This window comes from Neopelma chrysocephalum, unplaced genomic scaffold (genome assembly GCF_003984885.1).
Source record: "Neopelma chrysocephalum unplaced genomic scaffold, ASM398488v2 Primary Assembly neopelma1_23, whole genome shotgun sequence".
Lineage (NCBI taxonomy): Eukaryota > Metazoa > Chordata > Aves > Passeriformes > Pipridae > Neopelma > Neopelma chrysocephalum.
Genome location: NW_020897691.1, coordinates 34,848,827 through 35,105,804, shown reverse-complemented (window position 1 = coordinate 35,105,804; position 256,978 = coordinate 34,848,827). Strand labels below are relative to the sequence as shown.

The 256,978-nt window shown below is 39.6% G+C and overlaps 4 protein-coding genes and 1 long non-coding RNA gene across 9 annotated transcripts; 4 read left to right on the top strand and 1 right to left on the bottom strand.

The window, feature by feature from the left end:
- Nucleotides 1-26,183: 26,183 nt before the first annotated feature.
- Nucleotides 26,184-140,203, bottom strand: CDK19 (cyclin dependent kinase 19). 3 transcript variants are annotated; one of them, XM_027693191.1, is made up of 13 exons: nt 139,899-140,171; nt 122,647-122,722; nt 97,633-97,743; nt 86,188-86,328; nt 57,865-57,922; nt 56,785-56,916; nt 41,986-42,129; nt 41,642-41,711; nt 40,374-40,446; nt 36,325-36,422; nt 34,787-34,865; nt 30,629-30,895; nt 26,184-26,971 (listed from the first exon to the last, which is right to left on the bottom strand). In XM_027693191.1, the coding sequence occupies exons 1-13, from the start codon at nt 139,985-139,987 to the stop codon at nt 26,840-26,842; spliced, it is 1,470 nt and encodes a 489-aa protein (XP_027548992.1). In that variant the 5' UTR covers nt 139,988-140,171; the 3' UTR covers nt 26,184-26,839. The 3 variants fall into 3 exon arrangements, with proteins under 3 accessions (XP_027548992.1, XP_027548983.1, XP_027549000.1); XM_027693182.1 differs by having other exon boundaries at nt 139,849-140,169; XM_027693199.1 differs by lacking the exon at nt 122,647-122,722 and having other exon boundaries at nt 139,849-140,203.
- Nucleotides 140,204-142,130: 1,927 nt separating this feature from the next.
- On the top strand, nt 142,131-161,343 carry LOC113972299. Of its 2 annotated transcripts, none has more exons than XR_003535840.1 (6): nt 142,131-142,155; nt 144,172-144,207; nt 145,538-145,779; nt 150,512-150,571; nt 151,615-155,512; nt 161,011-161,343. It is a non-coding gene; the product is annotated as an uncharacterized LOC113972299 (long non-coding RNA). The 2 variants fall into 2 exon arrangements; XR_003535839.1 differs by having other exon boundaries at nt 145,535-145,779.
- Nucleotides 161,344-168,566: 7,223 nt separating this feature from the next.
- AMD1 (adenosylmethionine decarboxylase 1) lies at nt 168,567-186,371 on the top strand. The gene is made up of 9 exons (XM_027693171.1): nt 168,567-168,745; nt 178,845-178,931; nt 180,428-180,554; nt 181,052-181,154; nt 181,977-182,019; nt 182,117-182,261; nt 183,280-183,372; nt 183,451-183,606; nt 184,225-186,371. Exons 1-9 carry the CDS (start codon nt 168,615-168,617, stop codon nt 184,363-184,365), a joined length of 1,026 nt encoding a protein of 341 aa, XP_027548972.1. The 5' UTR covers nt 168,567-168,614; the 3' UTR covers nt 184,366-186,371.
- A 21,986-nt stretch (nt 186,372-208,357) lies between these two features.
- On the top strand, nt 208,358-216,750 carry GTF3C6 (general transcription factor IIIC subunit 6). Of its 2 annotated transcripts, none has more exons than XM_027693157.1 (6): nt 208,358-208,445; nt 209,863-209,943; nt 212,282-212,345; nt 212,887-212,931; nt 213,090-213,200; nt 216,107-216,750. In XM_027693157.1, exons 1-6 carry the CDS (start codon nt 208,383-208,385, stop codon nt 216,400-216,402), a joined length of 660 nt encoding a protein of 219 aa, XP_027548958.1. In that variant the 5' UTR covers nt 208,358-208,382; the 3' UTR covers nt 216,403-216,750. The 2 variants fall into 2 exon arrangements, with proteins under 2 accessions (XP_027548958.1, XP_027548950.1); XM_027693149.1 differs by having other exon boundaries at nt 213,087-213,200.
- Nucleotides 216,751-218,755: 2,005 nt separating this feature from the next.
- Nucleotides 218,756-231,862, top strand: RPF2 (ribosome production factor 2 homolog). Its single transcript, XM_027693122.1, has 10 exons — nt 218,756-218,858; nt 220,013-220,145; nt 220,904-220,941; nt 221,476-221,515; nt 224,142-224,223; nt 224,316-224,392; nt 225,549-225,648; nt 229,944-230,046; nt 230,998-231,142; nt 231,438-231,862. The coding sequence occupies exons 1-10, from the start codon at nt 218,836-218,838 to the stop codon at nt 231,615-231,617; spliced, it is 921 nt and encodes a 306-aa protein (XP_027548923.1). The 5' UTR covers nt 218,756-218,835; the 3' UTR covers nt 231,618-231,862.
- The last annotated feature ends 25,116 nt before the right edge of the window (nt 231,863-256,978 follow it).

Below are 256,978 nucleotides of genomic sequence, written 5' to 3'. Positions count from 1 at the left end.
AGCTGTCCCTCCTTTTCACTTCTGAAATTGGCATGTGTGATTGTTCCAGATTTGCAGAGTCCTGTGCTCTTTAGACAAATATGAAAGTATAATGTGAAGCCAGCATCCTCACTGCATCTCAGCTGCTTTGCTTTCCCTTTAATACACTTGGCTCTTCAATCTAGCAGTAGAAATTATCTGTATTACGCTGGTGGGGTTTTTTTTTGCAGCCTCTTTTCTCCCAGTTGACCCAGTTCGTTTCCTGGATATGCTGATGCCTGCTATATGCTATAAGACCACAGTGAGGCAGGTATGCTCAGCAAGTTCTTTCCAAGCTTTTGGGATTAACAGTTTGTTTAGTATTCCTCCTACATGCTGTCATGCTGGCCTATGTGATTTTAAACAGAAAGCAGTGATTATTCAGAATGCAGCTCCTGTTACTTCTGAATTTGTTTTTCTGACCCAAGAGGGACTGAACTAAGACTGCAGAGGCTCAAAGACTTCCAATCTTCTCAAGGCAATTATTTTAAGGTCTAAATATTGTTTCTATTCAGAGCAAATTACACAGGATGCACTGCCGAGATTTCCAAAGAGCATAATTAAAACACACAAGGCTTAACGTAAGCACTTGATTGTAAAACCAAATCAAACCACTAAGTATTTTGACAGCTGTAGTACCAGCAACTCAGGAAACTAAAGGAATGATTTTGTGCACTTACTATACATCTCATGCTTCTCTGAAATTCCCCAATATACAAACAAAAATCATCTCAACACATTTACTCATAGCATAATCTTGGGCAGAGGGAAAAATGCAGTCTGCCATTCTCCATTGCTGCTTCAATTCAGATGGAGAGAACAGACAAAGAGTTGTGAAATGAAGGAATTAAAATAATGAGGCTCTGGATTTTCTTCTATTTATTGGAGAAACATCAAACTATGATTGATTTGGAACACATATGAAGAAGACAGAGGGGACCAAAAAAAAAGCCAATTTGTGGCTTTGGATATGTTACCAAAGTGCTTATTCCAACAAGTTGTGTCTCTTCCCTGGTGAAGAAAAATGAGCTGGAATAGATTTTTCATTAGAATTTGCCAATTCAGTGATGTTGAAACATTTTGTGGAAAGGCTGTGACTTTGGCAAGGTTATTGCAGAGCCCACACATGTCCCGAACAGTCCCTCTGCACCACTCCTTGGCCTCCTGACAAGGAGTCATGCAAGAGCAACACAAGTTGCTCTATTTACTTCTCAGGAGTCCACAGGCCCAAAATTTCCAGGATGTAAGGCTTGCTGCTTTCCCTAGCACCAAGGTTGCAGTCTCTTTCATAGAAAATCTGATGTTTTGGAGTTTTGTAGCTAGGTGGAACTAGACCAAAATATTAAAATGCCCTGTAATGGTGTCAGATGAGGCTCCCAGCAAAACCTCCTAACTCAGCACAACATTGGCTGCTGGGCACTTGCAACCTGGCATGAGCAACAGGCATTTCTTGTGCAGGGATGTGGGCTGTGATTGTTGTGGCACATTGCAAATGCCAAGTAGATTGAAGAGAGGGAAACAGCAGTAGTGGATGGACTGAGAGGCTCACTCTGAACAGTGTTTTCTTGAAATCCAGAGTTATTTCTCTTTGTTTTATGACGGCCTTTTGCAAATGGGCGGAGATGATGGTGCTTAAAGAGAATTCATAATGTCCTCAGTAAGAAAAAGCCTAAAACACTTAGAGATGTGGTGGCTCTTAGTCCCTCTTCCCTCTGAATGCCTTTTAACTGGCAATTAGAAGCAAAGTCAAGATTTAGTAGAGCATGATGATGTCTATTCTAGAAGTCCACATGACCCATCTGGTGGGTGCTATTGTTTGTAGGAATTCCTCTTAGTAGTATTCAAAACAACAGGTCCAAGTAGCTTGGGAAGAAGAGACACATCTCCTGTGCAGCTTTACTGACAAGTGACACAAACGTATATGCAGACTATTTCTGTCCTGCTATCTCAGCAGGGACTGTGTCCACACTAAAAACTGGATGGTGGCAGCTGCAGCAACACAAAGCTCAGCCCGGGCTTCAAAACCCATCCAGCAAGTATGGAATGAATGATCATGTAGGAAATAAAGCGGTGTACCTACATTGTACTGTAATCTACAGGGTGACTGTCACTTTGACACGCTCCCTATATGAACAAAAGGTAAGGTTTTATTAGTAGGTCGAGTCACATAAGTATTTTGAGGAAACAGAGCAAGAGTTGCTGTTACTGAAGGGGATCCCCCACCACTACTATGAAATCCTTGGGTGTTCTCCTCTCAGTTTCCCAGCTGCCTTCTGATACCCCTTCACTCTGTTTCCTCCCATCATCTCCTTTCTCCTCTGCTCCATCTTCCCTAGACCTGGAAGGTGCTGGCAAGCACTGGCTGAAGACGGGCTAGGACTTGTCAGCCACTCCCCTGTGGAATGCACGTGGTCCATTGCCTGCTGCTGGTGGTCAGACTTATGGGCTCCACTCCATGAGCTCAGGAAAAGTATGCCCATGCCACCAGTCCAGCGCAACACCACTACCTATACACCATTGCCTCTCACTGCCTTCAGCTGATGGGACTTGATAGGTATGGGGGCCCTTGAGCAAAGAAGATCCCATCCCTAGCACTGTTCCCTCCATGACTGTCTCTAGCCATGCTCAGAGTGCAGTGCACAGTGCATGGGCTATGGGACCCATTGCCTCTGCTGGGGCCTTTCTGGAGAGCACAAAGCAAGCCATGGCTGTGCTTTCCTTCACTCTTCAGGCAACAGCAGCAGCAAAGTTGTGGGCTGTGGAGCACCCTTCCCGATGCCAGGAGATGAACTCCACCTCCTGCCTGTCCTCCAGGTCACCACAGCTGGTAACATCCCTGGGTGATCTCAATGATCCATCAACACATATGATCAGAGCAGCAAATAACACCTTCCCATCTTCACACACCCCTGCTCTGGGTTCACTGGTCACTTTGTTGCAAAGGGCACAGCAGAAATAGGATCTTTTCTGCACTTGACACCTGGCTGTGACAGCCTGGAAGGTGCCCAGCTGGCTGGAGTCCTTCATGGCCCAGAGACCTGAGCCCACGTCCTGTAAGGAAGGACTGGCTCCTTGCTGGGGCAGCGTGGTTCACAGGCACAGCCTTCATTTCTCATTTTCAGGCAGTGATGCCACAACTGCTCCAGCCCATCAAAACACCACCCAATATGTCATGCAGACCCTGGGAAAACAGCACCAGAAGCATCAATCTTTCCTCTACACAAGACCAAAAGGTGGGTACAACCAGAGCAAGGGTGAGTGAGAAATACCCTGCCAGGCTTCAGCTGCTCTAATGCAGCCAAGGAGGCTGTGAGACACCTTCCTTTCTTTGGAGCAGGGCTCTCTGCATCATCTCACACTTGGCAAAAAGCATAGACAATTTTTTTATCTCCTTATCCTCTAACATTTTCTGCCGTTATCCTTTTAGTCGCCAGTAGATGGTGATACTTTATCTCCATCCAAGATGCACGTGTGCATTGAGCGAGGGAGGCAGTATGACAGCCTGCTTGAGAAGAGATTAAAAAATAAAAATAAATCTGAAAGTCAGGCTCCAGACAACCTTCTGCTTGTGTAGACACTGATTTTGGATATCCAAGTAATATCCCCAAACTCACTTGGGGATCCTGGCTAGATTTCCAGAGCTACAAAAGCTGCAACTTCAACTATATCACTTGCTTCACAGTGTGATCCTTTGTGTGTATTTGAATGAGCACATGAGAGGGAGCCTGAAGGCACAGCTCTTCATGGAATCTGCACAGTCTGAGCACCAGAGAGATGAATAAAATTTATTTATCTCCGAGAATGCAAATAACATTCTCCTCATCTCTAACAAAGCAAAATCCTGGAGGTGTTTGGCAATCACATTCTCTCGAAAAGCTTCCTTTATTTTACAGACTTCTCTTCCCTCCACAGGTGAAATATAAATCACTGATCTACATAGTCTTCTGTGGAAAATTTAGTCTCACACTTCCAGATCTTAGAAATTGCCTTCAGAGCTGCACTTTTACAAGAGCTAACCTGATCACCAAAAAAAAAAAAAAAAGAGCAGATCTGGCTCGTTGCTGCTTGAAATTGCAATGGCTGTATTTTTATCATTCCTGATTTATTGATCTATCATTTACTTTGGGGCAAGACTGATGTGGTTATGAATTATGTGGTCCTTAGCACTGGGTACAAGTGGCAGGGTAAGAAAGCCCTGACTAACATTAAGCTGCATGGCCAGCCTGCCACCTCATAGGCATGCTAGGAGTGACTGAAAAAACATGGACCACAGCAGGTCTTTCCCCTGTTATTGTTCCAGCTACAGGCCTGATCTTCCTTTCTCAGAAGCTATGCGGGTTACATACGTGAACATTTTTTCTGTCCTGAAACTATTGCTAACACACTCTCACTCATTCAGCTGGGAGCCATTTTTTGGCAGGTGCATTTCTTAGATGTCCCCATTTCCATTGCCTGAAGAAATTAGTTTGCAGCCTCACCAACTTATCCTTGTTTAGACTGGATCCACTCCACAGGTTCTACAAGTTGTGGCTTCAGTGCCACCAGCCTGTACAGGCATTTCACAGCTTGGGAATTGTCTGGCTCATGCCCTATGAAGGGCAACAGCAGATACCAAACCTGTGGACACTTCATGGTAGGGAGGGCAGGGTGCAACTCAAATCTCAAGAGGCTGGGCTCAGTTCAGTGGTTTGCATGGGGCATTAACATTAAGATACCACAGAAATGCAGAATAGGTCAGGTTGGAAGGGACCACAGTGGCATCATCTGGTCCAACCTCCCTGCTCAAGCAGGGTCATCCTAGAGTACAGGGTTGTGTCCAGGCAGTTTTTAAATATCTCCAGAGAGGGAGACTCCACAACCTCTCTGGGAAATCTGTTTCAGTGTGCAGTAAAGAAGTTCTTCCTCATGTTCAGGTGGAACTTTCTGTGCATCAATTTCTTCCCATTGCCTCTTGTTCTATTGCTCGGCACCGCTGAGAAGAGCCTGGCTCCATTCTCTTGGCACTCTCCCTCCAGATACTTGTAGACATTGATAAAGTCCCCCCTCAGTCGTCTCTTCTCAAGGCTGAACAGGCCCAGCTGTCTCTACATTTCCTCATAAGTGAGATGCTCCAGCCCCTTAATCATTTTCAAAGCCCTTTGCTCAATCCAGGAGTTCCATGTGTCTCTTGCGCTATGGAGCCCAGAACTGGACACAACACTACAGATGTGACCTCACTAGGGCTGAGTAGAGGAGCAGGATCACATCCCTTGACTGGCTGGCACGTGCTGTCCTGCTTCCCCTTCACACGATTCTGAACTTCACAATATGAGCCAGTAACATTCTTGGCTACTACTAATATGAGCCTATAACATAATTATAAAATCAGGGATCTAAAATCCGTTCTCCCTCTTACACTAAGAGTACACACAGCCCAGGAAAAAGGGCATCTGAGAAGAAAGTGGCCTGAGTTAAATCCCCCCGGCTAGAGGACATAGCTATCATTTGGGTTCCAGCCTTGCCTACTGCAGAGTTAGCAGCAGTTAGCAGTATGGTTTTTCCCTCAAAGTACGATTTCCAGACAACTAATTTGGACTCAAAGTATCTCTCTCTCTTTAGGGTTTGAGAAGACAGAAACACAAATTAGAGAGGAACTGTTCAGATTTAGCAAGAGTCTGTAAACATTTCACCCAACGAAGAGAATAAACATCAGCCAATAATTTTAGAATCCCATAAAACAGGCAAAAGCCACCCAGGCAGACCTCAGAGAAAGACCTCCAAAATACACGTACAGAAATAGGAGATAAAACAATGAAGAACAGTCAGTTCCCAGAAGCTTCTGCCCAGAGCAGTAAGGATGAGTTTATGCTGGCCAGGTCCAGGAGGGAGGGAAAAGAGCAGTCGAGGCTCTGAACACACCCTGGGGAGGGAGCAATGCCTGTCAGCAGCCCCAGCCTGTGTGTTTCTCACCTTCTGTGAAACGAAGCCCCGACTTGAGCCTCTCCTGCCTGTATGGGGAATAGCTGACTGCAGCAGCTGGCAAATGGCTCTGGTGGGAGTAGTAAAAGGCATCATAAAATTAAAAAAAAAAAAAAAAGATTGAGAGCAACAGATACATTTGACAGAAAAATCATATCAGAAGTGGGTTAGGGAGAAATGTCTGTGGTGAAATTGCAGCTTCAGGCTAAAGAGGCACCTGCTGTGCCCACTGTTAATTAATTGTCACGACATCAGATGCTGCCAGAAATGCCTCACTGTGGCTACGCAGCATACTGAAGTGTTATGAGATGTGCCCTGCCTGTGAAAAACTACCACTGGGGCATCCCTCCAAGCAGCTTGCTGAGGAACAAAACCCCTTGAAGCCATCTGGTGGCATAAATACTCCCAGTTAGCCTGGATCCTGAAGTCCTGGGAGAGGTGGAGGTTTAACAGCCTGTGCCAGGGAGGCTTCAAACCTTCATCACTTTAAATCAGTGGTCTTGACCCAGTCACAGGAGGAGCTCCTTGTGGGAAATGTTCCCAATGTAAGAGCTCCACACTGGATTAATATTTTCTGCACCACTTCTTTAGATGATGGACCACACAATGCTGTGATGGATGGTAGAGCCAGGCCAGACAAAAGTGAAGGAAGCATCTCCTCCCAGCTCTGCACAAGGCTGTGGATGAGAAATGTGAGTCCCCAGATGAGTCACTCAGACCCAGACCAGCAGCATCCACTTCCCTGGAGGCATGTGACATTGCACCTGCCAGCTAGTAACTCCTGCCTTCCTTTCAGCTGCCTCCCAGCCTGCTGTCAGCAGAGGCTCAGTCCACCCTTTTTGATGGACAAAGCCTCAGAGCAGTCCCCTGAGCCAGGCTCTATCCCTTCCACCCTTCCCCTGTCCCACTGAGTGAGCTGCAGGGACTCCATTGCCCCCACCTTCATCCTTGCTTATCCCACTCCACATCTCACAAGCCCTATGTCCTCACTGTCTTTGTCTGGATGGGACCGGCAGTTTGCAAGGAGTGGAAAACCTGGGACAGCCCTGTTCAAGGGTACTCAGTCCCAGTGCAACATCAGGAGCAGCATCAGGCCTGTAATACCTTTGTTTTTCCTTCTCTCAGCACCAAAGATTTTTCATTACTTCCATGCCACTCAGCTCTCTTACTAGTCATCCCTCTCATCTCTTAATTTTAGCTACGAGTCTCTTATTCCCATTTGTAAAATACTACCATGAGAGCAGCTCTCATCCTGAACCCCTGCCACATTCCAGGCATGCAGACAGCCCCAACCCAGTGGTATTTCAGCATCAGATTTATTATTAATTATCAGTGTCATTATTACACAGCACCTACGAGCCCTGGCCGCCTAGCAAAGCCCTGCACAGAATATTAAAATGCTAATTTCCCTCAGAGATGAGAACTTGCTGGTGTCTCTCTGCTCATTTGTTCGCAAATGTCGTTTTCCTGTCGAGGCTGTATTCCCAGCAGGCATGGCAAGGAAATGCTTGCATAAACAGACCCTGTTTAAGGAACCATGTATCTCACACATTCGTGCATTATAGCCCAAATCGGGATTACAGTGACACTATAAGAAAAGCATTTCATTTTGTCTGATGCATTTTTAAGATTTTATGGTGCCTTCAGAACGCCTCAGTGCAGCAACAGCTTTAGAATATATTGTGGAAGATGCAATTTTCTTCTGGAAAGCATGGGTTAGCTGGCTGTAATAAGTTATATTAAAGCACAGCTCGTTTTTGTGCCTCTCTGTAAGTCTCCAAATGGCGCACTGGTGTGTGACTGCTGCAGCTGTCCTGGGTTTTGCCCTGGTATCAGGTTCTTACTTGAAGAGCGGGTGGCAATGCGGCTCTTGGCAGTGATGGCTGTCCTGGGCCGGGTGCCAGCATCCACCAGAGTCAATGGGAGCCCTTGCACTGTGGCCAAAGGGCTCAGGGGCTGACACCCTCTCTATTGACACAGGATAGAAAACCCTCTATTTTTAATGACAGCAATTAGTAGGGTATGATTTTTAACACTAAGGATAGCTAGGTGGAGAGGGGGCTCAGGAAAAGCAGAGTACAAGGCTGCAGCTCTGCAAGCAAAGCAAAGAAGTGCTGCTGCTCCTTTCACCCCTGCACTGAGTTTCATTGGAGAGCTGCATGTGAGGTGCCAATCTCCTGAGTATCACCTTCCCTTCTTACTGCCGAAGTATCTCCTGAAAACATCTAAATTCCCTTCTCCTCAGCCACATGTTTTCCAGCAGCTGATGCAGCACAGGAATTGTTTCAGGCTACATTTTAAGGTAACCAAGCCAGCATTCTGCTATATGGCAAAGAGAGCAAAAGAATTTGGCACCAACAAATGCAAGTATGGCAGTTCAGCTTAAAACAAACAAGCTAATGAAACCAGGATCTCTCCCTGCAGGTATTTTTTGAGAGCCTGCCATTATTATCCCTCTGCCATTGAGCAAGACTAGCAGTGTTATCTCAAGTTGTGCAATACCCTGATATTTAGAACTATTTCAACAGCTCCGTATTGTGGGGAATACAGAAACAGAGCCATAAAGTAGCTTGGAGAGAAAGATGGACAGTTTTTACAGCTTTACAGCAAGTGTCACATGCATAGATAGCACAGGCCATTTCATTAAACTTCCTTTTATAGTCATGGTACCCATCCCACCTACAAATACCTGCCTTACATTAGGGCTACATGCTGCCTCCAGGTGCTGTTACGAAGTGATTGCAGCGGGGTTTGCTGCTGCCAGATGGGATTTCATGTAACAAGTAATAATCTCCTCCCCAGGTTAGGGATGCAATTGTTTTTGCAAGTGATTAAAAGTTTATTCCAAAAAGGCATAACTAGCACACCTGAGTGAGACAAGAGAGTCAAACAGCCTGGGATAATTTGTGGATAAAAAAATCAAAGTTAAGATGCGGCAAAAAGCATTGCAGGTACTGGCTCCTGTAACTCTCAGGGCTAAAAGAAGTAACTGCCACAAGAACCAGAGTTGATACCCGAGGATGCCTGTCTCCTGGTACCAGAACTGCTCCCAGCTTCATTTATGAACTGCCCACACATAGCTTTAATTCAGAGGTGGTTCAAAATGTACAAAACCGTCTGAGCAGACATATTGCCTCGCTTTGCGTGGATGGATGCGCTGCAATGCCACAAACTTCCAGAAAAACTCCCTAAAATATCTGCCTCACACAGCTACCACTGCTCACAATCAGGGTCTAGCACTATTCCAACCTGCTCAGGCCATGATGGGCAATGAAGAGCAGTTTATTCCAGCCTGTCTTTTCATAGAAGAACAGAAAGAAGAAGGGGAGAAGGGTGGAGAGAAGACAGACTGAGTCATCAGTACAAACAGCTGTTGAACCCCATGGGAGGGTTCTTGCTCTCCTACTGAACCGAGCATATGCTGCCTGGGGCTGCCTGGTGTCCTCACTGCTGGTGGGATTCACTGATGAGCCTCCGCAGCAGAGGAGTGGGTGAGCAGGGTAGCTGAGGAGGGAAGATGGTGGAGAGCATGGAGCAGCCCAGCTCAGCTACAGCAGCCCTGTGGCATGTGAACCAGTCTGCTGTGTCTGCTGGTGGTGCTAATGGTGCTTGACCCAGCAGGCTGGGCTCTCGGAGTGCCTCTGCTCTGCACTTTAACAGTCTCCAGCATTATCTGACAACTCAGACATGAAGAAGCCAAAATACGTGTCAAGTAATCTGGAAAACAGGTTCCCTGTGCAAACAGCAAGACTCAGGCAAAACACTGATTATCTCCACGGCAGAGAGAGGGGGAGGGAGGCATTTGCTGTAAATCACAACGTTGTTCTTTCTGCCCCAGGAACATGTACAGATCCTCTTTACCTGGTTCCCTGGGCCCCAGACCACAAGAGTATTCTGGTATGTAAATAGATTCAGGCATTGCTATTCAGAGGCACAAAACTCCCAGCCAGCTCACTGACATCTGCCCCATCATGCCACCAAAGTGCCCAGCTGCCTGCCATCCCCTTGCCCAGACAGACCTTGCCGCTCCGCTCGACCCAGCTGGGAAGTTCAGCTGCTCCTTTCCAGTCTGTGAGAGGTCAGCCTCAGCTCCGGCGTTGTGACAGGCAGGTGAGCGGCTCATCGCAGGGGCTGCTTCCCTTAGTGGCCTTGCCCTGTTGACCCCACAGGCCATGCTCCATGGTGGTATCATCCTCATGTCATCCTCCTGCAGCCCCAGAGGAAAAGCACTGATGATGCCTGCTTTGGCAAGAAAGTGCCATAACCCTGAACCTGGCACAGCTCAGGGCTACAAAACTACAGAGAACAGGCTGATCCTGGGATGGTGGTCACTGTGGGCCCTGTTGGAGATGGGCAAAAGCTGGATGCAGAGGCAAGATGTCAGCATCAGAATGTACCTGAATGCCAGGCAATGGCAAATCAGGAATTTCAGGGCTTGACTTTGAGGGCCACATACCTCTGCAACTTGGCCAGAGCAATGGTGTTATGGAAACACGTTGGACAGTAATGCAGCCTCATCAGCTGGAAGCATCAGTGATGGGCCCTCGGCCTTCAGTCCTATCAGAAAAAGAGTGTTGTCTCTGGCCAGAGTAATACAACCTAACCACAACAGCTTTCCTTTTCCGGCTCCCTCCTGGGCTCCATCCATCCCGTGGGATTTGCCAGCAGATGGCAGGCAACCCCTGGCAGAGGTCCTCACCATCCAGCCACAGAGGTCCTGGCCAGCCACACTTGGCTACTGAGCTCCTCGGTCCCATCCGAACAGCAGAAAGGTCTCCTCTCAGCTCTCCTGCCCCTTCCCCATTCCTATATTTAAGGAAAAAGAGGCCCATTATCAAACACACCATGCCAACACCAAGGAGCAAACACATATTGCACCACAGACTTCATATTTGGGGCCCTGTAAACAGGCCAACACAAACCACATTTACGAACCCCATCATAATAACACCGTGGAGGCTGCTGGCAGAGAGACTTGCCGAGCAGAAAACGGCAACAGCTAGGGACAGGCATTTCATTTTCAAGCCTCAAGAAGCCTTTTGAAAAACAAAGTCAGGATGCAACAGTCTTGCTCTGAAGCCTCCCAGTGAAACCAGTAACAAGTCTGCTCTGAAAGGCTCTAGGAAAGGAGTTGGCTCAGATCTGTGCTGAAATTTTTTGTGGATTATGTGAGAGTATTTAGCCAAGCTCCTGTAGAGAAATGTGAATTTCACATTTGTATGTAACTGTCTTAAGAGGGGAAAACCCACAAAACAAACCTTAACTGATGAACAGCACCATCTTCCTACAGAGCCACCCCTCTCCTGGCAGGGCTGCAAACCCTGGCTTTCCCAGGTTTGTCAGGAGCTATGGCTGGTACTGGTGGTATGGTGCTGGGTCTGCGGCCTTTCAGCTCAGCAGAGCAGCCCCAGCTCTGCAGGCTGCTGGGCTGGGCAGCAGGGATTCATGGCTCTTCCCCCTCCTCCAGCCTGCACCACATACTCTTATCAGCTGCCAAAGGGCTTCGTACATATCCTGTACATTATTCATGCTCTGGCACCTGGTATGTGCAGTGCCTGGGCTCTCACAGCCTGAGGTGTTTCTCACTGCAGCTCTCCCTTTGCAGGTGCAAATGGAAAAGCTCAGAGGAGTTCAGCATCTCTCAGTGGACCCAGCAGACCACTGGATTTTTGCCCTCCCATTGGCATTGCCAGGAGCCAGCTGGCATGTGAGGAGAGTGCTGAGCACAGCAGCCACCAGCCTGGCTGCCTCTGTCCTGTCCACACAAACACAGTGTTCAGGCTGGCACACTCTCAGTGCAGCTGAAGGTCTGCTCTCCTTTACAAGCATGGTGGGAGCTATGGCACAGCCCTCATGGGGCCAGCTCTGCCCACGCAGGGTGTGTGCTACCCCAGACCCCTCATCTTCCATACATGTTCCCCTGGGGGCTGCACCACCTCCTCCAAGCCAAGAAAGCCATTACCCCTGCAGTGGTGCCTGCTGGGCTCTCCTACAAAGCTGGGGGTTTGGGGGTTGAGACAGTGACAACTGTACTGTCCTGATGCCTGAACTTGCTGCAGCCCAGCCATGGGCAGCTGTACACCTTGTCTCCATATGAGGGTCCTACACCTTTGGGCTAGTGTCATGGTTTGAGCCCAAAATCCAATTCTTGATTCCTAGCCCCCCTCCCACATCTCAACCCCATGTGAGATGGGTTTTCCAGACAAAAACACAAGACTCAATATGGAGAGAAAGGAATATATTACAGGACTATACAACAAATAAATAGTATAATACATTACATACAATCTTAACTCTATCTCTACCATGACAATAATATTTACAATGGGCCAAATCTCTTCTCCCTCCAAATAAAAGTCCAGGAGAGAAGAAGAAGAAAAGACCCCTTCCAGTCTCTCAGCAGCAGGTCTCTCTCTAGGCAGCAGGCTCTTCTTCTCTTCCAGGCAGCAGTTGCTGGCTCTCTGCCAGCACACACGAGGGAGGCCTCCAAGCCTCTCTCGGCCCCTCGTCTCCAAACAAAGGGGTCTTTCCGTGGGCTGCATTACCCCAGACAAGGTTGCTCCACCACGGTCATATCACGAAGCACAGGGGTCTTCGTGACGGTCTGGTATCCTCAGGGGAAATCAAGCCCCTTCACAGAGCTTCTGTGCTCTGACTCAAGATGGCTGCCAGCTTCTCTGAAGCTGCAGCAAGGGGGGCCCAAGGTCACCCCACACACACACATTCCTTTGGCCGTCCTGGCGTAGCTCTCAGGACAGTCTGAGCTTAATAGCTCCTCTCTGCAGTGCTTACTGCACTCCAGGACTCCTCTCAGGTGGGAGTCCACCACCCCCTCCTCTCTCTCTCTCAGAGGGGTCTCCAGGGAGTTTGGGGGTTTTGGTTATTTAGTTCTTACCCCCCGAAACTCGCTCTCTGCAGTGGCTCGGTTCTCTTTTCTGCTGCTTTCCTTTCCTTTCCTGCAGACAGCTCTCTGTCTGCCTCGGCTGCATGCCGGCTTCTGCTGCTCCTTTGGTCCTTATCTGTTGGCTCTTTGCCACTGCTCTTCCGACGCTGCTGTTCTACTGCTGCTCCGTCTGCCCACTCACAGTGGAGAAAACTCCTTCAGCTTCCCAGCTACAGGCACTTAGCCCAGTTCAACACCGTTCCAAGTCCCCATAGCCCCCCAGCCGGGGGCTGGGGGGGGGCAGAGCCCCCAGGGCTCTTGCCCCGGCTCCTCATGGCCTCACCACAACATGGCCACACTTCTTCTACAACAAGTACTACTCTTCTTTTCTGGTCTGGAGATATGTTTATATTTTGCAGGAGCACTGATTGGGTCAAACCCCACGGGTCACCACCCCCTGGGGGTTACCACTTTTAGCTTCAAGGGGAAAACCTGGTTCAAACCATTACAGCTAGCCATGACTCAGAGAGATTTCAGGCCCTTTGCTCCCAGGCTCAGGTTGCTTCTGGAGCTTTCAACAACCCTCCTGAGGCAGGGGACAGGGGTTGCACTTTGTGATGTACAGCTTCACAAAGCAGCTTCTGGTGAACACTGTCATAGTGCTGCTGTAAGCCCCACCACAAACATCTCCCTTGGCCTGGTGTGCCCCCAACTGAGGTTGTTGCCTTGGAGTTGTGCTTCCCTAAACATGGCAGCGTGAGATGATAATCCCATCTTCTGACTCCAAACCCTCTTCCCAAGCATCCTTTTGCACTTTATTATACAACAGGCAAGAAAATGTTAGTCTGTGTGTGTCTCTGGGCAGTGGATGGGAACCATGGCGAAGAGTATTGTGCTTCAGGGCTCTGTCTTGGGACCAGTGCTCTTCAATATCTTCATCATAGACAATGAGGTCAACTGAACCTTCAGCAGATTTGCAGATGACACGAAGCTGAACAGTGTAATTGACACAACAGAAGGATGGGATGCCATCCAGGGGGACCTGGGTAAGCTTAAGAAGTGGACTCATGAGAACCTCGTGAAGTTCAACAAGTCCACATGCAAGGTGCTACACCTGGGTTGGGTCTACCCTACCCCAGATATGAGTACAGACTGGGAGAGCAACTCACTGAAAACAGCCCTGCAGAGAAGGATGAAAAGCGGGACATGAGCCAACAGTCATAGCATCACAGAATATGCTGAGTTGGAAGGGACCTATCCTGTCCCTGCACAAGACACCCCAAGACTTAGACCATGTGTTGTCTAAACATTTCATGAACTCAAGCAAGCTTGCCCAGAAAAGTTGTGGCTGCCCTATCCCTAGAAGTGCTCAAAGCTAGGTTGGATTCAGCCCTAAGCAACCTAGTCTAGTGCAAGGTGTCCCTGCCCACGACAGGGGGATAGTAACTAGATGATCTTTAAAGTCCCTTCCAACCCCAGCCATTCTGTGATTCTATAGGTCTGTGATGACCACATTATCACTGAGGTCCAACAGCAGTGACTGTTGCAGGCTCATGGTACCCACCTACAAAGCAAGTAGGATAAGCATGCTGGTGTTCCAAAAGTCCAGTGGAGGAGTCAAAAAGGGGGTCCTGACCCCTCACTAGACAGCCTTGTGTATAAAACAGAAGCTGTGAGAAACTCTTGCAGAATGGCACTTGCTCACAGTTCATAATATCCTAGTTCACATATCATAAAATCTTAGAATCATTTAGATTGAAAGAGAGCTTGAAGATCAGTAAGCCCAACTGTGAACCTACCACTGCCAAGTCCACCAAGCTGAGACAAAGTCAGCCAAGCTTGTTCCCTCCAGGCTGGCTGGGTCTTGCACGCACACACAGACACACACACGCATACATGCATGTGGCTGTTAAAGCACGTTCTGGTGACAGAGAACTGTGATTCAAAAGAAAATAATGAAACCACTCCCACCTGCCCATGTGAACATGACTCACGGGCTCAAACCCCAGCCAGATCCAAATCAACAGATCATAAATGAAATATAAAAGAATACCCCGGAGGCCTGGCAGCCTCCCCCACCTTTCTCCCCCTTCTAGGATGTCAGTCCCTCTAATGGATTCTGTCAGAGTTTGTTCAGATCCTCCCCAAATGACTCCCTGCTCATTTCCTGCCACCATCTGCAAAGGGAAGAAAAATATACGTTTTCAAGAGGTTTTCCCAGAACAGGGTCCAGCTCTCACCCTGTTTTTACCAAGTGGGAAAGTCATTTGAGTCACCGTATTTTTTAGTTGGAAGCCTTCCTCCAAAGTAGCTGCTACCTGGGACTTTAGGGGGCAGCAGGTCAGGCTGCAGAGGGAGGAGGCCAAAATGATGATGCCAGTGGGGTGCTAAGGGTCCCTCTCTGTAGAGTACAAGGGGCAGCCAGACCCCTCCTTACCATCTAAGGCAGCAACTCATCTTGCAGCACTGCAACACAATGCCAGAAGCCCCCTTCCTGCTTCAGCCCCTCTGCTGCCTCCCCTCCCTCAACAGGACAAGGCTACCTGACCAGCAGATGACTTAAGGAGGCAGCAGATTCCTGCTGGCAGAGGGCTTGCATGAACCACTTCTTGCCTAGTCCAGAGATAGGCTGCCAGGAGCCCTATATGAGCATGGCATTTTCAGACTTTCTTTTGCCTGCCATGGCCAAGGAATTCGAGATTCCATCAGACCTTTCTTTTTGACTTGCAGGTCAATGAGAAGCATTTACTCAGCAAGACTCATGTTCTCCAAGTAGACAGTCTAGATGATGCCTGCCATACTGCTGAACTCTCCCATGTAGGACTATTCTTTGCAGTCTCCTCAGTAGTCTCTCACAAGGCACACAATGGTTTAACATGTAAGAAAATTTGAAGACTATAATCCTAACAGGGATTGTGCTCTCAAATATGCTGTCATATTACATATCTTGACAAACATCAGAGCTGTCAGACAACTCTCCAGAACAGCCAGGACCTAGACAGCATTGGCAGCAGAATATCCTCCACAGCAGTAAAAGCAAAGTGAAACAAACCACTCAGGGGCTCTCTAAATACGCCTTTTTTTTAATACATCTAACATTAGCCATAAAATGGTCTCCTCGGGTGCAGGCTGCCAGGTGGCTGGAGAAGAGAGGGTTTGTGTAGGACTGGGCAAAGCTGAGCCATGATATGAAAAGGGGCATTTTAGCTAAAGCTTACAGCAGCCCTAGCAGGTGAGAACAGGGCAGGGAAAAAAATATTGGAGGGGATCAGACCTCCTGCAAATCCATCCAAATCCAGTGAACTGCCAATTACTGTGAGACCCTCCTGTGGGACAGCATGTAAGCACAGCAGAACAAGGTCTGTATCTGGGGCACTGCAGAGAAGCAGGAGAACACATCTCTAAAAACTTAATGAAGTCCCACCCTCACCCACGTGCAGGACTCGTCAGACTCTCCAAGAAACTTCAGAGCCTGAAACATGTTGGAAGATGGGTACTGCAGGCCCACTCCATGGAGGCACATAACCACGAAGCTGGGCAATTCAGTGCGTCACCCTTCCACAGTCAGGAGCGAGCTGGTCCTCACGTGGCACCTTCCCCCTCTGCCTCTCCCACCTGGAGGCCTTGGGGAGCGGCGTGCGTGGGGGTAGAGGCAGTGCACAACATGCCCATCACTGTGCTGGCTGGCACCTTGCTTCTGGCTCCAGTCTCTTTCACACTTAAGCAGCTCGTGTTCCAGTTTGCAAGGGTGGGATTTGCCATGGGGCTCCAGGAGGTCTAGAGAGTTTTTCTGAAGCACCACAGTGTTCACAAAGTGTCCGGGAAAGCGGATCTCACAGCCAGACCCTCTCTGTGGCAGATGGGAGGGTGGCACACCAGCAGCGCTACCCTCTCCTAGCTTGCCCCAGGCGCTGCCGGCACCTTCCCAAGACGCCCACTGCTGCAATGTGTGCGGACAGCTTGCGTAAGGTGGAGGCTCCTGAGGGCTGGGTAATCTTTCTTCCCATCTCCACATGTGGGCCCCATGTTGGATCTGCTCCACGATGGCATGTTGCATCCACCACCCCTTGTATCCACTGCTGCAGTTGCAACCCAAGAGGGGACCTCTGTGGCCACCCCACCTCTTCCAGAGCCTCTCAGAGGATCAACTCAATAGCTCACACCCAGTCACAGTAGCAAACCTCCATATCAGACAGGTGCCACGGTCTGTGTAGCGGCTGAGAAATCTGTCCACGACACAAACCACCTTCTCTTGCAGGAGGGACAGTTATGGCCAGGAAGAGGTGGGTCTGGGTCAGGTAACTGTGTTCCCTGCCAGCAGCTGTAGGGCTGGGAGCCGGTCTGGCACCCAGCTGAAGGAAGCAATCATGTTACATGGTGGGGATGTCTGGCCCTGAACATCCTAAGCTGTGGTACACGGTGTAAACCTGAACCGTGCTCTATGAATGCTCAGCACTGTTATATTTAGGATGCATAGCTATTCTGGCTACATGGGGTATCCTGTTTTCTCAGGGCATTTTTGGGAAACAAATTATTGCTTAGATCCACATTTGGATATGTGCGTGAGAGGAGCAAGCATAGGAAACTTGCTTAGGTTTTTTCGTTTTTTGTTGTTTGTTTGTTTTTTTTAATTTAAGAAGTGACAGTTACTATCAATGTCAACACAGTTTTATTGTCCATGCTGGCCTAAACAAACTTAGGACATACCCTAATAATTTAAATGAGCATACTCTTGGAATTCATCTCTCTGGCAAAACTGTGAATTCATCAAAGCAAAAGTGTGTTTTGTTTTGACATTCACATGTAGCATATCCAGAAACCATCCCTGATCCCACAGAAGCAGGGATAATTGCAACTCTCTTCTTGTATCCCCTCCATAAGTATGCCACGTCACATGCACTGGAATCTCAGCCCACATAAGGACAAGACTGCATACTGCTATGATGCTCCTTTGATTTCATTTTCAAGGTAATGTGCAGACTATGCATAGTCACAGACCAGTGAAATGCTGGTCTCCCCACAGCCATGCACAAAACAGCCCAAAGGAGGTAGGTGGAATACAAATGGATTACCACATCTCTGATGCACGAGAAGCTGCAGTGATAAGGCAGTCTTGGAATAGCACAACCACTGTGTATTAATAAAAGCATGACACACTACAACTGATATATGAGTTTGGCACGTTAGGTGGGAAGGAACATGCCTGGTTCTGATCTAGCTGGCAGGTCATTTCTTATGTCCTCCAGCACACACGATCCACTGACAAGTATTTTATAAGATTTACATTAACAAGTCACAGTTGAGCATTTTTCCACAGACAATATATGTAAATGTTATTATCGTGGGAGATTGAGTTCTTGGGATTTGAAAGTGTACAGCCACTGCTCAAATATGATACATGTCACATTCTCAGATGACTCAAATACATTTAAACAGCTCTAATATCAGTCTGGATGATAAGAGAAGCTGCTCCATTCCTGCTTCCTAGAACTGACTGCCTCAAAGTCACAGGGGACTTCCAGCTTTCATCCAGCAGCAGCAAGATGCAGAAGCAACTCTTGATAATTCCCACTGGGGCATGTTATTAGATGTTCCCATTGTTTCTTAAATGAGTAGGGATTTATTTTTATGCTTGTGGGATACTGCAAGCTACAAGAAAACTTTTAGATGTTTAAAGAAAAGTTCCATTATTACCAAGAGGAGTATTTTGAAACCACAAACTATGAAGATTTTCATGCATTTATGGGTGGGTAAAACCAAAGTCTATAAACTTCTCAACATGAGAAAGTCAGTCTGCCCACTGTGTGTAGGGAATTTTGTAAAGGTGACTTGCTCCCATCAACTTTGTTAGGTATACTTTCTGCAGTTGTGATGCTATATTTACAAATATTTCTTTTCAAAAGCAAATGTTTCCCAAGAACTGCAGTTACTATACAATGCCACAGTTTGATCTGCCTCCTTGAATCTCCTCTGCTGCAGAGAAAGGAGGATATCAGCAAGGGAGAAGCCTGATCTCCTTTGGTTCTTCTCTGTTAGCAAGTTAATGTTCTGAGCTTTACCACCAAAACCAAACTATTGGAAACTGTCCTTCTTTCTTCTGTACTACTGCAAGAACAAGTCATACAATAAGTTGAAAACAGAAAATCATCATTATACTTTTGCAAACTACTCATTCTACATCATATTAGAAAATGGCACGACCAACAACAGATGTTTTAGAACTGCAATAATAATATGATCTGACAATTTACAATCATCTCATAGCACTGTCTGTTAAACTGGGGGACCACAGGAGCCTTCTGCAGTAAGACTTTAAGCCTTTAATTTGCACTTCTCTGGCTCACCTTTCAGCTAAGGAAGTATGTTTTCTTTAAAAGCTGATTGCTTTTCCATAAACCTGTGCGACCTGAACTTATAGATTAAAGTTCAGTGCCCACTTGTGTAAATTGCAAGACTCTGAATTGACAACTGTGTCCCTGACCAGGTCAAGCAAGCAGTTAGAGGTTATCTATCTTTCCAGAGCAGAACTGTGCTATGTTGCCCAGACAAGGGTAGAAAACATTTTAAACAATGCAAATGTTAAAAATACATATTTAAAAATATTTAAAAGTTCATTATGATTTGGAGAACTTCAGACACCTAAACTCGATAGCATTAAAACTTTGTTACAAAATCAAATGCTGCACACTTTCTTTCCTATTTTTTTTCCCCCTAACATTGCGAGCAATTCCTATTTGTGGATATAGGGAAGAATCTTAACACTGTAGGCTCAAATGCAGGCCATGGAAAAGACATCTGAACCATACATCATTGGGCAGGACCTGATCCATAATTAAAACTTTGCTGCTGATAGCTATGAAGAAGTCCTTTCTTCAGTGCTTCACATATTGTTTTTTTATTACTTAATGACACGATTAGTCTTCTGGGATGGAAATCACATAAAATACATTATTGCTGGCTACCATATCATATCCAAATGATATGGTAGCCAGCAATAATGTATTTTATGTAGCAGTAGCAAATACCTGATTTTTTAAAATTCCTTATTTTAAAAAGTCATATTTTAAAAACAGTACAGATCCTCCTTTACTACTTTATTTATAACCTTTACTGCTAGTGTAAGCAAAGCAAAACTCCATTCTGGCAATGGACTGGGGCACAGGTAACCTTTCTATAATGACTTGAAATACCAGCTGGACGTTTCACACAGCTTCTTACTGAATATCATCAAAGACATTTTAGCCAAAGGAATGTATGGTTGAATATTTCGTTCAATGCATGCAATGTCCACGCAAAAGTTACATACCCTCAGGTTGTGTGTACTCTTCAAGATGCTTCGAAGAACACAAAACAAAATAATCACAGAAATGGCCTGTTACAGTCCTTAAAATACACTTACCAGTTTGTCAATACACAAAGCTGGAAAAACTGATCCTACACCAGTATTCCAAAGCAAGCACATTGTATAAAAATTATAGGTAGGTTGGTATTACTTTCAGACTTATAAAAATAACAATAACAATTTTTTAAACACCTACTCTAGATTAACTTGGATATTTGTTACATAACTGTAGTACTCCCCCAGCAATTTCAGCAGCTCAGCTATGACTGTACACACCTTTCATAAACTTGGTTGGTGGTTTTAATCTATCTCAAACAACTTTTGCTCTAATAAATATTTCTTGCAAATGAAAAAATCATTGTAGTAATTATGCAATATTATTTTTCTACATTACTGTAAAACCACCAAAATAAACTAAAGCTTCTGGGTTTTTTTCTGTGATCATAAACATGGACATGAAGCTCTCTGGGTAAAAAAAGCAAGACCTACCTGTTAAAAAAAACATTACAGGTAAACCATCATTAACCTTTGCTGGCTATTGGAACAATGCTTGCTCAAGTTCTGTGATTAGCCAGAAGAAATTGATACTTGGCACCAATATGATGTTTTCTGTGTTGAAACAGCACATGGGAAGTGAGAACACTACTACTGCGTATTGTCCAGCAGTAAGACTCCACGATATTACAGTGATTATTATTCATATTACAGAGTGCTGCAAGCCCCAGTCATGAAGCTACTGTATCAGAACAAAATGACTGTTCTTGTCACAGGGAGCTTGCGAGGGGCATACAGGGAGGTGAGAGATGGGTGCAGACAGACTGGAGGGCATAATGAAACACTGGGACAGTTTTCTTTAACACAACAGGGATGACTCATTGCACACCAGTAGTTTAAAATACTAAACTTCTGCAGACATAGAAGCCAAAGGGTTTTAAGGAGGGATGCAGAAGACACCTAAGAGGGAATTTTCCAGAAATTTATGCTTATTTAGAAATCTAGAACAGGGAATGTGACTTGGTGGCACAGGAGATCAGGAGATAACTTACATAACTTCTTGATTTGAGTAAGAGGGATGGTGTAACAGCAGGCTTTGGCAGTGATGTGCAAGTGAAGAGAGAAGCTTCACAACTAATGCAACAGAGATGGCAGAGCCAGGGCAGTAACACAAAGCAGAAATCAACAAGTCAAAGCAAGAGACTAATATAAACAACCTACTCTGCAACTTTCTCAACGGCTGTGAAATCTCAGCTGTTTAGCTGTCAAGGACAGAAAAAGGGACTACACTGTAATTCAGATCAGTATGATCAACCTGGATTAGACTGTAAATTGCATGACCAGGTAGAAAAAACAGAGAGAGAGATATGCTATAGAAGAACGAAGATTGAGACAGAGCCAACATAAGAGGTTTTAAGAACATCCAAGTCAAAGCTGTTGACTAAACACAATCTCTTGACAAAAAACCCCAGGACAACAGAAGCAGAAACCATGAGGCTTATAGAGCTGGGGGTGCTCAATTGCATTGAGGCTAGAGCAACAGCTCGATCTTGAGGTGTAAGAAATGCAGACTAAGTTTTTTGGCAAAAGGCCACTCCTATTCTCACCCTTATGCAAAAAGCACATCAGAAACGAAAACCTTTTAACACAATTGGTAGTGCAAGTACCCAGGCAACTATTATAGAGAAGACAAGTGGGATTTTTGGAAGGAATTAGCTGTCCATCCATGAAACAATGGTTAGATGGAACAGAAACACAGATTAGCAAAGCACACAAAACCCCACTTTGAAAACCCACCAACATGCTCTAGCTCATGCTTTCCATGTTGTCACCTGACATCTTGAAATGCTCCAAGGTTCAGCAGGAGGAAAAGGTAGGAGAGCATTTATCTTCAGAATGCAGCAGATCAACTTTTTTTCAGAAGATACATCTAAAGCACTGTCATGCAAGTAATAATGAATCTCAACAATGGGCATCAGCACAGCACGCCAGAATTTTGTAAGCACAGAACAAAACATAAGAGAACCACTCCATTGATTCTGCTTTCCATAAGCTTTCATTCTATTTTGATAGACACATACCCTTGAATATCCTCACGGACATTTTAAAAGCTGTAATTTCAACTCTGAGGTTTTGCAAACTTTGTTCGGCGTGGTATATGATATCACCAACATCCTGAATGTAATTAAAACTGCAATTTTGTGGGCTGTATTTTCTCTCTTGGTAGCCCAAAGCTGATATTTACAAAAACTTTTCTGCACACTTATTTGATTTGAACTTTTTATTATTATTACAAATGTATATTATTTTATTAAAAAAATTCACACTGAAGCAAAGTCAATTCCATTTCATTACAACCAAGAATATAAAATAAATGCAATGAACTCATAGCTTAGTTTTAACAGTCATTTCAAGAGTGACATCAGGACAACTTAAAAGCAGTAAACTCTCAACTCTAGAATGAGAAACAAGTATTTTGCTTTGTGGTTTTGCTAGCCCGCTGGCATGGGCACTGCTGAATGTGGTCACCACAGATCCAGAGTGGCAAAGTTTTGTGGCAGCATGAGGCGCATACACAATAATTTCCAATGGAAACTACAAAAATGAAAGATGTGTGCATGAAATTATTAGAAAAAAAAACTGAATAGAGACAGGCACACTTCCACAAATAGTAAACATGGGAATATACAACTAGAACAATTTGAAAAGTTACTACCTTACATATATAAAAAGTTCTTTAAATTGCTGTTAAAAAGGACATGTTCTGTCCAGATTTTGTGTAATACTTTTTAGTGTCTACACAAGACAAATTTTTAAAAAAATTAAATAGCATTAATTTACTACTAAATATTTAGGAGATAACAGTGCATTAAGGACTTTTTTCATATAGTAATACACATCGCTTCTGTCTGGCGACATTTTTAGAAGATTACGTATGGCCTTATGTACAATACATTTATTTAATCCTAAAACAATTCTTTGCTTAATGGTGTTAAAGTACCATTCCTGAAGATTATGAAGGGGAACTAAGCTTATTATGTTTATATAAAATATTATACATATTTGAACACTTCTAGCTTCCCACCACCCCTCCCGCTACGAATGCTCTTCCCTCCCCCTCCCCAGATACAGTGTCACAGATACAGTGCAGGACTCGCAGCTTTCCCTATATTTCTCCTTCATTGTGCAGTTTGTGCTACATAAACTTCACCAACACGGACCAGGCTGCTCATCCTATTCATTCCCCACATGTTTGTTTCCTCTGAGCCACGATGGGAAAAGCTGTACCCAGCAGCCTGCTCTCCCACCAGGATGGAGAAGACAGCTCTGCCCGTGTCACCTGCATCTCTCGGCACAGGTGTGAAACACTTTGGTGAGGGTCTAAGGGTTATGGGCAGAGATAGAGCTATGAGTAATAATGAAACTGCACAGGCAAAAAATAACAAAAATGACATGGTCCTGGTTTCCCATGACAAACTGCACGATTCACTTTTGAAAGCGGAACATTTTTACCTCACAGGATGACCCCTAAACAGCAACGCTTCTTCCACCATGACAGCCACTGACCTCGGCAGCATGCATCAAGCTCCCAAGAAAAAGAGAATTATTTCACCACTAGGAAGGAACTACAAGAGTGTGCAGAGCCTATGTTTTGCAGCCAGCTCTTTCGCTTTTATTCACTCTCCTCCCAGTCGTGAGTTTGAAGGAACGGAGGAAGTCAGCTCGGCTTCATGTGTGCACACAAAAGCTAGAGACAGGAGCGGCATGTGGTCATCTACCAGACCCAACCAAGGCAGAAACACCAGTGCAGCTTAGAGAGAGGTCGTGGCAGTCACTTTAGAAGCTGGAAGCTCACTCAATTAAAGCACCTTACATTTCACACTCTACATACAGATTAATCTACACCATGATTTTGCCTTATTGGCACAAGAGCCCCCCTTAATTAACCATATGGTTCCCTGCCACTTCCTGATCTTGTATGAATTTTGACGACCAGCTGCAGGTCACAGTAGGGAACAGAAATGTTACATTACTGTAGTAGAAAAGACAAAATAATTTTGAGGTAAGAGAAAGATGAAAAAAACAGAAGGGGACAAAAAGATTAATTTCCAGAAACGTGACATTCAAGTCAAATGTTAATTTATGGCATTGGCCAAATATCTATTAGCTCAAAAGTACCTCATATTAACATCAGTAAGAGGTGAGACAGAAAGCAAGCAACCCCTCAGGCTCAGTGAAATGAAGGAACAATTAAAATCTGTTCTTACAAACAGGCTACTAGGGCATGTATAAAATGGAGCATTTCAAGGGTTACACATGGAAAATATCCTTTGGGAGATTAATTTTCCCCAGAAACAAGGTTTTCCTTTCAATTGCTTCATTTCATTTTTCACCACCTTCTTACCCATTTGATGACAAAAGCAGGTTTTAGTTGCTTTTCCAGAGCAGCTGGGTGTTGTCAAAACCACATGATGGTAGGTATAGCCAAAACAAGCCAACTGCTCACAAAAGGCATGAAAAGAGCACGAGTTTGAGGAGGAAGGGGGCAGTAAAGGTGATTGGGAGATGAAACCCAGTAGAAACTTGTATGTGACTAGCTGTGATGAAAAGCATTCTCCTCAGAGCAAACAGATTTACTCACAGAATCACAGAATATGCCAAATTGGAAGGGACCCACATGGGTCATCAAGTCCAACTCTTAGCCTTGCACAGGACTATCCCCAAGAGTCACACCATGTGCCTGACAGTATTGTTCAAACACTTCTTGAACTGTCAGACTTGGTGCTGTGACCTCTTCCTTGCAGAGCCTGTTCCAGTGCCCAACCACCCTCTGGGTGAAGAACCTTCTTCTAATAGCCAACCTAAACCTCCCTGACACAACAATAGGCCATTCCCTCGGGTCCTGTCACTGGTCACCACAGGGAAGAGATCAGTGCCTGACCCTCTTCTTGCTACATCTGATCACAACTTCAGTGTGAATGTGTATGGGTGTACAGTTTTTTTGTGTGGACACAGGACAGAAGAGAACACAGTGCAGCATAAAACCCTGGAATGTTAACCATTTACACATAAACTTCTCTCACTTTACCTCTTCTCTGGACACCAGCTGAAGAAGCTCACTGGTGTTACATTGCTAGTAGCTTTTTAAATGCATTTTTCCAGGTTTTCTGCAACTAGAATCAGCCTTATTTCTGAAGGCTGAAGGAAAAATGAAGTTGTCTCAAATTACACGTTGTGTCTCTCTGAATAACTGTGGTTCCAGAAGTTGGACAATAATCCCCTGATTATGCTTCTAAACTCTTGCTTAATTACTGGGGATTTTCTGCCAGCTACCCATCCACTTGCAGTCCCTTAGGCACAATCAAAACATGTTTGCTCTAGGGAAAAGGAAACATTTCAGTGCAATCAAGTGCATCTGGTGTAACTAATCTGGTTAATCACGGCAATGTGAGGGACATAGAATATGCACTATAAACATGAAAAAGGAACAGTCTTCAACATGCTTTTCAAACTGCACAATAATTTCTCTTAATTATTAATTATAACGTAAAATGATTAAATGCGTTTGTTTTAGCAAGGCTTAGTATTTCTGTCACCTTTAAATTTCGAGAACTGACTCAGGAATGCGAAAGAAAGCTAAATTTATAGAACTCTCACATACATTAATCAGCTGCTTAAGAGAAAAACAAGCCCATCATCCACATTCCTACTGAGACTCGAGGGCAGTAAATACATTTTCCTGACTATTTTGGTGTCCAGCCTGGGAAGACATTCCATTCTTCTGTTCCAACAGATCCTGAAAGCATCTCCTTTTTATGTGACTGTCCTGGTTTCATTTGAAACAATGCTTAATTTAAAACTAGTCAGAACATGATCACTGTGATTTCAAGAATTCAATGTGAATGAGTTAAGAAATATCAGCAATCTTCTGTTTGGCGTTCAGTCCAGTAGCATGAAGCATATTTGTTGCTGCAGAGACTTGGGTGGTTTTTTCTTTTTTCTTTTTTTCATTTTATTCATTTTTTAAACTTTTTATTTTTAACTTTGCCTGAAAACTAGACTAATAAAAACAGAATAGTAAAATACTCTGGAACAGTAAAATTTTGCTGTTCTTGACATCCATGAGCAAAACAGTAATATCCTGTGAAAATAACATAGTGCTTTAAAAAGGTGCAATATACCTGTATAGCTAAACTGGTTTGCCTAGTATAAAACTAACTATATACAAGCTTGAAAGCCTGGGAGTTCAAGATTTTCAAACTTTAAAATCCCATTAAAGAGATTGAAAAGACAGATTTATGGCAATCACTACAGCATAAGGAAGGTGCACCAGGAATCCTTCAAAATTCCAAAGGTTAAAGAAATTAAGTGCTGGGTTCAGATCAGAAGGGTTCATTAGAGTAACCACAATGGAGCACATGCAAGGGCAGGGAGGAAGGAAAACTTCACAAGAATCTCCTTTATGGCAATAAAGGGATGGGGTGGGGAAAGTCTTCGGCGAGTGAAGTTTTCCTTTTGTCATCATGAATTTTAATTCTGCATTATAGTTTGTATTTTTGGTCTTCTCATCATTATGAACTTCATATTGCTGGAGTCTTCTGGCTTTTAGTCCATTCCTTTCTGAGTGCAGCCTGTCAGGCCTCTCAGTACCTGTGAGACTGATGAGATTGGTGATACTGAGAGCTCTGCTGAGATGATGTGGAATAGCCCATTGTACTCTGGGACTGAGAAGATCCCTGAATGTTGCTTTGGTAACTCAGGCGTGAGCTGGAGTGCTGCAGGAAAAAAGAAGAAAGGGATCAGGGGAATGAAAACCAGGCTGTTAGGACTATGCAGCTCAGGAAGCTTTTAACCCTTCTGAAGGTCATTAAAACATAATTGTTGGAGAAGTTGACTAAAGAGTGCTACTATTTCGAGTCCCATAAAACAAGTAATCATTCTGATCTGCAATCAGCCCTAACACAGCACACAAAATACACAAAGTATTGGCAGACACATAGAAGTACAACAGGTACACACACATTTTCTGAAGGAAAAATACACAAGACATGAGAGCAGATTCCCTTTCAAAATTCAACTGTTTCATATTATTTCTGTCATTATTGTAATTGCTATTAATGCAAAATCAAACTGCTAAGGCCATAAATACCCTTCTCAGGATCCGTAATACTAAACGTTATAGAGAAACATTTTATTCTTTTCTGAGAAAAAGACAACCATGACCTTAGAATTACTCAATTTATCTAAATGAAAAATTGTCCAGTAAGATAAAATAATATCATTTTAGGTGAGTCTTTCAACCAGCTGTCTTATTTACTGGAAACATGGACAACTGCTTAAAGCTGGGCATGGGTATGTACAATAACCTAACATTCATTTTCCTAAATGTTTTTCTCTTCCCCTCCACAGTTTGGGATGTCAGCTCACTGGACCTCAACCTCAGTAAGAAAAATTCATGGATCATTTGCAACCTCCAGCCTGATGAATTTGCTCTTTCATTATCACATCCATTCCCTGTCCAGAATTAATAGCAAGCTGCCCAATAATGCAAGTTGCAAAATCACTTGGCATGAACAGTACTGCTCAGTGAATAGGAGACTCTCCAGCAAGGTAGACCCACCCCAATCCACACGAAAGGAGAGTCTACAACCCCCCCCCAAATTTGCAGTCAGCAAAGTTTTGTTTCCAGCCAAATTAAGCAAGGGTTCAGGCAGTCATTCAATAGAGTTTTGTTCACTGTCTAGTTGGTGGTTCTACTTGGCTATGTCCAAGGATCATCAACAAGCCTGTGGCCAACAGCAATCATCTAGGAAAATGTTAAGAGTATCACATTGTGATTAAATATCAGCATTATGATTCCAGAAAGGCCCTGCAGAAGTCTGAGTTCTCAACAGAAATCCCATGGAGACACTGGGTCTGTAAGAACACCACATCCTCCACAGACCAAGAATCTGCTCATTGAAGGCAGTCAATGGTCTCATCTAACCATTGGACCCCAACCAGGAAAGCTGTGAAAGCCTCCTAACAACTTTTCAGCTGGATGATGAAAGAGCAGGATCCTAAAGTTCAGGCAGTCTAAAACAGTTCTGTCCTTTGTTTCTGTACATGGCTTTATAATTTCAATTTTACATAAACTGTAAAACATACTAAATCCTAAAAACATCACATAACTTTTTCTGTGTTCTAACATAGGAATATGAAGGTTGCTTTCAATGTGAAGCACAGTGAGGCTACAGTGAGAGAGAGAGATAACAGTCCCATACTGGAGACCTCTGCATATCAATATAATACCAATATAACTAATATTTGTACCAAGTAACTTCACTTGTTTGTAAGGGTCAGTTTTGGAGGCAACAGCTCAGCACTCTGGCTTTGGAAGAGACGTGTCCCAGCAGCATATATGTTGTTAATAACCAGATTATTCTTGGCTTGCTTTGTTAGGTTGTTAACAGAGTGCCTAAAACCTGAAATTTTTCTCAAAATTCTGAAAGATTTTTCAACTTCTAATGGAGAAAAGAAGATTTTTTATAAATGGTATGATTTTTTAGGAGCTTATTCTGGATGAAAAGCATCAGGTCACCCTGCTAAGCAAAACACCCAAGGTCACAAAAGGAATGCTCAGTAAAATTCAACAAGGAATTTGCACTGTCATTTGTGGAAGCAACATATATTGAGGTTGGTGAACTACAAGAAAACTTCAATGGAGACTTCAGATCACAAGCTAAATGAAACTCAAAGCAAAGGCAATCTTCTTCCTACTCCTGCATAAGATATGCTGGAGAAAAATTAATGCCATAAGACTACAAGAATGCATTAACTTGCCCATGCTTATTTTTGTTCCACATAAGAGAATTTGTTTCTAACAAAGTCAGACTTGGACAAATTGCAGACATTCCTTTCTGGAACAGAAGACAGTCAGCTAGAATTTAAGGGCAGAAAGCCAAACACGAGTGTAAAAACGGATAATCAGACCATACAATTTAGTGAGTGATGTAAAGGAAACATACAGATCGTGATTTTGATGCTTGTGCTGTTCAAGTTTAGAAGGAAAGCATCATAGAGGGTAAGAAAAAAATCTATCTAGAAAAAAAATATTTAGACTCTTAGCAACTTGTAAGAGGGAAGTTTGCCAACAATTCAGAGAGCTGGATAAGAATTCTATAATGGATATCATCAAATGCAGCACACCAGCCCTCAAAGTACAGACCAAAACAGACCAGCCATAAATACTGTGTATTCAGACAGCTGCAGTGATCTGTCCAGGCCTCAAGCCTGTCTGGAACTTTTCAAAAAAGAAACCTAGTTGTCTTTACCCTTAAATTGCCCTCAGTGCCTTCATGATCATTTGTAATTAAAAGAGTCAAACAGAAATGGGAGAAAAATGTCTGGCACTGAGAAATCAATTGTCTGTGGAGAAGGTCTGGAGGGCTAAGTCAAGGCAACTCCAGAGTTTGGTGCTTTGAAATCTACTTACTTTAAAGCAGCCTGAAAAGACTGTTCTCCAAGGTGGGATTCTCTCAGAGTCTAGAAGCAGAGTCCCTAGTATCATTTAAAATCTATCTTTAATATCTACCTTTTTCTTATTCTGCTTTCAACTCATTACTGTTCCAGCAAGCATAAACTCAAAAGTACTGAAGATCCTGGTAAGTTCAATGCCTTCTATACTTAGTGTAAGTCACTTCTTCAGTGGAAAATATAATTCTAGTAAGCAAAGACAAATATGCAAACCCAAAAATAATTCAGTGATACTGCTTTTACTTATGAATGCTACTGTACTAGAAGACATGAAATCTATTCAATTTTGGTCCCATTAGAAACAATGCATGTCTTTGCATCTTACTTCAGCACGAATCATACAGATGAACCAAAACAACATTCCTATGTTAGCATGCATTTTTCCTTTAACATTAGAAGTAGACTTAGAAAGATATCAGAATAAACTACAGAACCACTTCATACATGTGATAATATGAGGTAAAATGACACAGGAATGAAATGGGAGAGCTTAGTTCTAACTTTACTTCTCCTTCTCAGGATCTTCTCAGATCTGCTCCTCATACAGGATTTAATATTGCCAAGACTCGAGTATCCTGAACTTGATGCAATGCAGCATTTACATCCACTGGCTTCAGTAAGATTACTCTCAAACATGAAGTTAAGCAAATATTTAAGTGCTTTCCTGGAATGGACTAGTCTTCAACACTTTACAGGGTGCAGTAGATACAACTCAAACTGGTATTTTATTGAAAATTACTAATCACAGAACAAAACCTTTTAACTTAAACCTGACATTTTAATATAATATATCACAGCATGCCTGTTCAGGTTACATAAAAAATTCATTGAAACATGATGTGTTCTTGCAGTGGGCAACGGGGGAAAATGATGTTTTGGCCTCGCAGCATCAGAAGTAGCAAAATTTCAAGAGGTACCTGATAATCTGAAGGCATGACAGGCCCGCCTGAGTTAGCGCCTGAAGGCCCTATGCGTGGTTTCTTGTTCGGAGGCACCTGGTTGAGGCTGGAGTCCTGGCTGTGCTGGAGCCCAGTGCCCGTGCCCCCTCCACCTGCGCCAGTGCCCCCGGCTGTCCCGTTGGTCTGGGTGCTGTTCTGCTGCTGTGGCTGCGGCTGCTGCGGTGCTGCCTGCGGCTGCTGCTGAGGTGCGGTTTGCTGCTGATGCTGATTCTGCTGCTGTTGATTCTAAGGGAAGAAGCAACACAACATGGTCACTTGCTCTAAGCTGGGTTTGTGAGCTTTATGGAGTTGCCAACCCTGGTGTCACCGGGAAGGAGGCAGGCCTGCCTGCTCCAGGAGAAAATACAGCAAGGCTGACTGTTGGGAGAAGTTTGTTCTCAGTACACTCTTGCACACCTTGTGGGGGTATCCCATTTGTGATTGGTTTTGTTCTTTAACGAAGAGAGCTGGACTTAAACTGGAAGGACAGTCTAGTGCCTCCTACAGCTAGCCAAGCGCTCAGAGAGGAGGATAGAAGGAACCATTTATAAAGCAGTAATCATCTAACAAACTAAATCAAAACTCCCAAAATTTCTCTAGTGCTCAGTGGCAGACATGGTGAACCACAGCAAATTATTCTAAGAGCTTCAACAGCCTTGTTCACTCAGAATCAAAACCTTTTTTAAACTTTCACATCATAACAACCCGAAGAAGCATTACTGCCAGAAAGGTAAGCAAATTGAGACCAGAGAAACTATATAATTTCTTCTAGGTTGCAAGGAAATTCTGTGCAAAACCAGAAACAGGTTTCATTACTGTTCTGGTCTCCCGTGCTTTTAAGCACCTTGCAAAGAGTGCTATAGTGGAAATAGGGTCCAGCATGGTGCACCAGGCATAGGGTCAGAAAATCTTACTAAAACAGCATAAAAGTGAAAATTAATCAGAGATAAGTAGTTGAAGACAAAAGAGGAGGAAACAGCTGGAGAAGAATTTGGTAAGGGCGGGAGAAAACTAGCAAAGTGGAGGGAAGCCAGATAATTAAGATGACACTGGGACCTAGTAGGAAGAGAGACAGAAAAAACCGCCACAAAAGGGAGAAACAAGGTTAAGAAGGAGAACACAAGAGCAAAAGATATTGTACTCTTCTGGCTTCAGAGGGCTACAGACTTGAAAGAGTATTAGGGAAGTGGAAGGAAGGTCAGAAAGTGCAACCCTGCCCTCCATGGTTAGACAGTTCTGGGAAAGACCACCCATTCATCTGCTTTTGAGCACCAGGGATGGCTTCTCCATCAGAGCACTAAAGCACATAAGAAAATTGCAAAGAAAAGCAATTTCACTCCAAATGTGAGATATGTCAATTGGTTATCATAGAAAAAACCTACAACTGACATAGCTTGAACTGAAAAGCCGTATTACCCTTCCCCCAGTATACTGTAGGGAACATTCCAGGATAGTATTTTTTTCCTAGAATATCTGCTTATATAAAAATTCAAGCATGGTAGTCTTTTATAAACCCTGACTTTATTAGTTTCCCAGAAATCATGACAACCAGTTGTCACTAGGAGAAAATTCTTGATGCCCCAATCATCAAGATGTACTTAATTACCTCAGATAAAGGACACAAAAGATCTGTATCTAAGTCATTCATCACAATGGTCTCCCAAGATACATTCAGATGAAATTTGCAATGATGTATTCATTTAAGATTACAAAGAAGCCTTGCGTCTTCAAGGACTTCAAGATGGCTTGCAATTCCATTTCACATTTAGCAAAACTAATAATGTGTCCTCCTGCCTGTAGTCCTCAAATCCCATCTCAGTCAGATTCTGCATCCTGTGAAATTTAGACTTCAATAATTTAAAAAGTTAATCAAACTAGCTTGTAAAAAAATCTATTAAAAAGCAATTAATCTTTTCATAATGGTTTGAGCTTCACTTACACAGAAACCAATAACTAAGGCAGTATTTGTGCTAGAATTCCGTAATTTGTGGTTTCATAGGGGTGTTTGGATGCAAGTTGAGGTGGTTGCTACTGCGTGAGCTGAAAAACTGCAATTTTGTTATGTGTAAAAAAATACTGCAGGAACACTTATAATTAAAGACAAGAGTTTGTGAGGTCCCAAGTTTTGCGCTTTGGATTTTAGCACAAAATTTACTTGATTAGCCTGAGCTTGCTCTTCTGTGGACCTGCTCTGTCAGACTCCAGCTGGGGTCTAGTTGCACCACGTTACTGCACAAAAATGGCTTACACCAGTAAAGACATTGTCCTCGGGTCAGTCTGGTTCATGGTGGTTCCTAAATGAATAAACTTATAAAAGACCTGCAGTTAACAACATATTGCCACCTGTTACCTCTCAGGCACAAATTACCAAAATCTACCTACAAAAAACCCAGCAGAAACTTGCCTAACAGAATTTGAATGAGAAGAGAATAGTTTCTCTTTGCGCTACAAACCCTCATTTTAGCTTTGCTGACTAATGATTATGCATTTTGAAGAATGGATGCTTATGTTAAATGTTATTCAATTCAGATTCAAGTTCCAAATAAACAAATACAGAGAACTTCTCCAGGTTTCCAAAGGACTATACAGATGTTCATGGTTTTAAAACAAAGCAGAAACAAAGCAGTATAAAAAAAAAAACAACTTTCATTTACAATAACATCATAAAGCAACAAAACATGGTACACATTTAACTTCCAGAATATCCTTAACCTCCACATTGTCTACACTGTGGGAACACATTCAATGAGTAATGAGCGACTTATATTACCCAAATGGTCTGAAAAAAGTTTAATTTGGAGTGTGCATAAATATGTGACTGCCAACAACAATCTGAAAGACCATTTATATATTGGTTGTTTTGAATATAAATATGCCATTGACATCACCCCCCAAAGCACTCCCAGGAAAAAGGTATTTACTTTTAAGTACACTGACTTGAAAGTAAAAAAAACCAGAGTAATCTTAATTCATAAGGTTTCTTCTTGTTTGTGAAGCTGCGAGAGTTGAAGCAGAACTTGTAACTACATTACAATCAAATCACTATCATGACATTCATTTTATTTTTGTTTAGGGGTCTGTTTCCTCTTTTTGAAAAAACTATCTGGACACAGCAATCACAGATGTTACCACTTGCTCTCAGTACAGAAGAACCTGCAACATCAGTTCTGAACACAAAATTTGCTCTCTGAAATGTAGTTTTAAACTCAGCTTGTTTGTCACATTATGCAGAAAAATGAAAACAGAAGATGCATGTAGTCCAATCATTTCTCTAAAAGGTAACAGTCCTTCTCACATAGTCCTCAGATAATTACAGTTCAAGACTGTTCTCTTCACATTTTGTTAGCTATACTGTTGGTGTCTCACTGTACACTGTTAAGTGAAAATAACATGCTGTTTTTTACACCATAGCACTACTGTCCAGCCTTCACAGCATGATGGGACAATCACTGTGGTCACGTAGCACAGCTGAGCTACACACACCAAGCAGATCAGATTATGTTGCAAACACACCAAAGTTTACTATGCACACAAACAAGTTCTCACCCATGCCTATGGGGCTATGAGAAAGAGAATATTCAGAGCAGATTGTCACTACTTGAACAGTTCACAGTCCTTACTACTCCTTTGTCTGAGGGCCTTTAAAACATGATCAGGAAACTGTGTGCAGATGGATGAAATGTTCTGATGTAGTGCCAGAAGCAGGCTGCCACTATTTATTTGAGACCCTGACAGCCATCTACATTCAAATGGCTGGATGTATGCCAGTCATACAATGAAAATGCCATTCTCTTCATGTGCTCACAATGTATTTTCATCATGCTGGAGGAAGTAGCAAGGTCCTCTTGGAATGACAGCAGCTGAAAGCAGGCTATTGCTGACACAACAGCCCATAAAGCTCATTTTCTCACAGGTTAGGGCAAACCACGCTGGTGATACCACCTGAGACACCCTAACGTCATCTGATACTTTTCATATTTCTGAGAAGCAGTTTTAAGAGAGCTGAGTGCTACCTTGGAAAAATATTTTTTGTTAACTCATCATGTTTCATTAGTTTTCATTTGGTAGCACCATGATGCTTTCTTATTGCATATTTAAAAGAGGGGGTTTTTTAAAGAAAAAATGATTTTATTATACCTTATCCCCTTTCTCTTCAGGTTCATCTTCATTGAGGAATTCTCTTTTAGGATATGGAATCTGACAGCCAGCAAACACACTGAAACACAGTAAACAGTAAACACTCCACAAATATGTACATATGGCATACATTTACTTAACACCATGTTAAAAACAAGTGCATATAATGTAACTTAATTTCTTGTATTTCATGTGTTCTGTTTCCAAAAGTGAGTGGCAGTGTGAGCACTCAAGATAGGTGTTGATCATAATGTCAGATCTCTTTGCTGTTGGCACTAGGCTGTCATTTGGAAATCACGGCATGGTTGAACATGCCTGAATGCCAGAACGACCACTTGTTGATCCAGATGATAAAATGAACAAATACAGTGTCAGAGGTTCCACAATACCCAGTTAGAACATGCATGGTTCACTGAATAAAGGGCCTTATCCAAAGAGTATTAGTGTCTTATGAGCCTGCCTTGGCTTACAGCAGGCTTAAATATATTTGCCAATCACAACTGCATAGTTACTTTCAATAAGCTTCCCAGGTCTTGTTGAGGGAAAAAATATAGTTTTCAAGTTCCACTCGCCAATGGAATTTGGAACATTCCTTAATGTTTATGGCAGACGCTTTATCACAATGTTATCCTGTAATCCATGAGGAGCTATAGCTCTACCTAGGATAGCATCAGATAAACACTAAACAGAAAATTACTGGTAGATCTTGCTCAGTATCAATTTCTTAGATTTCTGCACCAATCTTCAGAATACAATCAACATGACACGATTTTTAAAAGGGTGTAAACAAGAAAAAGAAATTTAAAAACCCCCAACTGATCTCAACTAGATTCCTTTTGCAGTCCAGTGACTGCTCCCTCCTTTTAGTGTTGCCTGATAGCTGAGGAAACAATGAAAGCAAAGGTGGAAGTCTCCCTGCATTCAGTTCCCACATAACATAATGCTATGCACCACCATGCTTCTAAAAACTGGGAAGAGAAACTGTAAGTCTGCAGTTGGAAATGAACATATAATTTGAACTTTTCATGACAATAAAAGACAGAGAGACAAATTCTGTACTCTCAAGCCTTTTGAACAAGGGATTTGTGGCATTTTAGGCAGCCATTTATCTCTTCACTCTTCTCTCACTACTGTTACCCTGTGCAAGAGGGCATAGGAAAGGGCTGTAGGTCAGAGAATTGTCCTAATCTTAGGGAGAGGCACAATCAAACCAGGCAATGGAAGATAGGGCTCTGTGAGGCTATGTAAGGCAGAACAGAAGAGGGCATAGATTAATTCTCTAAATACTGCAATAATATTGTCCCTCTAGCTTTGGTAGTATGCTCAGAATTACACCACTAGTGTGGTACTGGGTTATTTTCATGACTATTTAGTTCTGGCACCAGTAGATACAGATTACTAGTGTAGTTTCTGCTGAGCATGTCTGAGCTACTACTTCTCGTGGACACAGGCGGATATCTGAATGTTTCAGATGTCATGTAATTTCAGGGATGAGCATATAGCAGAAAGAAGATGTGCACAGACAAGGGAATACATACTCTGATGTAGGCAGAGGATCCTCTTGAAAGTAGGGGTCCTGCAAAGCCTGCTCTGAGGTAATTCTCTTTGTAGGGTCCATAGTAAGAAGCTTCTGAAGCTGTAAAGCATAACATTAAAAATAGCAAAAAGTTCATCAAACTACTATTTTTCAAACTATAACTTGTATGTCTTGGATTGTGGATTACTAAATTATTTCCGGCTTGTCCAGACAAGCCTAAGTTAGCATTGCTTGTTCAGTGAAGTTCCCGAGAACTACAATGCACATCCATCAAAGTACTGTGAAGTACAAAGGCTGTGAAGTATTTCTCATGTAAGAGAAGGTGTATCAGGCAATATTAATTGCTAAGGCTAAACCACTGTGCTAAAGTATCACTAAATTCAGCTATTACAGGTTCATAAAGCATAATTTATAAATAACGGCTTTTTGTTGTGGCACATGTATAGCTTTTATACTGTTCTGTACAGCTAACACAAAATGAAGTGTCAGAACAGACTGAACATAACCAGGACTCTTCATATCGCTTTAGGGACGGAAACAATAAATCTTCATTTCTTGCACTGGCAACATTCCAGAGACAGAGCATTCCAATACTCATGCAGCTCCTCAAACCTACTCTAATTGGTACTGAAATGAGAAAGAGGGGGAGCAGACCCTTCCTAGTAACCTTTCTTCCTTGCTAGGAGGAAAATAAGCCTAAATCTATTAGCTAGAATGCTTTTGACTGCAGAAGGCTATAAAAGAGGATTACAATACATTAGTAGTATAAACAGCAATTATAGGCATATCACACCATTTTAAAGAGTTACTTATTTATCACATTCTGATAAACTCACAGGAGGAAATTTGGGTGCTCAAATTACATTATACAGTATCCTGCTCTCATGCAATCCTCTCTTAATTCAAGCCAGTAGTAAAAATAAAATTCCTTCTGCAAAGGATATCTTAGCTTAAACTGTCTTTCGGTCCTCCAACAAAAACTGCCTGAATATTCAGCAAAAGAATGCAATTTTGGCATGGGTATTTGGGCCTTTTTCTTCCAATAAATTAAAAATCTGATATACAATTCTATATTCTATATATTTGCTACAATAAGCAGCCTCAGTAACAGTACCATCCTCCTCAAGAAAGATGATTCCTTGTATTTCCTTTCTCAATATTTATAGTTAATTCTACCTGGTAGATAAGGCCTATTAAATTCTTTGTACTTTTGCCACTTTCTTCCCACCTATCCTTATTCACATACTTTATGGGCCATGGACCTCAACAGACTGACAACACAACAAAGAGCTATTTGGGTTGCCTCTCCACCTATCAGTTCATTTGCAACCAGCTCCTGAAATTATTTCTGTTGCTTGCGTAGAGATACACCTCAAGATAGTCCTGCACTGCACACACCTGGAGAGCTTACCCGAGACATTTATTTACTGTATTTTTGTGTGGTCAGATAATTCTTAACCCTATGTTTCCCATGCATCTTAACAAATCGAACTTCTAATGTGCTGTTGGCTCTCTACACAGTGACCTCACACAATATACACTACAATTTGGGGACTCCAGTATCTTTACTTCAAATCACCATCTCTCCCTACATGCAAATTTTTTGTCAGTTATAGCAGCTTCTGACACATTTCTTCTCCCCTGTTCCTCCACAGTGACTGCAGGACAAATACGCATATTCTGTATAAGGCCACTCCTGGTCTTTGGCACCAGATGTCATCCTTGACAGAAGAGTAGAGGGCATCAGCTCTGTCCCCTGGACTCCTTCCTCAGACCTGCTTGCTGCAGTACTACTCAAGAGAAAGCTCATACAGTTTGCTGCCATATAAACACCATCGTCACAAACTGCCTCCAAACATGACCTGTATTCTTTGTCATTCAAAGATAAGACTAATGTACCACAGCAGAAGATCTAAAGATATCTTGGACCTTTTAATGATCTGCTCTTTCTGTCAGCATTCACCCTTCACCCCGAGGATACCATCAGTTTGCTCATTCCAAGTGACACCACACATAACATCACTCCAAGCGAGATAACCTGCCTATCAGTGATGCCACTGGGAACCAACTTTCTTTTAGAAGGTCTGGTTACGCGTAGCTTCTGGGAAAATGAACAAAAAATGTCTAGAGGCAATTTGTTTTCAGGGTAGCAGTTGCTAACACAACATAGCAAACCCATGAGACTAGACTTCATCAGAAGTCTTACTTTCAGCAGGTCTCAAAATTGCTCACTCTTGGGCTCCCCTGGCCTGACACGACAGCTATAAATACTATGCTAGTAACTCTTCCAGGACAGCAAGAATAGATGCCTCTTCCTGAATGGAAAACATTCTGCCCTTCATGTAGATATTATCATTCAATGTCAATCAGCAGAATGGCATAATATTCTCTTTCTCAAGAGTCACTTGCTATCCTGCACTAGTCTACTCGATGCCATCTGTTCTCCAAGCACCACATTTTCTGTACTCATTAGCACAAGGTCTTGATCAATGACTGTTACAAAGCAGATGCCTTCTGAGGTCACCTTGCAAGATGGAGGTTGTCTCAAAAAATAACTACCTTGGATATGAACAAGGAGTTTTAGGGAGTCTGCTTCAAAATACATGTACCTCCAAGCTCATTAGCAGACATATTTCTTATTTTGTGATATGGGAGAGCAATGCACACCTTTCCTTCAAGATCTGCTGTATTTTAGGATCTTTCACGAGATAAGGTAGGTACTGAGCCTCTTTGCTGTAGCATGGCTATGGCAATTTTTAGGTGCATGAACCTCCTCAGTACAGCAATGAGATATGAAGAACGTTGGTCATATTCCTGGGCATTCTTATGCAGATCTCTGGGAGACTGGCCTATTTGAGATCAGCCTCCATCTCTGTGATAACTACTCTTATTCATCCCTGATTATGAACTGTGAGAAAAATCTAACAGAAACTACCTTGATTAGCAATCTAAGCCTTCATGATGTTCAGAAAAAACAGCAAAATATGGTTAGTTTTTTGTTCTTTAGAGATCTGGTTAATATTTCCTCCTGGAAAAGCAGCCTACTCACCTAAGATAACTCTCAACTTTGTGTTCACAACCTTGATGAATTAGCCATGTATGCTGACAGCAACCCATTTGCTTCTCTGCCTTTCCACCAGGTTTTCTGGTGGCTTCCACCTTTTGTAGGAAAACATGGAAGTTCACGTGCGAATAATATCATCTTTTCAGTTAGACTTATCCTCCAGGTGATTCCAATGTGTACCGGGTAACTTGAGTTTTAAGAAGTTTTAATTCATTTTTATTCAAGTCTCACACTTCTTATAGGAATGTTTCCCTTCCACCCACTTGAAATTAACCTACTCTGTTTCCACAGCTATTTGTGTCATCATCTAGCAGCTACTAACAAGTCAAAGAGCAAATCTTTGTCAGGACCTAGAGAGATGACTGCTATGCTGAATCCCTAAGTGAAAACAGACCACTGGAACTCAAGCTGCACTAAGCCTTATTGCAGAGGCTCCCTGTTCACAGTACTAGCAAAGTCACTTTGAACTTAATTTCTAAATTTAGACAGCACTAATTCATCACAGAGGCATCCAGGAATGATCCACTGGCCTACAGTGGATGACTCAACTAGGTAACCAGCACATATATGTTTAGGGATTTTGTTTGGAATTGCACACAGTGGTAGACTATTGTCAGAGGGAAGAAAAAGAAAAACAAATTACTACAGAAAAAAAATTTCTCCTTTCCTCTTCCCTTTCTTCACAAAACTCTTTAGCTTTTGGGAGCTCTCTAGCTCTCTGGGACAACACAGAATCAAGACATATACTATACTCACTCTCCTAATTGCACAACAGACAAACTCTTGGATCTTCACTACCAGCCGTTTAAGCACACCTCAGCATAAATGTATATGAAGAAAACACATCTCAAAAAGGGCCAGTTAGTGGTAAATAGCTTTCTTTAATACTGGTGTTCATTAGAGTGAGATAGAAGAACAGACACAGATATTACCATTAGAAATGTATTTAATTCCTGTCATCACAGCAATTTTCAAGTTGCACCTACCAAAAGAAAAACTTTGCTGTCAGGCTTGACTTTGTGTTTCTCCATGTATTTTATGAGGCTACTATTGGCATATCTGAAAAATACAGTTAAAGAAAGACATGTCTGAAATAATGCTGCATTAAAAACATGTAACTCTATCAAAAACACTAACCAAATCACAAAAACATTTACCAGCCCTTAATAAGTAAGCTATAAAAAGAACTGCTATCAGAAGACGTGAGATATTTATCTAGCAGTTGCACACATAAAGTGTGCTTTTCACTAACAAGAGTGGTATCAACTGTGTAAAGATTATTTCCATGAAACATGCAACTTTTATAGTATATGGATAAACTGTTGATATGGACATATGACAGAGAGACATAACTTGAAGTTTATACCCTAGTTTTCTAAAGCAACTCTGCTGCAGAAAGTGTTCAGCCTTTTGTAAGAGCTCAACATCTAAGCTATTAAGTTGTTTCCAGTTACAATCTGGCAGAGCAGTTAAGGTTACCACTATGTCTTCCCAATCCCAACCTGCAGCAAATCATATAGTCCTTCCAGCTCCCAAGCTCAAAGATGTCTCAAATATTTATTACCTGTGCCTTGCCTTTTATTTACAGCTCCAGAGGTTATCTATAGGCATTTTCAAAAGAAAGAAGCTTCATGCACAGATAAGCTTCATGTCTTGTCTAAAAGAGAGTGTAATGAACCCATGGCAGAGCTGGAAACAGAATCCAAAACTTCTGAATCCATGTCCTCTGCCTTACAAGTCTGGCTCCTTACAAGTTCTGATCTATCACCACCACTTGACTAATTTAGCAAAAGCACCAGAAAACAGTAAAAGTGGAAAATTCTCAGACCTCAGACAGGCTTTGAACATGTTACCTTCCATAGAAATTTCTGTCCACTGTATTGCTGTCTCTGCATATCTGCTTGTCAAAAGTACCACTACTTCCCTATTCCTTCTCACACAAAATGAGTGAAGTCATCTTGAACATGGAACATAAGTGGGTTAAGCAAGCTCATTTGTCTGTGCCTGCCACAGATTAAATGACATTTATGACAACACCCTTCTAGAGAAATGGGGAGGCCACTGAGCTGATGTTTTTAACAAGCAGCTGTGGAAAAGAACACCATTCAAGCAAACCAGCTAGTTCAAACAGGACAGCTGTCACAATGTTAGAACCCAAATGCTCCAACATCCCCTCCCCAAAAAGTCAGAGCATAGGAGCTGATTTCTGCCTCTGCTACATTTAGTGAACTGCTGTTGCATTATCATCACTTACGTTGTTCTCCTAAAATCTTTCTGAAGAGTTGGATATTCTGGCATCTTTCTTATGTCTTCCCAGTCTTTATCTTTGGTAGGGAGGAAAAAAAAAGCATTTACAATTCTGAATGTGTAGGTTAAGTAATACATGAGAAGAAATAACTACAGCAGTTGTTTGACTTCCTGTTTGTTGGCCAGTGCTATTGTTCCATAATTGTCAGCATTTCCAAATCCATCAAATTGTCAGATTCTTTGTACCTATACAAACAACTACTCATTTCCTTTAGAAAAAACAAAACAAAACAAAAACAAAAAAACCAACTCAGTAGCGTTACATCTGATGCTTTAATGAAAATAAATTACCTGCAGGGAATCCCATTACACTGAAAATGCGGTCTAGCTGATCATGATGAAAAGGATTACTTGTTTTGATGTCCTCCTGGCGACAGTGAAATATAGGTTCTGAAGTCAACAGTTCAGCAAATATGCAGCCAATTGCCCAAATATCTATGAAAAAAGGAGGATAATTAATGCAAATTCACTGTACTCAATCTCTCTGGTTTTTGTTTCTGCACAATTTCTCAACCTTCACAGTAAAATTATATACAGTACTTTAAAAATAATGCATTAGTATAATACATTAAAAAAGGGTAAAATCTGGAGGGGTTTTTTTTCAACCAAAATTAGAGTTTCCAAATCCAAGTCATTCAGTGGCAGTCCAGCACCTCATGTATTCAACAGTTATGGCAGAAACCTACACAATATTTGCTGACGACATAGTGCTTAGAGGGCATTCAACTGACCATCGAAATCAAATTATAAATACTCCATAAAGATACATTGAAATAATAATTCTACCACATATTTCAGAACAATTTCAAACAGATAATTGATAACCAAATAAACACTAAGAAGTAAAACACTAATGACTCATATGTTTAACCAAATGGTGCAAGCCAGTCACAATGGAGAAACAAGATCCTAATTTTAATCAAGAGTAGAATAGTGATTACCAAACTTTAAAAAAAAGAACTACTACTTGACAATGGACTTCCACTGCAACAATACTTTAATTCCCTCATCTACATCTCACACACATAAAAGAAAACAAAAGCATAGTATTTAACAGTTGGACTTGATGATCTCAGAGATCTTTTCCAACCTTAATGATTCTGTGATTCTATATGCTGATGTTTTACTGAAACAACAAAAAACACTCCCCATATTTCATTAACATGCTTTTTTAGATTAAATCTATTGTGGACAAGAACATTAATTTACAAGAGAATAATTTTCTAGATTACATGTATTAGTTACTGCTAATCACCACCCATCTTAGCGTTCCGTATGACTCAAATGTTTTATTATGAATCTTAAAATGAAAGTGTGAATTTGTCAGTGAGAAGAACGTGGTTACTGTCCTAAAAAAGAAAAAAGTCTTTGCTACACCAACAAATATGTGTCTGGGATATAACTTTGGAAAAAGATGTTGAGATCAGATGACTAATGAGCATAGATTGCTGAATACAAGACTGTGGAGACTTATGTAGTCGTTGAGGTTAAATTAGATGATCCTGAGAAATTTTTTTTATTTTTTTCAAATTTAATGGCACAAATTAAAAAAAATAATGTATAGGTTTAAGAGATAAAAATTATTTAACTGGAGTTTGGTTTATTGGATTCAGACTAAAGAAAACACCAAGAGAAGTCTCTTGTTTGTTGCAACTAATCTGAGACTCAAAACCCTATTTGTTGTCAATGGTGGTCTTTAGCCTATGCTGCCTGAGACACAGGGTGTCCTGAAGAAAAAGCACTGCTCTCTTTATGCAGGCAAGGAAGAAATAAGCCATCACACTCTTTGCCAAAACAGGTCAGTTCCATTTCCATCATGTTACAGGTGTGGAGCTTGGGGTGTCCTAATATATAACCCTTTCTTCCTACTTCCTTTACAGGAAAGTCTGATGACATTTCACTCAGACTTTACAGTTCTGACAGGGTATAACTTGCTCTGTGCATTACATCACATTCTTGAGGTTTTATCTTCTTTTCATTTTTCTATTAGCCTTATCTGCATGAAAACAATATCTTTAGCTGTTGAGATTTTATCTGCTCAAGCAGCTAATGCAGCATATTAATCACAATTGCTGCCTCGGTAGTAGGCATAAATTATCTACTCCAGAATGAAAATTACTTGTTATTTGAAGAATAGAATCTTCATTTAACAGTATCTATTTGTTCATTTTCAGACTAAAGAGAAAATCCTCCTGGAAATGGCTTATCTGGAGGCGAAAGGAATTGCAGCTCTCTTGGTTTTGTTGGCTTTCTGCAGTGCTCACCGTCCATCACATAGTAAGGGAGAGGCTGGACCACTGCTCATTATTCTGTTCATTACTGCTCCACCCAGACTGACCTTTTCCTTTTAAAGAAAAAAAAGTAAAATCTAGTATTCTCATTGAAAGCAAAGCTGAACTGGGAAATCTCCCTGATGAGACAAAGCAAACTTCAAAACAGTTTCTCCTTTATCATCTGAACTGTGCAAGAGCAGAGCCACCATGGAAACACATTCCCACTTCCTGACCCAGCGATTATTACAGAGAGTACATTTTACACCCTTTGAGAATTCAGAAAGGCAAACATTGTACCAACTGGATGTTATATCTGACTAAACACTGGTAACTCCCAAGCTGGTGTTATAATTTTCTGTGGGATAGCATTATTGGGAAACCATTCTCACAGTTAATAATTTTCTGCCAAGTTTGGCAAATCCCCCTTTTTTTTAAAACATTCATAATTCACAGTAATAATTTACCACACATGCCATTTTTTCTAGCAGGAATGCCTCATTAAATTCTGCCAAGTTTACAAGCTTCATAAATGCAAGCAGTCTTAATAGGTATTTATCTCCTACATTGTTCACATTAGTCAAGCAAATAAAAACTTCAGCTCAAACTACGGAAAAAATTTCCTACCCAGTGCCATTTCACGTTTTCAACTTGTGGGCCCTAAAATAAAGTTTAATTATTATTACATGTATTCCAAATCTATTCCAAGTAAGAAGTACTACCCCTCAGAAGAGAGCATGGACAGGGCAAAACTTAAACCACACAAGTAGTATTTTTCAAGTACAGTGTATTATTAGTTTAATGCACAACATCTGCTTCTAGCACAAGAGGAACTTCTCATATTGTTGTATAACAATTTCATTATAAATAAAATTTCTTTTAAAAATGAAGTACCGAAATAAGTGGAAAAAATGATCCAATAATTGGTTCACTGCTCTGCCCTCTACTAATGACCAAGAGAGTGAGTTGTCTCATTGCTCCCAAGCCAAAGCTAAAACTACAGACAGTATCCATTTGTTATGTCCCAGACCCACTGAAAACTGGGACATATAGGTCCGACGAAGTTGCAGTGGGTACTAAGTGGTTTTCCATCTGATGTCTTGGGAGGATCCTAATAAATTTAGCAGAGTAACACAATCATTCCTGGAAGGATGGTTCTGTTTCCTTCAGTCTCTTCTACTATCATCAGACTTCAGGACTAATCTGTGGTAAAAGGTTTTCACTGCTTGTTGAGATGTGTTGTTTTGTCAGGGTTCACCCTCCCAAGACTTCCCACTTTCCCCAAGTTTACACTGAACCTAAGTGCAAGCCAGTTTTGCTCCCTGGGTCTGGGAAGAGGGGTGGAAGTGACTTCTAACCAAACAGCTTGCTCAGGTTCTATTCAGTCCTACTCTCCAGTGAAATATCTTTCCATTGTAACCATACTTTTCAAGTACTGTATAATTTTATAAAAAGAACAGAAATAGCCTTTTAAAGGTGGCCACTTGTGGTTAGGAAACAGACTTTCCATATATATACCTGCATGCTGAGATTATTAGAATATTTGTATGGCTGTCTATGTCCCAGTTTTAAAACCTGTAACTCTAATAGCTTTATAGGTCACCTGAAAAATCCTCCACGTCCTACTCTACGTTAGCACAGCAGCCAAGGAGCAAGTACAAGAGGACGGTGACATAGCTGTTTCAATGATAGCAATGATTAAGCAGACAAATGCTCATGTATTCTTTCACTTCTATGGCCCAATAATCTCATTTCTGTATTTGTTCCAGTATCTTGGAAACATTCTTTAAGAATACTATGACCCTTTAAGACAATAAGACAATTTACTGAGCAATAGCCCTGACTCTCAAAATGAAACATCTTTTCCCATGCATATTAGCCAAAATGTTTCACTGAACACAGGACAGAATTCAAGATTAAATGTTATGATTCTTAAATATATGCAAGAAAAGAAATATATAAACAAGCTCTTGGTCTCATATAATTCTTTAATAAAATTCTGTTAAAGAAAGTGAGTACACACTTGGAAAGCATCTATTTAGCTGAAATCAATCTCAGGAATTCATCATTAGTGAGGTTTGGTTTAGTAGCATCAGCACTCAAACAAACTGCCTTTTTTTGTTGTTTGTTTTGTTTTGAACACCAAGTCTAGACTCTAGGACACATCCAAACGCTGGTGAAGAAAGTGAAGAGCAGAGAGACAGTAGAATAGAGCTTCTCTATACCCACCAAGGGCTAATGCAATAACCAAGGTACCCAAAAGCTACTTAGCAAGGCTTTAGCCTAAACAAAGCTGTCCAGGTCACCTATAAGAGCGACAGCATTTACGTAAGATTCACCAAAACTTTCAAATCAAGGTAAGGGCAACAAATAAATCAAAAGACTGGAAATCCGAAAGGGGGCTGTGCAGGCAAATGTGTCTAATTTTTTCAAATAACCATCAACAGGTGTAATGAAAAGGTATAACCTCTGCAAAAACACATCTTGCATCTCTTCTGCTGAGCATGGCAGCAGATTCTAGACTTATCAGGAATCTTTAAACACAATGATCTAGGAGTGCAGAGATACTATAGAAAATGAGATTATTAATCTTTACACTGTTTTAAATACCTAGAAATCAGATTTAAGAAAATAATGTATCTTTAGTGAATAGAACAAATCTGTTACATACTTGTTGCTGTTACACACAGACACAAGGGAAAGATCATCTCATTTGTACAAAGGTCCCAAATTTTGTATGCTTCATTGAAACTTTAGTCAGCAAAACAGAAGGTCAAGGAAGAAGTGGTTACTAGCCTTCTAAATTTGACACCTTCCATGGAGAACTGAAAAGGGGGTCAAACATTTACATGTGACAGGCTTTTCAAGGGGAAGTAAAAAATGGTGTCAGTGGGCTAAGGGTCAGAAATTTTCTGTCACTCATTGGTAAGTTAGGTAATGTTTACTGATCTTTAATAAACAGCATCTCAACAGAACTTGACTGAAGAATAACTTACACTGTAAAGCCATAAAGATGACTGTACGGCAGGCAGAAACAACATCTCTCAGTAATCTGAGGGATGCTCACAACCAGCCAAACACATATCTAAGAACAATATTTTATTTCAAAAGCACATTATCTCCTGTGCCTTGATAAAGAACCAAGATAATTCCAAACTTTTAACTGCAAACCCATATTAATTCAAATTAATAATGAAAGCCGCTATCCTCACTTTTTTACCTGTATGCCTTAATCCTAGCCTTTTAAACTAAGCTGCCCTCTTCTCATGTTTGTGCTAACAATTTAATTAATTTCAATTAATACAATCTTCAAAATTTTAAAGCCTCTCTCTTGAATGAAATCAATTGTAATTTTCTACAGTGGTTTAGTGGGCCAGGATTTCTTTGTTCCCTCTTAAGAAAGGTATTTTAGGTTGTCAAAATATTTTATTTTCCCACTTAAATTTCTATTCCTCAGCATATTATCATTAAATTGAGATCCTGGATCAGATGATTTCAGACTTCTGCTGTTCATTAGACACATCATCTAGCTTGCAACATTACACTTAAATTACTGTGCTAAGCTTGACAACACAAGTACAACAGATGTAATACAGGGAGTGGCAATAAAACCAGACACCCTAAGTAGTCCTCTCATGCAGCAGAAATAGGATTTCAAACAGAGAAGTCTTGTAAAAGGACTTAAATATTTTGTATACAGAACTTCACACCCAAGAATTTGGAAATTCCGGGTTTACGGTTCCATATGAAACCTTGTATTTAACATGTGCAGTCTATGTCCTGAAGAAGACAGGAATCATCAAGGCAATCAACAGTTGTACCACAGAGCACAAGAATTCAACTTTTACCAACATCAGCAGCTTGAGAATTAAGTCTTTATCAACATTATACTGCTTCTGTAAGGCTTTTCAGTTACTGTCTTCCCAAATACTCTTCCCATCGCCACCCCCAAATCCTATATACTACATTTTCATCAGCAATTCTTTAACCCTTCAGTTGTGTTCCAAGACTACTACTATATAAAGTACAGATCATCTACTACATTAGCTAGCAGTAGAGCAGCTAACATCCTTGAGAGCATAGAGTGATGGTTGCATGAATGCAGAACAGAGAGATGTTCTTCTTTCTACTCTTCTCTCAGTTCTTCCAGAAACTGGGGTGGTCTCCAACCTCAGGTGATGCCACTTCAGGGCAAGGAATTAGCTCAGTGGGACATGTGCTTAGTTCTGGCATAGAAAGTGTGTTACAGCCTTGTTTTCTCCCTAATCCTAAACCTTCAGGTGTGTCAGAGACAGCCAACTCCAGTATCTCTAAGACATAGTAAAGAACATACTGCTACTTTTGTTTCAGCAACAGCAGCACTGTTATACCACAGAGGGTTCAAGAGGTTTCCTGGCAAGTGCCAAAGCCTTTCAAAGAAACAAAAATAAAAAGACAAATATCCTTTCAGTGACAACCCATCAAAAGCACGAGGAATGTAATGGGTGACAGAAAAGGCAGCTTTGTAGCCTCAGGGCTACATCCCCCTACCAAATATCAAAAAACTACAGCAAGTAAAGGAAGTATGAAAGCTTCTCATTGCAAAGGTCAGGAGTCTCTCTTATACTGTGAAGCATTAGGCAGGTCTAATACAGAAGATGTTACTATTTCCTCCTATAACGATGAAAGAATTAAAATGAGGCAAGATTAGCCCCTGCTTGGTAAAATAGTATTTAAAAAGCTTTTCAGGGAACATCCACAGCTCTGCATTTCATAGAATCATATGAGAAAATATTATTTATGGTAGCAGATGAGAAAAAGCAGTACATATTCTTAGAAAGGGAAATACACTATTTTTTTCTAATTAATTGAAGAATATTTTAATAAACTAGCTTTTCTGTACACAGTGAAGTTCTTTGGAAGTTAACTCCATGTTAAATGAAGAGGGACAGTGAGTTTGTAATTTATTGTGTGCTCCTACTTAGCTTATGTTTTTATCTATTACAACTTTTTACTAGGACCAATATGTCAACACCTTTAGAGCTAACATAAGGTGAGCAAAAGGCCTGCTATCTGCTAAATTGAATTATAACAATTATAACATCTGCAAAGAATACTTCCTTGGCTTGCTCCAAGTAACAAGCTATGACAACCTTTTCTGGGAGTTATTACAGCTTTTGATTGCTACCTTACTTCAGTCAACTGAGAAGAATGCACAAGATGAAACCTTGCCTCTTAGATAGCACAATCAGAGAAGCTTATTTGTCCTTCCAAATAAAGTGCTTTACTTTACAATATCATAACATTTCTGTTACTAAGGTTTTCAGCCTTGCAGCTATTTCTAATAAGGCATTGACAATAACCAACACAATTAGAAGCAACTCCATTGGATAAGCCATGAAATAAACTGGTGTGAAGAGTAATTCTGCTGTCAGTCACAGCTATTGACAAGAAGCCGACTTGTGAAGCAATCACACCTGTCCTGAGAACAAGTCATGCTACTCCATCAGTGCTGTAATGTTGAAAGTTTCAGTTGATATTGCTGAAATAATTATGCTTGAAGATCAAACTGATGGATCATCTAAAACAACTCCTCTGCACCAGAAGTATGCATCTTGTTATGATAGGAGGCACTTGGTTTTCATCCAAAATCAACTTCTGTGAACAAACTTTTCAGATATAGTAGTAAATAGAGCAAATTAAAAGCCTTCATTACTGCACCATTTAGTTAGGGTAAAATGTTTATGGTACCAGGTTTTACAACAGACAACCTTTTGTATCTTTAAATGGTTAATTTAAGAAAATGAAATAAGCCTTCAGCTCATTGCTTTGTAAAGGAAATCTTAAAAAATAAAACAAATCAGAGATCTCTGAACCAAACCATTCACCTGCTCATATATAAAAGGAACAATGTATTTGCAGTATATCCCAAAGAATCACAATATATCCCAACTGACATCTGAGTCATGAAATATGAGGAATTAGGGAATTAAATATGAAGTGAAAAGTGGGCAAAATGCACCTCCTAATCTTCTCCAAATTTGAAATCTTGCTTTCTTATGTCATCATTCATGTTCCATTTCCAAATTAGGATCCATTATTTGCTTTGGGCTATGACAGACATCGAAAGAAAAACTCCTGTCTTACTTTCCTAAAGCTTTTTTTTAACTGAATGTATCAGTTTGGCCTGGCTCTCTTGCCAAGTCCAAGCTGTCCCCTGTCCCCTCCCACTCTTTCAAGCGAGGGAAGAAAAAACAAACCACAGAAAAACCGAAAGAAGCCCAAATAAAATGGGATTATATAAAAAAATATATATTTACATATATTTACAATTATATATACAGTTTGAATATATTGTTCACAATAGGGAGTTCCCGAGGGGAAAGGGGGGGGGAAGGGAGGGGGGAAACAGGGATAAAAAAACCCAAAACAAATATCCTTCAAATACACACTGTTAATAGAGAGCTAGCAAATAAATAAAAAAACCGAATCAAATACTTCCCTGAATGAGACAGCAGAACTGTGCGAAGCACCAACCAACTCCCCACGCCTCCCGGAGGGACCGGAGATAACGGCAGGTCTAAACAGACAGGCCTCAGCCCATACGAGCAAAGAGCGTCTGCAGAGAGACCTGTCATCTTCAGCCACCGAAGAGAGAAGAGAGGGAGCTCTCTTATCTGTGCCTTATTTATATGTTGTGTTATGCTAAAGGATGATATGGAATACTTCCTTAGATTTCTGACCCCCATTGCTAAGGAAGGCCTAAAAAATCCAAAAAACCAACCCAGTACACTGAATTCATGACATAGGTGGCTTCAGGAGATTAGAGAATCAATGCTGCTGCTGCTGCTGCAAAGGTCATCTGCCTGGTAAAGGGCAAAGTTGGTGAGATACTAGGGAAGGAAAAGTTTGCTCATATGAGGCCCTGTGGTTATTAACAGTTGGGAAGAACACAAAGCTGATACTCTGAGGGAAAAACAATTAGAAGGCAAAAAGACACAGAACTAAGACTGTGACCAACAGGGAAGATTTTTGGCCCACAAATCATTGATGACCCTTAATGTATATGGGACTAATAAGCATTAATAAGGCAGATTTTTGAAGGCACCTCTTGCTCAAAAGTGCTGAGCTATTTCTATAGAGAATATTCTGCCTTCTGAGTATTTTTATGTTATTTTATTTTTCCTACTCTAAAATAAGCCATGTACAGTTAAGTCATAGTAATCATCCTGCAACAGTAAATCTTCCAAAATACTGAATAAAATGGTAAAAGCATCCAGTACTTCCCTTCATAACTGTTGCAAGGGGAGAGAGTCAAGAGAAGACAGAAAAGTATTGGGTGACCACAGGCAGAAGTTTACAGGTTAATTTACAGAGCAATCTAAATCAGGACAGTTAGCAGATTCTAGCCGAGATTGAGGATCCAGCAGTTTTGTTTTCCTTTTCTTCCCCCCCCCTTTTTTCCCCCCAATGTCCAGAACATGTATATTCTCAAGTTAAGTGATATCCCAGGTTCTCAGAAAAATTAATCCATTCATTGAGTTAACAAAAATAACTCACAACACACTTGTACTGGAGCTCCCTATTATCCTTAATTGACTATTTTCAGGACAATACCATTAAGTAGTGTCCCCAGTTTATAAAAAATGAAACAACACATTGAATGGAATAAATGAAACGTGGCAAACCACATACAATAGTTGGGACTGAATCAGTATTTAAATCCATGTCTCTTGAGATCCAGCTTACTGTTCCTAAGAGATGAAACTTTACTGTCTGCCCCATGTTGGGGTACCTCCACTGGTTTTACAACAGCAGAGATGGGTCTGACCCACTGCACTGTTCTCGTTCTCCTAACTATTAAACTAGTACACACCTCTTAGACTCTGAAGAGTTGACAAGGGCCTCCAGCTTTACTAATTTCCAGACATAACGTATTTCAGAACCAAAGAGTAACAGAGCAGTTAGAAGGCAGGAACCACATCTCAAAACAGCTAATGTATTAAAATGTGTTACAATCCTGTTGCTGTTAGCATCTCAAGCTTCCCAAAATACATATTAACGGAGCTATAAAAGTTTCTAACTAGGTGATCTAACAATCCTTTATATAACTTTACATTTTTTAGATGACTATAATGTAGTGGAGCACAGGAAACGCTTTTTTTTGGGGGGGAGGACACCTGTATAGTATTTCAGAGATATTTTAGTATTTTAGAGAGTAAGAGGAAAAAACAGCAGTAAATCATCCAGCACCTGCAATAACTAGATAAGAGAGCAACAATTAATCCTTGGTATTAAAATATTTTGCCTTTCAGAAAAAAGCATGAGAACAACTTTGATAACCAAAATTAAGGAAGTTTACCACATGCCAAAACAAGTTTACCACAAAATATCATCTGAATCCAATTACTTCTCATGTCATATAACATTGCCCAGGGCATGAACAAGGCTCCCTTTCTGATGTTGTCTCAGTTTTTCTTTTCAGCATGCATAAATGAATATTTTCAAAACCTCTGTACTTTACTTTTCTTTTCTAGCTTTTCCACAACCCCTTCCCTCAAATCAAAACCTCTCACAAGCAGGAATGTGGATCCCTATGCAGGAAACAGATGCTGATTGACTGTAGATTTGTTCTTCTTAATTATCTCTCATATATGTTTAAAAGCAGTCCTGCTCCTATGGCTCCATGGACCACAGGTAGGAACCTCCCCTATACATTTTTTCTGAAGAGTTTTCTATCTTCTGGTTGGACCTGTTCGTAATTTCTGGTTTACCAGATTTTCCAGATAGGTCTTCATTTTTCCTCCCAACCCTCCCAGAACATGAGACCAGAAGAGCTTTAGGCATCAATCCAAGATTTCCAGAGGCCCCACAGCCTGGCCAGCATGCCAACAATCTGTGCGTGCACAGTAAGGACATCTGATGCACTCAGAATGTGTGGAACTCACTGCATAGGCAATACGGAACACATATGCACATATTTCCACCCTAAATCCTACACAATGCACCCCTGATATTTTCCTCACTTTTTTGCCTGCGTGAAGTCAAATGGAGTTGTTGAAACTCTGACAGATCCCAACATTCATTATAAATTCATTCCCTCTGATACACCAAATATTTTCCTGTGACATTTGCTTTCAAAGGTATTTTGATGTCTGCTTATACCTTTTACATGTTTCCAGCTTCCATAACCACATGTTAGTCTGGAAATAGAATGAGGTGACAGTGCTGTGAATTACGGTTTCTCTACACCTCAATTTTGTTCAGGCTGGTAAATGCAGTTGCCACATGGCCATTTCTGACATTCCTGCTGACTTATAATTTGGACAAGTGTGGAAAGGTAACTAAGCAATAAAGATTTCTCAGGTTTCCAGATTTATTTTTTCACAATAAATAATCCCATCCTTTTTTGGACAGTGTTTTAGCCTTGCTTAATGGGTGGTTGAATGATGACTCTAAAGAACTCTTTTGTTAACAAAATCCAAATCATCTAAAATACTATATAAGTCATCTGATGCCGTTTATCAAATATACTGTTGCTTTAATTAAGGCAAGTGGTAAAGACAGGTAAGATACATGCTCATTTGATAGTACTGATAACTATAAAAGCTGCAACTTGATATAAACAGGTCTTAATTATGTTATTTTCTTGATGGGCTACAAGACGCCCCAGAATGAATCATACTGGAGACTGCCACGTGCTTTCTTAAAAATCTATGATGAAAAAAGAGTTTTTACCACTTGCTTTACCTACTAAAACATTTTTTCTAATCTGATGTTCCCAGAGTAAAAAAAACCATCTAATTAACGTCTCCTTTCAAACTGAAAGCCAGATTACTGTTTCTTTAAAGGGCAAAAAACTTTGTCCATACACGAAAGCAGCACTGTACCTTGCCACTTAATTCAACCTTGTTTATTTAGTACTTTGAGCATAAAGGCATTTTCCGTTGTGCTGGAGACTTTCTAGTTGTTCGGTAATTTTATTAACGTTTCCATGATATCAAGCATTTTACATTTTCACAGTTACTTAGTTTCACCTGAAGCTTCTTCAGGTTACTTTTATTTGCAGGTTTTACTTCTTTGCTAGAGTATTGGGATCTGATGATCACAAAGAAATAGATTCTGTTTTTAAATTATGGTGCTGAAAATGCAGAAAACATCCACAGGCTACAATGAATTTAGCATGGAACAGAGAGTGATCTTTGGCTTCTACAACACCATTTTCCCAATTTACATTCATTTGGTAAGTTAGTTGTAACTATGTAGCAGATATATATGAAACTTTATTAACAAGTAGGGTTTACATTATAAACATTCACAGTTCAGGAAACTAAACATTATTCTCCATAAAACCCTATAATGGGCTTTTTACTATGCTTTTAACATGCAGAAAGCAAAAGTTATTTCTGTTTTTAGCAACAGTATTTTCCTGACTCCTCCTGTACCTCCTTAAAACATGATCTTATATATGTGATGAGCAACTACCTGTTCTGCAGAGAAATAAATGAAAAGTAGAATAATTCATTAGTATGAAGGGACAAACTAAATAAAGGAAAAAATGTCACTGAAAAACTACCCCTAAAATAATGAAATATGCTTATATATTGTTTTGTGTAATACACAGTTCTTTCTAAAAATTCTATATTTAGTTTAATATTCCCCAAAGTTATTTTGAATACACTGCTAATAATTAAATTATATATGAAACTAAGATAAGGTAGAGAGTATCAGATACAAAATACAGAAAAAAAAATTTAAAATCAAGACGAAGTCAGTAAAAACCTATGCAAACATCTGAATTATGCAGCAACTATTAAACAGTGTTCATCATGTTGCAGAAGAGTACGGATAACAATGCATTCCTAATAAAGTCAAAGAAAAATATTTCTCACCATGACAAAATTGGAAGAGAATAGACTAAAGCTGGCATGACATTGCTTTTAGCCTTATTTTATTGATACTTACTAATTAAAAATTATATATTATCTAAAAAGGCATAAGAAAATAGCTATGGAAAAAAGCAGCTGTACTAAATAACCTGTCATTTTTTTTCATAATGTGCTATATCTAATCACCTTTATTCTAAATTATTATTTCCAACTGAAGTGCAGTTAAATGAGAATTTTATATAATTTATATAAAAGCAATACACTAGAACTCCCGAGAATTGTGTAATATTAAGAGATGTTAAAATTATATTTCTTGCACAGAGATTTAAGAGAGAGCTTTAAGAGTTGTGTCCTTTGCCAAAAACATTAGCATTCAAGTTAAACTGTCACTAGCATGCTTAGCTCACAAGATGGTCTTTTTTAAGTGCACATAATGTTAGAAGCAAAACACAAGTCTGGACTCATGAAACTGCATGAATGTCACCACTATCATTTTGTTACTCACTTCTTCCCCTTACCTTAAAGCCACCTGCATGGGCCACCTGCATGTCCCCTTACTCTTTTCTCTTCTATTCAGTCACATGCTCCTCTAATCCTTCAGTCAGCCTACAAATCTCAACTTGACCCTTTCCAGTTTTCATTTCTGTATTTTTTATTTTGCTGCCCAAACTGTTTTGAGTGTCCCTCAGCACTCACATGGCATGCCAGGTACTACGTAACCATTCACAATCTCTCCTGGGGATTCACTGGTGTGATATAAGAAATAAAAGCCTCAGGAATAATAAACTACTAGCAAATCAGATCTCTCTAAAGTAGCATCATCCTCTAAAGTTCCATAGGGACTCCTCGTCTGTGCTTCAGTATAGACTACAGATCCCTCAGGGCAAGAACCAAGTTATTTATGACATAATTAAGCAAACAACAGCATTATACTAACTCATTCTTCAAAGAGATATCCTGAGATAATGGTACGTATCACTCATCTAAATCTCCAAACAATATGCTATCTATCAAAAACAGGCAATTGTCAGTTGAGGTAATTTCCCAGTACCACACACTCAGTGCAGGTCACTCAGTAATCTGGTGCACTCAAATCAGTGTTTTCCTCTATCAACAGGCAATTTAAGCATCTAATTAACAGGTGTTTAAGGTAATCCTGTTGGTATTTTCTTTAAACACTTCTGGCAACTGTTTTAACCCACTACAGGGTGCAGCAAACACAGACTTAGTAGTTAGCAGCCCAGTTTGTATGGTGGCAGAAGCAAAGCAGGCCCTAAGAGTCTGCTTCAGACAGAATGGGATTGTGCCACTACCGTGCAGAAGGCAGAAGCACTACAAGGCTCCATCCCCAGCACTCACTGGAGAAGATACCCTGGGATGGCTCCGTCTCAGCTGAGGCAGAGTTCCAGAGGGAGCGTGCTGCCATGCAAGACTCAGTCTGTAGGATGACACTGGCATCACAGTGGGAGATACGGTCTGGCTGGGGCACTGAGACACCAGCAAAAGAAGCAGTGAGAGGAGGTGAACAGACTGGGAAGGTTTCGTCACTGCAATATAAGAAAGATATTAAGCTATTAGAGAGCCTCCGAAGGAGGACAACAAAGAACCTAGAATTCCCTAGAAGAATGCCACTTTAACAGCCATAGCTCTTTCCCTTTCGAAGGTTTATAAGATTACAAGATTTCTGAGCCATATCAAGAACACATACAAACCAATGCAAAGGATATTTCTGTTTTAAAAATAAAACCAACAATACATTTAAAATGTCCAGCTCGTATTGAAAAATAAAACCACAGTCCTCAGAAAGTTTCAGTCTGAAGTAATCTTTTATGGATTGGATAATACTCCATCTGCTGCTACTTCAGGAAAAAAAACTAGACAGTCAGCTGATCCTCGTATCTATTATAAGGCCACCATCCTTTACAAAACTTGCAGGCAACAGGACAACTTACCAATGGCTTTTGTGTAATGTCTGGCCCCAAGTAACAGCTCTGGAGCTCTGTACCAGAATGTCACCACAACTGGATCCAAGTCTGCCAATGGCTTCAAAGGCGAGTTAAACAATCTTGCAAAACCCATATCAGCTGGGGAATGGGGAGAAAAAATAGAAAAGAATATTTATTTAAATTTTAATACAAAGAAAACAAAATTTAACAGTATTGCCAAAACCAATTATAACAAAAGCTCAAAAACATTAAAAGTTACAAATCAAAGTTTCTAACAAAGCACAATTACTCATAATAATACTGAGCCAAATTTATATAAGACTAAATTCCATTTACTTCGTTCATAAGACTATGAGACTATGAAGGATAATGTTTGACTTCAGTGTTTTCATCATGGGATTGTAAAACTTCACACAACACAGACATCTGTTTATTTTTTAAAAAAACTCCAAAAGAAACTTGGTTAACTGAAGTCAATAGTGGTAGGTCTCTAATGTACATTTTTTTATTTTCATAGTAATTTACAAAACTGTGAGTCTTTGTGGCTGCTATATATTTACCCAAAGTGCAAAACCAAAATGACTACAGTGTAGATTGTTTTGAACTATTTTTCAAGGCATGCCTCCTACTTGATTTGGAGGAATGAACTCCAGAATCAGTCAGCATATACTGTTACAGAGGTGTATTTTAAAAGTAAGCACTGATATATAACTCAAAAATTCTCTCTAGAAAGAGTCTTGTAACAGTAAGAAATGCTCAATGGGAAAGTACAAAATTAGGCGTATCATCAAACCCACACATTTTAAATCCAATTTAAATCTCCAACTTATCTTTTATACCACTTCACTTAAATCTTTCTGCTTCCAAAGTTATGAAATGCCAAGTATAATTTTCTTGCTGTTGCCCATACAAATACAAGCATATAAATCAATAATTATTAGCAGAACATTTTCAAACACAACAAAATTGATGAATGGAGGGTCCAATATGAAAAACTGATGAAGATCTGTTTCTGTCTTACAATGAAGATCCGTTCTTTTAAAGTAACCCCTTAGCTATGCAATGAAATTTTCTAAAAATGTTTACCTATTTTAACTCTTCCTCTTTCAGGGCCTTCACCCATTACTAGAATGTTTGCTGGTTTCTGGAAAACAAAAAAGCAGAATTTTTAGTTGATCAGCCTTTGGTGATTATCTTCAAGAAGAATAAAAATATGTACATTCATTTTATAACTAAAACATTTCTGGAAATATCCTTAGAAGTCTAAAATTACCATACCTTCATGTTTTGCTGACATTTAGTTATTATCCCTAGTTATCAATTTCACAATTAGAAAAACAGAAAACTACTTTGACGTTTCACTGTAAGAAATGCAATCTTTAACTACATTTGCATTCCTATTGTTAGCAGAATGATTAGGTTCAGTGGAAAGATTTTCTTCTACAGGAAGCAGTTTTATGCTACACATCAATAACCTGGCAAAACCCACTTTTGCTAGTATAACTTACTGAAAGTGATGTAAATCTTGGTATGCAAATGAGTATGCATCCATGAGTGTCAGTTTTATTATCATCATATATAACTCAATTTTTAGAGCTGTGTTTGTTTTTAGAGTACGAATGAAAAAAATTCACATTGGCAAAAGAACTTATTCCACAAAGTTGATTTCATGCTTGAAAATTCACTCAAAACAGGAATATACACAGACAGCTACGTCCACAAGCTTTTGACAGTGTAGACAGCAGTTTTGCAAGTAGAACAAAAGCTTTATAGACATTTTTTGCAATCCGTAGTTGTTTGCAACCAGCTGCTTGTGAACACCACATAAAATCTGCACATGACATGACAGCAATTGTTCTGCTATTAGAATCTAGGTTCCCTCAGACACCAATAATCATTCCTTGGAAACTTTCCCCCTATTGTGTTAACAGCTGTAAAAAAGTAAACAAGATTGAAAACATAAAGTGATTTGAATGAAGAGATGCATAACAAAGTTTCAAAGCAGAATTTTTGGGAGGTTAATCCAAACAACAATTGTATTTAAAATCCCTAATGCCCAGAGAAGTCTGCTCAAGCAGGATTTGTCTGAGAATATGAAAGAGATGTCCAGAAAGCCAACACCAAAATTTCACTTAAATTCTCAGTTCCTTGACACTATTTACCTGAAATGAGACACTCAAACTAGGGTTACTAATTCTGCTCAATATTACAAATCTTTAGCTTTTTTGAAAAAGCAAACCAACCAACAACAACAACAAAAAAAGCACCCTACCTCACCTATTCTTTCTCTTTCCCTGGGACGCTGCTCTCCCTTTCCACCTCACATCCAGTGCTAGACATTGCTTCTTCCCTGGCTCCAACCACAACCTCTCTTTCCAGATGGTATTGCCTCTTTTATTACTTCTTTTTTAATCTATAATTGTCAACGCCATCCCTAACTTTTTATTCCCCAACATATATTTGGAACCATTTAAGAGGCAATATGCACTCCCTTCTTGGAGAACACAAGAGCTATTTCAATCCATCTTGAGCAAACACTCACCAGCAAATCTAGGGAAGATAAAAATTATGCTTACGCTTAGCTAATATTTAAGGATAATAAAATCAACACCTCAAGGTAGCTGTCAAACTCTGGTTGTACATTTATGTATTACGCTGAATTGAATATTCCAGGGAACAGAACAATCCGATTCTGCATATTCAGTAATCAGGTAGCAAGGGAAGCATGCAAGTTCAAGCAAGAGAGCAAAATTCTAGTCTCTTTGCCAGAATTCTTCCTAAATTTTTGCCTAGAGAGTTGAGTATGACGAGTTTGCTGGACCGATGGGCTGAGGGCAACGATATGAGGTTCAGTGGCGCAGTGTTGTGTCCTGCCCTTGGCCCACAACAACCCCATCCAGCACTACAGGCTGGGGGAAAGAGCGGCTGGAAAGCTGCAGCTGCAGGCATTAGAACAGGCTGCCCAGGGAACTGATGGAATCACCATCCCTGGAAGCGTTCAAAAAACATGGATTTGGCACTTCAAGACATGGTTTAGTGGTAGACATGGAGGTGAGAGGTTTACGGTTGGACTCGATCTCAGAGGTTTTTTCAACCTAATGATTCTGTGATTCTATGAATCACAAATCACTTCAACAGACCTTTATATTCAGGATTGGATTTTAAGCGCTATAAAAATGCATTTATTTGTCAAGTGAAAAAAGCAGATAAAAATGTAGTTACTGCGCTGATTTATGGGTCAGGTTTTTTCTAATTAGGTTGTAAGAAACAAACATTATAACACCAGGAGATTTACTAAGATAAAAATCAAAATCTAAGCATAAACAACAGGATTCTCAAAACATCTCACCAGAGTTGCATTTTATCTGTGACAATACAAGATTCTCCAAGCAGCAATTTCTTCATAGAAAAAAACTCCAACTATTTTATCTGCTGACATAATCCACAATATTCATAGAACAGCTGAGGTTGGAAAGGACCTCTGGAGATCATCAAGTCCCATCCCCCTACTTTGAGCAGGGTCAACTACAAAGATTGGTCAGGCCCGAGCCCAGCTGAGTTTTAATCTTTTCCAGGGACGGAGATTACACAGCCTGTCTCTAAAACTTCCAGTGTTTTACCACCCTCACAGTAAAAAAGGTTTAGTCACACACTACATTTATGCCCATTGCTGCCTGTCCTGCCACTGGATAGCAACACGAAGAGTCTGGTTTGGTTTTCTTTATTCACACTTACCAGGTATGTATATGCATTGGTAAGATCCCACACAAGCCTTTCCTTCTTGAGGCTGAACAGTCCCAGCTCTCTCAGCCTCAGAAAGACACTCCGAAGCCCTAAATGACTTAGTGGCCCCATGCATACAGGAGATACACTACGTTAGATCTAAACTATGGAAGCAAGAGACTTGTCCATTTATGTAATTTTTAAAGCCAGTATGTTTTGAAGAGATGTTGTTCTGTTTAAAATGTAAATCTGTACTAACGTGTAATCCACCTAAGACCAGAACCCAGCTTGGGCAGCCAGCAGAGAAGCAAGCAGATTTATAAACTTATCATAGTCATGTTGATTAGCTCTTGTGAACCTCTGTATCTGAGAGAGTCAGGGGAAACTGAGAAGGAATAAACTGGGAAACAACTGAAAACTTATTTCCAAAAGAACCAGCACTTATCCTGAGGCACCACCGTCAATGTGGAGATGACAGGCATTTCATGGATGGCAATCTGATGCCTGCAGGATCCCACTGATCTGCAGATCACTGTCTCAGTACCAGCTTGAGTTCCTCTTGATAATCAGAGCTATTCTGGCTAGGAAAGCACTTTCAATGCATGTACACTGAACCAGTCAAAGAGTAACACTAAGTTGATAGGGCCCATCTTTCTGAGATACAACATATGATATCCAGCTCCTGTACCCATGAATTTTTATTTAATAAAAATATACAGTTTCAGAGGAGCTTAAAACATAGGTCACATGTTTTGTGGTTGTTTTATATGATGACTTGAACACTGTAAAGTAAAACTCCTCACCTCCCCAGAGTCTTGACAATACACATGCTGTGCTGAGAGTAACACAACCCACATGGAGCAGCAGTGCTTGGCTAAACAAGTGGCATGAAGGCAGAGTAGTAGAACTTCAGGTGCTCAGGTATGGAGCAAAGACTTTAGTTTACTTCAGAGAGATTAATCTGGCATCAGAGATCCTCAGGAAAATATGTAATAAACGTTCCATCATGACATCAGAGATTGGACTGCTTAAGGGGAATGCAAACAACTTCTTGGAGAAGGTAGAATGTGTTAGTCTAATCTCTGTATACATAGCATCTTAAATATCAAAACATTTTACTCCAAGATAGTAATTTAAGTCTACTATAAAGCTACAGTCTAGTATACTGTAGTTACTGGACAGCTGCAAAAAATCAGACTCAAAACCCAGGAATTAAAAAGCCCCATATCTCAGGTTTATTCAGGCTACATACAAGTCATAAGCAGCAGTCTAGTTCCTAAACAAATCCTACTGCTATCCATGTAAGGAATAAAACAGAGTTTTAGGTGGAAGAAAACATGAAGAACCAAGCAGCAGCTAAGAGACCAAAGCCCAACACAGAGTAAATCATGTCTCTATCTGATAATTTCAATAAAGAAAGTTTGAGAAGCCCTGCTTAAAATTATTAACTAACTCCTTAGAGTAAAGGGTAACTCAACAAGGACTACACTTTCAACTAGTTACATCCCAATTAACACTCTCTCTATTTTCCTCATACTCTCCCCTTGCTGAGAACACAAACACCAGCTGGGAAGCAAAGTGATGTTGCTGCATCTCCACCTATCTAGTTGCTATAGGAACAACAGAAACAGTAAGAGTTATGAGTCTCACACTTAATGTAAGCTATAAAAATGAACAGACAAATCTCGGCTGAGAAATACAGTTGAGGTTTGACTGTCTATAGAACAACTGCAAAAAGAGCAAAGTCAGCAGCAACAAACAACTGCAGCAAAAATCTGAAATATCTGCAAAAAGGGATGATGATGATTTAATACGTTCTTTACAAGTAATGAGCATGGATAATAGTATTTACTTTTCTGCATTAGTTGGAGAGAGGTAATAAAGCAATTGAAATCTTAAAAAAATATCTTGGTGGGAGAGAAATTAAAATATTGGGTTAAGAAGTGTTTTTCACAAATAATAGAAGTGTCATGACCGGAACTCGTACAGACACCCACGTTATCTGAATCAATATGCTTCCTATTTTAATATTTAGACAGTAAATTAGAAGAAAGGTTGAAAGAAAAGAAACCATCTATGGTCTTAAAAGAGCATAACAGGTCAAACGAGGAATAACAGCCTAACAATAGATTGCAATACTCTAGTTGTAATGGTTGTTATCTCCTTAAGTACAGCAGTGACACAATTCTTAAGAGATTTGGTGCAGACTTACAGTCCTGTAAGAAAACGTCCATAGGGATACACCACTTTCCAAACACCATTGTTTATTGTTTATATGCAAACAAATGTGTTTCCCTTTTGGAATGTATCACTGGACAAAGAATAATCTGAAATTAGGAGGATTCCATTGTACAAGAGATTGCAAGTCTTCCAGATAAAAGCTGTCCCCACAATTACAGAAACTGCCTTGTGATGAGGTCTTTTCAAGTCTCCATTATTTAAAAAAACAATCGTAATCAGCACAGTGTTGATACATAGATGTACTTTCATTTCACAAGCCAAAACAAGAGCAATGGTATTTTTGTCTCGGCTTTAAGCACACTGCTCCCCAAACGACAGAGGTCCTATGTGAGATGACAGTGTTCCACTGCAGGCACTACTCAAAGGACTGCTGAGCTTTTCAGTTCAAGATTAAGAGAGAGATGCTGATTGTTCACAGAAATTTGGAAACAAAGTTTTTGTTCTTCTCATCTGTAAGGAAATGTAGGCACTTTCCTGCCTTACACGAACACTGTTCAAACCCAGACATTGTGCTCAGATCAATAAACTGGCACACTGGGTACTAACGCTGTTGCTAACAACTGATCTAATTAATGCAGGATTTAAAAAAGACAAGGTTCTTAAAAGATTTTATTATGCACTACAAACCTCCAAATCATTATCGCTTCCATTTGAAATACATATATTGAAGTGCATATAGGAAAATTGTTATTGCCACTTCCCTCTCTTTTTCTAGAAAAACATTTAGTCAACATTTTTCTGATACTGAAGCACTAGATGAAAGTATATCATACAGAGCAAAGTATCTTCACACCTGCTTCTTTTTACAAGCCTTACACACTGTAAACTCCTATTAGAGACTGCTCTGATTACACAGCATCACTTTCAACTTGGTTTTTCCCAGCTGTTATCCTTAACGTTACAAAACCCCTGCCATATTTCATTATATTTTGGCCTAGATTAGTAATTAGTAATACAATTTTCTTTCACTGTTTGTCTAGTCTGTTGAAATGACTGACCTTGTGAAGCAAAATCATTAACAAATCTCATCAAGCTATTTATCATTTCATTCAAATCAATACTATTTCTACAGATATTATCAAATTGAGTAAGCTCAAATATACTAAAAAGGCAGTAAAATCACAATGAATGAAAAGTGCTTTGAAATAGCATTTCATTCCACCAAATTCAAAACTCATTTAAATCTGAAAAGGAGGAAAAAAATCAGAGGTAAACACATTAAGTAAGTATAAGACAACATGGGAAGCAAAGAGTTCCACAGAAGGACTTTATAGCTAAATTTATATTTAAAAAATCAGTCCAAAAGTTACTATGCAATTAAAAAAATGAAAATACAAAGAAAATTTGTATTGGGTTTCCATGACAAGGTTTTGGTGGCGGAGGAGGCTACAGGGGCGGCTTTTCTGAAAAGCTGCTAAAAGCTTCCACTATGTCTGCCAATGCCAGTCGGCTCCAAGAGTGACCCACCGCCAGCCAAGCTCATCAATGACAGTGGTTGGGCCTGTGGGATAACAGATTTAAGAAGGAAGAAAAAAAAGTTATTGCACAGATGTAATTGCAGTAAGAGAGGAATGAGAATATGTGAGAGAAAACTCAGCAGATGCCAAGGTCAGTGAAGAAGGAGAGGCTGAAGGTGCTCCAGACACTGGAGCCAAAATTCCCCTGCAGTCTGTGGGGAAGCAGGCTGTGCCCCTGCAGCCCATGGAGGTCCACGGTGGGGCAGAGATCCACCTACAGCCTTTACACGAGCCCCATGCTGAAGCAGGTGGGTGCCCGAGAGACAGTTGTGACCCCGTGGGAAGCCTATGGTGGAGCAGGCTGCTGGCAGGACTTGTGACCCCATGGGAGACCCATACTGGAGCAGTCTGTTCCTGAAGCACTACGCTCCATGGAAAAAAAAAAAAGGGACCCATGCTGGAGCAGTTTGTGAAGAACTGTAACCAGTGGGAAAGACTCATCTGAGAAGTTCATGGAGGGCTGCCTCCCGGGGGAGGGACCCCACACAGGGGCAGGGGAAGGACTCCTCTCCCTGAGGAGGAAGCAGCAGCAGAAACAACATGTGATGAACTCACTGTTAACCCCCATTCCCAGTCTCCCTGTGCCACTGGGTGGGAGGAGGTGGTAGAGAATCAGGACTAAAGTTAAGCCCGGGAAGGGGGGGATGGGAAGGTGTTTTTAGGATTTGTTTTACTTCTCATTATCCTGCTCTGATCTTGATTGGTAATAAATTCAGCTAATTTCCCTAAGTCTGGTTTGCCTGTGATGGCATTTAGTGAGTGATCTCCCCCTGTTTTTATCTTGCCCCCTGAGCCTTTCATTGCATTTTCTCTCCCCTGTCCAAGTGAGGAGGCGTTGATGGGCACCTGGCATCCAGCCCAGGTCAAACCACCATAAAATTGTACACAAAATTTTATGGGTAAGTGTCACCAGACTGTTATCTTTAAAACACTCCCCAAATGTACCTGATTATCATTAGAAGAATACTAGTGACAACAAAAACATTTAAAAATGCATGGTAACTTTTTATTTCCACTCTTGCTCCTTATAAACTAATTTTAAAATTAAATGTGTACAGAACTGATAAAGACACGGAAGCACATGCAACCCTTTTGCACAGTTCTGAGATAAGGAAACTGGATATTCAGTCTTAAACCTTGCTATCGGATTATGTTAGAGAATTACGCATTTCATAGCAGCTAAACTGATATGGTCAAAATAGTCATTAACTCCAGATACCAGAAATTCTAATAGCAACGACTGCAGAATTTATCTGAGACTGATGGTAAAACATATTGCTAGCTAGGAGTAGGAACAAACTGTACAGAAGATATCTGAAATATCTCTTTGGAATGCCTTAGGTAAAGATTTTGGTTCAACACATTCCTTGCTTGTACTCATTACGTGTTGAGAGAGGAAACAGGCTGTTTTCATATGGAAGCTAGCTAGCAAAGAAATCTTTTCATGTTTATATATGCCTATAAAACTTTTCTCTGCACAAAAAGCAAAAGTAAAGGAAAGCCAAAACACTACAACTATGGCCATAGTGCAATCACAGACCTGCACATAGTGGGGAAAAAAAAAAGTCCCTGAAATAAACTAAAGGTCATCTAGCCTACAACAAAAGCAATGATGTGACTACACAAGCTTCAATACAGACTGATTTAAAACAGCCCATGAACCTGGACACTTATCTGGAGGACCAGTCAAAATCATGCAATGCTTTGAGCTGGATGGGACCTCTGGAAGTCATCTGGTCATTTTCCTGCTCAAAACAAAAACAACTTTGAAGCTGCATCAGACTGCTCAGTATCATAACCAAGGGAGCCTTTCTGGGGGGTGGTCTAACAAAAAAATTGTTTCCCACCAGCTAATCAAAATTTCTCTTGTTAAAACATGCATCTGGCCCCCTCCTCTTTCCTCTGCATATGTCTTAAGAAGTCTTCATCTTTTCTAGAACCCCCATCAGGCAGTTCAAGTCAACTCAAATCACTGCACGCTGCTGAATGCAGCAGCAGCAAAGCTGACACACACAGAGCTATCTCTGTCCCCTTGTTATAACCCCATTGCTCATTTGGCTGAACAGCTACACAGCTACACGTTTAACATTGGAAACACATATTTGAGATGACAATGTCAGCCTAGAAGGCCAGTATCTAGAACACACTCACTATGAAACCATTTCACCAAAGAGAAAAACAGACCTTTCTACCCCTGCCTTCATCACATACAGACATTCTATTCAAGTCATGAATTCAAGTTATGCCTTCAGTCACTCTCGTATATAATCACCCTTGCAATAACGAAATCGGTGGTCAGGTAGAGTATTCATTTCTCTGTTTTTACCTCATTTTTCATAGGTCGGGTGTTCTCTTGGGAGGTAATTAAATGTATACTTCAACTGACACTAATTCTTTAAATTCACTCCCCTCGGTCCTATCCAGGCACTCCCCAGAAATGGCCAAAACATCCATAAGAATGCTTTGCTTCAAAATCCATTTGAAACAATGATTTCTTAGGCAATTGCTAGAAAAAATATTTAATTTATAAACTCAAGGTATTTGATCATTGTTGTAACAGGAAAAGACTATTCACCAACTCTGTTCCCTGGTTAACCAATGGATAATATAGTTGCAGTTATGTCATTGGAAAATTGACTGTAAACACAAGGGAAACATGAAATAAGAGTAATCACAAGAGGAGAGTATAATTCTGGGCTACATAAAAGTTTAGAAATGAAACAGTCTTCCTTTCACACACCATTTCAGGTTTCTTACGGTTGACAGGGTATTAATTTACTGCAAGACAAAAATGAAGATTCCAGACAACTCTGGATGCTGGGCATTGCTTCTATTAAAACAATCTTCTCAATGTACCAGTGTACCAGTGGTTTCACCCCAATCAATGGCAATGCAATTCAAGTGAAAAAGAAAAGAATGAAAAAACCTCACATTAAGAGAATGCCAAAACATTTGACACAAATTAAATTTTATGTTGCTATGCAACATTATCCAAAGCATTCTGCTGGTGCTAGTGCTGCAATGCATACTTGAACTTAAAATGTTACATACAACCTTGAGAAGGACAAAGGAGGCAGAAGTCAGAAACGAAGCGGAAAATATGAACATAAATTATCAGTGAAAAATACAGTGTCATAAAGCAAACGTTCAAATAATATGCTGAATTCACATTGTCCTTGGGATTTTCAACACATTACAATACACACTCCAGCAAAATTCCCATGAAACTACTCAGCAACCATTTAGTGCCTTGTCTTTGGACCTTGTCTGGGCAATTTGGGAGCACCAAGCACAGCATGGGACAAGACAGATTGTTCAACCTCTGCTACCCCATTTCTGAACAGTGAGATGTGAAGATCTACCATGTATGGGAACAGAAGAACGACTCACCTCAGAAACAATCTGAAAGAAAGTTCTGTTTTTTAATGTATTATGAACAGAAAACAGAGGGATAAATTTTGTTCTATAAAAGCAGTCAAAGTCTTCCTTTGTTGGGACTTCAAGAGGCATCCTGAATACCCCAAGACACTGCAGTCAAGCCAAGTCTTTGCATCACTGCCATCAAGTTCTTATTATATATTCTTCACGCATAATCTTTACTCAGAATATTCAACCCAAAGGCAAATAAACTGAGAAGATATTTGCACATGTAAAACATTATAAACACTACTATTTTCTTCACCTTTCTAAAGGCAAAAGCTGAGAGACAGTAAGTCTGACAACACTAACATAAGAAAGACTATGACTGTATTAAGCTTAAGACTAGAATTTAAGAGGAGTGGGAAATGAGATGATGAGATTCTCACCTGTTCCTTGTATTACTTTGCATTCATTTGTTTCTGTTACAGCAGCATGAAAATTAGATCCCATAAGGGGTAATTCTTTCAGTTGCAGCACTGAATTCCACCACTGCCAAATCCTAGTATTTGTTTTATACACTATTCTGACGACTCCTCTTGGTTTAGTACTGAAATGACTGAAAGTGAGACTGCTGACACCTTCATAAAACATTTTCTTAATTGCCTTTCACAAAGTATCTTTGGCAGTAAAACCTCCAATACCTCCATTCCCCTGAGAGTCTGGTAGAGTCAAATAATTAACAAAGCTTTTCTGACTGCAATAAATAACATAGTACCGAATTAATAGATATAAATGTAACCCATTTTCATTACAAACCAGATTCTGCTTGGATAACTTAGATTGACTGACTTAGGTTGAAATATTAAAAGCCCTTTAATGGAAATTTCAAAGGAGGAAAAGAATAGGGTAGCACAATTACCTGAAGTGGTTGCTTCCACGTTGAGTGGGTCTTAATGAGTGTCTTTTTGTCTGATCTCTTTTTTCCCCATGGACATAGGAATATAACTGAAGGGACTCAGAACAATGGAACACATTTCTTTTGTTATTATTTTTGAGTATAAGCTTTTGACAAGATTTAGAAAATCAAATACATTAAGTTTTAGAGGATTTTAACAATCAAAGGCTTATGTCTAATAATATTTCATATACTTTAATTAGCTCTTGTCAGTTTATTACATACATAATTTTGTAGCATCAAGCTACATTTTTTTATCCACTTTTCATATATGCTCATCATCTCAAGGAAAAAAAGGTGAGATCCCACCTCTTCTCCCCACCTTCCTTCATGTTGAGTGTAAACACTAACTGACCTTACCTACTTGAGCAATTTAAATGCCTGTTATACTACAGCATCAACTTCTCCTTTATGTGAAAATAATCTAGATCAGTGATTTACAATGTAACCCCAATCCTTATATATAGTCCTTCTTGAAGCATCATCTTAAAGCAAGCACTCAAGTTCCACTATTTGCAGGGCTAAGTTATGTGTTCCTTTTTCATCGTGGTTTGTCCAGCAGATCAGTTTTCAGAAAGAAATTCTATCACCCTAATACAACCCTTAATGCCTACGGCAACAAAATTGGGATTTAACAGTCCTCGGGATCATAAGGTCTCACACTCATCATCCAGTTATCATGTTCTAGACAACTTACTAATGTATCATTTGAGGCAGCACAACCCCTGCAGCTTGCAGTGAAAAAAAATAAACAATGGACTGCAAAGCAAGCAGATGGACAAAGTACCACTGCTCAGCTGATGCAGATACAGATACTCCATTTCATTTCCACTGTTATTCAGATGAAAAATTGTTTCACAACGTTAATCAGAGTTTATAGGAGACCAGAATCCCCACGTCATCTCAAGAGCTGTCCTGCATCACGCAGCCCACATCTCCACAACCGCACCCCTTAAAGCACAGCCCCCAGGTAGCTGAAGTGCTCGCCCTCCTGCACCAACAGCCTGCTCTTGTTCTCAGGGTGCTCTGTCATGGCTGGGACTGCAACAATTCCTTTGGATGAAAAGGTACTGGTGAGATTTTATGAGGCGGTGAACCTCACAGGAGACACAGAAAAACAGTTTTGGAAATACTGCTAAGGAAGTATTCAGTGTTATCGACTTCAGTATTACAAGGTTAGCAAAGTACCAGTACAATGATCCTCTTAAGTCTTTTTAGGCTCTTTTCATGTAGAAGAAAAAGAAAGAGGTAGCAAAGGCTATGTTTACATATAGATCCATAAGGTATAATAGTTCTACTTGCTTTCTGAAGCCTGAGTTTTATTCATCACCTGCCATTACTCCCACACACAAACGAGATTAGAAGATATTAAGTAGGACACCTGCATGTATTTACATTCATGGTGACTTGATAATGTTTCTTAATACAAAGTATCTTTAATGTATGCACACTGTAACATTCAGAAGAACACTGCATTCCCTTTTTGCTCATTTTATCATTAAATGCTATGAAAAGGAGCTTAATGTTCAGCTGGCATTCAAATTTTTATGGTATTCCTTCTGTAGTATAAGCTCCAATCTTTACTGCACTATAAGTCCAGTCTAACAATAAAGGTCTATATGGTCTAGATCTGCCTGAAGAATTGAAGACCCAACACATAAATTGACACTCATTCAGAATTATCAGCATCTCAAAACCATTTAAAAACTTCTCATCACAATTATTCATATAAATTAAAGGTCACAAGTGCTTAAGTAGATTTTCCACCAATTTAAAATAATTTTCTAACAGGCCAGGCAGGAACAAGCATAAACCTTTCAATACAGAATGTACTTTCCATAATTACCATAAACAACTGAAAGGCGTATCTGGAATACTGCTATCCAAACATGAGTGAACACTGCCTACACAACAACCCAATTCAAGTATTTTATTGTTTATTTATGCAACTTTTCTTGTACACAAAGGGCCCAATGGGTAAAGTACTGAACAAAAGGTTCCTGCTTTGAAAAGCTTAAGTCTGAGAAAGGCCAGTACAGCAACAAGGCACAGGAGCAGACACAAAGCAGTGCATGTTGTGTAAGGAAGAAATAACAACTGCAGAGACAGGGCTCGGGGTTTGGTGTAAGGGAGGGAGACAACCTGAAGAACAGTAACCAGAGAGGGTCTTTCAAGCAAAGATTGACCCATAAAACATTGGAGCTGGCAGGAGCAAGCATCAGGAAAGCTTCTCCAGCCACAGGCATAGCTGGTAGAGGCTATGAAAGGTATATACGAGCAACAGGGGAAAAAAATGCCTCGGAATAGAGAGATTGAAAACCTGAACTCAGCTGAAGAAAAGAAAAACTATTTAAAGTTAAGATATAATATGCCAGCTGAAAAATTATGGAAAACACAAGACTCTTGAATCTATTAAGACTCTCAAGCATTTATCCCAGTTACTTAGTTGCTGTATGCATAGTCCAAGATAGTGAAGTTTTCTTGCCTTGGAAAAATATTTTCCTTTATCAGATACCACATTATTTACACAGCTTGACAAATATATTTATATTGTTAAAAAAGATTATTGAAAATCAAACAGTTTCACTTTAAAGGATGACATTTGAAATTTGTGTTTTAATATTAACAGTCACAGCCTAAGCCAAGCTGGACACAAAGGCTGCAAGTAGCTATGTACCCTGCCATCTTGGCACAAGTATTGTTTCCTACTCATAACTGCTTCTGCGTTTTTCAGGTTTTCACTCAGAAAAACATCACTTGCTTATCCAGAAAATTTTTTCTTTTTGCAGAATACTTGCAGCTGTTAGTTTCAAATCAGCATCTCCACATTTAAAAATAAAGATTCTGCAGATACCAAGGCAAGGCATGCTGGACACAAGTAAGGAAGGTTCCTAACTTCACACCACTCTCACTTTAGAGCTAGTAACATTGCTCCCTCCTTTCAATCTGTGAATCTCTTACTAGCAATGAGATTGTGTTTGAGGGAAAAAAAAAAACCACAAGAGTTTAGGTATTCTATTCTTGAACCTAAAAACCCCGGCCACAAATAGGTCACATGGCACTTCTGTACTAGGGAAATGCCAGGACCCCTCATACGTTTTCTTGAATAAGCAAAAGCAGTAGGCTTCCTACTTCTCAACAGCATAAATGAATGAGATCCCACTTAAAAATAGTTTATATATACATCCATTAAATAGTTATGTTACATTCTTGGTATTTTCTGTGAGCACTTTCACACGCAGAGTAACACGTTTGGAGCAGCCTTAGATATTCATGCAGCTAGATGAACAAATTAGTTGAGCTAAATAAACCTGTGAGCTAAATGAAAGCACCTCCATCAACATGCCATGGGTACTGCCATGGGCACACTCTTATTGTGTGATGTCTTGCAGTAAGCACTAAGCAACTTGGTCCTTTCCATGACAGCATGAAGGTATCTTTTATTTACCACAGGATACTGCTGGCAAAAGTGTGCACACAGGCAGGCAGAGGAGCTAAAGGGTTTTGAGTTCTCATTCCCCATCTCAGCCACAACAACATCTCCATCAAGAAAATGTGCTCATACTCTGACCTGCAAGTCTCAGATGCAGAGGTTCCTCCGGTTAGAGACTACATTGATAACTGGTAAATGATAACTGAGTTGCAACAGATCAGTGAAGAAATCTCTCTCTATTAATAATGAGTTTATCTATCTGAAGTAATTTCTTACTGTGTTTACAAAGTCAATACAAGATTGAGGTGATGATGCTTTGTCAAATCCATGATTATTCCATTAAGGTTTCCATAATATTTATAGCACCTTTCCAGCCCTCAGTTTTAAAATAACCCAGGTAACATAAAGAAGAGTGTTTAAATTGAACATGTTTGATACAGTGACTTTAAGTGTTCATGGAAATTACTACAGTTTATTAAAAGCTGCACAGTATCTAAAACAAAATGCTAATCTTCTGTCCTAAAACTGTCTTGATTTGTGAATGTAAACAGAAGAAAAAACATGTAAGAAGCAATGAAGGCAATCAAGCCAGAATAAGTTACACAAGAAGCAAGTCATTTCCTTTCTTCAGAAGTGTACAAGAACTTTTTTTTGGAAAATAAGTACATTATTTAGTGTAGCATATTGCTACAACGTGGTGTTTCAGATTCTTGAAGTTTGTTTCTGTCGTATATTGCCAGAATCTTCATATTTATTTTACTACGTAATAAAAATGCATGAAAAGACAATTATGTTAAGAGATGCTTTCATGAACAAATACATTAGGTATTAGTACTACTTGTCCTCATTAATGCAAACCAAAAAGCAGTTCTTGGCAGGATATTAATAGGTGGTGCTTAAATATTTAAGGTAGCCAGCTTAAGACAAGGTGTGGGAGTCTGTTAACCGCTTTTGAAGATTAGGCCCTTCCCAAATTACACACGCAGCACAAAACAAAGAAATCATTAAGTCACCTTAGAACAATTTAACCTAACACATTAACATTTACTTAAAACTTTATTCATGTCTCTGGAATTATGTGCAACACTTTTATAATAGTTCTATAGTAAGCATCAAGACCCTTCTTAGGCATTGAAGTTGCTGTACTGTATCTAATACCATGTGAAAGAGCGAATTGAGTTGACTGGTGTGCCTACAGACAGTTTTCAGCACCAACTATTAATAGTTTTTTCAATCAATTGTCAATCAAGGTCGATTCTAAACGGAAGTCTGTGGTTGAAGATTTTCAACCTTCATGCAAGCTAGTTAATTATGACATGGGATCAGCTTGACATGTCCAAAATTTCTGTAATCAGTAATATATATACTTCCAACAATATAAATAACACAAATATTTCCAGAAAGTTTAATTTTTTGTGGGTGCTTTTTTAAAAGCGTACTGACAAAAAGTTATTTGCTGTTAAAAAAAAAAAAAAAGCCTGCCAGACCCAAAATGGATAAGCCCCCTTTTTTTATTTTGTAAAGGATTTTCCCATTAATCTCCAAATACTTTAGAAGAACTAAATATAAACTAAGACATGGCAGAACTATAGATTGTAACAACTTAAACATACATGACCACAATTACAATATTCATTCTTAAAGCTACTAATGGAAGTCAGAAGCTAAAAAGCATAGGGAGAGAAGATTAGGTACATATAATTGAGTGGGGAAACAGAGAAAAGCTGTTTTGGGAGACAAAAGCCTGAAGAAAGTCTGTCTCAACATCTTTTCTGAAGCAGAACCACCACAGTAGGAAGCATTACTGAATTCAGAACCTAGAGACCTTTAAGTTTTAATGAGTCTGTGGAATTTTTATCTGAGTATGGTACTTCTAATGAGAAACTAAAGAAAGGAGGGTCACTCCACCTGGAATGTGTGAGCTTTTCCCACATAGGGGTCAAAGTATGAAACACAGGCTTCTACGCACACAATCCACAGAGCTCAAAGTTGTGAAGGCCAAAGGGGAGAGCAATAATTAAGACTGTGGATATGGAATACAGGAGTATTTCAGGAAAGTAAAAGCTGAGTCAAGGTTATATGAGTAATGCAAAGAAGTGGCAAAAGGCAGATCAACAGATATGGGAACGTGGGCAGAGGAGCAGGAAGCTGGAAGCAAATGAAAGATTTGTGTCAAGAAAGAAAACAGAAGAAGAGTTGTGAAGAAGGCTCTACGTGCCGAAAACAAAATCTGAAGTAGTTCAGAGCTAATTATAATATTTTTCCATTCAACAATTATGCCCTGTTAAAAAATGAAAAACAACCTGCATAGACATGCAATGCTGTAAGATACTGTCAATTCCTGAGAAACATTCTGTGATTCATGTCAAAAACACAAGCATATTAAAGAATGGCAGGTCAAGCTGCCCTAATTTTTTTATTTTTTTAAATAAGCAACTTCAAACACATAGTACACTTTCAAAGTAAGATACGATTGTCCTTGCTACAGCAAATTTGCCCCACTTACTAGGAAAAATAGCTAAGTTTCCAGTGCTCAAGATTTAGGATTTATCTCACTCTCGATGTTGCCAATAAGTCCTTGGACATTCTTACAAAAATGAAGTACTTAAAATGCAAACAAACTCCCTGCAGAAAAGTTTATTTTCTTTTTTCAGACTGCATAAAGAGGTTAGGCACTCCATCCCTGTTCCTCAAAGATTAAGACTTTTGAAAAATTTACTATGTAACAAAATGCTCTTGAGAAAACCCCTAGCTTTCAGAACTTACCATCAGAGCACTTTATACTTGCTGTTACTCTGTCCCATGTTTTGTATATGCTATGCTCATCAGCTGAAATTCTTCTCTATAGTTGCAACACTGATTTTGAAAATAGTCACATTACAAACTTAGGACCAGGATTAAAATCTAGGGAACCTTTATTAGAGGCAATAATAGCTTTATTACACATTTGATGGCTGCAACATCCCTACAATTAAAAATCCCAAACCTATCAACTCATTTGACATATTGAAATCTGAAGTTAATAGGATGGAAAGAGACACACACCTCACACACCCAGTTCTGAACAAAATTTTGTCTAAGACTGAAGTGCTTCTTGCATACTGAAATCTAAAATAGACATGCACTGTAGAGGGACTGTACCCAAAAGGCTGAATTGTTCTACAAGCTCAACATATGGGTACCAGTCATAAAAAACCAATACCATACTGTCATTATTATATTGCATTTTAGTTACCTGCATTTTAATGAAATAATTTTGAGAAATAATGTAAAGCACTTGGAAATGAACACAGTACCCGTCCAGTTTTAGCGATGTTATGCTAGGCAATTTTATCTCACCTTCATTAAGAAGTGAGTTATCAAAGGACTATGCATTTTCTGCAGGATAAAAACACGCAGGTGAGCAGTTACTACAGAGCAACTAATGCAGAGTGAATCCACACCCTAGACTGCCTTGCTGTAACTTGTTCATGTAGCCACATCCTCTGCATTAGTTTAAGGTTTTCAACTAAATTAAATTAAAACTATCTGAATACTGAAAAAGGATTCCAAATCATATGCACCAAGAAAAACAGCTGTACAGTTTAAAATGTTCCTTCCTCTAGCAGTCCACACTGTCTCTTGGCTGGAGATAATCATGCAGACAGCAGATGGGCAGATGAGCTCCTCTGCCATGGCCCTCCAGTCCACTTTTAGCACCTTGACAGGAATAAATATACCTTTGTCAAAGGCAAAAGTAAGAACTGGGACAGTGAGTAGAGAAGCACACTTACAGCATTGACTGCATGGTACCCAGCATCGCCTCCAGTGCAGCAGAGGGCTGAGACAGCACCACCTTGCATTGGCACAGCTGAATTGAGCACAGACCACTTTCAGAATAGCCACATAGGTGCTTTTCAGACCATTCAGAATAGCCACAAAAAAAAGTTTAGCACAATTTAGTTAATCTATTTCAACACTTAACGCAGACCTTCTCAAGTGTTCCCATGTACACCTCTCGGGAGAGTGAGAAAGATTAGCATCTGGTACTTTTCCAATGAAGTAAAAAGAAAAGTCATTGAGTGAGCAGAACTGTGGGGATCAGCACTTGAGTGAAGTACAGGTTATAAAGGAATAGTACTATATATCCCTATGGACAGGAAAGAATTAAGAATCAAAACTTTCACATAGCAGGAGAGGAAAAAAAAATCTTGAAATGAGATAAACAAATCAAGCTGTTTTCTAGTTAAACATTTTTTCAAACTCAACAAACCACTTGCAATATACACTTAAGTATATTTATGGCACATAAAAAAAATTACTTTTTAGTCCCCATAAGGCTTACTGTTACTGCAAGCTCTTCCCATCCCACTACAGAAGCTGGGACCAAAGAACAGCAGCTCCTCACCACAGCAAAGAGACATGCACAGAGAAATAAGCTTCGAAGTAAACCCCACATCCTAGCAAAAAGCAGCAGACAGCCAGTGACAGCATATGTATTTGCTGAAAGTAAAATTAGTAAGAAGCTACTGAAAAATTATTATATTATCCAGCTATAACCAGAATTTCAAGCAAACACATTATCCAAAACCTAAATGGGTCTGCAATTCTCTTTGGTTTAGCTATCAGAGTTCAGATTAATATTTACTTGATAAACAATCATTCTTAGGGATTAAACTGGAATTCACACCCTGAATGTCAAGAAACAAAACAAACTTTAACATCCCACTGAAAAAACTTCATTTCAGCTGGGCTGGCAAATATCTAAACATACTCACAGTTCTACAGCCACAAAAATAACTTTCATAGCATTAGAAGTCAGTATCAGCTCATTAAAATGTAGCACACTGGAGTTTGCACTTATTTCGTAATTCTAACATTCATCATCCACAAGTGTTACATCAAAAGTAACTACATGAAAGGCAAATCAAAGTAAAAATGTACAAGCGTGTTTCATGTATTAAAGAAGAATGTAGAACAGAAGACACATTTGTGAAAAACTGTCTTTGGTAACAATTGCAGTGTAAGACAAAATGGCTTGAGTAGCTGAAATCTCCTGTTCCAAGGGGAATTTCAGGAATGCAAAATACTGTCTATGGAATTATTTTCTTTGACATAATTTATATTTCAGAACACCAGCTACATAGAACATCATAATGCTAAATTTTGGGATTTGGGCTCAATATTTAAACTAGCAGAACAAGTAGGCATGAACTCCTAGCAGTACATGACTTTATTTTTATTACTTTTTTTTTTTTTGGTTAGGTAAAACTCTTCAATCAAAAAAAGCCCCCCAAAACCCAAAACACCTGAATTGGTTATATAGAAATAAACTAACAGAAAAAAAAACCAAACCAACCACAACCTATGTTCAAAGATTATTATACCAGGAGGAATCAAAGCAACACAGATGGAAGGCTAGCTTGCAGGTGGGAGGGAGGAGTTGAAAATGCAAAACCATAATTCCAATATAAAAAACATTTTTCAGATGCCATCAGCTTGCTTAAATAGAATAAAATGATTTTTACATAGTTTTCTACTACTTTACATAGTAGCACAGAAAAGTTACTGAACTGCTGGGGAAGTGCTTCTAAAAGCCACTCAAAGGAAACCGATGGTGAGTTGTGCTCTAACACCACTGAGGCACTGAACAAAGTGGAATGGGGATCTGTCAGAACACCTGTCATATATTCACATGGACTTTAGCTGCCAGAGGGCAGGAAAACAACAGAGAAGTTAAAATTCTGGTAATACAGAGGTTTGGTATACAGAAAACTGTATGTGTTTAACATTGACTACTTGCACTATGACTTGTCTTGAAATCTTTGCTTCTTCACTGTTAAAACACATGAAAGAATATTATAAATGCTTTTACCAGTGGTCCAGATATCCTGAGGGATTGTTCCTGTATTTATTAAAATATCTTGAAATTTTAATTCCGAGCTGGTTTTATGTGAAATTCAGAAAAAACAACTATCACAATCCTCCCTAAAGATGAATCTGAAGACATAGTACCCAGTTTCTGAGAGGATCACTTTGTATAGTCACTTCATAGACTAGATAAAGTATTTCCTTCATTTCCTTTAATTGATATAACGGTGGTACTTAGTCCTAAGAGCTACAGTAAGGCCAGTGATTTCTGAAACATTAGCCAGAAGCCAGAAGGGATGGAGGTTGGAAAAGACAAGGAGGCCCTGAGATAAGCCATCTGTGACACACCAGCTGATCAGTCATTTTCTGCAGCAGAGCCAGTTTCTTTGACAAAGTTCACACACAACAAAATGAGGAATAAACTAACGTCCTTTGCTAGTCACTGCAGCTTCCTGGATCACTGATCAAAGATGCTTAAAGTGCAAGACAATCTGCAACATTACTGCAACTGCTTAGTAGATCAGCAATAACTACAGCAAGTTTCCAAATGAAGAGAAATGCACAGGAGAAAGCACAAGATGGCAAACAGCATGGAGAACAAATGCGAGTTTTTCATTTTTTTCTTGATTATATGTAGTTACATTAGTTGTCTTCACTGATTTTAACACACTTCTCTTAAGGTTCATTAATTTCTATTACTATAGAAAGAGGTGCCAACCTCTGTAGCTTTATACAGAAGGGGTAATGAGTCCAAACAGAAATAATCCCATAGATGCAGTTACAGTCAATTCAATTATCCCAAAGGTACTTTCTCCAACAGAAAAAAAAAGGCGGTAAGACTTTTACAAAAGAAAACCTTCTAAAAGCAGCTTCTAAACTTTGCATTTTTATTTAGAAGGCAAAATTCGGTTTGCTCACTCCAAATGGTCAGCTGCACCAGTAGGCTAAGCACATTATGTATTTACTAGAAACTTCCTTTGGCAGATGGTATCTAAACTGGGAATACTAAAAAAGATTACATTTTCCTTCTGTTTATTTTATATCAGGGAAAAAAACACATAAATTCCAGAATTATATTAATACTTTTGCTTCCTTGTTGCCTTTTTTCCACCTCAGGAAAAGAGATAAGAGGTCCACAGGCCATATGTCATCTGTTGACTTTAGCAGCAAAACACAGTCAGAAGAACACTAAATCAGTCCCTTTGTTTCTTCTGACTCATCTGAATTTATATCCAGTCAGAGTTTTATGAGCATAAGCTTGTTTCAGAACCTGAGGTAAAGCATTTTTCTTCACCTGTAATTATTTTTATTAGTAAAAATTAATCTACAAACATCTTAATACTCTTGCCACAAACCAAAAGGTATGCATTACTCAGTCATGGAAAAATTGCTGTTTCCATGTACACAACAGAAGTATTAGTCTGTACATCTTCACAGATCTTTTTTAATCATGTGAAGATTAGTTTTTACAAATGAAGGACAAAAGCAAAGTTCTGAGTAATGAGAAATCCACCATTTTTTCATAGGTGCCCTGAAATATATGCTTAACACTTAAAAAAAAAAAAAGAAAGAGAGAGAAAAGCACCTGCTGATAAAACTCCGTTTGTTTTTCAGCATGTAAAATTTCTGGTTCACTTATCTATCTAGAAGCACATGTGCATGCAGATACATGTATAAGCACCCACATACTATTGTTCCTCAGCAGTAAATAAAAAAGTTTATCCTCTCGCTAACCAATACAATAGAGGAAAAATGTGTTAACTTTTCAGTTAGTAAATTCAAATCACTTTCTGAAGTCAAAGGAGTCTAACCTCTTAAAATACGTAGGATTAGCTTGCATTTCCTTTCTTTTGGGAAATCTGCAAGCTGAGTTTGATCATTCATATGGTTCTCTGACATTGTGGAAAGTCCCCTCCACCCCAAAGAGATCATGCAGACAGAATAATAAACAATTAAAAGGCCTGAACCCATACACAGATAGGGAAAAACGAGAGTCAGAAGTGCATGTCCATACATATTCATGCACCCTTCTCGTGCATGCACACACATGATAACATAGAATAGAGGGGATTACAACTACAGTGTTTTTTAAAAAGTTTAAAGAAACTGGTAGACAGGTTGACTCGATATTTATTTATAGGAGGTGTGTGCATGCTCAAACGGATGCAACAGGGTCAAGAAGCTTTTCAAGCCAGTGCAAAATTACTGGCAGAAGGCAGGACCCAACAGTTCTGCATTCCTACACAGCAGCTGCTTGTCAAGAGAGGGGTGCATGAACCTACATCTAAATTTACTTTTGATATCAGCACATAAAAATCCTTCTTTAGAATTGCTAGTAAAAGGGGAGTTTCCCACACTCGTCACTTTACATTTTATTTTTCAAACCCACAGTTCACTTACTTAACAAAATGCGAGTGGGATATTTAAGAACCACTTCAGTTCTGCTACTTTTTAGGTAACTTCTCTTATCATTTATTGGAAAATTTTCTTGGGAGGGTACAGGAAGGAAGAGGGGGGAGTAGTTAAATACTATAAACTAGTAATAATAAGCACCCATTTCTCAAAGGCTTTGAAAAGAAAACATGAACGCAGAAGCAAAAAGTCAGTATCCACTTCAAATTTTAAGTTTTCTGGTGCCTTCATGCGACATGCAATGGATTTTTAGTTTTAGTTTTTGTTAATACTTCCAGCTCATTAGAAGAATATCAAACAACAAAAATAAGTTACCTACATAAACCACATATATTATACTGCTTTCACAGCACATAAAGCAGTAAGCTAAAATTAGACCCATAAATAGCTAGCAGATTGGGAAACAGAGGCAAAGACAAGTTAAGTGAGTTGTGTAATGTGGCAGCAAAATTCCAGAGCAGAGTCCAGGTATAGGTTCGTGGTAAGAGACTGCAGATTTACATACTGTCTAGAGAAGGATTACAACGAGAAAGTGATTGGTTTTTTTAGTTAATCCCTAAACTAAAAGTCAATTAAGTCAACTAAAAACCTAAAAATTATTAGAGCTTTATTTAATTTAATATAATTATATTATATGTATCTATAATATTTAATATAATACTATAATGTTGCTATTCCACACAAACACTGTGATGGATCATTTAAAATATTCTGAGTAAGATAAAAATATTTTTAAAAAACTCCCACAAATTGTCAGAGTTAGAGGATGAAAAAATAATTAGTTCAATCATTTCTGAATAGGCTGTGCTTTTGAGGGAGACAGAAGTTGCAGATGCCCACAGAAAACCATCTGTCTGACCCCTTCAGTTTGGCCTTTCCCTTTCCGCTTGACTTCTGACAGGAGGCTCCAGATAGCTGCAGTTTCCAGAAAACCCTGAAAAACAACAACCACTACATACTGTTCTCCAGGAAAAAACTCAATTACAAGATTCACTGTGTTGTTCCACTTATCAGCTTCAAAATTCTAAAAGGTCTGCTGTCTTTTTAAGTGACAAAAACCACCCCTGAGTTTTCACTACAATGACTTTTCTTCACTGAATATCACCATAAGAGCTGTCCTGCAGTATATAAGGACCCTGCACCCAGAATTTTCTTCAGGATTTATTCACTTGCGTGCAAAAGTCTGCCATATCACCACCGATTCCCTCCCAAAACAGAAACAGGAAAAGTACCCTTTCCTTGCCACTGCTGTTCACGCTTTTTATACTGACATTGTAGACTGCAAACTGAAGGAGCTGTACTTTTGCTGTACACTAATCTCCTTAATTTGCAAAATGACACACAGTCAATTACAACATTCTAAAGCTGTAGTGGGTCATTACAAGAGAAACTGAGAAATTCTTAGTCAACAAGTATTTAACTTTATAATAAAAACACTTTAGGAACTTAGCTTATTTTACAGACTTAGTTTATATGATCATTGCAACAAACAAGTTTTCAATTTCAGAATGCTGAAAGCGACCATTTAACATAATCCCAGGGAAAAGGGGGGAAAAACCAAAACAAATATGCATTTCTCTGGTGAGTTTGATTTCCAACATTCATTTTTCAACCTGTAGTTTTAATAATACAAAGCAGTATTCTAAAGAAACGCTCAAGGACGTAAATGGAATCTTAAATTAATTCCCCAGTATGGATTCTGTGCACTTCAAACATCTCATAGATAATACCTCCCCTTCAGGAAAATACAACCTATTACAAACAGAAATTGCTTTTATAAAGTTCTAAAGGATATGGTCTCTGCCTGGTTTTGTCCTTAAGCAAATAACACCATCTACAGAGAGGTTATTAGCACAATAAAGTGCCCCAATCCTTCCTGTTGCTAACATGAACAGACACTTCAAACAGTATATGGACAATTTCCATTTTTTGACATCCCTGCAAAGTAAGACCTTTGCTGAACGTTCCTGTAGAATCGAAATATTTCATTTCTGGGGGAGAAGGACAAAGATATCAGAACACCCTGAAATACTGTACTCCAAATGCTGCATCTTCTAACTTGCTATTGACTCAAGATATGGAGCACAATACTAGATCCTGTTCAAGTGGGCAGCCCACAGTGTATATAAAGCATTTATAAAAACCCAAAAGCTTAGTACTCAAAGGTTTTTGTTTTTTCTCCAATATCCATCTGTACTAACCTCTTGTTCATGAGAAAATGCCCCAGCAGCCAGCAGAGCCAGCAAATCCTCCCTCCTCTCGTGCACGGCTTTCAGGAATGCTGCTTTGTTGAAAAGGCAAAATTGTCATTGCCCAATGACATGCAATCCAACAACAAAATACCACTCAAGATGGGTTGACAGGAGAACAAGTGTATGGATTTTCATAGACTTAAGTCAACTCCAACGTTTACAGGCTGACACAATGCTATTTAAAGAAATCAGACATCTAGTGCTTCTGTTCCATATTTTATACTTGTTTCAATAGTGCCCTAACAGCTGAATGTTTTTTAACTGACCAAAATCAACAGCTTAGATTAAAAAAAAACCAAACTTGAAAGTCACTTCGCACCTTTCAGCTACTCTCAGGGTAAGGAAGCCAGAAACAAAATAACCTAAATATTACAAAACATTGAAAGATACACTACACTAAATTATTTTCAAACTTCTAGAAGTATGAGTGTGAGTGTATTCAGTGTTTGCCTCAATATGGGCACTTTCCTAAATTTCAACTTGTTTTGGCATAGTTCAAGCTGATGTAAGTCTTATATCACAAGAGAGTCAAGGCAAACATAAAATTATACTGATCTGATCTTTTACGAACACTTGCCCTTTCTCCAAAGACCCAAAAAAGTGTATTTTAACAATAAAATAATATGATCTAATGGCAGATGATGCTAGAGCAGCCTGTAGAGCTTTCTGCCACCACCTCCAGCCTCACGCTGCCTCTGCACCAACTCCTGTTCCCAGTAAGGTCCCTCAGGGAGCTAAACCTGCAGAAAATAAGCTCTGCAGGTGAAAAGTGGATATTTTCTGTGTGTTTAACTCCATGAACGAGCTCACCATGAGTCAGGTGAGCATCACCTGCCAGACCAATAACATGGATGGCAATGCCTAGCATCCCCCCCTAGCAGTGAAGAGGGGAACGAGACTGTCTCCTTGTGGTAACAACTATCCATCAGCTCAGGCCAAGGACAGGACATGTATTGCAAGTCTGCAAATTCACATTGTTCACCACTTCTATTACCCTGTCACACTTTTGCTGGCTAGTGCTGATATTAAAAATAACAACTAAAAATACCATCGTAATTTTAAGGTTTTTAAATAACACATTTGGTGTTCCAGTTTCTTTAAAAAAATCTTTTATTTAAGACACTAGTAAATTAAGATTTAAACAATGTTCTTCATATACCTCTCTAAGCAGGTACTCCTGCAAATACCTAATCTGGCATGTTTCTGTTTTTTCATAACATTTGTTAAAAAAATTATAGAGGTCATTTCCATGGCCGAGGAGAATTTGACTAATATTATGATAAATATTCTTGGAGAATTTAATATTATTTTGAAGCAATGAAAAAAGCATAACATGACTTTTATGGATGTCACCATCTTTGGTCTACATCCAAATACATGTTAAAAATAGTAAGAACAGAGCTATATTAAACCAAGAAAGTACAAGGTGTTTTGATGCAAAATTTGGTTTACATAAAGTGGAAAAATATTTTTTCCAGCAGATGTAAATTAAAACAGCTAAGAGAAAAACACCAAAAAAACTGCTCCCCATCTTAAGAAGACACTGAGGAGCTGGTATTCATGTATTACGCAAGGAACCGATTCCAGTGAAATCATGCCTGAGGTACCGTGCTTAGTAGCAAAAATCACAAGTATGAGCATATGAATAAAAATTACAGATATAAAAGACTTTTCATTCACTGAGGATTTAAACTGGTTACTAAATTATTATATTAACCTTGAAGTTCAAGTGCCAACAGGACACATCCAGAATAACATCAGGCTTTTTCTTACCATGTTCAAGATACAACTATTTGAAGTACCTGAATTCTTCAGGAATCCACAACAAATTTTAAAAAGGCAAAGGATTCTGAATACACCTTTAAATCACCAGCGTATAAAAGCAATTTTCAAAATGGCTTCATTTGTCTTACTGAGGTATCCCGGAATCCATCTGCCTAAATTTACTTGTAGATCAAGACCACAAAGATTTCACAAATTTCTGTTCTTCTCCCTTCTCAATTATGCCAACATCTGTCAAGCACTATCATTCCAGAGCCATGAAAAACAGTGTTTTTTGTAACAGCAACAATCATCTCCCAAAATTCCAAGAGGAAAGCCGGAGACATCAGACACCAGCTTTGCTGCAACGTGTCAACCACAGATAAGAACTGTAAAGTAGCAGCACTAGTCAAGCAAAACACCTGGTGCTGCAGGCTGGAAATAGCAACACCAGCAAGAAAATTCTCGAGGGTATTTGTTATTATTACCTTAATTACTTAGATCTTGTATTTCCTATCAAAATATCAAGTTCATATGCATGGCATTTGAGTGTATATATATTTAAAAGTTCCATGAATGCATATTTCCCTTAAACATAGTTGGATATAGACTTCTCAGGTGTTCCTTCTCAAGCTGTAGCTAATTACTTCTGAGCACTCTGCCAGAACAACAGCTGTCTCCTTAGGAAAGTAGTAATTGTATCATGAAAATCAGGGTTGTACATGCTTCCTGTTTTTGGTCGTAGCTACTATTCCAAAGGTGAGCCCTCTCCATCTCCCCAGTATACCAACATTTAGAATTTAACAGAAAAACTGACAATAAACACCAAAGAACAAAGTAAAAAAATGATCTATACCAAAATCTGAAACCCGTTGTGGCCGCTGTTGTTAAGTATTACAACAAAAAATAGATAAAATTTAGTTCAGAAGATGTCCGTGACTTCTATTCCAAGTCTGCCTTAGTTTATTCATGTCTTTCAAAAAAAATTTGCTCTACATCCAAAAATTAATCCAAGCCCCTGTTTACTATTAAAGACTCAAGACCAATCTATGTCTCACAAAACTTAATTAGTGATTGTAAGTTTCTGGACATGCAGCCCTATTTTGACATACTGGGGCAACTATGGAAAAGAACCAAATAAAAGCTGTGGCTTTATACCCAGATTACACTACATTTCCTACCATACCAACTAGTGATGTTTGGTGTATTAACCATCATGTTTGTTTGTCTCATGCCAAATACTCTAATTACAATGCAAGCGGCAGCATATTCACATCAGTATTCTTTTTGTAACCTGTGGTAGCACTTCAGTTCAGCATGAGGAGCGATGGAAAACTTTAAAGGGAAAAGGGTAACTAAGACAAGGCAACTGGCTGCCCTTGTAATCTGCAGTCAACTTAAAGAGCTACTTCAGGTCATGAGAAATTTCAAGATGATAACTCTTTTATAGTTCTCTTCCCACGGTCAGAAAAAACACCACATGGAAAAGAAATACTCCATGAAAAACTATTCTTTCACTAGCTTTTATGGTAACTTGCACATAAGCCAAACAACGTACAAGGGTATCAATCACTTTCCTACTTAAATGCCTTTTCAAAGTCACACATAAACTTATAAGAATGTTCGACCAACATATATCAGCCGTCTCACATACTGTTTTTGGATATCGATAGCTGCAATCCTATTACCGGATCTAGTATCATTGTCCGAGCTCAGATGACTCAGATAAAAACAATGTGAAAACATAGTTTGTTTTCATGTTTAAAGTCTCAATTGGTCTCCTGCAACAATAACAGGAAGAGCTGTACGGATCGATATGCAAGATTACTAATAGGGACTTTTCTTGTCCTACCCAACAACATACACGTGGAACTTTCCTGACCAGGTAATACATGCCACACTTACCAGATCCCTGTGAAGCACCCAGTTTGCATGGAGGTAATGGATTCCATCGAGGATCTGGTAGAGTAGGGATTTAACCATAGATCTTGGCAACTGCATGGGCTTTTTATTTGCTTTTGAGGCACGGTGAAACTTGATAATATGCTAGAAATAAAACAAGTAAAAACATGAACTAAGTTAGATAGGTAAAAAGGTGGGTGGTTGTGTTTTCCTTTGGTTTATTTGGTTTGTTTTAACTACTAACATTAATGGAATGAAATACAAAGTTTGTTGAATTTTGCAGTTAAAAGTAATAGTGATGTGTTCACAATTTTCTTAAATTGTTTTCATTCTCTGAGTTGCTTTAAAAAACAGCTGTCAAGCTTTTGTTAGTGTCTAAATACTGGTTACTTACCTTCAGTAAAGGGTCTTAGACATTCTCCTCCCTCCCTCCTCCCCATTTGGCATCCTCTTATCCTCAGAAGTAAGAGCAGAAGCTTTCAAACCAGCAGTATCCACCAGAAGGAGGATCACACTCTATGCTTTCACACTTTCCCTCCTTGTCTTCAAAAACACCCAGGATGTGTTGCATATTTGCAACTCCTCTAGTGTTGCCCGCTAAATCAGAATCCCAATAGACAAAGATTAAATAAATATTTTTAAAAATATTTAAGGGGGGGGGAGGGAGTAACTCCAAAAACCCTCACCATAACATTAGGGTAAGATCATGTTCAAACATCTAAAAGTGGTTATCTTCTTGCTTCTAAGTGTTGGCTGCATACTTCATTGATGATGACAACAAGCTGGTGGCTCTTAGATTACAGAAGTCAGTCAGCCCACTAGAGGACAAATACCACTTGAAAACACGGAATGCAAGAAGCGACCCCAGCATTAGTCAGTTGAAAGAATAAAAAAATACAACTGAAAGACTGTTGAGAGATCATGAAATATTAATAAACTAATTAATATTTATTGTAAGATCACTGTGGAGATGACAGGTTAGGTTTGGTTTTGCTACACTGTACAAGAAATAAATTGGAGTGAGGCCATTCTACCTTTTCAATCCTCAGACAAGATGGGGCTATGCAAGGCACAAACCCCATCTGAATATACTGTCATTCAACAAACAACTAAATACATTCAATCAGATGGGGAAAAAAAAATCTTTTTGAAGACAATTCAAAGAAGCATCTCAAATAACACAATAGTTTTCAATTATGTGCCTTTTGAAAGATGGAAATAATAAAGGCAGTTTGCATTTTTACTGAAAAGGATTCAAAATGCTAATCTGTGGAGTGACAAGACTACTAATTACCCAATTCTTTAAACAGGATTTGTCTAGTTCAAGATCATTCCCCTCCCCAGATTAAAGAGGTAGCCAATGGCTGTGCTTTCATTAGACCTCTGCTCCCCCCTCCCACCTCCACTCCCATCAAGTTTGTCACTACGGTTCCCAATGAAAATGGAAACAAGTTGATCTTTCCTTATGGTAAATGCTACCCCCAGCAGTCACCAGTACTTTAGCCATTGTCAAATTGGACTTAGCACAAGTATAGACAATATTGTTTAAAGAGAAATAAGAAAAGCAGAATAACACAAGTAAATAAAAGAAGCCTGTTTACTCCCTATCAACAGCGTTCCCACAGAGCCTTCCACTACTACATGTACAACAGCAATGGCTGTGTATTAAAAACCAGTATAAATCTAAAGGATTATCAGTTTTTAATACCCACATGACAATGAGTAAACAAGACAAGCTCTCTTAGTACCTGATCCTTCAGTTGTGCAATCACTCTGAAAACTGTAAATGGAATGCCTTAAAAAATCACTTCCTTAGAAAAAATTTTTATTGTCATGTTACAAGAAGATTCTCTCTCATAGCTTCAACTGGGAGTCCCTACCTGCCAGTACCATACAACGCTCACTGAATAATGACCTTCTCGTGTAATAACAATATGATTTATAATGCAGTAATGATACCATAAACTCACAAATTAATATATTCATTAATATATGGTATGAAAAATACAGCAGTACTAACAGGCAAAGGTCATACACACAGACCCATAAATCCAGTCCTGCCCTTTTTCAAGGTGCATGTAATCGATAAAAGGGATTTCTATACCCATTTAAAAACTGACTACCATCCATACAAAACATTACTCCTTATTATAAAGGCACCAAGAAAATGAAACTGAAAAAGGGTCTCATGGGACACAATGGGACATAATTAACTACAGATATGTTGAGGAAGAACAACACATCTGGCTCTGCCTCTGGCCCTACCTCAGCCACTCCAGTACCTCCAGAGGTCAGGCATGTGACAACATCAGGCTGGTGCCCTCTGATTTCTAGCCCTGCCCTCCCATGTGGCTCCCAGAAAGAAAGGCTAAGGAAACAAGCTCCTATCTTGAAAGGGTTTTTGAATTGTAGAAGTGAATTAAAACTGATAGTTTTGCTTGAAGCAAGCAATATCACTAGATAAAATCCAATTTCCTGCAAAAGCAAATAAAAACCATTGTTGCCAACTTACTCTACCGAAGTTTATATCCATCAAATCGCAAACATCACAGTTCAGAGAACTGAATAAAAAGTAAACTAAAAACCTAATGCAGGGCCAAATACTCCAGAGAACTGAAAAGCTGAATTTGCCCCACAGCACTGGAATGAATCCACAGTGTTTGTGACCAAATACTACTACAAAGAGTTTTCTAAAAAAAGCAGTTCATCCAATTTCTTGTAAGCAACTAGCCATATGAAGAAAGACCAATACACGTAACCAAAACTAACCAGAAATTTTAATGGCAATGTCCATCTAAGAAATAAAAAGGCAAATAGGTGCCAGCAAGCCTAAACTTTCTCTTATTTCTTTCTATTTTCAGAAATGTATGCATATGGCCCTACCACTGTTGTGGGAAATTATTCCTCAAATTAACTAATTAAAGAAATAAATAAGAGCAGAAATAAATGAATAGTCACAACAACTGGACAAAAGCTTTGTAATCAGGCAGATCAGGTGTACAATAAGCTCCAAAGCAAAGGATGCTGTAGCAGTACAACAATGCTAAAGGAGTTTTTTAACCTGAACAGTTTGCTGACTTCAGGTATGGCAGGGAGCTGTGCTCTTGCCATCTCAAAACATTTAACAGTCTAAATCCAAGACCTCAGGTGCAGAAATAGGTGCAGGTATCAGCACAAACTAGGATGTTCTTTATACGTAAGTGCACCGTGCAAGTGGATGAGGCACTCTTTCCTAGTTTCACTTCCTGAAGAGTCCCAAGTGCAGCCTCAAGTACAGCATGTAGCAGTGAGAATTTCAGACCTAATAAAGACATGGAATAATCTACATGAATTACAGGAATTGTAACCATTTCCCATTCCCCAGATGACTGCCTTAAACACTAAAACTACACTCCTCTCATTCAATAAATCTTTTTGAAGAATAGCACAGCATCAAGACTGTCCTGGAGTATAAATCTGAACCCTGACAGGTATGAAGGACATTCTGGCTCTCTCTCCAGGAATCAGGAGGTGCACTTGGACACTGCAGCTACCAACCTTTAGGTATGCTCAAGTTCTGTGCTGAATCTTACCACTAATGGATAACTGCTAAGAACAAAACACGGGGACTTCCACAATCCAGGCAAGTCAGAGGCATGTTTGTAACAAGATGACAAGCAGACAGAGGGTCAAAAACCTTCAGCATCCTCCATGTCTTTTTTTCACTGGAACTCCCCGAAGATAACTTAACTCATAAATTCTGATAGATCACCTTGCCAAAAAAGCTGGAAAACACCAAGACTCATTCAGCAAAACTAGTTAGGAAAGCCTTAATTGTCAGTGCACACTATATCAGTCACATGCTACAGAACAGAAACCCAGCCATAAATTCATTTTAATTAGTTCATTAGAACACTGTGGATTCAAGCTCTCCTTCTGATATATCTAAAATGCTTCAAAATGAAAGAAAAACGCATGTCATATGAGGTAAATGAAATTGCAAGCAATATTAAAATCTATTCAGCAGGAGTAGCCAAGTCACTTTCCCTTTCTGTGCATCCATATTTTCAGATTCCTAAATCTTAAAAACATGCTGACGCTGACTGGATTCCAAATCCTCTGAGCCAATTCAGTATTCACTTTTGAAAATAAACATAATGTAAAAAATTCCTAATGCTTTTATATACTTTATTTTACATTTAAATAAGGCATCGACTTCGTGGCAGCATTTTTAAGTCTGTACTCTAAATTCAGTAATACTTCACTGACCAACATTAAAGTACACATTCATTAGCAGTGTGGAAAAGCAAGGAAGCTATAATTTGCTGTTTGCAATCTCTGGGACTATTGTTTTTACTTCCTAACTGCTTATTCCCAATTTTCAACTTGAAAAAAATGTAATAAAATTGCAAGGAAAACTGGATGAGCAAAGGCAAGACCATATAAATGATATAAAATGAAGTGAAATGCAACTAAGCATTTGGAAATAAAATATGGTGGTGATTGATGAAACAATATTAAATCTAGTAGTTTGTCTGCCTTCTATGTTACCTAGTGTATTGAAACTGGTTTGAAAATTGGTTAGTGAAGAACTATGTGCATTTTCTAAATCCTTCACCACAAACAAAGTAAACATAGTGCATAACAACACAGAGCAAATTCAAATCCTTAGTATTTAACCAGCAGTTAAATGAGCATTTGAAAAGATCCTAATTTTAGTCTGCTTCCAGGTCAGTCAGTCTCATACAAACATACTCTCTCTATGTTTGTGTCATCCAATTCCCAATTCCAAGAACTACTGTTCAGTACGACAGAGGTTAAAACAAACAAATAAGTCAGATCTGGAAACTTTTCACAGAAGCAAGAAGCCAGCTAACAGAGGGACCTTATGCATGCCCGACTAAACAGAGTTAGTGCGAGCTCCCACCTCAACAGACATGAGATAATCCACAGAACTCAAGACACAAGCCCCTAGAAAACCTGACTACTTAAGTTCTGCTGCTTAAGGCAATACTCGTTGCAAAATTACATGCATCTCCATCAAACCGAAACGCAATCATGCCAAATTCAGTTGCCTCTCCCAGCTGAAGCAAACTGTGTGCTCCCACACTTTAGCAAAAACACTGCTGCATTCTATTCAATCCCTTATCCAGCCTTTGAGAATAAAACGGAATTATGTCAACCTGCCAGTAAAAAGTAAAGTTACATTTTAATATTAAAGCGATGGAAGCTTGGATACATATTAAATAAGTGCCAAGGCTAAGAGGAAGATTCATATTATTTGGCTTCCAGTCTCATTTTAAACAAAAAATTACTTCCATCTTCTCTCTTCAGCAATCAATACCCGAATAAAGGCAACATATTGTTGCATATTAAGTGTAAAGTATTTAAAAAGGCTATGGAAGACCAAATCAAAATCTTAAGGTGGTATCAAAACTAACTGCACATTGCTTCCACAATTTTCAAACAGAGAAAGCAAAGACGGAACCAATGAATGTGAGTAACATTTGCTGTTCCAAAAATAAATCATAGTTTCACATACCTACTCTTAGGACTCATTTCAGACACCAAAGTTTTAGACACAAAGAAAATTTTGTCAGTTTACTTATCACAAGTAAAATAAAATAAAATCAAAACAGAAGTGGGTAAAAGTATCGCTGTAGTGATCACTTTAGTTTCCAATTTTGGAAGCGTGACAGCAACCAACACAAACTGTCCTTCAGAAGAGGAGAGGAGAAAAGGATGCCTCAACAACATTCCCTCTAAACTATGACAGTGTATGGCCATCATCAAATATCTTCTTTACAATGTTATTAACCACACTGCCTAACGAAAAACCCTATTCCAAGTGACAAGTGCCCAACACTTTAAGTAACAGTGAAAGGCACTTTAATACAATAACTTTTGCTAATGTCAACTTGCTTTAAATACCTAAGCTTTGAAACACAGAGAAGATGTAAACAGATTCAGTAAAGTTTTTCCAGGTTTACTTGGGGTCTTTCGGGGTCCTCTAATATCTTTCAGATCTACATATGTCAAAATAACTCTACACAACAATAACAAAAGTCATCAGAATTCAGCTACCCTTTCAGTGTGTATATATATGACACACATGGTATTCATTCCACTCTGTTCACATTTGCCTCTGTCTTTGAAGCCTGTTCCTACCTGCTGTTTCCTCCAATTCTCATGCTTCATAGTACAGAAAATGAGTCCACATAAGCTACCCTCAAATTCATACAACTCTGGCAGAAAAAGCAAGTTTATGTTCTGAGGATGTGATAGGCACATTCTCAGAACAGAAAGCTATCGACAAGGAATGGCATTGCCCTCTGCAAGAAATTCAACCATTTTTTTAGTGGTGAAAAAGGCCACCCATTTTATTTGGAAGGGATCAATCATGCCATAAAGACCTATGTGAGCCCATTTCCTTCTGCCTCAACAAATCTTCTATTTTTCTGCCAGCTAGTAGAATCCTATAGTGGTAAATAAACATAAAACAGAGAAGAATACACAAAGAATCACCTAGCATAGCAGGATGGAATTAAACCAAAAATATAGACATGACTTTAGAAAAATCAAAAGAGAAAAAATAAAACTGCTACACTGAGAAAAGTATTTTCATGTATATAAAGATATTTGTGATCAACTAGCACGCAAATTATCTTCACTATTGAGAGCTAAACTGAAGCCTGTGGAAGAAAGAATTATAACTGATTACACCATCTTTAAGGAATATGTTAAAACTCGGAGCTATTCTACAACATTTGTGAGATTAAGCAAATTGCACAAATCAGTATGAAACACTCATAATTTCATTTATCATAAAAGAACCTTATTCAAAATGTTGTTAACTGAAATTAAGTGTATTTATTTGCATACTGAGAGAGTCAACTAGTGTTATGAAATTCACATGTATGAAGAATAGTTTCTCCTTTTCATTATGTGATGGCTATTTTTAGGTACACATGACTATCCTAATAATCTCTACCCTACATTTTTAAAAGTAGAATATATACATAACAAGAATTTCATATAGAACAAAGCCAGTCTGCCCACACATTTTTATTATCATGAACAATAATTTCCAGATGAATTTAACTCCACACTTCTCAGTGTTATTTGCTGCTAAGCATTTAGTTGTTAGAGATCACCGGACTCTAATAATAAGAGAATCAAATCAACCAAACCTAAAAAATATCCAGATCATGGTTTAACTGGTCTTGAATAGTGAATATATCATGATTCACTATTATCAAATCACAGGTAATTACTTATTTACTCACTCATTAAGAATCAACAATGGTTTTTATTACTATAAAACACATTCAACATATTTTACTGTGATAAAAATGTTGCTTTTTCAGAATGAGATAAAAACCATCCAGAAGCTTCTGATTTAGTTACATTTCTAGAAAAGGGGATCTCAGAGATTTGAAGTTATATACACAAATGAGTCTGAGAATTAACTCTGTGCCATAACCAGGAAAGGCAGGTAAACTATTAATTCAGAATGTAAAAAAAGAAGTGTAACAAAAACGTTGCTTAGAATCAAAAATCCTACTTAAAAATACAGAGGCTATAAAATTGAAGACATCGAATGTGTGCTTATCTGTGGTACTAAAAATGTGTGCTTTAGAAATATTTTCAATCCTAAAAATCTGATGCTTTACAAGTATGAGAGTAGCTGGGAACAAAAGAAAAGTTCTCAATATTATAACCTCTCCAATGGCTAAAAGTAATTAGACTGACAACAAACAGAATTCACCTCTAGAGCAGATCTCATTTGTACCAAATTTTTTAAAAGTCTGTTTAAGTAAACATCATGCATGTAATGTATAAATTTGATATGAATTTGAAAAATGTCTTAAAATGCATGAGCTTCACATAGGAAGTTATGGAGAGTAGTATACAACTTAAGACTAACGTAAAATAAGAACATACATTAAAGTGCAATAGGAAAATTTAGTGATAAAATATCAATAACTCTAGTATTTAAAACAAACTTTTTATTTTTAAAGGTCAAAAATTAACATAGCAGAAAAACACACGTATCATTTGAAGCAGTTACACTCATTCTTGTTACACTATTCCATGCACAGTTCTGTAAATCTATGAAGTTCTAACTATGTACTGGAGTGGTAACTTAAAAACAGTATCAGTTCCACTCAGGGATTTAAGATTAACTCAGCTATGCATTAGCTAAGTGCTTATTTCTTTTTGTGTTTGCTAAATTGTCCAATTTGGATTAAGAGCATTCAGGACCTTATGAGCAGATATTGAAAAAGGAACATCCCTCACATGACAAGGATCAGAAGATGGTTGTTTCTGGGGCTATGAACATCTGAAGCTGAAAGTTTCAGGCCATTGTAATATAAAGGCATGAAACTGAAGTGAGCTATCAGGAATTAAGATATTCAATAGCACCTGAGGGGACACATATTTTTAACCTTGTATCAGGTGCTCCTTTTACACTGAGGTTCAAGCTAAGGCATCTTTACTTCACAGCATGAGCACATATAAGCAGTGATGACACTGCAGACAATACACTGTAAATTAATTTGTGTGGCACATCCTACAGCCTGAGAACTTTACTGGTTCTCTTTGACAGAGACAAATAGTCAAGAAAAATCATAAGGAAATTATTTGTGTATTACACTAAGAATTTTGGTAATTAAAGGAAACTAATTATAAATCAATTTGTCAAAACAATGTCTATATTCTTAGATATTCTGTATGGTAATCTCATGAATGGCTTTGCGTTGTCTTGTATAATGTAAGCTGAGAGATAACGAAAGAAGATATCTTTGATAGACTTAGTTATTAAAACTGGAAAAAAAGTTAGTAGGCAAGAACAACACAATCGGTCTTCATCAACACCTGTCAAAAGTAGCTCAAATTAGCATAGCTTTCTACATCCCTTGGTAATGGTATCAACAGATGTTATAAAAATGTTGAAGTATGCAGCTATCGAATCTCAAATTTCAAATTCGAACAGTTTAATTCACATAAATTAAATGCAAAGTAAAAAAAAAATTCTTGCTCACCATAAAAGAACTTTTTAATAAGCTTAATTGGCACCATCACTTTTCCTCATTAGAACAGGACAATTTTTTTTCAGTATTAGAAAATTAACAGAACAAGATAGCATCTAATATAGTTTATTCATCTCTTGCCAAATGTTCTCAGTACAGAAGCTGAAAAATATAATGATTTTAATTAATCTGATGTTTGTACGTGATGAGCACGTACTCTTTCTTATTGAAGCCAATAGGAGTTACTAAAGCTGGGCAGCTTTGAACAGAAGCACAGTTCCCATACTTACAGATTCTGGTAGGTAACTCTAAGCTACCTGCATTTCAAAACATTGGTCTCTAGGAATCTCCATCTCTAGTGACAACACACCTACAATTCCAAAACTTAAATCCTTACAAACTGACATACCCACGATAAATAGACTTATTTTGGTTTTATGTAGTGCTGGGGAAGCACATGATGCTAAGCAATAAAAAAAAATGTGCTAATCCCCTGCCACAAATTCAGCCCCAAAGAGCTGAAAGGGCACAAGCTGTAAAGCATGGGAAATGCAAAACACAACACAACACAGACAGAATGACAAGTGGTTGGTATTACTGAAATGCGTTACAAAATAGGTGGATTTTCTGGAGTTTTTTGAAGGAGGATAGTGAAGGATCTTTACGTACGTTAATTGGGAGGCTGTTCCATGTGTAGGAGGCAGCGTGGAAAAAGACACAAAGTTGGGAGTGAGCAAAAGAGACAAAAGGGGAATTAAGTGCGATGCTTGGGAAGTGCTGACGGTAAAGGAAATGAGGACCAAGGTTAAGCCAGAATCAAGAGTGCCTTGAACATGGCCAACTTTATGCAAGGGAGGAAAAAATTCCTGGCAAAGGTTTAAGAAGTGAGGAAACATGGGTAACTATACAGGAAAGGAGAAATGATTTGTGTAGCATGTCCCATAAAAATAAACCAAAACAAACATGAGAAAGTAAGGAAGTGGGAGACCAGTTCACACCAAATACCTTGTTGTAACAAACATTTCAGTCTTAAATAATAGAAAATAATTAACATCACTGAGATTTTATCCAATACCCAGCCAGATGTGAGGAGTGGTAAGAACAAGCTGCAGTGATTCTTCATCTAAAGCTCTTAAATCATGTGAAAAATCATTATGTAGTGTAAAAACCACACATCCAAAATAAAATCAAATGGAAAAGGCTAGAAAAAAAGGTGTTTAAAACATGGTAATAAATGTAGCAGTAAAATGTGTTTGTTGCGATTGTTCTATAAAATGGGTAAACTCATTTGATGCACAAATAAATTCTGTCATACAGAGGTTTAGCTGATGCATTCCTCTTTATCATCACTGCCACCAGTTACAAGAAATACAAAACTCTCAGTTTACACTGAACATTGATGAAGAAAACTTGTAAAATACAGAAGTGCTAGCCCGTAAGAGAAATAAAATTAAATATTTTTTAAGCTTATGAAGGTGAATGAAATACCATGACTTTACTTGTTCTGAGCCAGAAGTGTCTTTTTGCATGGTCTAAGTTTACTTTCCTTCCAACTACAATTTTGCGTCATTTACAAGTACATACTCATCAGCTCAAGATCTAAGTACAAAAAAATTGAGCAATTTGTCACTAACATTAGTAATAGCAACTTCTATATTACTGAAGCCTTAAAAAGTAATATTGGAATTAATATTAACACTTCCTGTCCTTGCCAATATTTTCAAAGGAATTATAAACATATTGATTATTCTTGGTGTTTGATATCTTTTGGGTTTAAACACAAATCCAAGTTCACAGAACTCACATCTTCTTAACAGATGTGGGGCTTGAATATTTGCATCTGAGTTCAACTGAGTTCAATACATTTTTGTCATCCTCTCCAACAGATTAAATCAAATCATACTATATTTTGCTGGAAACTTAAAAACAGACATCTAAGTCTCTACGCCTCTTTCATGTAGTGATAGTCCATCAGTAGACCCAATTAGCTTACTGTTTTTTATTTTCTTTCCACTCATACTGTCCCAAATTCTCTGAATATAGCTGATTGAATGTTGGTGACTTGCACTACATCTCAGTTAGAGAACTCTGTAAAACAGTCCCTTATTTTTTTCATTTGTGCATGTGCAAGACGGCAGAAAAAAATATTAAACAGATTTCCAAACTCAGTTTTAGAAGATCTCAATTAGAAATGCTTTCTTTAACTCCAATTAAAGCCTGTAAGAAAATCCTTTTCACTTCAAAATGCAATCTGACTTCGAAAAATTCTACATAGTCTTTTGCACGCTTTAAAGTGTAAAAATAACAGGACGTCAGTTACACCCTTAATTACAGAGCAAGAAATTTATGCATGTCTGCCTATATAATGGTATGTCACACACAGGTCAGTTTGAACAAGCTCTTACTACAAACACACAGGGAAATCTGTACTTACCCACAAATCATGCTCAGCATAATCAAACAGCAGCCAAACCTTTCTGTCACTGTGAGAAAGGAAAACTTTCTGCAATGCAATCACGTTTGGGTGCTTCAACTCTCGTAAAAGCTGCAGAGAAACAGAGAAGTTCTTGTTACTTCTGTGCTTGTACAACGCGAACACAGCAACAAAACCACCAAACAGGTCAAATAGCAAACAAGTGATCCTTAAACAGGCCAGAGAAGAAAAGATGCCACTGATTCAACATTATCTTAAAAATATCTAAATAAGGACATGGGCAGCCTCCACGTCATGAGTTGCTGTTCTGCCAGCACAGCTGCCCGTCACTACCTACTTTCTCTGTCCCACACTCAGCACACAGCTGCCCATCCCACCTATCCATCCCACTTGCCAACAGTGTCTATCTTAAAAGATGTTATCACAGAATCAACTCTGTTAGAAAAGACCTCACAGATAGTCAGTCCAACCTATGACCAAACACCACCATGTCAACTCAACCATGGCACTAAATGCCACGTCCAGTCTTTCTTTAAACACCTCCAGGGACAGTGAGAATGCCCATTCCAATGCCCAATCACTCTTTTTATCAATAATGACACACAAACATAATGGGTTTCTTGTCAAAGATGAACATCAGGATTTGAGGATGCCAGGAGGAAGCTTGTGCAGCTGGTCCAATTCTTTGCGTGGACAACACAGTTCTTGATCACTACATATTTATTTTATTACCAATAATTCTCTTTTCCTTTGGATCCCTGCCTCACTTGGCTCGAAATTCATGGGCTGTTGTTTTCAGAAATGAGGGTGTTTTCAAAGAAATGTTTACCAAAATGTTTTTTCTAATGGTTACTTCAACTACTGTCCTGTAATCCAGAAATAAACCCAAGCTTATTTACTGCTTGCCAAAAAGAAAACTAGGTCTCATGACTAATTAGACAGCACATTAAAGCAGGCACCGCTGCTGAAGTTATCCTTCTGCCAGATTAAATTAGTCTCAGGAGGTGCTGGGAAGCAGTACTCCCAAAAATATAATTTCCATGGAATCACTTTTCCTCCCCTCTCCCTTTCCACACATTAGTCACAAGAATGATTGATAATTTCTGTTTTATCTGGAAATTGCTTGCATCTGCAGCACTAGTATATACATTGCCAAGAATCAATTTATAATGGTGAAATAGTAAATGGAGTAGGTTCCAAGGCCCATTTGAGAGAAATGAATCTTCCCTTTTTTCACCTTACAGATGTTTATTTTAGGGGAAATAAAAAAAAATTAATTTTAAATTATATTATCCTTTGGCTATACAGGTATCTGTCAAGACAAGAAATCTTCTAAAGAATATAGCTGCTTAAATCTATTCCTGTTTTTCAGCAAATGAAAGAAACATTTTTTTCTACCATGCAGGAAGTGTTTTCTTCTTTTTGTTTCTTTCTTTCTCTAAACCTGAGCTTCCCTTTCTCCAGGCTAAACAACCCCAGTTCCTTCAGCCTCTCCTCATAAGATTTGCTCTTCGTTACATTCTGGCTGTCAAGACTGGGTACCACAGCAGCTGGTCCTTCAGCAGCAGGAGCCAGACCAAGGAAATGTTGGCTCCAGAAGTTCAAGATACTTTTTCAAGAACAGGAGCTCTGCTCTACCCACGCTGGACTTGCAATGGTGCTCAACACCAAGACAAGAACAGAAACGATAGTGTAGACTACAAATGATGCGCACGAGCCACAAACAGAAATGCTGGTAAGATTTATGTCTAAAAATAATCTTGTCTAGAAACAGACTGCAGCAGAAGAGGGAGTGACCACAAGGACTGAGCTGCTGTAGCTCATAGGTACATAAAGAGTGGAGATGAGCAGAGTCATTCAAAATGCACTGGGAAGATGCAATCAGAAAGGAATACATGGTAGAACCAAATACACAGCTATGGAAATAAAAACCCAGCAAATTTGAGACAAGTGTTTCAAAGACAAGTATTAATCTAAGGCTTACCTAAAAAGAAACGAGGGATTTCGGAAACCACATTTTCATTAAAGCAGATGGGGACGCCAATAGTGTGAAAACATGGGAACATATTTGGAGCTACTTGCATCACGATCGTAGCAACCATCTACCCTAACGACTTCTATGTTTGACTAGAATTTTGTCAATATTTAACTTCTAAACACGCCACGTACATCTAACAGGTAAGTCATCACAAATCACCTTCTTATGATACAGTTGTATGTTCATTCACCACCATAAAAGCATTTCACAAACGTGCATTTTAGCTATACCTAGAACCACATGAACGACTTCAGAGATGTGGTGAATTATTGTCTCCAGCTTTCCTGCAGCACAGATTGCTTTAAACTTTAAACATACAAAATAGATAAATGAAACATAATACTAGTACTGTTTTTCTTAAATCTTGTTTAGAAGTAAATCAATTTGGAGACTTGTTAATTCAAATCTAAAGTTAGAAGGAAGAAATCAGTACATTGTCCTAGTAATTGAAAGATCCCAGCGTACCTGACAACATTTTATTACAAAATAACAACCTGAATATAAAAAGGATCTGCAACTACTCAAATTTATTACTAAATGAACACAGCATCATATTTTAACAGTCTTTTAGCTTAATGTTGCTCTAAAATTTAAGTTCCATCATACCCAACTTGCAGTAAAATGCTAATAAAAACCTGTGTCTCAGGTGAGTTACGGTACATTTCTTTCTTGGTAACAGCACACAAAGCAGTTTAGGCAGAAAGACATAGAGAAGGACATCATTGTGAATTGTCAACATCTGTGAAATTTAACTGTCCTGCTCAGTGGGTTTCATGTAAACATATTAGAGGATGATTATTATTATCATTATTATCAAGAGAATTGTACAAGCATCTCTGCTTATTACCTTTCTTAGCTAATGGCACAGCCTGAAGTTTTAAAATGCTGCATTTGGATAACCCAAATAGCATGGAACAGCTTGTAGGATTCCCAGGTGGCTACACACTACATGCAGAATTGCTAGTAATTTCTTCAGTTGTCTGATGAATAAGTTCTCTCATAAGGGACACTGAGAATTTCCCCCACAAGTGAATGTCTCTTATAGCAGGGGAAGGATGGAGGTCATAAGGGAAAGTCTCTGATGCCTGAGAAAAAGTTAAGTTGGTAACAGAATTGATATAGGAGCTTGAAGCATTGGAAATGTAAAGTGTCAGCAGTCATCCTGAGTTAGACTTTGCATGGAAAGTCAAAATAGACAGTAAAGATTGTCTAGGCAGAGAAGGAGCACAAGAGAGTGCACAAGAACAAGAAAGCAGAAGTAGGATATCTTAAAACATAAAGACAAAAATAAGAATCTAAAATATTTTACATCAGGTTTTAATAACAGTTATGATACTGATCATGGAAAGAACAAACACAGATAATGGAAATGCTTCACGTTTCAGAAAGTGGAAACTAACACAAGTCAGATACAAGTAAAACTCAGAGATTATATCAGATAATTAGCAAATACATCCCATACATTCATAAATGAGAAATGGAAAGGAGACAAGGCATTTGCAGACTTGTTAATCCAAAGCATGCAAAAACCCCATTTTGAAACGCTGAACATAAAGAAAAATGTGTTTAAAAAAACTATCCTGATTTTCTTATCCAATAAGTGATTTTGAACACAGATCTCCTGCTTGTGTTGAAATTTTAACCTTATAATAACTCTAAGTACTTCGTCAGATGGAAATGATGGGAATAAGTTTGAGGTGAGCAAGAAACTACCTAAAAAGGCAGCCGACAATGGGATACATTTCAAGGCCAAGTAGTTCTAGATATTAACTACTTGGGGAGTTCCCAAAGAACAAGTATTGTGTTTATTAATAAAACCCATCTTAGTATCAAAATCATGAGTGTGACTTAAATTAGCTAATTCAATAAAAACAGCGTTCCCAATGAAAAAAAGGAGTGTGCTAATGCATCATTTTTTATGCTATTTTATTCTATGACTGAGTAAACAAAGAGTAATAGAAATGGGATGAGCACCAAATCTGAATTCATGCACCTAGAAACTAATCAAGAATTTCTACTACAGACTGAGAAGTCATCAGGTGCAGGTGACAAAAAGGTGGAACTGGATATTATCGGATATTAGGTATCCTAATTGAGGTATTTGCAAAAGAGAAAGAGATCTATTGATATCAATACATAAAAGGCTTCCGTGATCTATTTTTAAAATACTATATGCAGTTTTCTTTACCCATGCTCAAACACCACACACACATGAAAAGATGAACTTGCTCTGAAAGAGGCAAAGGGTGACCAAAGGAGCGAACAATCTCTCTCTCAACAGGGAAGAAAAGGCTTTCTCAATTACTGTAACTGATCAAATATTGAAAGGAAATAAGATGGAGATCCACTAAAATACAAAGACATGAACACTAAAGATGAAAGAAATCATTAAGCTAAATGATAATCATGTTCGAGAGTAGAAAGACACAACCGATAAGAGATAAAATTACTCTACAAGATGGCATCTGACGAACAGGAAGGTTCAGGAATAGCTTCTCAGTAGCAGGGAAAACAGTATACCTCATTTGCGCTTCGATCAACATTGGAAAACAAAGTTACTTGACAATTTGATATGTCAGCCACTAGATTCACTAGACAGATGCCTATGCAGTACTTGCCTGTATAGATACCATTTTAAAAAGCAGGGTGAGGACAGACACTTTCATCTCGCTGTGAAGGAAACCTAAGAAAAATTAGAGAAAACCGGAACACAAACAGTGCTCTCACTATTGACAACAGTAAATCTTGCAGCAAACGTATTTCTGTGTCAGTGATGACAAAACCTATAATCATCTTCAGAAACTTATTCAGAGGCTAATCTCATCTAAGAGGTGTTCCTACCTTCCACACAGTCTACTTCAGTCTTTTGATCTAGGTACTTAAACTGATCTAGAACAGTCTTGGTAGTTTCCTTGATGGAAGTGCACACTGTAGTACTGCATTTAACCATTTCCAAGGTTAGAACGAAAACCTTTAACAGGCAGAAATGTGGATTACAAGAAATCATAGAAAAGACCAAAACATGAGCCTGATAGCTCATAAAAGCAATTGCATGATGTAGAATTTTAAAGTCACTTCTTGTGTGATGAATATATTCAAAGCTTCTAGGGTCACTGAAGTTGTTTTTTAATTGACATCAGGCTTTTCAAAGAAAACTAAAGGTCATCATTTTATGTCTTCAGAGGATCTTTTAAAATTCCAACTTACTTAGATGTTATTAATCAATCCTAGATCCTCTCCTCTGTATTATTAATAGTATCCTTTCCACATAGAATAAAGACCCTCTGCTGCAGCTTTTCCCTCAGGGAAGTATATATGGGCCTCTAAGAAAAACAAACAAAAAACCAAACAAAACCCAAACCAAACAACAACAACAAAAACCCAAACAAACAAACAAACAAAAACCAAAACAAACAGGTAGTTGTTTATTAAACTTGTAAGAGCAATCCTTTGCTAACTGTGCTACTGGTCTCAAAGTTATCAAGAAGAACAAAATAGAGGGGAACTGAAACAGGTACCATATTAAAAAACTACTCAAAATTCAGTTTTGTTAATAATTCTGAATTTTGGGATTTTCCAATTTGGATTACCTTGACCATGTTGTTTATAATACTAACACTACAACTTGGAGAAATTACAATTACAGAGTTACTGCATAACCAAAGCAACAAAAAAAGTCTTTATAATAATAGCTTCAAACTAAGCAGGTACAGAGGGTTCATTTCCAGCTTTAATTTGTACAAGGCTCACACGTGTCTAAGAGGTCTCAAAAAGATGCACGCAACATAAAAATTGATATGCATATCTATATCTACACATCATCATGGCTAGGCTTCGCGAACGAAGATTTGGGAAGGGCTCTACCCACGTTTCTTGCAAGCGCGTTGGTGGCTAAAAAGGCCAATACGAGAAAGGCATGTCCGGTTGCAAAAGACACAGCAGAAATATCTACACACAAACACAAAATAAACCACTGTCCAAAGAACCTAAGAAGAAAGGTAAAGGTAAACTTAAGCATCAGCTTAAGCTCTGCTTCAGAGAGGACATTCTTGGTATACTGGTCTGGTAAGGCCTGTCCTTGGACAGTCTTTGGCATTGCAAAACCAAGTAGGGGACTCTTATATGAACTGCTAGGAGTGCTGCCTGAGTTTACAAGGCATGCTCCAATTTAAAATAACCAAGCTAAAATATTTTAAAGCAAACTCCAACCAGACTCTCTCCTTCCCTCTAATTCTCCTATACATGCACCCAATCTTCATCAGTTTGATCCCAAGCAGTCCTTCATATTGAAGCATCCCTCGAAGTCTGCTCTACACTTCCTTCACCATTCTCCTTTCTTAATACTTCCATCTATCTAAAGCACACAGTCCCCAAACTGTGAGGTTTCCAAATTCTCACAAGAGAAAAATCAAGTATGTTTTAAAAAATAAAGAAGTAAAAAGACACTGAGCAGACTCTAGCTAGTAAATTGCCAAATGTCAGGACAGGAAGAGGACAAAAACCTGCCCCACCCTTCTCCTATGAGAAGGATTAAGAAAGTATTTATTCTATAAATATTTTCGTTTCAGGAGCTGAAAATGGTCTGGTATTGCTAAATAACATTATTATTCTGAAACAAAAGCTTAAGTATTACATTTTAATAAAGGAATAGAAACTAGGATAACTGCATTTTTAATTCTTGAGGTTCCCAACAATAGAAAATTAAGTAACTTTTCCCCTTTAGTTTTGAAGTCTACTTATTGATTCATCTTCTTAACTAACTTTTTGACTTATTTTATTATTAAAGCAATTTTTCATTTTTGTGACAGTCTGTCATTTTCCACAGTCTATACATTACAAACTACACAACACAAATTAAAACACAAGTTATTTGAAGTTACCATTAAAATAAATTCTAGATCTTAAAAAAAACATCCACCCAACAACTTCTTGCACCCAAATAATGACAATGACCAACCAGCATTCCAACTTAGTAAATATGTCTACTGGACTGAGAAAAGTGCAACTCTGTGCCTCTGCTTTTGCTACTGAAGTTCTCTATCCTGTGATATGGAAATTTCCTGCATTTGCTTCCATGCAGACCCAGAGCACATAGAATCAACTGGGTTGGAAAAGACCTCCAAGATCATCAAGTCTAACCATTGATCCAATACCACCTTGGTTACTAGACCATGGCATTAAGTGCCAAATCCAGTCTCATTTTAAAAATCTCCAGGGCCAACCGGAGGTGGTCAACCCACCACCTCCCTGGATTCCAAGGTCTCATTTCAAGGTCTGATTACTCACTCTGTAAAAAATTACTCTCTCTGTAAAAAATTTTTTCCTAATATCCAACCTAAACCTCCGCTGGCAGACCTTAAGACCGTGCCCTCTTGTCCTGCAAAATTCAACTGGTAAGGGGTTCTCTCAGATAATACGTAACAGATTTGGCTCTGTAACAAATTTGCTGGGAGACTGCCAGCATGTCCTCTCAATCTGACGGCTCAATAACCAAAGCACTCCCACCAATGGCAAACCTGGCTTCAGTCCTTCCCACTGCTCTGACCTGCTGAACATGAGGGCCACAGTACCTGAAAAGACACAACTCAAGCACTTCAGGACAATATTCCAAATAAATAGAGGTGACTCCCTGCAGCCTAGGAAGGTATTCCAGCCCTAGAAACAGCCAAGAAATGTTGTATACATCATGGAACTTCAAGCCTATGTAGTTTCTCAAGTGGTCATGCTCAATGTTACCAATCCAACTTCAGAATTCAAATCTACCCTGGCTTGGTAAAGGACTTGGTGTACTATTCAAGGTCAAGTATGCTGCTGCTGAGTACTGTCACATCCAAGTCCTCAACTTGCAGACAATTATTTTTCCAATATAAAAATACATTGGAATATAAATCAAGTGTTATCATTAGGCAACAGTCCAACAACAATTTATCATTTCCAATAGCATATTAAAAAAAGCACTCTTCTGATAATACAAAGTATTAATCCAACACTCTCCTGTGATTCAAAACTGTTTGGAAAAAAAAAAAAAATCAATGGCAGCTTAACTTTATATCCAGTGGTTGTATGAGAGATGAGCATAAAGCCAGCATTAAGTCCATGCTCTGAGAAGAAATTGTCAGGTGCCTATGCTCTAATCTGGACCAAACACTGAAGACTGATCCAACAACACAACAGCAATCTCCAGCCAGGATACAATTCTGTTGGGTACTGTTTCCATGATGCTGAATCACAGAAATAGCAGATTTTTCATGGAGGAATAATACAATCTTGTAGATCACGTCAAGTTTTCAGTGACACTACTATGTGACATAATTAGCACTTCAGGATTAAAAAAAGATTACCTTCATATAGTTAGAGAGGAGAAAAAAAAAAAAGGAAAAAAATCCCCTAATGATTATTCTTCACATGTACTCCAGTGGGATGCAGGCATTTAGATACATAATTTATAGTTCAAGTCTTCTTTAAATAGAAAATTAAATCAAATCAGAGGTATGAATTCAAAACATATTAAACACATTAAACCTCTGTTCCTTATGGGAATCAAACGAAAGCCACTTTAGTTCTAAATGACAGCATCCATTAAAATTTGATGCACTTCAATTGATGTGCTTTAATGTCTTATTTCTACCTAAACAAGATAATAGACAAGCCTACAGTTGCAAGTACAATATCCTGCTCCTCCTGTGGACAGGAGGAGAGAACGTGTTATTTTTGGTTCTTAACTTCCTTTCATTAACTTGGGTCTGTCTAAAATACCAAAAGTTTTGCACACAGTTTTAACATCAGGTTTCTTGTATACTGTTTCCACATCAGATTAATTTAAGAATATTACTCTTTCAAAGTTTTAACTCAAGAATTATTTATATAATTAGTCTGCTGACAGCTATTTACAACAAAATCAGCATTTCATTCTGGAAGCACAATGCTAGAATGCTCTAAGTGGTCATTAACGCAATTACCTGTTAAATTTGTTCTGCTTTTGCTTGTAGGTTTTCACTTTTTACCCATATTTTCTGCAACCTTTAGCCACACGTTAGACAAACCTAATGTATGAAGCAAGCTAAAACAAGATGTTCATTGGCAGTCTCCCAAGTCATTAAACGCCTACCACAAGATTCCTCTCGTACTCTCAGGATCAGACTGCAACTGGATAAAAAAAGTCAGTTTGCAATCTAAAGCCTGCTATTTCCTCATTCTTCTATTATATATGAAAAATTCTTCGATGAGACAATGAATGCAGCAAAATCAGTATTTCCCTCAATAAGGAGGGATACAGTTCAGGAAGGCTCGAAAAGGTGGCTTAATGAAATTTAAAAATTTGGTGAGCAAAGAGATAAAAATAGAAACAAGGTATGGTAAATATGCTCTTATGGCAACTCATAAGGACTCAGAACAATATCAATTTTGTAAGAGAGTTTTTGAAACAATAGTAGCTAATAAGATGAAGAAACTAATAACTGGTTAATATTTACCAACATAAGAGGTTAAGCACATGGCATTCTGCATTTATCTTCCACTGAATATTACCTTTCTCTGAAGTAACTTCTACTGCAAGCACATGGGTAGTGAACTGAATTTTTCCCAAGGCAGCAAAAGCCATGCGGCTCTGAAAACAACATAACACAAACACTCACAATAGAGTTTCTTCCTGAGAACTGAGTGCAGACACTGTCCCAGATATGCAGAAATGAGTAATTGGAAGTCACTCTCCAGATCTGCAACAGAACTCTTCCAGTATTTTATTAAGCATGCAATTAGCAGCAGTACATAACATGTTTATAATCCCAGACAAAATGAGAGTTCACTTATGTGCATCTATCATCTCAGTCTGTGATTCTGGACCTCCCACATCTTCCTTCAGCTTCCCTCTCTTCCAAACCACAGATTCCCAGTTTATTTTGTCTCTGTTCATAAGGATGTAGTTTGTACCCCCAACATTCTTGACTCCCCTTCTCTTTACCTTTTCTAGTGCTACTGTATCCTTTCTGAGGTGGAAAGAGACCAGGATAGCACATAGACACTCAACATCCAAACACACCAGGGATTTATTTGGTTGACTGAGTCTGGTTTGCTCTCAGGTCTTGACTTTAGAAACTCACTTGAAAGTCATTCTAGTGACTTTGAATTTGCTTTTTTGTGTGCTCTTAAACTTGGAGAGCTTATCAGAAGAAGAGTGACAAAGATTCAAAGATTCTCACTCTACCCTCAACCTGTACTAAAGCAATGATCGTTCAAGAAGCCATCACTGTAAATAGGCAGGGTAGTTTCTCTCCCCTTTTCACTACATTAAAATTCAGTGCTGATAAATGTATACATAATTTTATTACACAAGTTGCCCAGTATTGTGAGATCTTTTGCACTTCTGCACAGGTTAGCAAAGAAACAAAGCCAGGCTAAGCAATTCTTTTATCATCAAACTGCCATCTGATGCTTCACTTTCCCCTTGGGGGAAAAAAAAAATGTTATTTGAGCATACTCTGTAGGAAGAACTTTAGAGCTGTTAAATGACGCAGGTCAGAGCTCTGGCACTAAAACAAAGGAGAAAGTTTCCCTCATTTTTCTCTTGCTTAGCTCAGTCCTGAGGAGGATGACTTCTTCTAGGGCAATGGACATGAAACTCACTACAGAAAGAGGAGCAGTAGGAAGAAGGTGAAGGAAAACCTTCTCAGTCAGGAGAACCATCTCAGGGAGAAACACCATGAGCAGGAGGAATGGCAGAGCTGGAATCAGAAGTGAGAGACTGGAGAAGGACCCTAGACCATGGGACAATACATGGATACATGGACTACAATAGTACATCAGAGGTGAGGAATGCAACTGGCTGTGGAAACAGTAGGGAAGAGGAGAAGAAAAAGCAGAGGACGCTAGCAAAGCAGAAGAGTGGCAAAAATGGTGTTGGTGACGTGAGGACTGGGAAATAAAAAAAAAGAGTATAAAAAGGAATGAACTATGCAGGAAAAACGAGACTGAGGCAAAGAGTAGTGGAAGGGAAAGCAAAAGGCAAACACCGAAAGTGTCAAGGCGGGAGAGACACACAGAAATGTGTGCAATTCAGCAAACACTTCTCCTAACCTTGGCACAAAGTCCAGAGGCCCAACAACCCAACCTTGGCACAAACTCCAGAAGCCCACCAACCCTCTGGCAAAAGTGTCCTCTTGTTCTCCTCTTTTAAGCACTAGTTCCCATGACAGTGAGGTTACTCAAGATGGCAGGCTGTGTTGTGAGCAGAAGGTCAGAAAGAAGCAAAAAAAGCGAGACATAAGGCAAAGGAACTGGTGCAGGGAAAAGAAGCAGCATAAGGAAGGAGCTTCTATTTCCAGGGACAGAAATCGGAAAAAATATATAGTACTGGTCAAATTCTTTTATCCTTTGAGCATGACCTTCAGGAATAAAATCAGTCAGAATGATTTGTATGAAAAGGAATGGCAGAAGAAAAGGAGAGCTCACTGTGTGTCACGGGAGGTGAAAAGAACCTGAGACTAGCAATATGTGATATAATTAAACTGTAAAAATGGAGAAAACTCTCATGAAAGTAGTTGAAAAATCTGCAGAAGCTAATATTTTATTATAAGCACTCCAGAATACAAAAGAAGCAGTAAAAGTAGTAAATATTGCTGCTGACAGACCCTGTGATAAAACAGGGAAACAAGGAGAATCAAAAAGTGTATCAAGAAGAAAAACAAGCAGGAATGAAGTCACAAATGAGAAGTCACAAATATTTACACATTAGATATCATAAGGAAGTCTGAGCAACAGAATATGAAGGATACTATACAAAGGATAAACCATATAACAAAGAAAAGGTTTGGAATAGAAATTAGAGACAACAGTGATTGAAAAGGACAATGAAAGACCATACCTGATAGTGAACATAAACACTGAAGCAGTATTGCTCCTGACTGAAGAGGCAAACATAAGCTAATACATGCAGCTAAGTGACTGGATGCATTATTTGCATTAAATTACTGTGAACTAACACAGAACAGTTTACAGAAAATGAGCCAGGAGCCAGAGTCAGAGGAAGGATAACAAGTAAAAGATTACAAGTTACATGCAAGTAGCCTGGTACAAAGGATTAAAAAACCCCAGAAACAATATTTTTTTTCCTCCTCAGACTGCAAATGTTTTACAATGGTTATTGAAATAACTGAATGTAGTAAGACATTTTGTTCCAATCAACATGTCACTACTATACAATAGGATAACTCAGCCAAATAATCCAAAAAGTGCAACATGCACTTCGTTTCCACTCATTATGACATTTTCCACAGTTAGATAAAAATCAAAACAGCATGTCCTTTATCAGAGCCGATAAAAAGAGAGTAGGTCAAGGATTCTTCCTTTGTCCTATTACTGCCAAGACAAAACCCATGTTTTTGCAATGCCTTACCTAAAAAACAGAATATTTGCCTTTTATATTTGGCAAGAACCATGGAAAAGTTCAGGCAATGGGCCAGATCTTTTGTCTAAAATGCATAATGCTATGGCTTAGCTTTGCTAAGGACTCATAAACAGTGCCCTGAGAATCTGGTCCCAGTGCTCTCTTTTCTTTTTTAATACCCAATTTCAGATTTTATCCCAAAGGTATAAAAATCGATTTACATACACATCTCCCCTTAGATCTCTTTATAAAAGACAAGAACACATCTGATGCTGTAAGGACTACAGTAATCTTCCAGGCTGACAAAGCCACATCCATGAAAACAATAAACACTTTAATTTATACATGAAGTTACTTTAGCACAAAGTTTCATAAAAACAAGGCACGCTGCCTTTGAGTGCTGTAGTGGGAGAGCTTGGGCACTCCTTGTTCCATGCTGTCCCCCCTTCAGCTCTACTCCCTTTCTTGCCACTGTCACCACCGCACAAGTTATGCCCCCATTTAAGCAGCACATAGGAGGGTTTCACACATACACCTGTCTTTATGGCTTCCTTTTTGCCCCAGCTTTTTATGGCGCAGTCCCTATCCGAGTTGCTGTGCCTGGATTGTGCCACCAAAAAAAAAACCAAATCTTAGATTTACATGACAGAAAAGCCCCTCAGTGTCTTATTCCATTGCAAGCATCCTTTTACCCTATTGTCTTCAGATTTTTAGGTATTTTAAATAAACAAAATAAATTAATATGATGTGACACAGATGTGATGGAGCAATGGGACTCGATCATGAAAGAGACACTACAAATATCAGATAAAAAGACTGAATGATACAGAAGAAAATGCAGTGATAAATGGAAGTTTGAAAAGACACACTGATGAGTGAGTGCTATTTTATAATATTTTTAAATAAATATTTTTTTAAAACCTCATTCAGGAAAAGCCATCCAATGAAGATTCCTGCCTTTAAATTTTCTTTACTATTCATAGCATATGAATTGCAACAACAAAGCAATTAGTTTAAATACTGCCAATATTCTCACTGGTGATAATTGGTTGCTTCTTGCAGGAACATCTGTTCCATCTTTCTTAAGAAATGAAGTACAGACCCTGTTACCTAGACAACAGAATCCTTCTGAGCACCATGCACTATAAAAGGGCAATATCAACCTAAGCCACACTGCATATTCACTCTCCCCACCACTCCCTTATCACCGCTAATGCAACTGAATGCTGTGACTTTTTAACATTAACCCCACATTTACTAGATCACATATACTGAAGCCAACTTCCCTATGCGTTAAAGGCAACAGTCACTCTGAGGCTTTGTATTCGGCCAGTTTCCACCACTGCCAAGCTGTCAAGCTGAAAATGCTGCTGCTTACGGTTACTCTGAGACCAAGTCCCATCAAATCTAGAAATCCCCTTGAATGTGGTGCAGACATAGTCACCTTCACTGCCATCCCCCTGGATTACTGGAATTATTCAAGCACCACAAGGACTCATCCCTTACTGGCACTCGCTAGTGTCCTCCAGCCAAATTTAGGAGAGAAGCAGCAGATCAAACTTTGAAGATGCCTTTTGTTGCCTTAGCAAACTCATCATAGTTTTATAAATATTGATAAAATATTAACAACAATGAAGCGCACCAAATGACAAATTCTTTTGTGTGCCTCATCAAGATGGATGGATTTATTTTTTTTTCCCCCTATGTGCATGTGATGGAGGACCAACAAACACAGAAGCTGAAATCATAGAATCGTTAAGGTTGGAGAGAGACATGTAGTGACAGAACAAGGGGGAATGGCTTTAAACAGACAGAGAGTGGGGTTAGATGAGACATAAGGAAGAAATTCTTTACTGTGAGCATGGTGAGGCACTGGAAAATTTTGCACAGAGGAGCTGTGATGCCCCATCCCTGGAAGTGTTCAAGGCCAGGTTGGATGGGGCTCTGAGCAACCTGGTCTAGTGGAAGGTGTTCCTGATCATGGCAGAGGGGTTGGAATTAGATGATCTCTAATTTCCCTTCCAACCCAAACCATTCTGATTGTATGAAAATAATCTCATTGAGACAGGACTACAGATCTGTTTTCCAGGCCCATTTGTGTTGAAAAAAACCCCATGAGTTCTAGAAGTACTGAAGATGATAAATAAAAGCTTGAAAATGGTCTGGACTTGAGATGCCCAGAAGTAGCAAAAATTAAATAATACATCTGGCCTTAAACTGAAAATCTGAACAACTGAGATAGTTGAAAATGATTAAAATGTAAAATCACAGCAGAATTACTTATTTTGACTGCAAGGCTTTGAGCAAAGTTCAGTGAATTTCAGATGTGAAACAGTACAAAAGAAAATTTAGTAACAGTAAAGTATTTTTTAGCCCACAAGTATAATAAATACTTAGAGACAAAATGTAAAGATGCAAGATCACCTATCCTCAGAAAAAAAAGAAAGACTAAATAAAACATAGGCAAGAACAAAATCACTAATACATAACAAATATAACATGTCAAAAAAGAAGAAATAACTATTAGTCTGAAGTGCAAAGATACTAAGGCAAATGAGGATACTGAACAAACCTTGGAGTTTTACCAGAGAGAAATCATTAATTGCAGTAATAAGAAGCTTTTTTAGGGTAGAAACTTAGAGAAGTCAAACCAAAATGGATTCAAGACACAGCTAGCGGACAGGAAATCACTATATTGCTTGTAAATATTAAAGGCATCTGGAGATAAAGGAAAGCAAGGGAAATAGTACAAAAGGTAACTGAGGTAAAAAAGAAACTAAAGTAATCTAATAAGCAAGTGAAAATATGGAAAAACAATGACAGTTGAGAAAAACTCTGCAGGGGCCATGGGATAGAATAAGTTCATTAGCACAGAAGGAAAAGGCAGAGACTTTCTCAAACGTCTACAAGAACTGCCAGCAGATTTCATAACTATTTCATAACTGCTTCCAATCAAAATTATTCTACTGATAGCTTTTTTCAATATGCTGTTTGCATATTCAAAAAACTAATAACTTTTTCCAAAAGTATAGCCAGTCTGAAGTACATTAACTTCAGCATGCTCAGGTAGCTGCACACAAAAAAGCTCAAGGTCAAGTATACCCATGGCATATACTTACACCCACAATTTTGTATATGCACTACATACAGGCATCAGGTTTCAGGAAGCATCCCGACACTGCTGGTGGCATAGGAAGAATGAACATGATGTTCCTTCTACAAGGCAGAAACATTCTGCCAATCAGATGGCCAAATGGAGCCAAGAACATGACTATGATGCTCACACCTTCTTACCAAAATGCAAACTAAGCAACAACCTCACACTGTAAGCCTACAGGCAAGATGCATCACAGAATCAAAGACACCGGGCTACCTACTTAGTGACTATTGGACTGTTAACTACAGTTCAGAGACAGGAAAGTCTCCTTGCATCTTAAAACCCCCATACAATAACATCTCAAGTCAACAGAGACAAGACAAATCTCAATAAGATACAGCAGAAACTGTATTTAAACAGAGCTACTTTCCAGCTTACCACAGAAAAAGACACAGAGGTTCACAAGAAAACACCACATTGAAACTGCTAACATAATGAAATTCAACTAAGTGAATAAAGTTTTAGCAGAAGGTGACATTTTGCCTTCAAATAACAAAGCTGACTAAAGCTTGCACACAAAAACTTGCAGACCAAAATATAACTGCAGACTAAAAACACTATCCACTTATCCATATACAGGACTGAAAACAATGCCAGATAATGGAATGAAAAAAGCAATATTTGCTCAAATTCCTAGAATTTTTTCCCCACTGATATTCAATTTTCAATCCAGCCATCTCTGTTCTGTATTAATTTATCTAGTTTAGGCACTACTAATAACATTTCATTTCTGCCTCACAGACTCCCTGCGCACCAAGAAGTCTCAGGCAGCTTGCAGATGAAGAACACTGGAGAGACTCATAAGAATGACATTGTGTTGGGAAAAGTCTCTGACCCACAAATCCTCATTCTTACAAGACATCCTCCCTGACATCCACTGGGAAGGCAAGACAACGTGGCACAAGGAACCCAGTTAACTTTTGGAGGCTATCACAAACAATTTCTTGATATACACACTGGAAGAGCCAATAATGGTAGCACACAGCTGTCCTATAAGAATTCTAAAACAAGAATTATTTGGAGATGTGACAATCAAAGGCAGCTTTGGCTGTAGCAACCATTAGCTAGTACACTTGAAGATATTCAGCATGGAGAAGAGAAGGCTCCAGGGAGATCTCTCTGTGGCCTTCCAGTACTTAAACAAAGCTTATAAAAAAGGAGGAGAGGGACTTTTTACACAAGCAGATAGCGATAGCACAAAGGGGGAACAATTTTAAACTAAAAGAGGAGAGATTTTTCTTAGATTAGATGTTAGGAAGGAATTCTTTAATGTGAGGGTGGTGAGGCACTGGAACAGGTTGCCCAGAGAGGTCATGGATGCCCCATCCCTCAAAGTGTTCAAGGCCAGGATGGATGGGATCCCAAGCAACCTGATCTAGTGGGTGGCATCATCGCCCATGGTGAGGAAGATGGAACTAGATGGATCTCTGATGTCCCCTCCAACCCAAGCCATTCTATTATTCTTTGATTATAAGATCCTGAGTGAAGAAGGCAAGTAGCCAAGCACAGACCTGGAACTTCAGGAGAGCAGACTTCAGTTTATTGAAGGAACTGGTAGACAGCTACAGGAACCAGCTCTGAAGAGCAAAGGAGCTCAGGAAAACTGGCAGGTCTATTAAAATATACATGTAGGAAACCTGCTTGGCTAAGCAGATTGTCAGAGCTTAAATGCAAGTATACAGAGGGGTGCAAACAGGGACAGGCTACACGGGAGGAGTTTAAACACATTGCCCAGGCATGTAGGGATGGTGTCAGGAGAGCTGAAGCTCACCTTGATTTGACACTTGCAAGGAATGCTGAGGGCAACAAGAGCTTCTGCTACTACATTGGTTGTGAAAGGCTGAACAAGAAAATGTGAGCCTTTTGCTGAATTAAGTGGGCAATTTAGTAACAGAATTTGAAGACAGAAGTTCCAACTTAAAAAGAATCCATCACCTAAAAACCCATGCCATCACCTCTCAGTCTGAGGTATCAATGTAATGTTAAATTAGAGAAAGACACATTCTACTTATGTAAAGTCAATATATCGTTCAAACAATTTTACAACTCCACACAGAATAAACTGAAAACATGTAGAAACTAATTTTACTTGACTACAGGGAAAGCACAAATGGAGGAACAGAAGGAAAATATTCAGTGCTAAAGAAAGTATGAGAAACAGAAGAAAAAAATAAAAGTTTATAACACAAATTCAGAAAAGAACCCAAAATTTACAAAACATTCCAACTGAAGCTTTAAAACGTGTAAGAATATATGTTCATTTGTGCATATACAAACACAAGCAATCTTGAAGAAAGTATTTAAGTTTTGCAGATAAATATTTCAAAAAGTCTTCTCTGCATTATCTGCAATTCTGTTGTTCTTCAACTGAGTGATAAAGTAGCTATCTGCTTTCAGTGCATTGCTGTCTACAGCTTAACCTGAAGAGGTCTGGCTTTGCTTTTTTTTCATTTCTGTTGAAGGCACTGTCAGTTGGTTTTGCATTTTTATGTTCCCAGAATATTCAGAATCTGAAGCAAACAACAAATTCAAGGCAAAGAAAAACTGAGTCTAATAGCACTGAACACCCATTTTTCCCTAGTCTGCTGCACTGGGCATGTGGATTATATCCTAACTGATGCCAAGTATCAAATTCATAGAGAAGTTTCTTTGGCTCACACCATGTTAGACTGCGGTAAAGGCTTTCCTTTTCTGTTTAACATACTTGCTGTCGATATGTTGATATTGCTCTCCCACTTTGAGCAGAGACACAACTTCAAGTAAAGGAAAGTAACCTCTGTATGAAAAGAAATAAAGTTCTTAATTCTGCATTTAGATATCTAAAAGCAGTGTTTCCCTTTTCCTTTCTTCTCTGCATGCTCTTTTTTGCTGTTGCTAAATTGCTGAAGGAGGTAGCTGTAGTTAGACAACAGAGCCGACCAGCCTCTTCAGATGATGCTCTACTTTTGTTACGATTACTTGATAAAAAAAAATCATACTTCAAGCTTCCAACTTTTTCATAAACACTACAGTGTATTTATGAGCTGATGTAAAAGAAGTCAACTTAATTGATTAAACAAAAATTGTTTTATTCCACATATTTATTACTTATGTAGTACTTTAATTTAATTAAGTTAATTGTTCTTTCAGGTACAATTAAAAAAAAAAAAACCCAAACAGAAAATGTCCACAGAATCCTTTTGACGAATAACCAAAGCAGGAATTTAAGTACTCCCTTACACAAAAAGCATTTAAATTACACAGATTATACAAGATTAAACTATGTAATGCAGAGAGCTCTTATTCTTCCTATGGCATGCAAAACATGAGTTGTCATGTAGCTGAACCAAAAACCTTTTTCCAGCTGATTCATACTTATAAAATCAAAATGCACAGGCACGTCTAGCCCACACATGCCTTAGCTCTCTAATAAAAATCCCTTCAAAAACATTTTTTTCACTTCTTTCACTACCTTCAGCTATTGAAAGAAGGAATAGAGTTTCAAAGTTTCCACAAACAAATCTAACAATCTTTTCTAATTAGGTAGTAGAGAATTTATGGGAAGATTTTACATGGTCAAATATTCTACTCACTTATTCTATCTTGGCAAGAGAAAAGAAGCCCTGGCATTCAAAAGGAATCTCCAACAGCAAATGTACTCAGGGACACAGACTTTTTTACAGCCTTTTTTTACTTAACCTTGCCTTCAACAAAGCCAGGAACCAAGGCCTACATGGGTCTACGCAGCAGTAAGTACTGCAAGCTGCTATGATAGTCAAGGCTAAAGAAAAGGTCAATATAGCTGAAGCAGAGACTTGTACCTACTATAAAAATCTATGCAACTTCATTAAAAGAGAACTGATGGCACAAATCTTCTAAGTGTTTTATTAATACTGAAAAGTTACCATCATTTCTGTACAGGTGATCTTTTCTGCATTCTTAAGAGATGCAGAGACAGGTCAAACAGGTTAGAAGGTCAGCCTGGTCCACAGTCTCAAATTAAGTAACTTCATGTTTAGCTCATTTGACTAAGTGGTTTCCAACCAGGGAGGTGAGAGCAGCTTGCAAATGACATGTAGCACCTGATAGAGGTAAAAGCATGTAAGCTTTACTAGCTCTACCAGCAAGGCACAACATGACCCCTTGAATGTCCCAGCTACCAGCAGCACCACAGAGAAACACACAGTAAAAGCACCAAGTGCTTCAAGATTGAGACATTAAGTCTGGCTGACCTTCTCTGCTCAGCTTCAGCACCACACCACCACAGCTTCCCCAAACCCAAGCAGATGGAGAGACAACCACAGAAGAGCTGTCCACATACAAAGGAAGGCCACAGACAGCAGGAAGGCAGAAAAGAATATAAATACAGTGAGACAGAGCCTTCTTTAAGAAAGCTGAGAAATGCAAAAAGGTTAGGAAGACCTATCATTTAACCTATAAGGCCTCTGAAACTTCACCCACCCTCAGAAACTGAGGATGCCAAAACATTCTTACCTTCTAGCAGTTTGTAACATACACTGCATCAGAAGGCAAAAGGCTTGAGAATAATTTGTGCATTCTAAATTGTTCAAATAAGCTTTCAGCAACTCATTTAACATTACAGTCTATATTTATTTTAGCCTGTACCCATAGATGCAAGTATGAACACAAAGGTCAACTAATGCTCCCACTAGTGTCCCACAGCATACTGGTAACATTTAAAGGTCTCCCAGAAGGAGCAGCCTTCACTAAAAAACAGTACACACAGGTACAGGACGTGGCAACTAAAATGGTTACAAGTCCCAGACCCAACATTCACACAGGGTAAAACTGCAGCACTTAGGGCACTCTTTAAAAAAGGCTAGATTAGCAATGCTGCTGGTTTTTGGCTCTACTTCTCCCATTTAAATCATCTGCAACAGCCTAGTCTCATTTTCTTCCTCTACAGAAAAAAAAAAGTAATTACCTATAAAAACACTCTATTAGAGAAAAATCAAATGAATTTTTGAATTAAGATTACTATTTACAGAGCAGATGGCTACAGTTGGTAATTTATCCTTGAAGAGGGGAAGTTCTCATTGGCAAGGGTGGGTAAAAAGCTGGAAGGGACCAGGAGTTGACCAAACAGCATCTAGGACCTAATTCAAGTCACTGGTTCACATGAAACCTTTAGTAGTAATCTTTGCCTACAAACTGTGTTAGCTTGTCTGCAAGAATGTCACGGGTGACAGCCTCAGAAACCTTAGTAGAGTCGAGATAAACAATCTACAGCATTCACCTCATTCACCATGCCAGGCATCTCATTGTAGAAGACTAACAGATTGGTTACAGATTACTTTCTCTTTGATTGGGCTGACTACGCCCAATCACTGTCTTGTCCTGCATGGGTTTGGAAACTGTTTCCACCAGGATTTTCTTCATCACCCTCCCAGTGACTAAGATGTAGCTGACCAACTTGTAGTTCCCCTGATTCTCACTGGAAACAGGAGTGACATTTGCTCTCTTCCATTCACTATTATCTTTCTAAGATAACTGAGGATGGTCTCAAAATGAAATCCAAGCACCTGCCTCAGCACTTGTAGGCACAGCTCATCAGGCACCACAAGACTTGTGTATGTCCAGTTTGAACACTTCCTAACCTGGACCTCCTCCACCAAAGGTAAGTCTTCCTTCTTCAACTTTTTCTCTGGTCTCAAGAGCATGAGATTTCTGAAGCTGGTCTTACTGGTAAAGAATGAAGCAGAAAAACTTATTGAGTACTTTGGCCTTTTCCATACCAGTTGTACCCATTCAGCAGCAGGTTCATATTTTCCCTAGTTTTCCTTTTGATATTCATGTACTTGTAGAATCCTTTCTTGTTGCCCTTCAGGTCTCTTGCCAGACTCAACTCCACATCAACCTTGGCTTTTCTAACCCCTATTATTGCAACATCAAACAGCAATTCTATACTTCTCTTGTATTATCAATCCCTGCTTCCAAAAGGAATCCCTGATTCCTTTTTATGTCCAAGTTCAATAAGGAGCTCCTTTTTCATCCATGCAGGCCTCCTGTTGCCCTTGCTTGCTTTCCTACTTCTTGGGATGGAACTTTCTTGAGTCTGATCCTTGAATACTAACACGTTTTCCTGTATCCTCTTCTCTCCAGGGCTGTATCTCAACAGAATTCTTCCGAGATGATATCTGAAGAGGTTCAAGTCTGCTTTCATAAAGTTCGGGCTGTGATCCTGCTTTTTGACATGCTCCATTCACTTAGGATTCTGACCTGCATCATATCAGCTAAATAAGCCAGTAACAACAATTGCGCTGAAGTTCTTCCATGCTCAAGGACAGGCTACATATCCAGACATTTACTAAGTACTTAGTGAATGGCACTGATTAAGAAAAGGCTTACTATTTTTCTTTATTCTGAATTAGTTTTTCCCCAAATCCACAATTAGAAGTCTATAGTCTCTTTATGGTGAAAAGCAAAGTAATAGAATTAATTTGGATAATACTCTCACAGGAAGTGAAGCCTTTGGGACAAGAAATCTCAGATAAAGCTGTATTACCCTGGTGCTTTTTTGATAAAGAGATACAAAATTCCATTACCATTAGCTGTTTGCAGACTTTTAAAGTTACAGCTATTTGTTCCTAACAGAACAAATGAAGACCAGGATACTCCACAGGAAAAAAACCAGCCCTAACAAATAATACCACTCTGGTCTGCTGCTTCTGTCTCCACTTGTTGTTCTAGAAAACCTACTTAGACAGGGTAAGGAGCAAAACATAAAATGCAAAAGCAGCATAACTGAATAAAAGTCTTCCTTTCCCCCAAACTCAAGTTCCAAAATGAGTTAATTCAAGTCTTGAGCTGAAAGAGATGTCACTTACATTAAATAAACAATAATCTAAAAATGAAACTCTGTATTTCATAACTCATTCATATTTGACAGCACTGTTCTTCAAAAAATGCTGTTGCTTAAGCCAAGCAATAATCTGCCTCATAAAAGGAACACAGAAATAGCTGCCATTTCAGTTATCTTCAGAATAAACTTGAGTTGCAGGGAAAAAATTAGCTTTTTTTCCCCACACACATCTTTTGATGTATAAGAATACCTTCTAATACTTTCATATTCAAGACAACAGAATTGGCTGAAATATGGAATCCTTCAGCAGGTATCACCCTACAGCTGAAATAAAGTAATAATCACTTCCCCCAGGAACCACTGCCTAAATGATGTTTTCACTGCCATATGCCTTCTTCCAGGAAAAGCTCATGTGAATGGTGGTAAGAGAAGCTTCATGGTTCTCGAAGTCCTAAGGAAAGACAGACCAACTGAATTTGCAATGTCAGTTGAGAGGAGTCATCTGCCTTTTGTCTTAGGGAAAGTTAGCCAGTAGATATTATTTTGAGTGTCTAAGAAATAGGACACGCAAAATGGTCTTGGACTGCAAAACTGAACGCTTTTTAGTTCAGCAATATATTTCTTGAGCATATTGTAAAGTGTCTTCAGTTTACAGAATTATTAAAATATTCTGAACGCACACTGGTGTCCCTTTCATGTTCTTGGCTTCCAAGGTAAGGTTTGGGTTTGGGGTTGTTTTGCTGCTGGAGAGGGTAGGGGTGGGTTGAATGTCAAGAGAACTACTCATGACATTTTTTAAATGGCCTCTTTCCAGGCTGAAAATCTTTATTTAATCAGTAAACATTACTCTCTTTGTCACCTATCTAAGCCTTTAAATACAAGATAAGCTATTGATGCATTAATTAGAAGTCTGCTTCTCTGTATGGAAAATGCATTTGATTCTGGCTTGTTTCTATATGACAGAAAGTTTGTATTTCTTTTTCAACTATTTCAGCTTTACCTTTTTCACATTTCTAATATTTGACCAACCTGAAATTTCACTAAGGCAAATGGTGTTTTGCTCCATTAGCTCAGGTTACAGAGTTTTACAATAATGCCTGAAGAAGAGTAAAGTATAATTCAAGAATTATCAGATGAACCATTGAAAGTAATCAAGTAACTTACACAATAGAAATCAAAATTCACAGGCTGTACTGTGCTTTGTACAAAGCTTTACTAATTTTAAAAAATAGTTTAAAAAAAGGAAAAACAAGACTAAAATAGTTATGTATCATCAACATTAAATAATTGGACACTCTCTACTGCCTTACATTGTTGTGTCCAGGTATGACAGAACCAGCTTCATAACACACCACTGTCATGACAACAGGAAAGTTTCCTTCAGATTATTTCATACATCATCTCCACAGGATCACAATTTAAAACAAAGAACAACAATCCAAGAAACAAAAAACCCTCAGTGCTGTCAAAACCGATTTTATAGCAGCAAGAATATAATCTAGTACTGATGTTAAAAGGGGATTTCTTATTTCCTCCAAAGGCAGAAATATGAGCAAGAAAGGTCACTGGATAAATCCTGTGTAAAGTGACCGACAGCAATGTGGCCACCTCTGAAATCCACAAGTGACCTTGACCTTACAGTGATAAGCACTTTAAAAGGATAGCAGTTTTATCTGTTAAGTCTCTTCATACAGAATTACCATGGACACTACACTGAACACAATACAGTGGTTTGTTCAGTCCATGGACATCATGCGTTTCTAATGCCTCACATTGCACTGAACACCTGAATGCTGTGTTTCAATGCAACACTGCTAGATTATAAAAAGCTTTAGGCACAATCCTAACATACATTTCAACAGCTGGCAGCACAGCAACAACATTAAGACAAGGTAAATATTTAATCAAGCAAGTGCACTTCTTTTGCAATGCAACAAATTCTTGCAAAATTTTACTTGGTACCAGCATTTTGACAGTAATGCACATTTTCAGACATAAAATAAAACATTTAAAGATCAAATTCTACCTTCATATACAAACACTTAATTTTTACCAAATTTGAAGAAATTATAGTAATGTGTTTCAAAGTGTGAAATTTCTGAATCAATTTTTTCTCCTAAGACACATGTAATAAAAATACAATTAAAGCTGGTTTTTATTTTGCTATGAAATTTCTCTGTACTTAGCAAAACAAATAAGAAATGAGGAGAACAAACTGTTCTCGGGTGCTAAAGAAGAACAAGCTGCCATTAGTCTGAAATAAATTACATTTTTAGCAAGTGGACTTGTAATGGTAGCTGTAATCTTCCAGAACCTTTTTTCTTCAAGTCATTTTAAAAACATTCCTTTTTAAAATCAGACTTCATTTAAAAGTTCACATTTATTTCCCTCTCAACATATTAAAGCAGAAGAAACAAATTATACCAGAAACAGGCATTACCAGACACTCCTTTCCACTAAAAAGAAAATTACGACTTAGAAAGCATTTTAAAAAAAGCTCACATCTGAATAAACTTTCATGCTTGCATACTTTATAGAAAACATTTAGATAATCTTTACGTTACTTAATACGAGGAAAATAAAATATCTGTTGAGTAATAATGTCAGTAAAAATACTTTCATTTATATACACTTACTGCAATCTCTCTACAGGCCGACATGGAAATCCCTGTACCTTCAATTTGCTTCAGTGCATACTCCTTTTCATCTTTTCTGTACACACACATACACAAAAAAAAAAAAAAAGAGAAGAGTATGTTTAGCTCTAACTTATATTACACCAATCAATACAAGTTTAATGAAATATTTTAATTTCGTCTGGATCAAGAAGCTGAAAAGCCAATCTGCTTTTATGTATAAATTATACTTTGATAATAAAAGCAAGTTTTCTTTTAACAAAGACTTTATAAATCCCAAACCAAAACTTCTGTGTAAAGAAACTTTGTTAACCTGTATCTATTTCTCTCTGAAAACACAGATAATATCTGCAAATAACTGCAAATATATCTACAGAGAATTTTGGAAGACACTTCCTGAAATTCCAGGATAGTGTCTACTACTGTGAAAACACCACATTAGTATCCCATGCCTGGAAAATTCCCAAGCAGATAAAGTGTTCCACTGTGTTTTGGAATTTGGTGCAAGAATGATTTCTAAGGAAGCAAGACCAAGCATGTTTAGGCTACAGGCTTGAAGGGCCTCTTTTCCCCAGAGCCTTCTGCAGCTAAAACTAAAGGAATGGGTTACTTTGAGGTGATATAAAGATAAATACATTCTCATTCTATACAGATCGTTTTCTACAGAGAAATGGGAATTACAGCAACTTACAACAAGCTTTGCAACTACCCCCAAAACATTCACCCATTCAGACATCCAGATGTAAATCTTAACAGCCAACATAAGATTGGACCCTCCTCTTCTAAACAAACTTTTATTCATCTATGAAAGTTGAAATGAAATAGCCTCATATCACAGTATTTTGAAACATAACTTACAAATCTGTACTTGGGGTGAGAGAGGACACCACCCAAAACTTTTCAAGGCTAAAGCAAGCCTAAAAAGTTACCATTACTAAAATTAGGCCAAATACTGCATTAACAGCTCATGAGAGCTGTTCACCAAGTATTTCAAGAATAACTTCAGAAGCGGGCGTGTCTGCTTCCTAAGCAGAAGAATTCACCGGGATCTAATGACATGATAATTCAGATTCCTTCTTTGCTCCCTGCTGAGCAGCTTTTTATTTTCATGAATTAGTCATTTAGAAGAGCTTAGCTCAAGATGTAGAACCAAGAAATGTGTAACTTCACAGGTAATAAGATCATACCTTATCTAACAGAAATTGCTTTTAATTTCATTAATTAGTCCAAATTTTAAAGAGTAAATAATAACTGCCCATTCCCTCTTATATATGGTTCTGCTATCTACACAGAAGATTTACATACACTGCAAAGTATTAACTCCATAACTGAGATCACTTACTGAGAACGTGAAGACAAGGTTATATTTCCGCAGAACCAAAACCATCCCCGGACATTTAAAACTGATCATGGCTTTTAAACTATGGTCATGTTTAAGCTATGTAGCACAGAATAATCCCACACACAACTATCAGATAGAATCCCAAAGCAATGTAGTCACTACAGCACTGCATTATATACTTCTTCTGGCACATCTGCTTAACTGGGCACAGGACCTCACTGATACAGCTATCCTTGAACTAGTTCTACAGATGCAAAGCATTGCATCCAGTTACTCAGACCTTCACAGATCAAAGGTCACTGTAGAGATCGGGAGCGCAGCTTGGCACACGCTGCCTTCAACAGCATTGCTTAGCACCACCACCACTGCCAGCCCGTCATAGCTTGACAGGCAGCCACTCCAGGCAGGCTTTTAAGATGCAAACAAGAAATTACGAAAGATGTTAAAACAAAAACTCAAAAACCAAACAATCCAACAACTTAAGGTATTATGGCACATGGGAAAAGAAGGCAGACTTACTGAGCTGATAGTTCCAGAACACTGGGTTTTGTGAACAATGAGCAAAAATAGGAATAGTTAAATACTTAGCTAAAATAAATAGGTGTCAAGGATAAAGAACTCCAAAGTATAATATTCTAGATCTGACAAAATTTATTAATTTTCTTTTTTTTACCAACAGCTATGGAATCATAAACACAGCTTCCTTTAAATACCATTCACTTGCTCTGGCAGAAATGCAAGGCTATATGAATGCTTTTCCAAAGTTAACTGTTCTTATTATGCAAACATAATAGCTGATTAAAGAACTTTCTAAAAGCGGTGTTTCAGCTAATAATATTTCCCATTCAACAGTAATCTCAAGATATTTTGAGAAAGAAAGAAATATATTCGAAACTTCAATACCAAGTCAGTCAATGCAATCTGATGAAACACACAATGCTGGTTATTCAATAAAGTGTCCAAAAAAAAAGAAACCACCCATAGGTACTTTATTAGCCATTTGCCCACTTGTAAGAATTCAATAAATAACATCAAATGGTGTGTGTGATAGGTAAGTATAGTGTTCACTCCCTAAAGACCTATTTTCTTATGAAACACTTGAGACGGGGAAGTTTTTCTATTTCATGTTGACTACACAGGAAAACTCTAGTGAACTCTGAGCACATTTCAAGAAATTATACAGCATTACACAGCATGAAAGTTTTTATAAATCCATTTCTGACAGATCCTATATCAATACATTTTTTTACTAGAGTGAAGCAAGCATGATTAAGTTTGAAAACCAAATCCAAACAACAACGAACCACATAGCTCCGGTCTGAGGCAAAAGACCAGCCATGCTGGTAATAGCCAAGCAGAAGCAAGGTCTCTGTCTGTAACCATTTTCATATGGTCCACAGAAACACTGGCTTGGGAACAGGTCAACTAACTTGAAGGTCCTGCTGTGTGGGGGTTTGTCTGAGGGCAGGGAGCAAGTGACATAGACCAAGATCATAGACTACTCTGAGCAAAAAATATAGCAAAGGAGAACTGAAAGGGAACTCTGTACCTTAAAAGGCTGTGACTTAAATTTTATTAAAGCTTTTCAAAACTGATGCAGAAGAACTTGCCTGATAAAAAAAGTACCACGTCACACCACCACTAGGCCTCTCTACACTTCAAGTCCCCTTAACCAAAACTAGGGGTTAAACATTAAAATCAACATTGCTTCTAGTTTCAGAAGCATTACAACTCATGCTATTTTAAAAGGGATTAACTTTTTATGAAAATGAAACTGCTGATATGAGATACTGCCCTCCTGAAAAATTCCCATCTGTGTATTTCAGGTTGCTGTAGGCAGCATCCAAATGCAAGGGTCCTCATGCATATCAGCAATTATTGAGAACATCCCTTCATTATAAAAACTTCATCTTCGAGATCAAGCTCTTCTCCCTCACGAATAAATATCCAATTCTGCAATCCCTAAGGTTAATGTTAACATTTTAATTTGTACAATGCAAAGCAAAACTTTCCCTCTTCCCCCAAAAAACTGTACTCAGGGGTTTATGTCCAGCTGCAGTATTCAAAATGGAAAATGAAAATATGATTACTACTTCTTCTGGGTAACACTTTCAGTTGCCATTTTCCAAATGCTTTGGAAAGAACAAAGTATCAAATTCACTTTAGAAGAATGCAGTTCAGAAGATTTAGAGTAATTACATTTCAAAGGAGCTAAACTGTCTTAACTATGGCAATTGTACTTCAGAGACCTCCCATCATATGAGAAACTACTTTACAAACAAGTCAGTGGAAAACTAGAAACAACTTGCCCAAGACCATTAGAAAAATAGGAGGATTTGAAAATAGCACATGGTTCAAACTATTGTTTTATCCCTATTACTCAAATTTTAAAACTTTCCGTGATGGTTCCTCTTGAATTCACAAATAATTTAACATAAATTCAAACTTCAGAATTCATTATCCACATCAAGGAACTAGCTTGAAAGACTGCAATCACTCTGAAGCTACAACTGTGACTATCACATAAGTTAATATAGATATTATCATTACTGTATATACTAATAATAACTGTATTAAATTAAGTGCACAATACCATAATTAAATAATAATTAAAGTGCACATTTTCTGAAACAAAAAAGCGCACCATAAAAACATTCCAACACTTAGCTAAAAAAAAGTAATAGAAAACAACAATTCACCCTTGTGACAACACTAATGGAATTTAAGCATTTGTGACTTTGTAGGACAAAGGCTGGGAACACTACGGAGTTCAGCGTCCTTCACAGTACTGCCTGGAACACAATGTCCATACAGGTATCCGGTTACGCTCTGATCACTTTGTTTAACTGCTGCCACGCAGCGTAAAGTTAATCACTCAGCAGGAGATCATAGTGAGTTGCAAACTTCCCCCCACCAAGAACAGGCAACACCATGACACGGAAGCACAACTGGAAGCCAACTGAAAAACTCATCTGGAACATGGCAGCCAAGTCACTAAATTAATCGTGTTAAGCACTGGCTACCTTTTGCAAGCTGTTCACAGATTTAATCCCATACATAGCACATGGCCATAGACCTTTACAAAGGTAACAGTACCAAAAAATGTGTCTATGACTGACTGGAAAAAGGGACCTAAATCCTTCCCAAAAAGTGATGAATTCTTATGCTTTAGTGTTTTTTATGCATATAGAAACAGTCATTAAGCCAAAAGAATGACAAGATAAAAAAATTCCCATATGGTGTCACTGGGGTGCATGTTCAACAGACTAGAAAAGTAATTTTCTTTTACTATTATTCTCCAACCGTATCAAGCCTTATCCAGTCAGCAATTCAGCCAACTCCTTTTCATCCACATAGCAACCAGCCACAAATGGCAGAAGCTGTGAATCTGTAGGTTGATCTTAATTTATTTCCAGCCAACAGTATACATGCTGAACTTCAATGCATTTACATTACTTCGTTTTGAGAGCTAGATAAGAAACTCAAAATATAAAACAGTTAGGATGGTAAGCAAAAATTTTAAAGAAATCCATCACCACATGAGTTCTTTAAAAGCACTGATAAGATTTTTCTGTTATTAAAAAAATATGCCTTTTCCCAGCTATGATTTCACTAGACTGGGAGTGAGGAGTAGAGGTCTCTTAATATCAATGTGAGAAGACTGGGGTTATTCCAGCACCATTAGACATAATCTAACTATATCCTCTTCCCTTTATTCCAGTAGTTTCTAATTCAGAAAACTGAAAGCAAATCTTTGTAGAATAGATACCTTCTAATTGTTAACAACAATTACAGACTATTTCACATTACAGCCACAGACAGATCTTTAAGATCCCTGTAATAACAGACCACTGGAAATTTTACTAACCTTAACCTTACTAAAATTTAGCCTTTACACTATAATAACAAAACTTTGAATTTGTACAGAAAGAGAGCACAACTTCAGTCACTGCCACCCTCACTCCAAATTTATTGATGAAGATTCACAGAGACCTCAACCAGCTGCGGGGTTGCTGCCATTGTTAAAATAAGACTGGCTCCAAAGTATCTCGAGTGACTGAGAACTGTGAATTTCATACAAGTAAATTTATGACAGATTAGGCTAAGTGGACTTGACAGCCTGTTTGTAAAGGAAAAAACTAAAGTCTTCCCACTAAATCTTGAAAGCTATAAAATTATTCTGCTGCTCCAGATAATTTCTTCCAGCATTTGCTATATTACAGCAGGGGATAGAGCTGTACCTGATTTTATTTCTTTACAGACAGGCTTGATTACAGATAATGATCATGGCTGGGCTTCGCGAACGAACATTTGGGAAGGGCTCTACCCATGTTTCTTGCAAGCGCGTTGGTGGCTAAAAAGGCCAATACGAGATAGGCATGTCCGGTTGCAAAAGGCACAACAAAAAGACTCCTTAGATGGTATATTTTGCAAGGCTCGATTCTTTCTGCATTGTCTTTTCTCCTCAAGGGTGATCCTGCGTGCGTTCTCAAAAGCATCAGCAGCGTTATAGATGGTGTGTCTCCAGGCCTTCTGATTGGAGGCCAGAGTAGACCAGTTATGGTGGTCAGTGTGGCCAAGCCTGAGATGTTGTTTCAGGGAGTCCTTGTATCTTCTCTTCGGGGCTCCTCTCTTGCGGCAGCCGGAGGCAAGTTCACCATAAAGCAGGATCTTAGGGAGGCGGTGGTCTTTCATCCTGGAGACGTGCCCTGCCCAGTGGAGCTGTGTTCTCAGCAACATGGCCTCAATACTTGTGACTGCTGCTTGTTCAAGAACAGATGTATTGGTCACATACTCTGACCAGTGGATGTTTAGGATTGTACGGAAGTAGCGTTGATGGAAGCATTCTAGGAGACGCAGGTGGTGGCGTCTAGACTTAGGAAATACCTCCATTCCAGAAAGGATACTGCATGTGAGGAGTTGCTACCTTAAAACAAGGAACAGCAGCAGCAAGGAGGAAAACACCTCTGAAATAAAGATGAAACAAACCTGTATTTATCAGTGAATTATGTACCAAGGCCACAGACACAGGGTCTTTTAGACTATGCCAAAAAAGAATCTGCTGTTTGCTTCATAAAATCACGTAAGAAGAATACTTGCAAATAACATTAAATGTGAAGAACATTAGCTGTCTGGTTTGGGAATTTTGTAACCACAGGTCCTGAAGTCAGGACTATACAGTTCCAGCTTAACGTGCATTACGTCTCTTTCTCTGTAATGCTAAATCTGGTTAAATACTGCAACTTTATTTCTTTGGGATCTTTTTGGCAAGAACTAATTTGTAACACCAGATGTAGATTTTTTTCTAAATTCTTATAATATACTATGTTCAGCTATAGCAGAATAAACAAAATTATCAACTCAATGTAAAACCTATTAGAAAGACAATGGCCTAAAAGCTGCAGTTACTCAGTTTTCCTTTTCTGGCCCATAACACAATCAAGCACTTCTCTTAACGCACCTGAAAGCCCAGATTTATTAGAGACATATTACAAATTTTCTGTTCTTTTCCTTCAGACTTCCTAGTTCAAACCATCTACAGTAAAATTTTCAATTCTCAAAGCTAGACCTACACAAAAGCTTACACAATGTGGATGTAATTCTTAAATAAGTAAATTATCCTTTAGATACAAAAGCTGCAACCCAGATCATGAGTAAGAAGCAAGAACCAAATTCTGTATACGCAGTGTGAGACAGCACATTTGTTACAGTTGGAAAGTTGCAAAGTTAAAAAAACACCCACACAAGAAGGTATAAGGACCAGAATGAAATTCCATGAAGTTACTACGAGGTCTAATTTCACTCTGAAACATTAAAAAAAAAAAATCATAATTTTTGATGGTTTTTTTGGGTGAAGACTCTCCACTTCGTTTGTCTCACTTCAGTGTCAGAGGATTAGGATTTCACAAGCTTAGATGCCCTTATTCCAGCCACTAAGATAGTCTTGCTACTTCTCAACAACAAGCAAGGCCTTTAGTCAGCAATCATCATATCTGTTCCTGGGGAAAGGGAGCCATGTTCTGCTTCCTTTAAACTTTAAAACTTCATGTCCCACAGTCAGAATAGGCTTCTCTCACACTCTTTCTGAGGTTTAAGAGTGCTTCTTGGATGAAGTTTTATGCTGTTTTTTCCCTACCACTGAAGTCACACTGAAGGTAGAATAAATGGCATTCAACTTGTAACAGTCTCTTGGTTGTTCTTAACTGAAGGTCAAATTAAATTTGGCAATATGTCTACCCCTGTTTCTCATTTGGAGCATGACAGAACTGGGCAAAGGAACAACTAGTTATCAGGTACAATGACTGGTTTTAATCAGAAGATATGAATGTAACTTTGAAGTCTATGAGGCCCAGGAAAACACAGCCACAACTGATACAGAAGCTCTGTTTCAGGAATAGACACATTTGATGACACGGGTGACACCCACTCTAAACTGCACTAATGATAATGAACCAAAGGAATGAACATGGCATTTTCCAATGTGCAAAGTGTTAAATCTTAGCACGAACCTGTGATAAAGCATAGAGTATTAACATAGGTGCAAACTTTCTCTAAACACCTTTGAATTTGCAGAATTCATGAGCCATAAGATAAGAAGCATCTCCTCAAAACAAGCTACTTGGGAGTCAAACAGTTAATCTCATGCTGCTAGAAATGTCATGCATGAGTGGCCTTTCCACCATCAGATCTCTTCAGGCTCTCAGACCCCACATCATTACCAATGAGGTGGGAGGGTCAAGGAAAATTGCAGCCAAAGCAGAATCCCAGCATTACCTGTGTGAATGCTTCCAAGTGCTCTAATAAAGACAGTAAAAGAAAGGAGGAACAAAAAGGCAGAAAACCTTCTGGCCACATAAAAAGGATTGATTCTTCCTGCAACTAATGCATGAGGAAACCAGACACACTGCTTCAAAATATAGCTCTGGATGTAGTTTCCATTCCAGCAGATCTAGCTTCTGCCTCCAAGTCAATTGCCCATAACACTTATTTTCACTTAGCTGCAAAAAGAAATCAATGGCATCTTCTACTTAAGTCAGCACAGGGTGAACAAAAAAATAATCATACCGTACACGAGGCTCAGTTTATGGGAACACATTTAAAGCCATACTGTCCGAGGCTTTCCCCAGTTCATATCTGTGCTCTTATTTAGCCCAGAACCCTTATACTTAAGTGAGCTATCTGACACTGCCAGCACACACAGGAAGCTACAGCCACTGCTTTGCCTACTGAAAAGCCTAACCACAGTGTGGTTTCACCTACCAGATGAACAACTCTAGAATACTCCAGGATCATGAACTTTGTAGAAAACAGATGACAACCGAGGCAGAAACATACAGTTATAGTGACCTCATCTGAAAATATTTTTTTTAAGATTGCTAATCCTAGGAAAGACAGAAGTAAACATGAATAATGCTCTTCAGAGATCCACTATTACAGTAATCCCAGCTCCTCCAATCTTTCTCACAACCAGAAGAGTCAGTTCTGCTTTTGAATAAAGTAAAATTAAATACATAAAAAACCCCACACCAACCAAAAAACCCAACCTACACTTAAGATATGCATTTTGAAAACATCAGTTAACACTATCTCTACAATATTCCTTCTCTTTCAGTCTTATTAGATACACCAATATTTCATAAGCTCTCAAAAAAAAAGCCACTGCTAAATGAAAGGTTGTGCTCCCACAGAAAAGTCTAAGAAAATATTAATAAAAAAATTCAGATAGAGAAGTTAAGTATCAGTTGATTTAAAGACTCTCAGGATTTTGTTAACAGAAGCTAATCTTTATTTAAAAGATATCTGCACATTTTTCTTCTTGAATCTGTTGAGATAGTGAACTGCACAAGAGGTATAATAATTTCTAAAATCATCACAACTAGCATTGTTATCTGTCAGTCATCTAACTTATAGTCAAGTGAACCATGTAAATCAAGCCCTCAGAGCTGGGAGGTCTTTTATAAACCTAAATTATTTAGATAACATGAAACTCATAAGTCAAGTCAAAACAATAAACTTCTTGTATTTGCTACACAAGTAGAAACTGTTCTTCATTTCCTAAAGTCACATACTGAGTTAGCCAATTTATTCTAAAAGCAGTTGTCCTGGACCAGTTTCAGTATTCCTTCAGGCAAACACACTGTTATTGAAACAAATAAATCTTTTTAAGTTCTAACACTTTATTTCAGTAAAAAAAGAAAAAGAAAAATTGCAGCCTATGTCAGCTCTCAAATGCCACCAAAGAAGCTCGAGAAATGACGCATCGAGAAATGAAGTAGAATGTAAGAGTTGCCAATCACTTCTGCTAGCAATCCCTCCCCTTCCGATCACACACACAGACCATTCCTTCTCCTGAACCAAACATAAAGCAGCAGCCAGCACGTGAAGTAAGATTCTGTTTGCATAACACAGAACTCACTAATTAAATACAGAGGAGAAAGACTTGGGTCAGAAGACACCTATGCAAATCATGAGCTTGATTAAGGTCACAGAATCATAGAATCAGCTGGGTTGGAAGGGACCTCCGAGATCATCAAGTTCAACTCTTGATCCAACACCACTGTGGTTACTAAACCATGGCACTAAGTGCCACATCCAGCCTCATCTTAAAAACCTCCAGGGACAGAAAATCCACCACTTCCCTGGGCAGCCCATTCCAATGCCTAATTACCCTCTCTGTAAAGAATTTCTTCCTAATATCTAACCTAAACCTCCCCTGGCAGAGCTTAAGACCACGCCCTCTTATCTTACTGATAGTTGCCTGGGAGAAGCAAAGAAGCCATTTCAGTGGGTATTTTCAAAACGTGTAGGGAAATTTAATGTTACTGATAAATCTCTAGTGCAATTTGGTTAGGACATTCTACTGAAATTTTGGTTACTTGTGCAAACATCGGTAGTGTTATGAATTACGGCAATTTCTGGGGCTTGGGGCTTTCGCTGATTTTTTGGTTTCTTTTTAAATCATGTGTGATGTGAAAATACCCATGCTGAAAATAAATTTATGAAAGAAACTTCTATATTTCTACCTACAATATAACAGATTAGATTGGATGACCCAGAAATACACCAACGTATTAAATTTCTATGTCAAGTAGTTTGCATGAGAAGTATTTAGTTTCTGACCTAGCCCCTGTTCTACCATGCTTTGCCAGGTGGGGGGGCAAAAAGGAATCTCTTTTTTCCCCCCCTCAAGCTCTTACTTTCTTTTCCTGCAGCACTACTAGAAAACTCTTAACTCCCTCAGTAACACAAAATTTCTTATCCTCTTCATTTCTTAAAAAAATAAACACCACTAAACTTTGAGAGGTTTTTCTTCACAGCTTATTATGGGCTAATTTATGTATGACTCTTCCTCTGCAAGCTTGGCAAAAATCTTCATCTCTTCTCTAAAACACAACCTCTGCTACATCTCATTCACCCCCTTTCTTCCTCAAGCTCCTACCACCACCTTTGTGCTTGCCACAGTAGCAAACAAAACATCAGCTGAATGCAATTTGCTTTCTGAAAGGCAATGATGGGCTGTACAGCTCATTTCTGCACTTAAATTTCAGGGTGATTAACAGAAGAAAGGACAAAATAGCCATGGGAGAGACCATATGCAAGAGTCTGTGGGAAGCATTAAAAACTACTCATCACCACTTGCACTATCTCTTGGGCAGGAAGCAAGGCCATGGTATAGTTGCACCAGCAGCTTTCAGTAAGGCACAGTTATGAACTACTAATTATCTCTTCCTAGATTGGGGACTTTTCTATTAGAATGCCTTACAGGCAACTAGTTAGGCAGGTTTGGTTTAGTTCTAGACAGGTTTGGTTTAGTTCTGCTGCTTCTTCTCACACATATAGAAAGCATTCAGTGGTAATAAGTATTTTCATACAGGCAATTACAGTATTTAGGTCTACTTAGCTTTTGAGAGATTATAGCGAGGTATAAACACCTTCAGCATAAAAACCTTCAGCTGTTTTATACCTTAGGGATAAAGAGTTTCATCAGGGAAAAGAAAAAAGAAAGTGGGAAGCAAGCCACAGCCTTTCAGTATCATAACTGATAAGAGATTTTGCTGCAGAGAGGTAATTGTTCAGGATCAAATACATTGCGTTCTGACTTTGGTCAATAATTCTGTGATTTAGCCTCTATCAGGTTTACATTAGTAAACAGCAATTGCAGCTGAACACTCAAATTACTTACATTTGAGACAATGTCAAATAGAGGAAATAAGACATAAATACATAAACTATTATAGACCCTCAATATCTTACAAGTATGAACTCGCATCACTACATAATATTCCAGTTTCACATTCAAGAGAGTATAATCCTTGCCACATCAATGAGTCCTCCCTCCTAACAGCAAACGGAACTGCAATACTCACGTCCTCATTCCCCTGTGATTTTACCACCAACATTGTTCATTTCTACCATTTAACCAACTTGAATGCAAGTTGCCTCTCCTGACTCACGTCTGCTATTTAAGTTTTTAAGCAATTTAAGTTTTACAGAAGAACGATGTGGGGAGAACAGTACACAAATTAATTGCTATATAAATACTGATTTAAGAGATGGAGTGGATTACTTTTGCTGCTTCTACACTTAAAGACTCAGATCACCACAGTGATCTGAGTCATAAGTGTGACCGGATTCAACATCTGAACAACATAATGATATTAGCAGAAACCGCAAATACAGCGAGTTGCCCCAGGAGAAATTCTGCTTTTCCAAGGGAGCCATGCCTCACAGCAGGCTATCTATTTCTCTCTTAATCAATATTTTCCCGACTTCTGCTTCAAACAAATAAGATTCATCAAGTAAAAAAACTAAAACAAAAAAAGTTACATAGCCAGAACCACAAGTAGCATTTCTATGTTAGATTATATACTTGCCTTGGCTATGTAATTCATCATTCTTTCTCTTCCGATGCCCTGCTTTTCAATGAACAGTTTGGGTAGGAAGGAATTTTAAATATCTAGTTCCCACTGCCCTGCCATGTGCAGAGACACCTTTCACTAGACCAGGGCTCAAAGCCCCATCCAACCTGACCTTGAACACTGTCAAAAATGGGGCACTCGACTTTTATGTGGACTTGGAAGCTGTAAGTTAAGAACTTTACATCAATGACACTGCACACCAGTATCACTCCAAGGAGGAAAACAGACTCTCCTCCTCAGTTACCAACTTCCAGTACTGAAAAATAGGGCAGAGAGGAGGGAAAGAATATTTCATTTGTCTTCCCCTTCCTATGCCTGTATGCCACATTTTTGGACTTGAGTCACTGTTACCCAGTTTCCAAAAGGGAATTCCATATTAGGCAGCCAAAGTGAAGCCTGTTTTATACCAACTGTATTGTTAATGTACCTGTAACTGTCAAATAATAAAATAACCTGCCAAGTTACAAACAGTGGCTTTCTTTTTCTCTTCTTTTTTTTTAAAGTATATCATTACAGTAGCATTTAAATCTATGCACTTTGTTCAGCTGATACATTGTACAGTACAGGGTAGTGCTGAACCTTTCATACTTGCCAAAGAGTAACATGGCAAAAGGGTCTACCAGGGCAGCACCAGCTACGGAGCAGGGGGTGAGCCTGGGAACTGCCCAGGGTAAAAATCCTGCCCCTTCTGCTGCCATCGTTCTGAAAGCTGATCACTCCATATTTCTATCATTCCCTCCATAACAAGATTAAAAAGCACATACTTGCTTTTTGAAAGGTGTTTTGAAATGTACAGATTAAAATAAAATTACAAATATTTTTTTTCTTTCCAAGTATATAAGTATATATACCATACAAGTAATATTTTTAATAACCTCTGTTGCCCAAACCCAGGAAGCAAGTCAAAGAAAAATAAAATAACCATAGATTGAGAGAAAGCAGCCAGCTCAACAGTTTGTTTAAAGGTAAGCAGAAGCAGCAATAACTAGAACGGTTTTATTCACATGAAGATTTCAGCTTTTGCAAGTGTTGCATCTCCTGTCGCTGCTATAGAACGAGGAACAGAGTGGCCTATTTTCTACTTGACTCATGCATCCCACTATTCTTTGCACTCCTGACGAACCAACAGTGGTATCTTTTAAGCTTGCTGACTCATGCATATATCCTCCTGCAGGTGAATTGACATCCTGGTGTAGGAACAGAAATACTTTGTAGTAGCCTGGACCTAAAGATTGATCATTCTGAAAGAGTAAAATGAAATAATTCAGGCATATACAACAAACTGCAGAATTTCCAAACCTCACTTCATCTTCAAAATTGCCCCTTGTATGCAAAGGAGATACAGGAAGTGAAAATAACTACAAACAACACTGTAGCTTAAACTGTGACCAAAGAAGTGGCAAGGAACATAACAAGGAGAGGTAAGGCATGAAACAAAACCACACTTTCCTAATCATAACTGGAAAAACTGCATTCTTTGTTTTACCAGGCAGACATGGATATGTCCAAAAAAAGAGCTAAGAACTTGACACTGACAACAGAATTGCAATCATGGGTGTTATATCACAATTTACACCCTCAAAGCCACTGGTCCAGTTCTAGCGTACACTGAAATAAACCATTAGACAGCTTATATAAATACCTATTTCCTACCCCTTCCAGACTACAAAGATATTAATGAAAGCTTCATAAACCTAGGTGCCTAATTTAGCTAAATGTATAACACAGGTAGTACCTCTAGACCTCATCAAACCACACAAACACTACTGAAGTAAATAGAAGCTGCAGGTCCTCAATGTCTTTAAAAACTTGTTCCTGCAGTGCATGGAAATGTCACACCAACATTGTTCAAATCTGTCTATTTGAAAAAAAAAAAAATCTTAACTTTCATAGAAATCAGTCAGCTCACTAGAAACGTGCCCAAATGATATTCTACTCGAGGCTGAAAAAGCCAAACTAAGCTGTTACTTTGTCATAAAACAGCTTTATGCCCAAACCATTAATGGAAATCTAAGCAATGCAACCACTTTTTTTTACAAGCATTTTATCAAACAGCTTGCCAAGCTCCATGTAAACACATTTTACTATTTCATAAACTTTATAGGCCAAGTTTTTGAAATGTGAAGTGACAGGCTCTCAGTGGAATTTCTGCAGAGCTACAAGGGTTTTATTATCCTCAGGCCCCCGAGACTGTAAATTGACTATATGAATTAAGTAGCCAGAATCTCTTCCTTTTATACAGGACTGCCTTGCAAATTGGAAATACTGAAACAGCCTCTATGACCAGCCATAGAAGAATTTCTTTACACGAGGCTCAAAATGCCTCAGTGATCAGCACACAATAAGTATGCACCACTGCTAGGTTTCTGTTGCCAACGGTGGAAGAAGTTTCTCCGTGTCATTAAAGACCTCTTAAAGTTAAGAACTAATGCTAAATATCCCCCAACTCACAGATATACTTTAGCTAGGTATTTACATAAGGAAATAATCTTATCTTCATGATTCTGGTTGTTTTCTATTTTTTTTTTCTAACTTGTTCACATCCTACTTTCATCCAAGGTCCTAAAGTTACACAAAAGCAACTAAGAGTGAACTCACTAATGCCATAAACATGAAAACAAAACAAACAAACAAACAAAAAGAATAAGCCAGTTTCCAAGCTCCATGAAGTAAAGCTCCATTTTTTACTTTAGTGAGTGTTTAATGAGTACAGTTGCACGTGTGCCATATTATATTACATATCAATCTATCTGACAGCACTGAAACTTTGCACTTCCGTTTACAAGTTACCTTTCTTAATGGCTCAAGGTCTCCCTTTGATTACTCCCAGCTCTGACACATAAGCTATCTTTTTATCATGTTTACTTCTGCTTTACTACCATCCATTTGCATTTGTAATACTATTGCTATTGTAGGCATCTTGAAGACATGTCCTCTACGGTGCCTTGTAGCACCCACATAATTCCTGCGATGGTTTTCCATTGCACATGATGGAAATCAAACCGGTAAGTTAGAAACAGACATCAAAGTTCTTTTTTTTTTTTCATAAAACAGTAAACCCACAGCTCTGCCTTTTTTATGCTGTTCTTAAAAGGAGTAATTCTAGGATTACTATACCAAAGAACAGCAAAAAACAGTTAACTAGCATTTTTGGTGTTTTTATTATGGCTTCCTTTCATATACCTCATATATATAGATAATAAATTAATTAAAACTTTAAAAAATAGAGAAAACCATGACCACTTAACCCAAAAATATTGGAAGAGTTCAGTGGCAGCTGTAATACCTGGAAAAGCTTTAATATTTCCTTTTCAAGTTAGCTAAGGTTATTCCTAAGGTTGCAGAGCAAGAATCAGAGCTCATTTCCTGGTATTTAATCCTCCACTAGAATTAGTGTGCTACCTTTCAGTTATTAATCACTTTGATACTACAGCCTCTTAAGTCAGAGTTAAATTGTCAAGTCGCACATGAATGCAATTTACTCCCACAGAAAAATCCCTGAACTTCTCTACTAACCTAAAGCAGCAGCGTTCCATTAACCAATTACAAAATTTTATTTAAAAGTTGTCATTTTTCCACATTCAGTCTCTTCTTTTTCAAAGTTTCAGCTGGCTATAATGGAAGGCTTTAGCCTTTAGCTTTCTGATAGAAAGGGATCACCTCTAATTTGCAAGTACATTTTATTGAACTTTACAGTATGTTCAGAACACTTCTGCAAACGCAGCCTGTGTTTGTGCACTAGTCACACTGCAGAGTGAAAAAGGGCTTAATGGCTCTTCTGAAAGCAAAGGGTTGTATTTGGAACCCATACCTGGGCAAGAGCCTTGCTCAACCTCAGGACTGCTCTCCTTCAACAACTGCACACCAGCCAAGCAATCCCAAATTGTAATCTGAGCTCCTCATCGCTTTCTCAACCACAGTACTTGGAAGTGCATCCATGCAATATCTACCCCATGGTGCCAGCTCTCTCTTCCCCAGGGAAGGGAAGGAACCCTTGCTTAGTCAACATATGTGGACTTAATGGCTAAATGATCTCTTTAGATCTCGCCACCAGCCAGGTGTTTGGGGACAGGTGTATCGTGCTCTCTCATGGGAAACTGACGGAGACACACCTCCCACACACCTGTGTGTAGGTTACTGGGGAGAAGCTGCCAGTTCTGCCGGCAAGGAGTGGCCCAGACACGCCATCAAGCCAAGCCTGTCCGGCTTTGGCTTCAGCGGGGTACCGGCGGCTGGGACCAGACCAGGAACCAACACACGCCCCGGGAGCTTCCCGGGCCGCTCCGGCGGGAGCATCCGGGGAGCGGCAGTCGGTAGCCAGGTGCTCCTTGCATCAAACTTGCTCGCTTCCAAATCCCCAGCGAGTTCTCGAAGCAGAACGTCAAAGCACGAACGCGGTCACACAAAAGATGAAAGGCAGAGACCTGAAACACGGCGTGAAAACCCAAAGGCGACCGCAGGGCACAGCCAGCTGTCACCGCACCACCAGGGACGGAGGGTGGGAGCGGGGACAGAGCAGGACGAGGTTTAGTTTGGACATTCAGAATAATTTCTTCACAGGAAGCGCGATTAGACATCGGAATGGACTGCCCTGAGAGGTGGTGTAGTCACGGTCCCCAGAGATGTTTAAGGAAAGACTGGACATGACACTCAGTACCGTGGTCTAGTTGACAAGGTGGTGTTCGGTCATAGGTTGGACTCGATGATCTCAGACGTCTTTTCCAACCTAACTGACTCTGTGATTCCGAGCAGCTGAGCACCGACCCCCGGGGCCGGAGCACCAGGGCCCGCTCCCGGCGCGGGCGGAGGACGGCCGGGCAGGCTCCGCGCTCCAGCCCCCGCGCTGCCACAAACTTTCCGGAGAGGGAGGGAGAGGAGGGGAGGGCGCCGGCGCGGGGGGGAGAAGGGGGAAAGGAAGAGGGTACTCGGCGCGGCCCTTACCCGTCCTTGCGGCGGGCCTTGTAGACGTGCCCGTAGGTGCCTCTGCCCACCTTGCATCCCTCGTACTCGAACAGGTCCTCCACCCGCTCGCGCTCGGCCGCGAGCTTCGACTTGAACTCGTAGTCCATGTCTCGCCCATGGGCGGGGAGGGACGGGCGGGCAGGGGGACGCGGCGACCCGATCAGCACCCGCGGCTGGCGAAGCCCCCTCCCGGCGCCGCCATGTCCGAGGCTCGGCGGGGGCGGCGGGCGGGGGGGACGGGGGGCGGTTTGTTTTTGTTTTGGTTTGGGGCTTTTCAGCGGGGGGGGGGGGGGGGGGGGGGGGGGCGCGCTCCGCCGCCGCCACCCGCTTCAACTGGGCTCCTCGCGGCGCGGCGCGAGGGCTGCCGGGAGTCGTAGTGCGGCTGCGGGAGCCTGCCCCGCCGCCGCGGGCGGGAACGTCGCGGCGCCAGAACTACAACTCCCGGCATGCCCCGGGAGGCATCGGGCGGGCAGCGTCGGCGCACTGCCCTCCCCGGAGACAGCGGAGCGTTTCAGCAGCCGCCGGGAACTTGCTGACTCTTCACATTGCGATCAGAGGCGGGAGCGGCGACCGCGGCCGGACGCGGCGCCTCTGAATGGCAGGAAGGGACGGAGGACACGGACCCCATGCTGTGGGGCGCTGAATAGTGCAGCAACTTGTTTATCTCGCCAGCTGCCACTCACGGCTTGGCCCCGTCCCCCTGCAGGCTGTTGCCCTCTGATTGGTCGGACGGCCCCGCCGTGCCGCGGGTGGGGCGGGGCCGATCCCGGCCCGGGGGCTGTGGCGCGGCGGGTCCATGTTGGAAACGGGAATTCTCAGGGGCGCACTAGAGCCAGATGCTGCTAAATAAACCGACCGTTCATAGGAATATAGGGGGAAATACAGCGTTTGCGCTCAGATACAACCCAGGCGTATTGCTGTGTCTTTATGATCCGATGCCACAGCAAGGCTATGCCCCTTCAGCCCCAAGCAGATTTTTAGACAAAACACGGCGTTGCTGTGAGGTTCAGATTTCATGCCAAGTATTTTGAGATCGCAGAAACATTCAAGCCTCTTAACATTATGTCTCGGCCTCTCAGGGATTTTTTGGTTAAAAGCATCACTCTGTGCAGGCATATTTGCATTATGAAAGTGCCATGCAGAGCTAAACAAATACCAAGAATCACAAAAAACCCACAGAATCGATTAGGTTGGAAAAGACCTCTGAGACTATCGAGTCCAACCTGTGACTGAACATCACCATGTGAACTAGATGATGGCACTAAGTGCCACATAGAGTCGTTCCTTAAACACCTCCAGGGATGGTGACTCCACCATCTCCCTGGGCAGCCTATTCCAATGTCTAATCACGCTTTCTGTGAACAAATTCTTTCTAATGTCCAACCTAAACTTACCCTGGCGCAGCTTAAGACTGTGCAGTCTTGTTCTATCACTAGTTACCTGGGAGAAGAAGTCGACCCCCTGGTAGGTACAACCTCCTTCCAGACAGTTGTTGACAGTGATAAGGTCACCCCTGAGGTGACCTTACACAACCTGAAGGTTACATCCTGGTCTCGAAACAAGTGACAATCCTCACCTTGTGAATTCAACATTAGAGTACAACAGTCAGCAGCAAGCAAATGAAGCAGAATTAAATTAGAGGAAGCTGTCCATATACAAGAAGCTGTCCATATACAGGAATGGTCTTGGTTCATCACCTGCCCAGCCAGTGTTAGTTACCTCAATGGAAAGTTTTTCCACATGCCAGATGGGAGGGTTGGAGGAGCTGAGCTGATGAGAAGCTGTCATTGCTGACAAAGCACAAGGAGATGTCAACTGCACGATCATGCTATATATGATTACTGGTGCATAGCTAAGTCATGAGGTCGTAACCAGAAGTTTGCTTCTCGGGGAAAGGCAGGAGTGTAACCATTTTGAGGTGATTATTTCTTCCAGAAGGCAATAGATGATTCAGAATTTCCCTGGTGCCAGGTAACTAGCAACCCAAATTCTCAGAAAATTTCATCACTCCTTTACCAAAACAGTATTTTGCAGAGAACTGCAAGTGCTTTTCTCTGCAGTTGCAGATGTGGATCTTTCTGTGAACAAGGCCCTATCATGAACTTGCAATTTTCCTAAACAAGAGGAAGAACAGCACTGATCTTTCAGTGCCAACCTTAAAGACATTTGCTAAAATTAGAACTCACCATTTAAAATTTTGCAAAGCATTCACATCTTTGGTCACCTAGAATTCAAAGCCAACACTTAGAAGAAAGCGACACAGACTGAAAAAAAGCAAGCTTATAGGTATAAAAAGTTACTCTACCCAGATGTATTCAGCCAGTTTTAACGTCAACAGGAATAAGGACTGCCTTGCTGTTGGTAATAATAAACTCTTCAAGTAGTTTGCATTGCCCTCTTTGACCAAAACAATAGCCATTATTGCTCATTTTCACCACTAAGGCTTTTGTTTTTACTCTTTCAATTCCACCATGTACTGACAAGACTGTCTTTATTATAATTCCTTGTAAGTCCATAGCACTAGTGAGAGAGGGCTAACAGCACCCCCCATTTTGGAAGCCCAGCTAGGCTGGCATTTGTAAGTCAAGGCAGCTTAATTTCCCCTATACCTTATAGTGTACCCTAGTGTTGCAAGCAACCATTTTATCCCTTCTTCCATAAAGTGATTGTGCTTTGCCAGTAAATGTTTGGCCCTTGTTGCTGCTCGGAAGGAGAAGCAGCAGCAGCAAGCAGCCATTTATGGAGCAATGACAGTAAATCATCTGAGAGAAAGAAACAGAACAGTACTGTGACATTTCCATTGCTCTTCCAAGTTAGTAGAATGTTGTGATACTGCTAATACATATTTAATAGCATTCACTTTCTAAAAAAGGTGTTTAATTAATTTTATTACTTCTGGTCAGAAGATAAATGACTGTAGCATTTTTAATGTGCAATACCCTCTCATTTGTTTAATTGTGCTGATACAGAAAGTCTAAGTAGCACCAGCAAAGAAAACAGAAAATTACAGGCTTGCAGATTGCAAGCAGGATTTTTTCAGCCTGCCAGCCTAACTGAAGATGCCTGGTTGTCACTCGTTAGAATCACCATTTCCTCCAAATCTCAAGTCACTGTGGTTAAATAGTGCCCGGATTGTTGGAGGTGAAAGGTGTTTTAAACAAGACTGAAAGTTGAGGAATTGAATATTCTCACCAGTTCTCTAAAGAGATCTCCAAGACAAATAAGACATGAACTTCTAATGTAAAAAGGAAGAATTTGGTCTGTAATACTTCAATGTCAAGAAAGTGATACATACAGACCATTTTTCTTCTTTGTAGATTGCCTTGCACTTAAAATACACTCCTATTTTCTTTTCAACTTGCTTCATGGGCAATGTCTTACAGTTCTCTCTTCATGTATTAGTGAGACCAAAAAATAGGTGGTGGTTTTTTTAACTCTTCTAGGCCACGTCTGGAAGTAGTTGCACCTTTTCTTAACTCGCTCTCTTTGTGAGCTTTTACTTTTTAATCTAGTGGGAATTTTTTGATTCTTAGGGATCAAGGCAGCATTTTTCCAGTAGATCTTGAGTGGAATATGAATAAACATACACACTCAGTGTTCACTTATGTCAGTCACATTTAAAACCAATGTTGCTTCATTTAAGAGTGAAAGAATGCATGTCAGAAGTCTGAAGGATACAAGTAGAGAAAATTTAGAACGAATAGAGGTCTCATATGAACTGTACTTTCATCTCTACAGAAGCAGAGAAACAAAAAGTATAGAGATATACTTGAGATTTTTAAACATATTAGTGTGAGAGTGAGAAGAGCCCAGTGAAAGTGGGACAGTATGCCAGAAGATTTCTAATAGAAATAGATTAAAAAGTCTTCAACTGGCTATAAGTTCATATGTTATCATTCCCAGTAAAACTCTGAATTTTGGAATCTTTTATGTCAATTAATTTCTAAACTCCTGTAGTAAAAGTATTAACCTTATTATATAGGTTTAAAAACACAGTACGTAACTGGGGGGGTTCTCTCAAGATTTTACAGTAAATCTAAGGAGCATGCTCAGAACGGAGGGAGTGCTGAATCCTGCACTCGTGGTATAATTATTTCACTGACTCTGTTTTGTTGGGTTTTTTTTTAATTCATTTTTATCGTGCCATAATCCAAATAGCACTAAACCAGAAACCTTGTACTCCTTTTCTTGAGTGTAATCCAAGAACCTGGTCACAGAAAAGTCTGTACTGCTTTACACTGTATTTTTTTCCTGAGAAAAAGAAAACCCTCACAAAAGCTATTCTGTATCTTCTCTTTACAGACTGGCAAGAGTGAACAGTTACCTGACAAAAACAAGGTAACTCAGCATTCAGCAATTAAAAAACAGTGGGAGACAGCAAAGTGAAATAATTCTGTGTTGCTCAGTGTGCCATAGTTCATCATTATGCCACTATACCTCAACCTTATTGCTGATCAACTAGTGTAATCACATGTATATCTTTCTTAGGATATCCACTTACTCCCTGTGAATTGTGATGCAAGATGCATGAGCTTATTTCATTTGAGGAGCAGCATGCAATATTGTGGGTTGGCTTCAGTTTGACAGAAAAAAAAAACAACAAACCAGAGGATACAATTAACTAGTGCCTTTGTGTTCACATTTGAGAATCAGCATGACATCTGGTTTAGACGGCAAGGCAATACCTCCAAAGCAGAGATTTAGAGAAAGCCTTGAATTCCAAAAATGTTGAAGTTGCCCGTAATTATGGAGAAAGCATAAACTCTTATTCTGAATATAGCAGTCTAAAATTTCATCTATTGGAGCTGCACAGTCAGTGTGAGTTGCCTTGTCTTTGTTGGTATACATGATTTCAATATTCCTGCATTGTCAGCATCCTCATTCTAACACCACCATATTCCATCTGTGGTATCTCCTTGCCTGTTGTTAAAGTTTTCAGAAGTTAAATAATTCTAAACTTTGCTGTAGAATCCACTGGAAAGGACAGTAGCATGTCATAAAAAAAGGAAAGATGTTTCTTTAATTATCTTTGAAGGATATAAAAGAGAATACAGCAAAACTACTCCGTCTGATAGCTTTCTGCAGTTAGATTCAGTCCCACAGAAGAAGTAGAACTCTGCTAAACAGATAACTGCATCAAGTTTTAGTCTTATGTTTTCATTTTTTTCCTTGGATATAATATGTTTTATACCACTGTACTGGCTGAATCCTTAATACAAGCTATAGCTACAGAACAGCATTTTATGACAGGTCTGTAGAACATACGTAATTTATATATACAGAGCTATTATTCTTTAGTGTTGCTCCTAGCCAAACAGATTGTGGTTACAAGTGTTTTCAACACCAAATGTTCAAAAGGATGGTAAGGAATCTTCTTTAGGTAGGAGACATAGGACAAGAAATAACAAGCATCAGTTGTAACAAGTGAGATGTATATATAGGAAAACCTTTGAGTGATAAAGACAATTACGTAATGAATTGTCTGAAGATACTATGCAATCGTTAGATTAAAATTAAAATCATTAGATACTTTTAAGAAAATATTAGATCAACCTCTGTCAGAAATTTTGTAGATAAGGTAGCATTAATATAATGAGAAATTAGATTTCATGTTTTTCTTTCCGTCCTTATTTTCTCATGTCTCCTCTGTTCTGTGTGATATAAGAAGGACCCTCAGTTCATGGACTGACCAATTAAAAGAAAAAAATACAAAAGACGAAAATAAACCATGAGTTCTCATGACAGAAAGGTTATCCCACAAGGATTCATACCTAACACTGAACTGTTCACAGTTCATAAGTGAACTGGGAAAAGGCATGAATGACGACGTGACAACATTTGAGGAACATATCTAATAATTCAGATCTAAAGCTGATTGAAAAGTACTGAAAGAGGCTTCCACAACACTGTGTGAGTAGTGGTAGTTGAAAAGCAGTGTTCCAAAATGCAGCGTAATGCACAGGGGGGTTAAAACATACAGACGTGATGATGAACTCTAAAAGCTAGTGTCAGCCAGGAAAAGCCTTAAAGTCACTGTGAGTAGTTCTCTGAGCAAAGGTTCAGTGCTCAGAAGTTATTAATAGCACAAGAAAGGTAAACTTTTTTAAGAAAAAGATAACAAAACATAATGTAAAGCACATTTATATTACTCTATATATAACTGTGGTGCACTACTTGTGTGTTGCTTTCCGTTCTAGTTACCCCATCTCAAAGCCCATATAGAAGTCAGAAAACTGAAATGGCAAAATGATGGGATACAAATACATTAGCAGCTTTTAAATACAAAATACTGCCAATGTCTTAGCAAGTCTGCAGGACTCAGATTACTGGAAGATGGGAAGGCATAAAAAGGGATTATTGCTACCTCCTTGCCCTTTTTGGATATTTTTTTTATCATATGCTACACGGGCCTGTGGTCTCATCTACTACAGCCATTACTATGATCCTATGAGGACAGGCTAAATACATTTGTTAGCTGGGAAGATAAATGATTGGGGGGGTGATAAATAGTAAAAAATAAATTTGAGACAAAAGGCATATTTAATTAATACTGTGTCATTTGCAGCTATTGTATACTATAGTCCAGAGGGAACTTCCAGCTCAGGAATTCACTAGAACATAGTTTGTTAGAATCTGAGGAGCTGTGCTAACAAAAAAAAAAAGTGATCAAAGAGCTGAATCCCTCCTGCCTGTGAATGATTTTGTAAAACTGTGGTGGAATTAGATTTAGAAAAATAAGAACTCCTATGCTGAGAGGCTCAATATGTTACTGAAGTTCTAGTTTTCTTATTTCCACCCTAATTTTATTATTTCCTAACTCCATCTGTGCCTCAGTGGCAAAATACTAAATTATCTAGATTCCAGAACTGTATTTACCATCAAATAGGAAATGAGAGCATTGGCTGCTGGCTCACTATGCTGAAGTAGTTGCTACATAGTTGAGCAACTCTGAATTTTAAAAGAAAGCCAGATGGTCTAATGAGATCAGGAACCAGGAGTTCCATTGTCCTGCATGGTTTTATTTCTTAGGGCACCAGGTTTTCTACCTGCAATGCAAGGCGGAATACTTCCCCATACTTAGGAAAACTTTTGGATTAAAGTACTACTAAAACTATCACTTAGCTTTACTAGCTATGTCCATCAAACAGTAAAAAATTTGCTCTTGGCCAAATTTCAGTCAGGCTAAAAAAACAACTCACCAAAATCTTTTTGTACTTCACGCTACAATATTGCCTGTACAACTCAGAAAAAAAAGAGATCATCCTGAGTCAAATTCCTATTGATATTTCCATATATAGAAAAGACTTGGGCACTGAGTTTTAAAGAAAAAATACTTTTTAAAGCCTTGCCAACAGACGTCAAAAATTTTATTGTCAAATCCCTACAGTGCTTCTGGCTGGGTAAAGTATCAAGGAGAAGGTGACTGTGACTTTAGCTTCACAGAAGATGCAGAAACAAGAGTAGATGCAAGGGAAGTATGGGGATGATGCTTCCACAGACAATCACTAGCTGCTCTTACTACAGAATGTGAATGCCCTTGCTGCTGATTAACTTCATATCGCTAACTTCTGTCTTATCCTCACTCCAATTTTACACATAGACACTGAGTGTCTATAGGGGCAATCAAAATGGTTAAATCAATGCACCTAAGATGAAGTGTGTTCAATTGCCACGGTAATGTTTCTTTGAAGGATAAAGCGTCCTTGGTTCCCGGTAGCCTCTGACGCTATGTTGTGTCTTGTTGGAATGGGGTTAATTTTCCTTACAGCAGCCTGTATTGTGGTGCGTTTTAGTTTTGTGACCAAAGCAATGTTGATAACACACTCATGTTTAGCTGTTGCTGAGCAGAGCTCGCACAGCATCAAGGCCTTTTCTGTTTCTCACTCTGCCCCCGCAGCACGTAGGCTGACATGTGCTGACCAAAGAGATCTTGCACACTGTGTAACATCATTCCCAGTTATGAAACTGGGGCGGGGGGAGTTTTTGCAAAGTTGCCATTCCTTGCAGACTGGCTGGGCTTCAGTCTGTGGTGGGAGTTGGTGAGCGAGTGAGTGCCATTCCACTGCTTACTTATTTTTCTTCCTCCTTTTTTCTTTTATTGACTTATGAAACTGTCTTTATCTTGACCCATGCCTTCTTCTTGCTTTTGCCCTTTTGGTTTTCTTCCCCATCCCACCTCAGGGTGAGTAAGATAGCAACTGGGTGGGTGTTTAGTGGCTGGCCAGCGTCAGCCACCATCCATAGGAAAGCTGAATGAGAAGGAAATGGGATGCATCTTACTAGATTAATTGCTTTACCATGGCTTCCTTCTTCTATGCTGCATGTGGAAACTACCAAATCCCTATGGTTAGGGACTGGGTAGAAGAAGTCACAGTTTATTTTGGTTTTCCCATCTGCTGGTGTCAGCAAGAAGACAGTGTGTATCTCAAAAGGATTTACAAACTGATAACAGTTCCTGTTGTGTGAACCAGCTGAACAAAATATGCTGCTTCTTCCAACCTCTAATGCAGGCATAGGTAACCTGTAGCTCTTAAATGACATGAAGCTCATATGTGGCTTCTGCAAGAGCTATACCATATGCCGGATAGCAGGCAGTGCAAGTATGGAAGTTCTGCACCTTCTGTGTGTTCAGCTCTCAGAAAGAGCAAACAAACTGAGGTCACTGAACCCAAAATTCCCCTGCCACCTTGGACCCACTCTACTCTCCAGCAGAATCCTTAACAACAGCCTATAATGCCAATTTAGAGTTTGCTCTCTCTTTAGCGTGATGAGATGTCACATGAACTTGAGCTTTCATTTCTCATCTTCCTTAATCTCAAACAGTTCTGTTTGATTCTGCACAGCCACAGTCTGATATCATGACAGTCAAACCAAAATCTTCCTCTGAATGAAGTTTTTGTACCCTTGGGTAAACCTTTGGTAAAACAGGCTCCTCCACCTATTCTGCGATTTCTGAGGAACTGTATAAATTTGAATTTTACACGTGCATGAGCTTTTCAGGACTGTCTGGAAGCAAAAAACATGGAAAGGTTGGGTTGGTTGTTTGTTTGTTTGTCATATCAGAATAAGGAGACTTAAATTTTAAGAAGTGAATTTAATACGCTCTTTAAATGGATTTTCAGTAGTAAATTAATAGAGACATGTTTATCCCAGAGTCTGTTCCAAACCACATTTTTAGCATTGGAAGAAATACATCATATGTGTTTCAGTTCTTGTGTCTATGAATTAGGAACGATCATATTTAGACATCATTAATTGGACTGCCTCAAATCTAATTGGTAACTGTGAGTACTCTGAGTATTAATTATTACTTTATTATTATTTTTACTTCATTATTACAAAATGATAGTTGCCAGTGCAAACAAAACTTTTTTCATATAACCTATTGAGTCCATCACTTGCAATGGATTCTTTGGCATAAGACAAAAGCCAGGAGGTGTAACTTTAGCATGCTTGTTACAGAAACAAGCATGCTTGAAATAATTGTGCTATCAGTGGTAACAGAAACAATAGCAGTAGACTGGCATCAGATTACCAATTTGTTCTCAGTGGTGAATTCCTGAACACTATGTCGTGAACTGGATGCTTAAGGAAAAGAAGACAAACTAAGATAATTTGTTGAAATGGTTACCATTGTGCTGGTTATGCTAAGAATCTATTCTAAATGCCAAGCTCACTTCAGTCTGCTTAATTTTGATGAGTTGCTTTTGATTCTAATCATTCCCAGGTAGAGATCAAGTTGTTCTCTTAAGAAGTGTCTGAAATGAAGCCCTAACTTCTTTGGATCTGTGTCCCGTTCTTCATTCTGTCCTGGTGTCCAGACCTCAGGTTCCCTGCCCATCATTAATCTTCCCTTCCCCCAGTGTCCACAGCTCCCTCCTCCTGCCTCCCAGCTACCAGCTGGATGAGAACCAAGGAGATGTGGCTGCTTTTCAGCTGGGCATGTGCTGGCTGCCAGCAAACTCAACATAATAAATAACCTTTGAGCTCGGGCAGCAGCCTTTCACTCACAGTAATAATTTCAAGGAAGTAGTCTTCCTTCACTGAACTGTTATGTTTCTTAAAACTTGGAGGGATTTCATAGCCTGAAGTTTTCTATTTATGAGCCAAATGTAACTGAAATGATGGATTGAAAAGTTATTAGATCGAGTCTGACAAGATGGGTAGGCAAACAGTATATCACCTAAGCCCTGTTTCCTGAGGCTTACAATCACAGAGAAATACCCTTTGACGATGTAATAGATACAGTTCCCAGTAGTTTATAAATAAAGTTTAAGGACGGAAGGTCTGGGGAATATGCAAAATATTGGTCTCGGGTGTTTCCATACCATTTACAACATGCAAGGGAAATCTCCAAAGTCATTTAGTGGTATCAGAGCAGAAAAACTACAGTGGTTTTGATTTATTTAGATTCATACAGAAATTATTAGAGACTGGGATCACATTTCAGGAACTAGGACGTGTCTTTTTTAACTGTCTCTGCTTCAGCAGTTAGGCATCATTTCCCAAACAAATATAATTGTAGTTCCTTGTCAGAACCTAGGGAAGATTATTTGTAAATTAAAATTAAAAAAAAAAGAAAAAATATTAATAGGTCAAGTCTATACAACCCTACTGAATGCAATATTTTCACTGCCTTTAGGACTCCCTGCATATGAAAGATCTTCTACATAAACATCCACAAATGAGAATCACATGCAATGTATGTATGACTGTATATTCTGCTTTTATTAAGTGCATTCTTTTTTCACATTTCCAACATCCTCGATTGTATCTTACCGAAATTCAGATACCAAAAGAACTGGTTTTGGCATAGTGCAGGTAATATGATACCTGTTCTAAAGTCTGATAAAATTGTGTGCTTTATTTTGTGTGTAATTTCTTTTCCTTGATATCACTTGAATATTGATACCACATGTCATCCTTATCCCTTCAAAAACACATAAAAAGTGAGGGGGGAAAAAAAGAGGAAAAAAAAAAGCTGAACACAAATTCACCCTGATATGACTTTGGTGGAAGGAAAACAAAGACGTGCTGAACTCAGAGGCATTACTGATGAATTTATTTATGACTGTCAATAATTCAAATTGCATTGAAAGTATGTCAGCTCCCTGAAATGGTAGGAAAATCCATCTAGTGTCAAAAATATGTTTAAGAGGAACTTAAGGTCTGAAAGCAATCTGGTGGTCATACCAATTCTGGATAAACTGAAAATAGAGGAGTAAATCTGATAAATTACTGAGGAGGAAACAGTATGCAGTGACTGTAGCTCATATTGGTCAGGCACCAGGGCACGTGTTCACAGAGAAAGGAGGTATTAGAGAAGGTCTGCACATCTATATGAGAAACAATATTGGAAACAAAGACAAAATATGGAAGAAAACTCCAGAATATGGGGAATTTGATTTCCCAGCTCAATCTGATCATGTATCAAAAGCAAATTTAAGTGCTGTGCCCCGACCACTGCAGAGCTTTTAGTAGGCAAATCATGTAGAATCCCCTTCAGGAGCTCTTTCCTCCATACAGAAGCTATATGGACTTATTTCACGCACTATTAACCAAACAAGTTCAATTTTTGTGTGTGGTTTCTCTTACATTGACTTAGAGCTATTTTTATCTGTTTGGTTTATGGCTGTACATTTAGACAATAAGCACAAATAAAGATTGCAAACAGATGCTCCATCCAGAGTTGTTACTCCTCCCTAGCCCTTTATCACTGATTGTTTGCAAACATTTCGCCCACAGTTCTGCCAGCCTGATCCCAAATGGGCCCCTCCATGCCAGGGAAACTGGTGAACAACCTCCAGTGAAGTGTTCAAGCAGATGAGCCATGGAGCACCTACAGCAGGTGTGGGTGCAGTAACCTGCTGCTGGATGGTGACAAGCAGTGAGACACTATATCTTCAAAAGTTCCAGCTATGTCAGGAAGGAAACATCAATCTGCTGCCCTGCTGATGGCTAAACCAGTATAAACAGATCTAACCATGCTAAACCCTTGACTGCATACAATCATGTGTACTATACTTGCTATATTGATTTGAAAATCAGTAATGCTAAGTGGGTAACCCCCCTGTGCAAACATATTTATAGCACTCTAAAGGATTTTTTCCCACCAATGTGATATTCCTATAAATTTATCTCTAATACCATTTTATCTAATACCAATTTTATCATAATCTACAGCATGAAGTAGTGTTGCATCCTGAGCCAATATATAAGCATTAAAGATGAGTATCTTATCTCTATTTATCATCTCACAAAGCTGTTTTAATTTAATCTTATCTAATTACACTGCAATGTAAAATAGTGCAATTTTTAAGTAGTTTTTGGAGGCCTTTATTAGCCAAATGGTGCAAAAGGAATACCAAAAAAACTACTGAGCAGGGCCAAATGAAGCTGTAGGATAGCTGGGAGGGCTGGGCTGCAGGTTATGTTGTTCCCATGCCATGTGACATGGAATGAGCAACTCTGAGGCATGCTGGTAGCCCCCACTGTAGCCAGGTCTCTTGAATGCCCTTTTGTCGTATTTGAAAGTATATAACTTGAAACCAAGTAAAACAGCAGAATAAATAGATAACTTCTGATATTAAAATCTTTAAGTCACTGTATTTATTACAAAATACACAATATATTTTTAAATTATACCCCTTACTTAAAAAATATTTTTCTTGAGAAACCCTGTCAGAAGTCATCATTACTATGTGCAAATATGTATTTAATGCATAAATACATAACACACAAAATTATTATACTTTTCTGATCATAAGATTGCATTAACACAGCTAAGGCTGCTTACCTGCTTTGACGCTTCTATCTGTACATTCACTTTGTGCATGTAACTTTCAGGTGCAGTTTAGCACCATGCCTTCTGCATGTTCACATACCATCATAAAGGTGTGCTCTTCCCTTTCCTTTCACATGTATCACTAAGTCCTCAGAACTTACTGTCCTGCTGAATGGAGTTGTAAAGCTGTGTACAAGCAAAATAGACCTGGAGAACCAATACTTGCAGGCAAGTAATGCTCCTCTGAGCACTTACCAGTGCCCGTGGCACCATGGTGGGCAAGTCAGCCACCCAAATTCCTAACAGAGTTAAGAACTGAATGACAGTCTTCTCAAAGGTAGCAGTCAGAGAGACTTCAGAAACGGTTCAATACTTGGTGAAAGCTCCACCTAGGCACTCCACATGTCTTAGGAATGCAAATATTTTGCAGCACTCTGATCCTGGTAGGAGGTTCCTTCTTTGTAATCTTAAAACTAATCCAAATCCAATCATTTTATACTGTGGGACAATTTCTGCATTAAAATAGCAAACTCAGATATCTTTCTTAGCCAGCGGATTTGAAGCTGAAGTCATTCTGAAATCTCCACTGTAACTTTTATATATATTATATATATATAAAAGAAATGGCCTGCTAATATAAAAAATAGTAAGACTGGGATATGCAGGCAAGAAGATTCATTTCTTAATTTAAGTAAGTTATATACAGCATTGAAATATTTTAGATGAGACTTAAGAAAGATGGTACATTAAGGCATTAATCCATCTACTATTTCTAGCCAAGATTCAGTTTACTGGAATAAAAACATTTTGACAGACAAGTACCAAAAAGAGATGTCAGGAGCTGATATCGTGATGATAACGGTATATTGTGTAAGGGTATCCCATAGTAGGGGCAAGTTCTGGGACTGCACGCTGACAGCCATAATAATTACTTAATCCTGCTGGAGTTAATGGGATTATGGCTACCCTTCTCTCTTCTTCCATTAGGATAACCTTGTATAAGAGACAGTCTGATGGAAGATGTACATGTTTCCCAGCTCAGGAGTCAGAAACCCATGAGGACCCTGAAGACAAACTACCCCTGAAGCAAAAAAACTAGCACTTCCCATTAAAAGTAAAGACACAAAGCAAACTTGATGTACACCCTGTCTCAGAAAAGATTTGATAAAACATGGATCCATACCTCTCAGCAGGTCACAACAACTGGACCCTTTGGTACTCTGGGTGGGTAAGCTGCAGTAGGTCCCATTGTCCCTGCACTCTCTTGCATAGTAGAGGCCACCTTGCACCATCGCCGTTGTTGATAGAAAATAAGGGAGTGGTATGTCCCTTTTTTTTCCAAAACATATGATCTCAACTCCTGGCACAGAGCATTTCACTTGTTCCTCACTGCCCTGAGTTCAAGTAGATAAACATGTGACTGTGCTGTACCAGGGACTGCAGATCCTGCACCTTCGCATTATCTCAGTGAGATGCCTATCCACTACTGCTACTGCATTTATGCAGAAAATGTGGGAACCCTCAGCAGCTGGTCCAAAGTGTGCCCCACAGACTTGTACTAGTTTTCATGAAGTCTCACATGCTATGTTAAATTGGTACACATGCCCCAGAAGAGCTAAACAAACCCAATGCTCAGACTGCCAAATTTATGTACAAGCTTTGCCATTCCTTGAAAGAAGTCATGTTGGAGGCAGGGTTTGACAGGAAGATAGTTTGTTGTTTAACTGATAGACTTAAGGTTTGTATGAGAGCCAGTTGTGACTTTGAGAAATTTAGCATGAAATACAGAGAACAAGGGGTTACTCATCCCTATTGCTTTTTGAACCTGAGCTGTGTGTTGGCATTTTTTCAAAATGGTGTCAACCTTTGTATAGTCCCCCTATTATCAGTTGCCATTACATGGCAAAATTAACCACTTTAGTCTCGTACTAACAATGCTACTTTTGTATTATGTTTATTGCATTATCTTATATATTGTTCATAATCATGCATACTCTTGCTTTTTTTTAATACTGATGTTTTCCATGAAATGCACTTGTGTCATTTTAAAAAATCAATAGCCGTATTATATTCAGATTGCCTTACGTACTGTGGCACTGTAAGAAATGAGGTGTTGGAAATAAAATGTTAAGCCATCCAAAGCCACTGTAGTTAATCATATTTAACATCTGACTAAACTAGGCTCACTCAGAGCTTTTGGTAGAGTCCTGCTTAAGCCATTCTGTTGTATTATGTGAGAGGCCATTAATAGCTGCATTTTCTATTAAAGCTGGATGTAGTTCTAAGAAGCCAAAGGCCCTGTTCAAGTTTAGGAATATTTTGTATCTTTCATTTCTCTGGTACAAAACGTCTTGGAATGGCTTACCATTTATTTTTCTGTGACCTACAGATAGACTACTGATCATAAATCTATTTGCTTTTAATTAGTATATGATCATGAAAAGCATATGAGAGGAGACTGCAGAGAGTACATCCCACTGGTCAACCTCCCTAGTGCTGAGTTGCTTTTTATTTACTCTCTTGAACCTGTAATAAAAATACACATACTCTACTGCAATTAAAGTGTTAACTTTTGTCATCACTATTCTTATTTCTACCACAAAACTGATGTGAAAACTCAGCTTTTGTGTTGCCTGAATAACATAATTCCCCCAAACAACTCACACTTGAAGTGGAACAAAAACCCCAACTCTGAAGAGCAAGAAGAGAGCAGAGTATTAAGGCAGGGCAGGCACCAGTGTGGCGAGCCAGGTTTTTCATGAAACAGAGTGGGATTAGAGACAGATTTCCAAAGAGTCGAGTACATCAATGAAAGGGGACAGAAGCTTAAGGATGTCCTACTGCATATTACTTTAAAAGGTATGCTTTTTCCTTTGTAGCAATGCTTGAACTTGACTTTTTTTCCTCTTGAAAGGAACAGCCTTTTCTTTTCTTCTATGGCTTAGCATAAGAAAGGAACAGGCTTTTAATGGTAGCTTGCTTTTCTTCAGCTTTCAGACAAGGGAAAAATTTTGATTTCCTCAAAATACATATTTTGCCCATAGAAAAATAGCCTTTTTATCTTCCTGGATTCTTTTTGATCCCTCCACATAATTTTCTTAGGTTCTCATACTTTTCTTCACTCCATGAAGATATGCCCTTGGGTCATATGGTTGGGTACCTGCAAGTGTGTATACCTGGGCCTTTGTCACTGTTGGGGACATTACAGTGGTCCTAACCACTGCTTCCTATACTAAGTTTGACACTGACTACACTGTTCCAGTCCTCATACTTTAAGATCCCCTACATCAATTCCCTGTTTCATAGGACTCACAGGCAATCCCCAGCAATTTAGTGTCCCTGCAGCAATGCCTTTACCCAGGGCAAGCTGTTTGGAAGGGGACAGAAATTCCTGCAGTCTTGGGAATTTCCAAAGTCCTTCTCTTTCCTGTTACCAAGCAAATCTAACAATCTCTTCTTTGAGGGAAGGTCCTAGAAAACTGCCGCCTCTATAATTGTTGAAGGACTGATGCAGATTAAGGGGGAAAATGGGTTAAAGAAGAGATAATACACTTCCAGAGCTTCTTTATTGCACAGAGAATGCTGACCAGGAGCATACACAGTAGATGGAGAAATATCCTGGGGAGATCACAGGAAAAATCCTGTTGCAGAAAAACATCATGCTTCAGTGAAAACAGAAAGGCAGATAGGTGCATCTGTTATCAATCAGCCCTTTAGACAACAAATTAAGGAGTCATGGAACAAAAGAAAAAAGCCTTCACTCAGGTTCAAATTCCTTCTTGGAATTTCTCAAATGTCCATGACTGCAGAGCTGTAATTCCCAGTCCTCCCTGAGAATAGTAGCTATTGCCACTTTCCTTACCAGCCTGACTACCCAGCCAGAGAAACCAGCAAAACTTTGACTACCTGTACAGAAACCATACTGGCTTGCTGGGAAAAGACACAGTTGCCTTAGCAGAACATTAACAGGTTTAGCCCATTAATCTAACAAGCCAAACAGTGCTGAGAAATTCCTGATCACCACATACTCACTTACTGCTTTTTTGTTTATTTGCTTTCAATAAGGATATTTAAATCGCAAAATTAACTTCCTGTGAAGTTGTCTATAGCACCAATTTGGCTTTTCTTCCTGAGAATGGAAAATTGCAGAGTACATTACCAGTGTGCTGAGTGCTCATATACTAATGTTAACAACAATCATACCCCGGCAACTTCCTTAGCATAAGAATAGGTTTGCTTTGTAATGAGAATGCTGACTAAATAGCAGAAGTTTCTGCAAAAACACTTGCATTTAAAGCTTGACTGCATGTCCCTGTACAACACAAGCTTGACCACGTGTCCTTGTACAACACCCTTGTCCTCAGGGCTCTCAGTTGTGACTCCCAGCTCCCTCCTCATTACTAGCTGCCCCTGATAGCCATGCACCTCATCTCTAACTCCAGACAGTCTCACCTACCTCACCCTTTACTTGTCTTTCCTAACTGAGTGCAGGCAAGGTGGTTCCTGCCATTCACCCTCTGGCAGTGTGCTCCCTGGCAAAGGCACTGTGCTCCCTGGCAGCTCTCAAAAGGAGAGGGGGCCCTGAAGTGATGAATTTCTGGGAGCAGGGAAAGAGCATGAGGGAACCTCAGAGAGATTGTTCTGGCCATGTAGTGAGTGCATACACATTAGTATTTTGATTTTGAAGATCTTATGTTCTGCAGGTCCATTTCTAGGGGTGTGCATTGCAATCATGTTTGTGGCAGCAAGAGGAGGAGCATCCAGAAGCACCCTGCATCCCTGTTGTATGTTCTCATTGCTTCCAAAGTGTGTTCTTATGCTCCTGTATACTTCCAAACCCTCCTCCAGCCTCTGGACTTTAACCTCAAACCAAGGAGTATTCAGTAATGAATGTAGTTAGTTTGAAACCGATTACTGTTTCCAAGGTCAATAATGGTAAAACAGCCCTCCTGAGAACACAACTCTGTGAGGATCTTACCTTTCCCTTACCCAAACACTGCCATAGAAATTAATTGGATGTTTGCCTACTCAACCTACCAATCTACTGCCATGCTTTCCCTATTGCTTAAAGCAGGCCTCACAAAACCTGAACTAAAAGTATGCAGCAGTTACAACATCCTTATTTCACTCAGACTAGGCTTAATAGGATGTGGTGCTTCTGAATTTTAAGTAAATCATTCAAATTCACCTTGCATTTGCTGACACAAAGGTTGAATCTCTTCTTTTTGGTTTCAGCATTTGGGAAGCAAAGGCCAAGTTTCACTATCCATGCTTCAATAAAAAACAAAGAAAAACGCTTCCTGTGAGTACTGCATATCTTCCTTGATCAGCCAAGGTTTACATCATGGACAAATATGCCCATTTGTATTCAGAAGATGCAGACTCAGGATGTGTCCAACCTATTTCCCTACCACAACCTCATCATCCCCCGCTTCAGATTCCTCTGTTCCCCAGGCACCACCCTGATTCATAATCTCAAGAAAGTAGGAGATGCTTGATGATCTTGCAGACCTGCACAACAACTGTTTTCACTGTGGATTTTCCAGCCCAATTGATTGCCCACTGTCTGGTAAGCATTGCTAACTAACTTCTAGAGCATGAATGCTATTTGCTTATCTGTCATCAGAGTGGCTCTCCCTTGGGTGTCTCCTTGATGAAGGCCAGGGCCAGCACCTCTTCAGCCTGCAATTTCATTTATGTGGCTTTCTTCACTCTGAATTTCTTCATCCAATGCTAGTCACATAAAACCTGCAACACAGTTTCACCTCCTGGTGCACTTTTTTTCAGGCACAGAAACATTATTCCATAGTGTGAAGTTATTTTTCCTGCTCCACAAAATTGAATCATTCTTGTCCTATCATGAGTCACAATTTTAGAAGGATGTGCTTAAGTTCCACATTTATGAAAGATATCCAAACCAGAAATGCAAGGTACCATTATTACCTTTTACAGATCTTGTGCTGATGGCAGAAAGTTGCAAAGTATGGATTTTTGCTAAATAGAAAAATAAAATTAAAAATGTATTTTAGAACACAGTATGCAATGGAGAATCGTGCGAAACTGATTCTAATGTCTTGACTCTGGAAAAATTCTGCACAGAGGAGTGCAGCGCAAGTTAGCACAGGGTGACATCACATTTTGGTGTGGCTCCACCCAGTACAATCACACTTAGTGAAGCTGAGTTGTATCAGTCTGAGCAGCTCTGTGTGAGTGTACTCTGGTGTTGCAGTGTTGCAGGCTGGCATCATACTTTCTCATGGAGTCACACGTATAAACCTTGGGGTTTTCAGTTATGAGTTCTGCTTTAACTACAACAGAGAACTAGCTCAGATGGAGACATCAGCACTGCAGACATCTGAAGTTAGATAATGCAAATTTCAGTGCTGATGCTGTAAAGATGAAAGACAAATGCTCTCAGGTGATGTTAAGCAGGGGTTTTTCTTACCATTCTTCAAAAAATTTCTAGGAAACTTATTAATATTTTCTATCCAGTAGAGATGCATTAGTCTTTCAAGCCCTGAAACAGAAAGGCATGCTTTTATGCAGTCGTTTTCATGCAGCCTACGTGCAAAATTCTTAGCAGTTTAAATAAAGTATATTCCTAAAATAAATTATTGCAAAATTTTTGCTATTGCTGCATAGGCAGTTCAGTTCTCTGCTCTCTTTTCCCAGGCTGGACATATAGTTTCACTGCCACACTTACTCTTCCAGTAGAACAAGTAGATTCTTTGGTGTACCTAGAAAATTTAATGAATCCTTCTCTAAAATAAGTTGGGTGATTCACATCCTAAACCTACCTGTTATTCTACACTGTCCACCAAGGAAAGCCCTGGGTGACACATCTTAGTTATCAACATCTGCATTACATATGTAAAAGTGAAATGAGATTAATTTTTCTGGTAGTGTCTGCAATTGCTTCAGACATTTCAAAGAGGGTAGGATCAGACTAGATATCAGGAAGAAATTCTTTGCTGTGAAGGTAGTGAGGCACTGGAACAGCTTGCCCAGGGAAGTGGATGCCCCACCCCTGGAAGTGTTCAAGGCCAAGTTGGATGGGGTTTTGAGCAACCTGGTCCAGTGGAAGGTGTCCATGGCAAGGGGTTTGGAACTAGATGATCTTTAAGGTCCCTTCCTTAATTCTATGATCCTATGATTCTGTGTTATATGTTGCAAATACTAAGTTAAAAAAAAATCAAATTATTATGATTAAACTGAGCGTATTGCTTAAGACATGTCTTTTCATAATCAGGCAGCATATATTCTGTAATTGCACACAGAATGAAATCACTAGTAAGAGATACTCTGTTGGCCAAATGACAAAAAGGCTCCTGTGCTTGCAGTTAGCTGTAAGTGTATAAAACCTCAGTGCATGGCTTCCACTACAGGTGGCCTGGCTGTTGCACAAACTCGAAGCTGCAATCGAAGACAGTTGTGCAATTTAGACCTTTTTGAAAACAGAGAGGGAGGGGTAATATTAAACTACTCCATATTTGTGAAAAGAGCACCAAGTAGATTCTGGTCTAATGAAGGACTACTGATCCATATTAAAAACAAACAAACAAACAAACAAAAAACCTACAGTTATGAAAAACTGATATTTTTTTGCCAGCACATTGTTGGATGCTATGATCAGCTCCACTTACGCATAACTCTGTGTGAAAGCTTTGCCTTCCAGTCTCCAAAACAGCCAGATTACTTTTTTTATCATCCAAAAATATGCTGTCTGTAGCAATTTATCTTAAAGCAACTTTAAGAAATTAGTCACAATCTCTGTTTAAAGGTTTTATTTTTGAAATGCTGACACCAGCTTAGCTCTAGCATTGTCTAGAGAGAACATCACTACAGAGAGACTTAAATGATGCTGTCGTGTAGCGTAGAATAAATTATTTCAATTGTAAACCAGCTAATTGTACATTAAATCTGGTACCTACTCCTCTTTTTTATGAGAAAGCTTTTTGCATGCTCTGGATGTCATATAGCAGTGTGTCTAAAGCCACATAAAGAGCCATTTTGGTTTTGTCATATCAGTATCGCTCAGTCTCAATTTAAGATTTGTATTTCTATTCATGTGATAACCTCATGTTTTCTTTTCACTTCATTTTCAGAGTTTTGAAATTTTGAATGTACACATTGACAAATACCTCAGAGGTCAAATCCCAATTTATTAATGTCTGAAATCTCATTATGTTTGAATAAATCTCATTAGCTTATGACCTAAATGGTGATTTTTTTTATGCTTAGGCTTATTAAAATTGATAATAATATAACCAATGTAAATCCCCTCTTTATATAAATGAGCAATTAGAAACAATGTAAGCCATTACAATTTATATAAATATTTTTTCATTACTTTTCAGATAAATATGATGAAATTTTCCCTGTGGAAGGCTCATTATAAATCAATCACAATCAGATGTCTCTGCAGAAGAGACCAGCATAAAGAGACAGCCTGGCTTTCCTCAATCAAGTCAAAAAGGAATGAATATGCTTCACCTCTGATACACACTAAATGAATACAAAAATAACATAATTTTAAACTGAACTTTGGGTATACCTATGTACTCTTGAGAGAAATATGGGTTTCAGTGTTGTCTCCCTGCGAATTCTTTTAGCTTTGACTACATGCCTTGTATATAGGTTCCCAAACAAAAGGATGTATCTTTGTTTACTCTGTGTAAACAAAACTAGTCCATGTGGTTGACAACCCATCCTTCCCAGGCTGGTTCCTTCAAAGAAAGTTTTCTATACAGCCCGGTTTGAATATTTGAAACGACGGAGTTTTGTCACTTCCTTAACCTTTTGCCATTTTTTTTTCTTTCTGAAATTAATTATTTGTTTTCCCTTTGCCTATTACACTTCTCTTAGTTTAGCTGCTTATCAGAAGTTAATGGAAATAACTCAGATATGAACTATTAACAATCTACACAAAGGAAATGAGACACAGAAACTTTTAATAAAGATCACTTACATGTTCATTCAGTATTTACCTACAGTACATGTGAATGCAATGAATTAATTTAACTAATATATCTAATTTTTTGTGATGTTTCCCTTGGTCTCACCATGAACAGGTGGAGGGGAAAGGTAGAGTACATGACAACCTGAAATCCTAATGTCAAAAAAAGCAGAATAAAAGTTTGGTATGACAAAAAAAAAGTCATAGATAAGAAGAAAGGGTGCAGTTGATTTTCCTCCCTGGAACCCCTCTCTGAAGGTCAGTTCTGATTATCCTGTATCCTGGTGACAGATGACAATAGATAATACTTGTAATTACCTTTCCTTTCTTTCAAAGGAGCTAAGAGGAATGTGCCTCTCTCCTCCTCTCATGCCTGCTAATACTTCTGTACATCAATCGCTTCATAGATTTATGTAATTCTATTGACTTCAAATTTAGTTTACAAGTTAAACGTGTAATTGTTTGCAGGAGCAAGGGCTTTGTTTGCACATGGACTTCCTTTAGACTAGACTAAAATGACTGATATGACTAGGGGCTTTTGGAGATTGTGGAAGGGGAGAAAGTATGAGTTTTGCTTATATATGTGTAAGATTTCTATTGACTGACAGCTTTGTTTCCAAGTTCCACAGAAAGACTGGGAAAGCTGTCCGTTTGTCTTGTTTAATAAGGCAATCTTGGAGACTTTTAGGATCAGAAATAGTTTTCTTGCTTTGTATTGGTGACTGTAAATCAATATTGATACAAAATACAACTACTGCCATAGTGAAAAATAAGGGAAGCGTAAGCAAGCCTTTTCATTTTCAGGAACACAACTACAAAACATCTCAAGCAGCAGTTTCCACGTACTTTTTAATTATCCAAATTTAGGGATTGACATCAGTTTTTAGAACATTGAAAAAATAACATCAATAAGAAAAAAAGCAGGATTACCCAATTGTCTTTCTTTAGTCCCTCTTCAAAGATCAACTGTAACTAGTTTAAATTATGGTTGAATAATATCATATATTTAGTAAATTAGGTACATATAAATACTGAAGGTAACTACAACTGAGCTAAAGGTATTTATAAGTAATCTTCATAGATAAAGACAAAACATTTATGTTGTAATTGTGAATTAAATTCATTATTACATTCAGTGCATTATACTCATTAATCAGATGCATATTAAAAAGTATATAAGCATGATAGTCATTGCCTAACAAAGAGGAATTGACATTAATAACAGAAGAGGGCTTCGACAGATATACAACAATTTGGTTAGTTAAAAATTGGTTCAGGCAAAGATGGTAACAGTTTCTACTCCAGAAGTAAGCAATATTCTCAATTTCAAAAGGACGAGCTTTGAAAAACCAGAGAACTTACTTGTGAAGTAAGGGACAGAGGAATTCAAATATTGAGGATAATATAATTAAGTGAAAAGGATAAAAGTATATGGACTTTGTGTCTCAAGAAAGCAGAAAAAGTTCTAGTAAAGAGAACTAGTTGAATAAATAACCACAAGCAAAACCCAAAACATTTGCAAAATGGCAAAGAGGATTAAGCACAAAGGAAATGTTATCTGAGAGATAAAGAAAACAAAGGACAAAGTAGGAAGTGTCAAAAGTCAAGCTGAGTTAGACTTCCAAAAAGATACGAAAAGAAAAAAAACAAAAAAGATTCTTCATCCCCATAAACAAAAGACAATAAAGAAAAGGACTGTAGTGGTATGGAATACAAAATGAGGAGAAATGGAAGGTAATGTTGGCAAATTATAAATTGCACTTCACTATTGATCTGAAATTAATACTTTGTCTCAGTTTTTTACAAGTACAATGACTGATCATGGGAGCAAAGACAGTTTAGATAATGGCAGGACTGTGAAGCACAGCATCATTAAGAATAAAGACAGAACAGAACTCCTCAGAAAAATGAATGCAAGACCCTGCATCTTCTCCACACCATTGCTGAAAGGAACTAGCACATGAGCTCATGGATCTACTGCCAGGTAAATGGAGAGAAGCAAATTTCACAGCCATCACCAAAAAGGTGGTTTATTCCAGCAATGGAGTTTTTATACCCCATCACTATGACATCAAGGCCTGCAAAACACACATAAACTAGCAGCAAGTACAATTTAGGCCAAAATTGAAATTCCTAGTATTTTTATTTAATTCACCTTTTCCAAATGTAATTGAGTGATTATTCCATTTGCCAAATATTTGCTGCTGGATCTGTAAGCTAAACTTTGAGAAGTTTGAGTAATTACGTTGTTTTAAAAGACATACATTGTCCAAATATTAAGGATATGCTACTTATACTTTACAATTTCACACACAGAGAATTTTACAAGACTTACTTAATTGTCAGAGCTTCCTTTTTTTTTTTCTTTTGTCAGCAAGTATCATTTGTCAGGAGATAAATTGTGTGGCAGTACTACACTTACAACTGTCAATCAGAATTGAACTAACTGCAGAGGAAACCATAGTGGCACCCTGAACATATTTCACATGACAATTCTTCATATTTACTTTCCACATTTTATTTAGAAGGATATTTCCTGCTTGTGGGCAATAAATTCATTTATTCGGTAGGAAATAACTTGAAATCACTATTTTGAGCTAAAAATAGCTCCACTTACTGAAAGATCATTTCTACTTGTTACTATGACACAATTTAGAATTTCTATCATGTTGCAGAACAGCTCAGATTTGCTGAGAAATTCTGTTCTGTGACTTTTGACTCTCTGAACAGTGAAGTTGGCTGCAGTTGCTGTCCTCTCCGTAAGCAGAAACCTGAGAAGTGGGGCAAGTAAATCAAGATGGGAATGGAGGAGCATGGGCAGAATGGCAACAGTAGAGGTGAGGGCTTTTGTTTCTAAAAGAAGGGAAAACATGCCTTGCAAGTCATGCATTCTCTGTGCCTACACTGTTCTGCAGCAACTTGCTTTTCTGTTCTTTTCATAACAACCATCACAACAATTTGGGAAGACAGCAGCACACTACAGGTTTTGCTTGTCACAGTCACATACCAGAGTTGCACAGAATTAGCATTAATATAACGTTTAAATAGATATTAACAAGGAATATTCTCCTTCACAAAGAGCAAGCATGACCTGCTACTGCCGGGTGGGTGGAGGGCTGGTATAGGCGGCTTTAATTCTGTATTTAAATCTTCATTTTTCTTGGCAATGCCCACTCACATAAGTTGGCTTCTCTAAATTACTTTGCTGCCATAGCCTCCTGTGGATCTTTCCGGCTGCTGAAAATAGCTGTTCAAAGTGAGGAAACCTCTGCACAAGGAGTATTCCACAGGGAGAAATTTCAAGAATTCTACAGCCCTTTTGTGCTACTGGGAAAGTGTAAAGAGACTGGATAAGAATATAGAATTCATCATTGTCCTTTCTGTACAATAAAACATTCATACTTTCTCATCTTTCTTTGTTGACACCAAGCTTGCACTGTTCAAGAATATGGGTGAGACCAAAGATTGCTTCACACTAACTCTGTGAGCTCTGTGCTTTGCAGCTGGATAAGCAAAGAAAAGGGGGAGCAGCTTTGGCATCATACAGGCTTACATCCTGCCCCAAAACTCTGTTTTGGCATGCAGAAACTCTGGACCACTTTGACTGTTGGGTTTGGTTACACGCCTAACATAAAAAAAAAAAAAAAAAGAAAGAAAGAAAGAAAGAAAAAGGCAAAATGGAGTTGATATAGTTGCAACAGGTTTTTTTACTACATAGAATTTTCTCCTGCACACTGGGGAATATACCTGGCCAGCTATAGCCTGTTGTGCCAGCAGATTACTACAAAGGAACCAGATCATAAACAATATTTGGCCCTGTGTCTCACAGTCATATGATGACACCTGAGCCTTCCTGTCTTCCCAAGCCATCCTTCCTCCAGATTCAAATGCCTGATTGATGTTATTAAATCAATTTCAAAACTGCTCTAGTTAAATTAGTGCAATCCCTTTGAATGGACATTTTCAAACCTGCTGGTCCTTCAGCTCCTGACCTGCCCTTTATCTCTGGGTAATCTCAGTTGTAAACATGAATTCAGCAACCATCTTTTGAATGATGACTCACAGAACCTCCCTCTAATCCACAACAATCTCCTTCTGTCCTTCCTGAAACCTCAGCCTGTCTCTCAGACAATACTTTGTTATTGTCTAGTTGTCAGTCAAGTTCAAAAAAGAGCTTTCAGTGTTTCCCTCCTGTCCCTCCTCCACCTGTTTTGTGTGTATCTGTCAGCAATCCAGCCTTCTGTGAAGAAAGGCCTGCAGCCTTCAGCGTTAATATAAATCTCTTTTTAGGTGATCATGCCCATACTGTCAGGCTTCAAATATATATCACCCTGCTACTTCTCTAACACATCAGACAAAGTACTTGTGTCTGTTTTCAAATTCTTTCACTGTTTCATGTCATTCAGTGTTGAGATCATTTCCCTCCTCATGTCAGCTGGTGATACTGTACTGTATTGGCCCTTGTTAAACTTTCAGGCTTCACAAGGCTTCATAGGTTACCCTTCACACAGAGAAGCTTCCTAGAAATAAAAAAGAATGTACTTCATTTTTTGAATCTTGTCCTCCTCTGAAATAATATCTTAGAAATATTCTTATGGGCAATTGATGTGCCTTGAAACTGAGAGACACAGTGAGTGGATTAGGCCCACCCTGACTAGTGTCTCGTAGCAGGTGAAAAGACACCAAAGTCCTGAATTGCAAATGTCAGAGAAAGCACGAGTTGAAGGGGGCAGACAAGAGCACAGTCAGACTTCAGGAAATGCTGAAATTTGTGAGCATGTGGTCCAAGACACGCGGTGAGACCACATCATAGCCAAAATCAGGAAGTCAGAGACTCCACTCAAGACAGTATCCAAGACAAGAAAAAGACACATCTGGCTGGAGCAATGTCACACAGATCACTTGCAAACAGAAACTAGGATCAAACACCTAACTGAAAACCAGAGACTAACATTAAATCAACAGAAGACAGGACTAGGAACTAGTATTGCACATCTAAAAACAAGGATGGGTGGACTGATATTAAAAATAAATGGGGAATATGGCTGGACAAAGTCCACAAACTCTCAGCTGTTCCTAAGCACTTTAAGCAGATTTAATCCATTGTGCCTACTGAAACTAGTGGTCCTGCACTCCCTATCCATTTCAAGTGCATGCCAAAGCACAGCCTCTTATTTATACCAACACACGCATTTATGTAGCTGGGACATGAAATGGCTTGGGAAACTGATGCAAGTTAAAGCTGATCACAATTAAAAACTATTAACCATCATTAAAACTAAGTAGTTAGCATTAAACCCAATGGAGTCCACCATACAGCCATGCAAGTGCTTGTGCCGGCACAACGAAGGAGGCAGCATGGAAGCAGCAACAAACGGCTGAGAAAGAAAGACCTTCTTTTTAAGGTAGTAAGAACTCACACAAAGTTAATAAAAACCAGTGAAGCCCCAGCACTAGAGAACACGGTTCTCTGCCAGCTATTAAGGCTGTGCTATGGATGCATACAAGCGGCGACTAGGCACCTAGGGCATGATTCACATCCAGCTGCCTTGGGAATGACTCACTGCCTCAGTCTCAGTGAGTCACTCCTTCGCTGTGGACAGAGCCCAGTGCCTATTATGCTGTCCGATACTGATACTATCTCACTGTCTCCTAGTAGGGACTCATTCATCTGTCCCCAGCCATCTGCTGCTGCCAGTCCCATATAGTGTAACTACCGCAGGCTCATCGGGGCGGATAGCATTTTCTCTTCTTCATTTAGCCGTTAGCGAGGGTTTCCTCGGGCTATGAAGTACTGCAACACTGGATTTATAATGGGTTATAATATCGCTGAAAAATGCTTTAAACTACTATAAACCTGTCTAGTTTGCAATAATTTCTTCTAAATATTAGGGGGAAAAAAGTCGCAGGTAATCAAGCGCTGACCCAGGGACACAGACCCGCGGTCCCTCCCGTGTGCGCCTACAGCGGCACATGCCCTGCTCGGTCAGTCCCTCCTTGTGCCGCACAGATGCATCCCAGCGGCTACTCGCTGCGCGGTCACACACGCTGGGCTCCAGGAAGGGGCAGGGGAACGGGAAGTGCGCCTGAACGCCTGGCCGAGCTCCTCTTTACGAACGAGAAGGAGCGCCGGGTGCGGGGGCAGCGCTGCCGCCGCGGCCCGAGAAGAGTCGGAATTCTCGGACTCTCTCCTTGCGACGCGCCGTATGGTTTCGGGGGATGCTCCCCGGCCGTCTCTCGGCCCTGCTCCCTCTCGCACCCTCCCCTCTCCCCAGATGGCTCACTGCCGACCACAGGCCGAGCTTCCCACCCATCCTCGGGGGCGGCGCGGTCCCATGGCGGCGCGGCCGCCACACCCGCGGCCCCGGCCCCGGCGCCGCCGCCCGCGCTCCATCTCCCGCTCCCTGCGGGCGGGCGCGCGAGCTGCAACGGGAGGGGCCGAGTGAACCGGCATATGGCTGGACGAGCGTCGCCGCCGCCCTATGGGAAGCAGAGAAGGGCGGGCCCGAGCGGCGGCCGCCCAATGTGCAGCGCCACCCCGAGTGATGCGGGTACCTGCGGCGTATAAAGGCGGCTGCGTGCGCACTGGCCCCTCGCTTACACAGTATGGCCGGCGACATTAGCTAGCGCTCGCTCAACGCTCTTCTCTGTAACAGGGGAACACACGGACTACAAGGAACCGAACCGCATCGCCTGCCCGCACCCCCGCTCGGACTGTAACCCGCTCACACACGCTCACGCCGCATCCGCCGCCGCGCACTCCGGGTGGTTTTCGCCCGTTTAAAAAAAAAAAATCCTTCCTTCTTCTACTTATCCTCTTTTTTTTTCTTTTTAAATTAATATTAAGCAAATCCCCCAGAAGGTAAAACCCTCCCGGGACGGACTGGGACTCGGCGGCAGCAGCGCGGCCCGTGCAGCAGCAGCAGCAGCGAACGGTGGCGGCCGGGGGCGGCAGTTTGGTTGTCGTTTAATTTCTGTGGTTGTTGGTTGCCGAGTTGTCTCACCATGAAGGAGAGCGGTGCACACTTCTTCGAAGGGACCGAGAAGCTGTTGGAGGTGTGGTTCGCCCGGCAGCAGCCCGCGCAGCAGGAGCCGCACCAGAGCAAGGGGTCCGGCGATCTCCGCACCATACCCAGGTCCGCGAACGGCCGGCGCGGGGTGGGGTCGGGGCGGGGGTCAGCAGCGGCGGCGGGGGCAGCGCTGCCCCTGGGGGGCGAGAGGGTCCCTGAATGGCCCGGGTGTGGCGGCGCTTGGGGGGGCGATGGCGGCCGCGCCAGGGGGAGGCAGGTTCCGGGGTGGCCGTCGGTGGGGGCTGGGCGCTGCCGGCCGCCTTCTCCCTCCCCCGGTGACAGTCCCGGCATCTGCCCGCTGGGGGTGACCTTCCGCCGCCCTCCAGAGACCCCCGAGCAGGGAGCCTCCTCTCGTCCTGGCTGCCGGCGGGAGGCGGGGGTGCCGGGAATGGAAGCCATTCCGCGCCGCCACCTCGTGCAGCCCCGCGCGGTCCCTGCTGGCAACATGTGGCGGCGGCGGGGAGCGGAGAGCCGGGCGTGTGCTGCCGGCCGGGAGCGCCCGCGGGGCGAGGCGGGAGTGTCGCAGTGCTGCTCCCGGCCGGGGGCACGGCGGCGGCGCCCACCGCGCTGCGGCGGCGGCTGGCCCCGCTCGCACAGGCGGCGGCGGGATGAGAAAGCTCGGGAAAACCCTGCCTGCGCTGCACTGCGGGGAGCGGGGGCCCAGGAATCTCGTTCCCAGTTAATGAAACCTGGGAAGGGCGATCCCTCTGGTTATCGCGGCGAGGATTGGTGGTTCCCTCACATGGCCGGTTTGGCGGCGACCTCCGGCACTGCGTAGCCGGACAGGTCCATACAGCGGCTGTCGCGGAGGGAAACAGGCGATAGACAGGGACCCTTCCCGTATCTCCCTGTGGCGTGGGAAGCACCGAAGTGAGGGAGCCGCTGGGAACGGGGGTGCCCCCTCCTCCCCAGAAGTATGGCTGGAGCCGCGGTTTACACGTGAGTCCCCTGGCCGCGCTCCCGGGCCGCGCGGCCGCTCCCGTGGCTCTCCCCATTGAGGATCGAGGCCAATGGGAGCGGGGAGCCGCGGAGGGCCGGGCCCGCGCCCGTCACCCAATGGGCATCTGGGGAATGCGCTGGCGCCTCGCTCGCCGCCGCCTGGGGCGGGGAGGGAAGGCCCGGGGCCCGCTCCGCTCTGGACGCACGTGTTCGAGACCGGCTCCCGCCGCTCCCCGCCCGCCGCTCAGGAATGCGCTCGCGCCGCCTTTGTTAGCGTAGGAGTCGATGGCCACCTGCCGGCACGCGGGTCGCTTTTGGAACCCTCGCGGGCCAGGCGGGCAAGAGATGTCTTTACTGTATTTTATAGGGGGACAGTCTGGGAAAGCCGGAACTAGATGATCTTTAAGCTCCCTTCCAACCCCAGGCCATTCTGTGATTCTGTGGAATACCCAGACTTGCGACTTAGGGGGTCTAGCTGTAGATGTACAGAAAATTGAGTTCTGGAGGTGTCAGAAAATGGTAGCTGAGAGCTTGGAGTGCAAAGCGAAATCCGCAGAAATATGCACGAGGTTGCAGGGACAACAAGAATGGTATGTCGATTCTATCAGCTAACATAGTTGGAAAAAGCAGGCTTGTCCTAAGCAAACAGGGCAAATCTGAAGGTTATACTTTTGTCTGTAGTTGACTTTCAGTATGGTTAATTGTTCAGCTTTTCAGTTTTGAATGGTAGCTGGAAGATCTGGTGTTCTCAAGTGTATCCAGATCTGCTTATGCATAAGACTTTTACCCAGTGATCTTCAGTCAGGGAGCTTGAGCAAGAGAGCTTGGAAAAGAGGTTGTCGTGGTGTATTTAATGGTTAGAATATGTTACTGATGATAGCATCACCATTCAAAGGCATATGCCATTTGTCTTTTCCTTTGTTTTGGTATTCTTCAGCAAATTTCCTCTGTGTGTATATCAGTAGGGTTAGCTAATCAAAGATCCGAGTTGCCAGTGGGCAGGTAACTGCCTTTTCGTAAAACAGTGAATAGTTCATGGGTAGTGGAAGCTTCATTTCTGCCATACCAGAAGCACTGCAGAATACGTTTACCTCTGACTTGTTGGTGTAACGAGGTAGCTTGCTCATGTAAATTTGACTTGTGAAGCTGTTTAGACCTTTTCGAATAACGTGCTTAACATGGAAATCATCAAATGTGGTTATATAGTTCTTTGAGGCTTAGTGATGTAGCAGTAACAGCTTGTATAGGTAATGTCCAGGCAATCCTGGAACACTGTTGAAAATCCTAGCTGAAATACTTGCAGATCGGAGCTGTGTAGGTGCTTGAGGATTTCTGAAGTGTTTGACTTTAAATGTGAAAGATTCCCAAAGTACTCATTTGACTGTGTTAATATGCTGGTGTTGGAATATGCAGATGTAGTTTAGAGACGGCATTCTGCAAATGCTTTCCTCACTGACACAATCATGCTCTCTGGTGTTCCGTTTTTCAGCTCAGACTCATGTTTGCAAAACCGCAAACTTAGACTTCTCAAGAGCATTTAGTGTAATTGCAATGTAGGTACTGGGACAGTCCCTTTATGTTGTTTAGTTATGGCTGTAAAGTTTTAATGGAGTAGATACAAACTGTTAACTGTTGAACATGTGGTATTTAACACAGTTTCAGAGCTGTGAGCAAGCTTTGAAGATCTTTGTGTTAATTGGCTCTTAATACAAGATGTTAATTGAAGTTGCGTACTTTCTTTGGTAGGAAGCTGTGGCATGTCTGAAAATTACTGTTAACCTGTGTCGAACAGTAATTATCAGTGATACTGTGTTTCTAACATGAAATGAAGTTTTACAAACGTTGACTTTTGGAAAACTGTTGTAATTAAATTACCTACTGCAGTTGATAGATACAAACGAAAAAAAACCTGAATGCAATATCTCCTACTATTGCTAATTCTATAGAGGTGATTGAATAAGCTAGTTTATGTTGAACAGAACTTGAAATCAAAGCTGAAACTGTAGAACAATAGCTAAATTAGAATCAAGTTGCAAACCAGTTGAGCTTGCCTTTTGTATTGTAATACCTGCTTAGTAGCAAAATGTGAGCCATTCATCTACTGAATGACTAAACTGGTGTTCAAAGCTAAAAATTTCCATGTTGCCATGTGCTTGTTAGGGATTAGATATTTTAAAATCTTTGCTGGATATCATCAGCAAAAAAAGTTCTTGAACTGATGCAATTAAGATTTTTTTTTTTTTCACATATTTCCTCCTATGAGCAAGCTTGCTTTCTGGATAAAAGTTTGGATTAGATGTAATGTATTTCAGAAAACATCTGTGACTATTGCAACTAAAAAGTATTGAACATGGGCTTTACTTTGCTGTTAAGTTTTGGGGTATTTTTGTTCACTTTCTAATGAGTTCTGCAAAGAGGTCTTGTGGTTGAAATAGTGGCAAGCATCTGAAGATACTTACCCTGCTTACATTCATCAGTGGAATGAAGTTAACGCTTTTGTGGTCTCAAAATAATTGGCTTTAATTTTAGTGCTCGTTCTCACCATGCTTTGTAAGGCATGTTTTTTAAAAATAGCCTTAAACCATGTATAAAAACTGGAGGATTTGCTGAAAACATGATGAACTTGCTGCGAGCCCTGGATTTCCATGGTGATTATGTAGTGCAATCACTATTCCCACAGTAGACTAAGCTGTTTATTCCTTCAGATGTGCAACTATGCATTTTACATCTCAAGGGTTATTGTGATCTTGAATGTACACAAGTTTGAAACCTTAAGTTAATGATGCAAGTACTAAGAGCCCATATGTCAAGCATTCAACCCTGAAGAATACTCTGAAATTATTTATGAACTTTTAATCTGCTTCCTATTTGTCTGTATTATGTGAACACACAAGCTGGAGAAAACTGCAGCAATGAGCAATATGGAGTGATACCACACTTGATACCACATTTTGATCCTGTGCTACAAGAAAGCTTCCAAGCACCCATATACATATAGTCAAGGCATCTAAGTCCTGTAAATATTTGCTTTGTACCGAACCCTATAGCCTGAGTCAGCTTACTGCTGCAGTGCAGTAAGCACCTCTACCCCTTCCCCCAGTCCTGAAGACCACAACAGAGTTATCTACCCCTTTTCTCAAACAGCGAAGGTACAAGGAGGCTGGGCCATGAGCCCTGTTCTACTCTTACTCCTGCAGTGCTTTGGAACAAAACTCAGTGGAGTCTGGAAAAGAAGGCAGGATTGTGCTAAGATAAGGGCTTCTATCACTGTGTACTTGCTGAGGCTTTTTATGGGTGATACAAGGTTATCTAGAGAACTTCATGTAAGAATGCAGTCTTCCCCTCACCAAAATTGATATTAATCAACTAGATTTTAGCTTTCAAGTTCAAAATTACAGGTAAAGTGTGCTTGCTTGTAACTCACAATTGTAATTAAAGAATGGTTTCACACAAAGGGAATAAGCCCTTTTGCACTCACTACTACTGATTCTGATACTGTTTGCAGGCAGTGAAGACTTACGTTGAAGACTTGATGTTTTCCTACCTTACCACTGAAACTGCTAAAGAATTTGTTAAGTCACTTTCTGCTTGGTCCCTTAGTGGGACTCTGGAGAGCATCCTATTAAAATATGTGGCTGCTGGTGTATTCCCCAAAGGGCTTCCCTAATGGCTGTTTATGCAGCCAAGAGAATGGGAAGATTTGAGGCTAATGGTAGAGTTGCTGCCTTTTACAGTATGTTCCTTCTGGAGAAGGTTACACTCGAAGTGGCCTTGAATGTTGCTTGTAATTCTTGCTGTACCTGCTGGGGCTCATGCTTCTTAAACATCTTGGGTGTCATGTATGTTTTGTGCTTTGATGTGAAAGACTTGGGAATATCTATCAAATATCTTCAGATGTAAAGGATGGAGTCCCTATTCCATGTACACTGCTGTAGCTGCAGTAATGATATAAGGCCTTCAACAGGAGAAATATGGAGCCTTCGAAGCAGTGTCTGTGGTTATCTTTGTGCCATTGCTGAAATATCTTGGTTTCATTTGGAAATGATGCTCTAAGTAGTTGGCTTGGGACCTTCTAGGTAAGAAGTATTTTGTGAGGAGTGCTGCATAGAATCACTTTTGATGTGCATGCAGTTTTCCATTCAGGTGCCTGACTTTAATTCTAGATTAAATGCATGTCCCTAGAGAGTTTCTTCAACTTAAGGGGGATGCGGACAGTCTCTCTGTATATCTGTGCCAAGAGCATATAGAGGGTGTGGCACTTCTGTGCACCTCACAGATACTGCTGAAGTAAAATTATCAAGTTGCCAGTGCCTTGAGTCTGAACTCAGGCTGTGAATGTGGTTCAAGGTAATCTATCTTAAACAGCAATTTATAAACTAAATTCTAGTTCTCATAGAAAGTACTTCACGTGCAGCTGTCTACAGAGAAATACATGAGCTTTCATACATGAGGAGGTGCTTTAAAAAGCTTGTGACTTCTGTGGTCCGTACTGTACCGGTCAGCTTTCCTGTGTCTCAGCTAGGTCTCTTCAGCCTAGCCTACTTAACTGGAGCCTGCTAATGAGGTAATTGATATATCTGTGGCTCCTAAAAATACTTAGTAGGTAACAGGTGAGGGGAGAAAAGGTTGCTCTGCAGTTGAATGCTTGATGTTAAAAAAAAGTCTTACAGTAAAGATTAAAGTGCTTATAACTTTTGGTACTACAGACTTGTCAGCTGTTGTATTTTAATGAAAAGCTATGCAAGAGTATGTATATGGCCTAAGCTGTCTTTAGGAGTTCCATATGATTTGTTTCCTAAGAAATACTACTGCAAAACATCCTTTCCTCCCAGTGCTGTCTGGCTGCCTTGGCAAAGTGCTGTTACTGGGGTCGTGGGATGGCATGCTTGTGGAGGCTATTAATTGCTGATAGGAACAAGTTCTTGATGTAGTTCTTTATCTCTTTAAATTGCTGTTAGCAGCTTCCCAGTTGGCATGAAACAGCAGTATTGTGCCTGATAGGCTTGACTTGCATTAAGAACAACTATTACCCTGAAGGTAAAAGCTTAGAGGCCAATAACTTGTGTTCAAAAGCGTGGTTTTTATCTGGCAAGGAAAACATGCTTCATAGCTTATTCATTCTTTATTCCAGCAAAGTATGAAATAAAGGAGCAAACATAATGGTTTAGGACTTGGTTGTGAGGCACTGTTGACTATTTATTACAGACTTTAGGCATACTTCCTGAAATAAGGATACTTCTCAGTTGTTATAGTTTTTCCCTACTGATATACCTGGTTGACAATTTTAATGGGAGTTATTTGTACTTTGGTAACAAGTCTGTTGATAAGGCACTAAATATGGCAATATAGGTAGAGGAGTGGATTGCTGAACTTGATTTTTTTTTTCTTTTGACTAGTCAGATACAGAACACATAACTTTCTACCATTGAAGCAAGTACAGTTTTTCACACTTGAGTAGATGTATTTCATTTACATTTGCTATTCTCTGAGAATGTGCAGCCATTTAAGATGCAATATGCTTGCCCATTGGAGAAACTAATTTAACTTTAAATAAGTGGCAGTTATTTGAAACTTGAGAAATGGGATTTTAAAGTTTTGCAATGAAGCGGTCAATAAGCCCACAACAGTGAGAAGCTGGTTTCAAATGCGTTTTTGCAGATCTGCTGCAGAACTTGCTTCCAGTGAGAGCTGCCAATGACTCTCACAGATCATACTCTACTATGCTTGAGTATAGGACAGCAGTTTCCAAACTGTGATTGTCCTGATGTCTGGCTATGGAAAATAATTTAGGAAATAGTAATGCCATGCACACTGATCATTGAAAAGGGAGTTTTGAAGAGCAGAAGCCCATGATAGCATTTTATTGAGAATTAGTCTTTTTTTTTTTTTCCTCTTTCAGTTGGAGGCTTTGCTTCCAAGTTCAAACTTAACTCAGTAATGAAATAAGTAGTGTTCTCGAATATTTCAGTTACTAATTTTGTTGATTTTTACTTGACAAAAAATTTGCATAGCTGCAGTACATGTACTCATAACCATTGAAATACTATTTTTAAGGTGGATTTTTTTTTGTTTCTACATTAAGTGTGGGTAGACACACTAGTGATGCTTACATAATTAAACAGATTTTTTAAAAAAGGAGGAAATGCAAGAGTTAGACTTATTGTGAGCTTAATCTGCTTGGTACAAAGTAGTCCCAGATGTTCTTCCTTAGCTGTGCTTTAAACAATGGAACATGCCAAATACTAAGGTCATCTTGTTTAAATAGATTATGTTGGATCAAATCCAGCCTTTCTTTAGTTTTCTGTACTTAACTTTAAAATGCATATACATACAGGCCAGTATCTGCAAAACTTCTCCCAAGTCTCATCCTGGGTGCTGCAACCCTTTGTTAGTCTGTGTATGCATCGAAAGCAAACCTGGCATCTTGTCTGTTTCAAGTTGCAGGTTTTTTTCCTTGGTGCTGCTCTAATCATGAAATTATGAACTTGCCCTTTATTTGTGTAAAGGCTGAACACATAACATTTAGTGTATGCTTAGCTGTGGTTTCTGTTGTATAACAGTGAAGAATTGAGCAAAGGTCCCTAAATACCAGCTGTAGTACTAACAAGCATAACTAGGGACTTTCTTTGCATGGTGGGCTTTGGACTTAACATGCAATATTATGTTGTTGATACTATGCTGTACTGACCTCTCATTGTTGGACTACTTGAAGACCAAAATTCGTACATTTTCCTCTGCTAATATGATTGAAACTTAAACAAGCCATTTCCCTGAAATGTGTGTGTGGAGTTGCACTACAGTGATACTTAAAAGTGTCACTTGTCTGCATAAAGCTGAGGTTTTGACTGTCTGACCAGGTAAGAAGCTTGTGAAGGCTGAGACGTATGCTCTTGCAAAGCCTAAGATAGTTACATGCCCATTAATACTTAGGAAAGTACAAAATCAGATTTGTAGTAATGTACATATGGGGTTAGTGCAGCTCAGCATTAGGGAACTCTTCGTCACCTTTCATAAATGCTATGTCAGACACTGGGTGTTTCTTTAATGGCAGATGAAATGTTGTCAGTAGCAGTGCTAGAATGATTTGAACAATTTGAAACGTTACCTAGTTCAATTCACAGGAAGAATGTAATAGGATGTTAAAGGGAAAACATTAAGGCTGGCAAACTTGCGCTGGTGGGTTGCAGCCAGAGAAAACTAAATCCTTCAGTATTCTTGTCAGTGAAAGTGTGATTCTTTTTTTTCCTAGGAGCATTTAAAATAGGTATAATATATATGTTTTACTCCTTGCATTTACCAGGTTTTTCAAGGTGAGCAGCCACTTGCATTTTCATATACACTTGAGTATTAAGAACAGAGCTAAATCCAGTCAGTGACATAAGCATAGAGCTGAATAAATCTGTGGGACTTGAGATGAGCATTAAAAATAACCTTTTTAATTTGATGTGCAGATTTGAGTGTCTATGCTGTCATGTCTATAGTTGCAGAAGAGTATTTCATCAAGGGTCACTAACTGGGGTGGTAGGGTAAACCTCACTTTGATTTTAAGTATCCGGTTATATCACTGAATTTGTAAGCTTGTTCAGATGTGCTCTGAATTGTGAGTGCTTTTAAAATGTGTAGGATTTTCTTAAACTCATTTTTAATAGCTTCAGTCTCATTTAAAAGGAGGCTATAGTGTGAGTCTGTAAGTTAAGTGTGTTCTGGTTGAATCATGTATAAATATACTATTCTGGTGTAATACTGAGTATCAGTAGTAAAGGTACAGAACTCAGTTTCAGGAGTCATTCTCCTGAATTAGAGAATTGAGGGAGAAATTAAGGCATTTATTTGCTGGAGTGTTTAGAAAAGCTGAAAAACATCTGGATATTTTAATTATACTTACAGCAGAATCTAAAACTTTGACTTTGTGAACTGACCAATTTTCTAAGGGGAAAGATTGGTGGCTGCTGGAGGAAGCCTGCCAATGGAATTAACAGTGAGTGCTCTGTCCTGGAGTACAACTACAGGGCTTTTGTGGTGTCAGTAAAGGGTGAGAGATCTGACTCCCGAGGATGGATTATGCTGACAGTTGTATGGGCAAACTAAGCTTGCTTGGAGATGAAAAATTGTCACTTCTTTCGTGCTCCCAGCAAAGGGTCCTGCAGCATTTCCAACTCTGCTGATGGGTAGCTTAGTTTTATGCTGGGTTAGTAAATCTCTTGGTTCGTGACAGATCTGGGAACAAGAGCCAGCACAACCTGCAGGTGGAACATGCTGTGAGAAGGGAGGGATGGGAGAAGTAGGACAGCTGGCAGTCTTGTATTATGTGACGTCAGGATGCTGTATTTGTTCCTGTCTTATTTATAGCAAAATTGACTATATTGGATTCTACTAATCTGATGTAGACACAAGACTAAAGTTGACAACTAAAGTAGTTTTTTGCAAGTCTGTCCTTTCTGATTAGTACTTGAAATATTTTGGCTTAATTTGAGCCCCTTGATTTTTTTTTTTCAAATTCCTTGTAGAATGAATAATGTTAGACAGCAAAGAATTGAAATATTAAACTTTTACATTTATATTGAAATCTAGCACTGTGGCTTCAACTTGCCCTGTATGAAAATAGTTTGGTTTATTTTCTTTTAAGTATAATATTTGAAACTCTATTTACTCTAAGTCTTCTGTATCTTCTAGAGGTAGAAGAAATTCTGTGATCCTGATTGATCAAAGAGGAATTCAGGCCATTGAAATCTGTTAGTTTTTAGGGATGGTTTTCAGCTAAATTAGGAACTTGACTCTATGCTGGTCAATTAAAACATGCTAATGCTAACTTGCTGGTTTATTACTCAAGTAGTTGCCAATGACTTCTGATTGAAGTGCATGGAGGTTCAGCCTAAAGCATACCTTAAAATTAATTGCTATAACTTATCTTTGTACATGTGGGAAGCAGGATTTAAGGTTATCTTGACTCCCCTAGTTAGAAGCTTAGGGTTGCTGTTTGGCAGTTGTCTGCATGCAGCAGACTACAGTAACAGCTTTTGATGAATACTTAGCCATTGAGAGCTAAGAAATTGGATGTTACTGTTATAGACAGTCCCTATATAAGAAGTCTTCCTGTTTTATGCTCTCAGATCCAGTAACTCAAGACAAGAGCTCTAATCTTGTTTGGGCTACTTTTTACCTGGGGCTCCAGCATGCTTTGGTTTGTTTAACCTGTTGTTTGTCCTTTTCTATAATTCCTTTACAGGATTGAGTGGGACAAACTTCTGGAGAATGTGCATTGTTTGATCATAAGTGTGACAAAAACTGACAAGCAGGAAGCTTATGTACTCAGGTAAGCCACTACCTCATTCTTTTAGTCTCTTAAAAGGGTAGAAAAGTGAAAGCTGTCATATGGGACCAATTTTGGGTTAATATGCTGCTGTTGATGGCTACAGCTCACAGGGGTCTGCTAATCACAGTACTCTCATGCTTCTGTTCAGAGGTGGAAATGTCTTCACAGTTACCACTGTTCCTTTTTTCCTCTAACTGAAAAGATTGATGGAGCTGTGGTGGTTCTGCGCCTGATCACTGAATTTTGTCCGGGGGATAAATAAGGCTCCCCAGTTAAGAGGTTTAGTATTGCTTCAGCAGAATAGTGCATATAGGTGTCACTCATAGATCAGCAAAAAAACTGTATCAGTAGATTGGCTTTGACTGCAGATAATATGGAACAACCCTTGCATCTGAGCTAAGGACTTCTATAAAAATGTAGCTTTCCTGAAATCCTGGAGTTTTTGTGTTGTCCAGCAGTTAGTTGTAAGGACACTACTTTCGCCATGTGTTTTTCATCTTGCAGAATACTTTCTTGCTTTTTCTATGAGAACTTTAGAGATACATTTGACATTCTCTACTTCAGATTACAAATACTGAAGCTTTTGTACTCTGAAAGACTGTCTTGAGGGCAAGGTTGGGCTTAAGAGCAAACTAGTCAAAGAAACTGTGCTGAAGTCTTATTTCTTCAAGCTTCTTGTATTTTCAACAAAATTCTGAAAAGAGCGTAGCTAGGTACACTGCATCTTGGATGAAATATAGTCTTGAATTTGAATTTGTAAACAGCATTCCAAATTGCATTATTTAAGCTAATTTTTACTCCCATTGTTCAGTTCCTTGGTGAAAAGATCCTTGTTAAGCGTGTTTAAATATTCTGGATGTAGTATCAATGCCTGTCTTCAGTTTAGTGGGACTGCAGTTAAGTATCTGACTTAGTTTACGTATAGTTAATTTCTGTATCTTTACAGGCATATCATATAGCTGTGCCTATATTCTCATAGTTGGACTTCATGTTCCTGTGGACTGGTGCTAATTTACCTCTTTCTAGTTTGCTTTCCTAGAAGATGCAGCCAGACAACTTACTAAATTCTGTTAAGGCTTTTGCCTTATTTGAGTTCACCTTCTCATAGGCTTTGTCAGCTGAGAAAGATTACAAGTTTGTTCTTTGTCAGGGTTAAGACATTAAATTCAATGTCTATGCTGTGTACCCACTTTACAGCATGTTTGTATTTCTCAAATAGTTTGAGGATGTCTAATACATGTATTATGTCTTCCTGTAGTGGGGTATGTCCATAATACCATGCTTGGAGCAAGTATTTGTTTTGGGAAATCATAATTGCTCTTGAATGTTAGCTGAAATCTACTGTTTTGGTCCATTTGCCAAACATGTTTATGTACCATATGCTGAATACTCACTTAGAGTAACACATTTGGTGGGGATAAGAACCAAGAGCTGGATTGTTCTCCTGCATTGTTTTATGTAGAGCACTTAATATATTTTTTACACCTTTTTTACAGTGAGAGTAGCATGTTTGTCTCCAAGAGACGTTTCATTTTGAAGACGTGTGGTACCACCCTCTTACTGCAAGCACTGGTTCCCTTGTTGGAGCTTGCTAGGGAGTACAGTGGGTTTGACTCAATTCAGGTAAGGTGTCAAAAATGTTGCATCTTCCTTAGAATGTACACAAACCTTTTTTACCACTATTTCAAATTCACTGATTCTATTAAATATTCTGGAACTTTGACATTTATGTATGCTTCCCATAATGGGAAGATCGTAATATAAGATTGCTCTGCTGTAGCATTTACCGTTCTGTTTGCCTCTTAACGGGTGTGAACTGTCAAATGCTATTGTGATGAGTTGCTTAAGGGTGAAAGACTTCTGTGCCCATGCTGTCAGTGCTGAAGTCACTGGAGTTTTCTAGTGGAAAACAAGTTTGGAAGTAAGCTGTCTCCTGTAGCTTAGAAATTAGGATAGGAATAACCATATGCCTCTGAAATGGGAATAAAAGTAGCAGTGTTTTGACAGTAAAAACTTTAGGTCCTGTAAAACTTTATGATAAATGCTTGTGTTTTTCTAAATTTTTAGATTTGACATGGGTGGATATATTCAATATCTGAGATGCACCTTTATTTTTTCAGAGCTTCTTTTATTCACGTAAGAATTTCATGAAGCCTTCCCACCAGGAGTACCCACATAGGAATTTCCAGGAAGAAGTAGAGTTTCTTAACGAAATTTTCCCAAGTAAGTTCATGAAACTTCAGCAAAGTTGTACAGCTTGTATGAAGGGTTGATGTTATGTGAGAAGTGACAAGCAGTACAATAAATACAGGCTGCATTCAGCAGTCCTTGCATAAAAATCAAGAGCTGTTTACTGAATTTCTGCCACTAGCTTGCCAAGATCAAAATTTAAATCATAGTAAGCTTGACATTTAGCACCTTGTGTTAACTGAGGTCATCTTCAGAATTCTAAACAGAGTGTAGTAAATCACTCTGCAGAATCTAGCTTTCACTAACCCTAAAAGCCCTGTTCAAAAGCTAGGATAGTAATTTAAACTAATACGCTGAAGAAAAATGTGGGCTTTTCTCAGAGAAGTCACTGTGCCAAAAATTTAATTTAAACATTTAATAACATTTAATAAAATTTAAAACTTACAAGAAGAATCTTAAACTTTAAATACTGGCAGACAAGTTTTTTTTGAAGGAACATGGAAGCTGTGGTACTCATCTGAGTTATTTGAAAATAAATGCAAATCATAAATGTATTTAATAGAGGCTTAAGAGTACCAGGGTTTCTCTCTGTGCATAGCAAAAGCTGTAATCTGAATTTCCTGCTAGTAGGCTCTCAGCTGGGGTGTCCAGACCTGCTTCTGAGGGAACCTCCTTTTCTGATTAACTTCGCATTCCTGAAGCTAAATGCCTGGTTATTTGACACAGATGCTGACTGTATCAGTGAACCTCATGGGGTTCTGTGAAAACTTCTGTCTTTAAATATGAGATGAATATAATATTTTTCATAAATGTTCATCTGTGATGCATTAACTGGAGACTTTTTGTCTTGTCTAGATGGAGCAGCTTATTGCATGGGGCGTATGAATTCTGATTGCTGGTATGTATGTGAAGAGTTTGAAGTCTTTGGGGCTTACAGTAGAACATAACTTGGTGCTTTTAATATATATTAAATATGTGATTTGTATTTTCCATAGGTACCTGTACACTCTGGATTTCCCAGAGAGTCGGATATCCAATCAGCCTGATCAGACACTGGAAATTCTGATGAGTGAGCTTGACCCAGTAGTTATGGACCAGTTCTACATGAAAGATGGTGTTACTGCAAATGATGTCACTCGTGTATGTTTGCTTGAAAACTAATAATTTTGGGGAATGGTGGAAATTGGGCAACAAAATGCTTCATTTAATTACCATTTAATAGAAGGCTTATTTTGTGGTAGGAAAGATTTAATAGAAAATGTCAGGTTAATGCTTTAGGAGTAAAATGGATTTAACTCTAGAATGTTTTGGGGAACATAACTTCACATTTTCAATGCCCCTGCTTTAGTGTTTTGAAAGGAGCAATATGTAGTGAGTGCTTTGGATGATTGAAAGCTTTTACTCTGAAAAATGGAGGAGTAGGAATAAAACCACAGTTTGAGTAACTTTGACTGAAGGATGTGGATTATGAGGAGTAAGTCTTAGACTAAAGATAATGAATCCAAAGGTTATCTAGGTATCAAAATCAAGGAGCCATTTGGATGGGGAGAAGGGCAGACTTGGGGTCTAAGCATAACTTGATGGTTATGCCTCCTTTTCCCCTTTTTCCAAATGGGGAAGTCCTATGACATGAACAAATTTCTCTGACAAGTACACTGACTTCATCTTGTTTTCTGTCTTAGGCTTTGATTCTCTTATTTGCTATTGAGATTTGGATGTACCTCAGGTATTATGTGGGATTTAGAAGTGCTTGGGATTGCACTTCTATTCTAGAGTATAAAGTAGTATATCCTTACTCTGGAGTAAATGTAAATAGCCTTCACTTTTTGGACAGTGGTTGAACAGGAGCTCCACTTGCCATTTCAGCAGCAAAAGCAATTGTTTTAGAATTCTAAGCTTTTCCCTTGTCTTGGATGTATGCAGCTTGGTTCTGTAAGAGGCAGCATAATAAATAACTGAGTGACAAGCTGCGTACAAGTTATTTGGTGACAGGATGCAAAGCAAGTTCATCTACAGTGGTACAAATAATCAAACTGACTTGTTCTTGGGAGAACTCTGATGTCCTGCCCCTAAATGTTGGTTCTACCTTTGAGTAAAATCTAAACAAGTGTAAGGATGTATCATAAACTGAGTTGTTTAATTCTAACTTCTATTTCAGATGAGTGGAATTCGTGACCTGATACCAGGTTCTGTTATTGATGCTACAATGTTCAATCCTTGTGGGTATTCAATGAATGGGATGAAATCGGATGTAAGTTTTACACTCATTGATAATTAACATACTGATAATTAATAAATATTTGGTGATAACAATACTTTTTTTTTTCAGGGAACTTACTGGACTATTCACATCACTCCAGAACCAGAGTTTTCTTATGTTAGTTTTGAAACAAACATAAGTCAGACCTCTTATGATGACCTGATTAGAAAAGTTGTAGAGGTTTTCAAGCCAGGAAAATTTGTGACAACCCTCTTTGTTAATCAGGTGAGTTTTCTTGCTTTAGCTTGTCAGCTTATGAAATGCACACAGACACAAATAAAGCAAAGCTAGGGATTTTTAGCGGAGATTAAGTTTCCAGTTTGCCTTTATATTGGGATGGTAGGTTCTTCAGAAAGTAAAAATACTCTTCGCTATTGCTTTGGCATGTACTAAATCTGATCTCCAGAGTTCTTCAGAAATACTAAGATGAGGCAGCCCAGTCTCAGTATTCTAATGACTTCCTGTGCCTTTCTTTATGGGCATAATTTCTTGCTTTGGCACTTTTCTGGATTTGCCTGCAGCTGTCAGTTGTAGAACTGCTGCTATTAATGGTGATGCTGCCAGCTGTCATAGAACTATAGAATATTTTGGGTTGGGAGAGACCTTAAAGATTATTTAGTTCGGTCTCTGTAGGAGAGGTGCTCTATCCCCTGTAATGGTTTGCAGCATCACATGTAGGGAGCAGAATCGCTGCTTGGGAATGAAACTTCCTGCAGCGCTGTCAGGCACAGATTTGAAGCATGTTGGTAATAAGTATCACGAGAACTACATATGAAATACATGGTATGCTAGTCCACCTTTATATGCCAGTTTAAAAATAACTTTTACCTTTTTGTTTTCTAGAGCTCTAAATGTCGCACAGTGTTTTCCTCTGCCCAGAAGATTGAAGGGTTTAAACGTCTTGATCACCAGATTGCCCAATTCAGTGATTATAATTTTGTTTTTACCAGTTTTACAAAAAATCGCCAGCAACAGCACAGTTGATTAAGAATGAAGAAAAAGCGCAAAAAGAAATCCCATATAGAAGGTGGTGGTTGCTTTCTAGTTAATGATTCAGGGGGCCATGTTTTCCACTCCCACCACCTTGTAGTTTTGGAAAGCCCTAGGTGTAATCTTAGTATAACCATTTTGAATTGTATGCATTATTATATCAAGGAGTTAGATATCTTGCATGAATGCTCTCTTCTGTGTTTAGGTACTCTATGCCACTCTTGCTGTGAAATTGAAGTGCATGTAGAAAAATCTTACTGTATGAAACTTTACAACACTTGTAAAAATGATTCAGGTAGAATTACACACAATATAGTTTTTCTCCAGGTATCACCAAAAATTCCCCACAGACAAGGCTTTCGTCCTCATTAGACTTTAGCCTCAACCTACTCACTGGGGACAGTTCTCTGTTAAATTGTTGCTCTGTTTTTGGGGTTTTTTTTCATCTATGTTGTGATTTCAGTCTAAAACAGTTTTTGACAAACTTCTATGATTTCTAATGAAACTGATTCTTAACACTTTCATGTTTGGAGAAAGTTCTTAAAACAGTTACAAATTGTTTTGCTACTACAGGTGGTGGTTGATTTATTTTTAAATCAGACTGACTTTTCATGCTCTAATAAAGCTTATAGGAAATTGCTCAGCTGTACTTGTAGCACTGGGCTAATACATTGGTCTTTCACCTTTAGTAACTTGGGTATCGGTACTAGTGCAGGCTAAAATTTGTCTTGCCTTAATGCTCATTTACCTGTCCACAACCCCAAGCTGTCACACAATGACAGAATTTGAAGAAGGTCCAAGTCTTGATTAGGTGAAGAGCAGAGCCAGAATGCAAGTGCTTTGGCATAGTTGTGTGACAGCTTTGCAAAGTGCAAGTTCATGTTGGCACCAGACATTTTCTGTCCTAATCACCCGTTATGTCAGACTAAGAAGCTGGTGCTTTTGAGCACTGGCAGGTAGATGTAGTGGAGGAGTGGAATTTGCCAGTCTGGATGTGTTGGTTGGTTTTGATTATTCTCAGTAAAACCTGTGACCTACTACTCCTAACTGTAAAGAGTGCTTCTAAACTGGTCCAGCGTCTCTTTGTTTTGTTGTTCCAAGCAAAGCTAATGCCTGTATCTCGTGACAGTCCTGTGACATAGTCGTGCATGTGACTTACGTTGTATTTGAGTGTTGTGACTTCATCTGTTTTTTCCTCCTAATTGCTAAAGTGGTTCCTCTTACTTTGACTTGAGGGCATTAAGTGAAGGCACAGAACAAGAACTGTCTGGGACATCTGGACAGCAGTGAAGTAGAATGCTAGTCATGGAGCATGAATAAGTCACTTCAATGGGTATTGACTAAAATGCAGGCTTTAAAGAGCTGGCACCCTTTCAGCTGTGTTTGCAAATACTGGGATTTTAACAGCTGTGAGACCAGCGTGTTAACTACAAAATTGAGATTTCCCCCCCCCCATTGTCCTTGCAATGTTTTGACTCTTTCTGGTTTGATGCAATGGTTTTTTTGTTCCTTCCATGTTTATAAATGAAGCACTTTTTCAGTGCTTCTAAACTGAAGTCTACTTGGTTAGAAATCAAGTGGTTGGAACATTTGGATTTTTTTTATATTTTAAGCATATTATTGATGTTCTTTACCAATATTATCAATTACATGCTGTAAATGGCACTAAAGCTTTTTGGTGTTAATATTGAGGACCAATATTTGTGGTTTTTTGTTCTTACATTGTCCCAATTGATCTGACATTGGTTGGCTTGAGGTCCTTTAAGTAGACTGAGGTTCCCTTTTCAAGTAATACTGAAATACATGTTTTAAAAAAAGAAGCATAAGCCTCGGATATAAAAATGAAAGCTTTTGAATGGGTTATTGAACTATCTGGGTGATCAGGATGGGGGGGAGTATGGTGTTTATAATTTCTGTGGTGTTAGACTTTGATCATTTAAAAATATCTGTACCACAACTTAACGCTTCAATAAAAGTTCGCTTAAATTGTTCGCAGTGATGATCCAGTAATTCTACCCTTAACTGTTTTCATGCCTTTTGGTACCAAATGGTTTAATTCTGAAATAGATTTATGTCCTTATTGTCCTAATTTACTTTAGATTTGCTTTGCCCTTGTAGGGGATGCATCTCCATGGTTAGCACACTGGTAGTTTTAAATGAAGCAGTATGTCAGACAAAGCCAAATGCAAAGGTTATGCTATTGTTGAGGCTAAAACTTTTTCTAAATGAACACAAAAATTTGCCATCTTCATCTAACCTGTATTTTTTCTTCAGCATTAAATATTTTAAATAGTCCTCTGAATTCAGACAGCTCCTGTTTCTAAGTAAACAACTGGCATACATTTAGGGTACTTAATTAGACTGAGAGTTCAAGGTGAGGTTTGTCTCTTAAAACAAAGGAGGCATGTATCTGGATAGTAACCTAGATCAGAAGCTGGTGGCTACTGATGTCACTGCTAAGCGGATGCAACCAGCATAAGTGAAGATTCCTTGAGTTCATGTGATTTAGTCCTTCAGGAATAGTAGCTGCAGTTTACCCTCAAAGCTCTGACAATGCTGATATCCCCCAAAGTCACCCAAGTAGGGAAAACTTGTGTTAGTATTGGAGCTCTAACCCCTTCAAACTGTTCAGTTCTGAATACAGGTTTCATCAGTCACCCAGAATCTTATCTGTGATGTTAACTGTTTCTAATTGTGCTCTGGGTATTAAATAGTAACTTCTAGTTATTTCAAGTACTTAAGACTGTTGAAAATGACCTTCTAACTCCTCTATGAAAATAAGAAATTCCAACTTGCAGCATCAAGAGATCCTGTCTAATAATCTCAGCTGTAACAAGTTAGCAGTAATCTACCTCTGAAGAACTGTTTTCTAGTCTGACCTCCACAAACTGAAGATTCATCTTCATATTTTTGTTTTAACTTGCTTTGCCTGAAGTTTGCAGGTGTCATGTGAAATTACTTGTGATCTTCACATTTTTTACCTCAGGAATGTCCTTCAATAATGCTCCTTTACCCCCTCTCCTGTAAAGAGTGCTTGATAGTTGACCTGAGAATCTGGTGTCTACATAATTCTATCCATTACAGCAATACAAATGCAAAGCTTCCTGTAGTTATTAGCTGCTTGATATTTGTATTTCTCATAAACCAGTGGAGGAAGTAGCACTGTGGCTGTAAGTCCATGTACCCACTTAATTTCTGTGAATATATCAATCGAACAGCTATTCTAAAGGGGTGGGAAGGACTTTCCTCAGATGATTTACTGTCAGATGACAGCCAAAGGAGCACTAAGCACAAAAGGAGGGCTAAGGAGGATCTCCATTCTTTACTGGATGGGGGGGGGAACATAATGGCAAAGGGCAAGGAAAAAGCTGAGGTACTTAATGCCTTCTTTTCCTCAGTCTCTAAAATAAGAGCTTTTGCTCTCTGGATACCCAGTCCCCTGAGCTGGAAGACAGGGGTTAGAATCAAGCCTCCCATAATCCAGGAGTAATGCTGGGTAAATGGTTCAACTCTGTGATCTTAGAGGTCTTTTCCAGCCCTAACGGTTCTATGAATCCCATCCAGTCCCATGGGCTTGTGAGGTCCAGCTTTTAATAGTCTCTAACTTGATGCTGCCTGTAGTGTATAGAGCACGTCATTCCACAAACAACTACTATGAACAAAGACCTGTGTGATTGAGAGGAGACTGACTCAGTGAAGATTGACATTCAGTAGAAGGTACTGAGTATATCAGGATTTTTTTCTGGTGCTCAGTCACCTCCTTGATTCAGCAGTCTTAAAAACTGAACTTAGCTAGTTTAGTTTTATCTCTGCTTAGGAAAGGCTTTATATTTTCTTTTGGTAGCCTGTCCTTCCTTCCATTTCTTGTGGACTTTCTGCACTTGAACTCAGTTTTGAGTGATGAGCGCTGGGTTCATGGTGTCCCAAGAAAAGAGATGTGCTTAAAAAAGCTAATAGAAGCAATTGAAAGTCCAAGAACTGAATAATACTGGTGGTTGCAAACCTGGGGGGGGATCTCATCCCATGGCAGGGGATTTGAAACTAGATGATCTTTAAGGTCTCTTCCAACCCAAACCATTCTATGATTCTGTCTTAGACTGTATGGAGACAGAGAGGGATGGGCAGACTGTAGGTAGCATGATTAGGGCAGGTAAGAGGATAAGGCAGTTCTGCGTGCCTGAGCTCTCTGATGTCATTTCAACACAGGGCAGAAATGGAGCTGCTGACACCAATGCTGGTATCAAGCCACTTGAATAGGCATTAAAAGTCATGGATTTTCAATCCTACAGCTCTACTGTACTGTGTCGATGACAAAGAGATGAATCTGCTCTAGTACTCAGATCTGAGTGGTTTGACTCTAGAAGCAAGTAGTGGCTGTCAGTCTGGCTGCTGTTTTGGTGGTGCAGGATTACATATTGGCAGAGATGTTGAAGCTTCCCAACTGGGGTGGTGTAAACTACCCTAGTGATAATCCCCAGAGCAATGCCATCAATAACTGAATGCACAAGTCTTGGAAAAAATGCTGAGGAAGAGCTCTTGAGGTGTGGAGTTCTCCCATGCTATACAGACAAAACTGTTGGAGGTGGAAAAAATTGCTTTCAGATGTATTATGTATAATCTGAAGCCTATTGAAGTATTAAAGCCCAGCCTGTGGCCAAAGCCTAGAAAGAACAGGATAGTTCAGTGCTGGCCTGTTATGCTCCCATGCAACCACAGTAATGACAATTCAGTTGAAAGGTTAATGAACAACTGAGGAGCTGCTCAGTTGCATGGAGCTAAGCAAAATGGGCTTAGCCCATTTGGGGACTTGTGTTAAAGGGATGCAGAGAATCACCTGCATGTTTTCAAACATATTCAAAAACCATTCCAATTTCAAATGCATGTACAGCCACAATGTGAATGTACCTACAGGCAAGCCCTGGGAAGAGAACACTGTCATTAGGAAGATACTGAGACAGGCATTTCCCAGTAGTTTGTTCCATTGACTTTCAATTATGTGTTTAACTTCAGATTAAGTTACACTTGCACTTTTTCATCCTGCTTAATTTCATACTATGGGATTACTGATGGTGTGGTCTGTGGGGTATTCTGCATATTGCTTATGGTTCAGCCAGGCCTCTGCTGTCCAGGGGAGGTTGGATTAGGGTAAAAATTGCTTATAGTGTTTGGTGTTAGTATATTTCCTGCCAACAAGGAAGCACTGCTGGAAATAAGGTTTAACCAAATTTCAAGTTAACTGTTCAGTTTTCTTCTATTGCTTGTTATACACTGTACTTACGATACCAGAACTGCTGTATATTTAACAATAAAAAAAAATGGGCAGGCCCTAGAGAGCCTTGCTTCTGCAGCTGCCTGAGAGCCATATCTTTTTACAAATTTTACATTCTCTGTAACATGCTTAGTTCTGCCTTTGGCAACTGCTATTAATTTTAAGTATACGTATACAACTAAAATATGTAAAGTCACATTTAGGAGCAAGTCCAGACATATGAATACCATAATCTCAGCATTCTTCATTCCTATATTAGCCAGAACATGAATCCACATTTTTGTATCATAAAATTCCTAATGTGGGTACTTTACTTAATCACTAACTCCAAATTATATCATTTATAGCATTCCTGTTATTTTCCTTGTGTCCTTTTCTAGATTATATTGATCCTCTCAGTCCATCACTCTTTCTCTTAAAGTATTAAGATTTCAAAATAGCATGCAAGGCATCTGCAGAATCATAGAATGGTTTGGATTGGAAGGGAAATTAGAGACCATCTAGTTCCAACCCCTCTGCCATGGGCAGGGACACCTTCCACTAGACCAGGTTGCTCAGAGCCCCATCCAACCTGGCCTTGAACACTTCAGAGATGGGGCATCCACAACTTCCCTGGGCAACCTGTTCCAGTGTCTCACCACCCTCACAGCAAAGAATTTCTTCCTAACATCTAGGTCTACTCATTGTATGTTCATTTGATTAGATTTGGAGACTTGTGTTCTTTATATGCTGCACATCGCCTAAAGCCACATTATTAGCTAGGATTATAGATGGGTTACTCTGTCCAAACCATCTCTCTTGCAGGCTGAATTTGCCAGTTTTAAGGGTTCTTACAGACATGTATTTTACAGACACATTCTGATAGTGCAGCAGCTGTTTTTTCTTATTATTTGAAGATCTAGCATTTAATAGTTTCTAAATCTCAAATCCTATAATCTTATTTAAAGTGAAAGTCTGATATAAAACTGAAAGCATTGATAGAGTTGCTGATTTAAATAAAGACATGATTTATTTATTCCCTCAAAGTGTTGTGAAATATGAGGGGAGGATGGGGAGGACAGAAAAATAAGAAAATTACTCATTCTGGTTACAGAAGGTATAATTTACCCAGTGAAAACTGGCATATGTAAAACAACATAAAGCTGCAAAGGCTTCAGGCCGTAGCTGCTGAACCTATGGTACCTACAACTGAAGGATACTGAGCAGAAAGCTGATGAGATTAGTGAAAGCAGTTAAGCAAACAAACAAACAGCCATTGTTGTAATTGTTTATGCTCTTCTATGATTAATATTGGTTTCAATGTTAGTATTTAATTTGCTCAGCTGTTCTTTCACTGCTTTTAGGCAGACAATCAACTGTAAATTCATAGGTTTTAATATTCTAGTTTTAAGCATGCTAAAAAGTTTATTTGGAGTTGTATTCTGTTGTTAAGTGCCATGACACGGAAAAGATGAACAATTTATATTTGTGCCTTTCAACTCTTCCATTTAATGTGCTGCTACATAACAGGAAAATATGTTTTCTGATTACCTGCTCTCTTAACACTGTAATCTCTTAAATACTTCATTCTTGAAGTGTTTAAACTATGCAGACCACCCAGAAGGGCCCAGCAGATAAGAGGTTACAAACCAGTGATTTTTCCCTTCAACTCCTCATGTTACTATGTCAAGCAGTAGGTAAGAAATGAATCAGCTATGCAAAAAAGCTATCCATTTTGATTTTTCATAAAATAGTCCAGGGATACACAGAAATCATGTTTAAAGCAGCTTTCATAAAACTGTCCTAACTCCTTTTTAAAGATTTGTAATCCTAGTTATTCTTACTAAATTTAGACAACTGCCATCTCATTGAGCCACTGCTCAATTTCTTACAGTAGTCAAGCTTGACTATAGGATTTCAGTGTAAAAGCTGAACTATACATTTGTTTCCTGATCTAATAGATCTCAATCGAATAATCGTAGGCAAGCACTTCATCTTATGTAACATAAGTATACTTCTTTATATGCTAGAGAAATATGCCAGTATTATTTCAAAGCAAAGCATGTTATTATACATCTGGTTAAAATTTACTGAAACCTGTGTATAAATACAACCACTGCTTGTCCAGGTTAAGAGTTCTCAAAATACATCATTGTCTAAAATTAACATATATATGAATCTCTTCAGAAATCAGAAGGGTATAAGTAGTAGGGAGTTGCTTGGTACTGTTCTGTGTGAATTTATGTGTGCATGGGTTTGCTAGAGAGAAGAACTAACACAGGAATATGTACAAAAGGAACAGGAAGCCAGTCCTAGAAGAGCTAAGAATATGACTCTCAAAAGAAAAGCATATGGTTAAAACTATTAGGTTGAGTGTTAATTGAAAAACAGTGACCAAGGTAAGTCTCTGCTTGATGCCTTTTGTGCTCAGAGAAGGAGGACTCTGGATACAATTTTTTGCAGTATTGTATTCAATTCCCTGGGGAATTTAAAAGATTTGGAGAACAGGAGATATAATAGACAAAAAATAGGTGGTTACAGAAACAGATGTTCAGTCTATACTGAATATCTCAAAATGTTCTTTTTTTTAAATTTATGTGATGATGACTCAAGAAATTAATACAATCTTTGTATTCCACATGTTATACATATTTTAGATACCAAATATATATGCACCAGTATATATTTATATAAAATTATGCAAACTATAAATGACACCCAAAATATAAACAGTTCTAGACTACCTTTTTTGTAACAGTTCCTGAAGTTTTATTGTTTTGGAATGCTTAATTTTCAAGATTGTTTAAGACTCTGAAGGAACTTTAATATTTTGATCACTCTATTTGCAAATCTAACCAAATCGCCCTCCAACAATAAAGCCCAAGCTCTGAGGCAGTGTCATATGAAGTTTCTGTTATTCCGGGAACCATACATCCCATACAATTTCTTAATGGACCTCTAGTCACCTGCGGAAAGATTTTTTTTTTTTTTTCTGCATTGTGGGATGGAATGGGAAGATTGGAAGTCAGGCCTTTTTGCAGATGCTGGATCATTCCTTCCACCATTACAGGAACCCTATAAGAATCAGAGGAATGGTTGCTTGTAGACTGATGAGAATACAAATGTCAAGTGTGTCTCCCCCTTAAAAGGATACTCTGTTGCCTTACAAAAAAAGATGTGCAGGATTGGACTGTACTGATAAGCAACCTGGAATACAGTTACATCTGATGTAATCTGAAACCACATGGGAAGACAGACAATTATCTCTTATAAGCTTTAAGGACCAAGTGGGAATGAGACATGACCTATAGGTCTTCATCTTGAAACTTGGACTTATGGTGAGTCATGAGGACTGTCTGAAGGAATGGAAGTCCTTACGCTTTTCACAATACTGTAAACCAGTTATACAGTATGGAAATAATGATATTTACCTTATTTGACAGAAGCACCAGTGGCAACTAGAATGTTAGAAAAGGTGGCAGTATGCAGAGGCTGAATGAAATGATCCTTCATATTTAATTACCCTGATTCCACAATATTATGAGGATTTTTTTGATAAGACAATCTTAAGGCTACACAAGAATAAATACATATATTCTATGTCTGGTCAAGAGATTTGAACTACTCACCCTCTTTTGAGTAACCAAAATGACATTGATAAAAGACACCAGTGTAAAGATTGAATAGCGTAGAGGTTGAATATTCTTTGAGGTTTTTTGCCGTCTCCAGCAGTGAAAATACTCATCATAGTATCTCTTATTTCAGTGCAGTATTAGGATTAGTTTTATAGTTTGTAAAATTCTTGAGCACACTTCCTGAAAAAAATAAGGATGCAATTCAGGAATTCCAGAGAAGCAGCAAAGCCAGCTAAATTAATAATTTACTGCTGGTCACTGTGTGTATCTGCTAATATGGGAGGAAGAGCTGATTGGAATAGCATAGAAGAAGGCAAGAGAGAAAATTATTTGTTGCTTCTAGTCCCAAATTCAGGGCTGTTGCCTGCTAATTCTGAGCTGATTAGAGAAAGTGAAGTAAAAGAGAGATGTTGGCAGTGACCACTGCTCCTGTTAGCAACGCCAGATTTGGCCATTCGTAGCTTTTGCCAAACACACAATCCCTTGCCCAGACTGGTCCAAAACTGGTCTTTGGAGCAGAATCTTTCCATCTGGACTGCTCCCAAAATGAAGACAACAGAAGGGTATTTGTAATGCTTGTAATGCTTTGCCTTGTCTTTTGTGGTTTCCAGAGCAGTAATGGCTGAATAAGCTTAAAGAAACTGAAATGGTGCCAGTTACACATCATTATATGTTTCAACACACCAAATATAAGGGAGAGCAAGTCTGAGGTGTTACTTAGCTTCTACAAGGGGAAAAACTTTTCTGCTTCCAAGGGACTGGGTATGCTTTCACGCACAGTGGAAGTGTACTATACTATACAACTCTTACTTAAAGACAGAAAGTCTTGGGTTTTACCATAATACCTTCTAAAATTTATCCTCCTCAAAAATAAAAGATTTTTGTATCTTAAAGTTGGTACCTAGTGTTTTTTTCATAAGAAATATGTATCTATATGGCAACATAAACATCTATTTGTTAAAACAAAAGTCTCTAACTTCTTTGCAAGGGAATTCTGAGCCCATGATAGATACTAATGGTGGACCTTATGACTAAGATGTTCAAGTGTGACATTTGGATGTCAAGTTCAATATTTTAAGGAGGATAAAGCAGAAATATCAGCTCAAAATACAGATATGACAGTATAAACTTAGAGGCATCTTCTCTCATTTCCTACAATTTTGTTGCTCAATTACAGTGTGAAGGCCCTGTAAATAAAAATAAAGCAATACTTATTAGCAATCTTTTAAAAAAAACGCACCTCATGCAGCACATATTCAGGTGAATGTACTTTGGCATCAGTCACCATTCAATAAATAATCATTTTATTGAGTATAAACTACCCTGAATGCAAGAACTGCCATAAAAAGTTATTAGTTACAAAAGGTGTTAGAAGGCGATGCACTGGGGACCTAGTACAAGTACAACGCATACTTGTAAGAACAGAAATAGGAACAGAAAGTCCTGAATTAATTATGTGAAGAGGGTATTTGTGTTTTGCTACTGGCTGTAAAAGATGATCCTAAGTGTACACAACATGTCTTCAGAATCTCTAAGAGAGCACATAAAGAGAGCTAAAAAGGTCAAGGCCAATAGAATTCAATATTTTCCATTTTCATTACAGACTTGTATAGAGCAGCTCAAGTCTATCCACCATTCAGAAATCCATATAAGTATAAATTCTCCTCAGAACAGATCTCTATAGCAAAAAAAAAAAAAAAAATAAACCAACACCACATCAGCAGTAGGTACTGCTGTACTGCTGAGGCATTTTCAGACAGCTAATAACTCCCTCCAGAGCTGGCTAGGTCTAATTTGGAATCTGAGCTGACAATTGTATTCCACTCTTTCGACTGCTTGCTGGGAAAAAAACAGCTATGGTTCCCTGCAAATGTAAGTAATAAAAGATAGTGAGGTCTTAAAGCCTTAAGGCTAATAGATCTTTGGTTTTTAGAAAGATTGTCCACCTGCTTTTCTAGGGAGAAAAAAACCCCAAAATTAAAATTATTCTTTTTAAAAAATAATCTGTTCTGATATAGGTTAGAAATCAAAAGTGTACATTCATACATACTGAAAAATATCATGAGCTTACTGCAAACTAAATGAGGCAATTGTCAGCAGTGACTTTTTTTTAATAAAGGCAAAAATCCCATTGACAGCAGCTATAGAAATATAGATAAATTCTTTCACACTTCATCTGACCTGCATTTCTGACTAGCTTACAGAAAGACACAGTCATGTCTTTGATCTATTCGCGCTTTGAGCCAGCTGGACATAAGACCAGCTTCTTTTCAGAAATCCTGTCGCCACATTAGTACAGTTCTGAGCCCAAGCTAATGTACCCTGCCTCACAGCCAGCCTTATTAACTCACGTTCAGCGAATCACAAATTGCAGCTGCGCAGTTGCACAGCTGCTACGCTGGAGCTGGCTCCCAGCTGGCTGGTTCAGGCCACAGGCAGAAGGAACATGTCACTGTCAACACCCATTCATGTAGATATACCCTCAAATGACCCTAGGCACTGTGTCCTGTAACCAAAGCTATTTTTAAGAATTGGTCCTCCAAATAATTGCACTTTAATTACATAATGCAAACCATATTAGAAACGGAGCAACAATCTTACAGGATATGGTAATGTGAGTTTGTGTCAATAGAGCCCCAACAGTGTGGCACCTAAGCTTGTCTACAAACCAACTTTAAAAAAATTAACAGATCCATTAACCTGCTTTATTTTTTTTCATTATTATTGAACATACATACAAAAATTTACATCTTGTCCTGTAGCAGGAAATTGATACTCTACAGAATGCTTCTACATTGTCATGTAGTACTTTTCACCATTTCCATTGTTGCATCTAAAGCATTACTCTCCTCTTAAAACAGCAATACATAAAAGACATTTAAAATCATACAACAGTCATGGGAAAGATTATCACATTGCATTTGTTGCCTTGCTTTCCAACACATTATCTATTGAACAATGAGGTGAATCAGGAAGGTAAGGACTACTGAAAGAATGTGGTCAACCACGAGTGTCCTTCTTTGCACTTTTTGCTTGGTGCTTCTGAACAGTATTCCTCAGTCAGTGTAAATTGTAAGTGTACTTTGTTATAGATTCGGGTCCTTCTTCCCCATTCATTACCCCTCCTCTTGCAAAGAGAGAGGTAAGGCATGCTGGCAGTGGGTCAGTGCACTGGCTTTGTATCAGATCAACCTGACACAAGTCCTCAAAATTATTTTTCCAATAGCTTTAAAGGCTTAAAACTCATTCACAAGAGTACTTTTCACAGTCTTCCTACACAGAGTTCCTAAAGAGCTCAATAACAGCTTTTTCCAGGTAATGATGCCTTTGTGAGTAAAAGCAGTAATTGTAAGCAAACCAAAGGTCATGGTATGCTAAGTGACAATGGGAACTTCACAGGGATTTCCACTTCTCGTTCTGTTATCTGCTGTGATTGATCTACTGTGTTCTATTCCTCTGCTTCTGTACAAGAGACAGTGGAGTTAAATAGCTGGAATTAAAAATAAAGCTGCTAAACAGAATTTATTGTTCATAAAGGATTTTCCCTTTTGGATCTAGCTCACTCAGTATGCTGTCTGCAGCAGTGGCCACCCACTGTGGAGGATGCAAGCACATAGGGTGTGCTCCCAGCTGTTTTCAGTCCAGTTATGTCCTCAGTCTGATATCTGATGCCAGTGGATCCCTCCTTCAAGTACTTGTCCGGTCTCCCAATGAGGTTTTGCACGGCACAGCGCGGGGAAAGAGGCGGGGCAGCCCCAGCGCGAAGCTTGGGGCGACGGCGGCGGGACTGCCCTCCGTTCCCCCTGCCACCCCCTCCGCCATTTCCGGGACGCGGGCGGGAGCCCCGGCTCTGACCTGCCAGCGGGCGCGGCCTGGGGTCTCGGCGCGCCGCGGGCGGCGTCAGTCAGGCGGGGGCCGCCAGGCTGTCTTAGTGCGCCGACCCGCCCCTGCGACCCCCTGCCCTGCGCCCCCACGGCCGCGCCGCCCCCGCACACAGCCCACAACCGCACGAACCCACACACGCACTTTCGCACACCTGCACGCTGGCACACGCTCACGCAGTTACACACTCACACGCATACTCACACACACGCACTCACCCCACAGACACCGCACACCTCCCAGCACTCGCACCCACCGCACGCCACCCTATCCCCGGGCTCACCGGTCCGCAGACGCCGCGTTCTGCCCCTCCGACACACGGGCACCTCTCTGACAGAGTTCACCGCAAGGGACAGCCATACGCCCCCCCGGCGCGGAACCCGCCCTTCACACACTCCCCCACCCACCCCCACACCCGCACCCATACCCATACACACACCCGCTCCCACTCGCTCCCAGCCCAGTGCCCCGCGGGAGCGCAGCCCCCTGAGGCGCCGCAATTTCCCCGCCCCGCGGCTCCGCGCTGAGGGGGCACCCCGGTCCCTGCCCTGCCCGGGGCTCTGCGCTGTCGGCGCCGCGTGTGTGCGGCCGCCGGGCCGCCCCGGGGCAGAGCCTCTGCCCGGTGCCCCCGCAGCCGGCCCTTCCCGGTGGCCCTTCTCGCAAGCCTCCGAGCCCCCGAGGATGGACACAGCGACCAAGCGGGGCGTGGGGCATCTTCTCCGTCCTGCGCCGCAGTGGGTGCTGCTGGGGATCCCAGCCTCTGGGGATAGGGGACAAACCCCGGCTGTGGGGAGAAACTTGGACAATGTCACTCCGGAGCGGTTGGACAGCACAGCTGCAGAGGGCTTTGAGGGCCAGGTTGCACCTTCCCACACTGGCTGTACAGGGATCCCATCATTGCACAGGACTGGTCAGAGAACAGGAAACTGCAACTGGCACTGGCGAGTAGATGAATTTTCTGCTCCAGAGGTTACCTATTAAGTCTTCATATTACTTAGGAGTAACCATCTCTAGCTCTGTACCATATTGTATGAGCTGTAATAAGGAAGGGCTGAAAGAGAACTAACAGGGAAGTCAAATGGCTTCAAGGACACTAGACATAAAAGTTACTTGTGAAATTGGGGCTCCAGGCAGTGCTAGGAGCAGGCATCAGCCGAACCCAGCTGCGGCTGCACTGAGGGGTTCCAGTTAAATTGCACTGAGCTTTTTGAGGTCAATCAATAAACGTGATTAAAGATACCATCCTGCTGACATTTTCACCAAATTTTTTTTACATTGTAAACATGACAGAAAAGCTAAATGTTTGAGTAAACATCAAAAAGCCACAATGGAATCAACAGCTCTGCAGAGCAAATTTATGGAAACATGAGCGTGTGAAGGTTGTGGTGAAATAAGGAGATACAATGTAATGCCCAAAAATATCTTTGTTTCCCACTTTGGCCTGAAACATCTTAAAATACCAGCAGCTTCCCTATCGCTATCTGGCTTCCACAGGAGACCTCTTGACAGATGAGTGGCAGAAGAGATGCTGTTATTAATAAATCACTGTAAACATTAATAAAGTGCTGGTCACACATTCTAAGTCGGCATGATTTCAGATTTTATATCCATAATTATGTTTATTTTTAACTGAAGACATCACACTGTAAACGCTACATACACAGACAGTTGGAGTGGCTCGGCTGAGGTGTGGTGTGTAACTTAGTGAGGCATGGCTCTTGCTCATGAATCTAAGGGCTCTCACTTCTGGGTCTTACTGCAACTCTTTCAGGTGTTGAAACCGCCAGGTTCTCATGCCTTTGCTCACAGTTGCTGTTAACCAAGAGATGGCAGGACAAGGTGGGTCTGTACTCTCCCTGCTCTGGTGCAGAGCCTGCTGTGCTATCTCCAGTCCATCTTCATTGACAGGGTTCATTAAAATGCCAGTACTGCTACTGGAGCAATCCCAGCCAGTTGGGAATAGCAGCAGAGCCACTGCTGAGATTGATCGGTCAGTTCCTGAAGCTTTACTTTGATTGAAGGTTCCAGTTAAATAGGCATAAACTATTTGTGAAATGACTGAACTGCATTCATATTTGTGTGGCGCCAATTTTAACTGTGCTATTATGAAAAAAGTCTAGCTAACAGAGATTAGATGGGTATATATACTACTAGAGTTTGATATACTATAGATTATAGAGCAGGCAACCATTTTTTTGCATACAGTTGTATTTCAGATCGTGTGGCATGCACGCATAGATGTTTTATTATGATAGCTGAATATATGCTGCTGTTATCTGCTAGACCCTTTGAACTGTGTCTTCTCTGGAGCAGGGCTCACATCTCCTTCCCCCTCTCTCCACACACACTTTCACATCCATTTCTCATTCCAAATCTTCTGCATGGCTTTCAGAGTCTGTGTCCTCTTTGTAAGGCTCTGCTTCTCCTTCCAGGGTGACTCATTGTCTGTCCTTTCTCTGCACCACCTGGGCTCTGCTAATTCCATTTCTCATTTGCCGTTATCCCTCTTGAGTGCCTCATTTCCCATCCTGCCCCTTGTAAATGCCATCCCTTAGTCTGTACATGATAACTTCTCAAATCCTGTCCTGTAAAACATGGACCAACCTTCTTTAATCATAAACAAAATACCCTCTTGACATGAGGGTATTCTCCTCATTTTGGTCTGTATTTTGTCTTTTTATGTTGGGTAGCTCTGTAAAGAAAATCAAATATAACATTAAGTAGAAAATAGTAAAGACTGGATGTAGCTGTAAAAGAGATGGAAGCATTCTAATTCCTTTTAGCATTAAAACTGTGTAAAACACATAGAATAATATGAATTTTCCACTTGGAGAGAACGGCAACTTCCTAAGAGCTGTAAATCTATTGAGTCTGTATGTACTGCTCCAGGGCTCTGCTGAAGTATTGGCATTATCCTCCACCTAATAAGGAATAGCTGTTAAAACAGCAGTGTCATGTGCTGTGTGATGGAGATACCTCAAACAGCTCCAAGTGTGCTGGTGCAGGCACTAGAAGACTTCTAGCCACAGTATCACAGATTTACTGAGTGAGTTACATTTTCCTCAAGGGCTTTCTCCAGGCAAAGACACAGCAGGCACTTGCCTCTGACAGCAGACTTTAGAGAACAGCAACATAGCTGTGGTTCTGTTGCCCACTTAGCCTGTGCCAGAGCCCTGGAAAGTGAGGGCTTTTCCTGTATTGCAGGGTGGAGTCAGACATGCAGGGCAGTGTGTCCAAGAAGAAGCTGACTATTCCAGCAGCAGCAATCACCATCTCACTCCCTCAGTGGGTGCCTGAATAATGAGCCCAAGCCCTGCCAGGATGCCTAGCTCCACACCTTTAGCTCCCCTTTCCAGGAGAGGACTGAGCCAGTCCCAACCCCTCACCTTGACTAAGTTTGGTGTCTTGTGCTGTCTAGAAGCTTGGAGCTTGCTCAGTTTACTCTGCTTCTTATTCACAGGCAGTTTGGATATCTCAGTATCTTAACTAATGTCTGGCCAGTTTAGACACACCTGTATCAGGTTTAAAAATAAACACTTGAACCGTCAGGGTGTCTTCCATCACACCTCTTTTCCAGCATCAGCATGATGAAATATTTGCTCTTTCCAAATATTTTTCACGCTACTCATGTCAATTTTCCTGCATGTTTGTGGCTTGAGATGCTAATTCTCAGAAGAAAAGCAGGTGGAAAAAAGCAGCTGTAATCTTGTGCAACATGTTGGTGAATGTGGCATTGCAGAGATTGTGCTGGGCAGCTGGGTTCTCTGTTCTGCCACAGCAAAGGCATTACAATTGCTCATCTCACTGCTCTTTGCTTCAGACTCTAAAAGTGAAGCTATAAATCCAGAGAGACAGAAGAAGGAGGTAGGCAGGCAGATTTGGAGGTCTGTGCCTGAAGAGAGAGAAGGAAAAAAGGGAACCAGCAGGAGAGTGGATGTGTAACAAGGACCACCTGAGAAGACTGTAAAACAATAGTTCAGAAATACTGGGAGACACAGAGGTGATCAGGCTGAGTGGCTTCATGTATTGCCACTAGGATGTGGATTCTGACCCTTTTGGGTCAGATGACCAGTAAGATCTAAAATCTATCATTTAGCTTCATGGTATTTTTCATTTGGAGTTGAAAGAGGTATCAAAAAGTGAATGAGCATACTGTGATATGGACAAATGAACTTAAAACAGTCTTGATAACTTTCAAGTACCGACCAAAAAAGACTCAGGAAAACATTTGCCCAGGTTACTACAGTTTTCAGAAGTGGAAAGGATAATTTCCTACCCAGAACTGTAATTGAGCTAAAGATTTTTGTTAATGCGTGTATGTAAGTACCTGCTGAAGCAGTTGCACAAGAATGAAATCATATTATTTGTGATTAAAGATTTTGGGGATGAATTCTGCTCTGAGCTAAAACCCCATAAATTTTAAGGAATTCCAGTGAAATTTGTCACCGTCTTATTATACCAAAGCTCTATAGACTCCCTTGTTTTTTTCCTTTTCTTTGAGGTACAAAGGCTTGGCTTTAATTCACCAAAGTTGTTAATACATTGAGATCCAGCTACTTGTCTTGTTATTCGTGTTGAGTTTGTTCTCTGCTGCAGAGAATAAGACTCAAGATGCTCAGAACAATATGATGGTTGAGATGACTTTTTATTCTGAGAGATGTGGATTGACTCCAGATTAGCTGAGATTGGTTTGAAGTACAAGATCTTCCAGTTGATAAAGTCTGTTACTTCCTCCTCAAAACTATGAGACCTTAGGAAGAAGAGGACAGACACAACCTACTTTTGTACTTCTTGTTCCTTTTACATAGCAATGTTGATGACTTAGTAAACCTTAGAAGGTAAACTCTAGAAGGATTCTGTTTCCACCCTTTTTTAGCCAGCACTGGCTGAAATGTGTAATAAATCACTTCCCTGATGTTTGCTTGATCTGGATGAAATATTTATGTGCCTCTGGCTCAGCTGCCATTGGCTGTAATCCACTGTAATCCCCTGCCTTCACTTCACCTTCTGAACGTCACACCTAATGTTGGGAAGAATCAGAGGAACTGTCAGCCACTTTATGTAAGTCCACTCTTTATCTTACTAACCTGAACAGTTTTCTTGTTGTTGATGATTTGCTTGGATGAAAAGAAACAGTATGGAAAAGAAACAGTATGTAAAGATTCATAAATGTTAAGAATGAACCACTGTCCTCTGACCTCACATACATACAGAGGTCCCAGGATTTCCCTGAACTGTGGCATCAAAGCCAACAGCTATGGTTGAGCTAGAGCAAATCTTCTGGATAAAGAGATTTTGAAATCTTTAGCAATGGAAAAATCCATTACAGGTCTTGCTAAGTTGTTCCATGGTTAGGTTTATCCTTGGTTGTAAAGAAAAATGGCTTTCTCTGCTCTGAATAATTCTAGCTTCAGCTACTAGCAGTTTGATCTTGTGTCTTTACACATGAGATTAAAATTCATTATTACGTGTCTGTTCCTTCACAGCCCATGCTTGTGCTACCTTTTCCTTCATACACTTGGCAATGGCTATTAAGTATCAGGTGATTAAATCGTCCTAAGAGTTGCTGGGCTCTCCTTTGAGCCCTTTTCAAAATCTTAACATCTTTCTGAATTGTGGACATCAAGAACCCAGGCTTCTCCAGCTCTACCAGACATTAGGGGACATACACAGAGCACAGTCAACTTTGTTAAACTTGTATGTCTTCATTTCAACCTATAGAGATCATATCAGCATTTAATAATTTTGGCTCATGCTGAGATGAAGCCCAAAATTTATTTAGATTCCAGGTTAGACTCTCATACCTTGACCTGCAAACATTCTTCACTCCAGCATGTCACCTTACTTTGAGGGTGCAGAAACAGCTGTTGAACGTGAGGGTGGTGAGGGATTGGAACAGGTTGCCCAGAGAAGCTATGGACTCCCCATCCCTGGAAGTGTTCAAGGCCAGGTTGGAAGGGGATTTGAGCAAGCTGGCCTAGTGTCAGGTTCCCTGCCCATGGCAGGGGGTTGGAACTAAATGATCTTTAAGATCACTTCCAACCCAACCATTCTCTGATTCTATGAAACACGGACAGGCCAGCTGAGATTAAATAAGACCTTGGCCCTGAAAAATAATTATTCCTGGTGAACTTTGAAGTCAAGGGCTTTCAACTGCTTTCAGCCCAATAGAAGTAAGAATTTCCATCTTGATCTCTCAAATAACTGATGCCAAATAATCTGAGGTCATGTAAAAGATTCCAAACTTTGATATTTCATAAATTAGCAAGTCGGTTATATAGATAGACATCCTCTTCTAATCCAGCTGGATAACAAGTAGCATAATTTACTCCCTATCTGTTGCCACCTGCTTCAGAAGCTTGTCATCTGCCAAGCTTTACTAGGAGAGATCCCAGTTTTAGGACTCCATGCAGGACAGTGCAGCTGTTCTCAGCTTTGCCACTCTCTTCCTGCCCCATCACTCACAGACATGAAGATGCATTCCTTCCACATGTGGATATAGCATCAAGTTTCCTCAGGATGTTTCCAACTGCTCTTGCCCTCATACACTCCAGGACATGAGACAACTCACTCCAGGAGACAACTCCTTACTGGAAAGAAGAAGCAGTTGAAGCTCTGAGCCTGATGAGATTACTTTTAACAGCTAAGCTCTTTTTCCCTGAGGAAGACAAGATGGGTCTTTTCAAGGACTCTTGGTGGAGTCCTATGGGATAAGGCCCTTGAAGGAAAAGGGAGCCTAAGGTTAATATTCAAGGATCACCTCCTCCAAGCTCAACAGCTGTCCATCCCAATGAGTAGGAAGTCAAGACCTCTGTGGATGAACAAGGAGCTCCTAGCCAAACTCAAACACAAAAAGGAAGCATAGTAAATGTGGAATCAAGGACAGATGACCTGTGAGGAATACAGAGACATTGTTCAAGCATGCAGGTCAGGAAAGTTAAAGCGCACAGATAACGTGTGAGGAATACAGAGACATTGTTCAAGCATGCAGGTCAGGAAAGTTAAAGTGCAGCTAGAACTGAAGCCAGTGAGGGATGTCAAAGACAACCAGAAGTGCTTCTGTAAGTACGTAAGTGACAAAAGAAAGATTAGGGAAAACGTGAGCCCAGTGCTCCCTCCCTCCTACTGTACTGCATCTCACTCCATCGTCTTAGACTAGACACGGTAAACAGAAAAAGCTCTATGTAAATAAAGCACCCCTTACTCTACCCTACTCTTCTCTGAGTAGGGTAAGGATTTCCTCACATAATGTTTAAGGAGTTATGGAAAAGACAAAGGCACATATGCAAAGGAAACAAGCAGGCTTTTTTTTTTTTTTGGCAACACCTATGAGCTGGTTTGGCTTGCAAATTCCTAACTGAAGAAGCTCAGCAATGTAGCTGCAGGGAAATTGAAATCATTCCCTGTAATACTATGGGCAAATTATTTTTGTCCTGGGGCTGGTTTACCTTTTGTAACCCTGGCTAGAGCCAAGAATACACATTAGTCTCTTACAAGCTTTCTTCTGCATCTCTCTGCACCTTACAATGCTGTATTTTTGCATTTAGCCATTTCACATGGTAACATTTTACTGAGAATCTCTTCTGATAGCCACAGGCAATTACCTTTCATCACATCATCACTTTTAGTTACACTTCCAACTTTAAAAAAGCCTGGGAACTACAATACCCTTCTCCTGAGGCAGCCAATTCAGCAAACAGTACAGATACAAAGACTAAACATATATGGTGTGTGTATAGATGCACACATATGTTCTACTACCATTTTTAAATGCTAAATTTTGTGAGTTTTCACTACATAATAAAAAAGACTTTCAACCAGAGGCACTCACAATCTAAATAGACAGAAAAAAACACAAGAACTTAAACAAAGACTCTTATCTTGTGTTTTTACAAAACATTTAACCTTTTACTTAGACTAGTGCTATAGCCTCACAAAGAAAGTAAGTGGATGGAATGGAGAAAGGCCGTTTCCCTTCTGCAAAAGGATTGAGAAGGAATTCCAAGCATGAAGATAAAAATCAAAAGAAAATGAAAAAGTTAGACAAAGTAGAAAGCCAGAATTTATTATGTGTTTCAGTGAACTTTCTCTGATTTCCTATAGTGTACCTTAACTGCAACAATGTTTATTTGCTAAAATAGTTAGTCCAAGCCTCTAATCTACGAACTTCCACAAGTAAAACTTGCAAACTACAGGGCCCAAAATAAAACACGTATTAACATTCTTAAATTGCAAGTGAACCCACTGAAACTAGTGCATCCATATGTAGATCTCGAACATGATCATGTATTTTATATTGACCATTTAGTTGCCACTGACTCAAAATGACCTAAGTGCCATCAATTACTGGCCTCTGGCAGCACGCACACAGCATTGTTAGCTGAGGCCTCAGAAACACGAAATCTGGATCCTCAACACACGTATTTCCATATTTATCTCACAAGCAGTTCATCTCACTGGCAGACTATGAGGACAGTCTCTTTTAAGAGATAAGTTGTTGAAATAGTCCTGCCAGGATATGAAAGACCACGGTAAACAACTAATGACCATGGCAAATTTAGCCTGAAAACGAGGTATTCTCTTTTGAAATACATTTGGCACTAATGCACCAAAATTTTCCCATCATCCAACTGCATGCCCTGAACCATGATAACCAGGAGACTAAGATGCCCCAGATACTATCTGACACTTAGGCTGATATGAAAGCAAACAAATATACTGGCTCCCTCACAGCAGTTCATGCCAGTCTATGATTTACACAGGCTGATCTGGCACAGGTTTATGTTCCTTTAAGGGCTTTCTCTAGTTTTAACTATGAAACTTAACCTCCTCCCAGCTATAAAAAGAGAACAATGATAGTAAATGCAACATTACAGAAGTGCTATCAGTTATGACAATTAATTAAAAAAATATATTCAGAATAGGGAATTTATTCTGCTTTATTGAGGTAGAACTTTGTTTTAAAAAAACAAAAATTTTATCTAAACAGAAAGACCTGGTGCAAAAATGTAACTGCCAAGAATAATGATTAACAAATAGAAAACAGTAGTTAAGAATTATTAAAAGGTTGGGTTTACACACATGTACTCATATTGTACAGCATGAGTACAACTAGCTAAAGTTACCAACGTTTAAATACAACTTTAAAAGTGAGATGCACATTAAAAACCTCTGTCAGAAATGCTGAACAAGCTATTCATAATTTTGTTTTATCTATGTCCTTCTAGTGGCAGAACATGAAACCAGATACTCAAAAAATTATTTTTGTTATCTTCTACAATTCCCAAATACAGCAGCCCATACTAACCAAATTATACAAATATTATTTTAAAATATCTGATAATTAACATTAGTAGTATATCAAACATCTGTTCCACAGCTATTATCCCCTGCAGTCAAAATTCAAGGCTTTGCAATTTGCCTGGTGAAGAAGTAACATACCCCAGAATCTTTTCCTGTATTTAGAACTAATCCAAATTTACAGGCTGTTTTTACCACATTAGTTTGTAATATTCTAAAGCAAGCTCTAAGAAAAAATAATTAAAAATGTGAAGCTTAACAGAAAATTAGATGAAGCCTAATGCTGGCTTCCCAAAGAACAATCCTACCAAACTTATTTAAGATCAGTGATTTTTTAAGGAAAAGCAGAAACGCATTAAATCACACCTACCTGGACACAGTTAAACACTTGGTATGGTGCTATGCTGACATTTATGTTTATCTTATGGAAGATAAGTAGAGGCCAGAGGAAAATTTACTGTGAACTCCCTTGTGATCAGTTTTTATTTAACATTTTAATAGATGACTTTGACACAGCAAGTAGCAAGACACTTTTGGTACAAAATCAGAAAACATAGCATATGGAAGGAAAACAGGAAAGAATTACATTACAAAATCAGTATGAGACTGAGGACTATGGAGTGCAAAATTGTTGGAATATGTAAAATTTTCTTAAGGAAGGATGTTCTTTAATGTTTGATCTTTGTATAGTTTCAAGCCTAACCAACAAGAAGCAAGATTTAATCCATGAAACAGAGAGCAGCTAACAAGCTTTAAGTGATGTTCATGTGTTAGAAAAACAAATTACTTGTTGGTAAATTGCCTTGTTAAGATTTAGGGCTTGATATGCTTCAATGATCTCAGACCTAGAGGGGAGTTACCAAAGCTTGGGAAGAAGGATATACCGATATACTGATAGTGGACATAGAGAATACAGAATTTACGGGCCACAAGGACATTTGACAGAATCCTCAAGGAAGAAACTAGTAAAGCCAACTCAGCAATTGTGCTGAAATCAGCTCCGATTGGGTGAAAGGTAATTTCAGCACAAGGAGATCATGACCACCGACTCATGGGCCACCGATCCAAGAAACCCACTGACTCAGAAGAGAAAGCCTGAGCATGGGACTAATTAGCATGAGAAACGAGAGAATCATTAATCAACAGAAGACAGAATACTAATTAATAAGAGTACTGTGTAACTTGCAGCCAATGAACACTAATTCCTTTCTTTGCTCAAGTGTATGAATAGCAAAAGGGTTTGCTAGTTGCTGTACTTGGTTTGTGGAATACCACCGAACACCCAGGCATGTGCAACTCTGAATTAAATAATCAGTGTCTCTCTCGAGTGTGTAATTATTGGCTTATTGCACAACAGGTAACAAATCTGATTTTTGTGGACAACAACGTCCTGTACTTACAAACACACAAGTCAAGAAGATATCTCAGAAACCCATGTCAGATGGAAATCAGGCAGGGGTGTATTTGAACCTGACAGGATAACCAGAAAGCATCAGGCAAAGGACATAACCCGCTGAAATGAACTGTATATTTTATTATTTAATTATTTGACAAAACCTTTCTAAACCAATAGTTTGTACCGGAAGCAGTGCATTACTTGTGTCAAGAAAAAGATGCATCTGACAGCCCTTTCTCAAAAAAAAAAAGAAAAAATGGAGGATGATGGAAGATATTTTAGGAATCTCCATTTTCCAGTACCACTTCTGAGATTCAAGAAAAACCTGCACAGCATTTGGGAGAGCCAAACAGTAAATTTTATTTTTTTTTTTTTTTAATATTCAGCGCAGGGTCGGAGCTGGGTACCACTGAAGGAGCGTAGGCCCTGGCACAGCCCACCCAGGGGCGCTGTACCGGCGAGGCGGGGCCGCTCCCGCTATAAGATGGCGGCACCGGCACCACGTGGTGCGCGGTGAGGCGCGGGCGGGGCTGGGGCGGGTGCTGGTGATATGGCGGCGGCGGCGGGCACGGGGAGCGAGAGGAGCGATGAAGCGGAGGAAGACGAGGTGGAGGTTGGTGCCCGCCGACATCCCCCCAGCCTCAGGGGAAGGGGCCGGCCCCCCGCGGGGCGTGTCCCGCCCGTGGCCCCGGCCTGGCCCTGCCCGGCCCGCCCCCTCTCCGCCCGCTCGGCAGGGCAGGCAGTAATGGGGCCCGGTGTGGCTGTGCCCGGGCTGGCGGCGGTGCTGGGCACAGACCGAGCGCTTTTCCCTGGGTCCGGCGGGTTTTTCTGCCCCCGCAGCGGTGCCGTCGCCAGAGCTGCGTGGTTCTGGCGGTTCTGAGGCAGGTTTTCTGGAAAAGGGCGCTGTCAGAAAGAGATCTTCCACTTTCACTTGCTTCCTGACCTCATAAAATCATAGAATGGTTTGGGTTGGAAGGGACCTTACAGATCATCTAGTTCCAACCCCCCTTGACGTGCAGGGATGCCACCCACTAGACCAGATTGCTCAGAACCCCCTCCAGCCTGGCCTTCAACGCTTCCGGGGATGGGGCATCCACAGCTGCACTGGGCAGCATATTCTAGTGCCTCACCACCCTCACAATAAAGAATTTCTTCCTAATATCTAATCTGAACCCACCCTCTTTCAGTTTAAAGCCATTCATCCTTGTCCTATCATTACATGCCCTTGTAAAAAGTCCCTCTCCAGCTTGTAGTTCCCTTTAGGTACTGGAAGTTGCTGTAAGGTGTGCCTAGAGCCTTCTGTTCCCCATGCAGAACAATCCCAACTCAGCCTTTCCTTGTAGAATAGGTGTTCCAACCTTCTAATCATCTTGGTGGCCCTCTTCTGGACTCACTCCAACAAAATCCTAAAATACAAACTTACTCTTCTATTATTATGTATATTTATGCATGTGTAGTAGATGGTGACTCTTAAAAGCTCTTGTTTTCCTTAAATATTTTGCAAGGCAGCCGGTTTTTTGCTTTGTTTTTGCATTTTGCTTACTCAAAATTGTAAGGAATTGCATATAGGAATTAATTTCAGAACAATATGTTATGAAAAGTAACTATTTCAGTTAACACATTGCTTAACCTCCCCTGTGATGTCATATTTAGGTATGCACTAAGGCTTTAGGAAAAAAAATTAGTTTGGAATATGCAACTGGTCATATTGTTATAATTCATAAATCACCATATTGATGCTCATTTTTCAAGGGTGGAGAAAAGAGCTCCATTCCTATCTAGGAAGAAAAGGCCAGGTAATTCATGTGTGAAACAGGTGTCTGATGGATCACTACATTTCCCTGGGTATTACAAGAGCTGTCTTTCTCTCGATGAACTGTAGAATAACTCCCATTTGGGGTCTGTTTATTCTGAAGGTCTGGGTCTTTGTATGCTGTTCCATTTGGTTTGGATTGTGTTTTGGGGGGCTTTTTTATTTCCCCTGAATTCCGATATCTATTACAGGTGTACATTATAAACTTATCTTGTAGGAGCAGCTGGTCATGGTGGAACTATCAGGAATTATTGATTCAGACTTCTTAGAAAAATGTGAAAACAAATGCAAGATTTTGGTGAGTGATTACAGCACAATAGGAAAGGGGTAAGTCATTATGGATGTGAGCAAGGGACTGACGCTGCTTCTAAACTTCTTGGCGTTAATAACATTTGGATCAAATCTCAATTGAGAATTATGTGCGCTGTACTTGGCTGGATGTTGTGGGCTCTATTTCAGAAACAGCATAAGGTCTTTGAATATAGTATTGTGTAAATATAAGGAAACTTTTTCAGAAGTATGTGTAAGTTAGGACCAGTATCCGCTCTGATTTCAAGCTCTAAGTTATTTTTTTAAAATTATGTGTTTCACATTAAAAATGTGATTTTCATTTAAAAATATATATTGCTAAGCACCCTTCTTCAAATAACTTTCTAATTTGCACTGTATTTACAATGTGTTTTTTTTGCAGAGACTGCCTGGCAAGTTCAAGTTTTGTAAAGGATAACTGGTTATTAAGCATTTGATGAACAGTTTTGGATGTTGTTTGCTTCACTGTGAGGTTATTATAAGAATCTGGTTTACCTGTCCTTTTCCTTTTGAGTTGTTTAATCACTTTCTCTGTATGGGACAGATGCTATTTGCCTTCAAACCCTATGTGGACTATGAGAGCTGTCTAGATAGCACTAGTACTATTGAGTTGCAAATACTTTCTGAAAGTAGACCTTTATTACAGACAGAAAAGATGGAAGAGAACATCTAAGTGTGCCACTGATCAGAATATATGTGGAGTGGTAAAGTCAATTTTGAATGTCTCAAATGTAGAAACAATCAAAATTCATAAGTTATCCATCTTTGAATGGATATGCTTTTATAAGCAGATTTACTTCCTGGATCTGCCCTAATTCTCTTGAAATGTATTACACACGTGATTCATTACTGGTGACTGAAATGGCTACATATGCTTCAGTAGTGTTAATGGGATTCTTTTAAATGTTGTGTTTTGAGATTCTCTTGTAATTATCCTGTGTGATATGCTGTATTTTATGAAATTTACCATATAGTGCCTCATCTTCAAAACTTTTTAGCATGTGCTTATCTTCACGTCCTGAATAATTCTGATGTTCACAAGGTACTATTCAAAGCCATTTTGCCTTAATTAGTGTAGTCTGTTCAGACATTGGTTTTTATCAAACTATAATCTATAGGTATAAATCATATTAAGAGATAATACATTATATAATCATATATATATATATATATATATAAGAGATATATAATGGGATCCTGGCTTGTGTATTTGGAAAACCTGTGCTGTAGAGGAAGAAAATGAGCTGATAGAACTACTGCCTTACCCTCCCACTCCTTGTTTAAAAAAATGCAGTAACAACACTTTCCAACTCCTTCATGATATAGACACACAGAAATCACAGAAGCTTCTGTGACCCAGCAATTGCACTTCTGGTGCTGATGCAATGGTTTATGCTGGACTTCTTCACCTTGTGTATTTTCCAAAGGCTTTTGAAAGTTTCTAGAACTTGCATTAATTGGAGCTTAGAAAATAACATCTTTTTTGTGCAAACACATACATTTTTATTAATTTGAAATGGAGGTTACATTAATTTCCTAGAGGAAATAAACAGTACTTTTACTGTAACTTAAATAGACCATTGGCTGCAGTTTGATCTAAATTTATTTTAACATACTAGAGCATTTCCTATGACAGTTCTATACTAGATTCTGCTACGATTACTAGAAGGGTATTATCTGGTGTATTTTTGTATTTAATATACTTAAAGTGACATGTTTGATGATAGTCTGAAAAAATGTCATTACATTTTATTAACAGTGCACTGATTCTACAGTAAGATTGGCTGAACCCTTTCTAGCAGTTGTTATCACTGCTTAACTAAGCCTCCTATAAAAACAAAGAAAACTCCTTCTCCCCCCATCCCAGATGTTTAACATTGCAGAAGACGTCAGGGTCAATTGTAATGACTAAAACTACTTTTATTACATTTTTTTGAAAACTAATAAATATTAATTTAATTGCATGTTTTGCCACTCTTTCACAAGTCTGCTAGCTTCTGTAAAATCATATCCTCTGCAGAAATCTCTTGTCCACTTCCATAAATCCTGTTTTAAAGATGTACTTCTCTTCATATGAACCTGGCGGTTTGAGAGAGTTTTACAGACTGGAATCCATTCCTTTTCTCTAATAACAAAAGAAACTTTATCTTGCATTTACTTATTTTGTTCTTTTTACCTTATGGTTTGGAGTTTTGGTCCAACTATCTTTATGAGGAATTGATATAATCTGGATTCTGCTACGTCTGTCTTCTCTGATTGTATAGCGAGAAATTTGCCTGGGCTAATAGAGACTTGACATCTGTGCAATTTTGTCCCTCTTTTTGTAGGGAATAGAGACAGAGAAGCCCATTTTACAAGTGGACAGATATGTATTTGCAGGAGAATATCAAGGTAGGAAAAATTACGATGAATACAGTCTCTCCTTTTTCATGTGACCCAGAGAGCTTTCTTAACGTTAGTTAATTATCCTGCAATTGGTCCTATGAGATGCTGAATTTCTGGGTGGTTGTATAACACCATACAGAGCAGCAGCAGTCCGAGTTCACTGCTAAATTAACTGTACATCTGTGGTACTTCCTGGGAAGTAGGTCTGGAAGCTGACTCCAGGGTGCACCAGCTAGTATGTCAGCAGACAGACATATGGGACATAAAACACCTTAAAGTAAGTGCCTGTTGTCTCCTGTGTAAGCAGGACTGACGTGTTGTACAATCTGTAGTTCTCTCATTTGCCTTACGGTGACAACAGTGGCCTGGAAGAAATGGTCTGGGATCCTCCTGTGATACTCCTGTCTGTTCCTGAGTTGGCGGTGTGCTCACTAGTGCCTTTGTGAGGGGCTGGAAATCAGAACATTCCCGGAGTTGGGCCAGTGGGTACAGTATCTGCAGCTGGTATAAGTTGGTCTCTAAGACTTTCTCACTTTGATTTCCGTAGACACCTTGGGAACCTGTGTGGTTTTTGAAGAAAACACAGAGCACGGTAATGGTTGTGATTTAATGTCCTGTTCATTGTGGTAGCTGGGGAGGTTAAAAATACTTATTTCAGTTGATAGTGCAATTCACTAATTTCAGTTGATAGTGCAATTCACTATAATGATTGGGGTCTGGGTATTGTTTTTTCTCCTCTCTTCTTAGTAGATGCGGAAGGCAACCAAAAAGTACAGCTGAAATACAAGTGTCACACAGTGAAGAAGTTGAACATGACACGGACCCTTCTGACAGAAAAGAAGGAAGGAGAAGAGAATGTTGGTTAGTGCCTTCATGCATGCAGACATGGGTGACGTATGCTTGGGAATGTCAGCCTTATATTAAGTGTTTGATTCAAGAGCACGTAGAAAGTTAAAGGAGCTTTCTTCTTTAGGCAGCAAATATGTATACTTAAATGCAAAAGTACAAAACACAAATGGAAAGAGGAGAGAGAGACTCCTTCTGACCAGTGCTGCCTCCAGAAGTGGCTAGTAGGAGACTCCTACAAAAGAGTTTAAGAGCAGGGCAAACATGTGCTGATGTATCCTGGTATGTTTTTCTGTCACCTAAAAGTTTTGAAATTGGAGATGTTGTTTAGTAGTTCTTTGTTGATTTTGTTTTTTCCTACTTTCATCAATTTTTCTAATTAGTTTTTGAGTCTCTGTAATTGTTGAAGATCGTAGTAAGAAGTTCCACTTTGTATGTACTAGAACTGAATTGTACTTTCTGAATTTATAGTTAAATGCAAATGAGTTTAACTTGCAACAACATACTTAGAAGACCATTCATATTGATTTTCATTGTGTAGACAGAACTCAGTGCTCATATGTTTGGTTTTTTTATTTCAGTGGTGCTTTTTTGTACAAAAGTCAGTACTTTTACATAGTGAGATATTGAGTATCCTACTATATATAATAGTATTCATTAGCAGTATCCTATTGCTTTTAATTGCTTTTTTTGCTAAAGTCAGTGTTACTGAGTCATATTTTAAGAATATGTAGCCATTTTACATTAAATCTGAGCAGTCAGCTGGACATTGGTCATAGGAGATATAAAATGAAGTGTCATCTACAATCCAACCAAACATCAGCATTCTTATCAGCACCATGTACTGTTTCTTCTCTCCATATATTTAACTATTAAACAAACTATTATTTTTAAAGTACAATAGACTAGAGAATATTTTGCTTAATAAAAAGGCCTTTTTTATTCTGGAACAACAATAATGATGATACTTGCTGAAAAACATTTTTGTTTCTGTACCCTAACAGAAGTTTAATGTTGTGCATGCAGAGTAACTACCACGTCTTGTGAATTGACAACATGTAATGGATAAAAATTCAAGTTCTATTTAGGGTGTGTTCCAAGAGCTTGATACACTTGAGTTTCAAGGAATGATTCAAATTCTTGCACTAATTCTAATGTCATTCCCTATCATATTGCCAGATGTTCTAAAATTTAAGTGAAGAAACATTCTCTTCTCTTTTTTGCATTTGTAAAATATTTTCTCAGCATTTTGAATTATGTTTCAGTTCTTTTAAGAGTCTAAGGGTGGTGTCAGACACTTAAATACAACAGGAACTCCCATACTGGATCAGAACAAATGTGCTTTTATTCCTGTATTGTATTTCTGACTGTGGGCAGTAGTAAATCATAGAATCATAGAATGGCCTGAGTTCAAAGGCACCATCTAGTTCCAACCCTCCTGCCATGGAGGGACCCTTTCCAATGGACCAGATTGCTCAGAACCCCATCCAGCCTGGCCTTAAACGTTTACAGGGATGGGGCATCCACCACTGCACTAGGCAACATGTTCCAGTGCCTCACCACCCTCACAGTAAAGAATTTCTTCCTAATATCTAATCTAAACCCACCCTCCTTCAGTTTAAAGCCATTCCCCCTTGTCCTATCACTACATGCCCTTGTAAATAGTCCTTCTCCATATTTATTGTAGGCTCCCTTTGATACTGGAAGGCCACAATTAGGTCACTTGAAGCCTTCTCTTTTCCAGGCTGAACAATCCCAATTCTCTCAGCCTTTCCTTGTATGAGAGGTGCTCCATCCCTCTAATCATCTTGGTGGCCTGCCTCTAGACTCGCCCCAACAGGTCGATGTCCTTCCTGATCTGGTATAAATGGGTGTATAAGAAGTAGTAGGAGGGGACATACACGAGTAGTTTTTTTTTTGCTATCCTTCTGGTATTCAGCAGTTCATCAGTACCCTGACAAAAGTTCTCATTTGGACTACTATGTCTTTAGTCCATAAACACTCTGTCATTTTTACTTTGCTTTTTGAACCTGTTTATACTTTTGACTTCTTCCATTTTTATGACAGTTTTCAAATCACATTTCCGTTTGGAAAAAGTACGACTTTACTGTAGGTGTTCCTGATTGTTTGTTTGCTTTTGTGGTTGTTACAAATATGTGATCTGGTGCTTTGAAATGAGTGTGTGTTACTTATTTTGTCATCAGAATTAGGAGATAAGTCAGTCCCTACTTGTTTTCCCAGGCCAGCCTTATAAACAGCTGTCTCCTCTGAGTAGAATTCTAGTCTCTGTCTTTTGTTGCAATTATTTTATGATTTTTGTAGTTGTTGGTTACTTGGCTTCCCTTTCCCTCTATAGCTACCTTGACTCACCAATTCTTGTTTCCCTTTTCTAGTTTTACAGTGTGGGTTGAGCAGAACACAGCACTCATGATATGGACATAGCATAGTTTTGTATCTTGCTGTTCGTGCTTATCATTACTTTCATAATAATTTTATCTCCCTCGTGACTTCTCTTTAGAGATTGAGCTGGTGACATAAGGAACCTTGCACAATGCCTCCAGTATCTGGATAAGAACCTGTAGCTATATGTCTTGGAGAAGCTGGTTTAGCCTGTGCATGTGTTGTTAATTTATCAACAGTCAAGTTTCTCTTCATTTTAAGATGGTCTTTCTTTACCAAATGTCTTCCTGTTATTTGTAGCCTTGTTTACAAGGAAAATGAGTGGTTTAAGTCCCGCAGCAAGGCTTGCAACAAAAATTAGTGTTGGTTCAAATTCTTGAAAGATATCTTTTTCTCCTAAGCGATTCTTTTACTTAGATGGTCAGGCTCAGCCTTAATAACAGTGAACTTAGCTAAGAAAAAACTGCTGTTAACTCTTAACTCCTTTTGTCACTTAAACAAATTTTCCTTCTTTGCATCAGGTGGAGTGGAGTGGTTACAGATCAAGGACAGAGATTTTTCCTACAGCAGGCCTAATATGATTTGCAGTTTTATGCGTGAAAAGGATGATTCTGAGGAGTCAGGCCAGGCCCAAGACAAATTGACTGAAGAATCAGAGGGAGAGGTGAGTGGTGAAGGAAATTCTGACATGAATTGTGATCTGGAGAAGCAGCACACCTTGGAAATAGATGCTTCTATACCTCTGCCTGATAGCCCTGCTTCTGGGACAGAGGAATCTCCTTCTGGAAATACTGCCTTAGAGGATGTCCCTTCATGATATGAACTCTGATCTTGTCATGATTTCTTCACAGAATTAACAGGCCAACTTTTACAGGCCATGACATGATTTCCACTTTATCTGAGCAATTAATAATAGAAAAACAGACACTGTGTTCTTGTGCATTGCTTTTGTGTTTGAAATACAGTGGGAAGGGCTGAAGTGTTTTTAAAAAACTGATTTGAAATGTATGTATCTCTACCTCAAACTTGAACAAGGGGAAATGGTTACATAATTAAAAGAAACTCATAACTTAGAAAAATGTTGATGTATTGTACAGTCTGGAACATTTTGTAAAAATTAAAAAACATCATTTTTTAAAATAAAGTCTTGAATTTTTCAAATATAGCTTCCCCTTGTGTGTCATATTCAGCTGCATATGTGTCTGCTCTTGTTTGATTTTTTCCTTTCAATAATTGCAGTACAAGTGTGCCTTCTATTGACTGTTTGAATAGCAGATTGCTTAGTTTGGATTTTCTCTAGTGTCCTTTGTCTCCTTGATGGATCTTAGAAATCCTTCATGTGGGAAGGGACTTTCGGAGGTCTCTAATCTAGCTTCTTATATAAAATAGGGTCAACAGTGAATTCAGGGGAAATTGCTCAGGTCTTTGTCCACTCAAGTCTTGAAAACCCCTGCAAACTTGTCAGCAACTGAAACCTAGGTCTTAAAGAAGCATCTGTCACTCTCCTTCCCCCATTTTCTGTGTAATGTAATGTACATTATACAAAAGGAAGTGTGTTCCCCCCCTTTTTATTTTTCCTCCCATAACTTCTTGGCTCTAATATTCTCCTCTGGCATTTTTCTAAAGCTTTTTGTACTTAAGATCCTGTACCCATGCATCAGCGGTTCCCAAACTGGTCCATGGAAACGTATTGTGGTGCCTAGCTACTCTGTGGGTTGACACTACATAATGCTACATAATTTATATTGTCACCCACCATTTTATATCACAGTCGAGTGTGTGGTACGCTCAGAATAATGTTTTTAAAAGCACAACATTTTTTTAAAGAGAAAACATTTTCTTCCTGACCTCTCTATCTTCCTACCTTTGTTTGCCTCCCTCAAAACAGTGTAACTGCAATAGTGAGGATGGGAACACCTAACTAATTCCAGAATAATTATGGAATAGTTTAATTAGTAATGATCAGAGAAGTTCACTCCCAGCATTGTTCACAGCATTGATCAGTAAAGACAAGTCATCAAAAACACAGCAGTTGCAAACCATCAATCCCACTATTCTGCTTTTTCTACGTAGAAGCAACTTGAAATGAAGGGGAAAGGGAGGCAGGGAGAGGAAGGTGAAGAAGAAGAGGAACCATGTTCTGTACGCCTCCAGCCTGGTAGTGTCTGTGCTTGAGGTTTCAGGGAGACCGCTCAGTTGTCTCTCTGGATTTAACTGCAACCATGGAAGTTTAAAAGCATCCTTCAGACTAGATTTATGTGGTGCTGATAGAGGATAATTATAACTGGAATAACGATCTTGGGAATGTTATGAACTGATGAAACACGTGCTCTTGTCTGCTGGGGAGTGCATTAGTGGAGCTGGGCTGCACTTGCTGACAGCTGAATCTCCTGCAGAGGAAGCTGGGTGGGTGGTAGGTCCAGCATGCTTGCCATGGCCCCTTGAGAACAGAGAGGTGCTTCCAAGAGTTTGTTCTCTGTTAGAATGCAACTCTATCTCATGTTTTCTTAACCAATTGCCAAGTCTGTCACTACATATGTGTGAGCTTTTTTCCTTATGTATAAGGAATATTCTAGGAGAATTGGTTTCTGGCCTTTTTACCAATTTTGTAGAAAAAAAGGCCCAGCAAGTTGTTTATTTGAAAGGCAGTTAAAAATTGGTGGGCATGGGGGACAGAATCACAGAATATGCTGAGTTGGAAGGGACCCACATGGATCATGCACGTTCAACTCTCAGCCCGCACAGGACCATTCCCAGGAGTCACACCATGTGTCTGAGAGTATCATCCAAATGCTTCTTGAACTCCATCAGACTTGATGCTGTGACCACTTCCCTGGGGAGCCTGTTCCAGTACCCAACCACCCTCTGGGTGAAGAACCTTTCCCTAATACCCAACCGAAACCTCCCCGACACAGCTTCAGGCCATTCCCTTGGGTCCTGTCACTGGTCACCACAGAGTGCCTTCCCCTCCTCTTCCTCTCGTGAGAAAGCTGCAGTGAGGTCTCCCCTCAGTCTCCTCCAGGCTGAACAGACCAAGTGACCTCGGCCGCTCCCCCTATGGCTCCCGCTCCAAGCCCTTCTCCATGTGGGACGAGTGACCCCGTGGACTCAGCCGGACGCCGGGTCCCCGCAGCCCTGCCCCGCGCACGCGCATTGCCCGGCCCGGCGCGCTCCCTCCCGCCCACTCCCGGCGGACGTGACGCGACGGTCGGCGGTGCCCGCGCATCCTTCCGCACGTGAGGCGGCGGCGATGGATGCCCTGGACCGGGTCGTGTGAGTGTACCAGGGGTCTCCTCCCGGCCTGGGCGGCCTCCGAGCTTTGCTATCTCCCCGGGCTCTGGGAAGCGAGAGCGGGCGGCTGCGGGGCTATGGGGCGGGTCGCGGAGGGGAAGTCAGCAGAGAGAAAAGCCCTCTGCAAAACATGCGGGAAGGAGGAAAACGGAGCGCTACCGTCTTCTCAGTGATGGCCAGTCAGCCCTTACTCAGTTGGTGGCTTAAAGGAGTCGCGGTGCCCAGCTGGTATTGAATTTGTGTGTTTCTGTATACCTGAGACAACTGTCTTCGTCTCTGCTGGAAGTTTCATTGGTGCCAGCGACAGGATGAGGAGCAATGGCCATAAAGTAAAACACAGGAAGTTTCCCCTCATCATGAGGAAGAACTTTTCTATACACTGAGAGAGGCAGAGCACTGGAACGGGCTGCCTAGGGAGATCATGGAGTCTCTCTCTCTGGAGACATCCAAAACCCACCTGGATGCATTTCTGTGTTACCTTCTCCAGGTGACCCTGCCTTGGCAGGAAGGTTGGATTAGATGATCTCCAGAGGTCCCTTCCAACCCTAATTATTCTGTTGTCCTGTGATACCTGTGTGTTTGGGAGTTTCGTTTGTTTTCAAAAAGAAATTAAAAATAATGTTTCACGGAGGAGATAATCTGGTGGAGAAATGTATTTCTGAAGCCATGTAGTTACTGATTGGTATAAGCTGTGTGCCCCTGCGAAGGCTGATGTATTTCACCTGACTAATGCCTTGCTCTCTGGTTCCTGCCAACAGATGTGCCATACTCTTCCCAGAAGCAAGTCTCTGGCTTGGGGAGGGAGCTGGTGTTAGGGGAAGCTTTCAGCCTGTCAGTAGGCTGGGAATCCTGGTATATCTTAACCTCTAAATTAGGAGAAACTGAAAAGTACAAGACTGTAAAATCACCTTTGGTACCTGGGGGGACAGAGAGGAAGAGGAATGGTAGTAAAACACGTTCATCTGAGACTGGGCTTTTGGCATTGATTGTATTTCTGCTGGTTGGGATTAGTTTGAGTCATTGAAACAAGTTACTTGAACACAGCTTGTTCCAATTCTAGTTTGGTTTCACTGTTTTCTGTGGTGTCAGGTGTTGTTACTAATATTAAGTTGTTAACTATTAATTTATTGTTGCAGGAAGCCTAAAACTAAGAGAGCAAAAAGATTTCTTGAGAAGAGAGAACCCAAGCTTAATGAAAATACAAAAAATGCTATGCTCATAAGAGGGGGAAATGCAAACTTAACAGTGACTGCAGTGCTTAAAGATATTGTAAGTTGTTGGACATAGTGTGCAACCTTCCTTTCTCTTTCTTACAATTTCCGTATTCTCTGCTGGACTGTCAGTATTTTCATACTCTCCCTGTACCCCAAATCTCAGATTGACCAATACTCCAAAGGTGTCATTACCTACTTATTGATGGAGATTATTTTCTTCCAATTTCTTCTTTGCTAGAAGTTTTGAGCTTGCTCTCTTATTTTTTCCACAATTGTCCAGTATATAAAGTGAAGTTTTGCCAACTCCCTTTGAAAACAAGAGGATTAGGTACAGAACTGGGACTGTATCACACAGCTAAGTCATATCCCAGAATCCTGTAAACTGCTTGTGTGTACTGATATGGAGCTTTCAGCCTCTCCTAAAACTTTGGGTTACCAATCCTGTCTCCTAAGTCCATAGCTGAAAAACATTATAGCTGTTCCTACATTCTTTTCTTACATTGCTTTGTTGTTTTCTTACCATCTTATGCTGCTGTTTGTCCTCATATCCCTAGAAGCAGAGGGATTCCTTTACATGACTTTGATTTCAGCTGCTTCTCAGTTTCTACAAATAACTCCTTCAATTAATTTGAAACCAAGACTGTCACCAACATGAAGGGTGTTACTATCAGCAGGCTTTTTGAGGTGCCTTCTTCTAGACTGATCTGCACAAACAGTTACTGTTTCATGTGATCATGTAAGTTGTAGGGTTATAGCAAAAACAGTTCTGGGCATGTTTTAGAGATAACACGTGTTTAACTTTGTGTTTTGCAGTATGCTGTGAAGAAGCCTTTTGCTGTCCTGTATAAAAAGTAAGTGATCTCACTTTGACGTCTTTGAGTCTTCTGACAGACAGACAGCTTTTGGTAATTTCAGACCGTGAATAAAGATGCTGGCCAGCATGGGGGCTTGAACAATGACACGGGTCACCCGAGGTGGCTGAGATTGATCATAATTTTGAATAGACTGGAAACAAGCTACACATGATCAGCATTGATGCTGAGCCCTGTTCTGTGGCAGGTGGTATGGAGCAGGATTCAGCTATCAGTCTTGCTCAAAATGGGAACTCAATATCTGTATGGCTGTAGTGCAGCGACAATTGTAATTGCTAAATTTAATGTTGAATGAACAGGCAAAGGCAACTGTTCATGGAGTGTCACTGGTGGTGATGGTGGTCTGGAAGTCTATTAATATGACTTGTGGTTTGATCTCTAACTGAGCCTCTACTGCTGGAGTTTCAGTAGAATGCAGAACTTGATTATTATTGAGAACTAAGTAGAAGTGGCTATCTGAGCCTGTTCTCTTTTTTTTTTTCCTTCTAACTTTTTTTTTTCCTCTCCTCTCAGGAAAAATATTACCAGGCCTTTTGAGGATCAAACATCACTGGTAAGTATAAATAATCTTTTCTCTTACAACATTTTTGAGCAGGCTCATGTGCCTCATGTGCCAAAAGATGAACCATCAGGGAAGAAGACTAGCCTGGCTGAACAGAGAGCTTTGGCTGGAACTCAGGGATAAAAAGAGACTGTATCACCTTTGGAAGAAGAGGCAGACCACTCAGGAGTATTACAAGGATGTTGTGAGGGTATGCAGGGAGAAAGTTTGAAAGGCCCAAGCCTAACTAGAATTTAATCTGGTTACTGCCATAAAAGACAATTAGAGATGTTTTTACAAATACATCAACAACAAAGCGAGGGTTAAGGAGAATCTCCATCCTTTACTGGATGCAAGGGGAAACATAGAGACAAAGGATGAGGAAGAGGCTGAGGTACTTAGTGCCTTCTTTGCCTCGGTCTTTTAATAGAAACACCAGTTGCTCTCTGGGTACCCAGACCCCTGAGCTGGAAGACAGGGACAGGGAGCAGAATGAAGTTCCCATAATCCAGGAGGAAATGGTTGGTGACCTGTTACACCACTTAGACACACACATGTATGGGGCCACATGGGATCCCATCCAAGGTTAATCACGGGGCTGGTGGAAGAGCTCACCAAGCCCCTTTCAATCATTTAGCAGCAGTCCTGGCTAACTGGGGAGGTCCCAATTGACTGGTGATTAACCAGTGTGATGCCCATCTACAAGAAGGGCTGGAAGGAGGATCTGGGGAGCTACAGGCCTGTCAACCTGACCTCAGTGCTGGGTAAGGTCACAGAACAGACCGTATTGAGCACTATCACATGGTATGTGCAGAACAACCAGGGGATCAGGCCCAGCCAGCATGGGTTTGTCAAAGCAGGTCCTGCTTGACCAACCTGATTTCCTTCTATGAGAGGGTGACCTGCTTAGTGGATGAGGGAAAGGTAGTGGATGTTGTCTACCTGGACTATAATAAAGCCATTGACACTGTGTCCCACAGGATTCTCCTAGAGACACTGGCTGCTCATGGCTTGGACAGGTGCACTGTTCACTGGGTAAAAACCTGGCTGGATGGCTGGGCCCAGAGGATCGTGGTGAATGGTGCCACATCCAGCTGGTGGCTGGTCACCAGTGGGGTTCCCCAGGGCTCAGTACTGGGGCCAGTCCTGTTCTGTGTCTTTATTGATGACCTGAATGAGGGGATGGAGTGCATCCTCAGTCAGTTTGAAGACAACACCAAGTTGGATGGGAGTGTTGACCTGCTTGAGACTTGTCAGGGTCTGCAGAGGAATCTGGAGTGGCTGGATTGATGGGCTGGAGCCAATTGTATGAGGTTCAACAAGGTGAAGGGCAGAGTCCTGCATTTGGCTCACAACAACCCCATGCAGCGTTACAAGCTGGGGCAGAAGTAGCTGGAGAGCTGCCAAGCAGAAAATCAGAGCCTAGAAAGGTATAGAAAGTCAAATAAAGTTCGTTTGTGGTTTTTTTTTCACTTGGTTACAGGCATTTTTTTAAAAGGGCAACTTTGCAATGTATATGTTGTTGCAGTATATGCAGGACACATATGAGGCATTTGAGTTTTTTGCATCTTTTTAATATACAGCTATTAGAGAGTGTATAGATATCAACACACAGTAATTAACAGAGCTGTATGAGCACGTGTCTCAAGGGGAGTCCCCTCTTGTCTGTTCTTGGCCTGTCCAGAGTCAGCATTTTTCAGGGACCTGGTGACAAAACTGTGCTGAGCTGTGTGATTTGTACATGCAATAAATCCAACCTCTCCAGGTGTCTCTTGACCTCCCAGAGGGACAGAGCTGCTGTGTCCTCTCTGAGCCAATGCTGCTGCAGGGGTGGGAGGAGTTGAAATGTCTTTTCTGCTTCACAACTGCAAAGTGCAGGTATATGCTTCTGGGGAGTACTGGATAAATAGTGTATGTGTGTGTATCACAGAACCATTGCTACACAAAATGAGGAGCTGCCTTGAGAAGCAACAGTGTATAAAAAGACTTTGGAGCTGGACATCCTCAAAAAGAACTACTGTAATGTTGGCTCTGGACATACCATAATAGGTTCTCTATCTACTCCACCTGGAGAAAAGATCTTCTCTATGATAGTCACCACTGGCTTGGTTTTAAGTAGCATCTTAATCTTAAATAATAAATTGACAGGAAGTTGCTGTGTAGTAGGACTCTTGTGGTGAGTGTGAGAAGGTTAGATATTTAAAGATATTCATAGGCTTGCTGTTGAGGAAATAAACTGATTGTTCAGAAGCTGTTAGGCAAAGCTCATAGGCTACGTAAAGTTTAGCTGGGTAACTAAAATGAGGCATTACTACTGCACCCAGCTTGCAAATACTTACTCTTCAGGCAAAGAGAAGTGGATGAAAGTATCTTATGTAAAAGTAAATAATGAGAAATTATGAAAAATGGTGTTACAGATAAAATGACAAGAAAAAAATTGCCTGGGTTGACCTTTAAGATGCAGTGGAAAATAAAAAAAAAAAAAAAGAAATTATTTGAACCTTGAATCCAGCTGTCAATTTTAACTTAAGTGGACCTGCAGCTCTTAAACTCACAGGTTTGTGATCTATACCTTTGCAGAATATTTTAAACCCTACAACCTATAACTCATGGGTTTTGTTCTTTTCCTCAATTGCAGGAATTTTTTTCCAAGAAATCAGATTGTTCTCTGTTTCTGTTTGGCTCTCATAACAAGAAGCGACCTAACAACCTGATAATAGGTAATATGTCTCACTTGGGTTTTTATTGGGATGACAGGTGTAGTTTTCAGTGAATATTTAAATAGCTAGATTTTCTTTTTTTATTCTCACAGGTCGCATGTTTGACTATCATGTCCTGGACATGATTGAGCTAGGCGTGGAGAAGTTTGTATCCCTAAAAGATGTCAAGGTAAGGAATCACTAATCTAGTATTTTAGTGACACCTACTGGTGGATTTTTTGGTGCATTTTTTTTTTGTTTAAAAAAGTGTTTTGTGCAGTATGTGAGGATTGGTAATTTGTGTACTCCAAAATGTTAATTTTATACTCTGCTTTTTAATTTATTTTGGTTGTTTTAAGCAAGCTTGCAGCTTTCTTTGCAAAGTCTGTTTTATTCTTGCTTTATTTCTAATATTTTCCTTTTAATTAAAGAGCTACATTTACAAAATTGTCAGATTCTGCCCATAGTTGCTATATAAACTGGTGCAGTCTTTGAAAACTGAAATCCTTGTTCACAAATTATAACCAAAGAGAATCACTCTGCTGACTGAGATAATTCCAGAACTTTCTTTAGCTTTTAGTAGCACATAAATGCCATTTTTCAGGGAACGATACTTAATTCATACCAGGAGCTAACATCTTTATTATTTAAATACAGAGAAAATTCACATTTTTGGCTATGGTAGGCTCATTTTGACAAGACTAAAACTTATTTCATATGTGTGTACTTCTGTATCAAGCAGTTCATGCACTGGAAAAATAAGTGATTTTTACGGTACTTATTACAGTGTATAAATTGGTAGAGCAGTTTAGAAGGATAGTGAAGAAATTATGGTTTATAAATGTGAATCCTTCCCTTGAAGTCAGATTGTAGTGTGTCTTCATAACACTGATTATAACAGGGAAGTTACAGTTAAATAAATGTTCCTGTTTTCCAGAATTAAAATTATGTGATTGACTAAACTGTTCTTTTAGCCTTTTTCGTGTACTCTCCAATGTCAGAAGTAGAATAAACTTGTTTGCCTCTAATTTTAATTTTCTTGTTATTAACTGCAGTCAAATTCACTTTTTTTTTTCACTGGAAGCTGTTATCTTATACATTTTATAGTAAAGAAGCCCTCTTTCTTTAATCCAGAACAAAGAATAATACAATTCACCCTTTTAAAAACAAAGCCCCTCCATACATTTGCAGCATTGTTCAGTGAAAAAAAAAGCGTCTGTTCTGCCTGCACTGATCATAGGTCACCACAGTGTTTCATTCACTGTTGAATGGCTAACCACCTAAGTCAATAATATGTTCCTTAACACAGTCTGAATTTTTGTTGTTTTAAAATTCTTATTCCACAGAACAGTAAATGTCCTGAAGGAACAAAACCTATGTTGATATTTGCTGGTGACATGTTTGATGTGAATGAAGAATACAGAAGACTGAAGAGCCTTCTTATTGGTCAGTATATTGATTATTTAAACAGTAGGATTGCATAAATCTGTAGTAATGGGATCTATTGGGAAATGCTGGTTTGTCAAAAAATGTTTGCTTACGTTCAGCACAGAAAGAAAACAAAAGCAGGCACTTGTAAGTTTCATGTCACACTAAATTAAAGTTAACCAATCATCATGACACTTAGAGGGGAAAAAAAAGACTAACCTAAAAGACTCTGAAATTGAAACTCTGGATTTGTAAAAGTCATTACTTTGATTATGGGAAAACTGTCATTTTTCAAAATGTCTTGACCTTGTAATTGCACTGAATTGTCACTTTTCTAACCAAATAATATTTTTGAAGTATCTAAATTGAAACCAGTGGATTATGTTCAGAAAGTACGATATTTTTGCTTACAGAAAAGTCCCATCAGTATATTTGAGCTTTTGTTTTGTAATGAAAGCATTTTCTGTTGGAAATTCCACCAGTTCTAACAAATGTGCCATTGATTAGAGTACTTGGAAAGAACATGTGCAGTAAAAGTCAGCTGCAGATAATAGCTGTGGCCTAACTTCAAGGCAGGCCTGGAGCTTAGGAAACAAACTGGTGTTATTTACTATCTCAAGGTTGGAGGCTCTGGAAGATAAAGCACATTGTAGCTTAGTCAGACATAGAGGTCATAGGGTACTGTGTCTCTTGACACTTAATGCATTTTACTTGGTAGAACTAGATCTAATAAGTAGGGTGGTGTGTTTTTTTCTTTTTAATAGGTTTCCTAAAAGTAGATTACTTATTTTTTTAAGCTCTGATAAAATACTGAAACTGGCCCAATAACAATCTTGTTCTTTCAGTTCTTTCTTTCTTGGGTTTCTAGGCAAACAGGTTCTTTAGAAACAGACCTTAAAAATGAGAATTTTTTTTCCTTAAAGCAAGGTGTCTCATCTGGAGTGAGACTGAAAGGGAGCAAGAGAGGAGGAAATTTTCATCCTCTCCATACAGCTGACTGGTTCTTGGGGATGGGTGAAGGGCTAGTAACTGAGCTTATAAGTCTTTGAAATTGGGTGAATACTGAATACAAAGATAAGTGAGTTTTAATACTGCATGTTTATGTTGTTGTAAATGAGTATTTATACTGCAGGAAGCAAGTGCATTTATTTTCTGAAGTGTATTTTGTTTAGGCAATCTCACAGAGTCACAGAATCAGCTAGGCTGGAAAAGACCTCTGAGATCACCTATGACCAAACACCACCTTGTCAACTAGACCATGGCACTAAGTACCACATGCAGTGTTTTCTTAAACACCTTCAGGGACAGTGACTCCACCACCTCCCTGGGCACCCCATGATCAAACAGCTTAAATGGGAGACATGCATAGCAAGATAGTTATGCAATAACTAAGTAATTTGTCCTGTCCTTTTTCTTTGTTCATCTGTTCTTTCTCCTCTCCTATTTATTTGCTGTTAATGATTCTGCAGTCAAATGTACTCTACACCCAATCATTCTTCTTGAGTATATGCTAAAGTACTCAAGGTCTTAATTGTTCTGCTGACTTTTGTGAAATACCTGGATGCAAAACAATAGACAAAGGTGAAGGAGAGTAAAGGCTTGAAGGTATTACTAATCAATTAAAATCGCTTGGGTAATAATTTGACCTGCTTCAAAACTGGCCTTTACTGATAGGGAAGAACTGATTCATTCTGTTTCTGCAAAAGATGGTGCCTTTAACCTGCCACTCGATTGCTAAGAAAGATAGAAAAATGTCTTTGTAACAACAGCAGCAAATATTTTGTTGCTGTACCAGTATTGTTGGGATCCCAGAGGGAATATTAGATAGCTAGCAGCTTCTTGTTGCCAAAGCACTGTGATGTCAGTGATGCTGGTGAACAACCAAGCTTTCATTGGCTTTTGTGATACCAAAGGGGCTGATGCATGTTTGGAATATCATCTTAACAGCAGTTTCTTTGTAAAAAGAAAGGCAAGCGTGAGTTATTTTCTTCGTGGTAACCAAAACCTATAGTCTGGTTAAACTGTGAAGTGGAAGAATTTATTTAGGAGAAATAAATGACAGCTGCATTTTTCTTAGAGACCTGAAAGACAAAGACATCCCATTCTTTCTCTTTTGGTTTTCATTGCCCTCTGATGTGGTAGTGTAGAAGTTAATTTACAATATAAGTTTTTGGAATGCAGTTCGTGAAATTCTAATAACTTTTTATGCTTGTATATATAAAATGTTTTAACTCTTACAACACTGCCCGCTTGCCAGTTCTGTTATCACACACCCATTTTATCCTAAAAAATGGCTAGGCACTATAGGGTTTGCTTATATACTTTCTAAAACATTGGTTTGCAGGAGACCTCTGCAATTTTAGATTGACTGTCACCTTGTTCTGCATAAAGCCTTCCTCACACAGACTTTTTTTGAGTGTTTCAAAAGATTTGTGGGCTCCTTCTGGCCAATAAAAGGGCATGGCTGGGAAATGTCTGGGATAGAGTTTAACTGCCTTAATGCTAACTATAGCTACATAGAATACAGTGTTACCAGCTCTTGGATACAAATTGATATAGAAAAAACTGCATAGACTTACTTCCAAAATAATTTAGAAATTTAATCTGGAAATGGAAAGGTCCTGTGAAGCTCTCTGCAGGAAGGAGTAAATTAGAAGTTCTGGAAACATGTTTGAGGACAAGGGGGAGAGAGAACTAGGAATGGAAAGAAAGAAGAAAGCAAGTCTGTAATCCAACGAAAGCCAGAGTTGTAAATTAAGAGTACATTAAAAAAAAACTTCAACTCTCTGGGTATACTGAAGTGTAAGGTTTCTGCAGCTCTTCAGTGTTGCCAGGAAACAGAAATTCCTGACCACCTGCATTTATTGGAAGAGATCATCCTGTGGGTAAAAGGATATATGATGCCACAGGAAAATATGAAGGGGAGGTGTTGCCAATAAAACCACTGTAAATGTAAGCTGCAGAGAACTAGTCAAAGGGAAAAAAATATGCCACAAGCAAACAAAATGTTTTATTTGCAACTTTTCCTCTAACTGCAAGCTCGACTCAAAAGAAGAGGAAAGGGAGTATTTAATTGACCAAGGAAATTTCCTGGCCTGGCTCCAACTGGTATTTGCCAGCAAGACTTTGTTTTGGATGTCACTCCAGTGCTGATTCTCTTGAAAAAAGGTAGTGGAGGAAAGGACAACTAGCCAAGGGATCTGAAAATGGGACAGAGCAGGAAAGACTGATGTGTTTTGCATCTGTTAGCAGTTCTCCTATGTTTCAGCATTGCCCTGTCGTGTTTATTAGCACGCCTTGTTCCCTTGGTCAAGGTCACATTCTTTCTCCACCCTCTCCATATGTTGGACAGATTGCTGTGCTCCTTGCAAGCTCTCTGATTGCACAGTATATTTTCATAGCTTGATATAAGAACCTCGCTACAGGCAGCTTATTATTTAATCTATGTGTTTCAGTGTTCTCTTTGCAAACTAAGCAAGTATTTCAAGTGCCTTAATTTTATAGATGCTTATTAAATAGAGAAAACATTAGATTTAATGACGAATATTGTTCTACCTAGAGGACAAAAGTGCCTTGTTGTGAGGGATGTATGAAAGAAATTATACATCTAAACGTTTTTCCCAAGTCAGAGAGAGAGAGTGTAGGTAAGAGTAAACAAGATACAGTTTCAATCTATTGTGTAGTGGTTTTGATCCCTCTTTCTGTTCATCCAAATCTGGCTATGATTAAGAACCAAGTATCAGGTTTGAATGATGTCTTTAAACAGACACCTGAGCTAATGGCTTCTTTGTACTGATCTGTGTTTAGCTGACTATTAACTAGCCTAAACACAAGGTAATTTTTTTTCTGACTTTAGAGCTGAATATTTTAAAAAATAGACAATACAATTATTCCAATTAGCTTAATAATGTGAAGTCACCGCTCTGCTCTTTTCCATGTACTTACTTTTAGATAGTGTATATTGCTACCACATTATCTCTGGGAAGTCACTGTGTTCCTGTCAGGATTTCTACACATGTTTGGATTCACCAGTGCAGACTAACACATGCACTGAACTTTCTCTCTTGTGTTTTGGCCAGGCTGCAGTTTTAAGTAGCGGCTATTTTGTGAAATTCCCACTGAACATCCAACTTTTCTAGGCCATCCCTTGTATAGTCTTGCTTAGTTAGATGAAGGAAAAATATCCTTATAGGAATGGAGTTCCCATCAGTGATGTGGGTCCATTTTGAGATAAACCAATTTGTTATAGCCATCTGTTGGTTTTATTCTCAGCCAAGAAACCTGGCACTTACTCTTTTTAAATACTCTTTCAGATTTCTTCAGAGGTCCTACTGTGCCCAGTATTCGTCTGGCTGGTTTAGAGTACATTCTGCATTTCACAGCTGTAGATGGCAAAATTTACATGCGAAGCTATAAGTGAGTATGTGTTTTATTTATTTGGTTTTTGGTACACTTGTCAGCTTTTCCCCAAATTTAACATATAGTTGTGTAATTGAACTGGCTTGAGCTGCATTTAAAACATACAGTGCGTAGAAGTGCTCCAGTGTAACACAGAGTAGCTTGTACTGCAGAAGGAAAACACTTGAGCCCTAAATCTGCTGGTTCCTTCCTTGTTGAGCTCCTCCTTCTAGCTTGGATTAGTAAGGTGGTGTGAATTAACTTGGTGAATTCTGAGTGCTGTGTAAGACTTCATAGACTTAGCCTGTTCTCTGGTTGATTTCTAGGACTCTCCTCACTTAGGTGTTTGCTGGAGAACAACAGGTGTTAGGCTGCAGCCAGAGATACACAAGGAAAAACAGAAAAAGGCAGGACACGGCAATCTTTCTTTCTGAATTGGTGTTCACCCTCAGGTTTGTGACCTGCCTTAGGAGGCTGTGAACATTCATAGCTTGTGTTCCATGCGATTTTGATTTGTCTTATTACAAAATCACTTTAATCAGTCTCATTCTAAAAACAAAAAACCAAAACACTTCCTCAGATAGTGCTCAGGTTATTTTGCTGTAAATGATAATAAATATTTTTCATGTCTGTTTAATACCAAGGGTGCTGTTTTGAATTTGAGGAGTAATATGGCTTTCAGGGTACTGGGACTGAGTTTTAACAGTAATACTGATTATACTGGTCTCATTAAAAAAACTCAGCCAAACAAACAACATTAGCCAGGTATTTTTTGGGTATGTTGAAATAGTAATGGGACAAATTTTGTATTTTATGAATTGTTATTGACAGATGTCTTTCTTGATAATAGGATTAGTGGTAGCAGCTGATTTGTATTTTGAACTGCAAGATTGAACCTGCCCTTCAGGAAGATGGATAATTCTTTATCACTTGGGACAATATTTATTTTTGTTGTTTTTCCCCTTCTAGAGTGCTTCTGAAGAAATCTGGCTGTAAAATACCTAGAATTGAACTGGAAGAGATGGGACCTTCATTAGATCTGGTTATGAGGAGGACACATTTAGCTTCAGATGACCTTTATAAGCTATCTTTAAAACAACCAAAAGCCCTGAAGGTACGTACCTTGGAAAGTGCGTTACTTTCAGCTCTATCTGTAAAGAAGAAAAAAAGGTGAAGTATTACTTACTGTATGTTTGACCAAAGCTTACTTTTATCTAGACCAGCTGAGATTTCTAGGGCCACAGCACTTCTGTGGTGATCAGCTGGCATCCAAACTCTCCTGTGGAAGCACTTAGAACATACATCTCTAAACTCCAGACAATGTGTGAGGCCTTGCTTTTAGGCACTTGATTCTCGCCAGAGCTCCTGGGACTCTACTCAGAAATAGTAACATTGTTCTTTCCTTACAGCCTAAGAAGAAGAAGAATATCTCCCATGATGTGTTTGGTACAACTTATGGTCGAATCCACATGCAGAAGCAAGATCTTAGTAAACTGCAGACGCGAAAAATGAAAGGGTTAAAAAAGAGGCCAGCAGAGAAGTTGGCTGAAGATGGTGGGGCTACTCCCAAAAAGTCAAAATCAGCTTGATAGCCTGGGACAGCTTTGAAAACTCACTGTACCTTCAAATTTAGTATGTATATATATATATATATATATATATAGTAATATAAGTTGTCAGACATAAAAGATTTAGCTGCTGTTAGGTTTAGTTTTATAAAAAACACCTTTTGAATCATTTGTCATTTTAAAGGCAACATTGGGGTATTCAGCTTTAACATGGAACTTTGTTATTTAAAATAAAAAATGTGATATGACTTCCTTAGTTTTCCAAAGCTGAGTATTTGTTCTCTTGATATTAACAACTATATGCTAGTCAAGCGGGTGACTCATTTCTTGAACAGTTTTCATAGAATGGTTTGGTTTGGAAGGGACCTTAAAGACTATCTAGTTGCAACACCTTCCACTAGACCAGGCTACTCAAGGCCCCATCCAACCTGACCTTGAACACTTCCAAGGATGGAGCATCCCCAAGTTCTCTGGGCAACCTGTTCAGTGTCTCACTACCCTCAGAGTGAAGAATTTCTTTCTAATGCTTAATCTAAACCTACTCTCAGTGTAAAGCCATTCCCCCTTGTCCTGTTACCACATGCTCTTATAAGAAGTCCCTCTCCAGCTCTCTTGCAGGCTGCTGTTAGTACTGGAAGCTGCTATAAGGTCTCCCTGGAGCCTTCTCTTCTCCAGGCTGAACAGCCTCAACTCTCTCAGCCTGTTGCCATAGGAGAGATGCTCCAGCCCCTTGATCATCTTCGTGGCCCTCCTCTGGGCTTGCTTCAACAGGTTCACATCCTTTTTATGTTGGGGGCTCCAGAGCTGGATGCAGTACTCCAGATGTGATCTCAGGAGCATGGAGTAGAGGTGCAGAGTCCCTTCCCTCAACCTGCTGGTCCCACTGCTTTTGATGCAGCCCAGGATATGGTTGTGCTTCTGAGCTGTGAGCACACGTTGCTGACTCATGTTGAGCTTCTTGTCCACCAACACCCCCAAGTCCTTCTCAATCCATTCATGCCTCAGCCTGTATTTGTGCTTGGGATTACTCCAACCCAGGTGCAGGACCTTGCACTTGGCCTTGTTGAACTTCATGAGGTTTGCACAGTCCCACCTTATTGGCAGACTTGCTGTCATTGGCAGACTTGCTGAGGGTGCACTGTCCATGTTGCTGACAAAGATGTTTAACACCAGCCCCAGTACTGACCCCTGAGGGGCATCTTCACTTGGGACACCATCCCCTCCTTGTTGAGAACAAGGTCCATCATAGCGCCTCTCCTTGTTGGCTGCTCTATCACTTGGAATTTGTCATCAGTGCACTCCAGGAACCTCATGGATTACTTATGTCCTGCTGTGCTGCCCCTCCAACTACCCTTGAGGTGGTTGAAGTCCCCTGTGATGACCAGGGCTTGTGAAGGTGAGGTTGCCCCAGCTGTCCATAGAGGGACTCATCCCCTGGTCAGGCAACCTGTAGCAGACTCCCAGTATAATGTCACCTGTCTCTGCCCTCTCTTTAATCCTTACCCATAAGCTTTTGGTTGGCTCCTCATCCATCCCCAAGAGGAGTTCCCTGCCCTCCCTGATCACTGACATAGAGGGCTACGCTCCTTCCTCATCTCCACTGCCTGTCCTTCCTAAAAAGCCTGTATCCTTTCATTCCAACCCTGCAGTTGTGGGAGCCATCCCACTAGGTCTCAGTGATGAAAATGAGATCATAGCCCTGCAGGTGTGTGCACATCTTAAACTTTTCTTATTTATCTCCCATGCTCTGTGTGTTAGCATAGAGGCATTTAAATTGGATCTCCAAATATGTGACTTACTGGTAGCAGTGGCTGAAATTCCTCTGTGCTGCCCCTCAGGTGCTCTCCTGTTGACTTGCAATCCCTCTCCAGGCTTTGGGCATCTCTTGCTGGCATCAAACTGGTAGGAGTGGGATAAAATGAGTTTCCCTTCCCCCAGTAACTTCAGTTTTATTGCTATTATGTTGGGAACCTTTCATCAATCAGTTCTTCTTGAAATTCTGTGCAGGACCAGAGCAGTGTATGTGCATAATATACACTTCTCTGTTCATTTATCGTTTATGTATTTCAGATTTTGCACAACTGCAGCACTCAATAAACTTTAAACCATTTCCTAAAGTGTGAACTCAATACGTGTCTGATGCCATGCTATGCTTTTAACTATTGCATCAAGCCCTGCTTTACACTGGCAGAATCAGGAATGATTAAGGTGTTTTTACTGTGTTCATCACCATGGTAACAAAGTGCCTGATATTTACTTTAGGCATAAACGAAACCTTTACAGTTTGAATTTCAATCTTTGCTGCTTGATTTGTGCCCAGAATGGAAGTATGTGAAGCAACCACGAAAGGTACATTTTTTTTAGATCTTTTTTCTTCTTACTCTGAAGTTTGTGCTCGTGAATTAGTGAAGACTCAGCAAAAGACTTGGGTGAAGGGGATGAGAGTTTAAGAGTTCAGTGAGACTTTGGTGTGGTGTTCTGTTTTGGAACATATTGAAAAACCTGGCTATTTTACTTCTGCTTGTCTCTTTCAAAGAAGCTGTTACTCTGACCTTAAGCATAATTATAATAAAAGCATAATTAAGCATAATTATGCTAAAAGTGTACACACACTTTATCATGAACACAGCAAGCTTGCTCATGTTATGTTTTTAATGCTTTATCTTTTCTTGCTAGTTTTCTGATCAGCTGAAAAGTCACATCAGATATAGGTGGTTTGTTATTTTCAATTGTCTCCTGCATCCTGGATGGAAGATGCTGTGCAGCTTTGCTTTCCTTATGGGAAAGAGAGCTGAGCCATAACTGCGGCTGTGCAAATGCCACACATGACATGTTCTTGCTGTGTTCATTTGATAAAATCTGTAGTGTGGAAAAGGAGGGGCTTTACAGGTTTGGGATCACTATGGGGGTGCAAACATATTTATCATCAATATATTTGCATGGCTCTCTAAATCCTTTTCTCTGATCTATAACCATGTGATTGAGAAATTGATGATTCCACAAGGTACTTCAGATTTGTATTTCCCACTGCATCTTTCTGAAGGACAAATCACTAGGCTTTTTTCTGTGTTTGGTAATTGCTGTGGAAGAGCTGTACTAATGGGCATGCTGTCTTTTACAAGCTTAGACTTGTAAAAGTAATAGTAAAATACTGTAAGTTCATAAAAGACAGCATGGCCATAGTTTAAAAGACTGTGAGTTGTATTTTCTTAATTTGGAAGCTAATTTTGGTGCTTAATTTGGTGTTTAAAAACTTCATTTCTTAGCTGTAGTGTAGACTATCTAACATCCTGCTACCTCTAATGTAAAAAGTGAGACAGTTGTTCAGTAGAAGCCCTCAGAGATAAGCTGTTGCATCCTGGTGTGGGTTTTGTTTAATGCTGCTGCTGGGTTGCTCCTTGTATGTAGAGGAGTCTCAGGCAGGTGAGGGCTACTGTACCTTCCAATACCTGTGTGGTTACTGTGCAGCTTCAGAGAGATGATAAATCCTTGGGCATGGGAAATCAGTCTGTGGGGAGAACCCAGGTGCGTTTATTCACCCTTTGCAGGGTCTTTTGTCTCTCATAACTAGAGGTGGAACTTGAAGTGTCTGATGTCCCACACCTGTAGCTGTTTGTGTTAATACCCTTTTATTTGTAGCTTTTATCAAAGTGCTGCCATTTTGGTGCAAATTCTTGTGTGGGAAGTGGAAATGCTCTCTTATTTTTCATGGCAGAAATGAACTGTTTTGATCTCTCTATGACAAGATAGGATGAAGCCAAATTAACAAAAGAGATCACCTCATGTCTTTCGGAGAAGTTTCAACCTTGATGTGAAGCACTGATAGACAGGTGGTTAATGTGCACGGCATGTATAATAGCACCTCTGCATGGTAGGCAATTGCTACATTCCAAATATCTGATTTAACTCAAGGTGAGTGGCAATGGGAAGGCTAAATATAACCTTTCTAGTGACATGATCTTATTTCCCAGAGTCTCTCAAAGTATAGGAAATTTGTCTGTAGCTCTGTGCATTGAGAACAGAACATGCAGTGCTCAAAGGGCAGCTGATGAAAGGGGCTTGCCTTACCTCAATTGCCCTTGCTTTCAGAGTTCACCAGGCTCTGAAAACACATAAACATGGCCCCAGGGTCTGCATGGCATGGGCAAGGCAAAACTGGCATGTTCATCCCTCTCCTCTGGCTTTCATCTTACCTCCCAATGCACTGGAGATAACTTAATTTATGGGTTGAGCATAGTAATTGCTTTGGTTTCAAGAAAATCCCTGTGGGCAAAGCGTGGCTCCCGAGGCTGTACCTGTGTGGTAAAACAGAGGTAGAGTTGCAAATCAGCAGTCAAGCCTGTGCTCTCTTTAGTCTAGCTGGCAGGATGGTAAGGGCAAGAAAGGTATGATTTGAGCCTTCTGTGGACCCTCGGTCCGTGTGCTGATGTTGCCCAGCTGTGCTGGTGTCTTCATTGCTACTGTTAACTAGTGTATTGTGTCATTATAAATAACTAATGATATACATATGATTCATAGCCTATCTGCACTGCAAGCTTACTTGGCTGTTTTTTGTGTGGTGGAATTATAAAAAATAGCAAGAGAGGTAGATACTGAGTGTCAAAACCTGCTAGGTTCTTGGAATTCCTGCATTTTTGGGAATCCATCCTGGGTGCACGCCATTACAGCCTTAGGTCTGTGCTAGTGTAGTGTGACAGACTGAGCACTGAGAGCAATGAGTGGTGTGTATTTGAAAAGAGCATATGAACTCCCTTCTCCTTCCTGGATTTTGTAGGTTTGAGTTTATCTTTACAGTTCCTTAGCAACCTTATTTTTTTTCAGTAAGTGCTTTCTGGGTTTGATCGTGAGAGATTCTCTCCCCCACTGGCTTGGTTGCAGCTGGGAAGGGTTCGAAAAGAGTGTGAAAAGAGGACATGGCAGACACACTGCAGCACTGACTGCTGCATCCTTCAGCCAGAGGAAAAAAGGCTGAGCATTGCTTATTCTAGATACTATCAAATATAAGGGAGCAGGGGAGCAGGGTAAGGAGACTAGAGCAGAACTGTTAGAGACATTTGCATTATTAAAGAGAGGAAAGTGGAAAATGTTAGCTATGCATAATATATATAACATAGCCATACATAATACATGTTGACATGTGTATTACACATGGTGCAGAGAGTTCTCTCCTGTCCCCAAGTGCGATTTATCTCCTTTTGAACTCTGCTAAAGTGCTTCTAGCAGTGCTGACAGATCCCAAATGCAATCCAAAGACATAGCTGAGAAATAGGTCAGTTGCATGAGAAGTCAGGTTTCCTAAAAATGTACAAGGAAAAGAGACATGAGGCTTCTGAATGTGAAGTCTCTGTGGGATTGCCTTCCTAAACGGGTGAATGTTCAGAGTTAACAATATGGCTAACACTGTACAGAAAAAACAGCTTTGCTGTCACACTACTATGTAGAACATAGTAAGGAGAAGTTGCCGAAAACTCCAAAACTTTGGGAGGACATGGTTTCTGAGAGACCTACCTGACAAGGTTGGGAATCAACTGTCTCGGAGATCATGGTAGGCAGGAGGGGTCTAAGTGCTGTGTGGGCAAAGAAATGAAGGTTGGCCTTGCAGAGGAAAAATTTATAGGTAATCTGGGATTAAGGTTTATCCTAAATAACATGGGAATCATCTACTCAGAGCAATCGGTGAACACAGTAGATATTCACTGATCAAGAAAGTTCTAAGACATCTCAAGTTCTGTATTTGTTCTTTTCTTTGACTTTCAGTCATATTCTCTCTACTTGATCTCCCCTGCCCCACCTCCTGCTTATGTAACATAAGCACAGAGTAATTCAGGGGAAGTAAATGTAAAGTTTTGAGTAGAACTTAGCAGAGAGTATGCATGGTTAATGACATTCCCCCAAAATCTCATTTTATTCCTTCTTTCCCCCTTGATAATCCCATAATTCTTCCTGTGATGCAACACAACACCTATGACATCTGGATTTCTCACTCTGTTTCATGATCCTGAAGTATGCCCATGTGGGCCCTGTCTCCTGTTTTGATTGCTGCAAATTTCTCGTCTTGACTTCCTTCACTCTCACACCCTCCAAACCAAACCAGACACAGCTGCAGTGACCCATTTCCTATTGTTTGTCCAGACCATCTCTTTGCGCTGGCAAGAACTTGAGTTTCTTGTTCTTTATTGTTTATGTACAATAAACTCAATTTTTCACATATACAGTGCTGCAATGCAAAGTAAGATGAACTTCAAAATCTATGTTTATCTCCCTCTTTCTTGACATTAGCATGTACTCTGTGGAGAAGGCAGCGCTCAGCAGGCATGCAGTGAAAGGGCCTTCACTTAAGACCAAGCTCTGTGTGATCAATTCTAAGGCTGCTTTAGGTGCTGAAGTTATTTCTACTCCTTTTAAATCTGCAAAATTAAACCAGTGATCACTACTGCTGGCCTCTAGGCAGGAGAATTACTGGTAATGCTTTATGCTCTGGAATTATTGCTGCAACTCTAACTGTAGAGAGGCATGCTGGGGCCTAACATCGTTTTTTGCCGAAATATAGTTTAAAAGCCTCTTCCCTCTCTGCTTGTTTTTCAGATAAAGGCATATTCTTCATTCTAAGTCACGGTTTCTCTTTTTCTAATCCAAAGAAGTTCATGAGTAGTTATATCTTTTCAGTTTTAAGTGCAAGTTGCTGATGTTTTTCTCCAGTGGCAACTGAGCTCTTTGGCTCAGAAGCTGCTTTCTCCTCTGGAGGAAACTGAGGAAGGGAATGCAGAAGTGAGGTGGAAGAAAAAATTCAGGCAAAATGTCTCCTCTTTCTGCTGGTGTGTCATCCTCTCGTGTGTGACAGGAACTAGTGTCCCAATGCAGCAGAGAAATGTAAAATATTTAGCAATACAAATTCACCCCAAATGTCTCTAAGTGAAGTTGAGCTCTCCTAATTGTCATGAGCAGACCTGTTTGGCATGAGTCACTGCCAAAGGTGGGCAGTCACAGCTGCTGTATCAGGGAGTTTGTATTGGGACAGTTTACTGCAAAGAGTGTAATGAAGAACGTGCATTCGCCTTCCATAACTGCCTTTTTTTTTCAATGAAAACAGATTATTATGAAGAATTAATGAGGCTCTCTAAAGTGCACATGCAGCATGCCAATAAACAGTAATGAGCTTTTAATTCATAAGAGATGATAAATTTCGGCTCCTGCTGGCTTATTTTGCACACAGAAATAATTCCTTGCTCAATAGGGTTATTTGAAAGAAATGTTAGACAGGCTTTATATTTTATGTCTTGAAAAGAAGTTTGTAGGTGGTTTTCTTCTTTTTTTTTTTTTCTTTCTTCTCCTTTCTTCTCTGAACATACCTGAGATACATAAGGGCTTCTAGGGTATTGTAGGCAAACAGCTGTACTACTCAAGTGCACTCTGTAGTTGATGAGTGAGGGGTTTCTGTTTGTGTTTGAGATACTCGTTTCTTCAGAGCTGAGCAGAAAGACACACTCAAAGAAAGATTCAGAGACCTGGTAACTGCTGAGCGTTTCCTTCTTGCTTTCCTTCCAGGGAGAGAGGGATACTCACCCTTCCTGCCATTAGCCTTCCCCAGTTTCTCAGAGGCAGTAGGTCATACATAATGATATTTCTTTGAAAAAAAACCAAAACCCACAAACCAAACACTTTATAGATAACACCATGTGGGGAGTTCGGCAGCAGTGCTGACTTAAGGAGTTTGGAAAGTGCAGCTGTTTATGGGACTGACAACCAGGTCAGGGAATTGAACTCGCTTGAAAAGGTGGAGGGGGGAGGAGGGGAAAGGGAGCTTGCTTTGTTTTGAAGCCTACATCAGCTCCCTGATCTGACTCACAGCACAGTTAGGTGGTGGACTGCTGCACTGGAGAGGAAGTAAAAGGCTTGGGGTGGGACAGGAGACATGAGGGAACTCCTGCCTTGTATTGCTGCTTAGAGTAATATCTGTAAGATGGTGCCCAGATTTTGAGAATTACTATGGTTCTGAGTTTGTTCTTCAGGAAACCAATGGGGGTTTTTGGGACCTACATTTGCCAGTAAGCTTCATCACAACTTTCCTGGTGCAGATCACTTTTAACACCATTTTACAGATGTGACAGCAAAAGTTAACTGACTTTTTCCAAATGGATTTGCTTTGGGAACCAAGGTAAAATGTGAAAGTTGTGAATTCCCTATTGGTGTGGGCTCTGTTGGTGGCTTTCATGTACCTTCCTGTGGCTGAAGCCTGTGCTGTCTGTGCTGTGGTGGAGCTGGCACAGCTGTGAGCAGCACTTGGTCAGGAAGAAGTTGACCTAAGTGGAACCACTTAGGATTCTTGATTTTCTTTGCAAAGAAAACCTCTCAGAAATGCTGAGGTTTTTCAACGAAGATCGACACCACCCAGCCCTAGGCAGTCATAAGAGAGATGCTAGGTCGTTCTGTGTGCCTTTTAGCAAAACATGAAGAAATCTGTACAGATTGGTTTTAAGGCAACCTTCAAAATATTCAGGAAACTTCTCCTTTCCATCAGGAATAACCGTCTGATAAAATTCCTTATGTGGCCTCTGGTTTAGATGAAAGTGTTTTCTATGCTATAAAGATTTTTCAACATACTTCTTTTCCCTCTGATGCTATGGAGCCATGGTCATGAACAAGACTTTCTGAGTTGTGTTAAATGATTTTGTTTAATGAACTTGAATAAAAGATCAAATTGGACTTATTCTAGTCCGAGCATGATCAGAAATCCTGCATGGTATATTACACTTGGAAACCTAACACTACATCCCAGCATGAGCCTCAGATCTTTTGAAGGCAGATTTAGTTATTTTCTCCAGTTATGAAAAGTATTTGAAACTTCATTTAAATTCCATTAGACCAATTTTGCTGTTTTCAGGATGCAATAGCTGATTAGGTTCTCCGTTATTTTTAATTCCTGGAAGGAAATCTGTTCTGTGGCTTATGTGGTAAAGTGACTGAAGAGTTTAAGTGTGTATAGACAAAGTTAAGGAAAAAGTATAGTTATAGGAATATTATGAAAAAGTTAAAGATGAAATACTTTCTCAGCATGCAGGCTGCACAGGACACAATAAATCTACCTGAAAGATGGTCTCGTGCATGAGATTCTGTCAAAGGCAATTCTTGTTCCTTTAGAGACTCATGCTTGTGGCAGGAGATTTATGCCACCTGACTGGTATGTCTGGAGAAAAAGATGTTTTAAATGCTAGCAGAGAAGAAGTAAAACATTTGTCAAAACTTGTGGTTTATTAAAATGGTGCCAACATTTGGTCAAAGACAGCTACATTAGACTTGTAATCGATTCTGGGAGCTGAGTTTACAGGAAAGTTTTGTTGTTCTATTAAAAAGTAGAACAGGATGAACTTTTCAACTTAGTAGGTAAAGAGCTAGTTTCCATAGGCCTAGCTCTGTTAGCAAAACAAATGAGTGCTGAGAAAGAACAGACAAACTATTAAGACAAGGCGATAGCAGAGGTGTTTTCTCACAGCGAAAGCCAGATGACTGAAATCAGAAACTTTCCGGTCTTCTATGTCCCCTCTTGGACATTGAACTAGACACATGACTTGGAAGACAGGAAAAGGAGAGATAAAAACTTACATGATACATAATCATGTCTGCAAAAATAATTTTGCAACTTGTATGAAAAGTGTTTTTTCTTGCAGTGGAGAAAGAATCACCAATTATAAAAAGAAAGTTGGAGCAACACCTTTAAAACCTTTTCCCATAGATAAGGCTATGTTCTGCCTCCATAGCTGCATGGGTTTCCATAAATGCATTGCAGCATGAAGTGACTTATCATTCCTACCTAAGGATCATGAATCATGTTCCATTTATAAAAGGTCTTAGGGCCTTGAGACTTATAAAAAACAAACAAACAAAAAAAGCCCTCTCACACACAAAAATATCACAGCTTCCCAAAATATAAATTTTTGACGCAGTGTGTTTTATGGCAGACTTGCTGGAGAGGTTTGTCTTAAATCTTATTCTATTCTTATCCAAAACACAGTCCAACTTTTAAGAAGAACAAGTTCTGAATGCTTGCAATTATTTATTTACTGTAGGACTATAATACCCAGGTTCCTCCAAGAAGGATGCCAGGCATGGTAAAAAACACAGTGTAAAGAAAAAGTCCTCACTAAGACACTGAAGTAGCACAGGCTCTTCAGAGACTGAACATGGCTTTCCTGAACTGTAGTAGCTCCTTCTTATGAAACAAACAAACAAGCCTTATAATCTTATCCTTCAAGGTCTCCGGTTTACTTGCAACCACAGGTTGCAGAAGAGTGTTGAACACAGTCTGTCCTGAAGAACCCTGCTTCTTATTTTCCCTACATTGAGGGAAACCCTTAATCATAGAATCATAGAATCATAGAATCATAGAATCATGGAATCAGCCGGGTTGGAAAAGACAAGGGCAGGTCCTGATCTCATGTTGGTCAGACAGGATCTGCCCCTCCCAAACCCATGCTGGCTGGGTCTGATCCCTTGTCCATCCTGTAGGTGCTGTGTGATTGCACTTAGGATAATCTGCTCCATAATCTTGCCAGGCACTTAGGTCAGGGTGACAAGCCTGTAGTTTCCTGGGTCCTCCTTGCAACCCTTTTTGTGGATTGGCGTAACATTTGCCAACTTCCAATCATCTGGGACCTCCCCAGTGAGCCAGGACTGTCGGCAAATGATGGAGAGCGGCTTGGCGAGCTCTTCTGCTTCTTGGCAAGCACAAAATACAAAGGAGGAGTAATGATTCCCAACCAAACTGGAATGCTTGTTCTCCTTTTATGATCAGGTGACCCGCCTGTTGGATGAGGGGAAGGCTGTGAATGTGGTCCATCTGGACTTCAGCAAAGCCTTTGACACCACCTCCCACAGCATACTCCTGAAAAAGCTGGCAGCCCATGGCTTGAACAGGGGCACTCTGTGCTGGGTTAGGAACTGGCTGCAGGGCTGGGCCCAGAGAGTGGTGGCGAACGGTGCTATGTCCAGTTGGTGGCTGGTCACTAGTGGTGTCCCCCAGGGATCAGTGTTGGGCCCACTTCTGTCTAATATCTTTACTGATGATTTAGATGAGGGGATGGAGTCCAGCATCAGCAAATTTGCAGATGACACCAAGTTGGGGGGGGAGCGTTGATCAGCTGGAAGGCAGGAGGGCTCCTCAGAGGGACCTGGACAGACTGGAGAGTTGGGCTGATTCCAATGGGATGAGGTTCAACAAGGCCAAGTGCCAGGTCCTGCACTTTGGCCACAACAACCCCCTGCAGTGCTACAGGCTGGGGACAGAGTGGCTGGAGAGCACCCAGGCAGAAAGGGACCTGGAGTTTGGATTGACAGGAAGCTGAACATGAGCCACCAGTGTGCCCAGGTGGCCAAGAAGGCCAGTGGCATCCTGGCCTGGATCAGGAACAGTGTGGCCAGCAGGACCAGGGAAGTGATTCTTCCTCTGTACTCAGCGCTGATGCGGCCACACCTGGAGTACTACGTCCAGTTCTAGGCCCCTCAGTTCAGGAAGGATATTGAGGTGCTGGAGCAGTCCAGAGAAGAGCAGTGAGGCTGGGGAAGGGACTTGAGCACAAGTCCTATGAGGAGAGGCTGAGGGAGCTGGGGTTGTTCAGCCTGGAGAAGAGGAGGCTCAGGGGAGACCTCATCACTCTCTACAACTCCCTAAAAGGAGGTTGTAGCCAGGTTGGTCTCTTCTCCCAGGTAACCAGCAGTAGGACAAGAGGGCATGGTCTTAAGCTCTGCCAGGGGAGGTTTAGGTTGGATACTGGAAATTTTTTACAGAGAGAGTAATCAGATATTGGAATGGGCTGCCCAGGGAGGTGGTGGCTTTTCCGTCCCTGGAGGTTTTTAAGATGAGACTGGATGTGGCACTTAGTGCCATGGTCTAGTAACCATGGTGGTGTTGTATGAAGGGTTGGACTTGATGATCTCGCAGGTATTTTCCAACCCAGTCGATTCTATGATTGTAAGTACCTGTGTGATTAAAGTGCTTTGCTGTTTTAGATCGATAGTTTGGGTGTGGGATGCATCCAGCTTTCATGGACCCAAAAATCTAAGTGAGCTCACTGCCACTCTAGCTTCCTGCTGAGGGAGAGACCTCAACAGGATCACTAGGGATTAGCAGTTGTATGAATAAATATGTCTACAAAATGAATGTTTTTAAGTGACACAAACCTTCCTTTTCCAGACAAATACACTAATGTTTCATAGTCAGTCTATGACAAAGAACAAGCTGTTAGAAAAATGGAATTTCTGGGAATTTCAACATTTGCAAGCCTTGTGTTGTTCCAAATCAGAATTAAAAGCCAAAACTTCCCACTGTATGAAAACTCTGGGGATAGGAGGAAGTTGATTTGTCACCATGTCATCATTCATACCTTTATATTCAATATAACATGCCAATAATGTAAATATCAATTCTACTGTTTTGTAAGTTGAAGAAAAAAAAAATCAGTTAAGTGGAAGCACATTGCTTTACTTTGACATTTTTTACTTCAACCCATTTTGAATTTTCCCCTATGTCACAAGACAAAGAACAACCACACTCAGTTCTCATTAAAAGTTCTTTTCAGCTGAGTGGACATGAATTAGACACTTCCTTTCCCAAAGGTAAGACTTACCTCCTACATGGTGGATGGGTTGTCTGTGTGACTTCCTCAAATATGGGAAAATACACTGCAGTGTCTGTAGTAGCAGGGAATGGCATTTGTGCTTCGCCCTGGAAGTTTAAAATGAATACTAATTGTCCTGTTCCTTGTGCTTTGGGAAAGAGCGTGAGAACTCTAAAACTTGACAGAGCTTCATTTCAATGCCTTTCTTGTTATTTTTCAGTATAAAGAAACCTATATTTTATAAAGTTCCTGAGCTGGAAGTAATCTCCAGTTTGTTGTGTTTTGTTGTTACTGCATCTTTCTTTTATGACTCTTCTCATTGTTTGGTTAAGTATGCAATTTTGGCATCTTAAACACCCTGTATTGATTAGTTTCATAATTCAGTTTTGTTGAGTGACATAGAAATTACTGGGTTAAACTTGAGGTCTGATCATATTCTTGGATCTCCCTTGGGTCTTTTATTTGCGAGTTAGCAGATAAACATTTCCTTTCAACTGTTTCATGCCAGTCATGATTTTACAGGCCTCAGTTTCTTTACTGATTTCTTTCCCAAGCTGAAGAGTCTTCATCAGTTTAAGTGCTTTTCACACTGAAATTGTAACATATTGTTTATTTGTCCTCTTGTACTCTTTCTAGTTCTGTTATATTCTTTCTGAGAAAAGAATTGCATGTAATATCAAAGGTATTGTTGTATGACTAATTCTGACGTGTTCAGCACTTTCTTTTTTATTTTCTCTTCTTAGTAATGATTAATATTCATCTGGAAGCTGAATGTTTACATGCAGCATGGTCTTGGCAATACCAATACCAGCCGATGAAAGTGCTGCAGAAACAGGAGGACCCTTCCAAAAAAACTGCTGCTGAGGCTTTTGCTCAGCTGCAGACTTGGATATATGGTGCTTAGGTACATGATTTAGTGGTGGACTCGGCAGTATAATGTTTATGGTTCCACTCAATGATCTTGAAGGTCTTTTCCAACCTAAATGATTCTATGATTTTATGTACCTGTTAGACATTGTTTAGGGAGCTATTGCTGCCACAGAAATAACCAAAATAAGACCAAGATCTCTCTTCTCAAATAAACTTTCAAATTATAATAAACTAGGGACCATTATTTTATGTACCTGGAGAAGGGTTTTTTCACATTGATGTTTCTCACTATCTAATTTAACCTGCTATTTTTCTTCCCAGTTACTGGCTATATTCAAATTCTTCCACAGCTTGTAGTTTTATAACATGATATCACAAAGTTTGATGATGATGATGGATAAATTGGTGTGTAGATGAATGCCACCTGCAAAAGTATCCGGAAGACTCTTGTGAGGGTGAGGGTGCATTCTAATGCCACTCAAATTTTGTGTTGTATGTACAAATGATGAACAAAGCTGACATTGGCTTAAAAAAAAGGGAATGAGACCTTGCAATTGTAGTAGAGGGGGAAAGAGTCCTGCACCTGGGATGTCATAATCCCATGCACCAGTGCAGAGTGGAATATAGAGGATAAAAATTAGCTTTGCAGAAAGGTGCTGGTGAGCAATCAGATAATTAGGCATCTGCAGTTTCTCTTGCAGCACTGAGGACTAACTGATCTGTATTAGCAAGAGCACAGCCAGTAGGTTGAGGAAAATTAAACCTTCTTTGCATCCGTGTTTCCCAAGACTTGTCATGCCTTTCCACTTGCTCTGTCTTGTCTTGACTTCACAGAGGTAGAATTGTTCTGAGCAGGTGAAGCAGAAGTCAAGCAGCTGGGACAGATGCGAGGGCCTGCTCTGGGGGCAAGGATGTGTGCCCAATGGGCTGGAGTTTCTTGGAGTAATACAGCTGAGGATGTAGAAGAGTGTGAGAGTTAATATAGTTGGTATGAAAGAAAGTTTAAGGAAGGATGGGGAAGAAGATGGAAAATGTCAGGGTTTCTGAATTGAAAGGGTGAGGTGACGTGGTTTGAGAGCTGGGGTGGTTTGTGAAAGGAATTCGGAGATAGAAGGGCCTGGGAGATAAAAAAGTCACAGCTGTGAAAAAGCAGATGAAAGAGGAGAGTCAGAGGATGAGCATGCTGTGCTACATAGGATTTGGGGTGAGAATGGGCAGGGAATATTGTGGTGCCTTTCTGATCCCTCTAACCAGCTCTGATCTGGACATGGAAATTCACAGAGACCTGGCCTTCCTCTCCCAGCAGCAAGGGTTTTGTCACCCCTACCTTCTCTTTTTGCCACTCGAAAGTATAAAAATTAAAGTGTCATTTCCAGATGAGAAGATAAAAATAGTTTTACTGGCTATCTATTTTTAAATCAACACCTCAACAAACCATAGTAATGTCATGGATCCCCCAAACTCATCTTCTCTACAGTTTTTCTCCTCCTTTTCCAGTGTGACAAGGAGAAGTATGTGCACACTTCTGTCCCAGTGAGCAGACTCGCCTGCCAGTTGCACTGTCTCCTTTGTTCAACTCCATTTCCAAATTTAGCCAGAGAGATGCAGTAATAAATTGTGGACAAAGCCCATTCCTGGCCTGGCCGGTAGATGGCAATTCCTGCTCTGTAAGATATCCCTAGGCAGCCTTCAAGGCATACAGAAACTGGAGTTTGCAGTATTTGAGTCTCTGTAATTTATATTGAGCACAAAAACACCTCTGGAAATTGAATTCAGGTTTCCTGTCAGCTACTAACAGATCAGATGCCAGAGATATTCAGTGTGTGAAATAAGTGCTGTCAGACATTGAGGAGAAAAGAGCTTTATATTGTTTTGTTCACTCAGCAGTTAACTCTGTTTCACTGCCATAACAGGCAGCACAGGAATTTTGGTCCTGTTTTAAAGGTACATTGTTTTGGGGATGTGTCCTGTCACATCAAATGGTCCTGATATGCGTTGACACGGAAAGTTGAAATTAAAGTTAATGTAAGTGGGTGTTTCCTACTGTTGTTACAGATCTACGGGAAATGACCTGTTTAATTTCAGAAGAAAAAATAGCAGAGCATGCAGGTACAGATAATATATGTATTAAATTACAAACTTCTGGAACAGGTTAGCAGAGAAGGCTGCTGCAGAAAAATCAACATAAACTTGCATTACATTCTTTACTGTATAAGGAGAAAGTTTCAGGAATGATATAAAAAGCCAGCAAGGCAGAACAATGGTTAACGGACAAAAACACTGATATTTTCCTTTCCTAGCCCAAATTTCTCTTTCATTTTCACAGTGAAATGGAGAGCTAACTACAATGTGATACATTTGTTATTTGGGGAATGTTGTAAGTTTTTAAGTCTCAGGAGTGGTAACTCCCAATGTAGGGAGGAGGAAGGGTTAAGAAGGGAGTCCAAGCTGGCATCACAGTTTTGTTCCTAACTATCATGCTGACTGGACGAGAAAGGGGTACAGAAGTTCTCAGTAAGTATTGGGGGAAACATTTCTTGAATCATTCCTTGGTGACCTTTTTGCCCAGAGAAGCATAAATAGGATATGAAGCAAGCTTTACCTACCTTTGTGTGGCTCAAAGTTTAGTTGCCCTGATGTGAGACTGAGGCCTGAAGGAAGAAAAATGGAAAATTATTTGAAGAGGTACTAGGGGTCCTGCCAAAAAGGCCTGGTTTGCTTTTAAACACTGAGTATTTGAGACTGATCAAAAGACTGATCAAAATATGTTTTACTTTCCAGTCATACTGATACAATTGAACTGTAACGGGAGAATTCATTCCTAGTCTAAGAGTGTGAATAACACTCACTTGAGTGTAACAAAACACTTGAGTTTTTAACTCAAGGACCTTTCCTGAGCTATTGCAGATACACCAGAAGCATGCAAAGTCTGCCCTTGTGTTTCTATCGTTAGTGGTCTGTGCTCTGTGACACTCTGAGTTACAAGTCTTCTCATTCTCATAAAAGAAAGTGCTTCCTTGAGTAAGAGAGAGTCTGTACCACCATAAACAAGACAGCTGAAGCAGAAGTCTGAAGGGGCTGTCCAGCCTCGGACTTCAAAGGAAGGCCAGGATTTGCTGGTGGTGAATAGTTTAGGCAGACTGCAGGGACTATATTCAAAAATTTGTTTAAAAACAAACAAACTTGTAACTCTTACATGGTCATGGGTAAGAAATTATTATACTAAGCCTATGCCCCTTACTTTAACACCAAAATTGTTTCTGAAAACCATTAGGAAGCCATGTTTCAGGAAAGAGCAGGATAGAGTCAGGAGGAATTTCTCCAAGTAATTAGGTGGGTTGGTTTGGGGGTAAGAGACAGAAGAGGCTCGTGGTGGTGAGAATGGAATTAAACAAGGAATTTGCATCTGGAGATTTGCTTGAGAAATCCAGAGTTAGAACGCTGGGTCTATCTGTATCAGCAAAACTTTGAAATGTGAGAGATTGTGTTTGGATACAACCATGATAAGATGATGTCTAACCAGAGAACATACATCAACCCTCTTGTGACAACTAGTGCTTCCAGCTAATATCTCATGCATATTTTGCTTTCCAAAAGGAGAGTGACATTTCATCTTTACAAGAAGCACACATCCGGACTGGAGACAGTCAGAAGTCTATCTCTCTCACATTGGTCCTGCGTATCAGGAAAATCCAGATGGAAAAAATCCCCTTGGAAGTTACCCTGAAGTATCAGTGCTGCTGTGAAAGCTGAAGTCAAATACAACGTGTTTGTAATTCCTGGCTATGCTTGGATTAATTGCACAACCAAAAAACTGCTTTTTCCAACCAATAGCCTTGCAAAGTTGTAATGAAAACAGAAAATACTGTGTACTTTGGCTGAGGTATTACCAGCCATAAAGATCTGGCAACTGCAACTTGTGTAACAATCTTGCTAATTGTATTTAAATTGGAGTGAATCAACCCTTCCAACACTGAATAAACGACAACTTTATTTTTCCCCAGAAGAAAAGCAGATAGGAGACTGGATATATACAGGTGAGCAGGGTTTTAACAAGTGTTTCCACACCAAAATTTGACACAGTGTTAACTATTACCATTCCCTAGGCGGGTGCAAGTTATTACATTGTATAAAGTAAAAGACAGTCTGAAGTTAAAGCTCTGTGGTTACTCCTCAATATTTCATATGTGAACAGTCGTACATGAGAATAATTTCTTTTCTTCTTGTTCAAGTTTTTTCACATGTCCACAATATATTAAACTAACTTATGAAAAAATAAGCCCTCTTCTATATGTGGACATGTACTGGCATGAATAAGAAAAGATTGATAATCCTTTAGCTTCTGCTTTTGTACTGACTGGTGGCAGTAAATCAAACATCCTGCAGAAATACAATTAGTAAAATGCCTTAAGATCACAGGAACTACAAAATTACAATGTCTGGGAACAAAGTGGGTCATAAAAGGTTAGAAAACATTATTTCTGTAAAAATAAGGGTCCTGAGTTATTTATAAGATCACATCCTTATGTCAGTGGTGACTTAGTGAGAATACTAGGTATGTTTGGATAATACAGAAACCTGAGATGACTTAATGATTAATAATGATATTCTCCATCGCAAATTTACCTCAAATAGAAGATTTGTACATAGTTGAGTACACAGTTTTCATGCCCTGTCAGCATTATAGGTCTTACTAATTGTAAAATCCTGTTAGTACATAGCAGTATCCTTCAGTAAATTCCAGCACAGTAAATTCTTAAACTGTGATACCACTCCTTGTGCATGGTTATAAATCAGTTTTCTAAGTGTCTGGGAATCATTCATATGGTTTAAATGGCTTGGATTTATATTGTCTTATTGCTTATTTGGCCCAATTTGAGCACGTGATCTTTCCCTTAAAGGGTACTCTGTGTGCTGTATTATTTAAACAGTTGGCAACTTCTTAAAGGTTTAGAAGATGCTACTTGAAGAGCTTGGAGGAGTTGAAGGCTTTTAGTAAAATAATTAGGTAGAGTGTAATTTAATTTTAAATATTACTATCCCAGAGAGCTTAAATAAGATGACCTTGATTTCACCCTGGTGAGGGAAGGAGGGAAGACTCATCTTTTCCTTTCAAGTGTTTCTAACTAAAATGTAAGACACATATGGCCACTTAGGCAGTTAGACATTTTATATACTGAATAATTCTGCCTGAAAACTGATACTGCATCTGTTATGTCACATTCCTGTGATCAGAAGCTTCTGTAATGCAAAATCTTTCCATGGTCTTTCATTTAAATAATTGGGAGGATCATTATGATGACAAAGCAAATTGATTATTAATTTTATCTGTCTTGGGGAATGCAGTTAGGTTTTCCTGAGAGAAATCTTAGTCTATTTGCATCCCTTGAGTTACCAAAAATGCTATTTCAGAGGGAATACAAATAGCACTGGGATCTACTGAATCTGAGTGATATACATCTGGCTTTCAAGTAAATGCTGCATGATGAATGACCAGCTATAAGGTAACGCAGTAGTCCTTATGGGTGAGGCTAGTCGGGGTAGTGCATTGTCTCTCTCAGCCTAAGCAATGTGGAAGGCAATTTAGGATTCCTGAATGAAATTTATTTGTATGAATATATCCTATACTATAAAATCCTTCTTTCTGTATTAATTTATTCTATTTCTGTATGCAAAGTAAGAGTTATCCCATTAATCTGGTAGGGATGGATTTTATCAGTATATAAATAGAAAGTGCAGGGCCTATGTGTCTGGTTACTTTTCAACAACTGGAATATTTTTACTTAGCCACAAAGTAAATACATATTTAGAGGAAGCCCATTGATATAGGATTTATTTAACTTAAAGAAAATACACCCTGTCAATACAAGGATTAATTTAGTTCTGCTTTTGAAAGAGAGGATATATTTGATGGTGTTTATTTCATGAAATACAGTCATTGTAAACTAAATGAGGCATTTCCATGTGCCTTTTTTTTTTTTAAATCTGTTTTACACATATTATCATATATGGGATGAATTGTGGGTTAAATAACCTATCAATTGGAGAAAAGTGAACGAGAGATAGTACGTAAATTTTTCTGAACTGACCTGCAACAGACTAGATTTTTTCTTGTGGAATACACGACTTCAAATTCAGGATTTCAGATAGTAGTTAAGAAATAAATGTAGACTGAGGACAATAATTTAGGAAAAAGAAATTGGAAAAAGATTGCTTTTCTGTTAATCTTTCATATATTAAAACAGCTATTTGTGAGTAGAAAAGTAGAATGAAATTAAGTCTTTTTGTGCCAGCTATGGGGTAGCTGCATGAAGTTATTTATAATATATTTAATGTCCTAAATAGTTTAAGTATTTCAATGCAAATATATACAACCCCAAACTATTCTTTGCTATATTTAGTAACCTTATACTACTCTTAAAATGTCAGATGTTTTAATATTGTATTTCTCAACACAAATCTGTTCAATTTGCCAAGGCAAGTAGACTTTCTACATGGAAGACTTTGTTAACAATTTTCATATGCCTTAATATTTGAATTGACTCACTTAGATACACAGTTTTGCTTACCTACTAAGTAAAAGCTGACACTGTTGTAAATCATACCTTAAAATGGGGCTACTAACACCTGCTAATCCTTTCTATAGCCTTTAATGCAGAAACACTTTTGAAGTGACAAATAGAAAGTTATGATAAACAAAGTTTATTTAACTTCCATAGAAACTAGAATTCTTAAAAATCAAGTGAGTAAGAGTAGTGTCGCTTGTATTCCTTGTGGTTTGTTACTCCAAGTAGTACTGGCAGAGGCAGTAGCTTTTTGCTTTTTGGACTTTTTGCAATCTGAAATGTCAGTTGACTGATGACTGAGTAAACAACCAAAATCTGCTTCTAGACAACAATTGGATTGGGTTTATTTGACAAAACATTTGCTTCTAGGGTGCTCCAAACTTTTGTTGAAAACAAAATTGAGTTCTTGAGATTGCAAAGGTGGTCTGGAAGGTATCAAGTCTAGGTAAAACAAAGAAGGAACTCTGAGTTGCTTAAATCCTATAATAATGCATATAATATGAAATACTTGACCTGGATTATGGTATCAAACCAAACCTGAAGACAGCCTAAAGCAATGACTTGAAGCAGTTCCTGCTCACTGGAAAACTCTGAAGATCAATGATAATGTTACCAACAGTGTTAGTTATTTCACTGCCAAGAAAAAGGTGAATGATCATGCTAGGACAATGTATTCTTAATGCTTCCTCATTTAGCAATATGATCAAAACAAATTCCATGTTTGAGGTCAGAATAAAAACTATCATAAGTTGTTCTTCAACTTAATATACAAGGGGGGGATTAATTTCACCAAATTTTAGGTATCTACAGTTCTCATTTGTACATCTAAGCTAGTCATCTGGGCTCCTTCAATATCAGTTATCATAAATGTTAATGTTTAAAGTAATTGTGCACCCGTACAGTGACAAGGTAGGCTAGAGGAATACTACACCAAAAGTCTACCATCAAAAACTTAGCTTTGTGCAAATGGAGATTTACAGGGGCAGAGGGCTTTTACAGGTAATGCCTGCCACTTTCTTTCACTTGCCTACCTTTAATAATAGCTCTGTGTTAACTATGTTCCAGACAACAGTCTGTCTAGTCCCATCCACACTTCAGTGAATAATGAACTAAACCTGAAGTTAATTTGTAATGGAGCCAGCCCGAGCCATAATCCATGCTTTAGGTGAACCTAAAAAAGGAAAATGTTAAGTCTGGAACTGGTGTTTTAAATAAATATAGAAATGGGAATTGGATGTGTTGCTTTTCCTTTGCTTCACTAGTTAGATTTTTAGGCTACTTCATTTCTCTCTCTCATTCTGCTTGGTATTTCTGTTACTAAAGCACAAATAAGAAACTAGCTATTATTGAATTAGGAGGGAACCTATATCTTGACAACTAATAGCAGTTTAGGAAACTTCTACTGTAGGTATTATCAAATTAAGGCTAGATGCTCCCAACACTCCCCACAGTAAACAAATAAAATCTGTGGGTTTTATCTTTGAGAATGTGACTCATTTGCTCAGCAATCAGATGCAGCCCTTGTACTTCATACGACTCAGTTGGAGCCCAGTCTGAAACATCAGTAGAACATCCTGTCTGGCTGAGAGATGCATAAACACTGCTTACTGAATGGGATTTAATGTAATGTTGATCTTCACACAGTTGGCAATACCATATGTTTTTGTGTTTTAATGGTTATCCTGTTTATCTCATCTTTCTGACTTAAGTCCAAATCCTTCTGCTGAATAGGTGCCTTACTTATACTAGCTGAAAATTACACAACAAAAAAGCTTCATCATTAAGACCGTGCGTTAGTCTAAGTGGTCACAAAATTTTGTGTTAGCTTCATGTCTTCTGTATAGTTCCTCAATTTCTTGGCTTTGTATCTATTGTACCACTTGTAGCAAATTGTGATAAAGTTAGGCATTTTACTGAAGATCTTTTTTTTTTCCTGGATGATGTAGGTATACCCTTTTCATTTATTACAGTACAAATTCTAATCAGATTAATGGAATAAGGAAGAATTAAACTCTCTGAACATGTACTCTTCAGGCTTTGCATCCTGTCCACTTTACCTTTGCAGAATACTATATACTTTTGAAACACTCTACAGATATAATGGTTTATGGAAAAGTCTTGGTGTGTCACTAACAGAGTACTTCAACAATAAAGGTAATTTTTTTAAAGTCATTGGCAATTGAAATATTCCTTATGGTTGAAGAAAATGCTGCATGTGAGAGCTACTGAAGTAGTGGTCTATTTTCAATAGCTTGTGAGAAAGCAAGTGAATGTTTAGTGGGAAGCTGGCTACAATTCCAGATAGGGTTGCAGAAGATGCCATTTTGTGGTCTCTGGGGCTTTTGAGAGCCCACAGGTGACAGGGCAAATTCCTCCTTTGGCACTGGCCTTTATGTATTGATCCTAAAAGAGGCACAACCTAAGTACCATCATAGCAGATGTCTGTTGTAAAGCATTATGTCTTTTGCATGCACGGTTGCTGTCTGTTATTGGCTGTAAGGTATTAATAAAACATGTAAAATAAGTACATTACTATAAACAGGAACACATCTTAGACAAACCCAAGGTTTTTCTTACATCACATTTCTCAGCTTATCCATCCTCTCTTGATTTTTTCCACTTTTCTGTCTGTTTTGCCACTGGTTTCATGATTCTTTTTCCTTGCTCATAACAACAATTTAGCTAAAACAGATACTGTTACATGTATACAAGGTATATCTTTTATAACTCTAACCTCTTTATTTTCACAGGTTTTTATTACAATTATCTCATGTTCATCTCCCTTCTTTTTCCTTTTCAACTGTTTTTCTTGTGAGCATACAGGGCTCAAATAGCAGAGCCACAAAGGTGGCTTTCCTTTCACATACCTTTCCATAGCATTATTTTTTGCAAATAATCTTTTTTAAATTCTTTGATAGTAGTAATTTAAACACCAATGTTTTTACTGTAAATGATTTGGGTTACAAAAACTTTAGCAATCAAACTGAAGACAAACCTGCCCATTTTCTGTTTGCAAAGTACATTTTCCATGGAAAGTGATGGTTGAAAATCATCTGACTATGAAGAATGAGCTTTAATTGTTCTTGTTCTTGGGAACTACCAGGAAAATAGCTGAGATCTCAAGAGACTTCTCTCAAAATGGAAAAGGTTTAGCTCTTGACAGGAGCAGGGTGTACCAAAGTTTCCCTAGATATCTACTTGAGGCCCATAAAGGAAGGTCCTATGTGCCCTAATTAAAAAAAATAAAAAATAAAAAATTTAAGTTTAGATAGATAACAATAGGGCAACAAGGTACAGAATAGGGAAGAAACATTCAGAACAGATATAGACATTATATTTATAAAACCTGTATATACTGAAGAATCAGATTTTATGACTCTCTATTCCCAAATGTGAGGAGAAAGGGAAAATAATTAGTTCATACTAATCAGGGTATAAGAAACACTCAATGACTGGAAAATAGAATTTGTTTTCAAAAATGCACAGAAGTGGAAGCTGTACACAATACGTTCACAATGGGTTTTTTCAAAGACACATCCTTTATCTTAAAAAGTGGGGGAGTTGTTACAGTGTTTATAGGAAACAGGGAAATGAAATGCAGTACCTAAATATTACACTGAAAAACATGCAGAGAAGGAATTACTCTTGTGCTTAACTGAATACTATCCAAAACTGAAAAAATATATGGTTCTTCCCTCCAGCTGATTTGACTATCTATCATACAGTTTGCAGCCCCCATTCAGGAAGGTAAGTGAAGTAATCTGAGGAGTCTAACTAAAAGTTAGAAACATAATATATAATGTTGCACTGGCAGAACTGTGCTCCTTTGTATCAATTGTATTAAGATCCAATCTTGGATTTTGCCTTTGTCTATTCTTACGCAACCGAAAGTTTAATTAAGGTAATCATTGCTGGCAAGCGTAATGAAGATTGATTCAAAAAAAAGGTTTTCTCTGTCACAACTGTTCAAAAAATGTTATATTGGGGTGGGGAAAATTATTGTAAGAAAGCTCTACAGATTTGGAAAACAGCCTCTGTACAAAGACTTATTGGGGAATGTGAAGTGTTAACTTTTGTGTGTTAAATTGCTTATGAAGTAGATTGAGCGTAGTTAAGCTTGGGGTTTTTCTTAGGGGGAACAGATGTGTTTTCCAATGGTCAGCCAAGTGTTCTCTCTTTGCTTTGACAATTATTATGTATTTCATACAGCTAGATTGTGTTTTGTTATGGGCTTTTATGTTTTCCATATTCTACTGCTGTTGTACATGTACATGTAATGGTTTTGTTTAATTCAGATGCACATAGGCAACAAGACAAACGGATTATGCAGCAAGATTAGTGCATCTATAAAATGCACTTCATTGTAATCATAAATGTGTTTGTAAACTTTTTAAAAAATTAACTTATTTTAAAACAAATGCGAACACACTAATCATGCAAAATTAAAAATCCAAAGGTCGATTAGTTCGAAAAGCTAACACCTGCTCAATGTACATTACATAGGCTTTCATTACACTGTTACATGGTTTTCTTTCTTTAGCTGCTACTTTTCACGTGGAGAGTGACCGAGTAATGTGTGCAGAACAAGAAGACATGGTCTCATGGATCTGTGCTTTATTTTGGACTAAGTTTTGTTTACCCGTGTGGCCACTGGTAGGTATAGGATGGAGAAGGCGATTCAGGGTCAAAAAAAGGAGGAAGAGGCTTTAACAGGCAGGCAAAGGAGTTGCATGGCGCAGGTGATATAGCAGTAACAGCCCAGGTTCTGAGGGAAAAAATCGGGATGGTGTACAAGAGCAAGAGGCTGCTTTGAGCACCCCAGGTTTCACAGGGAAGGACGAAGCATCCAGATTTATTCTGCTGATTTTCTTCGAAGAAGCTGCTCTTCCCCATCAAGCCCAAACTGCTTAAAACATAAGTAGCTGCCAAATGGTGGAACAGATGTGCAGCTGAGAGCTTGGAAGCAGGATCATGGGTCAAAAAGCTTGTCATTTAACACTTCAGACCTCTCCTTTCCCTATCCTCTTACTTCACTGGCTGTGGGGAAGAAAGGTCAAGAGTTGATGCCTCCGTGCAAATGGGAAACATGCTATGAGGTGTGCAAGAGCAGTATTTTCTCTTCCTTTGTATACAGAGAGTATTTTCCCTGCTTTTAAACAGAGATGACAACCGAGGAGATGCGGTTCCCCCACGGCCCCCTCTGGCACAGGGTAGCCCAAGGAGAGGTGGACAGCTGTCCAGGACAGTGGATGCCCCGAGGGCCCCGAGCCCCCTGCCGGAGCTGGCAGCCTTCCCCTCGGGAAGGAGGGTGGGCGATGGAGCTCCCCCAAGAGCG

Bases quoted from the DNA above. Each gene is read 5' to 3' on its own strand.
- CDK19 (XM_027693182.1), bottom strand. From the start codon at position 139,976: ATGGACTACGAGTTCAAGTCGAAGCTCGCGGCCGAGCGCGAGCGGGTG. The intron at 86,329-97,632 runs GTAAGTACAGAT...TTTTATTTCTAG, and splicing joins ATGCTGAGCATGATTTGTGG to CATATTATCAAGTTTCACCG. The intron at 26,972-30,628 runs GTACCTCTTGAA...TTTTTCCTGCAG, and splicing joins TCATGCCTTCAGATTATCAG to CACTCCAGCTCACGCCTGAG.
- AMD1 (XM_027693171.1), top strand. From the start codon at position 168,615: ATGAAGGAGAGCGGTGCACACTTCTTCGAAGGGACCGAGAAGCTGTTG. The intron at 181,155-181,976 runs GTAAGTTCATGA...TGTCTTGTCTAG, and splicing joins TCTTAACGAAATTTTCCCAA to ATGGAGCAGCTTATTGCATG. The intron at 183,607-184,224 runs GTGAGTTTTCTT...TTTGTTTTCTAG, and splicing joins CAACCCTCTTTGTTAATCAG to AGCTCTAAATGTCGCACAGT.
- GTF3C6 (XM_027693149.1), top strand. From the start codon at position 208,383: ATGGCGGCGGCGGCGGGCACGGGGAGCGAGAGGAGCGATGAAGCGGAG. The intron at 208,446-209,862 runs GTTGGTGCCCGC...CTTATCTTGTAG, and splicing joins CGGAGGAAGACGAGGTGGAG to GAGCAGCTGGTCATGGTGGA. The intron at 213,201-216,106 runs GTTAGTGCCTTC...TCTTTGCATCAG, and splicing joins GGAAGGAGAAGAGAATGTTG to GTGGAGTGGAGTGGTTACAG.
- RPF2 (XM_027693122.1), top strand. From the start codon at position 218,836: ATGGATGCCCTGGACCGGGTCGT. The intron at 218,859-220,012 runs GTGAGTGTACCA...TTATTGTTGCAG, and splicing joins GATGCCCTGGACCGGGTCGT to GAAGCCTAAAACTAAGAGAG. The intron at 230,047-230,997 runs GTGAGTATGTGT...TTCCCCTTCTAG, and splicing joins ATTTACATGCGAAGCTATAA to AGTGCTTCTGAAGAAATCTG.